Source organism: Centruroides vittatus, unplaced genomic scaffold, assembly GCF_030686945.1.
Source record: "Centruroides vittatus isolate TY-2023 unplaced genomic scaffold, ASM3068694v2 scaffold_2520, whole genome shotgun sequence".
In the NCBI taxonomy this organism is placed as follows: domain Eukaryota; kingdom Metazoa; phylum Arthropoda; class Arachnida; order Scorpiones; family Buthidae; genus Centruroides; species Centruroides vittatus.
In genome coordinates this window covers 937,936-1,179,880 of record NW_027122689.1, presented here as the reverse complement: position 1 = coordinate 1,179,880, position 241,945 = coordinate 937,936, and the positions used below count along the sequence as shown (strand labels likewise).

The 241,945-nt window shown below is 33.8% G+C and overlaps 2 protein-coding genes across 6 annotated transcripts; both read right to left on the bottom strand.

Annotated features, from left to right (window-relative positions):
- Positions 1 to 4,383: 4,383 nt before the first annotated feature.
- LOC136987589 (nucleoprotein TPR-like) lies at positions 4,384 to 176,426 on the bottom strand. 4 transcript variants are annotated; one of them, XM_067285348.1, is made up of 54 exons: positions 176,225 to 176,426; positions 170,450 to 170,554; positions 169,144 to 169,217; positions 166,291 to 166,387; positions 164,382 to 164,485; positions 160,367 to 160,531; positions 157,490 to 157,663; positions 148,282 to 148,504; positions 146,594 to 146,772; positions 142,518 to 142,622; positions 142,248 to 142,355; positions 141,728 to 141,867; positions 137,961 to 138,062; positions 129,059 to 129,212; positions 124,713 to 124,870; positions 123,806 to 123,884; positions 119,126 to 119,269; positions 118,872 to 119,045; positions 115,839 to 115,979; positions 115,629 to 115,739; positions 111,841 to 111,910; positions 106,728 to 106,802; positions 102,118 to 102,212; positions 96,340 to 96,394; positions 92,505 to 92,602; positions 87,401 to 87,535; positions 76,808 to 76,882; positions 76,491 to 76,679; positions 72,028 to 72,128; positions 67,898 to 68,045; positions 67,694 to 67,831; positions 65,703 to 65,887; positions 65,400 to 65,625; positions 60,505 to 60,720; positions 57,630 to 57,741; positions 57,182 to 57,262; positions 51,099 to 51,232; positions 47,892 to 47,953; positions 46,761 to 47,017; positions 43,604 to 43,798; positions 34,737 to 34,856; positions 32,023 to 32,179; positions 31,669 to 31,931; positions 29,113 to 29,201; positions 28,743 to 28,874; positions 18,400 to 18,496; positions 16,796 to 17,040; positions 15,678 to 15,778; positions 10,822 to 10,916; positions 10,638 to 10,733; positions 5,833 to 5,971; positions 5,590 to 5,744; positions 4,814 to 4,930; positions 4,384 to 4,745 (listed from the first exon to the last, which is right to left on the bottom strand). In XM_067285348.1, exons 1-54 carry the CDS (start codon positions 176,379 to 176,381, stop codon positions 4,459 to 4,461), a joined length of 7,434 nt encoding a protein of 2,477 aa, XP_067141449.1. In that variant the 5' UTR covers positions 176,382 to 176,426; the 3' UTR covers positions 4,384 to 4,458. The 4 variants fall into 4 exon arrangements, with proteins under 4 accessions (XP_067141449.1, XP_067141448.1, XP_067141450.1 ...); XM_067285347.1 differs by having other exon boundaries at positions 5,833 to 5,974; positions 176,225 to 176,425; XM_067285349.1 differs by having other exon boundaries at positions 5,833 to 5,974; positions 10,822 to 10,877; positions 176,225 to 176,425.
- A 20,365-nt stretch (positions 176,427 to 196,791) lies between these two features.
- On the bottom strand, positions 196,792 to 233,596 carry LOC136987514 (CCN family member 2-like). Of its 2 annotated transcripts, none has more exons than XM_067285251.1 (5): positions 233,356 to 233,593; positions 220,383 to 220,593; positions 212,442 to 212,669; positions 210,599 to 210,786; positions 196,792 to 197,335 (listed from the first exon to the last, which is right to left on the bottom strand). In XM_067285251.1, exons 1-5 carry the CDS (start codon positions 233,443 to 233,445, stop codon positions 197,075 to 197,077), a joined length of 978 nt encoding a protein of 325 aa, XP_067141352.1. In that variant the 5' UTR covers positions 233,446 to 233,593; the 3' UTR covers positions 196,792 to 197,074. The 2 variants fall into 2 exon arrangements, with proteins under 2 accessions (XP_067141352.1, XP_067141353.1); XM_067285252.1 differs by having other exon boundaries at positions 197,164 to 197,335; positions 210,594 to 210,786; positions 233,356 to 233,596.
- Positions 233,597 to 241,945: the final 8,349 nt, after the last annotated feature.

The window sequence follows — 241,945 nt, the reverse complement described above, 5'->3', positions numbered from 1 at the left end:
AGTGCATAAAAGACAATGGAAAAATTTCACCGTTGATTCTACATCGATAAGACATATTTTTGTGTGTCCGGGTTTGAAATCTTTAAGTTCCGAGAAGACTTCAGTGTATAAATTTTGAATCATCGATGGCTCGGAATGGAATAAGACATATACGGTACTTGTCTTATCTGCCTTCTGCGTTTATTTAATATTTATTCAGAGAAAAATTTTATTTGTAATGCATTTTTTCTTAGAATTCATACAATATAGCATAAATTGACATAATCGATGAACAGAAGTTGAATTCGTTTGACTAATAAATCAATTTACAATACTATTATAAAAGAAAATTTAATATGTAAAATTTTGACATTGAGACAGCATTAAAAATCGTAAAGATTTGAAGCTGTAAATCCATATTCTGTTAAGTGAGAAAAAGATAAATTTAACTACCACACGCTAAGCAATAACATTTAAACCAGGAACATCCACCTCCGTATGCGAGGTAATGATCTATACATAGATGTTTGCATCTATGATCTACCAACTCGGACCAAAAGGCACATTTGTACGATTCGCCATTAAGTGTCGGAGTGAAACGATGTCCTCCTTTGCCAATTACGTAGTACTCTACACGAAAAAGAAATTAATTAAGATCCGTTTATATGAACATGCTAATCCCATTTGGTCCTCTCGTTGGTGGTCGAGACTGGATCTATTAACGGGACAATGCATCTGTTCACAAGTCAGCCAGTACTACAAAGTGGTTTTCACGTGAAAAAATTGAAGCGATGGTTTGGCCAGCGCATAGTCCAGACCTTAATCCCATCGAAAACCTTTGGAGTCAACTTGTGGCATTAGTTTATCGCCACGAAAACAATACAACACATCCGACGAGCTTACAGTTGCATTGTATAATGCCTGGGACAAAATTAAACTAAGTGACATTCAAAACCTGCTTGATTCAATGCCTAAACGAGCTGTGGAAGTAATTGAAAACAAGGGAGGGTCCACAAAGTATTAAAAACTTACTAAATCACCCTCGAGTTTATAAATTATAACAATTCACATTTTTGATTGTTTATTAAAATGATACAATGCAAAGACTTGTTTATTTCATTATATATTCTTAAGACTAAAATCATCTCATATAGCAACAATTGACTGTGGATGAAAAGAAATTAAAACACAGAAAATTTTCACTCGAGTTTATAATTTCTTTACGGACTGTATTTCGAATACAAAAGACAGACGAGGAAAGCACTTTACGCGAATATTAGGTAATCGGTCCGGATGTCCCGACTTTCGAGATAAAACTGGAAGTTGCCGTGGCCCTTAAGAAGCTAACCTCCCGTTCGATACCGAAAAAGTCCCAGACAGCTTTTTCTCAATACCGCGTAGTAGTGTTACGAAGGATTTGGCGGTGTTTTAGATCCGGGTGGTGGGAGACCAGTAAAGACGATACTTCTCGAAATATTAATAATCTGGCCAGAGGAAAATATCTCCCACTTCTAAACATTCGCTCTCTCTGGTTTCTTCGTCTTTTATGGCCATTTAAGTTTTAATTCCGAGTGGGAAAGGCCGAACGAATTAACGAATGGCCACCTTTTTTTACCCCGCGTTTCTTTTGTCTTATTTACGGAAACGAAATGCCACCCGTCATCTGTTCGGAGATTATTCTCGGGTTTTGTCGTCGAGATAACATCAAAACTCGGGTAAGTTCCAGAGGATAATACCCGAAACCCGTAGACGATCCTTTCCCCGACGATCGGTCTACCGCCAGTGGCGTAATGTCGAAGCGCCATTTTCTAGTCGTCCTCGATCTGGTAAAAATGCGCACCGGCGGGGATCGGTCTATTTACCTAGCCCAGGGAAGGGCGGTTCGTCGAATGGGCCACCGGCTGAGCGTTACCCAAAGGGCTCTCGAACTTTTAAAAATTTTCGCGGTCCCCGCCGAGATAGGCGAGACCATCGGTACTAAATTTAACCACGGCTTCTCGTTACCGCGTAAACGGTCGAATGGAAGGTCGGTCCTAAAACTATCTTGCCGCTTTTAATAAAACCAGAAATAAATTTAATGACCGAAAATGATAGCTGTAAATTTAACACGGGCGATTTTTTATTAGTAGTAGTTTGGGAGAAAAAGCCAGTATATATTACAGAAATACAAGGCGTGACAATTAAATTCCAGGACTGGGGTAATGAAAGAACACAAAGAACATATAATGAAAAATCCTTTTAATGTTTCAAGGTAATCCCCCGGAGGGTGATGCACTTCTCGCAATGCTTGTACGAGTTCTTGAAACACTGGGCAAAGTCACTTCCGTTGACAGCGCTCGATTCCTTGGTCACATTGCGCCGTATGTCCTCCGGGTCGTCGAATCTTCGTTCCTTCAATGTGATTTTTATCCAGTAAAGAGTCATCATCATCACCATCTTGAATGACCCGTTGACACGCTTTTGGTCCTCAGTGAGATAGTGCAGAATGAAGCGGGAGCAATTTTTCTTTTGCCCAAATCTTCGGCGATGATTAAACCAGTTGTCTCCAGATTGACACCAGTTATCTTCGCCATCATCCGAATAGACATTCGACGATCATATCGCAGCGAGTCTCCGATTTTTTCGATGTTCGAACTGATCGAGGTCGTCCAGGGCGAGCATCGTCCTCGAGGGCTTCCCGACCATCCCCGAAACGCGCAAATCACTCGAAAACACGAGAGTAGGATAGGGCATCAATCCCGTAAACTAGCTTGATGTAGGCATACGTCTCTGTCGCACTTTTATCCAACTTGTAACAAAACTTAATGTTCGCTTTTTGTTCCATGACAAAAAAGGTGACAGCACTTTCTCGCAGCAATATGTGAATGGAGTACAGAAAAAGAACGAGTTACGAGACGCGAACAAATCTTTGCAGACAAGTAGCCAGATGGTTGAACTATTATGACAAGCTTAGACAAGTTTCTCAACGCTGATACTGCAGCGCTACACGACCAGTCCTGGAATTAAATTGTCACACCTTGTAGTAAACGATAACACTACTTGCGCGTACAAATCGAAACCTTTCTTTATACGCATCGTGTATAAATTTTATGCGAAACGTACGGGAGATCTTCCCCACCTCGGGGACAAGTCGCACCTCGACTGGCTTTATTCGAGTATTTTTGGAAAATTAAAAAGACGACTCCCGAAAATCGAGTAACCGGCGGCTTTGGGTACCTGGTCAACGCCGCCAAGCGTTGACCAGGTACCCAGGTTCCCTCTCATCCTTTGATTCGGAACGAGTTTTTCCCGTAGAAATCTTAGTTGCCAAATTCGAGTGGTCGCCCGTGGCTTTTCCTTTTGCGAATATTCGCCTACCTCTAACCGTATTGTTTCGTACGTAATTATTAAATTAGCCATATTATAGTCCGATAAATTATCCGGCAGACCGTTTGACAGTAAATTGTTTATTACGGTGGTGGCGTTTACCACTAAACTCGGTTCGGTCGTCCTCCGTAGGTATATAGTCGAGACTAAAGCTGGAAGAAAAAATTGTGGAAAGAGATGGAGAAGGAATTTGAAAAATTTGGGAGAGGGTAGATGGGTTCTTACCGTTCGGTGTAAATCGCCAAGTGGGAGGAGCTGCGCCTTATCGAAACACCGTGCCGGAAGTGGCAGCCTGTCCAAATAACTCGGTCTATCCGTTTTGCATTTCCGTGCGCATACTAGCAACCGTTTTTGCCATAAAATCCGGTAACGGACGGCGTCCCACGCTATTTATTCGTTATAATCAATAACAACATAAAAGTTATTTTTTAAATAAAATCTCGTAACGGTGGGGGAGAGTTACCAAGCCGGTGGCCGGTTTTAAATAACGGAGTTAAAAATAATAATGCTCGAATTCCAAGTTATTTGGTTTTCGATTACTTTAAAACGTAACGGCGTACTATAACGCTTCTTCCCCAACTTATCACGACATTTTCGCGGTAAAACTAACTGTGGTAACGAGGTTCATTACGTCAGACTTTTTCGTTGTTTCCGTTAAAGGCTAGTTTTTCGTGTGTCGACAACGTTTAAACGATAAACCTGCTCGGCATTCGATCGAGGGGGTCCTACGTCGAGTGCCCTACGTACCGGTACTTTTTTGTCGCTTTTGCTTGCCTTAACGTAATATTTTAAAGATTTTCCACACAAAACGAAAGTCTCTTTCTTAATCTGGCCAAAATTATACGAAACCAGTTAGAACAAGTATTTCGTTTGGCGCGGGTCGATCTTTCCGTTAATACCGCACCAATCGGTTTTAATTATCTAAACGGTAAGCCGACGATCTATTTATCGCCGGGTCCAGACGATCTTAAATCCGAATGACCGGGCGCGCGTTACGAAGTCGGTCCGGATGGGAATAGAGGCGCGACAAATACGGACTTAAGTAAAACGTTTTATTATAGAGAAAGACAAACTATTTATATATCCGGGAAATTCCTATTTATGTATACGGTCTCAAAAGGAGGTGGATCCTCTTCCCGCTCCTCCCCTGCCTCGCCTCCCGCTCCAGGCGCCGGAGTTGCGAGAGGAGGAGAAGCTGCTGTTGCCCCTGAGCCTGATCCTCCGGCCTCGGGTGGCCCTCTGGGGAGGGGGCGACGACTGCCGCTGTTGCGATCGGGGCGCCGGAACCGAGGCCGGCACCGAGAAGGTCTGCTGCGGCGACGAGGGGCGGGGAAGGTTGCCGGGCGCCCCCTCGTCCCAGACGATGGGCTTCCTGGATTGGCCGGTCTGGTTCCTGGAGGCTGCAAAATAAAAAAGGGGGTCAGCTAGTCCAGGCGCACCTCCTCGGCCTACCCGAAAGGGCGCTTACCGGAGGGTTCCGCCGTCTTCTCCGTCTCGGATTCTCCCGCCGCGGGCGGATCGGCGTCGGAGCTGTCGGGTTCCACCGCCGAAGAGGCGACGGTCGTCTCTTCGCATCTGCTCTCCTCTTCAAATAGAAAAAAAATGAACCACAAACCATTTACAAAATTCAAATTACTTTCTTCCAATTCTCCAAACCGTTTCTTGGACCCGTTTAGCGTCGGTCCCAGACTAATAATTCGGTAATTTGCCCAAAGCGGTTAGTAATTAACGGCCCAATAAAAGTTAGTATTTCACCCACAGTCAGGGAAAAAGCGTAAACTCTCCGACAAAGCCGCGCATCGCATTGATAATCCAGTTACGACGCGATAATGATAAATGTTAGAGTCGATAAAAATGGCCACGGCCGTTAAGTTTGTTCGTTTAGTTATGGCAACGCAACACTTCGGCGATCTGCATAGGGGGATGCCTTCCGGAAGGTCTTTTAAGGGAAACTGGCCCCTATTTAGGCGTTACAGGCGTGGAAAAAACCCGGAAAACTCCACGTGACCAGCCCGTCCTGGCCAGACGCGAACCCACGACCGTTAAGGCATTTATTCTGTCATAATGCCGAACGATCGGTTCCCGGTGCTTACAACTGCACCGGGAACGCCTTATTTGCGCGTGGCTTAGTAAGTTTAATAAACAATGTCTTTAAGCTGGGTTACTTCCCTCGTATCTCGTCGGCCACCTATAATTATTAGGGTTTTGAAGCAAGCGGGACGGAATAAAATAAACCTAACTTACCAGCCGTACTGACTATTTCTACGATGATCGGTCCGGAACTTTCCGCGTCTTGATTCGATACGTCGGCCTCGATGATTTTCTGATCGCTTTCCGCTTCTCCGGAACTGCCCGTCACTTCCACTATCTGGATGATCGGTACGTCCGGTTCCGAAACACTTAAATGGAAAATAAACAATTTCTTTTTTATTCTCGAAAAATAACCAATCCGGGCATCTTGTCGGCCGAGTGCCTTTTCCGACTTACCAGCCGCCCTGTCCGGATCTGCCCACCTCGACGGTCTCCGACACGGTGATCGTCGGAATGTTTTGCAGGGACGTGGAAGGATTAACCGAAACGGTCGACTGATCCGGGCTGACCGAATCGGGAACTTCCGTTACCGTCACTTCTTAAAAAAAGAAAGAATATAATTTTAAATGTGTGTTTACAATATATTAGCACAGATTAAATTATAAGTTTTTCTAAAAGGTCTTTCGACAAACAACGTAAATAATTTATTATAGTAGAAGTTTGTTAATCTGGCATCCTCGGTTGTGAAATTCGATAGGCTTCGGTCGGTCTATCTAGCATTTGTGTTTTGTGTTCGGTAATATACGTAACTGGTCCGTGGAAAGAAAATACGTCGATACGAGGTCGGCGCACCTAAAAACGTGTTTCTTGTACTGGAAAATTTGTAGCTTCGCAAGTTCTGTACATACGGCACGGCACTGCAGATAAAATAGATGAGGCGATGTCGAAGACGGAAGTGGAAATTGTGCGTATAATGGATATTCTACGATTGATGAATTCTCCCCGGACCCGTGTCCGTGGAGATATGGCATCACTCATATATGTAGATATAGTGGATATTCTACTATAACACAAGAAATTTTCCCGTTGAGCATGACGGAATATTTTTTATGAGTAAGCAGAAATTGAAGAATCGAGAATAGCTTCGAGTCGAGCTCGACGTCGTCGTGCTGTTTCTGCCCCTGGACAAAGCCATTCTTAATCGGTGTTGCTCGAGTCGTACTTCACGGCCTTCGGAGGTCTCGGTCGTTCTTATTCTTTTAAATCTAGAATTTATCTGACCACTTTACTCTTACGCTTCCCCTAAGCTTTTTTTTTGACAAAATAGCGAGTCTTTTTAATTCCACGTCGATAAATTAGCCCAAAGATGAGTTGTACGTACAGTACGTTAATTAGATGAGCGATAACACTTTATAAACTAGTTAAGTAACGCTGTATCAGCGTGTAGTCGGAACGAAGCTGCTCGCACCTTTATTTTCTAGATTATGAGGAAAAAAGAAACAAAGAATCATTCGTTCTCAACAATATATTTGATTTCTATTGGATCATTTAAAGGTACAAATATAAGGTCGGAATAAGCCATTAATTAATTGCTATGTCAACGTTTCACGAAATTCTGTCTATCACTATGGGCCTTAAACTTACAGATTGACTCGTAGCGGTCTTTATTGTAACTCTTTAAAAATACTGAGTCAGTTATTTTTTTTCACTCGACTCAATGTAACATAGGTAAGACCGATAGCTGTCTCTTTTTCTCCCTTTTTTCCTTCTTCCAAAAATCAAAATAGATATACATCTATTTTGATTTTTGGAAGAGTTTAATCGCTGTGATTTATGTATAGTCATCGAGTATGCTAAGGTAAGGGGAAACTGTCTACGAGATGACAATATACTGCCATCGTTCGAAGAGCGTGTTATAAAGATTATTGGAAACAGATTACCATAGATGAAAGGTCGCCGATAGCTATCGAATTCCAACTAAAATAAACAGAGGAAGAGCCGGAGGGCGAGCATTAGGAGCATATATAATGTAGCGTATATTTCCTAGTGAACCATCGACGAGACCTCCTCGCACCCATAAGTTGACTCTCGGCATGATTCTGGTATTAACTGAAAGATTCAAATACTCGGAGAGACCGAGAGCTGAGTCGTCTTTGGACGAAGGCGGGGCAATATCTGGAGTGTTTTCGGATGCTATATAACCGAGAGGGCATTCAGTCGACTGCAAGTAGTTTTTGTTGCTTTGTTTAACTCGCTCGTTTGTTGGATATAGCTTTACTGCCGTTTGGAACCGATCGAGTTCATCTCTGGATAAATAGGCTCGATTTCTTGTCGTCAGAATGTTCAGATCTGTATCAGAGAAATCACCCGAAGCTAGATGTTGTAAGACATATGTGAAGGAACTATCAGCGCTATTTTGTCTATGAGAATTACTAAGTTCAATAAACTTCTCAAAAGAATCAAATGGGAATGTAATGTGATGTCCCAACAAGGTCCCTACCGTGTTGGAACATTACATTGTAAAAAACACTCGAGGAGAGAGGAGTATCTTTAACAGGAGGAAGCTGACGAAAATCACCAAACAAATAGATAAAGAATCCACCAAACCGCTCATCTTTCTCGGGGTTTATCTCCCTCAATCTTCTCTCGATCATGTAAAGCATTCTTGCACCAATCATTGACATTTCATCGATGATGATAAATTTGAGCGACTTCATCTCAATCTGGAATCTCTGTGCAGCTTCTCCATTTAGAGATCGAAATTTCGTACTAACGATAGGAAGGCGAAGGAGAGAATGGATCGTAAAGCCATCAATATTGATCGCTGCTGCTCCACGTTTTAAGAAGAAAACTTTTTTTTAAACTTATTCTATAAAGATTCTTTATATTTGTTGTTGTGTATGTAGTTAGCGATAACATTTACCTTTCAAAATTACAGTTTTAATGCTTGTCATATTTTCCGACCCTAGATGACGCTTCTATACGTGCGTGCAAGAAGCGACTAACACTTGACTTCGTGCATTCCTTGTCAACATTATAACTCTAGAATGAGTTGTCCGATCTTGATGAAATTTTCTAGGACGACTCACCATCACTCAAAGATGAACTCATTAAAATTTCAACTCTCAAAAATGATCCATACTGAAGAAAAACGCGATCTTCGTTTTGACCCCTATCTCCAGTTCTACAAAAAGGAATCATTTTTGAGAGTTGAAATTTTAATGAGTTCATCCTTGAGTGAGGATGAGTCGTCCTAGAATATTTCATCAAGATCGGACAACTCATTCTAGAGTTATAATGTTGACAAGGAATGCACGAAGTCAAGTATTAGTCGTCACTTCGTTCCGTCAATAACGGGCTGGTTAGATCGTTACTTCCGATTGGATAATAGAACATCACCTGATCACTATAGAAAGATTTTTTAAAATGTATTATAGAAGCGACAGGATGCGGCTATCATTTTTAAGTTTAAATTTTAAATTTAAAGAAATAAGTTCTTTAAATTTAATACGCCGTTCGCCAAAATATTTAAAAATGTAACTTAAGGGAAATTCCCTGGTCGAGCGAGAACGTCACACGGTCACTGCAACAGCAGTGCGATCACCGATCCCAAATCGATAAAACGTTTATTCTATAGCTAATATTTCCGTAAAATAAAGTTTCCGTCAGAACATAAAACGAATATAACCAAAATTTCATCTGAATTGAACAAAATTTGCAGGAGTTATAAGGAATTCACACACACACTAACGTACTGAACCATACTGAATCCTGCTATAAGTTTAATACAGATTATAAAGTAAACAAAAAATAAATTTAAATAACACTGTATCCTTTGCAATATACAGTAACTTTAACATTCGAGCAGGGCAATGTACTAACACCTAATAACAGAATATTGAAATAAGGTGAATGCAAGTTGTTTGCAATAGGGTTCATTCAAGTACAGTACTGTACTAAACAGAGTTGTTTAGTACCCATAAATGGATTTGATATGTTTATGAAATGGTAGTAAAGGTTTATTTAAATACTGTAATTTAACAGGAAAATTAAAAAAAAAAAAAAAATTATTGAAGTATTAGAAAAGTGTCCCAGTATCGCAAAAGGTTAATAATTAAACGGGTTTTTACATCGGGCTGGTGGATATTTTTCTTTGATGAGTGCCATTGATTTACACTTATATTTTTACAAAATACACTCAGATTTTGTACAAAGTCTTTATTTACACTGGACATATTAAATTTGTTCAATAATTATTTTAGTTGAATGTTGTCTGCAAGAGGGAAATTGGCAAACTGTTCCTAAATTGTAACAACAAAGCTCAATTCCATTTAAAGTGCTTTAAATATTGGGTTTTACTATTCTGTTGACCATGTAAGTGGTCAACAGAATTCTTGTACAGAAATTCTTGCAGAACATAAATTATGGATTTTAAAAGCTATGGTATTAATGAACAATCACAATCACACAGTATAGTGGTGCACTGAATGTATCCTTGGGTGTTTTAAAGAAAATGCATAAAGTGGCATTTGCCGATACAAAATGGAATGTACGGCAATGTTTGCAATAAGTGTGATATGGTAGATACCCGATTAATAAACTTCTACTCTATTATAACAGAAAAAGAGACTTCTTCTAAATTTATCTTTCTCACAATAATTTGGAAAACTAATCATAGGCATCAGTTAGAACTTAAGATCATAACAAATAATTATAGAGAAAATTTTTTGTTTTAATTTTTAATTTGGAAAAAATCATTCTTTTCCAGTTAAAAAATATTCCAAATCTGAAATTGTAACAAAAACTATTCAGGTTATTAATTTTAGTCAATCTTTCCTAAAGAAATTAAATAAAAATTTTGTACTTTCATTTGCATGCAAATAATTTTGCAATTGTAAGACACTCATTGTTACACTTACTTTATTATATTCAAGGTTAAATTAAAGAAAAATATTTGCAATCCACTTTGTCTTTTAGACATACATAATTGCACTAAAAAGAATCTTTTAATGTTAGACAATTACACAATAAAAATGAGTTTCCTCAAAATAGAATTTCCATTCATAAATTGATGAACAAACAAGGCAGAAGCAAATTTTGCAGTTTTTTAAACATTTGTTTTCTATAAATGGACCTACTGTTAAAACTGAAGTTGTTTTAGAATTAAAAATAATAAACATCACGACATACTGACCAAAAATTAAAAACTTTTCACGACGGAAGAAAGAATGACAATTAATAAAGCAGAACGTAATAATTACCCGGAGGTGAAACCTGAAGGGGTGTGGTCGGAACGCTCCTTCCGCTTCCGTCGTCGAACTGAGAGAGGTCCATCCTGGTGTCGTCGACGCTGAGAGCTTAAACGGAAATTAAGTGTGGGCGTGAGCGATAGATAAAATTATCATCTAATGGCAAGAAACTTTCTACGTAAATTTTTTAACTTACAACCTTGCGTTGCCAATTGTGACAGAGCTTGCTGCGATGCAGGGATGTCGGTCGTGCTATTGAAGACAAAACGATCATGAGGCACATGGGGAGAACTATTACAAGAAATTACCAAAAACAAATTGATTATATAATAAAAATTTGCTTTTAAAGGTACAATAAAAAGGAAAAAGTAAAAATTTATCAAAAAGAGAAAGATTACGTACGTACATAAATATTACAAGCATACTCTATTATTTACAAGATAGTATAGTTACATGGTGATGGTAATTGCTGTAATTTCATAGAGTTGACATTTTTGGAAAATACTGAGGAATTCCAAAACACATTTCTAAATAAAAGCTATATGGCATTGCATTTTATCAGTTTGAATCTTAAAATTATATGCAAAACACACAAAATGACTTAAGTTCTGAGAAAGAAAATGCGAGGACTTAAATGTTTTTTATAATTATTTAATAAGACCATATGACTTTTTTGGTTGGAAAAAATAAATGTAGATAATCTCAAGACTAATGGCTTTAAAAAAATTATAAAATATCATTTAAGATTTCTGCTCCACAACTTCATATCTTCCTTCAATTTTCTATACATTATTTTTCTTTATAGGACCAAGACACTCAATGTAAATGAGATAATGTTTTATGGTATACATTTAAAAAATTGAGACTAATTTCCAGAATACAACTATGGCCTTTTTTCTGTGTAAAACTTGCATAAAACATTAGCATTCTTTCAAGTTAAATACTAAAATTTTACATATATATTATGAAGAGACCTAAAACCTATGACCTAAATCTGGAAGTCATGAAATACAGTAAAGATAAATTTTTTATTAATAAATTTCCCATTTCTTTTTCTTTTGGTGATAAAAAAATTTGTTGCCCATCCGATCTTTTAAATGTGTATCCTTCAAAATACATAATCTAAAGCAGGTAAATTATTAGACTTGTTTTCTATCTCACACTGTAATTGATGCATTTCTAAGCTTTAAGAGGTGTAAAATGAATGGATGGCAAAAGAAAGATGACAGCAACTATTCAAACTGATCATTTTTAGCCTTTGAGTTTGTAAGAGAACATTGGTCCAAATATTGAAAATGGTAATGATTATCTTCAAATTTAACTGATAAATCTGACTCCTACAAATTAGGCTGAAAACATTTGTTACTGCATTAACTCTTGCTGGAAAAAAAGTTTTTTTTTTATTTACTTTCAATCCTAAGACTGATACATGTATTACTTTGGAAATAAAGTCTACTGTAAATTTATTGTGTTCCTACTTTTCAATACTAAATTCTTGATTTGTATGTGAAATTGATGTAACTTGTTTACAGAATGAGATGGTAATATAAATAATTAATTTTATCAGTAGTTATGAAGGGAGAAATTACATTTATGTTCCTGCAAACAACAGCTCACAACTGTCCATCCTCTACTATTCTAATAACTTTCATCTTCTAAGGTTTTCAATTATATAGAGTTTTCACTAAATTTTCACATTTGTAGTTGCACTACAATTATTGCAGTTAGTCACAGTTCCATTTAACTTTTTATATATTTGTCATATATTTTTTTTGTTTGATTTGAATATGACATAATACAACTAACTGAGTTCTAAAATAATTTACTATTAAATAAAGACATCACTACTGTAAAAAAAGACAATGTCCATGTATATATACATAAATATAGCTTTGCCACAAATACCTAGCCTACTCAGTAGCATTACACAGAGATCTTTTGTGATAGAAGAATAGTTGTATAGAAATATAGAGACGTTTGGGATGAAAACAAAGATGATTATTAGAAAATTTTCAAACTGGCATATATTCAAATCAGTAAAAATCAAAAACCCATTGCAAAAAAAAAAAAAAAAAAAAAAAAAAAACAGTAAATAAATTTTCTGGATAAAAAGACTAAAAATAAATTTAAAATATTTCACTAAGAGATTAAATGTAGAATTCATTAAACTATTGGAAATAAATTTAGCATAACATAATAAAAATAAAACTGTTTTCCTAATTTTCTAGTTAACGTTGGAGAATTCATCCTGCATACGGCAAAAATTATTTTTTTTATGATTTCAAAAATACATAATTATCATAGAGCACTACTGCACTCTATTGTCTAATGTTAAAGTGTCAAATTTGACCATTAATATCTCAAAAACCAATGAACTGATTTGGATGAAATACAAAATATTTAGTGTCTGCAATGAGATCTACATAAGTCTTAAATTTTAAATAAATTTGTCAGATCATTCTAGACTTACGCAATCCCAAATTTAGCAATTTTTCCACTAGATTTACAATGTGAGAGATTTTCACAACCCCAAGCTATTGAAAAATCTAGGAGTCTGCATATGCTTAATAGTTCTTTTGAGAGCTGACAACCTCTTTTGTGGTCTTTTTTTAAGGTTTTATTAAAAAATAATGAGTATTTATAAAATTATAGCCCATTTTTTAATTATTAACATTTCATTGGTTGATTGTCTACCATGTGATGTGATATTTTGTGATTTGTGAGATCCGAGCTATGTGTAAACCAAATCTTTCCTTTCTCTCATAAACTTTTGACATATTTTAACTAAATTTGTCACTTAACCGTTAAGACATCATCACTGGGAAAAGAGATCAAATATCTCTTCAACAACTATCAAAATTTATAATCCTCCTTTTTGAATGTAACATTCACCCATCGAAGTACTCATTCTCATACTGAAAAACTTAAAGTTTACAATTAACGTCCGATTTCATCACTTTATTTTGGTCCCGGGAACACCTTTAACCTTCATACCTGCTAAAGTAACCTTTACCTCTGACAACATTTAATCACATGATGTTTTTTCCCATGATAAATCTATATAAGCCCGCTTTCTCCCCCCTTCAGTGGAGTCTCTCGTCGAACATTTAGGATGTGACAATTAGGAATAGACCGAGGAACAGTATCGCCGATTTTGCCTATACCAAGTGCACGTTACGAATCTAGTCATGACTTTTGCTATAATTGTGTGCACCGACGACATCAAAGACTGATTCGAACCTCTGTGGAAACATTAAAGAGGTATGATAATTGACCTGTGTAAACTCTCGGCTCCTCTTCCTTGCATTCGGAAGTTAGAGAAAAATCTCGATAGATATTCGATGTTCGTATTTGTAATCGTCTAATTGTTATTCAATAAACTTTTGATTTTCTTGTTAAATGGTGTCTTGTGCTCGGTTATTGCCTACGCCTTACCGATGACCATTCTCTCCTCCTCCACTCGACCTGACAAAAAGAATCCCGACCCCTCGGGATCATAGAACGTAAACCAGCTATCCTCTGACAAGTGGGCAGGTTTAACCAACCTGTTGCCGACAAAAAGAGGTATAACCTCGTCCTACCTCTGGGTGACTACCCACAGATTACTTTTAATCTATTAATTAATACAAGCCTAATAATTTAAAAACAGAACCTATGCCCATTTCCCAATCTGCACCAAATTTTATATATTTATTCTCTGGGACACTAAGGAAAGTATAGACTATCATATAAACCTGGTCAGCCACCCCTCTTATTAATTTCTAAATCCTTTGCTCAACCTGCATCAAAATTTATATATTTATTCTCTGAGACAGTAAGTTTTAATTCTATTCTATTATGAAGAAGTAGAGATTGAAAAAGTAGAGCTTAGTAGAAACATAAATAAAAGAAACTTTTGAAAGTTGTGACATAAGAATACTGGAAGCAGATCTGACAGTAAGACTCAACATATAAATAAAGTGCACATTACACAGACTGCAACTACAGGAAGTTTTGGAGGAGGCAGCCAACATGATAATAATAAATTGGAAAAATAAGCATTTCCATAGAAAAAGGCTTTGAGTTTTACTTCGTGCCTTAAAGTTGTTGCACTGTATTAATTTGGTTAAATGTTAGAACATCTTTGAGAAGTATCAGCAAAGGAAGTTTGAGACACAAAGTAAAGCTCAAAGCTTTTTTCTCTGAAGATGCTTATTTTTCCAATTTATTATCACATTGACTGCCTCCCTCAAAACATCCTGTAGTTGCAGTCTGTGTAATGTGCACTTTATTCACATGTTGAGTCTTACTGTCAGATCTGCTTCCAGTATTCTTATGCCATAACTTTCAAAAGTTTCCTTTATTTAGATGTTTCTGCTAAGCTTTACTTTTTCAACCTAGTTTCACCAGTTTTTTATGGGATATAATAATTTAATGCATATCAAATACAAATGGATAACCTCTAAAAAAATGCAGGATAAGAAATTTGGCCTGCCTACAGCATCTATTTCAATCACTTGGTCAAACCCAAATTATTGGATTAAAATTGCAGCCAATTAAATTAGACTGCAATGGTGTTACATACAAACTATTCTTTTCCTTCACTCTGTAGTACTACAACTGCTAGATAAATAATTCCAAAATGTTAAAGAATAAATGTCAGAATAATGATTGATCATTAACACCCCACTGTAATTTTTATTATTAGAATGTAATGATTGGAAATATCTGTCACTCTCCAAATAATCTATTGTAAAATTACATTTCTTCTATTTATGAAAATGTGTTGTATATCTGAATCATTATCAAACAAATTTCTTCTGAAATATTCTTTTCCTGTACAAAATTTATCACGACTGACAGATTGTAAATATTCGTCATTCAGTTTTCATAACAGAAATAACATCAAATGTGGTTATGACAACTTAATATTTGATACAGAATATTACTTAATACAATTTTATAAAAGTATATTCTGAGAAACCTTGATTTTCAATTTGTAAAAATTTATCTGACTGCTAATTAGTTTAAATGCTTAAAAATCTTCTATGCTCTATAAAAGAATGAACATACCTCACTGCTTCGGCAAATCCGTCCACTCTGTGGGGAACGAAGAGTGTCGGAGTACTGGGGACTATGCTGTCGCCGCCTTCTTCGTAACCAGGTACTTGGCTCTAAAATAGTAAATATATTGTTTGATTTATACTGATCTGAATACTTTATTGAAATACTTAGTATTCACGTCAAGGAGTGAGAATCTATGAAAAAGTAACAATAAAAAACGAATAACCAAGGTTTCCTATTCATAACTATGAATAAAATTAAACCTGACATATCTTAATAATGAAACAAGATGGCCAGATTCTTGTTGGACTATAATACTGCCAGATAAGAATCTGGCTATCTTGTCTGAATATTGAAATAAATAGAGTCTACTTTTATATGCAATGTTAAGTTGGTCGAGTGCCATTGAAGGCAACGAGGGTGTATACATCCCCAGTTAATGCAGTGCGTGACCAGTATAGTTACATCATCTAAATTAATTGGTCTGAAAGCAAAAATTGAACAGAGGTCTGGATAGTATAATTGGTAATGCATCTACACATTAAGCAGAGGATTCAGGTTCTAGTCTTCCTCTAAGATGATCTTTTCTTCTAGAATACTTTAAATTAAAATTTATTTATTTGTAAAATACTATTAATTTAACACAAGATGGCAGATTAACTACCCATATCTAGTCCAATTTAATTAGTACCTTAATTAATTAATTAGCAATATTAGCCTGATAAGAATCTGGCTGCACTGTTTTATTAGTTCCCTACTCAATTTTCAAATATTTAGTACAAATGTATGTTTAAAAAAATGATAATATATGCTTAATATCTTTGTAAAATATTATTTAAATACAAAGAAAAGGATTAAAAGCTGGCCAGATGGCCAAGGCAGTTAAGACATCAGTTACTACTACTCTGAAAAACCTGAAATCGAATCTGGAAAAGCAACCTCAAATTTTTCGTGCGCAGTCTCTGTCCCAAATACATTGGGCCCTATCTCCCACTACCTGGTTGTCCCCCATTGTGGACCCTTACTAAATTCATAACAAACACAGAAAAAAAAAAAACAACCATCTCAATACCTACATGGGCAGAAAGAGTAAGAAATGGAAAAGAAAAAGAAATGCCATAACTTACACTGATTGTGAATGTAAGTTGATGTCTTACTAATCCTGGAAACCGTTCGGACCTCCCAGGAGGAATTCGGGGAACCAGAGAAGGCCGAGAGGGTAACGACGGAACGGGCAGAGTTTCCGTGGCAATGGCAGTACAGGGTGTCACAACTGATGGAACTGGATCATTTGAGACAAGTTGAACCGGAACACCAATGCTTTGAACTTGAGTTGTATCTTGTGCATCCATCTGGTTGTCTTCTACATCATCTATAGAATAAATAAAATAATAGTTCATGTTATTTTCAAATGTAATTTTACTGAATATAGTTAGGGGATTTACATATTCCAACACAGTAAAAAAAGCTGAATGAAGTTTTTGTCTCATTATAGTTATTGTTGGTCATATAATTTTAAATCAATAATACAGTATAGTAATACCCTGAGTTACCTAACACAAACTTATGTAAATTTGCAGTTATGTAAAATGTAAATCTCAAAAATTGGAAAAAAATCTCAGTAGAGTAACATGTAATTTTACATAGAATTAATCTATTTCAAACATTCATTCGTTCTCTTTCTCTCTTCCTTTTGCACTGTACCAATTTATTACTTTATTGCTCTGCTAATCCTTTACTTTTTGGTGTAATTGTAAGCACATACGCAAGTGTATCAGGCACTCTTTCTGGTAAACAAGATTCTTCTACAATACTCAGTGAAGGTCGAGCAGCAAAACCAAACAAATCTTCATTGCTTGTTTTTCTATATGTATTGTTTCACATCATTAGTGTAGTTTGCCTCAAGTGATTTGTTTAATACATAATCTGTTTATCACTGCTACATTTACATAGTGTTCATTGTTTATATACAGTACTGTACCATTAAAATGAAATCAAAATACAGTATTAATAATAAATACATTACAATACCTCAATACAGTAATAATAAATATAGTATTGAGCTGTTAATTATGTAGTTACACTTAAGTAATTTACAAATTCAACTTATGTAAAGGTCTAAAGCTGCATTACTTACATAACTCGAGGTATTACTGTAATGAAGTTATGTCTAGAGATAACTAAGAAACATACATGGAAAAAACATCCCACAAAGAAGCAAGAGAAAAATTGGTTTTTCATCACGACAACATGCCAGCCCACACATTTTAACCATGCAACACCTTCCACGATCCAACAACGTTCCTTTTGTCCCTTGTCCATCTTATTTCCAAGATGTTTCCTGCAACCTTCATATTTCCCAAATTTAAACTCAAACCGAAAGGGAGAACATTTACAGCAGTAAATGATATCCAGAAAGAATCACTAGCAAGATTGAATTCTTATCGAATAACGAACTTCCTCAAGGCATTCAATTTGTATGAAGTGCATTGGGATAGGCATCTACTTTGAAGGTAATGGTAGACAACAGTGTATGTAATGAGTAACTGTTTTGTTATAAACATACTTTAAGAACATTTGGGTATCAATATATACAATAATTATTTTATATATTGTAAATATATAAATAATTAAATATATTTAACTTTTTGATAAATATTTATTTTATTTTGTACTTTATACAAATTTTATTTTATTTATTAGCATTATAAAAAATTAAATTTTATATTACCGAGCACCACTACTTCGACTTCTTCGGCAGCTTGCTCGGACATATTATCCGTCTCGGTCTCAAACGGCCCACTAGACATTTCATCGTCGTCGGCTTGCTAATAAAAAAAATTTATTATTATTCAGTACAATTAACTTAACTTATTGAAAATGAAAATGACTGAAGATATATTTTCTCGATTCTAAGAATGGCACAAATTTGAAAAGTGTTTTGAAAGTAACATTTTTTTTAAATAATAAAGTTTATTATGCTTTTTTAAGTAACAACAAATTAGAAAAATGATACAAATATCATGAAACAAGTAACATCCAACTGCTCTATTTCCACACTTGTTTGTATGAATAATCGCGGAAATAGAATGCAAAATGAATACGAACGGTTGCATCTTAACGTCTCGACACAGGTATTTTGACATTAAAAATAAATTTGAATAAGACACAAGCATCCAATAAGTTAGCAAGGCTTGTTTGAAACTAGTATCATTACCAAGAAATATAGCCAAAATTTTTTAGTATTTGTGTCATAATATGTCACTCAATTTGAAATTGCTATTTTGGACTGCAAATAGATACCATTAATTCTAAGACATAGTTTCATTTTGGATAATCAAAAATGAGTAAAAGTCATCATCTTAGAATCAAGGAAATATGGTATGTAAAATAGTAGAACTTCCAAAAAGTATCACAAAGTTTAATTTTAACAGGCACACAATGTGACTAATCTTTAAAATTCCTTTAGTTTAAAACAAAGTAATAAAAATTTACATATTACATTTCTTCAAAATTTATTAGGAAAGTGTAGTATTTATTAAGACATTCTTTTTATTAAAATACTTTATTTAAAAGCCATTATTTCGAAAAACATGTTTTAATAAAAGCCTTGTTTAATGCAACATTGCTTTGATGAAAAAAGGAGTTTCTTTAATATATACTGAATCATCTTTAACAGAAGTTTTAAGATAAAAATAAAAAAAAGCATGATTTTATATCTGTTGTACTAGATGCCCCATCCCCTACTGCCTTTGGCAGTCCAACCCCGATGTTCTGTGTTGTTTTTCAATTCTCTCTTATCTGTTGCAATTTATAATAATTTTTTAAATGATTTGCAATTGAAATGAATAATAAGAGATGGTCTGATCTTACCAACATGGCAACCAATAGTAGTATATTGTTATGTTTAACATTATATATATTTGTACATACAAACCCAATGATAATAAATAACTATTAGTTATGTCTTAAAAAACATTACTTTAAGTGAAACACAAATTGTAGGATATCTGGAAAAATATTTGGTAAACTGGGATAAAATTTGGCACACATACTTCGTGCAACAAAAGATCAATTTATTATAAAAAAAAAATTAAAATAATGAATTAAATTTCAGAGATATGCACATTTTTCCAATAGAACTCAAATCAAAAACATGAGATAACAGATCTTGAAGAAAGAAGCTAACATCAACAGCCTTATGGCACTCATGATGACCCATTGTGCTGTTTATGAAATTTTGGAGAACACTTTTGCAAAAGAGCATGGTTTATTGCTCCAAAATAGATTTTAGCTTATTGCGAATCCTGGGACAGGCTGATGTGTTGCAATGGCTATCATCAGAGCATTCCAGACATGATCAATTTGGTTTAGGTCTAGAGATCTAGCTGAACATGCTATTCTGCAAATATGGACGTGCCTCTGAGGAAATCCATAACCAGCCAAGTTCTATTTGGCCTAGTGTTGTTGTCCACAAAAATAAATTGGGAGCAGACAGTATTCCACAAAAGTCTTGCATACAAATCAAGGATCTTCACATCTATAGTACTGAGTAGTTAAAGTGTTTCCCTTGAAGATATACAAGGATGCACATTCGTCCAACAAGATGCCTCCCACACTGGAACAGCACCTCCTCCATAGCAGTTGTTTTCTCTGATGATGGAAGGTTGAAAGCGAATTCTATGCTCTCCAGATGTTAGTGTGTCAAGAATCAGTTTACAAATTGTCTAAATTTGTTGGAAAATATAACAAAGGCCCACTGGTTCTATGTCCAGAAATGATGTTCTGGCACCAAGAAAAACGAGCTTGTCCTGTGGGAAAAGCCATGGAGAGACACACCACTAGTCATGTAGCATAATTCCCCTTCTCTGCTAGTCATATATACACAGTTTGCCTCAATACTGATGTTCTGGTGTCAGCAGAGAGCTCACAAAAGAATTATCTGGCTGTCACTTCTCTATGGCACCAAGCAATTAAAGCCAGTTAACAATCTTCCTAGGGATCACTGATCTTCGTTGTGCTTGGTCTGCTCTTTTGGTGATGGTTCCGGTTTCTTGGAATTATTTCTACTGCATGCACACCATTTTTTTTGTTAGAGAAAATTTCCTCTCTGCCTCTTGTAGACATCTGGCCACCTCTGCTTGGTACTCACATTCCTCAAGTCTGCCCTCCATCTCAATATATCATCTAAATTATGATGCAATGTCATTTGATCAAAACTTGATTGACTTTACCACAATTACTTCTCAAATTTAGTCAAATTACACTCATAAAATTTCCCCTTTCCCTGTACTTCATAATTTGCATGTTTCCTTGGTTTTCACTTCCAACTGATATGTTAATTCAGTTCATCAAGCTAAATTGTGTATACAGTAGAGTCCTGCTAGTCTGAACTAATTGGGATCGAACCCTGTTCGGATTAGCCGAATAATTAAAATAATGCAAAAGCAAGCAGTAAAACAGGTCTGGTTTATATAAAGGGTAGGGCCAACACCATCAATGACATCAGTGCCCTACCCTTTATATCATCTGACTTGTACTCAGTGCAAGATGCAAACAGTTAACAAAAACAAGTTTTGTAATTTTGAAATGGCAACCTGCCTTCATTGTTTACCTTAAAATTATTTTAACTGTAAAAAATGTTGTTTATAATATACAGTCCAGAATTCCAATCAGTTGACTGATGCTACTGTGTGAGTTAGCATGCTTAATTGTGATGTTGAATGTACTCTTTGCTCTACATTATTTTAGTTTAATTTAGTCTGCTGCTACAATGGTCACAAAATGGTTCCATTTTGTGACCATTGTAGCAGCAGACGCACATGTACGTCAAAAAATAAGCTGGACATTTTGAAAAGCCTGGACAAAGGTAAAAGTGCAACAAAATTGGCAGTAGAGTTTGGAGTGGGCAAGGCCACACAATAACTGATTGGAAAAAACCACACAAAGATTGAGTTGTTTTGTGCTTCTACTTCAGAAAAATCAGTTGAAAATCGACAAACAGCAAGGCCCTCAATGTTTGACAAGCTTGATAAAGCCTCATTCACATGGTTCATTCAGGAAAGAGAAAGGGGAACACCCCTAGGTGGACCACTTGTTAGAGAAAATTTCCTCTCTGCCAACTGAAACATGTTTGGATTAATGGTGTTCAGACTAGCAGGACTCTACTGTATATATTATTTTTCTCAGGTAGTTGGATTTGACTTATTGTGCCAAACGTGTTTGTTACCTAAATTTTGGACACCAAAGTAAATAGTGTAAAAAATACAATGATAAAATATTTTTTAAATACATTTTATCTGGCAATCAGCCTACAAAAATGCAGAGAACAAAAGTATTTTTGAATGCTTCCTAATTTAGATCACACAGTCCATCATTTTCATCTTTTAGAAGATATGACAAAATACTTGTAGTTTGTTTGCTCTTGCATTGAAGTATACTGCAATAACAATGCTTTATGTTTTTTAGTTTTTAAAGATCATCCAAAATTTATTTCAAACCAATGAAAAAGACAAAAACAAACACAGATAGTGGTAATAATTCAATGGTTCAATACTATTATTGATAGTTTTCTAAGACAACAGAGTTGCAGATAAATATTTGCAATTGAAAATGAACTGTTATATATATTTATTAGATTTTTAAAATATTATAGATAAAGAATAATTGATGAGAAGAGAAAATACTGTTATTTAAAATAACACAGAGCAAATTAATGAAAAAAATTTAAATAGCTAGATGATGCTTGAGTTAATTGTTCAATAGACATTGTGAGATGTTGAAAGCTAAACTGATGTCTCACTTGGTCTAAAATAGTTGACATTTTTGAGATTTCAATTTTTCTGTTAATATATTTGATTTTTTCTTTCAAATGCACTACTTCATTCTTCTGTAATTTGAGTGAGATATTTATGACAAATAAACAATACTTTATGGAAGAAGTGATATAAAACTTTCAAGTAGTAATCAACTGTTCTTGTTGAACTATGATTTTAGTCAGTCAGAACTTATTGTTATGTTAGAAGTACACTGAGTGGCCAAAAAATTAGAGACACCTTCTAATAACGAGTTGCTCTGATCACAGCCGATATTCTTCTTGGCATGGACTCAACAAATTGCTAATATCATTGCTGAGAAATGTTGGCCCATGCTGACATAATGGCAGCTCTGTTGGGTCAGATTGGATGGTGGTGTTTCCAAGCTTTGAAGTGATCTTTTGACTTCATCCCACAAATGCTCCATAGGATTGATGTTAGGGTTCTGAGCTGGCCATGGAAGCAGGTTAAACTCTGATTGATGTTCCTCAAACCAATTTGAGACCAATCAAGCATGGTGGCAAGGTGCATTGCCCTGCTGAAAGTGACCATCTTCATCAGGAAACATTACAGTCATAAATGAGTGTATGTGATAGGCAACGATGTTGAGGTAAGCTGTTCCATTCAGAGATGTGCCCACAAATATCAAGGGACCCAGTGTACTCCAGAAAAACATTCCCCATACCATAATTCCACCACCACCAGCCTGAAGAGTTGTCATTCGGCAGAAGGGGTCCATGAATTTGTGCTGTTTACACCATATTCTGATCCTGCCATATGCATGATGAAGCAGGAAACAAGATTCATCAGACCAGGCTACTTTTTCCAGTCCTCAAGTGACCAATTTCGTCATTCCTGGACCCACAACAGGTGCTTTTTTCCTATTTTTCTGTCATACCAAAGGCATTCTTGATGGTCTCCTGCTGCTAAAGCCCATCCTTTGCAAAGTCCATCTTGTTGTGTGTTGGGATATGCTTTGTGATTAAAGATTGCAATCCAGCAGTGTTTTCAATCCAGCTGGATTTTTGCTGGACCAACATCATTCCAGCTGGATCCAGCACAGATGTATTTTTGGTGCAATAAAGTGTTATCTATCTATCTATCCAGCAATTTATGTTTTTTTAAAAGAAATAAAACATTTTTTTTAAAAATACTTAAGAAACTTTTATTATTTAGACTGGTCACTATAAATCAGTAAAACTTCTTACACATTTAGGTAGTAAACTTAACTTTGGTTCGGTTTAACACTTGAGACAGAGATAATTAACTTTAAATGTTTAGTTAGATTATAGTTATAATGTAATCTTTAAGTTAAATAATAGCAAAGGTAATTCTACTAATTAATTTATATTAATATATTATAATAATGTAAGGACAGATAATCAGTGGCTAAGTGGCTATCAGTCTTACAAGTTTTCTTATATAGGCTCTATATGTAAGTCTGTAGTTATTTATAAGTAATTTAATTATCAGTGTTAGTAAAGTAGTGAGTAAGTAATTAGTAGTTAGTTATTATTACCACAATCAAGAATCACATACCTTCATATCATCATATATCTAAGATACTGATAATCATTCATTTAATTAACTATTTAACTAACTAGGTAGTCTCAGTTTCTCACTAATTTTCACAATAAAATTGCCTAGCCTAGCCCACTAACCACTTATAGAATAAAAGTTAAAAACTCTTACTTAATAAAATTAGAGTAGAAGTTTTAAAATATTAGTCTTGTCTTGAAAAAAGTATTTTAAAGGATTAAATAAAATTAAATCAATCACTTCTGTTATTTTTTTGACTTTTCTGGAAGCAGAATCTCAAGAAACAAATGGTATTGATAGTGTTGTCTCCCAACCTCCTTCTTAATGAACTGCATATATATCCCGCTGCGGAGAAGGCCTTTCTGCTTCTACGTTAGTTGGTTTCAGGAGTCATCAAATAATCATAAATCGTTCCGTCACGTGATTCATTGATGTCAACAACTGACCGTAAATTAGAATTATGCACTAGGACTAGGAGAGAAGTTACTTATATTATTTAGCATGAAGACACTTTATTTAGAGAGAGCACAAAGTCAACTGGCAATTAGAACAGCAAAGGCAAAAGGGCGGGAGGTGTGGTGTAGAGAGGGGGTGTAGCACGTGTCGCAGTGAACGGCAACGTCACTTTTGCTGCCGAGCGATAGTGCATGTAGCAAAGCGGTAATGCGACAATGTAGACTTTTGTGGCATTATTTAGAAAGTTAATTGAGTATTTGTGGATCAACAGCGCTGGATCCAACACCTGGTGCTGGATCCAGCAGACCGAAGAATGCGCTGGATCCAGCTGGATTAGGGAACCAGCAATTGCAATCCCTATTTGTGATGCATCTGCATTGAATTCACTGAAATTTGTCGTGTTGTTGCTCTTCTGTTGCTGTGGACTATGCATGCAAATTGACTTTCACCTCTTTCGTTCACCAGCCTTTTTCAACCAGAATTGTCCTTATCACTTGAAGTTTTTTTCTCAACTGTCACTCTCTAAACACCTGAGATACTGTTGGGCGAGAAAATTCTAAAAGAGTTGTTTCAGAGATACTGGCACCAGCTCTTCTTGGACTGATCATCATCCCTCGTTCAAAGTCACTTAAATCTTTCATCTTACCCATGTTGACATTAACTTCCATGATAATTATGTCATCTGAAGCTCAGCGCTCCTTATATAAGCAACTCTGCATTGTTATGTCACTCTACGTCACTGTCGGACTGGTTTACTTTCAAATAAGGAGGGTCTCTAATTTTTTGGCCACTCAGTGTATATGTAAGATAATGTTATGTTATAGTTATGCTATCAAACAATATTGATTTTAATTTCAAAATAATTTGAAATAAGATCAATTTGTACGACATTCCTGATAAAAGGACTTAAAAAATACTTTTTGAAAATTTAGTATTTGTCCATCAGATACTGAGCTATCTGAGCCACTATAGCAGTTTAGTTTTGCAGTTGAGTCAGAGCTGCTGGAATTTATTATGGGTAATTTCATTCATCTCTTACTATCAAGCATTTCACTGTGAAATTGACCAAATTCACAATGGATATAAGATAACTGCTTCCATTCTCTGTCCCAGACAGCCAAGAGCTTAGGAAATTTCAAGGTTCTAATTTTATATACACACAGTATACTCCAACATTACACCAGGCTATCACTAAATACAATTGCATTGGATAGGTTAAAAAATTAAAATAAATATAAATTTTATTTAAAAGTCAATGTTTTATATACAACGTAACTAACATCAAATATATAAACTTTGTTTTTATAAAGTTTAGAAACATTTTTAAAATATATTAATTATTTTGTTAGAGTCTAATCTCTGTAACAGCTCTAGTTGGAACGTCGACTGAGATACTGGTTGCAAGAGCCGTCCTTCCAGCCGCACAGCCATCTCTCCAGCACCCTGCTGCAGTCGAATTCGGGCTTGTTCAACTTGCGATTCACTTCGTTGTGTCTTTTGCAAAACCAGTTCGACAGTAAATTTCTACTCGTCGTGTTAGGCAGATTTGACTTAATACTCTCTCGGAAATCCGTGGCACAGACTTCGCAGGGATAAAATTTCGAACATTTATCAATGAATTCTTTCATGTCGTCCTGTTCTTTTACGGTCGGTTTTTCGGGATAGTAGGCTGCCGTGGTGTGGAGGAAAGACCAAGTGTAATAACCTAGTCCGTTCGAATCCAACGGACACTGTCTTCTTTTCGGCAGCTTCGACATTCATCCCTTGCTTCTTGGCCCAAGTTTTAAAATCGGTGCACGCTCTACAATTCTTCTCCGAATCAACCGCAGCAATCAATAGTGGTCTATTTGTCAGTTTGGATGCCATGCACCCAATCCCTTCTTTGCATGGGAAAAAATCCCATCTTAAGTCCTATGAATGATCAGAACATTACAAAATTGTATATAGTCTCAAAATAAAATATCTAGTTAAAATCCTCAGTCACTGAGCATCATTGAAAAGTGCATGGTGAAACTGTTTGAGAGTAAAAAGAGATTCCTTTGTTATTAATAATAACTAATGTATTCATTTATGTAGGATTATTTTAAAAAATGTATAATTTTCTTCATTTACAGAATATATAAAAATACTTAATTTGATATTATCTTAAGCATATTTCTGTTTAATGCATTAAACTGGTTATTTAATCTCATCTTGCAAATAATATAATAAAAACCCATTAAACTTAAAAGCTTATAAGACATCAGTGAACATATGAAATAAAATGAAACTGATATCCTACTGAATTATTTAAAACAAGACACTAGCTTTATATTTTTAACAGATTACATGAGGTAATAAAAGGTTAAAAAGTAATTCTGTAAAGCTATGATTTGTTTTCAGGTATTCTGGATGAATGCTATAATTTTTCAACAGGAGGAAAAATATTCTTCTAAAAGTGCTTTTCACAATAATCAATTAAGTTCTTAGCACAGTGTTTTGCTATTGAGTGATAATGTAAACCTTACACTTACAGATTTAAAGACAAGTTTTGTATAAGTTTGCTATTACAACTTAGCTATAGGAGCAATAAGTTTTGGCTCTATGGAGGACTTATCACACATTAATGATGATGTCAGAGTAAAACTATAACTCACAGTACAGCATCAACAGCACAGATGACCTTATAAACAAACTACAACAATTAAACATCCATAACAACATTAAATTTGCTTCCCTGGACATAAAAAAACATGTACTCTTCAATCACACACAACAATATGTTAGAATCAGTCCATTCAAATGACTGCCCAAAACAGCTAACTGAAATAATCATGTTTACCTATCTAATAACTTTTTCAAATCCAAAGGTAGTTACTATAAACAAACAGCAGGGATCCCCATGGGTAGCTGTACAGGGCCAAAGCTAGTTGAAATCAACATAATAAAAATAGACAAAAATATAGTGAACAGATTTTATACTTTTATTGTTACATGGATGATTGCCTACTCATTTATGACTGCACCATAACTGAAATAAATCAGTTTCTAAAACATCAATACCTTCAACCAAAATATAAAATTTGAATTAAAACTAAAAACACACCAGTTACCCTTCCATTTTAAGCACTAGACTAGACAACAGAATTAAAATCAATTGATTTATAAAACAACGCAATGTTAAAAAAGTAATAAATTACAACTCAAAGATCTCCTTATACATAAAGAAAAACACATTCAACCTGCTTATTAATAATATTAAAAATAGAATAACAGACATCATAATATCATTTATTTCGAAATTTTGATCTATCAAACTATTTTTGTTAACTAATTACCCCAAATTCACCTTATTAAAATTATTATATTAAAATAATATTAAAATAGCTAGGTAAATTAGAAAAAAAAGCCTAACTTTGTTAGGCATTATTTTCAGAAGATTACTTCTCCAGCAAAATCCTATAAAGTTTTGATGTCTAACATTATTCAAAAAATTCAAAATAAATTCAAACAATTTAATATTCATATTGTACCTGTCCACACAAACATTAGCCAAAAAAGATTAATCAACAATAATACTATTATCAACAGTTTCAACAATAATCATTTATTGTTGAAAAATAATATCATTTATAAGTTTTCCAGTAGTGTAAACTTAGGCTGGTAAAACTAATAGAAAATTAAAAATACAATTCAAAGAACACATTAGTATTTTTATATTGAAATTGTAATATAAGGGCAAATAGGAAATCACCAATTTGCTATTAAAATTCATAAAATACCAAAACAGCAAACAATAGGTTTTGGAAGTCAGTGTAAAATTTCTTTGGAACTTTTGGTGTTGTCTTATAAATTATGTGTAATATTTGTAGTTTATCATTTTAAATTTATCCTGTTAAGTTTCATAAGCAATACTAAGCAATAAGTAACATTTGTATTGAAGTTTTATTTCAAGTTTCTTGTTAAATTTAACTGATTTTTTGAATAATTCCAAATTAAAATGTAGTCAGTTGATATCAATTAAACAAAAATTTAATCGAATAAATTTTTTAAGAAGTGATAAAATGTTAAGGTATGCATATGAAGACTACATATTCACATTTTTAACTTATTTTAAGTGAATTAACAAACAAATGGAAATTTAGTTATTATGGTTATTAAAATTTTTCTTTTTAATTTAATTTTTCCTTATTCATTTAATTATTTACTAGAAAAGTATTTCTATACAATATGAGTTTCAAATAAAATGCATGCAAAAGTGTTCTATAATTAATGTCAAATTTACCGAATAGGTTCCTTCTTGCATTTGATGGTCGTCGTCATAATCGTCCGTCTGTGTGCCCTCGTCACCTTCGTCGTCATCCATATCTTCTCCTTCGTTAAAGTCATCTCCTTCTTGCTCATCATAACTCTCTTCCTAAAAAAGATGAATATTTATTTATTTCTTTATACTATAGCATATATAAATTTTTTCAAAATAATTTGAAAAGTTTTATTTTGTTTGTTTTTTTAACATCTATTTTATAACCAAATACTAGATAATGAAATTCTTGGTTTGATTTGAATAATAAAGAACTCTTAAAATATAAAAAACTTAATATTTACTCTTTACTAACTATAGTTGTTGTATAATCGTTTAATTCTCTATTTATTACCTTTTGTTTTTCGTCGTCACTTTCCACAATAATAACTTCTTCTTCGTCGGTAGGAATTTTAACCTTGGTTGAAACTGTCGGTATAGAATCTATGAATAATTATCATCCATTAATATGCAATTTAATACCGAACTGAATTATTAACATAATAATTTTATAATCAGAAATCATTCATCAAAACATTTAAAAAATCCAAATTACCACAATAAAGGTTAATGGATTACCTTCTAGTCATAATGCATTGCCACATTTAAAATGTTAGAGTTATAACTCAACAATATTAAAGTATTGGGTTGTTCGGAAAGTTCGTAGCGATTTTTGATAGCCGACAGTTGAGACACCGATTGACGCAAAAATGATTAGAATTGTACAAACCAATGAATATTACGATAAATGACCTTGAGACGCGTCCGTTACAAAAAAATCGTTAAGATTATTCAAATAGCGTTTAATTTGGCTCATTGCAAAAATGGATGCGAACAACGTGCATTATCGACACTTGTTTCTTTTCTTTTTTCGTAAACGCAAAAATGCTGTACAAACAGCAAAAAAGATATGTGATGTTTATGGTGGGAGTGCTGTATCAGAATCAACTGTTCGAAAGTGGTTTGCAAAATTTAAAACGGGTAATTTCAGCCTTGAAGATGCTCCTCGCTCAGGAAGACCTCCTGTTATTGAAGAGGACCAAATCAAAGCATTATTGGATGAAAACCCTCATTGCACAACTCGAGATATTGCAGACATAGTGAAGTCATCAAACAGTACTGTATTTCAACATCTAAAGAAGCTCGGATACGTGAATCGTTATGACATTTGGATACCTCACGACTTAACGGAAAAAAACTTACTGGATCGCATCTCCATTTGTGATTCTCTTGAAAGACGAAATGAAAATGACCCTTTTCTGAAGCGTTTAGTGACAGGTGATGAAAAGTGGATCATTTATAACAACATCAGCCGAAAACGATCGTGGGGTAAGAAAAATGAATCACCATTAAAAACTCCAAAGGCCGGTCTTCATCCAAAGAAGGTCATGCTCATTGTCTGGTGGGATTGGAAAGGAATCCTGTACTATGAGCTGCTTCCACAGAATCAAACAATTGATTCTGATAAGTATTGTTCCCAATTGGATAAGCTGAACATGGCAATTAAAGAAAAACGTCCGGAACTGGCCAATAGAAAAGGCATTGTGTTTCACCAAGATAATGCCAGACCTCACACGTCTTTACGAACACGCCAAAAATTATTGGAACTAGGCTGGGATGTTTTACCCCACCCCCTTACTCACCCGACCTTGCCCCGTCGGACTACCATTTGTTCCGTTCTCTACAAAATTCCCTTCATGATAAAAACTTTGATACTTTGGAAGCTTGCAAAAACCACGTGGATCAGTTTTTCGCGGAAAAAACTGGAAAGTTCTACGAAGAGGGTATCATGAAGCTGCCCCATAGATGGCAACACGTCATTAAAAACAATGGCGCATACATAATGGAATAAAAGTATATTTTTAGTATTAAAACAATTTCTTTTATTTCTCTTAAAAATCGCTACGAACTTTCCGAACAACCCAATAAAAAGTTTTTGTGAGGAAATTTGCAGTTACAGTCAAAACTTGGTTTTTGAACATAATTTGTTCCTAAAAGTTGTTCTAAAACCAAAACAAAATTTCCCATAAGAAGCAATGTAAAATGGAGTAATCCATTACTGACCCCCAAAATATGTTAAATATGTCAAACACCAAGTATGTGCTAATGAGAAATAATAAAATAAATTATATTTAATTACAAATTTTTGTTATTTAATTTGACTTAAACACCTTTAAACAAATTCTTGAATGTCATTTATTTTATGTGAATGTCAATTAACATGGTTCTTATTAATTAATTTGATTTAAATTCAACTGCAATCCATACCAAAATACAGAAGTAGCATCTTCCCTGCATGCACATTGTAATTAAACTTAAATAGCAACATCATTGATGATTTGTGTTGTGGCGTCTAATGATGCAAGACAATCTCAGTGTCACTAAATTGTGAATCAGTAGTCCTGTCATTGATTGGTTGGGCCATTCACTTTCTTTAAGATAAGATGTATAGGGAGATGACCATCTGCAGCCCGCTCTTACTGAGTAGTTTGTTCAACAACTGAATATCATATGGCAACCAGTGCAATTATGAGTTAGTAATTCTGTTCATAAACTGATTCGTCTGCAACCCGAAGTTTGACTGTATTTAAGTATTTATTCTATTAATTACAATGTGCCCAAACGTTTAGAATAGAATTATTGTTAAGATGTATTAATATGCAGTAATACAATAAAAACTAAATATATATATAATAGGCAAGCTGAAGTTGCCTGGACAAAAAATAAAAACAAACCTTAAGGTTATTTCATATTTCTAACTTTTCTATTACATTATATTATAGTATTTGATTTATATTTACAAAGGTTATATTACATAAGAGTTTATTAGATCGAATGCCTACTCTAACACATTTTAAAAATTCTTTAAATTGTGTACAGTAGAGGAGTAAATTCTTTATAAAATTTATACCTTCTGCTTCTGCCTGGCTACTTATTAACTTTTTAACCGTTCCCTGATCAGAGAACTTTTCTTGCTCCGAAGAAACATCACCAGTAATTGGCGTTTCAGACTTTCTATCAGTTTCCGTACTAGAAGGCTGACTCATCACTACCGCAATATTGATGCTTCCGGAACTAGATTCGGGAACCTCCGACGGTAACTGCTGAGTCGTCTGGCTTCCTTCAGACTTCATACGAATACGTTTAAGAGGTAAATTATGTTCTGGCGATTCACTACAAATAAATATCCAAATAAATTAATATTAATGTACAGTACATACATAGTTTATAATATAATAATGTTGCATTTAAAAGTCCAATATACCTATGACTAGCTAAATCATCTCGTTGTCTTTTTACTGTAGGAACAACTACTTGAGTTTGTGTAATGTTGCTAGTTCCAGTTGAAAATCCTGAAGGAGATACAATAACAGAGGGTGATGCAGTTGTATCAGAGATCTCTATCTGTTCTGAGACATCTTCTGTAATCAATCAAAAATTTTAGAAAACTATTCTGTGCTAGCTATTTAGAAAAAACAAGTTTATATCTAATTTTTGCATATTTGGTCTATCTTAAATAAAATTATAGAGAAAATAAACTCTATAAAATCAGTTACAGTTAAAATAGAACATCAAAGAGTTAGAAAGTTTCAATCTAATTACTTTCAACAGTCTAACTTCTAAAAATGTCTTAAACACAAACAAACTTTATCTCATGACAATTTCCCACAAATTGGTCAAAAAAGTATCTTTACTTTGTGAATTCATATAAGAGAGTGCCACACCATTTAGTATCTTGTAGTAACTACAGACCACTAAATGACAAAAAAATTTCAGGAACCAGTTGTTTAACTTTCCCGACAACATTTGGTGGCGCCATCTGTTATATTTTCTCGAACTTTTTATATTTTTAATTATTACAAAATGGAAAAAAGCTTAATTTTGAGGGTAGGGATGTTTTTTAAAAAATTATAAATGCTAATAACAAGTAAAATCACCATTAAGTCTGACCCTACTGGAGATACCCCCTTTATCTCCCCACCTCCTTGACCTTTGACGCTATTAAATTTTGGTGGTTAATCTCCCTAATACACAAACTGCCCTGCAAAATTTCAGAAATTTTTTGACAAAAAGCATGGGAATTATTAAGCTTCAAACAGGGTAAATATGATCGGGCTTCCATACACTCACTAACATCCATATATATATATAATACAGAAAAAACCCCCAAATGTTTTGCATTTCTCAACATTTCAAGGTCCTGAATCCAAAAATATTAAAATCTGAGAGGGTCATTTTTGACCAATCACATACTTTCCCTCTGCTATGTATAACAGCTGGAAAGTATGTGATTGGTCAAAAATGACCCTCTCCAGATGTATACCTTTTTTGGTATTTCATGAATACCAAAAAGGGCATACATCCATAGCCTTACTGAAAAAGCCTATGCTTGAGAGCATAAATAAAATGAAAGGCTACTTATGTAATATGTGCTTCCATTAAAAACTAAAAAACCTTTCTACATGATATAAGAAAAATCTTATAAACTTATGCACTTTCCTTAAAACCAACTCACAGATATGGGTTTAAGAAATTGTCACAATAACCACAAATAAAAAAAAAGCATTTAAATTTCTACTCATACTAACTTTGTAAATTTCAGTTCTCTCCATGTATTTAAGTGGCTTTGTCCTGGGTTTGATGTATATGTGCTCTGTCTTGATGGACTTGCACTTGATAGTTGGTAGCGTATGCTGCTAAAGCTTTGTGGCAAGACCCTTTTTACTATGTTTAAAGAACACAAAGAATCTATGGTCAAGGAGTATACGTTGCCCCTATGAACTCTAACTCATTACCAACTCTATTATCCAATACAGGGAAGTATTTAGGGCCATTTGGATCTTTAGCATTCTTGAATAATGAGTAGATGGTAGGGTTTCTTTTGTAAGCTATTCTGCAGTTATGTGCTCTAGTAATTTCTTTTTTATAGCCATAAGTTGCCTGACATATTTAACCATTTTGAAAGGTTTATTTTCTATAGTCTGCAAATAACAGCCACGAGAACCAAAATAAACCTTTTGAAATGGTTAAATATGTCAGGCAACTTATGGCTATAAAAAAGAAATTACTAGAGCACACAACTGCAGAATAGCTTACAAAAGAAACCCTACCATCTACTCATTATTCAAGAATGCTAAAGATCCAAATGGCCCTAAATACTTCCCTGTATTGAATAATAGAGTTGGTAATGAGTTAGAGTTCATAGGGGCAACGTATACTCCTTGACCATAGATTCTTTGTGTTCTTTAAACATAGTAAAAAGGGTCTTGCCACAAAGCTTTAGCAGCATATGCTACCAACTATCAAGTGCAAGTCCATCAAGACAGAGCACATATACATCAAACCCAGGACAAAGCCACTTAAATACATGGAGAGAACTGAAATTTACAAGGCTAGTAGAAGGGCCTCAGCTATAAATTATATATAAAGAAACAGACTGTTTCACATGCATAAAAATTTATATTTGAAATAACTTAACAGATTCCTTGATATACAAGTGGTACCATCCAATCAAATAACTGTTCTTTTTATTGAAATTTTTAAATTCTATTTTATGTTCAACAATAATTTCATTGTAAATTTGATGACGGCTGATAAACTCAGATGAAAGCATTGTTTTAGTGAAATGTTCTTCCTTTTTAGTTGGATCTGTGATTTACTTATACATCCAGTTCATTTGATTGTGTTTTTTACAAACATGACTTTATTAGTTAATAACATTTAAGTTAATTTTAAGTCTAAAAATCATTTCTGTATCTTATCTTTAGCAAATTTCATTGGATACTTAAATGTTTTTTCTTTTATGAAAACCTGAACATAACTCATAAATAAAATTTAAACTGCATGTTTCACTACATGAATGGAAATTAATTAGACTAAAAAAAAAAAAATGGAAAAAATTTGAGATGTATATAGTTTAGATTTACACAATGCTGTTTTAGTTTTAAATATTATTGCAAACAGAAGTATGTACTTTACCTGCAATTTCAACTCTTGGACTAACTAGAGCCGTAGCCGGAGCCATGGACGAAGTGATGGTAGACAAAGGTGGTAATTCTTGTAAGGGAATAGATTCTTCTACTTCACCCATGCAGATCACTATGACATATAAATTTTTATATATTATAAGCAAAATATAATTTAAAAACAAACGATAGTAATAATAATAAGCCCTAATCACAGATAAAAAATAATCAACCACAGTAAACCAGACATCAGCACATAACCATAGCAACAGTTTTTCTGTAGATATGCCTTGACTTCAGTCTAGCATAGCATTAGGCATCAGTATAAACTGAGAAGATACAAGCCACCAACATTGTAATGACAATTATGATTCTTATTTATAATACATTTCCTGGCATGCTTGACATCTATTGCATAAAATATGTTTCATATAAATGCATTTGGAAATTTATATAAAAATTTTGTCTACTGTTCTCTTTGACTGCAACTTCTAAACAATATGCTAGATTAATCAAATAGTCATCATCTAGAATTCCTGAAGTCATAACTTAAAATAAAACAAAGACATAATTTACAGAGAGCTTTACAATCATCGATACAAAGTGTAAAAAAAAAAAATCCGCATCAGTAACAGTACAGAAAGCAATCTCCAGTGTTTAGAAAGATGTGAATAGAACAAAAAAAAAAAAAAAATAAAATAAATAAATAAATAAATTATACAAAGCACATTCTCATTTGTCCATTTGAATGTACCCAATGCCAAATTTTGCCAAAAATAATGCCAACTATTTTAGCTGTTATGATAATACAAATGCTTTCAATATTCATATATTCAATACTTCTGATGCAAACCGGAAGTCACGTTACTTCAATTCAAAACTTTTCCCCGTGAGCAGTTAATGGATGACTGGCATGACTCTATTGTTAAAGGGAAAGTATGATGTGCAAGGGCAAACCACTACTAATTTGAGGTGAAGAGCATATATTTAAAATTAAATAAATTAAAAATTGCAGCCCAGTATTGTGACCATGCCACAATAAATAATTGCTCGTTGTTCTTTGAAAAATTTATTTTGACATTTCACTTAAAACACTTAAAGCTTGAATTTTGTTTCAATAGGTAACAAATCATTTTCCAATATGTAAGCTGAAATTTATACATAATAAATCGCACCATTCACACTTTTTCTGGTAGCAACACTTTTATCTTTTCTATATATTATTAGTTTATAATATGTACTGGTACATATTTAATTAACTGACTTTGTTATTTATGTAATTATATTTACATAAATGTACAATTGAAAGAGATCTATTTTCAAAGCTTCTGACATTAATAGAACATGAAAGTTGTTTCAAATGTTTATTTTGTTATAGATGTTCAATTTGGTTAAATGTTAAAACCCAACACAAGTCCCTAAATGTGGCCAAAAACATCTGTACATTAAAATGTTACTGCTGGAAAATGATGTGATTTTTTAACATAAGTCGATGCACTAATAGAACAATTGATGTCAATATCAAAATATGATATTGATATTGATTGATTGATTTAAATTAATTCTTACAATGGAGGAACAAATTAGTTACATAATGTTATTAAATATACATAAAAAAGTAAATTATCACAAAAATTGTAAAGATTTAGAGAAGAAGGAGAAAATCTTAAATAAAGTAAATTTTGACATGTCGTCATTTTTCAAATGATTATACTTGAAATCTTCTCCTAGTACAAAACACTTTAGTTGATATATCACTTGACAAGATCCAAACAAATGTATTAAAAGGTTCTCTTCCTCTTTACTACCGCAATAACTACAAGACTTCTCTCTTGATATATTTATCCGATAACCCTTTAACATAATCCGAAATCTATTAAGTCTAAGTTGCATAATAAGGCTTTTCGTGGAAAAATTAGTTTCACAGTTTAAGTAGTTTTTTGTACACCAACCCTGGCGCATTTCGAACAAGTTAACTCGTTTAGCTGAAGTAGACGATATATCCTGATTCCACAGTTGGTCTGACTTAGTTTGAATTATATCATTTAAGTGAGTTCTCAACAATGAAGCTGATCGTGTTGAAAACAAAAAGGAGTAGCCCAAGCTATCAAAAATATTCTTAACTGAAGCAGGCCAACTTTTCTTATCAGGTTTGACTGTTGTTAGCAAAACATTATAAGTAATTTGGCGCAAGTCATATGAGGGTAACTCCATAACTTTTGACCAAAACAGAAGAATAGTCTTGACAAATTTCAATTCCAATGGAGGTCTTCCCAATTCAAGACAAACTGCAGAGCTTGAAGCTGAACGCTCTATTTTAAAAAGTCTCTTAAAATATTTCATCTGTACTTTTTCTAGTTTAGACAGAAACTCCAATCCCCAGACCGGGAATAAATAAGTCATCTTAGAACCAATAAAGGCGTCAAAAAGTTTAAAGATACTATTTATAGAACTTAGCTTCATTCGTTTTTGTAGAGTAAGCATATAGCCTGTCTTATTCTGTATGTCTTTGGCTATTAAATCGAAATGATGATTATACGCACCTGACGAAGAAAAATGTATTCCTAGATACTTAAAATATGGCACAAAACTAATTTCAGTATTATTCACAAATATCTTATCAGATTTAAGTAGTCTGCCTCCGTTGCGAAAAACCATTCCCTTCGTTTTTTGTAAGTTAACTGTAAGATCATTTCTTTTAGCATAATTAACTAGCAGAGAAAGTTTTCGTTGCAAACCCGTTTTTGAATCTGCTAGCAGAACTACATCATCAGCGTACATTAAGCAATGCAGATCAACAGATTCTCCAAGAGCAAATTCCGAAGTTTCAAAGGTAGAAAACAGTTGTGGTAAATCGTTAATAAATAATATAAACAACAGGGGGCTTAAAGGTTCCCCCTGAGGCAACCCACTACCGGAAATGACACCTTTAGTATTTGCCAGATTGCCTCTCACATGATATCTTGTGTTACAAAATAAATTTTTTAGTAGCTTAATGAACGGAGTTGAAACTCCTAATAAATGTAACTTTTTCCATAAAATATTTAAATTGATTCTATCGAAAGCCTTTTCCAAATCCACAAATATCGAATAGATTTTACGTCTTTTTCTTGACAAAACATACTGTATTAAACCATTAAGTATAAAGACGTTGTACATAGTCCCTCTTCCTCTAACGAATGCTCCTTGAAACTGGGAAATAACATTAAATTCTATTATCCATTGATTCAACCGATCTGCCAAAATTCCGGTAAACAACTTTCTAAAGGTATTTAACAACGCTATTGGACGATAGTTTTGAGGATTTAGTTTGTCTCCTTTCTTGTAAATCATCTGCAACAACACATTTTTCCAATGCTCGGGAAATTTTGATGTTTCCTTAATCTTGTTAAAAAGTTTAAGTAATTCTAAACATATTTCATCAGGTAGGTGCATAATAAATTCATTTTTTATACCATCCATACCAGGGGCTGATTTTCTTTTTAGTTTGCGAATTGAAATTTTTAACTCAGAGAGTGAAATTGGATCATCTAAAATAGGAGAGAAATTATCATGGTCAAAATCAAGAATTGAATCAGAACTTGGGTGGCAAAAGTTATATTCTAAAAAACGTTCCCAGTCGTGAAGAGGAATTTGATTATCGGATTTCTTTCTCCTGTTAAATCTATTAACAATAGACCAAAACTGTACAGAAGATCGCGCAGACTGCAACTGTCTACTAATATTTGACCAAAAGTTCTTCTTTTTAGTCTTACATAAAGAACGAAAGATTGCTCTAGAATCACAGTATTTTATTAGATCTTCATTACTACGGGACATTCGAAACCTCCTCAGCGTCTTGTTCTTCATTTTCTTCGCTGTTCTACAGTCTCTGTCAAACCAAACTGAAGACGGTAATTTTGTCATTCCCAGGTATGTTATCATTCTACATTGTTCAGCTGATGACTTGATCAAATCCAGAATAGCAGAATAACTATCCTCTATTCCACCACCTAAGACAATACCTACATATCTGGCCGAAACTGTTTCAGAATATAAACTGGCTTTGTCTTCTTTCCAGATTAATCCTTTTTTCTTGTCAATCAAGTTAGATTTTCTATCCTCGTCAGTGTCTATCAAGATTTCAGAAATGACCAAATGATGGTCAGACATATAATCTTCAGAGATAAAAAATTTATTCAATTTCTCTACCAGACTCTCGCTCAGGATCACTAAATCAATTACTGAAGCACCCAGTTTGGAAATGTAAGTAAAGTCTGCTGGTGATTCAGAAGGATATCGACCATTTATTATGTATAAATTATAAGTTTTCACTAGTTCAATAAGTAAGTTTCCTCTTTTATTACAAATTTTATCATTTGATAGTCGGATGTTTGAAATCGCATCCCCATGATAAATAGTGTCCATACTCAAGCCAATTCGTGCATTAAAATCACCCATCAGCAGAAGATCATAATCTGGAGTATAATCAGAAATCAAATCCTCCAATTTTGCAATTAAAGTTTCAAAGATAGGAATATGAAGATATACCAATATAACCATCATTTCTCGTAGCCCTTTATTTTTCTTCCGGTTAAATTTCACTCTAACAACCATTATATGTTGCCATGACAGCAGCAAATTTACTTCCCCCAAATCTTCATTTATACCTAGAAGTAACCCGCCGGAAGGTCTACGTCTTCCTAAACTTTTAGTAGCCATTACCTCAAAAACTTTTAATCTACAGTTAAGGCTTTTAAATCTCGAACACAGTGGGGCTGTAGACCAAGTCTCAGTTAATCCCAAAATATCAGTTTCAGAAATATGTTTAACAAAACCACTATTACTTAGATTAGTCAGGAGGGTACCCTGAGAATTCCATGTTGAAACTTTCAATCCAACTGTACACTTGCTCGGATCGGAGAATGAAGATTTTGAGAATTTGCCAATCGATTTTCCACTAAAAAATCAAGTTTCAATAATTCTCCTTTATCTAGGTCGTAAGTATATCTCTCATCGCCAACCTGCAAAACATCAGCCAACAGTCGAACTCTCCTGCCTTGCAGCTTATAATCGTGTAGAAAAGGCAGAAGCTTCTTCCGTCTCAGTCTTGAACGCCAACATAAATCATCAAATATTTGTATATTCTTTCAATGCATCATGTGCCTTTATCTTTCTAACGTTACCGAAAATTAATTTCTTGTCTGTAAATGATCGCAATTCCACTAATACAGTATCTGATCGGTTAAACTTCACTATCTTAACTGTTGAAATTGACCTTGATTCACCTATCAGTTTAGAAAACAGGTTTTGCACTTTCCTATTCAAATCGGAATTGTCGTCTGTTAAACCCTTTATCAAAATATTTTTCTTTCTCATTTCATTCGACACCTTGTCTATAGAATGCAAAATCAAACTGTTTTTTCGCTGCATATCATCTTTAATTTTGAAAATTTCTTCTAATTTAACCTCCAACTGCGTTAATCGTTGGTCGTGTTCATTATGCAAATTAACCAACCAGTCAATCCTCGTAACAACACTTCATTTAGAGTCGAAAAAAGCTTTTCAAACCGGTCGTCCAAATATGAAATAATCTCCCTAGGAACGGACTTACTTGAATCTGACTTTGAAGAGAAAAAATCCTCCAGTTTCGCCGACTTCAAGGAAGGTTCGCTCGGAGAACGACGTCGCTTCACAGTAGATATCGGTGATTGGATCTGTGAATGCGGCGGAGTACGATCGACCGGACCAGGATTTAATTCAATACCACTTATTATTAACAGCAACTCAAACACCATTATCCAAAATTCAATATTTTCCATAATTTCAAAATTCCACCACCACTCTTTGCAACAAGCAGCACCCCCCTCAATATCAAAATATTTCAAAATTGAATAAGATAAATTTGATACTGTCCAAAATATAAAAAAGGAAGAAACTGATGTTAAAATAAATTTGGCAGAAGAGACTTCAATCTTCATGCGTTAACAGAATGAGATCCAGCAATGAAAATAGTAGTGATGACTATTTTATTCAAAAAATTAATAACAGGAATATCCAAATGCCTTCAAAACAAAATATTAATCCAGATCCATTTGTAAAATTAACTTACTTTAAAAAAATTTATATCTGTTAATGTAACAAGGAATCACAGACATATACAAGAGAGTATAAAACATTTATTTAAATAATAATAATTTCAATATCTTTCTTTATTTCACACAATATTGTTTCCTCTTCTAGAATGCACCATTCTTAAAACCATAATAATGCTACAAATATTACAATTAGCAAGTTAATAAGTAAAAGCTTATACTAATGCAAATATTTGTAGATAAAATTTTTTATGATCCAAGAAATGTAATGCTTAATACAAAACAAAATTGCATGCAAAATAAAAAAACAATTGCATAAATAGAATTATAAATGAAACAAAATAAATTAATTTTGGTAATAAATATTATTTTATAAAATACATAAAATTACAGATAATATTTACATACTATTCACAATTTTTTCTCTGAATTATGTACATACACTACCTCACAAGAGTATCCAGACACCTAAAAAATGAAAAGGATTTTTAGTTTTAACTTATATCTTGCATGAAATAGAAAAAAAGTAATGACAGATCTGAAATCTTCAACTATTTTACATTAGAAAAAATATTTACATACGCAAAAAATATTAATCAAAAAATGGAATTACAATTTTATTTCAAACTGTGAAAATTTTCACATCACAAAAGTATCTGGACAGATGAAATAAATGAGAGAAAGTGTCACATCACTTGCTTACAAACACATTTACAAGAATTTGCCACAACAAACCAGTTAAAAGGTTTGTTTCATACTTGAATTATTTTATCTTGTTGTTGTGGACAATGAAAACAAACAAATCAACCATTGTTATTAAATGACTCATTAGTAAGAAATAGCAAAAAGGGAAATCTGTGCAAAACCTTGCAGAACAGTTTTACATTCCAAAATCCAAGATACCATTACGAAATTCCTTATGACAAATAGTGTAGTTAATAAGAATCGACTGGATGTCCTGAAATATTTACCTTAAGACAGAAACATGTCATTGTCAGCAAAGTGAAGAAAAATCCACAAATAATTACTCCCAAGATTGCTGTTGAGGCTTCTGTAGAATGTAGAGTACATACATCTGTAGAAACTGTCAGAAAAACTTTAAAAGAAGTAGCTAAAAAGATTTTAATGCTATGAAAAAATCAGCAGTAAAGGTTAAAGTTTGCAAAAGACTTTTATATAAAATCAGTAACATTTTGGAAATCAGTTTTGAGGTCAGATGATACAAATTCAATGTGTTTAGTTCAAATAATTGCCTGAAAGTACAGAGAAAAGCTAGAGAATCTTTAAAAATGAAAAATCTGATACCTACAGCAAAATGCAGAGACGATTTAGTGCTATTTAGAGTCGTATGTCTGCAAATAGTGCTGGAACTCTGCAATTTGTTGATGGAATAATAAATCAATATATGTATAAATAGATTTTAAATAACAATGTTCAGAAAACAGTAAGAAAATTAAACTCAGGATAAAATTAAGATATCAAGAGTTTGTTTTCCAGCATGAGAATGATCCAAAGCACACTTCGAAAATCAGTCAGTTTCTTAATGTGCACTGTACACAAGTGTTTCCTTGGCCTCCACAATTGCCCAATCTCAACCCAATTGAGCATTTATAAGATTACATTAAATGAACAATCCGAACAGAACCAATAACAAACAAAATTGATCTTAAAAACATTATCGTCAGAGTTTTGAATTTAATAGACAAAACTGTTATAAAAATTTGGATGAATCAAAGCCTACTTGTTATCGGGGCAAAAGAGAAACAGCTTGTTCTTAAAAGTATATCCATTTTGTTTTATCATTATTTATTTTTTCTGTCTGGATACTTTTTGTGATGTAAAAATTTTCAGTTTTAAATACAAGTATATTTATCTTTTTTATCAATGCTTTTGTACATGTATGGATAAATACTTTTTCTGGTGTAAAAAAGTCTAAAGATTTTACATCTGTCATTATTTTTTTTTTCTATTTCATGTAAGAAATAAGCAATAACTAAAAAACTCTTCCATTTTATAGGTGTTTGGATACTTTTGCGACCTGGTGAATTAGTAAAAACTCATATTTTAATATTACAGTAGAGCATCGATTATCTGACCCCCGATTAACCGTCACGTCGGTTAACCGACCGCATTCTAGTCGGCAAATTCAAATGTCCGCTAGTGATGTGGCGCTACAATATTTGTTTATGTCTTGGCTACTTTATTATTATTTTTGTTAAATTTTTGCATGTTTTAGCTGGCAACACTGCCTTGACCACGAAAGGGAGGCCGGTATTTAAACCAGGCTTAATTTTATTTAACGACGCTATCTAATTGCTGTTTTTAAAACGTGTGCGAGATTTAGCGGCAAAAAAACGAGTGTCAGCTGTGAAGCAAAAGAAAATTTTGGACTTCTTTTTCTAATGTATAGGCCTACTTTATGTAAAATATGTAACCCGAATATATATATTTTTTTTTTTATATTTTTCAATACACAGTACAGTACTGTATTTATTTTGTGCAAAATAAAGAAATAATTTTTAACGATACAATAGCGACGATTATTATTTTAAAAAAAAATTTTGTTAGGCTTAACATCGATGAAAATTCAACGCGAAGTAGGTTAATAGCGATATATACTAATATACTAATTACATGGGATATACTAATAATGTATTTTTTCATACTTTTCGGCTATCCGATTTTTTCAGTTATCCGACCAACTCCAGTCCCCAATTGAGTCGGATAATCGATGCTCTACTGTATTTTATAAAAATATGTAAATCAAACATCAAAAAGATCAATTTAAATCTAGAAACATTTTTACCCGAAGACGACGACGAAGATGGCTCGTGTAATGATACAGCATGAGGAGAAGGAGCCACTGCTGCCGACGGCGTGTCTCCTATGACGACGACAGATGTGATGGCTGCGGTCGGAACGGTAGGAGTCGGCTGAACCGTGGCTTGGGGGAGTGCTGGTGATAAATGCGAAGATGTTGGAGAAGCAATAGAACGAATTTCTGTTTACAGTAGTTTGATTTAATTATTATTATTATTATTATTTAATTTAAATAAAACTTTAAAATGCAAGTTTATCATATATTCTAGAGCAGTATCATGCAACTTATTATCTCTGCAAGTCAATTGTTTCTTAATTTACAAAATAATTTAGGATAATGTGCAAGGTTGTTAAATAAAATTTGAGTCTAATATGTACTATTTTTGTATATTTTGTACTTATTTGTTTTTGTGTAATACCAATTCAGTTTTTAAGATGGACTTGCATGAAAAGATTTAATCCATGGGCTAAAGGTTTGACACTTCTACTGTATAAGTATAATAAATAAAATATAAAATATCTACATAAATTGAATTTTATAAACATAAAAAATGCAATGTATTTGATATGAAAATAATTATATTCTATTAGCAAAACAAAATCTTATTTTTTTTTTACAGCTTTACATTAATTCCAAAGTATTTCAGCCTAATCAATAATAATCTTTGATTACTGAAAAAAATGTATTATAATTTTTAATTTTAAAACAGTTATATAAACTTAAATCTAAATTGCATGAAGAGCTTTCCAAATGAGTTTGCCTGCATTGCATCTTCCTTCACCTATTGACTGTAATTTACTATCTTTGACAATTTTACTACAGGAGCTCCCCTACTTATGAACATTCAACTTACTTATGAACGTTCAGACTTACAATTGACTATATGTCTAAAATTTAAATTTTGCATGGATTCTGAGCTCCCTTGATGCTCATGGCGTGGCTTTGAAGTCAGTCTTTGGCAATAATAAATAATTAACATGGATTTATTTTTATTGAGTATTGTCATTTTTCGTTTTTTTCACGAATTCTCAAGTTCTGTTGCCACTATGAGGTGGCATCGAAGTTGGTAACATTGGAGTAATGACATTTATCACTATTGTTTGCAATTTTTATAGACTTTTGGACATATTTTTGAAGCACTAAATCTAGCAGTGGAGATAAATGCAAGAAGTGTTACTTTATTACTGTGGAAACTCAACTTGACATTATAAAACTAAGTGAGTTGGGTGAAAAAAACTGTGTTTGAAACACCATGATTATTCTGTGTACAAATATACATTCTAGATTATTTTCTGACTTATGAACATTTTGATTTACAACAAAACCTCGGTAACCTAACCCGTTCATAAGTAGTAAAGAACTTGTATTTTTATTATGTAAGATTCTTTAAATAAATAATCATTTTTAGACACAGAAATACCAATCAATTTATTAATACATATTTTAAACATTTTTTTGATTTTTGTATTTGTTTTAGAACGAAATTTTTGTTATAAAATTTCAATGCTGTTTCATGAAAATTATTTTATTTTATTTATAGTAGCTAAAAATCATTATTATGTAGCATATTGCTAGTATGCAATAATAAAAACTACAACAGATGATAAAGAATTTGTTTCCCCTATTCTCATATTTAAGCACACTTGAATATTGTTACATTTCCTAAATCTGTATTAGTATGATAAGGGCACATTTTTTAAAGGAATTTTATATGTAAAATCTTTCTCTGAAAAGATGAAAAAAGTGTTCACTTTCATTGAAAAGTGTTTTTCTCTTCAGTAATGTAATTTTCTATATAATGCACTAATAAATTTGATTTTAAAGATAATTAATGCTATCAAAAATAATCTTATTTTAAATACAAAGAAATAATCTAAAATGTTGGCATTTCGTATTTATTTTGAACATTTTTCATATATTTTCTAAAAGAAAATCTATCGACTGAATAAATTCTGAAATTTTTATTTATTAATTTAATATATGATATTTGAAGGAAACAATAGATATCTTTAGTGACTAATAGTGAGATTTTTTACCCAAATGTGATAGGTGAAAACATACTTATTTAACATTATACATTAGTAGTAAGCACGTTTTCTCAAAAATCACATTATCTGGCCACAAAAATCAATGTGCAAAAATAATATTAAAATTCTGTTTTGCAATATCTAAGAATATGGAACTGAATTAATTTTTGACATAATCCCACCTTTTCTTTCTACAAAAATTTTACATCGTTTGGTGTATAATACCATATTGTTTGGAGCAAATTTATGAAGTTATATACATATAAGGTATTTAATTGAAAATAATTTTACTTTTGATCAAATATTTTCTATAAATTCTCCCTTAGACTTTCCAATTTCATTTTTATAATTTCTCACTGTTTTGGCAATTATGTGTTAAATAATTATAAGTACCTATCCATTTTATATTAATTTGATAATTTTTTTTTCAGAAATATTTTGAAACATGGTAAGAACAGTTATTCAAATTATGAATATATAATTTTTTTAGATCCTATATTTTAAATACAATAATGAAACATTTCACATTTAATGTTGCTTAATGAACTTAGCTTTTTTCTACTTTATCTGGAGACTAAACACACTTACTGATTATGATATTAAACTAAAATTATCCATATCAATAAATCTAACTTTTTGATTGGCATTTACCTTTTTATCTTATTTTATTTTTTTAACATTTTTGCACTTACTTTCAAAATAAAATTTACCAATCAATTTCCCTTTTAAATTTACACAAACAATGTATCTCTATATTTGAAAGGAATGTAAGGAATATTTTTGTCTACTGAAAATAATTTAAGTTTGATTGTTGCATTATACCATTTAAAAAATAAATTTCTAAAGTTAAACACAGAATCATAAATTATAAGAAAAAGTATAGTATACCATAAGAGAGACTCATTAAAAATTACATATATGTACAAATATTCATAAACATTAAAATATTTTTTTAAACAATTTTTAAATGTAACTTAATAAGATTAACTGAAGTCTTATACTTATCAAGTAAAAATATGCATCAGAGAATTTTTACATTTTAGTCTTAGCTAGTTGGTATTTAAACATAATTCATTCAAAAGCAATAACTTGAAACTGAATTAAGAGCGACTTACCTTCTTCGGAAACTGAAGCCGTTCCGGAAGCGGCAGTCGCCGTGGTAGGTAATACGGCAGCCATTCTGGTCTGGGAAGGTACGGTGACGGACGTGGACACGGTTCCGATGGCGATCGGTCTGATGCTGGCCGTCGGAGTCGTTCGAGTCATGGTAGTGACGGAATGCGAATGGGGCGAGTGACGTACCGTCGTGGCGGACTGTTGGACCAAGGGAGCCAACGGTTTTATGTTTGCCGTAAGCGGCTCTGCAGTAATGCTATTTTTAAATTCACAAATGTACTTGAATTTTTTTTATAAATTTTGTAAAATATAATAGTACTGTATACAATCTTATTGCATTACATACATTTGCTATTTTTAAAATCAGATGATTAAAAAAGCATATTCAAGAAAATAAAAAGAAAGAAAAAATTTATGATTATAATTTTTTCAATCATTCGAGACAATATTATGAATTATAGTGTATTGAGAAAATTTAGCAATTTTTGTCTCTATGGTTTTAATAATAATCATTTCAATTTAAAATTTTATTATGACTGTAATGATATAGTTACTTATTACCCCAAGCAAGTAGTTAACTCATCAGCAGTCAACAGTGTTCACATTGATGAGATGTATCAGGAAAATATAATTTAGATTATTGTTACAAAAATTTATTTTTAATAATAAATATTAATAAATATTGAAATTTAAAAAAAATTATAATTTGTAAATATATTATTAAATAATGACTAATTAGGTAAAAAAAACAATGCTTTAAATTTATTTGCATGAAAGTGATGACCTTAGTTGTAACTAAAGTCATTTATTCTGTGTGTGTTCATTTATTCTATGCATTATTCTATACACCAATCAGCTAAAGTACTAATTTTTAAATTATATAACAGTTTTAATAATGATTTTCATAATGGGTTTAATAGTTTGATTGAAACTAATAATTTAACTTTTTAAAAATATTTCATTATTAGTGTCAATCAAACTGAACTTCTCAGAAGAACATTTAAGATGTAAAATGTTATGTGAATTAAAAAAATAATAATGCTGCAATTACATCAGCAAACACTATATATATATATTGTGAGTATGGCAGTGAAGCTTTAAATGTCAGAAAAAACAATTTGATTACAAACCTTCCTCTGTCAACTGGACCTGCCGATGTAGATGGTTTGGAAACTTGTCTCTGCTGGCTTAACTAAAACAACAAAATGAATATTGAATATGAGATATGTAAATAAATTTTAGCCCTTTCAGTTCCAAGTCAGAAATTTATCATTTTCACAATTTATTTTTAATCTACTAGATTTCTGACCTATAAACTCTCACAAAAATTTTACATGTAAAAATATTTTATGAATGAAATATTAAATTGTATGTCTTTTTATTATAGAAAAAAATGTCATCTTTTAAACTATAACTAAACTAAACTATTATTTTCCTGATAGCTATACAAACAACTCAATATTTAGTGTATCAAAGAGACAAGATACAGAATTTAAATTTTAAAAACTTTTATAAAAAAAAAAAAATAAATTATAACACTGAAATATTAATTAAACTCTTTGTTGTAAATGCTGCTACACTCGGTTATATATTGCACGACAACTCTTCTCTGTTCATTATTTCAAGTTACAATTGTCATGATTACAGTCAAACATTTCCTTTCTGAGTACAGAAAAAATAAATTCATAAATTGAATATACTGTATATGAGGGTCATGCAGAAAGCAATAACCACTTACAGGCAGTGTCTGTGTAGAGTCGACGACAAATTACTTTTCATAATTAACCAAACTCGGTAGACAGCTGGTAATCAAAATTGTGCATAACAAGCCATTTCTACGATTTTGTGATAAACACGTTAAAAACAATTCAACATACCACTAACTGTGAGATACATTCTGCAATTTGTTTTTAAAATACCAGAAATTAAATGTTTCTAGCAATTTAAAAATAAATTCTTGTTGAAATTCACTGCAGCTGGTTGAAGTTTATGGCAATGATGTATGGGGTAGCAAGAGAAATTTTTATTTATACAGTAAACCCCTGCCAACTCAGATTTTGTAAAACGTAATTTTTCAAAAAATTGTACAGTAATTTAAAATTTCTTGACAAAATAAAAATTATAATAAACAAGTGTTTTTCATACCCAGAAGTCTGCAATACCATGCATTATATTACTGTAGTCAGTAAGTTACTAAAGACACTATATTGAACTACTATAAAACTTCTTAGCTAATTTCTTGTAATAATAAATTCTGCACTATAATCTACTAAAGTTCAGTATAATTTCTGTATATAGCCAATAGTAATAAATTACTGTACTGTATATCCACATTCTTATTTTCTATGTTGTTGGAGAACATATCCTGCTAGCCCAGATTTTCATAAACTTGGATAACCTTTATCCCTATCAGTCCAAGTTAGCAGAGATATACTATAGTTATCTTTATTTAATTTCAGTTTTTTTGAGTTTTGGATATTGAATTATGTTAAACCTCAGCTGCTATCTTAACACTTCCCAACTAGAGTTTAATTTGAATAATAACAATGATATCTATGAGGGCTGTTCGGAAAGTTCGCAGCCTTGCCTATATGCGGCGCTGCGATCAATTTAATTTTTGGCGGGAATAATTCAGTCATCTTTGCTAAAGATACGATACGAATTTCCGCTTGATTTGTCGTAAAGTTTTTTCACAATAGCTTATCAGATAGTCAGTGTGCACATGCTTTGTCAAAAATGGAAAAAATGGAGACTCGTGCAGTCATAAAATGCCTGACGAAAAAAAGGTTGACCCCATCTCAAATCAAAGCTGACATGGAGACATGAAGTTTTGGGAGAGTCTGCTCCTTCGTACACCATTGTGAAAAAATGGACAGCCCTTTTTAAATCTGGCAGAGAGAGTGCGGAAGATGACCCTCGAAGCGGACGGCCGTCAACTGCTGTCACTGAAGGAATTATCGACAAAGTTCACGATTTGGTGTTAGCAGATCACCGTTTGAAAATGTGTGAGATAGCTGAGACAACAGGCATCTCTGTCAATCGAGTTTACTACATCCTAACCGAAAATTTGGGTACGACGAAGGTCTCAGCAAGGCAGGTGCCACATCTGCTGATCGCCGAGCAAAAACGTGTTCGCACTTTGATGTCAAAGGAGTGTTCGGTCTTCTATCAGAAAAACCCACAGGATTTCATGCGTCAGTTGTGACTACTGATGAAACGTGGGTCCACTACTACACTCCTAAAACAAAAGAACAGTCGAAGCAATGGAAACATCACAGTTCGCCACCACCAAAGAAGGCAAAGACAGTTCCATCAGCGGGGGAAAGTGATGACCTCGATTTTTTGGGATGCTAAAGAAATCATCTTTATTGACTACCTAGAAAGATTAAAGACCATCAATGCTGTCCATTTCTGTGAACTTTTTGGAAAAAACTGAAAAAAGAAATCAAAGAAAAGAGGCCACACTTGAAGAAAAAAAAGATTCTGTTCCACCACGATAATGCACCTGCACATTCCGCCAGAATCACCGAACAAAAGGTAAACGAACTTTGCTTCCAATTAGTTCCACATCCACCGTACTCACCTAATTTGGCCCCCAGTGACTTCCACCCTTTTCCTAACCTAAAAAAATTCTTGGCTAAAAAGAGATTCCACTCAAATGACGAAGTCATCTCTGAAGTGAACGAGTATTTTGCACACCTTGACAAATCGACTTATTGTGATAGCATAAAAAAGCTAGAACATCGCTGGAATAAGTGCATTGCTAATAAAGGAGACTACATTGAAAAATAAAAAAGTATTAACATTATTTTGTTTGTTGTTCTATTTGAGGCCGCAAACTTTCCGAACAGCCCACGTAAATTAAATGTAACTATTTAAACTTTATTTCTCTATAAGCAAACAGATATATTTTGATTTTCAAATTTATTTATTTATTTTATGATAATTAATAAAATTAAGAATATCAATACTTTTAACAAATTCTGTTTTTATATTTTTAGGACCTAAGTATATTCAGTATTTATTTACATATCGTGCATCTTTTTTTTAGTCGGTTTCAGTGATTACTTGCAAAAAATTCCGATATTAGATTAACATTTAAGACAACTCTAGTTAAATAAACATATCTTAAGAAATGTTAGCTTTGTAAAGTTGAAAACAATTCTTAATTCAGTGTTTAATAATATGTAAATATTGTATCTTAAAAATATAATTCTTTTTAATTTGTCAGACATTGTTAACCACATTTTATTGAAATAAAAAAAAACAACATATTTCTGAATAACAAAACTGAATGGGCTTATTTAATAAAATAAAAGCCAATAATTATACATTACCTTCTGATTCAATTCATCTATTTGTTTTTCTAATTTTTCACAATTCTCTTTGGATGCAGTTAATTCTTTTTCTAATACTGACATTTTAGATTCACTGTGAACTTTAATACTATTAATTTTTTCAAATTCTTCCTCTGAAAATATTTATAAATATAAAAAATATTTTAAGATAAAAATATGAATGGTAAATTTTATATTTTATATTTTATACAATAGAATTTAATTTTAACAGATTCCTTGGCCTGCCGAAAATCATCCGTGGTTTCAAGAATCTATTATATCAGAAACAATAGACTTCCCACACATCCAGGAAGATAATAGTAATTTAACCCACTACATAAAAGAAATACTTGTACTTGAAAACATCCAGTCTCTTGAGATCTCTATTCTTTATTCTATAGAAACACGTATGTTATGAGATTGTATATTACGCCATTTGTACGACAAAGATGTTGGAAATTGTATGTGCTATAACAGCGCTGTCCAACTTATCATAGCCCGCGGGCCATATTTTCTTCACCAAACATTTCGGGGGCCAAGAAGGTTGATAAATGAATAGTCAGTTTATGTTAATTAAAAAAATATTTTATTTATACTAAAAAGAAAACTTTAAAATATTCGTAATATATTAATGAGAACATTGTGGCCGTAATTTTCACATAGTAAAATAATTTTAATATTAATAATAATAATTTAGTAACATAAATTTATTCATAGTAAAATGTACTCGCGGGCCGTAAAAATAATTTGGCGGGCCGTATACGGCCCGCAGGCTGCCAGTTGGACAGCCCTGTGCTATAAGCACAAAAGAGAGGCAAATTACACATGCTCATTAGCACTTTGCTTGACTTCATGATTTTTTATAAGAATCATCCATCTTGGTTTGTTTTGATGGAGCTTTTCTGCCTCTTGAATACAACAATTGCTTGATATTAGCAATGTCATGTACAGTTTATTTGTTTATGGAAGGTCTTCATGACTTAGAAAGACTTGGTGGCATCATTAAATTTTGGCACTACACTTCAGCATCAGAATGTTCACTAGATGGCTTCTCCTCGATTGTATGAGCCTGCTGACTCTCTTCATACAATTCTTCAACCGTACATATCCCAGATCTAACAAAGTGCATCACAAAACTCTACAAATTCCTGAAAACATCCAAATATTAACTAAACATTGAAAAAATGCAAAGTTTACAATAGACGAGGCTAGAAAAAGTCTGTTATTCTCAGTTACGGGTTCACAGAAAGGAGGTAAAATTACATTAATTTGCAAGACTAGGAAAGAAAATTGTTATTCCATGATGAATTAAAATGAGATTCAACTGTATTATAATATACAGTGGCTTCTCCATCTGTTGTTTTTGGCAGGACTTGAGGAAAACACCACTGATGTGGGAAAATGATTGACATATTTATATTAAATTATGATGGGAAATTTATAATATTGATGTTTTTATTGTTTATATGATTGTTTATATTATGTGTATTTTCCAGTGATAGGATTGTATGGTGGCTTTCTGTAATACTTAATGATGTGGTGCCCATTGATGTTTGTTTATTCTAAATTTTAAAAAATTGTTAAGAATAATGAAATTTGTTATATATTCTTTTGGTAAGAATACTTAATGTATTGACTCTTTTCATGCAGTTGAAGATGATACCGTGAAAGTGTCTAAGATGTCAGTGAAATTATATATTTATGTCACTTACAATGTGTTGATTCTCTTATGGAAAAGGGTTCTGACTTTTCTCACTTGTCCAGATATGATCTCTCCTACCTCAAGAAAATACAGAGTTGCCAGCCTTACGAGAGAAAATTATCGTATTTCACTTTAAATTATCAAACATCCATCTCACTCTTTATACTTACTCCTTTTATCTGTAGAAATATTAACAAGGTTTCCCCTATGTCAGAATCTCACTCTTTTTATCTTTGATTCCTTCTTTACAAAAAAAAATTTTAGACCTCATTTTACAATGATGTTTTCATGACTCTCCCTTACAATATATGATGCAAAATAAACCTCTGAATAGGTACAAGCTAAAATACACGTTCTTTCATGCAGTATCAACATACCAAACATTAACAAATATGAACACATTCCTTCATATGCCATACTTATTTCATATGCAGAAACCTTAGTGACCACTCACTTTATGTCACTTACAGTGTGTTGATTCTCTTATGGAAAAGGGTTCTGACTTTTCTCACTTGTCCAGATATGATCTCTCCTACCTCAAGAAAATACAGAGTTGCCAGCCTTACGAGAGAAAATTATCAACAATTAATGACTTAATGAATCGATGCTCTGCTGTACAGAATAAAGAATTCAGGAAAAATTAACATTATATGTATGGGTCCTTATTTGGGACTCGAGAAAACAACCGACAGATGCGGAAAAACGATAAATAAATACAGTGAATTCTCAATCTATGTTTTAATGTTAAAATATAAAACTTATGTACTGTATGTATACAAATTAAAATTTTTACAATATACTGTATTTATTTTTGATTATAAAATTCTAATCAAGACAAAAGACAATATTTATAAATCTTAATTATTCATAGTACTACAAAATTAGATAGAACTAAAGACAAAATACAGAAAATTCATATCATTTAATTCTGCCTTACACTTAAATATTTTTATTGAACAGTTATTTAACATTTTTATACATAATAATTGTTTATAATAGTATCAAAGACACATTAAAACTTTCAGTGTTTAATCCCAAATTAACTTAAAATATGTAGTAATTATTAAAAGATTACTTTCAAAACAATTCTAATGAAATCAGAATATTCCCCACAGAACATTTCACTAATCTAACAAACTAGTTGTTAATTAAATGTTGAAGAAAACATTCTTCCCAGTACAATAAAATAACAACATTGTAATTTGATCAACTTAAAATCAAGAAGAGAGTTTTCATTTACAAGACAATAAAACAATTAATGACTTATTGACATTAGTAGTAGTAGTAGTAGTAGTAGTAGTAGTAGTAGTAGTAGTAGTAGTTAGTCAGTCTGAGCTACACTGACCATCTACCCCCATCTTAAAAATAACACCTTTCTCTCAAATTTCACACAAAGCAGATGTTAATGGATTTAGGCTGAGATAATTTACAGCCAGTTTCTTAAATTTAACATGTTTATTTTTGTGTTTTTGAATTAAATAACAATAAAATACACACAAAAAATGCACTTTTGGAATTCCAAGAGTATTTTACATTGTTAGAAAGAAGAAAAAATTAAACATATACAGTCCCTGGCCAAATTATTAGATGCACTAAAGATTTTTCATAATTCAATGTTTCATACCCGGTTTGGTGTAGGTCTATCTTATAAATCATAATTTTGATAAACGAAACTTATTTTTTAATGTCATTGTATACCTATATTTGTTATATTTCATTACAATGTTAATATATTAGTAGGTATCAGAGCTTAGACATTGAAGTATAGCGTACAAGTACGAACGTGTTTCAGTCGCGTTCTCGCTTGCTACTGGTGTGGACGTGTTTCTGTTCACCTCTTGTATTTAGGTCATGGTATACAATTACGCAAGGGTTTGTTTTCTTTGATAGTAGTATTTTTACCAACCAGATATAATAAATTGTGATCTTTTGACATGGGGAAAAAGGGAGACCTTTCACCACGTAAAAAAGCTGAAGTCAAAGCCCTCGTGAATACAAAAATGTATTTCAACAGTGAAATTTCACGAAGGTTGAATGTGTCTGAAGCTAGTGTACGACGTATAAAGAAAAAAGTTGAATCAGATCAAGATCTGAGTTCGAAAAGAAAAAAAAAAATGCGGCAGAAAGCCAATTTTCAACCCAAGGTCAGAAAGATGTCTTAAGAAAATTTGCTTAGAAAACAGATTTGCTACCACTAAATCAATAAAATCTCAATTGGAAGATGCAAAAGTGAATGCTTCTGAGCGCACTGTTCGCAGAAAATTGAAAGATCTGGATTTTAAGGCTTACCGTCCAGCAAGAAAACCCAAGTTAACAGTTGCAATAAAAGCAAAGCGTTTGAAGTGGGCCAAACAGTGGTGTGATAAGGATGTAGACTCCCGGAGATCGGTAATTTAACATTAAATAGATTATTTACTATAAAATAGACAAATTAACAGTAGATACTTGTTTCATAAAATATATTTTTTTTTTGTTTTCTCAGGTCTGTTTCAGCAATGAAAGCACATTTGAAATTTTAGTCAACAAAGCTCATTTTGTCCGTCGTCGTAGAAACGAAAAATTTCATTCTGACTGTGTCATTCAGACTGTTAAGCACCCCACGAAAGTAATGATTTGGTCTGTCATCAGTGGCAAGGGCACTGGGTGCCTGTACATAGTAAAAGGCACCATGAGACAAGACCAATATAAAGAAATCTTGCAAAATCGGTTGCTGCCACAGGTTAGAGAATGGTTCCCAAATGGGAAACCATTTATTTTTATGCAAGATGGAGCTCCCTGCCACACAGCCAAATCTGTGAAAACATATCTACAAGAGCAAAATATCCCTCTGTTGGATTGGCCGGGTAATAGTCCTGACATGAACCCCATAGAAAATGTGTGGGAGCTCATGAAGAGGGAAGTGGCCAAAGAGGTCATCACAACCAAAACGCAGCTTTTGGAAAAAATCATCCATGTGTGGAATCATCATCCACAAATAGCAAGAGACAGTCCAGTCTTGCATCGACAGCATGCCGCGCCGGATTGAGGCTCTCATAGCTGCAAAAGGTGGCTCAACAAAATACTAAAATTTAAATGGCAATTTTGTATTTTTTTACTATGTTAATAAAAACAAAAATTTTCAATAAATATAACATTTTATTCGTGTTAGCACCTATGTAATAAAGTAAACTGTACATTACAAGTTACATTCATTGGTAATAAATATTCAAAGACCAAATTGTGGTAGCTGATAATTAAAATTTGCATAAAAACTATAGTGCGTCTAATAATTTGGCCAGGGACTGTAATTGTAGCTTTTGATGTAATGCTGACAGTTTCACAGTTTTAAAATAAAAACTTTTTGGTTTTTATGTGACTTAACTCATTTGTTTTCTTAATGCACCCTCTAGAGAGGAATGTATAACCTCACTTAAACTGGCATTTCCCTGGAGTAAACCAGTATGCTGGCTTTTACCATATAAAAATATCTGATTTGAGGTCTACCCTGGAGAGACCGGCATACTGGTCATTCCACAAAAATACGGTACATGTACTTCTGCATTCAATTATATTAATAAACTTTCATATATTTATTGTCTTCAAATTATTGATCGCTAATTTGTTATACATTAGTAGGCAAGTAAAATGCTTTATTATTTTGAAAAAATATGTATAAGATAATTATCTAGTACTTCTGATGTTAATAAATACATTAAAATACCACCACATAATCTAACACAACTATATCTGTTCTAAATGATGTGTTAAGAAATAAAATTTAATTCCGTTTATTAAATTTTTCAATTAATAAATGCAAAAGAGATTGATTTGTTTCACTTAGAAAATAAAATTCTTTATCAAAAACTAATATAATTTTTCAAACAACAAAAATTAAAATGGAAAGGTTACAAACAGATTTTGCAATTTTCAATAATTTCATTATTTGTTTCTTGAAAATTTGTAAAATTTACTAATTAACTGTATTTGTTTTTAAAGTTCTATAAAGTAAACCAAGTTCTCATAATATTCAAATGTTTCTATGATTATATGTCCAAGTAAACTTTTTACAATGAAAAAATTTAAGCAAAATAATGGCTTTTTGAATAAAATGATTCATTAAATTTTATAAAATTTGAATTAAATATCTCAACTGAATATGTATTTTAAAAAACTGTAGTAACAATTTGATCACCATTTTAAATTTTAGATAAATAAAATTATTTATTACTTGTGGAACTAAATTCTAGATGATAAATTAAATTGTTTTATAACTAATAATTTTCTAATATGTTTGATTAATACTAATGCTTAAAAAAGTCACAATAATACAAGTGTTCTACTATTTTACTTTGTTATTGTTATTAATTATGAGAGTTTCAATCAACCAAAACAATAAACTTACCTAACGATGAAATCTTTATTTTAATTTCTTCATTCTCCTTCAGCAGGTTCTCTTTTTCTTTAATAAGAACATCTTTTTGTTCTATTAAAAAATAATTTTATTATTTGAAATATTTAATTATATTGTATTATTGCATACAATTACATTTATTCATTTGATACTAACTCTAAGTTAGTTACACAACTTTTTGATTATCCAAGAAATCCCTACAATATTAAAATTTTCCTAGACCAACTAAACTGACTGAAACAAATGACGAAATGTTAATACTAGAGTGACGATGCATTGTCTCAACTAGAAAAATTTAAAAATTTCTCAATGTTTCCATAAAATTCTAAATAAATTTTGCAAACGATCTGTGACTTCAGAGTTTCTGAATACATGCTAGATATTACATTTTAAAGCCATAATTCATAACATAAAGCACATGACAAAATATAAAGATTACCACAGAGTTGATTAATTCTTTGTTTTGCCTGTTGCATGACTTTACGTGCACGGTCTTCTTTTTGTAGAAGTTCATTCCTTTCTTCTTCATCTTTAGTCATTTTGGTTACAGTCTGCAAAATTAATTAATAAAATTCTTTTATAAATTTAAACTATAAAATAATTTAGTTATCTAAAATAATTTTCCATTAATATCTAATTATTATGGTACTATTTATAATTAAAATTATTTGAAACAAAAAAAAAAAAACTAGTTTAAATTTTATTTTTCTGGCAAATGGACCTCAAAAATTCATTTGTACATAAATTATTGTTCAGAGTTAATTCTTACATAAATTCATTATCAAGATCCAAATATTAATTTAAAAATGATTAAAATTACTCAAGCAGTTTATTTGAAAGTTATATAAAATAGAGAGAATTGTTTCAAGTATATTGACTACAGTAGAGAGTCGTTAATCCGAATCAATTGGGGACTCGGGTTGTTCGAATTAGTGATTTGTTCGAATAACCGATTATGTACGAAAAAATATATTAACCTGTTCGATGTTCAAATTTTTCTCCATTGCGTGTCGCTTCGTGTTGAATTTTTGTCGATTTTAAGCCTAACGAAAATTTTTATAATAATAATCGAGGCTATTGTATCGTTAAAAATTATTTCTTTATTTTGTACAAAAATAAATATATTGAAGAATATAAAAACATGAAAATTATACTTTAGAAGTAAATCTAGTATCAAAAACATTCGATTCGGCACGACACAGTCCGACTGAAAATCGTTCGGATAACCGGCGATTCGGATTACTGGGGTTCGGATTAACGACACACTACTGTATTTTTCTAAACTCTCTGGATGATTTGACTGAAAGTTATTTAGAGTGAAGACAATAATTACAAAATCTCCTCATTATAACATGCCTGTTGGGAGACAAGCCAAATGGGCAATACGTGATTTGATCTATTGCCAAAAATAGACAAAACTGATGGATAGATACATTGATATATCATCAATGTATCTATTCATCAGTTTTGTCTATTTTTGATCTCCATGTTGGCTTGTTTTTTTTTTGTGGGCCATATTTCATAAAATGGTATTTTCCAGGTTAGCAACTGAAATAAAATGATATATCTATGCCAACAGAAATTCAATGGCAACTGACTTTTTAAAAATTATTGGCCAAAACATTCTTTTTAATCTTCCAAATATAAATGATATATCTGAATAAATGATACAACACGAGACCACTGTAGTAAATTCAGAACCAAAATATAGTCTTTAAATACCATACTTAAATCCATGTTGCTTATAAATCTGATATGATTTTGACAACTATAATAATCATCATTTTTGAAAATATTCTATAAAATTATTATACTACAGAAATATGCAATATGTTTTACATATTATAATCAATATCATAAAATCTTGGTTTATTTTATAGCAATTCTGCTCTAATGAATTACATGATCTATATCTTTCAATCATATTTACAGAAATAATTACATTAAATAATTCATAAAGTTTAATTTCAAAATAATAAATTAATGCCATAGTATGAGATTTAGTAATATTAGTAGTTTAGATGATAGCAAATCATGCTAATTTAATAATAAGATGTATCTCATAAGATAATTTTTAAGATATCATTCATGATGCATCTATGATAACTCAATAATAATAATAATTTGACAAAACTGCATCGAAAAGCTGGTTAGCGCAAGGATGCCTCTTTAGGGAGACGAAAGGATTCATGATTGCCATACAGGATCAGGTCATAAATACTAAAAACTACAGAAAACACATACTCAAAGATACAACACTCACAAATGACACATGCAGAAAATGTCACGTCATGCCAGAAACTATACAACACATCACTTCTGATTGCAAGCTCTTGGCACAGACAGATTATTTACATAGACATAATCAAGTAGCAAATATAATACACCAAGAGCTTGCAAAGAAACACAAATTAGTAGACATCCACGAACCATACTACAAATACATTCCACAGACAGTATTGGAAAACAACACGCACAAAATGTACTACGACAGAGCCATAATCACAGATAAAACAATTTACCACAACAGACCAGACATCACACTCATTGACAAACACAATAAAATCACATACATTATAGACATAGCCATTCCAAACACTCACAATGTACAAAACACATGCACTGAAAAAGTCAGCAAGTACACAGAACTCGCCCAGGAAATAAGGCATCTGTGGAGGATGGATAGGGTGCTTATTGTACCCGTCGTTCTCTCCTCTACAGGTGTCATACCACACATACTACACAAAAGCCTGGGCACATTACAATTGAATAGAAACACACACATCTCACTAAAGATGGCCACTATATTGAATACATGTCATATTGTGAGGAAATTCCTGAATACGGACACACACACTGATACACTTCTTTAATTTCTGTTTTGGTTACTATGCCTTGACTTTGGTCCGGCATGGTACACAGCCACCGGTGTTAACCGAGTATATCTCACTTAACCCATCATAATAATACAAAAACGTAAGAAGATTTAAACTAACAATTGTGACCTACATTCAAAATAAAACTATTGAAAGAGTAATAAATATTTCTCTCTTCTTCATAGCAGAATAATTTTAATTGATTTTGGTTTCAAATATAAGTTTACCAACATCACTCTATATCAAAATCTAGCTCACTCAAAGGATATTGATACTGAATGTAAATCTGTCTAAAATATGCAAGTTTTAATCTATAAATTATAAGATTATGAGTTTTGGGTCAAATCCTTAATAAATTAAAATTGAGATAGTTTTGGACAAAATTTCAAATTTCAAGAAAGGCATCATACAAACACATTACAAAAATATGTACGGTACCTCTCGTAATTTTCCCAATTCATCTGCCATTAATTTATTTCTATCTTCAGACTCCTTTAATTTTTCTTCTAATTCTTGACGCAATTCTTGAGTCATTGAGGCTTCCTGTTTATTGGCTGCTGCAATTTCTAAGACTTCTACCTTTTTAATTACTTCATCATACTGACTTTTTAATTCGTCGTATTGTGTTTTATATTTCCTTGCAATACGTTTAACCTACAAAAATGTTGAATTCGATTAATCATTTACAAACTGGGTTATGGTGCATTGTAAAAGAACATAGTTTATTATTATTATTATCATATCTTTAATCTTGGAAAAAGTTTATATATAAAATATGTATCTATTGAAGAAATTATAAAAATACATTTACACTGAAAAAGAATACAAATAAAGACTGACAAATCTAATCAAAAACTGACTCAATTTTCCATTTATATATTTTAATTTTAGATTTAAAAAATAGTTATTATATTAAAATTTATATACAGTCAAACCTGTTTTTATGCGGTGGATAGGGACCGCATAAAAAAAATCGCACGAAACTTCACGAGTGGCTATAAAAAATAGTTTTCGCAACACAATTAAAAAAATATTTTTTTATGCGGTCAATAGGGACCGCATAGAAAAAGTCTCACATAGAAAATAACTCAAAACCGTACGAAATAGAATTTATTGACAACAGGTGTCAGCACTTGACTGCATCGTCTTGTCTATCGTCTGTTTTACATATTTTTGTCCAGGTGGTGTTTTGTTGACTTAAAAAATAAATTATTTCATTTTTCGCATATTCATGGAATAATATTACTATAATAAGTTCATTTATGCTATAATAAGTTTATTTAGCTATAATAAGTCAACGTGAGACATGACAAATCGCACGAGACTAGTCACCAACTATACCGCACAAATAAAAAATCGCATAAAAAAATCGCACATAAAAAGACCGCATAAAAACAGGTTTGACTGTATATTTAATTCAAATTAACAGATGATAGCACATATATGCTTCATATGAAATAAATATATTTTACATAAAATAGAATTATTTTTTAATCTTTTTGCTTTAAGTTCCTGAAAATTAATATTGATAAAAAAAATTATTTACTCTAAATAAGATAGGCATATTCCAATAATCTAGTAATTAGAAAATTCAATACATCAGCAAAAGATATGACACTACATCCCATCAGAGGTAAACATTTTTCTATTGAATCTTTCTTGTTATCAGTTTTTTCTTGTAGTTGCTGTATGGTTTATATCCTAAAGTTACATTTAATACCACATACTTATTCAAAAAAATTGCTGCTCAATAAGTATACCATATTTTCATGGATCGTTTGGCACGTCGATCTATCTGGGGCAATCACAACATCAGATATTTCTATATGGTACAAACCCAACGAGCTAGTTTATCCCGGGAAATGCCGGCATGTTGGTTTATGTGAGGGTATACATCCCTCTCCAGAGAGTGCATAAAAAAAATGAAATGAGTTACGTCACCTGGTGTCTCATAGATGCCAGTTTTTATTCTAAAATTGTGAAACTGTTGGCATTACATCAAAAACTACAATTAATTTCTGTATTTTGTCATCTTTCTAACAATTTCAAATGTGTAGAACATGCTTTTTTTATGTTTATTTTGTTGTAAGTTGATCTAACAATGCAAAATTAAACAAATTTCAGGAACTCACTATAAATTATTACAACTTACAGGATTAACATCTACTTTGTGTGAAATTTCAGAAATTTCACTACTTTGTGTGTTATTTTTCAAGGTCAGAGTAGTACTGATAAAATTACTTTCACAACAGATTGTGTCACTGCAGCCCACACTGACTATCTACTACTACTAAGGTCAATAAGCTGCTAATTGTTTAATTATCCTGTAAATGAAAACTATCTTCCTGGTTGTAAGTCTGTCTAATTACAATGTTATTATTTTATTGTACTTGGAAGAATGTTTTCTCTAACATTTATTTAACAATTTTTATTTTTTAGTCACAGTTTAACTGCATGCCAGTCTCCCACAGTTATATGCAGCATGCTGGTCAGTCCACAAAAACACACTATGAAATTATTTTATATTTTAACATTTTTTTTTTACATTCTTCTCATTTATAGAATGAGAAGAAAATCTCTTTATAAGTTTGGTCACATGTACAAAGATAGATAATGAAAGATAAAACTGATATATCTGAGCCAGAATACCTTGAGAAGTTCCTGAAAATCTGACCTGGGTTTGAACTGAGTCCCACAAAGTAGCAGGTTATTATATCTTAAATTTTTGCTTCCAGTCATCTTATATTTTGATTTACACATGAATTATGTTTCACTTGACTTACACTATACTACATTTGAAAAAAAACTAATGTAATAATATTTAAACATGATAAATATTGAAGCAAAGAGAGGGTAACTTATTTTTTATTTAATATATATATATAATATAATTAAATAAAATATATATATAATATAAATAAAAATATATATATAATATATATATTTATATATATATAATATATAAATAAAATATATATATATATATTATATATATATAAATGTAAGACTAATTTTATATTTATATTACTATGTATCTTATATTATAGTGGAGAAGTAATATCTATAGATCATATAGTAAAAAGCTATAAATATATGTAGCAATATTTGCAATATTCCTAAAATTTGAAGAAAGTTACATTACTTAACAATCATCTCTATGCCAGCCCAAATGTTAAATAAATTGTTAAATTTTCAACTTAGAGACACAGAAAAACCAACAAGACAAACAATAACCATGTTATTGTCATAGGTAATCAGTTATAATGAAAGTATGCTCAGTAGATTCATAATTGAAAGACTACAAAAATGAATTGAGTAAAAATCATAGAAACTAAACAATGAAGAGAAAGCTCAACATATTGCTAGTGAAAAATCATTCACCAAAACAAGAAATGAGAAAGAAAAAAAATAAAAATATGCAATAATTAAAATTTTTAAAAAAAATCTGTAATTTTAACTTTAACTATATACAGTATTTTCTCAATTTTAATGTGCTATTAAATCTAACGCATATCCAATTTTAAAAAGTTAGCCTAAAAATGTAATGTGCACCCTATATCAAAAATGCAGACAGAGAAAATTAAGGCATTTAAACCATAATAAATTATATATACAAACATGAAATGTGCCAAATATATAGTATCACACTGAAATATCAGTACATGTTCTTCAGTGTAGTGGATAACTCTCCACTTAAACACATCTTTATAGGAAATTTGTCTGCTGGGCAATGTTCACTTGACTTGCCATAGTTGAAAAGAGCATAAGACCATTCCAAACCAAAACCCAAAAAGTGGGAGAGATGTATACTGTGACCATACCAATGTTGTAATACACTTGAACTGCCAAGCAGAGTGAAGAGCAAAATTATGCAAATGAAGCTACATGAAGTTGACTTTGAGCGCAACTGTAATGCACATCCCTATTTTTGAGGCCAGAAAAGCCCGAAAAAAGTGTGCGTTAGAATCAAGAAAACACATTATCATCAAACAAGTGAGACTGAAAATTTCAATTATTCCTATAATTATATATAAATTATGATAGTTGTATAATTGATTAGCTACTACAGCCACTAAGTACCTTTGGACCACCAAATTATCCAAGGAAAAAAAACCTATAGCAACCAGGGAGAAAAACAAATGGTAGCTCAGAAATTGCGAATCAACACAAAATTTCTGGATGAGGGGCAAAATCCTCAGCTCAAAATTGAATCAAGCTATATTAATCAATGTTTATATTTTTATATGTGACAAACTAATCTTTTCTGTCAAAGGATGTTTACAAAAATTCTTTCTTTATTCAAAAACAATGAATATTTTCATTATAAAAATAAACTCCAAGAAATTCTCTATATTTTTAAATGAGATTACTTAATGTTAATTATCACAAGCAATTATTTATTGTGACATCATCACAAAACTGGACTGCAATTTTTCATCACACTGTCTTCAATACTTTTAGTAGTGTCTTGCTCCTGTACATCATACTTTTCCTGTTAACAATAGAAATGTGCTAGTCATCTAACTTTGTTTGAGGAAAATTTTTGAATCAAAATAACACAACTTCTGGTCAAACTGGAAGTTCACATGTAGTTAATCTGGGCCTCCTACCCCTAAGCATTCCATATCCGATACTTTCATTTATGTAACTCTGTTCTTGAGATTAAGGAACAGACAGACAACAGACAAACAACAGTGGGAATTTATAGGCTACAATTTTTTCAAATTCAAGCCAAATTAACCAGTTTTAACTCATTTTTGATATTGATAAAGCTGCTAAATATTTTTACAGTTGTAACAAATTAAGCAAGGATTTTTAACCTTCTGTTTTGTCAGTAATTTTGTAATATATTTTTCCTATCAGAAGGTAATTAATACTACTATACATTTTGTTATTTAAAAAAAGTTAAACTTTTGACTATTGGGAAAAATGTGTATTGCATAATTTCATGACAATTAAAAAATATTTTCAGTAAAAATAAAGTTAATAAAGTTAAAAGGAAATTTCATTTTCAGGAAAATACATGTTAGAAATAAAAAGATATATTTGTTATATACATAAAGATATCTTAATAGAACAATAAGGTAAGATTCAATACAGGAATGAACCAATGTTTTAAAGTTTTTTTACTAGCACTCAATAAAATGCTAAAAAATGGTTGTTAATTTGTAATTGCTATTTGATTGCAATCTATAAGCACATAAAGATTAGTATTCTTTTATATTAGTGAATGAATAAATTAATTATAATAAAATTTATATTAAAATCATACTACATTATTTTTGATTAATATTAAATTTAAATAAGAAACTGATCAGAAATATTAAACCTACCTGTAATATAGTCTTTTGTCTGTCAGCACATTCTTTATTAGAATTTTCCAATTGCTGTTTTAATTGCTCAGTTTGAGATTTCTCTTTTATCATTTCGGCTTTTATGTTTTCTATCTCTTTACGGGCATATGTTAAAGATGCATTGACTAGTGACAATTCTGCTTGTTTCTTATGTAATTCTTCAGTCAGTGTAGCAACTTGCTTATGAAGATTTTCATTTTCTTTACTAATGAAAATAAAAATTGAAAAATATGATATATATAGTTTTATAACTATTTACATTAACTCTTACTTAACAGTCACCTTAATTGTTTGTAATCTTCGGGACCCATTTTATGAGTTTGTTCGAGTAACTGATTGGTTCTGGTCTGCCAACGTTTCACTTCACTGCGAAGGGCAATATTTTCAGCACTCAGAGCATCTACTTGAGAACTTAATTCTATTTTTAATTCTTTAATTGGTCCCATTTCTTTATCCATTTGTTCTATCTATATAAATAAAAGAAAAACCCAATTAAATTACAAATACTCACAATTTCTTTCTACAATACTTCAGATATTTTTAAAAAATTCATTTATTAAAAAATAATTATATTTAAAATGATAATATCCAAAACAATAACTTTACATCTATCTACAGAACTTAAATACTTGCAGAAAGAGTAAAAAAAAGAAAGAAGAAAAAAAGAACGTAAATATCCAAACAAAAATATCCGAGATGTAAAAATATCTGGCCAAGTAAAATTTTATGGCAATTTAGATGACAATTAAAATTTTTCTTTCTTAAGAGTTTTTCTTTGGTAAAGATAAGTTTGGCACTTGGAGGCAGAATATAGAAAACAATAATACAAACAAGTCTTGTGGGTACCACTTCCAAGTGCAAAACTTGTCTTTACCAAAGAAAAACTCAAGAAAAATTTTGATTGTTGTCTAAATTGTCATAAAATTTTACTTGGCAAAATTTTTTAAAATCTCAGATGTTTTTGTTTGGATATCAATTGTCTTTGTTTAATAATTGTATTATTACGTCAGGACATAAGATCAATTGGTGCTCAGCAACTGCCAACTGAATGAGTTGCCAACCAAATGAACTGTCAATTGACCACTTTCAATATTCCTTTTTGTCAGTGTCAACCAAATGCTGCCAACCAAAGTTTTGATATACTGTTTAGAAAAATCGATATAAAAAGTTTTAATTCACGTAAATTTGAGTTTTTGTAATTCCAAGTAACATTTTGAATAAAATTCATTTGTTTCTGTGCAATTTCATCTTTATAAGCATAAAAATTAGCTCTATGAGAAACCCCTTGAACATTGACCTATCAACCTGAAACTTTTGCAAGAATCTCACCAATAACCAGAAAGGCTTAAGTTTAAAATTTGAGCTTTCTAGACCCAGTAGTTTTTTCTCTATGAGCATCTGCAGTGCTGGATGAAGAAAAAGAACGAGAAGAAAATACAGCTTCTTTGGCGATTTTTGCACTTTTCAATTGCTTATATTTCGGCAACCGCTTTATACAAAATCTTAAAATTTTGCACACTACCTAAGAAAGTTTTCTTTTGAACAAGATATTCAGAATTACTTTGGGTGTTTGGGGAAGAGAAATTGACCCCCAAAAATCAGCAACTCTGATTCCTGTATATGTAGTCAGTCAGTGACTTTTTTACTTGGCAAGGAGCCACTGCCATGACTCCTAATAAATAATTATTAAAGTAAACATTAATTTCCGACGTTTATTAAGAACGATTACATATGTAATATAAGTTTTTTTTTATAAAATACTGTATCATATTAACAAGAATATTTAAATAGGCTATTATTTTAGGTAATTAAAATTGCTCTATAACACATGTTTAGAAAAGTAGATGGAATAAATACAATTGTGACTAATGTCACAATTGTATTTATTCTATCTATTGTTTCTGAAAAAAAAGCATTTAATCACATTTATCATAAAAATTCTTAATATACATCCATATGTTGGCTGGAAATAATTATATCTTTCATAAAACAGTTTCCATTATTCAATTTGTGTGTTTTATTACAAATTTTAAAGCAAAAGAAAGAAAACAAATTCAAATTATTTCAACACAAATAAAAAACATTGTTAGATCTATACAAATACAATACAAAGAGGGAAGATAGGTTATGATTTCTACTAATCATAACAGATTTCTGTCTGCTATTTTTCAAAATAAACAACCATATATTATAAATTAAATTACTTGTATTTCTATATTTCTATTAATGTAATGATATTTTAAAATTTTTATTAATTAAATAATAAAGAATACCTTATTTTCTAACTCCATCTGAGTTTGCACCAAACTTTCTTTTTCGTTACGAAGTAATCGATTACTTTCGCTCAGAACATTAAACATTTCGATCTTCTTTAACAATTCTGCATGTTTAGCCTCGGTGGAAGCCATTGTCTAAAAACAAAATTTTCTTAGAGTAAAGAAGATACCTAAAATTTTATTCAAAAACTAAATAAATACCTGTTTGTGAGTTTGTTCATCTACTAGGCTTTTTTTAAGTTCATTTACTTCTTTATTCAAATATTCTGTCTGTGCTTTCAGTCTTATATTCTCCGACTGTATTGCTTCATTTTCAGTTATAGCAATTTCCTTCTCTCTTCTCAAAAACCTTTTAATTTAATTTATTTATATGTTTAAATAAAATTTTGATCATTAAAATAAACAATTATTGTATGAATTAAAAAATTGAATTAATTTAACCTTCTCAGATAAATTTAATTTATTAAGATTATATTATTATTGACATGGTATGATGTGTTCACTATAATTCCAAGGTCTTGCAAAACTTTTGGAAATTTTTATAAGCATAGCCATAATTTTTAATTATTTTCTACCATATAGCTAATTTTTCAATAATTTATACATTTTACAGCATTGGATATTATTGATTACTGGCAAATACCAGTTTATTAATAATCTATATCAGGGGTCAGAAACCTTTTGGGTTTTGTGCTGAACCCTAAGTTAGTGTTCCAGGTGCCTCGACATGATTCTACCAATTTTGTTATATATAGTATTGAAATTGGTCTGGTTATAATGGATTCAAAAATTAATGATTAAAATTTAATTTTTACTAATTTATATTCAATTGGAGTGTTACTGAAAATTGTTCTGCATGCCATGTGACCCCTGATCTATAATATATATATATATAAGTGTATAAATGAGAATGTTTGTTTGTTTGCTATGCACTCTTAGGCTGTTCAACCAATTGCTACAAAACTTGGCAGTTACATTCAATACTTCTAACTTAGATCATGTCGTACATCCCACCCCAAATTTTGATTTGATTTCTATATATCGATTAATTTCTGTCTACATTTGTTTGATGGCTTTACGTGTAGTGCTATCTATTGTAAAAAAATTAACAAAATAATTAATTAAATATAATTCTTACAAAAAAAAATATTATATTCACTTAATTACTGTGACAATGATATGATATAGTGTGAAATAGACATACCATTACGCCATTATTGTGACAAGTAGCACATAGCACTTGCCTATGTGGAGTATAGTAGTGTTTAGCCCCCATACATCATACTTTTCCTATTGGCGATAGAGTCATGCCGGTTATGTATCTAACTTTGTTTGGGAAAAATTTTATATTGAAATAATGTGACTTGCGGTACAAATCAGAAGTTCACATACAGTTAATCTGGTCCTCTTTCTCATGTCTGGTGTTGACTTTCATCTATCTAACTCTGTTCTCAAGATTAAGAAAGGACAGAGACAAACGGACGACAGTGGGAATTTATAGGTCTACAATTTTTTCAAACTGAAGCCCAATAAGTTCCTCCGGTAACCAAGTGGATAAAACCACTGAACACCAGTAGTCACATGTGTGTTCTCCTATGGCCAACAGACTTGCCACATGGACTTTTCTGGGTTTTCTTTGCATTAGTAATGCTAAACTGGGGCCAGCTTTACATAAAAGTCTTCCCAGAATGCATCCTCCTCCTTTGCAGATAGCTCACATGTTGCATTGCCATAACCAAATATACCAAACTAATTCTAATAATATTTCTATAAATGTGATATTTACAAGGACATACTTAACTATCAGAAAATGCAGACATTCTGCCCCTCCCCTCATTTCATGTCCACTTATTAACTCACAAACCCATTTTCCCAAAACTTCCTTCACTGTTACTGCTTAAGATGTTCTAATGTTTAGCCAAATTAATGTAATTGCAATGATTTTAAGGCATAAAGTAGAGCTGGAAGTCTTTTTCTGTGCCAATGTTTATTTTTTCCTATTTATTATCAATCTGACATTGCTTTATTCAAAATTTCCTGTAGTTGTAGTCTGTGTAATATACACTTTATTCACATGTTGAGTCTTACTGTCAAGTCTGCTTCCATATTCTTATGCTACGACTTTCAAAAGTTTCCTTTATTTAGATGTTTTTGCTGAGTTTTACCTTTTCAATCTGGTTTCACCAGTTTTTATTTATTTATGGGATCACATAAAAGCAATTATTCTTGCATTTTTACAAGATTTTTTTTTATTTAAACAAGTCTTATATCAAGTCTTTTGGACATTAAGGTTAGCAGCTTTCATCATGTGTGGGGCCATCATGACCTATCTAACACAAATCACTTTTTAAATATTAATAGTATACCAGTATTAAGTAATAGTTGTTGACCATCCTCTCTGCCAGGAGGCGAACTACTACTTTTGTCAAATTAACTTTGACCTCCATCTGCAACAGTCCCTTCTTCCTATTGCATCCATCGATATGGTGGCATTCAAATAAAAAACTTACATAATACAAGATTGTCAGCCTGCACAAAATATAATTTAAGTGGTTTTTGAGGGTGAGAGTTTAAACATTCAGCCCACTTTTTGCAAAATTTGACTCATTGGCAGATCACCATTTGATATTCAGCTGTAAATGAAACAGTTTGTTAGCGCTAACATTAGGAAAAAAATATCTTAAATTATTCAAGATATTGTATTTTCAACTGGTGTCAACCTGACCAATGAAATTGTGCCATTTTGTACCATCTGAGTATTGTGGTAAACATGAGAATGGTAGGCTAAAATACCCAAACTCTTTACATGGTTTTCGTTTTAATATTTGTACAAACATTATTTTATGCAAGTATTATCATGCAAAGTAAACAATCTAACACACTTTAAAAATTCTTTATTTCTCTATTGTACACAATTTAAAGAATTTTTTAAATGTGTTAAATTGGTCACTTGGTATGATAAACCCTTGTGTAAGATAACCTTTGTAGTTATGTAAATCAAATCTATAATATAATATAATAGAAGGGTTAGAGTACAAAATAAGCTAATGATCTTAATGTTTATACTTATTTTTGCTCAGCCAACACCAGGCTTACCTGCTAATAATTTCATATTTTTAAAATTTACAATTATAAATTTATATTTTGTATTGTGATGTTATTTATTTATAATCATAAATTGATAAAAATAAATACTAATGAATTATTAATTCAAATAATTCATAATAAAATAGTTGTCATTTATAATAATTTAAAACAGATTTTCTAGTCTAGAAAAAATTTAAATAATTTTTTATGGATTTTATTACATATTATCACATAATAACAAGATATCTTTGAGGCAAAGCCTCTTCTATGTGGCTTAAAGAACTGCATTCTTTCTCAAAATTTGATCAGTTGATTTTAATAAAATTTGCTATGTTCCACTAATTGTAACGAAGAATCCAAAATCATAATAAAAAGTGGGAATCCACAACTTATTTTTTAGATAGAAGATAATAACGAGACTGCAGGCATCAAAGCAATGTCACACAATGTCTCAAGGTCACCAGCATGTTTTCTATGTGGCTTATATAGAATTGAGTTTGTTCTTAAAAATGTAAAAAAGAATATGGAACTATGTGATACTTTTCTTCTCATTTCTGAGATACATTGTGGTCAAAGTGACAATGTCCATACTCTTTGACATGACTGTACCTAATGGATTTTGGGGGGGGAGCATTGGATGTGCTAACAGAAAATGAGTGTGAAAAATGAACAAAACACAAGAAAAAAGCAATTGGTGTTGATTACTTTGCTCTTGGATTGCCTCTCCATGTTGGCAAGTGCAACTATTTCCTCTTCTGTGTTGGAAAGTGCAAGGATCACCTCTTTCTTTTTCACTCTGCCTCAATTCTATCATGATACAACAAAGGCACATAATGTCCTAATAATGCTTTCTATTTTCCACTTAGGAAGCATTAACACATAATATTCTATAAAATATATAGTAAATAACCAGAAAACCTTTGTAATACTGATACATTGAGTATAGAAAAATAACACTTTATATTTTTAATATCTACTCTAATATAAGCTATCTTAGCTAATTTAATCACCAACAAATGAATTTAGAAAAATGTCCAGCATCTAATATCCATGATCAATATGATAAAATAGGAATAATAAACATGTTGATTATCAAAACTAGTTGTACCAATAAATTAGTTAATAAATACATTTATAGATAAATCTGAAATTTTTTAAATTAATAAATAAAACTTTATTCATATAAGATAAATAAAACATGATATATATTTTAATTTCAAATAATTTTATTGCAAGTTTAATACCTGATAACTTCTAGCAACTGCTGAGTACTTTTATTTTCTTCTTCTAATGATGATGAAATATTCCAATCTTTAGACTGCATTACCGACATCTGACGACCCAACTGTCATATTTAAGAGGTAATCAGTTAAATTTTATTAATTATTTTTATAACATATATATATATATATATATTATAATATATATACACATTCGATGACAAAAAAATGAAGCATACTAAAACAAATGTCCTATCATAATAACATTTTATTTGCCTAATTTAAATGAAATAATGAACTGATAACAATTTTAAAGCAAACAGATATAATAAATAGCTATATAAATGGATCGTACAGATTAGTATTTAATAAATCTAAATATATGCAGAAATACAACTTGGCATGAAGACAAACAAGGTTTGGAAATTGTTCTGTGACAGATCTTTCCAAGTGTGTTATAACTGCTGCTCAAGATGTTGAAGATTCCAATATAGCTTCAAGTAATATCTAAGCATATCTCAGATATGTTCAATTGGGGGAAAAGCTGGAGAGAATTTAGGCAAAGGAAAAGTTTGAATATGATGAAAGCACTTTTGAGAAACACTAGCAGTATGTGCTGAATATTGTGTTGCTGGAAAGTTGCCCATATCGCTGGAATTTAACAAAAGGCAACACAACAGGTTGCAAAATCTCTCAAATGTATTACGTTTAATTCCATAAGTCTAGTCAATGGAAGATTCCACAAGGAACAATGAAGGCAGAGTCCTGTCTCCACAAAGCATCTTGTGTTTATACAGAATGTTGTAAAGAGAGCTTGAAGAAAGATGGTTGAAAGATAAACTCTGATTATTCTGGACTTGTCTCATTATCCAACTATCCTCTGTAGCAGTTTTCCTGGACCTACCAGATTCTTTTCAGCATTTGTGGTTGCCCTCTTGTACTGATATTCTTTGGAACAAGCTACCCTCTCACAGTTCAATGACACAATCTCTCTCGAAGTAACTTAACCGTAATAGGGAATTTGATTATGTCTTCAAGACATTATCACTGGCAAACTACTCAGCTAATACAGATAAATACAGTCAGAATGTCATATTAAGTGTCTGATGACCTTTATATAAGAGAGTGTTATGGAAAATTCTACTTCTAATGATCTGACCATTGAGGGTGAAAATGTCCATGTATACCTAGAATGTATTTCCATACTGAAATTGAAGGTTCTAAATATATTTTAACAGCTGCTTTGATTTTTATGTCAAAAAGTGTATATATATGATTATTAGAATAAAACCATAAAAAAATAAATAATGAATTATAAGACTTTATGAATCAAGTATTATATTTCAGAATCTATTAAAAATTCAAAACTGAGCAAAACATGATGAAAAAGAAATCAGAGTAATTCATTACATAATAGAGGAATTACAGATATTTTACGTTATATAATTTAGAGAAAATTTAATCATTAACAATTAAAAAACTTCTATTAATAAATTTCAAATATACATAGTATTATAAGATGATTTAAACAAATGATTTTTTCACTTAGTTTTATAAAATTTTCTTGAATATATTATTTAACTAGCAGGTAGGCCCGGCATTGCTCGGGCAAAAGTAACGATAGCGAAGATTAAGATTATTATGTTATAGTCACAAAAGAAAAAGAGTAATTTCATCAACGAACTATTTCTAAAGAAAGATTGAATTTGAAAATCGAATGTTCTAATATTGTTCGATTTTCACGACATGTTCTGATTACATTGTTCGATTTTCATCGAATGTTCTAAAGAAGAAAGGACGAGAAAAACCAAACTAATCTGTTTAAATTTGAAAATCAAATGTGTTCTAACATATTACTCTCTTTCTTTTTTCTTTTTTTTCCAGAGCCCGTAAATCTTGCACATTGCTTTCTCTTCTTCTCCATTGTTACTTAACACTTTGGTACTTAAATTTGGTACCCTAACTGTGTACCAAATTTCAACTTTCAACTCCTAACCGTTTGGGCTGTTAACATTTCCATTGTTACGTAACACTTCCATTGTTGACACTTCCATTGTTACTTGACACTTCCATTGTTGATGGAAGTGTTAAGACTTATTCCTGTCCCTCTCCCCCGTGGGAAGGAATTTCAAAAAATTCCTTCTTAGTGTGCATCCTTGTGATGTACCCTAACTGTGTGCTGAATTTCAACTTTCAACTCCTAACCGTTTGGGCTCTGTGCTGATTATTATTATTATCATCATTATCAACTCGTCTTGATTATATTATAGATTTGAAAGCTACAGAATTACAATACAATAAACCAATTAATATAAATATAAAAGAAACTACCAAGAAAAGAGAGAGGAGGATAAAGGAGGCAGCAGTTTAAAACTATTCTAACCTGCATATTAATAATATGAAAGCTGTTTGTGTTTGTGTGTGTGTGTGTGTGTGTGTGTGTGTGTGTGTGTGTGTGTGTGTGTGTGTGTGTGTGTGTGTTTTAGTTAGTGAAATCCTTATAACTCCTGCATGTTTTGTCCACTCCAGAGGAAATTTTGGTTATATTCATTTTATGCAAGAATGGGGAGTCAACAGAAAAATACTCAACTCCTGACTCATTATTTTTTGAAATCTATTCTGACTTCCATAAAAATATTTGAATGCTCAACTCCTAACTCTCCATCCCTGGTTTTATGTTCTGATAGAAAGTATAAGCTACTTATTTTGTGGAAATATTAGCTATAAAATAAACATTTTATCAATTTTGGAGTGGTGATCACACTTACATTGCAGTGACATCAGTGACCTCATTTAGTTCACGCTTGACATCAGAATTTCCCTTAAGTTGCATTTTTAAATGTTTTGGTAAATGGCATATTTTAAACTTATTTCATTAAATTTAAAATTTAAACTCTAAAAAAAGGTAGCTGCATTGTGTCACTTCTATAACAAATTTTTAAAAAACTGTTCAAAATGCCTAGGGAAAGTAAGAGTAAAATTGGTCATGTAAATTCTAGATCTAAAAGAATAAAAACAACCAACACCTAGAAGGTTTCTATTACCAAAGGAAGACAGCAAGTAAATCTTTTAAAAGACAACAGCATTTACTCAGAATGTAGTGTTTAAAGTAATTTTATAAAGAATGATTTTAATATTTTAATATAAAGGCCTAAATCTGTTTTTGTGTAAGTGAATTCTCCGTAACTCCTATTATTTTTATCCATTCTAGGTAAAATTTTGTTTTGTCGCTCTTTATGTTACAACAGATAGTATAAACTACTTAATTTGTAGAGGTATTAGCAACTCTTCTTGAATTTCTTGAAATTGCTATTCTACTCAATTCTTCAATCTATATTGTCTCATAAAAAGTAATCCATCATGCTTGATAAGGGAATTTCTAGTCATTAATTTTATTAAAGCAACAGAAACAAGGCTGGTAATAATAATCTGAAAATCACTTACAAACCTGAGGGTTAGTCCAGCAGTCAATATATTGTGTATTCCCAATATTTTTGGTAAACTCCACAGACCTTCATTAGGAAATAGCCATTCTAAGACAGAATGTTTGTATTCTGTAATCAAATGCTTGAAGAACATCTGTTGTAGAATGTGCATATTTCAAATTTTTACAAACGTTCATTGAACATTCCATTGCGGAATACAAATATTGCATATTGAAATAGCTATTTCCCGACGAAGGTATGTGGAATTGACCAAAAGTCCAGCATTCACTGCTGGACTAACCCTAAGGTTTATATGTGATTTTTTGATTCGTACAGTCCAGTTCTAACCCGGAATTGTTCCCAATAATAATCTATTACACAGTATTTCTTTTGTTAAGTTATAATGTATTTTTCTAATATTTTATACAAAAAGTACATTTTCATTTCATTAGTCCATCCATTATATAATCTCTGAATCTACTGATAAAAAAATTCAAAATTTTTGAATTTTTTTTTGTAAAATTAAGAATTATGTAAAATTAGTTTCTGTAATTCATTTTGTTTTAAACTGTTTCATACTGTATACTCATCTATGTCAAAATTCATAAAATTTAAGTAGAAAATTTTACAGTAATCCAAAATATTTGATTAAATTTTAAGTTTATTTTGTGTGCACAATAAAAATAAAAAAATTGATAATATATAATCTCCTAAGAAAGGAAATGTCTCCATAACTTAATATATAACAATCATCTATAACATAATCCTTTGAAAGAACTGTCATATAAATAAATTTACGTGACAATTCTTTCAAAGAATAAAACTAAATCCAACCTTATAATCATTTGAAAAATATTTAAAATAACTGCATTGTAACTTTTATTTTATACATTCATTTTCTATTAAAATATTAGGAAAGAGTACTTCAGAATTTAAATTATTTAAAGTCCTAACTCACTGATGTAGATAAAATTTAGTCACAAATTTAATTTCAAATTTTATACAAAAACCAAACATTATAATACTACATTCTAATAAATTTTAAATGACTGTCATAATTACCAGCTCTAGCTGATTTAATAACGTAGCATTATTATTGTTAAGATCGTCACATTTCTTTTTAATTGCTTCTATTTCATTTTGAAGCATCTTTTCTCTTTTTTCCCACGCCACTTTATTTTCGGTGAAGGTCTGTTCTAATTGCTGCGATTTTGCTTCGGCATTTTCGACTTGAGATTTAAACGAAATTAGCTAAAACAAACAATATGTTAAGGCAACTAAAATATTTTTTAGTGATAAGATTAGAACAAAATTATTTTAGAGGTAAATTATTATAAACATTTTTCATTAAAAGTAAAAAACACAATTTGAAAAATTACCTCCTCTTTCTCACTTCTGAGTAAAGTAATATCTTGAGAATGTAATAATAGTTCTCTTTCATATTTTTCTTGTGCCTATTGTGTAAAAAAAAAGTTTTACAAAAGATATATACAACTGATTTTATTTTTGATGATACGGTGAATCTTAACAAAGAATTTTGTACCATAAGCATTTTAATGTATCAGAATAATGTAACCTTATCTTTTATGTCTTAAAGCTAATCAGTTTAAATGCAGCAAACGTTGCTAGCTGCCAAATAAAATTTTGACAGAAATTATATTATAATAAAATTAATCAAATTAATTTTATTTTTATTGTAAACAAAAAATTTTGATATATTTAGGAGTTGATAGACAAAAATAAAATTTTTCTATCAATTGATCTGATGATCAACTATTTGGTCACTGACTCTTATTCAGAGATACATTTTTAATATAAACTTTTATTTTACAATATTTTAATACAGTTTTAGATTTTAAGGAGATTAGCAAAAATCAGTATGAAATAAGAATCAAAGTTTGATCATAATGTATTAAAATGAATTCTATTTACAGATGTAATAGTTATTTCTGTAAAAATATGAGAAATAAAAACATTAATTAAATTTCAACAGATTTATAACACAAAATTTTTCAATCTGACATACATAATCCATGACTTAAAATGACTTGTAAATTGGTTACGTATCAAAATTTCAATAGATTGAGCATGTTAGTTTATATCTGTGTTAACAAAGTTTTGTAAGGAACCAAGTCCGAGCGTTATTTTTATTTTACTTTTATTTTGCTTATTATTCTATTTTTGTTTGGGGCTTATGTTTTGTTAGGACGAAGGTTTCCTCACCATTCACCTTCAGTAATTAAAAAGAGAAGAATTAAAACCCAACTCACCGACGAAAGAAAAGCGCCATAGGACTCACGCACATTTTCGCGCCCCGAGCGGCAAAGAATAGGTCCGCACCGAGAAGAGGGGGGGGAGAACCCACAAGCACGAAATAAACTCGCTAAACCTTAAGTAATAAAAACGTCCCGGAAAGAATTGTAAAAACTAATAATGTAAAAGGTTAGTGAGTAAACTGTCGGAAAAAGGGCTGCCAGACGATGAAAAACGTTATTGTTAGCATTTAAGTATGTAAATGAGGGGAGTGACCGCATTAAGAATTGTGACGTCACCTCACACTATAAATCCCGAATCTCAAGTGAAGACGGAGAGGTGAATTCTGATAGCAACGAGCTTGGTGAGCTTCGCAGCAGTAATAGAGGTGTCCGATAGGATCTCGAGTAGTTCCAAGGTGATTTTGAAGTGATTCGAAGTTTGGATCGACAGTCTGAGAAAGTCTTGAGAGTTTAAGGAAATAGGTTCCGAGTATATTGAGGTGACGATTAGGATTTCTAGTTTATAAGAATTATTGTTTTAAGTTAAACTTTTTGGTTTTGTCGGATTCCCAAGGGGATAGAGTTAAGTTAGACATAGATTTGAATTGAGAATTGTCGGGTTGACTTTGTTGAATTTCTTTGAATAAATTATTGTTTGATTTTACTTAATATTGTACATAGTTATTGCTAAACGATTAATTAAATCTTTGATTTTTTTCTATTGACAAATATTGTCTTTATTTAATTCGGTGCACGCTTAAAGTCCAGGCCTGGCACGCTAACGCGAATCCGAGTAAAGTACCCGGTAGGTTAACGGTTGTTTCCGACACGGTAGAGTCGATAATCGTTGTAAATTAAAATAGTACTTTACAACTGGCGCCCGAACAGGGACTCTAAAGGTTAATATTAGACTTTGTTGCTTTCTTTGTTGATATTGACTTTAGCTTAGAGGAATAACACCTCGTAATCTCAAAAAAAATGGAAGATAGTGCACCAGTCACCCGAGCCGAATATAACCAGTTGCAACAACAATTGTCAGTACTGTTGCAACAAGTGTCATCCTTGTCAAATGCCGTGACTCATCTGACTTCATGTGTCACGTCTGGAATTGTAGAGCCAACAACACCGAACGTTACAAGTGCTGTACGGCCCGAAACTTCTACTCCGAGACAGGAAGTGCCTACATCTAATGCATCGATGGTCTGGCTTCAGACTGCACCGCCGCCGCCAGCCATCCAATTTAACGGTAGGTCAGCATTAACTGCTAATGATTTCTTGCAGGACCTCGAACAGCATTTCCTGGTAAACCAAATACCGAACACTAGATGGGTTGATACTGCCGCTAGTTGTCTTCGCGGTAGCCCAGCAATGTGGTGGAAGAATGAAGGACGCCACCGAATCGGCAACAGTTGGCCGTTGTTTAAGCGATCTTTTCTGGATCTTTACGCTCCTTTAGCTGACGAAGTAGCTGTCGCTAAAGAACTATTTAGTCGACAATACACAGGAACCAATGGAGTCGAGCAGTTTATATGGACCACAGTGCAGCTATACCGCACGTGGAGACCTTTAGCTCGAGATGAGGAAATTATACAATGTGTAGTTGCCCAGATGCCTCTTCCGTTACGTGAGTATCTGGAAAATCGCCGTTCTTATTCATTAAACGAGTTAGTACGTACTGCGAAAGAGTACGAATTTAGACGAAACGACCAAGGTTCTCCTGACAGTGCAAAGCAGATTAAGGACTGTCGAAAAGTAAGTAAGCAGCTAGAGCCGAAAAATTTTGCACCGGCAAAGTCACCCATGGCCTGTTATTCATGTGGTGAGGTGGGACATTTTTCGAGGAATTGTCCAAAAGGGAAAGGACAAAATGATCAAACAAATGTCAAGACGCCCAATAGTCCCGAAAGAAAAGTAACCTGGAAAAGGAAGGGTAATGGAAAAAGAAAACCTTTAAACTAAACCGGAGACAGCGAGGGGAGGATCCTGTCTCCGATATGGATCCAAATACCTCCACCGTAGGACTAATCGTGAGTGAAGCCTCCAAGTTGCCTGAGGTAAATATTTTTATTAATGGAGTACTAACCTCAGCCCGGATTGATACGGGTTCTGACTTTACTTTAATCAATGAATTAGTGTGGAGGAGAATTTCTTTGCAGAATAGAAATATTCGGTTACAAGCAGGACCGAATTTTAAGTTAGCCATTGAAGGAGGAAAAGGAACCTCCATTGGAAAATTCCTGGCAAAAATCCAGATTGGAAGTGTTACCCTTCGACAGACGTGCGTAGTAGTAAAAGGACTTATAATGCCATGCTTACTAGGGCGTGATTTCGCCAAGAATCATAGAATAACAATGGACTTTAAAAATTTGACAATTTCTTTGGACGTAAGTCATCCCAAAGAGAGAATTTCACCTAAGTGGGACGAACTCCAAACCACTTTAAGTGGTGAAAGGTTAGTAACTTTGAAAAATGTATTATTGCAATACTCGCAACTGTTTACAGATAAGCCGGGACTAACTAATATGATAGAACATGAAATCGTCACTGACAAAGCGACACCAGTATGTGGACGTCCGTATAAATACTCTGACGTAAAGTTAAAGGAAATGAACCGCCAGATAGCGGAAATGTTAAGAGATGGTATCATCCAACCATCAAATTCTCCGTGGGCATCCCCGGTCGTCATGGTCAAGAAAAAAACGGGCGATTGGAGATTATGTATTGACTATAGAAAGCTAAATCAGGTAACAGTGACTGATAAATATCCTTTACCGATTATTTCAGAATTACTGACTTCGCTTAAAGAAGCGAACTTTATAACTACCTTGGACTTATCGTCTGGTTACTGGCAAGTGCCATTAAAGGAACAAGACAGACCGAAGACAAGCTTTATTACGAATAGTGGCTTGTATGAATTCCTGGTCATGCCGTTTGGACTCAAAAACGCCCCGGCAACATTCCAAAGACTAATGGACAAAGTCCTAAAGGAAGAAAAAGGGAAGTATTGCCAAGTTTACTTAGACGATATTATTATATACTCATCTACTTTTACAGAACACATCGAACATTTGACCAATGTACTCAAACGATTGGCAGCTGCAGGACTAACCATTAAGTTGGCTAAGAGTAACTTTTGCCGCCCAGACGTTCAGTACCTGGGATTTAAAGTCAGCAATAAAGGCATTGCGACGGAAGATGAAAAAGTAAGGGCCGTTCGAGAGTTTCCGACGCCCAGAAATACGAAGGATCTTAGCACCTTTTTAGGAATGTGCAGCTGGTACTGTAGATTCATACCTAATTACGCAACTATTGCCGAACCATTGTATCAATTACGGCGGAAAAGGAAACGATGGGAGTGGACGGAAGAATGCCGGCAAGCTTTTGAAAAGCTAAAAAGTAAGTTGATAACTGCACCTATTTTGCAGCTTCCTAGGCCAGGTGTGCCCTATACGTTATATACAGACGCTAGCACGGTAGGACTGGGAGCAGTGCTTTGCCAGGAGAAAGTCATTGCATACGCTAGCCGTACTTTAAACGCAGCCGAAAGGAACTATACGGCCACGGAGCTTGAATGTCTAGCCATTGTATGGGCTACAGAGAAGTTCAAAATCTACCTAGACGGAACCAAATTCACCGTCGTAACGGACCATTCTGCATTACGATGGCTTAATAGTTCTACATCCCTCTCAGGTAGGTTAATGAGATGGGCATTAAGATTGCAGGAATTTAGTTTCCAAATCCAACATAGAAGTGGAAAGGACAATCAATTGCCAGACGCTTTATCTAGACGTCCATTAGAAGATCCACAACTAAGTAACGACTCGGACATAACCGCAAAATTGTTAGCGGTAACAACATTTGAACGAGAGAAAGACCTTATAGACGCTCAACGAACTGATTCACAGTGGAGCGGACTATACGATTACTTAGCGACTGGGAACTTACCAAATGACCCAGCCATGTCAGCAGAAATAGTAGGTAAGTCATCCCATTACCGGCTAGTAAATGATGTTTTATATTATAGCCGGAAAACAGATGACACTGGAGGTTACAGACCAGTAATTCCGTACAACTTACGAGAGGATGTATTACAAGAACTACACAATCATCCCACTGCTGGCCACTTAGGTGTACGAAAGACTACGAAAAAAATACAACAACGTTGCTATTGGCCTGGAATGAGAAAGGACATAAAAGAATATGTACTAGGATGCCATACATGCCAGATAACGAAGTTCGACCAGAAGAAAACGGCCGGACTAATGCAAGTCCCCGAGATAACGGAACCAGGGGAAAAGGTAGGCGTAGACATTATGGGACCCTATCCCAAGTCCAACAAAGGTAATCAGTATCTTCTTGTTATGGTGGATTATTTCAGTAAGTGGGTGGAGATTTTTCCCCTGCGGAAGATTACCGCGGAAAATGTGGTAAATTGTATGTATAAAGAATACTTTTGCAGGTATGGCATGCCAAAAATCTTAGTATCCGATAACGGACCCCAATTCATATCTCACCTCCTAGCGGAAGTTTGTAACCGCACCGGAATTAAGCACATCCTGACGACGCCATATCACCCTCAGTCGAATTTTACGGAAAGAACGAACCGCACCTTGGGTAGGATGATTGCGGCATACATCGAAAGGAACCACAAAGAATGGGACACACACATATCGGAATTTGCGCTGGCCTTACGAACTTCAGAACAGGATTCGACGAAATATACGCCAGCTAAACTACATCTCGGGAGAGAGATTGCACTCCCGTGGGACCGTCTAACGGCTTATCCAAGTCGCCCTACGACTATTAGAGAAAAATGGGCAGAATTACAACAGATAAGAAAACAAGCCCGAGACAACGTGCGAACTGCACAACAGAAACAGAGAAGGGCTTACAATTCACGAAGACGGCCAGATACATTCAAGGTGGGTTCATTAGTTGTTTTAAAAGCTCACCCTATTTCTTCTTCTAGCCGACACTTCAGCGCTAAATTGGCACCTAAGTGGTCAGGACCTTATGAGATCGCTAAGATTATCTCACCAGTAGTTTACGAGATAAAAGATCCCCACACTGGAGCCAGCCACGGAAGTCAACATATCGCTAATCTGAAGCGATACACCCTTTTTCCAAAGAGGAAAACGACTACACCCCTACTCGCAACCAATAGGGGCAACGTTAGAGGATCACACTCCGTTACGGGATCGTCGATGGATCACGGAACCCGAGCGCCGTCCATCGCCAGAGCTAGACCGTCTGGAGTCATCCAGCGACGATTACGACCGATGCAACGAGTGGATTACAGACAACTCGCCGGTCTCACCAGGAAGCCGAGAGCCCAAAGATAGAGAAGGAAACCAGAGGTATATATTTTTCTTTACAGATGGTCCTTGACCAAATTAATTGTAATCCAAGGGTCCCTAGAAGGGAAAGGATTTTGACTACGGGGGGGAAGAAAAAAAAAAAAAAATATATATATAATTTTTCTCACGATGACGGACTGAAGTAACCACATATTAAAACCATTAACAATGCTAAACTATAACCCGACAATCAGTCCGTAGCGTAAGAAAGATGATAATCATCGTTAGAAACAAAATTTTGGGTTAACGTTTCACCCTGCTCACGCCAAATTAGAGCGTGAAAATGGCAACAAACCTTGGAACACGAAATGAGCACATGTCAACAGTTTCCCCTCTATTGTATCATTACGTTAGAATAAAGTTACTAAGCAACGAGTCACTCTCGCTTATGATAAATCATTGTAAGGGACGGATTCCTTTGTAACCTGGCAGCAATTGTAAATAAGGCGCACTACTTAAAAGAAAAAAAGAGTTGGAGGATTTTGGCAGTAAGTAAAAAGAGAAATAACTTTCTCTTTACTCTAAAGGGGAAGGGGTGTAAGGAACCAAGTCCGAGCGTTATTTTTATTTTACTTTTATTTTGCTTATTATTCTATTTTTGTTTGGGGCTTATGTTTTGTTAGGACGAAGGTTTCCTCACCATTCACCTTCAGTAATTAAAAAGAGAAGAATTAAAACCCAACTCACCGACGAAAGAAAAGCGCCATAGGACTCACGCACATTTTCGCGCCCCGAGCGGCAAAGAATAGGTCCGCACCGAGAAGAGGGGGGGGAGAACCCACAAGCACGAAATAAACTCGCTAAACCTTAAGTAATAAAAAACGTCCCGGAAAGAATTGTAAAAACTAATAATGTAAAAGGTTAGTGAGTAAACTGTCGGAAAAAGGGCTGCCAGACGATGAAAAACGTTATTGTTAGCATTTAAGTATGTAAATGAGGGGAGTGACCGCATTAAGAATTGTGACGTCACCTCACACTATAAATCCCGAATCTCAAGTGAAGACGGAGAGGTGAATTCTGATAGCAACGAGCTTGGTGAGCTTCGCAGCAGTAATAGAGGTGTCCGATAGGATCTCGAGTAGTTCCAAGGTGATTTTGAAGTGATTCGAAGTTTGGATCGACAGTCTGAGAAAGTCTTGAGAGTTTAAGGAAATAGGTTCCGAGTATATTGAGGTGACGATTAGGATTTCTAGTTTATAAGAATTATTGTTTTAAGTTAAACTTTTTGGTTTTGTCGGATTCCCAAGGGGATAGAGTTAAGTTAGACATAGATTTGAATTGAGAATTGTCGGGTTGACTTTGTTGAATTTCTTTGAATAAATTATTGTTTGATTTTACTTAATATTGTACATAGTTATTGCTAAACGATTAATTAAATCTTTGATTTTTTTCTATTGACAAATATTGTCTTTATTTAATTCGGTGCACGCTTAAAGTCCAGGCCTGGCACGCTAACGCGAATCCGAGTAAAGTACCCGGTAGGTTAACGGTTGTTTCCGACACGGTAGAGTCGATAATCGTTGTAAATTAAAATAGTACTTTACAGTTTATACATATACTTCAAACCAAATTACAGAATTAACACATTAAATAAACTGTCTTTTGGCAATAAGAGTGTTTACAAACATAAAATATACAGTATTTACAAGTACTTTTAACAATGCATTATCTTCTTGTTCTTGTCCGACAAAGAGTTGTTGACATTTTACATCATTTTTGATGGATCTAACATTATTTCAAAACTGTACATTTCCATTCTAACTTGTTAAAATCAAATCCCACACATGCACAATATTAACATCGCTTCCCAGATCAGCTAAAGTATTAATTTTTCACACCTATAAAACTGCCTCCTTCATTCTTCTGTCCTGCAAGTGTTTAACTACAGGTTGGTTATAATTAAACTGATCCTATTCAGACCCACTAGCACCTTCTAAGTCAATTTTTTTTTTCAGGGTTACCATCCTTACAGAATAAAGACCAATCTTTGCTGGTAAAACTGTTTTATCAGAATAGCTTAGCTGCACTTAGAGAATATCAGCATTTAAAAGGATGGCAAAAAGGGCCCATGTCAAAGAATGATTTGAAAAAACACAATTATGAAATTTGAAGAGACTGGAGACTTGGGTGTATTACCAGAAAGAGGGTGAAAACTAACTGCTAAAGAAATTTGTCGAGAAAGTCGCCATTGCTGTGATTGATGGAGCCTCCGGTTCACAATATTCTTCAAGTGTTCAAGTGGTGTCGTACGAGTTGTCCATCTCTTGGCTGACAGTATGAAAAGTTCTATGGTCCATTTTAAAATGGTATCCGTATGAAGTCCACATTGCACAAAAGCTGCAATCTGAAGACCTGCAAAACCACAATAATTTTTCTTTCTGGGTTTTGGTGAGATTGGCTTTACATGATGTGTGACCTTGGAAAATTCTGTAGTCAGACGAGATGCACTTTTTGTTAGACGGAATGGTGAATAATCAGAACCGTCATATATGGGGTTCCTCATAGCCAAAGTTGTGCAACAACAGTCACTGCATTCTGATTATATAACTTCATGGTGTGGATTTACTGCTGATTTTATTCTCAGGCTATTTTTTCTTTGAAAATCTCACTCCTGAAGACCCTAAAAGACGGTGTCATCAGTGCACATTATTGTGAACTCTTTCAACAGTAAGTCATTCCTGCCTTATAGGAATGGCAATGTTTACATACAATGGTATTCATGCAAGATGGAGCAGCTTACCACATTGAACAAGTCAAAGAACTGCTTCGTGCTAACTTTGGCCAGGACCACATAATATCCGGAGTTTTTTGGTATACCCGGCCTCTTCATTTGCCAGACTTCAATCCCTTTGATTTCAGGTTTTGGGGATTTCTAAAAAATCATGTTTATGGAGGATGGATTAGGACTCTGCCTGAATTGAAAGCCAACATGCCATGTGACTGAAATTCCTGGAGACTTTCTTTGTGCTATCATTGAACATGCTATCATGCACTCTGAACATGTTATTAATGTTAATGCACACACTGAATGCATTCTGTAATTGAATAAAATTTAATGTTTTCTGACTTGTTTTTGTCCTTCTTTAAGTGCCACATTTTCATCTGATGGTTGAATTTTGGACTATTTTTTTATTGCAGAAATCTCTTCTCCACGGTGTATGTAATGTATATACCAAGTTTCATCAAAATCCGGTAAGCAAAATTGGCTCTAGAGGTATGAATAAGGTCAGTTTAATTATAACTACCCTGTATATCCTCCCAATTTCTTCTTTCAAGTACTCTCATCCATTTGTTATCCAGTTTACTGAGTCCTGTGCTTTAATGATGCCTAAATGCTTTTTTAAAATATAAATTAAACATTACTCCAGAATTCTTATATTCTTAATGCCATACCAGCATCTGAGTACCATGGGTATTTCTGACATACTTCTACTTCTTTCTCTGAAGTGTTAAAATCATGGTGTTCGTGGGGTTTTGGGTAATAGACTCAATGCTCTTTGTGAGATTCACTGATCTGTAAGTGGATCCTACGTAGAAAAATCCATTACTCCCTTTGCTTAATCTCATTGCATAGAATTCATTGATTACAAAACAGCCATATTTTAAAATACATACATCATTACAAGCTGCATTGTATGCATTAAGTCAATCTTCTCCATCTGCAGCCGTAAGCATTCAATTTTTCAATTTTCCGTCAGACAGTGGCATCCATATAGAGGTGGTAGTATAGCTTCCATAGGCAGATAGCACAGTTTGATAATTTATATTATATGTAAATAGTAAAATAATAAAACTAAACAAGTAATGGAATGTTATATTTTTCTTCATTTAAGCTTTTAGAATAATTTTGACATTAGTAAAAAACATTTTAAAATCTGTTATGTGATAATTTTTTAATCCTTAGTTTAGAAAATTTACTTAAAATTAATTATATCACAACATATAAGTTACAAAAATTTAAAAATATGAAATCTCACTTTAAACTGAACAAATCCTATTTTTAATTACAATTACATATTAAAGCTTTAGATAAAAAGCAAAGTTTCTCTTACAGAATTAATTACAATATACCATAAAACCTGTCCAAAACTGAACCTGAATAAAATGGAAACCTGCTTAAGCAAAAAAAATTCTTTGCAATGGAGTGATTTTCTGTTAAAAAAAAAAAACCTGTTCAAACCAAAAAAAACCTGTTCAAACCAAAAAAAAAATATTTGGTACGGTTTACACAGGTTTTCTGTATAAAAAAATTGACTACATAAATAAATATGGTTATAATCTGCATCATTCATGAAATTAAAACAAATAAAAAATATTTTTATTATTATAAAATCATTTTATGATTAATGAATATCATTACCTCTTGCATTAATTTTGTTTGCTTTTGGCAATCCTCTCTGGTTTGTTTTTCATTTTTAACTGCCTCATTTGCTTGTTGTTTACTTATTTGTAAATCTCTTTGAAGTATTGCTATTTCTTTATTTAGACTATTCACCTGAAATAAAATATATCCCAACTCCTTAATTTCTGTTACTATATTTTTATACAAAATAAATAAATAAATATGCATCTACTGTACATATATAAACGTATGCATAACTACAAACATCCATAAAATAAATAAAACAATATTAATTTATTAATAATAATAAATATAAACATAATATAATACATAATAAATATAAACAAAAACTGTTAAATAAAAAAAAAATCACTGTCAATCAAAATGTATACAAATAAAAACTTACTAAACAGCAAAAATATTTAGGTTAACAAAATCATTACTTAATATGGTTAATGTTACCTATGGTGGCGAACATGGTGGCTCGTCTCTGAAACAGTGGGGACGCACGTTCTAACCTAATTTATTCTAATAAATTACCCCTATTCTAATAAATTGGTTGGCAATAATTATGGTAATTTATTAGAATAGGTTAGGTTAGGTTAGAATGTGCAGCCCCACTGTTTCAGAGATGAGCTGCCATGTTCGCTACCATAGGTAACATTAACCCTTAATACTACTTATCATTTTATTGTAGCAGAAAAAAACTACACTGTTAAATTGGAGAAAAAAAAACTGAATTTGCATCATGAAATTACAATAGAATTACTAAACTCCATAAAAATAAATTTAAAAATTATGTATTTAAAACATACAAAACTAAATTTTATAAGTTGCTTTAAAAACACTCCTACTCAAATGTTTAAATTGGAAAATCTTTTCAACTTGATTCAGTTCAATTTTGTAAACAGTAAATGCACTTTTTCATGTAAAAAAAATAATTAATTTAAAGAGAAATAACCCTACAGTGTGCCATGCTAGATCAAAGAGATGCAAAAGTAACTCCATTGTTGACTGCGAGCATAATCATAGCACAACTGTAGATTAGATGACAAAGATGAAAGGGGAAAATAACCTGGATGTTAAAGAAAACAGATCATAAATTTTTTTAAAAGCAGGACCAAGTGTTGAGGAAGACTAGAACAAATTTAAAACATCACTGGTACAGAGAGATAGTAGAGAAGATATATGAGAAAGCTAGAAGGAAAAAAAAAATTGATAAAACATGATGGTGGAAAGAACAAACCACAGACACAAGCTATTAACCTGTCCTGTGTTGTTCCCGAGTATTTTTGTGTTGACCTCATTTCACCTGACCCATTGACCCCGAATATACTCGTTTCTGCATCAGAATGTTTTTGATACTAGATGTTGCTATGCATCATAATTATTATATTAAAACAAACTTTTGAAATATAATTTTTTTTGTTTTTATATTTTTCAATATATTTATTTTGTTTGTGCAAAATAAAAAAAATCATTTTTAATGATACAGTAGCCAGGATTATTATTTTAAAAAAAAATTTTTTGTTAGGCTTAACATTGACAAAAATTCAACATGACGCCACACGCAACGAAGAAAAATTTCAACACGGGATAGGTTAAGAAAGAACAAGGCATTCAGATGTTATATATTTTCATACAATATCTGAATGAAACAAAACAGATTAAATTATTAGAATAAAAATGTCAGAAAGAATTCAGAGAATATTGAGGAGGATATATATAAAAGTAATGATTAATAATAATAAAGAGCTCAAGGATTAATAAAAACTAAAAGGAAAGATAATGATGAACTAGTTTTTGATTTCTGATGAACAATTTGCCATCAATAAAATAAAAATAAAATTTTTGAAAGGATTACAGTAATACCCCAGTTTTTGTTGACTTTGGTTATTGTCGGTTTTGATTTTCATCAATTTTTTTCGTGAAAAATCTGTCTCGGATTTCATCAGTGGCCCAAGTGATATCGCTGCTAATTTTGCGAAAACAAAGGGCGACCCACGCATTTTCCAGCTCGGTGTGACGTTATTCTCGTTGTGTGAGCTTACCCCGCAATAGCCCACCATTGGCCAAAGTTTCTGTTCCCCGAACACTGGGAGTTTGGTCATGGGTTTGCACTTCGCCAAGATGGGCTGGCTGTGTAGTTTTCCAGGTTTTCTCCATGTCTGTAATGCCTGAATAGGGGCAGTTACACTTAAACAGACCTCTTGGAAGGCATTATTCCCCACAATACGACCATCATAAATGCATACAACTACTATTGCATGACAATTACATCACACTTTATCATGGAGTGATTTAGGCTAGAAGCTCATGTCCAACTAGCTTCTACAAGACAAGACATTACCCTGCGTGTCTAGCCAAACAATTTCATTGCTTTCATCTTAATGCTAATTATATTATCTTTAATCTTAATGTTTTTATCTTTATGCTAATTAGTCTTTTATGTTAATTTCTTATTGCTTTTAGTATTTAATGCTATATTAATTCTCTATAAAATGTGTTTTTGGTATGTATTTTGGAGTGTCTATAACCAATTAATTGGATTTACATTGATTCATATGGAAATAATTGCCTCGGTTTTTGTTGGTTTCGGATTTCGCCGATTGTTTTCGGATGGATTAGCGACGAAAACCGAGGTATCACTGTACTTTGGAAACTAATAAATGAAGGCACAAAGATAAGAAAGAGATGACCCAACAATACATATCAGATGAGATACATTTCATTTTTCTAAAAACTGATGTGAAAGAAACAGTAAATACTTACTGTTTGTACATTATTGTGACATTGTTGCAATGCCAGGCTGCAACTTTTAATCATATTTTATTTTTTTTAAAATCACATGCCTTCCAATCCAGACTGAAAGTTCATATAAAGTTAATCGGGACCTCTGGTCTTAAGCTTCTGGTATCTGGTCTCTCTTTTCATTTAATTCTACTTTTGAGATTAAGAAATGAATAATAGTTTAAATTTATAGGTTTATAATTTGAAAACTGCAGGCCAATGAGAAATGGCAGACTGCACAGAATAGATGATCTACTTATTTACTTACTAAGAGTGGTAGAAGAAACAAGAATCACAATTGTTAAAACTAACTCAATTTAAAAAAGTAAATAAAACTCAAAGAAATGAAATAAAAACAGTGACAATTTTTAAAATGCATTCAAGGAGGCGGTTAGCAATTATAAAAAAATATTATTTTATGCCATTGAATGAAAATTTTCAAGAGACTTGAAAGTTGAAATGAGAAATCAGGTAAAGGGAAAACTGAAGAATAAACAATTTGGCTTCAACAAACAAACAAACAAACAAAATCAATAAAAATGATTTGAATTTCTCAATAATAAATCCTAAGGTAAGAAACCCAGAATATGAAAATAACTCAAAAGACATCTGACTAGATGAGAAAAGAAGTTATCTGGAGAAATCTTTCAAGGCTAAATGTACATCAGATGGAAATACCTATGACTAAAATAGTGTACATGTAATGTGAAAGCAGCAAAAGTGTAATGCGTGATTTAGAGTTAGATAAGAGAGACCATTTTCACCATCATTGTTTATTACAATATGAGGAAAAATTTTAGAAAATGATGATAAACAGGTGAAATGGCAATTTATTTAATTATTTAGTTTTGAAATAATTTTCTAAACCTATACAGAAGATTAAATATTTGGGCATTGTGATTAAGATTTTTATCTCAATGAATTTAACATGAAAATTTAATTTAATGTAAATTAACAATCAGTTTAATAATTCTACACTACTAGTATTGTCCTCGGCATATCTGATATCTGAAAATGATAGAAACTCTTCAAAGGTGTTTGTAATATATAAATAATAATCAGAATAAGCTCACTAATAGTTTTAGTCCAGGCTTCAATACTTTTGGAAATTTTGGATAAAAATCTAATTAAAATTAATAGAACTTTCAAGCTAATGTTAATAATAAAATATTAATTCTTTAAAATCAACACTGGGAAAATCTTTCTGTAAACATGAATTGTTAATTTCATTCAAAAATTTTGTGCTTTGACATTTGTCAACTTAATGAATTTTAATGAATTGTGTCATTTTAAAGCCATTTCTTGTACACTTAATGAACACGTGATTTAAATATAGTGGTTTTAATTTGTTCCGTGACAAACTCGTAACTCAAGTCACTCATATGTCAAATAAATTTTCCCCATCAAAATGAATTGAAATGCCATTAATCTGTTCCGGATGCCCAAAACACCATAATTTTTTGTCAAACATTTTTAAATAAGAAAAATGTACTTATAAATAAAAAAATAATGAAAAACACAATAGAATGTACTGGAATAAACTGGTTTTGAAAATGTTGCAGCATTTTCTACATGGATGAAGAAAGAAAAGATGGAAAATTCTAGAAATGAGAGACGGTGGCACCATACACAACATGGAAGTGAGCTAATGCCTATGTCACTTGATCATGTGTTTTTCTATAAGTTATTCTGTCAGACATTGGAAAAGTGAAGAAAATGATGAAATTATGGCAGTTTTCCATCTTCTTTTTCTTAATCTATTGGTCACTGTGGCATTTGCTACACCAACTAGCAGTGGGGTATCTGAATCTGGCTCATAATAAGAATTTTAGCTCTCGACTCAAAGCAAAAAATCGACCGAGAGACGGCTCATATCTCGAAAAACTCATAAGTTAGAACACTCTTAAGTCAAGGTACCCCTGTACATTAATAAAATAATATTGCTTTTCAGTAAATAGTTTCATGAGTTTGTTACAAATACGTATCTTACTTATTGTATCCCAATTTTAGTAAATTTTAAAAAAAAATCTGTCTGCCTACAAATTTGTCAACTCATTATTATTGCTTATGGTTAAATTAATGTAAAAAGTAGTAATAATTTATTATATTTTCAGCTAATATATACTGCAATAAAACATTATCATAATTATGAAATAACAATGTATTACTATTGGAATATTACTATGTAATTTCAACTTGATAACTTGATTTTTCACCAAATGCTAAAAAAGTTTTTAAAATGCACTTTATAAAATCTAATAATTATTATTAACAAATCCTTTGTGATAAATAAATTTGATAAAAACTTACAACTTTAAGCAGAAAAACTCACTTTGTTTGCAGATTCTTCTGTTATGGTTACATTTTCATGAATTAACTGTCTACACTGTTTTTCATATTCCTCTAATTTCTGCTCCAGTTTTTCTTGAGCTAAAAATTTATTTATTAAAAAACATCAAGATTAAGTTGACTTTATTACACATGAAATGGTATTAACTGTATACAGAATGATATAAAATTTACGTTTTATTTGCAATTGATACTATTCAAAAACTATTACACAAAAATAAGCCATTAACTGAGTTCATAAAATTAATGAAAATGATACAGATATTTTCCATAAATAAAAAGGAAATATACCATAATTAAAATATCCCTATTCAATGCTGTCTACAGAAATATCTATCCAAAACCTGACTTACCTTTTCTTTGATCTTTCTTACCAGAATGGAAGTTGATGTGTCTTGGCAACAGAAAATCTTGTGTAGCAATGGGGCACAGTTTTACCTCAATGGAACAGCAAATACCCGTAACTATCATATTTCGGCTAAAGGAAACCCTCTTACTCTCCAGTAGATTCTACTGAACTCATGTAAGGTTATAGTCTGGTATGGATTCACAACCACATTTATCCCTGGACATTTTTCTTTAAAGAAGCTAGTCTTGGTGGGCTTGTGACAGCCCAGAAATACCAAGAAATACTCAACACTTGTTAAATCCCAACTGCAACAGCAGCAATGCCTTCACAGTTGACAACTTTCATGCAAGATAAAGTATCTCCACATATCAAATGTTAGGTAAAGTAATTTCTGTGACAGCATTTCATCCATAACAGAGTGACTACTTGTTCATTTCCTACTGTCTGGCCACCTCATTCCATGAATCTTAATATATGTAATTCTTGGTTGTAAGAACACTTAAAAAGTATCGCTTATCAAAGATACGTTGCAAATTTGGCAGACTTAAAAGACAGTATCACTCCACATGTGAGGATCATCAGAGAAAATCAATTATGATTGGCTGTCGAACACATTCTTAATCCATCTTCAGGTTTTACACCTTCAAAATTAGGGCCATGTTGAATAGTATTCTCTGCATCACTAAGATCTCTGTATAGAAAATGTCTTGTATAAATAAAATATTTGTTGCTTGACGTGCCAAAAGTTGCATGGTAGCAAGTTTTGGTATAAATTATTATTGTTTCACGAAAATGTTTTTCGTGCGTTTCAAAATGTCAACACATCAGATTTGGTCAAATTTGGACTGCTACACAGCACTGAATAGAGTATTTTAACTGTGATCACTGGGTATGTTTATATAAAAAATATTGTTATTAACTTAAGAAAAAATTCCATTCAAGAATATTAATATGCATAATAATAATCTTTTACCTTAAAGATAAAACATATTACTATTATTTTAAAAATGTATTTTTAATTTCACATATTTTGGTTTGTGTGCTTTATGAGCATTATTCAAAAAATCAATTAAGAAATTTCATAAAATAAAATTTCAGTTATTATGCACATGACATTTCCTTTAAAAAACTCAATGTCAAAATAAATTATTTAAAAAATTATAACAGCAATTTTAATAAAAATGACGTAATATATGAAAACAAAGCAAATGTTCAGATAGAAATTTTAAACATTATTCTTTTTTATATTTTAGATTATAGACGCGTTGACCCCGAATATACTCGTTTCTGAAAACAAAGGGGTAATTTATTAGAATAGGAAGTGAGCTAATGCCTATGTCACTTAATCATGTGTTTTTCTATAAGTTATTCTGTCAGACATTGGAAGAGTAAAGAAAATGATGAAATTATGGCAGTTTTCCATCTTCTTTTTCTTAATCTATTGGTCACTGTGACATTTGCTGCACCAACTAGCAGTGGGGTATCTGAATCTGGCTCATAATAAAAATTTTAGTTCTCAACTCAGAGCAAAAATAAATTCCGTCATGAAATAAATTATTTTTAGTACACAATTATTTGAATTGACATATAACTCAGTAGATAGAAAAGAAAAAATGTAAATTTCATAAAATAGTTCACACAACCAATGATACACATATGAAACTAATTTATGAAACCTAAGCAGCCCAATGAATTTTAGCAAGAAATTATACTTAAGAAAGAATGTAGTCAGCAAGAAGTTAATTAGATGATCAAAATAAAAATGTAATCCTGAAAGCTTTGTAAATAATATAAAAATAAATTGTTTTAATCTGTATGCTTAAAATACACCATATGATTATGTGTAGTTAATTTTCTAAGTGGACTTTTTCTTCAGTAACCATGAATAAAACATTTAATAGTTTAGCAAATGAACTGTAGTTGAAAAAAGCAACAGTTTCTCAACATTTGAAAAATATTTCAGAGATTATTTGTTATTGTGTTAATCATGCTGTAGCTATAAACCATCAAAATTTTAAAAAATATTAAAGCTTTCAAGAAGTCACTTTGAGAACTTCACAAAACAACTTTTAAAAAGGACAATATATTAAAATATCTTTGTTTTGTCTTCTCTACACACTTCAGGAAATAAAATTCTAGTGGCAGAGTTGACCTTTACTTGTATGCTTCTTGTCTTCAGTATGCAAAAATGTTAAAAATTTCTTTTGGAGGTTGTGTTATTAAAAATTACATTGTAAGGAGTCAAACTCTGATTGTTACTTTATATTTTGGGCATTATTTTTAGTTATTTTCCTTTTGGGAACTTTTTTTTGTTTTTAAAGCTGGAAACTCCAAAAAAACCCCAAAATATACTAAATTCAAAATTAAAACAAACAAATATTCATTTACATAAGTGACTGATCCCATAACACTTTAACATGTAAATAGGCTAGTGCAGAATTACACTTGTAGCAGATAAAAGATGACACCCATTCAACAGTGTGGTGTAGCTCCCAAAAAGTGAACTTCTTGTGGACCAAATTGTCTGGCATTCATTTGATGAAGTGATTAGCTTGTAAGTGGTGTATTTCTTGCTTTTGAATTTATTTGATATAGATAGATATTTAATTAATTGTGTGTCTCAAGCTGGAAATAATATATTTTTTTTTTATTAATTGTTTTCTTGCTTGCACATAATTGATCTTGACTTGTTTGAAGAATTGAAATATTCTTGTTTATAATCATTGTTGTCTATTTATATTATTGTTCAACTTAATAAATATTATAAGTGTCATTTTTTGATCATTGTATAATATTTTGCTTTCCAGTTACCGTATTTTACGGACTATAAGACGCACTTTTTTCTTCGAAAAATTGCCTCCAAAATTCAGGTGCGTCTTATAGTCCGTAGCATATTATAGATATTTTTTTTTTTTTAAATTGCTTAAAAATTAAGGTGCGTCTTATAGTCCGTAAAATACAGTAAGTCCAGGTCAGATACTTGATAAAACCCTAATTTTGTGTAACATCACTTTTTTTTTGTTTTAAAAACTTAGTTTTGGTTGCACGGTACATTACATTTATAAAACTACCAAAATGAAAAGTTTATACTTGAAAAGAATTCACAAAAAACTTAAAAAAGACAGTAAAGTTATTTTTTGAAATTTTTTCAAACTTTTCATCTTTGCAATTTTACAAACTTTAAAGGAATCATTTTCATTGACTTTTTCATTTGCACTCTAGATGAATATCCATAGTATTAACACATTCAATTATTAATGAATAAACATATTTTTAATTAGTAAACTTGCAATTTTCTAAATTATTGTAGCATTAACTTAACTTTTACTAAAAAAGCTATATCTTTAAATTACAATATATGTAATATCGTACTTACAGATATTACTAAATTTTATGCACTGTACATTTAATACAAAGCATACTTAATGAGATGCAAATTTCTATTAAAAAATAAAATTTATTTTCATACCTTCTTCTTTCTCTTTTATAGATTTCTCTATTCCTTCTTTTAAACTGTCATTCAGCTATGAATAAAAATAAAGGTAGGTGAAAAATGATTATTCTAGCATAAAAAAAATCAATCTAAGAAAATACAAAATTTTTTATGATTATTTGATGATGCACTATTAAAAGTTTTATGTTTCTGTTAGATTTTTATTTACAATATGTAAGAAATAACAAATGATGTTTTTATTATTCATAATTCAATTTTTATGGATTTTGACTTTTTATATTTATTGTGTGTGTAAAATATTAGAATGGTATATAGGAACTACATACATTTTTGTATGATATAACTTTAATCTACTTAATTAATATTTCATTATATTTTTGCTAATATTTTTTACATTAAAATTAATACCTGTGTTTTTTCCCAAAGAGAAAGAACATTATTTGGCAAGAAGTTCTCTTGCATTTTTAAGATTTAGTGCTACATTAGAATTTACGATGCGTTTTCTAAACTCATCTGTAATTTTCCAACATCCCTTAACTCTCAATCCGACAGATGTCTGAGGCAATTAAGAGGGTGACCAATTACTTTGGGGAACCTGGGATTGAAACTGGTTGAACAATTCCAGAAAATTTCCACAGGCAGTCTGTCCCGGATGTGTTAGACCCTGTTCTTCAAAACTTGGCCAAATCCATTGTGGACCTGGCCAAACCCATGACGGGTGTGAAAACAAAGATCCTCTTAGTATCCACAGAGTGAGTGGAAAAAAAAACTCAATCAAACAGGCCCAGAAATTCATTTGATTTGAATTGCATTAAATTTTAATGTGGTATTAATACACTTGGTCAATTTATCCATTCTCAACATTACTCATACCTATGCTCAAAATTAGGATCATTACAAACAAAATGATGCAGGTAAGAATTGGGATCTACTTAAAATTGTATATAATGATATTGTATGCTTAATCACTACAAAATATTATTTCAATTTGTTTTTTGTAAAGATTAAAAAATAATGATGACGACCATATCTGGGTCAAAACAACTACTTGTAAAATAAATTGTTATTTTTTATATTTTTTAAATATTTTATGACTAAGAGACAAAATTTAGAAAGTAAATACATTTTCTTTGTAAGTTGGAAAATATGAATACAAATAATTTTCATTATCAGTATAAGTAAAGTTTGACACCAGTGCAAAAATTAAAAAAATGTGCAGTGATTTTGATCAACATATATCATCATAAAGCTTATGAATAAAGTTTTTGTAGATATAAATGAATGTTATCAACAACAAGCACCTCTATATATTCTATATCTACATGTTTATATATATACTGGGTGGTTATAAAATAAGTATCTCTATTTGGAGCTGTTGGTAGCTTGAAAGAATAACTCAAATGAAACCAAAGCTGGTATACTTACTATTTAAGGAAGGGAATTAAGAACAGAACAAGAAAACAAAAATTGCCAATAGAGGATACTATGAAACCTGCAGTTTCAATTGCTGTTGTAATCAAACGTGTACCATAAAGGTATCTCAAAGCTAAGTGCTTTAAAAGATAGCATATCACAATGTGTGCGGAGCATCACTCATGATGCATTACATTCCACAGTTGAGCAGGCTGTGCATGACCTGGAACACTGGTATGTACTGGCACAATGGACATACTGGTATTGTGAAACCTATGAAGCATCACAGCATAACCACATTAACTGACATTTTCCAATAAATATTGGCATGTCGTCAGTTTTTGCACCTTAATTTTTTCTTCTTGTATTACACATTACAATTAAAACTTTACAGTGACGTCAATCAGCAATATTTTTTTCTTGTTTCTATTTTCTTCATCTCCCTCCTTAAATAGTAAGCACATCAATTTTGGTTTCATTTGGGTTATTCCGTCAAGCTACCAACAGCTTCAAATAAAGATAGATACTTATAACCACCCGGTATATGTAGAAAAAGACTACATAAATAAAGGTACTTGTTATATATAAAAATGTATGTATAAAACATACACACACACAATAATTTTTAATATTTGTGTTCAACTGCATCAATTTTCTATGGTTTCTACTTTAATTTGTTTTCCAATACCACATAGTTATCTTTGCTCTTAAACTATTATTTATTACTTTAAATTTTACTATTATTACTGAATTATCATCAATAAATGAAATATAATTTTAAAAATGAAGTGCTGCAAATGCACCTAATTTTCAAAAGTTTAAAAGCAGACAAAATAAACTCTGGTTGAATGTGTTCTCAAAATCAATGGTTTGATGTATGAAAAATTTATTTACAATTGTGAAAGTATTCTGAATAATGAATGAAAACTATGTTCAAATGTTGCTAAAACTAAAATCTGTAAAGCAAGAAATAAATGTATTATGAATATCTGAATCAACAAAATTAAATTAATAAAATAACCATAAAACTTCAAAAAAATTAAAATAAAATGTTAATAGATTTGAATATTTGAATATTTAAATTTACATATTTTATTTTAACTAATTAAAGTACTATTTTTAAACTTTTGTACTCACAACCAGTCAAACAACTTATTTATTTTAAAGAAATTAATAATCACATTCAAAACAAATTACAAAATCATTGATTAAAAATTATCAATTAAAATGTATATCATATCATTAACATTATATCAATTAAAACGATCTATTTTGAAATATTTTAATACAAGATGCATTCAATAAATTTCATGACTGGACATATAAAACAAAAAATATTAAAAGACAATTTTTGTAATTTACACATGATCATTTTTTGTATTTATTAGTGACAATTCATTATTTTTATGAAAAGATGGAGTGAGTAAACATCTAAAAATTTGTCATAGATGATGTAGAAGAACAGAGAAAATGCATAAAATTTCACATTAAATTGGGAAAGAACAAGTTTTTGGGGAAGAATATATTAAAATGAAATTATTACAAGTGGCATAAACTATTCAAGTGAACAAATTGCTAAAATCAATGATCAACGTAGTGAACAACCTCAGATTGCAAGAAACAACACGAGCACTAAAAAAACTCAATCAATTATTAATGTGAATGGAAGAACGATCGTTCATTCAACAGATTACAAAACAGTTGGAGATATCCGTAACATCATGTGTCTTCATACCTAATGCCAGCAAAAAACTGGAAATTCTCAAAATTGGTTAACCAGTTTCTGCAAACCGGTAAAAGTCAATTTTTAAATACCAAATGCCAACCAGTTTCAAAACTGTTTTGAATTAATATTTAATTATTGTATTTCATTAATATTAATAAATTTGGTACTTTCTGGTCAGCAGGACGCCAGTCAACAGTTGCAATCAAAATTGTGAATTCGTGTGAAATTTTCTAAGTTACAACAGATTAGTTGTTTTAAGATAAAAAGGAAGCAAACTTACTACAGTAGAGCGTCGATAAGTGGAACGTCGGTAAAGTGGAACGATTTTCAGTCGGACTGTGTCGTGCTGAATCGAATGTTTTTGATACTAAATTTACTTCTAAAGTATAATTTTCATGTTTTTTATATTCTTTAATATATTTATTTTGTTTGTACAAAATGCAGAAATAATTTTTAACGATACGATAACCTCGATGATTATTATAAAAATTTTCGTTAGGCTTAAAATCAACGAAAATTCAACACGAAGTGACACGCAACGGAGAAAAATTCAACAGGAAGCAATACGTAACGGAGAAAAATTTGAACATCGGACAGGTTAATGTATTTTTTCGTACAAAGTCGGAAACTGGAACAAATCATTAACTGGAAGGACCCCAGTCCCCAATTGGTTCCACTTATCGACGCTCAAACTGTATTTCTGTTATTAGGATTTAAAAATTTAAGAAAGATGATTGTGAATTTAACATGCATGCTATCTTTACTCTAAGTTCAATAAAATGATTAGCATAATCATGTGCTTTTTTCACCAAAGGATTGAAAATTCATTATATTTTATACATCTGTTTTTGTAACTATTTATAAACCTTTATTACATTAATAATTTTGATTATTTAATATTTATTTATTTTTTTCTTAATTTTTTCAAATCTGATGATGCGATGTCATCATCAGATAATTTCACAAAATGTAAGCAAAGTGGTTTTGTGCATTGGCAAGAAGAGTGGTTTATCCTACTTGCATAGTGATTACTGTTTGTGGAGCATGTTTGTGTTTTTTTCTAGTTGCTTTCTTAAAAATATTTGAAAATGGAATATACAATATGGGATATTCCTAATGACGAAAAAGGTGCTATTGCTCTATTTCAAAACCAAGGAATTTTGCATACTGAAAGACTGTGCAGTAATAAACATCAAATGTCTTTGTATTTTTGTTCAACAGAAAGTCCAAAATGGAGATGTCACATAAGAACATGTCGTGAAAAGAAGGGAATTAGAACCGACAACTGGTTTGTAGGATCACGCATATTGTTTTTAAATGCTATGCATTTTATCTATTTATGGTCATTGGAACTTTTTTCCTGTGAATTGTGTCAAATAATTAGGCCTAAATCGATGTACTATACTACTGTGGACTGGAATAGTTATATGAGAGAAGTTTGTGTTCATTCCCTAATAAATCATTGTAATTTAAAGATTGGTGGTGTTAATAAGATTGTCAAAATTGATGAAACAACGTACACGCGCAGGAAGCATAATGTCGGCCACGTCCTTCCGCAACAGTGGGCGTTTGGTGGCTTATGTAGAGAGTTGAAAAAATGTTTTCTTGTTTCAGTTCCAAACCATTCAGCAAAAACCTTACTGAAAGAAGTAAAAAATCATGTGCTTGAAAAAACAACAATATATTCAGACTTGGAAAGCCTACAGTACTAAAGAATTAGAAAAAGCTGGATATTATCATTATCAGGCCAATCATAAATTCAATTTTGTCAATCCCGAAACAGGATGTCATACACAAAATGTTGAAAGATTATGGGTAATATCTAAATGGAGAAATAAAGTACAATGTGGTACTTCTTGTCATCACCTAGTCCTATCTTACCAAATTTATGTGGAGAAGACACCATTCTAAACAGGGAGCTTTTTCAGCTAAGTTACACGACATCTCAAATTTTATGCCTCCTAAATGATATGCCAGTCATAAAAAATGAAAAGTTTTGTTATTCTGTTGTAAGTAAAAAATTCTATGTATTTATTTAATTTATGTTTAAAATCAGATTTATTTAAAAATTGCAAAATAAAAGTTCATATTGGCTAAAAATAGTAGAAATTTCGAAGGGGACGTATCTCATTACAACAAAATTTCATTACAATTAATTAATATATATAAATGCTCCTTTTGTTCGGATAATTTTGGCTATTCTTGTATACACTGTTCTTGCTAAAATCAATGTATCCATATATATTATTGTTAACCATAGCAATTAAGTTTTATTTAATACTTATACTTATGTATATTAAAATTGCATAACTGCAATCACCTTTATCCAGTTGTATCTCCCCCATAACAGAGAAATTATTCTTTATTTGTAAACATCACTTTGTATGATTTACCAAGTTATTTCATAAATAATAATGATGATTAAAAAAAAATAGTAGTAGAAATTTCAATGACATCCTGCTAACCAGAAAGTACCATAAATTTTAACATTTTATTGAAATTAAAATATTTTTATATAATATTAATAAAGTACTACGGTAAATATTATTAGCAAAATTTCATGAATATGCTTATATCACATTTCTTTTTTGAACACATCTCATATCTAAAATGGTTTTATTTATTATAAAGTAAAAACAATGCATTTTATTTACCCGAGTCTGTTCTTTTAACTGTAATTCCAAATCTGAGGCCAAAGTGCGATACTGATTTATGCTTTTCTCGGCCAAATTAGTCTTCTCTTGCAGTTCTTAAAAAATAAAACAAAGTTTGGTTAATGATTGATGAAAATTTCATATTAATAAATACTTAAAAAACAATTGTTAAAGTTCAAATTTTGAAGTAATTAAATAAAATTTAAGCTTGAATTAACCTAATATTCCCATTATGCTGGTATATTTTCTTTAACAGAATAAAAAACAAAGTAAAGAATTTTCTAATAAAAGAAAGTACAGGACAGATATATTTCCAAATTACAAGTGAAATTTTTTTAAATTAATACTTTTATTTATATTATTGCATAAAAATAATATGTCAATATTTACTAATTAGGTATAATAATGTGTAAGACAGAAATTTGAAGTAACAATGGACGAGCCATTGGTTGTTAAGGTTGTTGGTGTGATTTTTTCAGCAGGTTAATCCAATGTCTGTACTATTTCTTAGCTATTTTGTAATGATGAAAATAATTTGTCCAATTGTGCTTACAATAATTATTATTTGGAAAATGTTCTGAGTTTAAAATTAAATAATTTCTTCTGTTCAAGAGTTAAACTCAATCCAAATCCCTTTCATCATTCAATATAAAACTGAGTCTTCCAATATGCAAAAAAGGGAAAAAGACAGACCACATAAGAAAGTATCAAAGAATATCAAAAAAGATTTTTCTTCATATAATTCAACTTTAATACAAGTTCAACATGAAGAAGAAATTTAGAAAAATTCTCAAAAAACAGTAAGTGAAGAGAAGTTGAAAATTTTCATTTCTAGCACACTGCACTATAGCGGAGAAGTGCTTATGTTACGACTTTTGTGCGTCGTTCGGATGTGGATCTGTTAGATTTGCACGCACGTGCTCCGTTCAATCCATTTATTGTGCATGTGTATGTGTATGCCTCGTTCAATCCATTTAATGTGTATGTCCACATGCATGCGCAACTACTACCTGATTCCAAGAATTTATAAAATTTATTTTAAACAAAATAAATATTTGATTCACTTTTGTGGAGCATGCTATCAGATTGGCTTGACCAAGCTTGTTATAATTATTTTGACCCAATATGCGAGTGAAAATCAGAAAAAGAGCTTAAACCAAATTACTCATTATACATTTACAGAAAAAATATTTCTATTTGACTATACATACATAGATGAGTCTAGCCAATTTGTCCCTTCACATGCTGTACGAGGCAATAACAGTTCCACTGGCGAAGTCAACCTTTCTTTGTAGGCTACCATTCGCCGCAAAATGTAAAATAGTTAAAAAGTCCTCTAGCGGTGGCACAGCATAATTAAAATTAAAAATTACATTTAATAAAAATACTGGCAACCTGTGAGGTTCTCACCAGACACATGCTGTTTATATGTAATTTATATATATCATTATTATTATTAACTAGCAGATAAGCCTGGTATTGCTCTTGCAAAAAGTAACAATAGCAAAGATTAAGATTATTACATTATAGCCAATCTTACTCGTTTTCACAGAATGCAAGAATTAGGTCCCTATTTCCAACTAATTAGAAAATTTGTAATTGTTTTATAGATGGGTGTAATTAATTTCTTTATATAATGTTGTTTTTTTTGTTCGGATAGTTTTCCCCACAATTTTGTTTTTCTTTTTTATATATGGATATTTTGTTTAAATATTTTTTTTGATATCGCTTTTTATAATATGTTTGTTTTATTTATGTATATTTTATTTTTCTCTGTAATAACTTATGAATTGTATTTGTATATTAGTTTAGTTTGTAATGTATATGTAATGATTTTTGTATTCCCCGCATCACGGGTTCTTCCCAGTATGACTAAATAAATAAATAAATAAATAAATTTGTAATGGATCTAAAAATATGTTCAATTTCCCACAAAAAACTGCATCTGTGCTTGTAAATCTTGCATGTCACTTTCTCTTAACAGTTCCATTGTCAATACTTTCATTGTTAATACTTCCCCCACGGGAAGTATTAACAACCTCCCCTCGAAAAATCCCTTCTTAGTGTACATTCTCTTGACATACCCTATTAAAACGCAATCAAAAACGCATTTAAAATAGTATAATAGAAGCCAAGTTCTTCACGGTAAGCCTTAATTTTGTCCCTCTCCCCACAGGGGAGAATTTCAACATGTATATGTAGGTGTATAAAAACACGTGTATTTGAATGCAGCATTATGTCAAAATTTCAAAGCAATCAGTGAAGAACTTTCAGAGATTTACGATTTTGAACAAACAAACATTTATATTTTATTTATGTAGATTATTAATGAAAATAGCATTCTGTATAAGTAGCCATATTCCATTTGCTTAATAAATTACATCAGTTATGTGGCTTTTGGCACATTATACAGAAATATATAAATCTCAGATAATTTGAAGTCACAATTATTTTGCCCCTTGAATTTCAAACTAACAAGGATTTCCTGTACTACCATCCTCTACCTCTTCAATATATTAAGTTCTTTCAGTCTAATGCAATAAAAATTAATCATAATTACACAAAAAAATATTTCTCTCAAAAAATTTTATTAAAAAATAGTTTTCTTTTTAATATTTTTACCCCAGATCTTGAGTTGGGGTTGGAGAAATATCAATTTCTTAAAATTATTTTATTAATATATACATATTGAGAAAGTTAGAATTCAATTAGTTTATTCTATCAAAAGTTATATAAAAAAAACATTGAATAACGTCAGTATTATGAATGGAAATAATTTTTTAAAACTTTTCAAAAGAATTCATTTAATTTTTGGTAAAATAAAAATTCATACAAGCAAAAAAAATTTCATAACTTGGAAGCTTTTTGAGATATGGCTCCCACTCTCTTAATATCTCCTGAATTAATTGACTAATTTTCCTGAAAATTCTAGGAATATTTTCCCAATACATAAACCTCCCTGTAAAATTTCAAAACTTTTTGACAAAACACATAGGAGATATTAAGCTTTGAAGTGTGTGAAAAAACTGTGCTCCCACACACAAACAAACATTAACATCCTCTATACAAGAAAAACTCCCAGCTTTGTTGCATTTCACATTTCATGGTCCTAAGTTCAAAAATGTATAAATCTCTGGAATCATTTTTTGACTGATTGCCATGTTTTCTCTGTTATATGAACAGCCAGGAAAGTAGAAAATTATTTTTAATACTTTTTCATTTTCCTCTTATATCTATTATCAAATTTATTATAATTATTATATTATAAGTAATTAAATATTAGCAAAATTACACTCTTGTCTGTTTTTTAATTAAGGCCTATGTGCATGGTAAAAATTCAAAAATCAAAAGCCTCCACTGCAATGAATCATCCAAATCCCTAATAAACTGCTGATGTTAGTGGTGCTGATATATCTAGCACCACTAACACTTCCTCCCTGTTAGTGGTGCTAGCAGACAACTGATTGTCAGAAAAAATTTTGCTGTAGATATAGCACATTACATTTTGTCACATGGATGCACTGCTATCATGCCTCAGTTGGCACTTTGCTGATTTACAAATAACCTAATTTCCAGCTACTTGTGTTTCGTGATGTCGATTTTATAGAGATTTTGTGTTCATTGCTTTAATTTTGGACAATGTATAATGATATTTAAATCTGTGATTTTAATATGAGATTAGGCAATTTTCAGAACCTTTCCCTTATTATGAATCTAACTCTAGGTTCAGTATCAAAGAATTTCCTTAGATAAAAAAAATAAAGTGATTAAAAACTTATACAGGGTGTATCAGTACAGTGGTTACAAACTTTCAGGAGAGCTAGAGTACACTTAGAAGATGGAAAATCACATAGCAATGCATGGTCGGAAACACTTTCCTGGCATGGTAGTGAGGACACAAAACACAAGAAAGGAAGGACACAAACAGGGTGAATAAACATATTTATTATTCTTAGTACAGAAAAAATGCTGGGACGTCTTTGGCTGGTGTAGCAACATCTATCGTGCTACACCAGCCAAAGACATCCCAGCATTTTTTTCTGTACTAAGAATAATAAATATGTTTATTCACCCTGTTCGTGTCCTTCCTTTCTGGTGTTTTGTGTCCTCACTACCATGCCAGGAAAGTGTTTCTGACCATGCATTGCTATGTGATTTCCCATTGTCTAAGTATACTCTAGCTCTCTTGAAAGTTTGTAACTGCTGCACTGATAAACCCGATAAACATTACAATTGAATATAAATACATATATCACACTACAGATGGCCACTATATTGAATACATATCATATTGTTAGGAAATTCCTGAATACAGACACACACACTGACACACTTCTTTAATTTCTGTTATGTTTTTGTTACTATGCCTTGACTATGGTCCGGCATAGTATGCAGTAACCAGTGTCAACCGAGTATAACTCACTAAACCCAACATTATAATAACAACAGCATAAAATAATATTTATCAAAATCAAAAACTAAGAAATATTTTGCAAAAACTGCTTTATTAGTCAAAATAATTATAAAAATCTCCATTTCATAATTTTTTTCATTCATAGAACTTATAATTTTAAAAAAACTTTGTATGTAATTTCAGAAAACAAACTTACTTTTAATTTCATTCTGTGATTCTGCCAATTGATCTTTTAAATTTTTCACTTCCAACAGAGAACTTCTTCCTTTACCTGAAAAAATAATGAACACCTAATTTAATTCTTTGACGATTGAACATTTATTTAAGCATTACGAAATGTATTTAGTTAATCTAATTAAGATTTTCATTATTTCTTTATCTTCTATTAAGAAATAAAACTGTTATAAAATTTATAATATTAAGGCTTTTATAGTTTGATAAGCTGTGGATATGTGCATCTAGCTACTCAATGTGTTTGTAATGTTTTCAAACATTAAAAGTATTTTGATATCCATATCTCATTTCCTATAAACTACCAAAATATCTCAAAGAGCATCAACACAAATAATTCAGAAATTTGGTTATGCTTTATCTTTAAACTAATGCATATCAATATATAATATGTTTTTCGAATTAATATCAATGTCTTGCTCAAATTAGAAAATGGGATATTTATTTCTAATAACTATTCAAAGAAATTAACATGAAAGTGCTGGGTCATATTTATAAACAAATAAGATACAAAAATTATAATAGTCTAAATAAATTTTTATTCAAACTACAATCATCTTATATCTAAAAATATGTTTACAGAAAATATTTAATATTTTAGATTCGCTACTAAAGAGCTTCACCTCCCCTAGCTGATGAATACAGACCAACCCCCTGCATATATACGAGGGGAGTTTTTTTTTCAAGCTTCAATGATCCATAAACAAAGACAAGTGTAAACAACAAAATGAATTTATTACCAAAAGTTAGTTACAAACATGGTTACTTTTCAACATAATCACTGTGAAGATCGAGGCATTTGTCAATAGCTGTGCATGAGCTTTTTCGTCCCCTTGTCATAGAGTGTTGCCACAAATGAATTGAGATGGCCTTAACAACGTTGTTTTGAAGATCATCATTAGTTCATTAGTCTCAAATCTCTGCCCTGCTAGCCACATTTTCAGTTCAGGAAAGAGGTGCAAGTCTTCACCACCTTTAAACACCCAGCGTATAGTCTCGATTTAGTGCCGAGCGACTTGCACCTCTTTCCTGAACAGGAACAGTGGCTAGGAGGGCAGAGGTTCAAGACTAATGATGATCTTCAAAACAATGTTGTTAAGGCCATCTCGAGTCATTGTCGGCAACATTCTATGACAAGGGGATGGAAAAGCTCCTCCACAGATAGACAAATTCCTCAATCTTCACAGTAATTATGTCAAAAAGTAACCATGTTTGTACCTAACTTTTGGTAATAAATTCATTTTATTTACACTTGTCTTTTTTATGGACCATCAGAGCTTGAAAAATAAACAGCCTATGTATATAGGATTATACTGGTATATAAGTTAGGCTCAAAAAACAAAAACATTTATTGAGTGAAAAAAACAACCACAATGCATTGTGGTTTTTTTAAATCTTCCACAATGCAAAATTCGTGTTGTGGCTATTTTTACAAGTGCCACAATGCATTCAAAAAGACCACAAAGCAAAATTTGTGTCGTGGTTTTCATAATTTGACCACTAAGAGTTGTGGTGATTGAGAAAAGCCATAATTCATTCTGAACATTAGCTGATGCAACCACAATAGAGGGTGATATGACGCACATTGGTTTGTAACTTTAAAATATGGGTTCTAGCCTCGAAACATTTTTATTTACAATTTTTAATGCTGAACAACATTAGATCTACAAGTTTTCCTAGAAATTTAATTTTCATACTTAAAAAAAATTTCAAAGAAATAAAATGTACAGAGAAAAATATACATTTGTTTTATTTTTGTTTTGCTTGAAAGTGCTAAGGGTCAACTACATGTACTGTACTAGTTGGTGCTTGATGTACTCTACATGATGACATCAAAATCAGCTGCTAAAGTTAAAAACAACTGTGTGACAAATTTATTATGATTAAAAGTCACCACAAGTTCTGGATGTTTAACTAATAATGAGGTGATGATAAGAAAATAAAACTTTCTTTTCATTATGATTTATTTATCTTCAATCATCTTATATAAGCACATACAGAAACGTAACTTGGTTACTTTTCAACAACATTTAATCATTCATGAAAATCTGTTGCAGTGCTTGAGATGTCAACATTTTCAAACAACTAATTTACTAAACATAATTACTTTGTCAGGAACTTTTATTAATAAATCAGTCTTTTCTATGAGAATCAAGAATGTTGCAGTTATTTATTTTTACAAGAGCTATTACTGTGATATTTCAAGTTGCATTTTATGTTCTTTGAGCAACATTTGCATTTTTTATCAATACAGTATCTTTTACAGTAACATATTATAAATCCTTGCTTACTTCCAGATGTTAGCATGGATGCTGAGTGAAGTGTTAATGAAGTTGCGAGTACATCTTGAATGTTAATAAAGTAAGTCAGAAATTGTAAATTCATTATGAGCATAAAGTCAATCGAGAAGACCTTCCTTGTTTCCTAACTGATAGAGTAGAGATCTGATGGATTAATGCTCATAACAACAGCTAAAACATTTCTGGGAGATGCATGTCCCCTATCAACATCAGGCACTCTAACTAAAACATTTGAACCAATTTCAACCTGTCTGTCATATTGTGGTTGCATTAGCTAAATGTTCAAAACATGTTATGGCTTTTCTTCATCACCACAACTAAAAGTGGTCAAACATCACGAAAGCCATGATGCAAATTTCACTTTGTGGTCTTTTAGAGTTAGTCACAATGCATTGTGACTGTTTTTACAAGTGCCACGACTCAAATTTTGCATTAGGGATAATTTAAAGAGACCACAATGCGTTGTGGACAATTTTTATTGCTCAATGAGCATTTTCGTTTTTTGAGCCTAATATATATATACCAGTATAATCCTATTCCAAAATGATCAAAACTTTAGATACAAGTGGCACAAACAAAAGTTTTTATCATTCTTGACATTGATGATCCCTGTTCTTCTCGTAATAAATGTTGTTTTATGTCCATATATTCCTTCAAATATTATGTGGACATTTTTGCTGGTAGTTTTGATGTTAAAGGATTTTTGTCATTGTCCAAACTGTAATTTCATTTCTTTCCTTTATTTTTATGCAAAGGCATTAGTAAACTTTGATCCTCACTGACTGAGGATTCATAGCATAATCTAAGTTCAGGTTCTTTTCAAAATGCATCCGCACACTCAAAATAATTGGAAAAATAAAAGCAGTTTTATTCAAAGCAGATAAAAAAAATACTTTTTTTCAGATTTTTACCATCAAAATCAAAACATAAAATAACCTGTGGATTCCAGAATTAAAAAAATTCTTTTTTCCCCAAATTGGTCGAATGTCACAATCATTTTGAAGTCCAACAGAAAAATGTTTCAAGTTTGTGGTTACATGGCTTAAATTTATCTTTGTATACTAGTACATTTATCAATTAACAGGACTTATGATACTGGAATATTATGGATGCAGATATTTAGTCTTACAGATCAGAAATAATATTTTTTATTTAGTTTGCCTGAACACATACACTTTGAGCTGTGAAAAATTACATAATGACAATCAATCAAAATCAATGGACAGAGAGAAAAAATTATTAAAATTATTTGAAAGAATTAAAAAAGTGGTAAAAAGTAGAATTAATTTAATACCTGAAAAAATAAATTCAACTAAAAAATATTTGTGTTATAGAAAAGAAGAAAATTATGATATAACAGAGGAAAAAGGTGTTGTATATTCATTTAATTGCAATTGTAACCCAAAGAAAACATACATTGGAGAAACAAAAAGAAAATTAAAAATAAGATTAAGTGAGCACATTAGAGCAATAAAAGGAAAATATGCAAATTCAGCAGTGGCTGAACATTGTAATAAGGAAGGTTGTGAAATTGATTTAAATATTGTTAAAATAAGGAAAAAAGAAGAAAATAATTATAAACGTCAGTTATATGAACATATAAATATACTCAGACAAACAGAAAGAATAAATAACAATACCGGAAGGGAAATCCACCAATCCTGGAGAAGCACTATAGAAGGGGGAGGGAAGGGAAAGCATAAAAAGAGAGATTTGGAATGAATTGTAAATATAGATTAAGTAAAAAAGAATAATCAAAAATGTAAGTAGTTAATGTAGAAATTTTAGATAAAATTATGATTATAAATTTAATAAGATTAATTATGATGTATAAAAAATAGGTATATGGTTCGAATTATATGGTTAATGTGGATTACAAGTATATTTGAATCTTTAAAGAAGTTCGGAAATACAGAAACTGTAAGAATTTTATTATTTTATTGTCGGGAAATTAATGTGTTTATTTTAATTTTTAATTATAATTGTAACAAAAAAAACATTTTAATTGTTAGTTGTAGAAAGCGCTTTTTGAATGCCTGCCGAGGAGGGACAAACAAGTCCGAAACACAAGCTTAAAGTGTATGTGTTCGGGTGAACTAAATAAAAAATATTATTTCTGATCTGTAAGATTAAATATCTGCATCCATAATTTTCCAGTATAATAAGTCCTGTTAATTGATAAATGTACTAGTATACAAAGATAAATTTAAGCTATGATAAAGGACACAAAGGCATAATAATTGTGGTTACATGGTTTGCTTTGTTCACTCACTGCATGAGCTTCATCCACTTGTTCACATATTTTGCAACAATTTAATTCCTGATGTGACTGTTTCTATTTATTTTTCCCTGGCAACTGTGGGCAGCCCAACCTCTCACTTGCCCATTGACTTCAACCATTGTTCACAATATATTGGGAACAATGGTTGAAGTCAATGGTCAAGTCCCAATATTTATAACAAAAATTTCATGATGAAAAACTCATCTCTGCCACCATTTCTTTTTTAAAATGTTTTTATAATAAAGAAATACTTTTTTGTGTAACAAAACTAAAATTATTCATAACACAAACTAAAAAACATCATCAAATTTCACATATTATTTTGTGTATGCAATACATTATATACTATTTAATATAATAACAACTGTGATATAGAAAAAAATAAAATAACAACAAAGTATATCAATAAATTATATAATAGGAAAGAGTTCTGTAAATATTAATTTTGAGATCATGGCATTATAATAATTTACTTTGTGTCAAAACATATAACTTACCAATGCCAGAAATGGGCATTTTGGACAACTGTGCTTCGGCAGCTGCTAGTTTTGCAGTGTTGGCAGTAGCCTAAATTAATTTAAGCAAGAAAAAAAATATGTTCTTATACAAGCATTGCATTTTATGTTATCATAAGAAATAAACTGCAATTATATTCATTTCTCTTACTGAAAATAAGAGAAATAAAATATACCTGCAAAAAGTATTTCTGGTTACTTTAATAAATACTATTACTATTTACTATTATCAGATTCAAAATAACTTAATGTTTATTATAAAAATTGTCAAAAATAAATAAAATTAAATATTTATTCAATGTATGATTATTATAATTTAAGTTAAACATCAAAATTTCAAAATAAAAAAATAATAGACAATAAATCTATATTACTAAATATATAATAGCTCTAAATAAATTATCAATATACAGGGTGGGCCAGCGAAAACAAAACGGCAGAGTGTTCGTGTTCGTCCAAGCAAAGCGCTCGGACAGGTCGATTTTACTCTCGAGGGGACATCTTTTGCAATAAAGTTTTTGCGATTCTGAATATTAACTAAACAATCATTTTTTTCGAAATAAATGCTTTTTTAGTTAATACAAAATAAATGAGTTTTTAAAATTTTTTGTTGTCTTTTGTATTCAGAATCGCAAAAACTTTATTGCAAAAGATGTCCCCTCGAGCAAAAGATCGACCTGTCCGAGCGCTTTGCTTGGACAAACACGAACACTCTGCCGTTTCGTTTTCGCTGGCCCACCCTGTATATATATATAATTTATGTGTCACAGCCGGATTGTTAATTTAGCCGCTTTACAAAGCATCTAGTTGTTTGATTAAATAGTGCCGTTTTGTAATAAAGCTAACTAACATTCAGCCAAATTGTCATTTATGTTGTGTTTTACAATGTGGCTGGCTAAGTTTAACTGTATTGTAAAGCGGCAGAAATCTCAGCCTCTTCACTGAAATGTGAATTAAGGCTAGGGACAAAAATATTAGGAAGTAAAAAAACATATATTGCATATTCAAAATTATTTATTTATAAACTTGAAATTATAAAAAGAGTACAGTATTTGAATTATTTCCTGCTTTTAGGAAATAATATAATTATTTATAGTAACTAATTAACTGTTCTTTGGTCATTTAAAATCATTTAAGAACATGTATTACTATTAAGTATTCTTAATGTTTAGGTTCTGTACTTTATTATAATTAAGAATAACTTTTGTAAAATCATATGGAAATAGAGAGAGATAGTTTGACATACTAAACAGTGCAAAATTAAATTATAAAAATGAGAAAACTTGTTAAAACCATTAAATTTCTTGAATAGTTACAAAATAATATTAAACGCATTAATAAATAATACATCTATTTGATACAAGATAAACTAGACTGACATTTAGATCCACAAAGAATTTTCTTTTTATTGATAAAACATGTGCATTTATCAGTGTGGCACTGATTTTTTGCAGGTTTGCATGAGCATTTTTGAAATCCTTGACCACCAAATAATGATTGATTAGTCAAGGCTTATCACAGAGATATTGATCTTTCTAGTATTTCATCATTATAATCAATCCATAAGTCATGTAATTCATAACAACAGAACCAATTTTTAATTATTCTGGATTTAGTTCCTACTTTGTAAGCTCTGTTTCTGAAACCAACAATTTATCCAATATTATTTTTGGTATCTAAAGAACCACGGTCTATTTTTGGTACATCAAGAAAAATACTTTTTCCAATATCTAATGGGGGAAGTTTCTTAGCAGTATCAACCATCTTCTCTGCAGCCCATTTAACTCCTTTATGCACTTCTTCTCTTTTGATTTGTATATTATGCTTGCTTTTGGATATAAAACAGATCACGTAAAAAAAAATTGTTTTAATTAGTTATTCTATCACAGTATAAGATATCACATTCACATAAGCAATTCTTGTTGTTTATTCCATGTTACATACATTTGAAGCAGGAATGCAACTTGAGCATGCATCATGTTATGTGTACATGAAGAAAAAACTTCATTCTTTTCATGCATCTGGATACACAACTGATACCGTTCCAAGCCAGAGTCTTCAGATTTGAAAGTGGGAAATCAAACAATTAATTCAATATTATCAACATGTTTTTGTTTCTCAATTTTTTAAAAATTATTTTTAGGAAATTTTTTTTTTCCTGTATGTATTTTGTTTGGTGCCAAACTTAAATTTTATAATTTTGATATAGATTATATACTCATAACTTTCATCGCCTTCAGACAATCCACAAATAGCATCAACAGGTTTAAAGCAGGAACTAAGTACACTGATGAGCACCACTGATTTCATTTTGACACTGTACAGATTAGATCAGGTGATAAACTTTCATTATTTTCTGTGGTTATTGTGATATAAAAGATATTTTCACTAATCAAATTATCAGAACTGTGCAATGTCCACATCGAATGTTTTCTACATCTTTTTGATCACTGATGGCAAAGAATGCAATAAATTATGCAACAAATGATCTTGCCAACACAGACTATAAAAATTAATTTCCTTATGTAATAATCTTAATAGCTACTAAAACAAATTAGAGATTTCTTTATATACGAGAATACTTTGCCCATTTTACCACAAAATTATGCCTAAAGGTGACACAAATAGAGATAGGTATTTGTCTTCTAGACTGAAACAAAAAGATGAAATAACTTATGTAGCCAAGTCAAATTTCTGTAGCCCAAAAAGTCGGCAATGCGTCAAATGATTCTTTTTAAGCCAAACTAAAACAAGAGTAAACCCATTTTGGCAGTCAAATCTGGCAATGTTGCTTAGCACTCAAGTGGTAAGAACAGGAAGTAAATATGACAATCTTGCTGTTTATCTAACACCTCATTGTAAAGTGGCTAATCGCTTACCCGGCTGTATCATAAATGTGAAATGTCATTCGATCCAACAGGATTTGGTTTAGCCTCTTTGTAAAGTGACTGAATGTTAGTTAGCTTTATTATAAAATGGTACCATTTAATCAAACAACTAGACATTTTAAAGCAGCTACTTTAACAATCAGTTGAATGACAATATAAGCACTGATGTATGTATGTATGTCAGTGCTTATCATTCAGCTGCATAGTAAATGTTAAAAGTTATGTAATTTAATTAGAAAATAAATTAATTATTGAAATAAATAGTTTTTTCATACCAAAGGTTAAAATAACTCTCTTACATTTTAGTTACTAATTCAGCAAATGAACAAAAGCTAGTAATTTTAAAAACATATTTCTTAATGTTTTGTCAAAATTAAAAATTTTATACTCATTATTTAGCATCTTCCAAGAAAAAAATATACAACAAATTTTAAAAACAATAAAATAAAATTTTAAGAGTCAAATCTGTGATAATTTTAACTAAAAGATATTTTTAATATGCTGGAATTCCATTTTCAAATTTCACTCAACTTCTATAAAATCAAACAACAGTGATACTACACCAGAGTAAAGTAAACAAACATACATACCACTGAGCCTGTTACCGGTGTGCGTCTTCTAATAAACAGACTGTTAAGAATGTTTTCGAACTCTCTGGTTCTTCTTCCAGTAACTGATGTTTTCGAACCCGAGAGTTTGAAAACATTCTTAACAGTCTGTTTATTAGAAGACGCACACCGGTAACAGGCTCAGTGGTATGTTTGTTTTCTATAAAATTTTTCAGAAAATACTGACAATTTATGATAAATACAGAAATGTTAATTTAGTGATCTAAATAATTAACTTTCATTATTTTATGATTAAAAATATTGAATTAATTACCTCTTGTTTCAATTCATGAATATGAGCATAAGCTTCAACCAGTTCATCATGTGTTTTATGGTTTCTTTCTACTTCTTTTTCTATTCTCTGCTGTAATTCTTGAACTTGTTTCTTTTTAGACAATAAAAATAATTTTTAATAATTTAAAGTTTTAAGAATTAAAACTAATATTTTTAAATATAATCAAAATAATTAGTTTTGACATTATACCTCCCATATTTGTGAAGAAGAACTGTATTTTTCTTTTTCAGTTTCTAATTTATTTTTCAACAAATCACATTCTTTTTCTAATTTTTCTACTTGATTTTTCAAATAATGGTGAGTTTCAGATTCTAATCTTTCCAAATTATTCTGTAAGAAAATTAATAATAATCATATTTTTTTTATTAACTTTTGTAAAATTTCAATTTTGTGGAATCCAAATTTTTTAGGACAATTAAAACAAAATTTTTAAGAATTGTTTGACCTAATAAAAAAACAGTTTTGAAAGTAAATAAATCAACAGAAATTATTATGTTTTAGTTTGTGAGATTAGTACATTACATTATATATACTAATCTAATAAATCAAAAAGTAAGTTATTAACCTATCCTGAGTTATTACTAAGATTCAGATTTTTGGGTGCATTTTTAGAATGGATTGGGTATTCATTTGGTTGCCTTTTTTCCCCGTTTTGGGTGCTAGTTTAGGCGCTTTTAAATTCTGTTATTAATTAAGACAAAATTAACAAGAAGTATTACATTTACAAACTACATTGTTGTTTACTGCAATTTACACATAAAGATGAGTATTGTAATTTACAACAGTAATCATTTCAATGTTCTTAAAAGTGAAGTTTTGTCATTTGGAGGATAGAATGTAAGGAAAAAGATTTTTTTCACATCAATAGAGACTAATGGGGCATGTTTCATTTTTACTTGGAATTCTAGTTCAGTGCAATCCAAAATATTTTTCAAATTGGGATTTTTTTGATAAACTAGATTCAAGCTTGTCCAGGGCAAAACCATCCAGTACATCAAGTGCCTAACTTACAACATTCCACTGTTCCCGCATTTCAGTTTCACATCTTTTCAGCTCATTCATTGTATCCAAAAACTTGTGCATATGCACGGAGTAGAGCTCTGTGGTCATTACTGGATCAGCGACCACTTTTTTGACACCGTTGACAGTAGCAGAAATGCCAGGAGGAAGTTTGTTGATAAAAGCATTGATTTTCTCAAAGTTCTTGCAGTAGAATACCACACTGTTTATTCAAGACCCCAAATGGACTGGGTGGTAATGGTAGTCCAGTTATGTCTTGGTACAAGCATTCCTGACTACAGCACTTGAGAAGAACCATTTTCATTTTCAAAATGAAGTCGTTGGTACACTCTACATGAATATGTTCACATACTCGGTGTAAGACAAGTCACATGCTTTAGGTTGTAAATGCACTTCAAATTTGAGAATGCTGAAAACATGTAAGATGCTTGATCTGTAACGACAAGCCAAACCTTTTCGTCCTGGATACCATTTAGCCACAACTCGACATAAACATCATTGGAAGTTTGGGACACTGTAGATGGGTTCGTATTTTCAAGTTGGTACATTTTGAACATTAGAATCCAGTCGGTTGTGCAACAACAGCGTTCAGCATGTACCGTTTTGTCTAGTATAAACACTACAAGATTGTCTCTGATAATGTCCAGGATTTTAGATATTGTTTGATCATAAACTGGTTTCATGTAGTTTTTCTAAGAGTGCTCTCGTCGGAGACAACCTTTCCCCTATATTTCTGGAGAAATGACTTAAAGATTGGATTGTTTACCTTATATAAAGGTATATTTGCCTGCAGAAGGGCTGTTGTTAAATTTGCATAAAGAATTCCTCCTTTTCTGTTTGCCTTCTCTTTGCTTTTCCAAACTCATGTCACCTGATTTTGGTTTCTTGGTGTTTGACATCAACTGAAATCACATAATCGCAAATTAAACAGCGAAGTTTTTCGTTTGTGCACACACCTTCACCTTTAAACTTATTTGCTAAAATGTTCAGTTTAAATGTGGGCAATTTTGCCATTTTCTAATGTTGCCGACATCGAACAAAGAAACTTGGAACTGTTGCGCTCACAAATCAGGATAAGATGACCTCAATACAAAATTTTCTACATTGTTCTTTTCTTAGAAAAGAAAACACATGTTGCAGATTTGCAGTGAATCTGTTTACATTCTTAGAACAACCATAAAGCTTAGTTGTTTAGTCCAGAAAATTTAGTCCAGAGAAAAGGGGGTAAAGGGTTCCCTTTACCCCCTTTTCTCTGACCAAAAGAAGAGAGTAAGCCAATTATCATATTTTTTTCCTCAGTATACATAGTCTAGTTTAACGAATTTTTCTCAAGTGAATGAATAAAAAAAAAAAAAAAAAAATTATTGTCGACATATTGTTTGAAAATGTAAAAAAGGGGGAAGCTGGGTGCAAATTATATAGTTTGGGTGCTAGTCACTGTTTTGAGAGAAGGTTTGCATTTTGGGTGCATTTGGGTGCTAAACAATTTGGCAGTATCAGCCTACTGCACTAAAACCGATGTAATTTATCTTTTTACACTCTGCCCCTTTCAAAAACCAAGTGGGTGCGGCACCCAAAAATTCGGACCTTAGTTATTACCGACATATCTTGAGGTCGTAACCTCTGATGTCAACCAGTTGACCCAAGATATCTTGTTACAGCATTGGAACATTTTTGAAACTAAATGTCACTAGTCGTTATAATTTTTATATTAAAACTAACTTTTAAAATATAATTTTTTTTGTTATTACATTTATTGATTTATCTATTTTATTTGTGATAAATAAAAAAATAATTTTGGACGATACTTAGCCACAATTGTTCTTTTCAAAAGCGTGTAATTTTTGTTAGGTTTAACATTGACAAAAATTCAACATGGCATCACAGGCAACAAAGAAAGATTTAAACATCCAATAGATTAAAGTGATTTCCAATAAAATTTTTTTATTTAAATATTGTAAACAATAGCTTTAATTTACAACAATGTGATAATTTATATCATTTTATTATACAGTATTAAATATTATGAAAGAGAAATTATGAAAAATGGAAAATATCAGTAAATAATTTCAAAAACTGATATTTATTTTAATTTAGTTACTTGTTAAAAAAACATTCAAATTCTTTATTTATCACTTACATTTTTTCTATTATTAACAGTAAAACTAATTTTGGATTTTAATTTAAATATAATATAATTACCTGAACTGCTTGTAAATTTGCAGTTAAACGAGATTGTTGTTGTTTCTCTCGCAATAAAGTGTCTTTTTCTTGTACAAGACGTGATTCGACACTCTTTAATAAATTTCTTTCTGCTTGTAAGTTTTCTATTAATACTTCTGCTTTTGCCAATTTCTCTTGTGTTGCCATGACTTCCTAAAATATATCAATAAAATTAAAAATACTGTATTGAAATCTATTTTGTAACTGTAAACACATTGAAATGAAATTCCTACCTGGCGTAGACTATTGATCGTGTGTTGATGTTGAGTAATATTTGCAGTATGTTTTTGATTTTTCTCTCTTAATAATGAAGCTTCTCTCTTAAATATATCAGCATTTGATTGAAGTAAATTAAATCTTTCTTCAGAATATTCCAGCTATTTTATAAAAGTTATTTCATTATAATAAATATAAACAAAACTATATAATATTTTCTAAAAATTCACTATCTCATAGTCACAAATATTAATAATGATATATTCTATAATTGAGGAGTTCTACAGAATAAGGTACAGTACCTAAGTGCACTTAGATACATGTTTTCAATTAAGTGTTTTATTACTTTTATCAAATAGGGTTTATGGATGTGGATAACCAATTTTTCTTGTTATAATATGCATTTTACGCAAGCACATTTAACATTTAAATTTTACTCACTTCGTAACAAACCAACAAACCTCAAGGACCAGTTTTTGAGATTTATTATTATTGTTTGTTCTGGATAATTCATGATATATCTAGAGAAATTTTCAATAAAATGAATAACAATATTTAACTGAATAAATTTAACTTTTTTTCTTTATAGTATCATATACAGGGTGAGTTTATCATCTTAAGACAATGAAATAACTTAATTGGATATCATTATTTTGGGAAAAAGGTATAAACAAAAGTTGTAAGGTTTCGAAGGGCCAACCAATTGGTGATCTTGGACGTGACCTTGACTTTGACCTTCAAGGTCATTTGAGGGTCAAGTCTGTTTTTTCCAATGGGAACACATATTTTTGACCCTGGCAATGGAAAGAGTGGGAAATTTCACAATTGAATATACCAGGTTGTTCAATAAGTTTTGTCGTTCAATAAGAGATGGCGCTATTAGGTTTGTCGTTTTATTACTCTAAAAATAGTACTACTTTTTTATAAACACGTGTGAAGTTTCATGTAGATCTGTCAACTCATTTCTATATTTGCAGCTGTTCAAAGTTGACGTGTCAGTGTATTTTTTTACAATGGAAAAAATTGAATATCGTGCAGTGATAAAATTCTTATTTTTGGAAGGTGTAGCACCAAAACAAATTCATGAACGATTGGTAAAAGTGTATAAGGACTCTTCACCTTCAATTAGAACAGTAGAAAGATGGGTTGCTGAATTTAAACGTGGCCGTACAAGTCTCGAAGACGATCCACGTGAAGGACGTCCAAAAAGTGCATCAACACCAGAAATCGTAGCAAAAATACAGCATATGGTTTTGGAAGATCGTCGATTAACTGAGAGAGATTTAGTAGAAGCCCTAGGGATCTCATTAGGCAGTGTGAGCAATATTTTGGCTGATGTTTTGGGTTACAGAAAGCTGTGTGCACAATGGGTGCCGCATTCGCTAACTATGGAACAAAAACACATTCGAATGCAACTTTCTCAGCAACATTTGGAGCGTTTTAGAAAAAATAAAAAGGATTTTGTGCGTCGTTTCATTACTATGGATGAGACTTGGGTCTACCATCATGATCCTGAATCAAAACAAGAGGCTAAGGAGTGGTGTGAACCCGGTACTTCGGCTCCGAAGCGAGTTAGGGTCCAGAAATCGGCCAAGAAGGTGTTAGCATCAGTTTTTTGGGATGCAAAAGGAATTTTGTTCGTGGATTATCTCCAAACTGGTAAAACAATAAACTCAGACTATTATTGTAATCTTTTGGACCAGCTGGATGTAAAAATTCGTGAGAAAAGACCTGGTTTACAGAAGAAAAAAATCATTTTTCATCAAGATAACGCACCCTCTCATACAGCTCAAAAAACCATCGCAAAAATCAGTGAATTAAAATACGAATTGTTGCAACATCCTCCCTATTCGCCAGATTTAGCTCCCTCTGACTTCTGGCTGTTCTCACATCTCAAAAAATTCATGCGTGGGAAACGATTTTCATCGAACGAAGAGGTAATAGCAGCCGTGGAAGCGTATTTCGACAGTCTTCCGGATTCTCACTTCAGGGATGGAATCCATAAATTAGAAGATCACTGGAACAAGTGTATTGAAGTTCAGGGAAATTATATTGAATAATAAAATGTATTTCAAACCATAAAATTGTGTTTTTTTTATCGAACGACAAAACTTATTGAACAACCTGGTACCTTTGACCTTATGGTCTAGGTCAATGGTCAAGATTATTTTAAGGTTAAAATTATAAACTTTTTCTAATGAGAAACCATACTTTTTATCAAGGTCACCAATTGATTGGCCCTTCGAAACCTTACAACTTTTGTCTATACCTTTTTCCCAAAATAATGAGATCCAATTAAGTTATTTCATTGACTCAAGATAAAAAAAACCTCACCCTGTATTTTAAATATTAGTATCATATCTCTAGTCATAATACTGTATATGTCAGAATGTAATATTTATTCTAAACCAGCAAAGATTATGAAAAAAATAAAATACACATTTTTGAAACAAACATGAAATTCTAATGCAGTTTCTTTACATATTGTTGCATTTGATTTACATTATTAACTGAGGGTCTGTTCATAACGTCAAACAAACATATTTAAGCAACTAGATTATTATTTAAAATTAATAAACAAATGAGATAAATATATCAACTAGTTTGATTAAAACTAACAGCCATTTGCTATATATATAAGCATTGCTTTATCTGTATTCCATTCCTTATATAATAAAAGAATACAGAATAATATATTATTATTAACTTAAATCATGTGTTTTATTCTATAGTATTTCCTAGAATAAGAATGGAACCAAAATGTGGACCTTAAATCTTTATCACTGTGCCATAGCTAAGCAAGGAAACTTCTTCAAAATATGATGTTTGAATTTGGAAGAAACCTTGAAATATATAAACAAAGTTTGAACCAGCATGTTACAATAATCATAAACCAACCAAAAGTTGTGATAACATTAAAATTTTATTTCTTCTTGTTGAAATATAAACATACTTTTTAATAGCACACTTGACACTTGTCCAATATAAGCATTGTTTCTCAAATTCCTTATAGGCCAATGGAAAATTCTATCTTCAGAAATTAAGATTACCAATGGGATTGCCTCTGTCAGCAATAACAACTGAAATAGTACTTAAAGCTATTGAGTCCTATGTTGTTGACGTACTACTTGCAATAAGATATCCACTAGCATATTTTAGTTATATAGATGACATACTGATATTATGGCGAGAAATTCCAAATTCAGTGACTTCTTAAATGTGTTGAGTTCCTGTCAATTTTATATTAATTTCATTCTAGGAAAGGAGGATAATGGTAACCTAAGTTTCCTGGGTCATTGCATAACAAGAAAACCACCAGGATTGATATTTAGCTTTTACCACAAATCCACAGCAAAAGCCTTATGTTACTGACAGCATTATCTCTGTAGCATAAACCCTATATATTGGTGACCATACAACCTATCATAAGAGTTTTTTCTTTTCTTTTCCAATAACCAACTTTTACAACTAGAATTGGAAAACATTAAATGCTGTTAAACCCAGCAGTTATCACACAGTATTCTATGAAGTATATAATCAAATACAACATACACACTTCCTAGTTTCACACTCACCATATCAAGGTACCTCAAGAAATTCTCCAAGGTCACTTTCTGGTACCTAGGGGTTACAACATATTCTCTACTCCACCTAACAAGGTTCCTCATGATTTATCCAGTGATAAATTTGCCATCTCTAAGAACCTCACATGGAACAAACTAGAGTTAGTTGATATATGAGATTTCTATAATAAATGACAGCAAAGTTTTCCACTAAACTGAAACCTTAGCTCAAGCTTTTGAAATAAAAAATTCCCCATACAAAAAAAGTATATGTAAAGAAAAAGAACCACAATAAAGCCGGCTGCTTTTTTCCTGATAATGACTGCAAAGTCCTATGAGATGATGTAAAAAATCTTAGACCTGAAACATTTCAACAAAACTCTTTTAACTCAAAACCATAAATATATGAAAATCCAATCCTATAAATCAACCAATGTTTAATCTCTATCATGTGTTAACAGTGCCTTCATGCCTTAAAATAATGTTGTACACATTCTACCAATCAAATCTTTATACATTGCTCCCACTTGTGCCATTTTTCTCCTATTATTTGCTGGTATAAAAATATTGCACAAATAAAACGTTTTTAAAATTAAAATTCAAAGATATATTCTCCAAACATTTCTGTTCTTGTTGTTCAAAATTGTAACTGAAGAATCCCACATATATTGAGCAAAAGTAGTCTTAAAAAGTATATTTGTTTGTATTTCTCTAGACAAAAACAAATAAAATAAAGTTTGTTGAACATTTCAACAACTTTTGGTTAGTTCAAGCTAGCATCTTCGTGTTTTACAAAGATGCTGAAAATTTCAAATAGATTGCAACAGTTTAAAAGTGTCTTTTAATTTTCTAATATATGTTCTATATATACTATGATCTACTTCATAATGAATATCTTCCTTTATGTATGTAGACTAATGAACATTAATTCCATTCTAATTCTAAACCACAATTACTCTGGTTTTTCTCAGAATAAGAATGAAATCAAGAGACTATCATATCAATATCAGGCATTTATTTGGGTTTTCATCTAATGCCAGTAGCTACAACATGTAAGCATACCTGTTTATGTCTAAATGAAAAAAATTCATGAAATTATTTTTCATTTATTGTATATAGTAAACATCATTGTACCTGTGAAGATAGCTTTGCATTTTGTACTCTCAGTTCAGATATTTCATCACGAAGCTTGTCAATCTGTTCATTTAACATTCTGAAAAAAATATTTTATAATAATAAGCAAATAAATGATATTTACCATAATCACAATTTTATACTTATATAAGTTCATTTGGATTATAAAATTAGATAAATGTGTATATAGTTTTAATTCTAGTTTCATAATCTAGTATTAAAACTGGAAAAACAATAAAGCTATCCACTGCCGTATGCCATCGAGCTATTTAACGGCTATAATAATAATAATAAATAATAAATAAATAATAATAATAATAAATTACCAAATCATTTGACTCTAGAGAGAGGTGTTAGGTGCCATCTTGTAATAAATTTAATAATTATAATTAATTATTATTATTATTATTATTATAGCTGTTATATAGCCCGATGGCATATAACAGTGGATGGCTTTATTATTCTACTGGGTTTTCACAGAGTTGTTTATATACTGGAAAAACAAATTATTTATTAAAGAATTTCTATCATATATTTCCTAATAATTTTCCATCTTTATTAATAACTAATTTTAACATGAATAAATGCTTAGTTCTCTATTTGCATCTTGTTATAAAAAAGAAAAATAACAGTTCTTTTCTGTTAACATGACAAAGTATATTAACAAAATTAAAAACAAATTCAGATTTTTAAGTTTACAAATTTTAAAATGATTACATAATTAAAATGAAATGTAATACTTGTAGGCTGTATTAAATGTAAAGATTCTAGTCATTCATATCAGCTCATACCATATTTTGACTCTTATGCATAGTTTTAACTACATTATCTCATACAATAACATGTGTATTTGTATCATTTAAATTTAATTTTTGCCTTACTTATAAAAATAATTTTATAAACTTACTGTGCATTTTCAGCTTTTTCTTTTTTGTAAACTTCAAATTCCTTCTGTAACTGAATAAAGGCCGTTTTTGTTTCCTGAGTATTTGAATCATCTGCTTTCTGAGGTGATATATTAGGTGTTGTCACAGGCAATGTTGAAATAACAGAATTTGAAAGAATCTAAAATTATCAAAATTGTATTATCAATTTTCAAGCAAAAATAAATTTTAAAATTAAATTTATATGAATTTATTTCTGTAATTATTATTTCAAGCATGTTTCAAAATATATAGTAAATATTTAATAATAATAAAACAACAACTGTACACACACACATTTGTTAAAGTTTGCGAAGTTAAATAATAAATTTTTAAAGATAAACTATCATTTTAACATAACATTAACCTGTAGAAATGAAATCAAGAATTAGAATTATATTTTATATTTCAAAATAATGTAATAACTTATAAAACAATTCAAAATAAAACTCATTAGATCATTAAATTTGTGCTAGATTACAAAAATTTTTGATGATTTTAAACAATTCTTTAATAACATTTTATGTTTTAGATTCTGAATAAGTTTAAATGTATAGTATTCAGATATATTATAAGGAAAAAAGATAAATATACAAACATTAACATTTTCATGCTCATGTTGTAAGGAGTCAATTCCGACCTGGACCCACCAGTGGCCAAGCAGTCTTTGTATCCTGAACAATGGGAGTTTGGTCGTGGGTTCACGCTTCGCTTGAACAGGCTGGCCATGTGGAGTTTTCTGGGTTTTCTCTACATCTGTAATGCCTAAATAGGAGCCAATTTCCCTTAAAAGACTCCAAGAAGGCATCCCCGCCTAGGCAGATCTCCCAAGTGTTGCATAACTTAACAAACAATTCTGACCCATTCAATTTTTGTTTGGAGACTTTTTATTTCGTTTTTTCTTACTTATTTTGGGTATTTTATTTTCATTAACAAAAGACACTCACACCTCACCCAGACAAAATTCAAAATTCTAAAACCCACCTTACTATGACGACTGCTGGCAGAAACCTATTACGTCACTGTACTTGAAAGCAGCATCTAGGGGAGAATTCCTCAGGAAGTTAAAAGAATGATCTCCCACCCCAAATTGTTACCCAAAAAGGAACTACAAAAATTTACAAATTATTAAAATGTAAGGGCAATGATATGACTTAAGAAAGATTACTAGAGCTACCAAATGTTAGCCATTTATGAATGTAAATAGGGTTGAGTGGATATAAGCATGTAACTTCACCACAACCATACTAGAAAACAAGGCAAACTAAGGCTCAAACAAGGCAAACTAAGGATCGAACAAGGCAAACTAAGGATCGAACAAGGCAAACTAAGGATCGAACAAGGCAAAACTAAGGATCGAACAAGGCAAAACTAAGGATCGAACAAGGCAAAACTAAGGATCGAACAAGGCAAAACTAAGGATCGAACAAGGCAAAACTAAGGATCGAACAAGGCAAAACTAAGGATCGAACAAGGCAAAACTAAGGATCGAACAAGGCAAAACTAAGGATCGAACAAGGCAAACTAAGGATCGAACAAGGCAAACTAAGGATCAAACAAGGCAAACTAAGGATCGAACAAGGCAAAACTAAGGATCAAGCAAGGTTAAAGCAAAGCTTTCAAGTTCCATTGACAACATAAAAATTCTTGGTGATGATTAGGTGACTTTATTAGTAAAATTAAACTGTGAATTTTCAATATATTTCAAATTTCTCTTGTCGGTTTTATGGAGATAATTATAAGATAGTTATAATTTATGTTTTAAGTTCCCAAATGTCCAGGAAAGTTTATTGTACATAATTTATAATAAAAAAAATCTTATTATTATATTTTGAATTTTTTGTCTACTTATTTCATTATTGTAAATATTCATGCTTAAGACTAATGAATAGATATTTTCATTATTACACATTGTAATTATTTCAGATTTTGATTCATTAACAATTTTTTTATTACTTATTACCCATGTAAAGTCCAGACCTGGCACTAACTGAACCTTTGTTTATGTATTGCACTGTTAGGAAACTATCCGGGCTCTTAATAGAAAGAGATAAGATGTTACAATGTTGATGTTAATTTGTTTATTGTTGCTCTTTCACGTTCTTACATAACTTTGTATTTTAAATTCTACATTCCAAAACCTAACCATGGCCAATGATTGAAATGCAAGTTTATTTAATTTATGCTGAATAAAAAACATTTTTGTTTTGAATGATTTTAAATTTATCCAGTTGATTTGGTTTTGCATTTTTTGGTAAGATACCTTAGATTACAATTTAATTTTATTACCTGTAAACTAAAACAATTCAAACTCCAGTTTCCAATAATTTTAATATTTAAAAGCATAACAAATACCAAAATATTTATAATCTATTAGTGATATTTAATATTTTAATTTTTACTTAGCAATTTTGAATTTCTGTTAAATTTCAGCTGTGAGAAGCTGAAGACAGAACAAGATCTTCTCTTTAAGGTTGGAAATTTCTCTAACCTTCATTTGACAATTAGTCCAATTAATTAGTTTTGTGCGGGAAACCCAACAGAGACTACTCTATCCATTTGTGAGAAGCAGGTGACAAAGGGAAGTTTTTATTTCCTGTGGAAAGATCTTTATCTTGCCCACTGATAATACATTTGTAGTTCTGTCTCACCCACTGCCTATACGATGCAGCTTATGCATCTCATCTCATAGGAAAATCTTACACCCCAAATTGGAGGGGAGCTGTAGATAAAAAGGGCAGAAGTGCCAGTCTAAGAACAAACACTTTCCTAGAAGCTTTTGGGCCAAGCTTTAGTTCGTCAACTCTCCCGTCTACCAGCTCTCGACCGTCTCCATAAAGTTCAAACTTACAGAGAAGATTCTCCTCACTGTTCCCTTGTCTGAATTGGCTAGTGAGAAGACATTACCCTGTATGCATGAAGTATTATGTTTAGATTGATGTAAACTTTCTCTCTCAGTATATTAGCAATTAAGTAGCTAGCTTGTCGATTTTAACCTCCTTGTATGTGTTTACCCAAAGGCTTTATCTTACTCATTAAACTTTTTGTTATTTAAAAAATATAAAAACATGGCCGACAGGTAACACATTTAATTGTATAAATAAATATATAAAAACAACGTTTAACAAGAATTACTCTGTTTCCGTTTATTCGTCCGTCATTCGCTCCAGATGACAGTCCAATTTCACAATCACGGAGGCGACCTTTCCTTAGAGGCTACTGCCTCCGGAATAAAATGCAAAACAGTCAACTAGCGTCCTCTGGGCTATCGCCACTTTCATAAATTACAATTTAAGTAAAAAATATAAAAAACATGGCCGACGGTAACACATTTAATTGTATAAATAAATATATAAACAACGTTTAACAAGAATTACTCTGTTTCCGTTTATTCGATCACAGTATTAAAATACTGTTCCGCGCCATGTTTTTTATATTTTTTACTTAAATTTGTAATTTATGAAAGTGGCGATAGCCCAGAGGACGCTAGTTGACTGTTTTGCATTTTATTCCGGAGGCAGTAGCCTCTAAGGAAAGGTCGCCTCCGTGATTGTGAAATTGGACTGTCATCTGGAGCGAACGACGGACGAATAAACGGAAACAGAGTAATTCTTGTTAAACGTTGTTTTTATATATTTATTTATACAATTTTTTGTTATTTGTTTATTTGATGTAGATTGGATTTACTTTGAGGCTGGACTCCTATCGACGAACGCACCAACCCCTCCCCACTCAAACCACAAAACCTTTTTATTAGACGTATCTTTATCTTCTTAATTGCAAGTTAAGATGCAGATAACTATCTTAACAGATGTCAAGAGAAGAAATTTTCATGATTTTTCTATCTCAGACATATTTAAACCATCCAGTGACAACGTGAGTGGGCCTAACCATCCCTATGTCACACATAGGTAAAAAGAGTCTTCCGAGTATATTTGATTTTATTGATTAATGAAATGATTTTCAATACAATTTGAAACATTACAAACAAAGTTTAATAAAAACTGTTAAGTGTTTCATTAGCATTTATATTGCTCAACAATTTTATTTGTAATTTAATTAGATAAAAATGATGGAAAACTTTTTATTCTACCTTCATTAACAAAGTCAGACTTAGTCTTGAATATGGCCGCCATTAATTTCATTAAACATCCATTATAGATAACTCTGTTACATTCATATGATTTGATTTTATCCATCTTACAAAAGAGTTATCCAAACTTATCAAAGTGTTATTATTTTGGCTTTCAAAAATATCCACAAGTCTTTTAATAAAGATTCTCAAATACAAAATACAAAATAAATGTAAAAATATTTTTAATCAACTTACTGGAGAATGATTTTGATACTGAGACAACAGCATACGATACATGTCCCTCTGACGAACGATAGATTCAATTAGTTCAGTCTGTTTTGATCTCTCATTCTGTAATTCCTGCAGCTGTAATACAGACTTCTCTAATTCTTGATGTAGTTCAACTGTCCTGTAAATAACCATTACATTTTTATTTTACATCATTAATTTTTAGTTTTATTTATTAAATTCAAGTTATTAATTATAAAAATAGTCACATATAGGCGCATCTTAATAGGTGTATAGCTTTACATGTATCGGGTGTAGTAAAGATGTTTGATTAAAAATAGTCATAATTTGGATTTGTTTTTATCTTCTGTATCTTTCACATAAAAGATTCTTTAATATATGAAATCTTTTATTACAAATCTGTTATCATGACAATGTATAGTAGCTATCAAATATAACAAAATATCAATAGTTGGCATTTGTTTACAATGATGAAAGAAATACTAATTAATATAAAAAAGAATGGATACATAAATTTAATAATACTTTTTACATTAGTATAACAGTAAGTCTTAGTAATTATTATAGTTATAGATCTTCAGAGAAATCAACATTTGAGGATTTCAACGATTTTCTGCTATTTTTTGAAACATGATGATCATTTCCATTTAATTCAAATAAATTATTAAATTCAGTATTTTAATAATCAGCATAAAATTGAGTATTTAAATATAAGTCTAAAAATACATTATTTACTTAAAGGTGTTTTTAATACTTTGAGAAATATTGTTTAAAGAACTGAGAACAATATAACCGATTCTTTTAAATAGTTTCTGAAAATAAATACTGAAATATTCAAATATTCAATAGTTCAGCACTGAAAAAAGAAATGTCCAGATGCAGTGAGAACTTATGTACCCCAGAAAATATTGTGAATGTGAGGGTTGCCATCAAATGTAGTGTGGCTGTCTGCATGCCACCTTGCTGTTTTGTTAAACATTTCAAACAGAAAGATATAATGCATTTTGCATAAAGATACATTTTCACCAAAAATTGACAACTGTTACATCAGCCTGCTATGTCCACATGATTGAGACACTTCTGACACAAGAATTAACCAGATTTAAATATCCTGTTGTTAATGATCAGACATGATTCCAACAATATGGAGTGGCAGCTCATACAGCCAAAATATCCACAATTACTATAAGACAGTTGTTTCCAGTTGTTATCTCGAAGAAGGTGGCATTTCTTGGTCCATAAGATTGCCTGATTTCTTGCTGTATGATTTTCCTTTCTTTTGTGGGGATATTTGAAGAGTAAGGTGTGCATTAACTACCCAAACAATATCACCAAGCTCAAACTCAGAATTAAAGAAGAAATAACCTGAATCTGATTAAAAATGCTGTAGTGTGTAAAAGCTGATATGTGCTCGAGAATAGAGGCATGTCTGTGGTCTGATGGAGTTCAACTCAAAGATGTCTTTTCAAAAATTAAAATATTTTTTCATTACCTTCATGATGACATTTGTAATTTCTTAAATAAACTATTTCACTGAGTTATTGAGCTTTTATAATCTCCCATCTCTCCACCCCGCCCTGTATCAATCTGATAAATAATTGATATACTTTTATTTTCAAATCTAGATGCTTTGTGATCTAGTCTGTTGGTGCCTCGAGTACCACTGTATTTTTGTAGTAAATTTTTTTTTTTAATTTGGAGATAAGAGTATCCTTGTAACAGCCGTTTTTGTCTCAAGTAGTGTCTCGTTCTGCATTAAACCTTTTTTTGAAAAAACCGCAAGTACTTTATTTTTACAGTCCATTAAAGATTGACAGACATCTGGTCTGTCAAGGCGGATCAAGAAGAAAAGAGAGATAAATTTGCAAGCAAATAAGATTGGGTTCATACTTCATTAAGTCACCTATCCAAGGTAGGAGGAATTTATGTCTGTTATACATGATAGACAGTTTAAAATGGATCAACTCAAAAAATTAAAGAACAAATGTGCTTTCATAAGAACTAGTGTGACGAAATTAATTAGTAAAGTCAATAGTCTAGTTGAAAGTGATGACAGAGAGACAAACTCTTCTAGAAATACTGGATCGGTTGAGTTAAAAAGAAGAGTCATTGAGAACATTAAACAAAGAAATTGAAGGTTTCATTACTAGCCCAACTGATTATGACACTGAGATAGTCAATAATGAACATGAAGGCAAGATTATAAGTTGTAAATGTAAGATCCAGTCATGTATTAAATGATTAGAAACAGATTTGTCCATGGTCATGGTGACTCAGGGCCCCGTAGTTCAAAATAACTCCGTTAATATTAAATTGCTGGAGATTCCCCTACCAAAATTCTCTGGAAGATATGAAGAATGGTGTAACTTTAAAATGCAGTTTGATAATATCATTTCGTGAAGCAAGCAAATATTGGCAGAACAGAAACTACATTATTTGAAGGCTGCTCTCATAGGGGAAACTAGTTTAAGAAACGTTAAACGTTTTGTTTGCCTCATTGTTTCAAGTGCTATGAGAAAGGTATGAAAACAAGAAATTAATAGTAGAAACCCAAGTTAATGCAATTCTGGACTCTGTAAAACTAGCTTATGAGTCAGCATGGGGTTTGAACAGTTTAATTGATAGCATCAATAGGAATATGTGAGCTCTAAGAGTCCTAAGATATGAAAGGAATGAGCTTTCTGATATCTTAATTTTAAGCATTGTACTTCAGAAACTGAATAAGGAGACTAAAACAGTATGAGTTCAGTATCAGTTTGAATGACGTTCCTAAGTTAGATAACTTGAGAACACTTTTCCAAAAATGAAAAGTGTTCTCAAATTTTAGAAAATATTAATAAGGAAAGGTTTGTGAAACCAAGGTGTAGTTGAGATAGAGTTAACTGAAAAACTTGTTCATGAAATTCTATGTCTGCATTTTACGTAAGCAGAATCATCCTATTTACAATTGTGATTCCTTTCTACGGTTGAAAGCCTCCCAAAGAAATGATGTTATGGCCAAAAACAACCTCTGTTTCAATTGCTTAAGTTCATCGACATAAATTATCCAATTGCAACTCCAAGAGCTCCTGTAATATATGCTGAAAGAGACATAATACCTCACTGCACCGAGAGAAACAAGCTATGACTGGTTCAATGTGCCAGTGGTCGACAGCAAACAGACTCCAATCAAGTTGGATCTTAATCCCAACACAATCGAGTTTTGTGAATGTATACCTCACTCACTGTCATGCATTGACAAAGAAAATAAGACAGTAATTCTCTTATCAGCCATGGTTTGGGTTTTAAATCATACCACCAGCATTCAAGCACGTGCAGATTTGGACTCAGGCAGTATGTAAAATATCATTACTAGAGATTTTGAAAGTTTTCTGGGTACCCCGAAAAAAGAATTGATCTCACAGTCTCCAGTATAAGTGGAAATAAAACCTCAGTCAAGTTTAAGCTGCCTGCTACAATAATAAACAACAATGGCTCTTTTTCTAAGACGCTAGCATTCTTAGTGGTGCCAAGGATCACGATTTATCCCTGTTTCCTCTCTACACATTAGTAAAACAGAAATCCTATGTCAGTTAGCTGATCCAAGATTTGCTACACCAGGCAAGATTGACATGCTTATTGAAGCTGAAACATTCTTTGAAATAATTAAAAATGATGAAATTCACCCATCCTGCAACAATAACTTAACATTTCACAACACAGTTTTTTGCATACATTGCAACTGAATCCACAGACTCTAATAATCAAGATTAATATTGTGGACTAATATCAGAGTTGGAGTCAGTCGATAAATGTTTACAAAGGTTCTGGCAGATAGACTCTTACAGAGGCTCCAAGTTTGATGAGTAAAGAAGAAGAGTATTACGAAGATCATTATCAAAGAACTCACAGACGTAATGATGACAGGAGATACATTGTACAGATAGCAACCAAGGAAATACAAAATTTGGGAGAGTCAAGGAAGTTAGCACTGAAGAGATTGAATCAATTGTGGAAGAAACTATCGAGGGACAATCAATTAATTAAATCAAAAATTCATGAAGTTGTATTTGGACTTGGACCACATGGAAAAGGTGCAGGAGCCTCCTGCTGATCAGGCAGCAAACCCTATATGTTATTACCTTCTGCATCATGGTGTGTTTAGACCAGACAAAACCACTACAAAGTTAAGGATAGCCTTCAATGCATCTGCTCCTACAACTTCTGGACTGAGCCTAAATGATCATCTCTTGAAAGGTGAAGTAATAGATGTTTTTGAGATTATGACAAGATTTCGAAAATACAAATATGCATTTACAGCAGATATCCAGAAAATATTTTGTCAAATTCTAATTGAGCCCTTGCAATGAGATCTCTTAAGAATTGTTTGGAAGAAAGGGGAAGATGAAATGCCAGTCACCTACAGACTGAAAATTGTGACTTAACGGGACTGCCAGTGCTCTCTTTCTTGTGGTGAGAACTCTTAAGCAGTTGGCTCGTGATAAAGCAGCAAGATTTCCTCTGTCCTCTAAAACCATATTACAAGATGTCTACATGGATGACATCATGTCAGGAGAGCAAGATTTCGATACTGCCCTTGAACTACAAACTCAGTTGTACAATATGTTGAGCACTTGTGGAATGAGACTACACAAATGGAACTCTAATTCAATGAAACTGATGAACAGTAGTTCACCAGAAAATAAAGAACATTGCTTTTCCTCAAGTGCAGAACTAACAGTAAAAACCTTAGGCATTATTTGGGAGCTGGTTGAAGACCAGTTCATATTCAAGGCAACAATTCCAGAAAAATTGCTTTATACAAAATGAGAAGTATTAAGTGTCATTGCCAGACTTTATGACCCTTTGGGTCTTCTGGGACCAGTTATAACTTGAGCAAAGATCTTTCTACAGAAAATGTGGCTCAGTAGGCGCAACTGGGAAGATATCCTACCTGAAAACCTTAACTATAAATGGATGAACTATCAGCTTGTCTTGTACTGTCTCAGCTGATCGAAAGGGTATGCTCATGTTTGCGAATAGATGTAGCTGAAGTGATCTTACACACAGATTCAACTATTGCCATCGCTTGAATCAACACTCTGCATATCGCCTGAAGACCTTATTGCTAATCAAGTGGAAAAGATACAATCTATTACCAAAGGCTGTCACTAGAAACATATAGCCTCCCATTTGAATCCTGCAGATGCCGTTTCTCTGGTTTAAATCTGCAAGATCTACTATCTATGGAATTATGGTGGAGTAGGCTGCAATCTCAACTAGCACCACCTGTTGAACATCATGATGAATATGCCATCAACACTTCCTCAGATGAACAATATTTATCTGAGCTTAAAAAACAAATCGGATGTTAATTTGATGTCAGCATCAAGCTCTGACTTTGACAATACCTTGTTTGACCTTAATAATAATTATATCAAATTAATTTGCATACTGTTATATTTTCTAGTTTCTACATAACTCGTCAATTCGGCCCTTTATTGAGGGAAGAACTCCAGGAGTCCAAGATTTATTTGATCAGCAAGGTACAAGGACTGACTTTTGCTGAAGAAATAATGATACTGCAAATGAGAAGAAATCTAACAAAGAGTCAATTAAGCAGATTACATCCCTTTCTAGATAAACAAGGCCTAATGAGAGCTGAAGGTAGATTAAGTCATTCAAATTTATCACTTGACAAAAAGTTTCCAATTCTGCTATCTAAAAATCACAAGTTAACCCACTTAATTATGAGATATTATCATCTGAAAAATTTGCATGTTGGTGTGCAGACTATTTTACCTTGTCAGACAAGAATTCTGGCCTTTAAATGGAAGAAACCTGGCTAGAAGGGTAGTATATGAGTGCATTGTTTGCTTTAGAAATAAACCTAAAAGGCATGGAACAAATCCTAGGAAATCTACCTTTGGAGCAAATCACTCCAAGCCCCCCATTTAAACATGTAGGGATTGATTTTTGTGGCCCTTTCTTTATTAAATATAAGGGACAAAGAAATCACAATGGCACCTATCACAACTGCTAAGTCACAATCTTCATTTGCCTTGTGACTAGGGCAATTCACCTTGAAGTAGTTACCAACTTAACAACTGAGGCAATGATAGCAACCTTGAAAAGATTTTTTAGCAAAAGGGGTAAAAGTGCATAAATTTGGACAGATAATGCCACAAATTTTGTAGGTGCCAGTACAGAGTTGAACACCTACATAACTACATAAGAGCACCCCCTGACAATTTAACTGATTATCTCACTAGCAAGGAAGTCACCTGGAAGTTCATACCACCTAGATCACCAAATTTCAGTGGCCTTTGGGAAGCGAGAGTCAAGTCCTTTAAACATCACCTAAAAAGAACTGTGGGTAACTCATATCTAACTACAGAACAGTTTATAACTATCACCACACAGATAGAAGGAGTTTTGAACAGCAGATCGCTCACTCCTATGTCCTCTAACCCGAGCAACTTCAAAGTTCTAACTCCAGGACACTTTCTCATCAGAAGACATCTGATTAGCCTATCTGAACCAGATCTTATCAGTAAACCAGATAATTATTTGTCTCAATGGCAAATGTTAACTAAATTTGTTCAAGTTATATGGTGTAAGTGGATATTGGACTACTTATACAACTGACAGGCCTGACATAAGTGGCAATTTGAGGAAGACAATATAACACCAAACTCAATGGTCCTCTTAAAGGATGAAAATCTCCCACCCGGTAGTTGATGGGCCAAGTACAAGAAGTGATCAAAGCATCTGATAGGAAGGTGAGAATGGTTCTGGTAAAAAGCCCTCGAGGTGTTTTTAAGAAAAGCATAACCAAATTGTGCCTGTTACCATCCATCTAGAAAGAAAATGTGGTTCATCTCAGTGACCTACACATGCCATTATTGTTGTAATTGTTAAATTTAAATTTATGTTTAACATTGTTTATTGAAGTATTACTTCAACATGGACTGGGATGTTTGCACCTTGAGCACCACTGTATTTTTGTAGTAAAAGAAATTTTTAAAATTTGGAGACAAGAGTATCCTTGTAATGGCCATTTTTGTACCAGTGTCTCATTCTGCATTAAACCATTTTTTTTGCAAAACAGCACGTACTTTCATATTTTTACAGTCCCTTAAAGATCAACAGACAGTCTATGGTAGGAAAATTTGAATTTTGCTACAACATAATTATTGTAATGATATAAAGTGTCAAAGACTCCTAATGAATAAAGTTTTATTGAATATGCCAAGATATAGATATTTTTAAATAATATTCTGTGTAGTTCTTTGAAATCATATAAAATACAACAAAGTTGAAATTCAACAGTATTGTCAACACGGAATATTTTTATTCAGCTATTAGAAATCATAAACTCCTGACTACTGACATCTTATTCAAGCTGTTAGCATTTGAGCAAAAAATCATGATCATACTTTAATACATTAAAATAATTTGAACACAATAATATTTCACTGTTATGATGCTGCTCTCCTATAACTCAAGCCATATCGAATAATATCAGAACTGTTATTTCTCTGCATATTATGACAAATGTCTTAGTTAATATACTGTAAGTTTATAAGTGGGCATTTTAGGTTGAGATGTGTTTGGCTTTTGTCTCCCATTTGCTTATTAATCAACATTATATTTATTACTAATTATGATATTTTTGCCAATTAGTTTATTGCCAGTTTTGAATATTTTTCAAGTAAAATATTCTGAAATTCTAAATTTATTTTAGTGATTATCTATATAATAAACTTTTAAATTTTTTCTACATTCATTATCCAAATAACAAAATTTTAAATTATTTTCAATTTATTCTTAAAATAATTAAATTCTTAAAGTATATAAAATGTAATAAAAGTGTCCAAAAAATATTATTAAAATAATTCTTTTCTTATTAACTGTAAAACTAGGACATGGCAAAATTTCACATTAAATATACATCCTATAATTTCTAAAATTAGGAGAAGTATGTTCTTGCATGTTCTTGCAGGTACTCTTAATTTTATAAATTTAATAACATATTAAAACATAAGATATCAGCAACATATCACATTGTGTAAATAATCTTAACATTTGTGAAAATGAGCATCATCATCCTTAGAAGTATTCTACATGAAAGTACAAGTGAACTTCCATATTCGAACAGTACTAGTCAAAAGCTCAAGGAAGACCATGAGTAAGTCAAAAATGTTAGTTTTAACTAAAATTTGTTCTTATTGGGATATAAAAAGGTTTTAGTGTGTTGATTACATGAAAGTATTAATGAAATTAAGATTAATACTTTCATAATGTTAAATCTGTTCCATTGTTAATTTTTTAACAAAACTATTTTCCATAATTCCATTAAATGTACAGCCAATTTTATTTAAATGCTACATATATATGTATGTACACACACACACACACACACACACAAAGGTCTTCACAAATTAATTCTGATATTTCATATACAATTTAATAAATGATAAATAAGAAAGTTCGAGTTACAAGATGAAATGAAAGTACATACTTTCAAGTTTTTTTTTTCAGCATTTTGTACTGATGAATACTCTTATTGAAAGGTGCCCTACTACAATAATCATAAAAAAAATTTCATTGAACAGTAACAGCAGCTTTACTTTTAATGAACTAAATCACAGACTGCACTTTCTGGTAGATGGTTGCCATGATACTGATACTACAGTGCAGCTATTTTTGCTCAATGCCACGTGCTCCAAAAAACTGAGGACAAATGTTCAGTTCTAATATCTTACTTATTGAGAATAATATAACTTTTTGAAATCCCAGAAGTATTTTGAGAAGACCCTGTATTATTCATATTTGATGTTATGATATATTTCAAAAATGCAATGATTAAAATACTTAAAAATTAAGTATTTTAATCATTGCAATAAAATGATGATGAATTACTTACTTATCTTCAACTGCTTTCATTTCTTTTTCTTCTTGATTTTCACTCAATTCTCTGACAACAGCCAAAAGTTGCTGATTTTTAGCCTGCAACTCCTCTATATCTCTGGAATTAAATCATTTAAGTATATAAATACATGGACCCCCAATATAACGCGCATGTCGGGCGGGAAACAACACCCACGTTATACAGAGCGGTGGTGACACAATAAATTTACTCAGAACGATTGAGCTATATACTGAAACATTCCATCAACTACATACATATTATGTATTTTAATAAAAAAAACCAATTTATTTAAGTGTTTTATTAAAATTCATATAACATAGTTATACATCTTAATAAGTACATACTGTATATGTATTATTTTATTTACGTACATAAGGTACACTTGAAAATACAGTACTGTATGTAAAAACAAACATTATCTATAACTTGACTAAAATCTATGTATTCGACATCATTTCAATCACAAAACATCAGTTTAAAAAGTGAGTAATTTTTGTTTGTTTGCTTTTTTATAACTCCTGTATCATTTCCCTTTTGAAAGATGCTAATTACAACAATCTGACACTGTTAATATTTTCTTGTGATTTAGCCCATTTTATAACAGTTTCCATGGCTGTTATTGCTTCTTTGGTTGTTGGCGGTATATCAGCTATCTCACTGGCACTTTCTTCATCGTCTTCTGTTTCTTCTTGACAATCCTCATCACCACAAATTGATTCGATAATCATTTCATCATTGATATTCTGACTAATATCTTCTCTAGCGTCCACATCTAACCAATCAGTCAAAGAATCATTGGTTATTTCTGGCTCATTCAATATTTCCCGGATATGAGAAATTTCAGCCTCAGTGAAGATATTATTTGAAGCTGAATCTGAATGTGTTGTGGTTTGGTCGAGATCAACTTGATTATTTGATTCATTTAATTTTTTCCAAAAGTTTCTAATTGTCTCTGATGTGATTGCCTGTCAGGCAAGTCCAATACTGTAGGACACATCTTTGAGATCCATTTTTTTTTAGAAATATGTTGACGTCAATGTCTGATGCTAATAATGACATCATCATTTCTCTTCAGTAATTTGTTTTGAAAGCACTAATAATGCCTTGATCTAATGGTTGTATAAGAACAGTAGTATTTTTTGGAAGATACATTACTTTTATTTTACCATCATCAGACATAAGGTTATCAGCCAGTGGATAAGCTGGGCAATTATCTAAGAGAAGCAAAGCTTTTGGATCTAGACTCAATCCTCTCAGAAATTTTCACACAGAGGGAACAAAGGAATTGTGAAACCAGTCATGAAATATGTTAGAAGTCATCCAAGCATTTATGCTGTTTTTATAAACAACTGGCAGAGATTTTATATTGATTGACTTGAAACATTGTGGGTTTTGACTTTTACCTATAATGAGTGGTGTCAACTTGTGATTACCAGCTTTATTTACACAAAATAAAGCTGTTATCCTTTCCTTGCTTAGTTTTAATCCTGCCTTTTGTGGGTTACTTTTTAGATCTAAGGTTTTACTTGGCAACATTCTGTAATATAATGCAGTCTCATCACAGTTATAAACTTGTGCATCAGTATACCCTTCTTTCTTAATGGAAATTGTGAACTGTTTGGAAAATTCTGCAGCGCCTTCAATATCACTAGACTTTGCTTCACCAGAAACGGAAATTTGGAAGATGCCATATCGTTTTTGCCAATGCCACAACTAACTGTCAGAAGCCTTAAAATCTCCTTCTGCTTTTAAGCTTACATGGAATTTTTCAACCTGCAACTTTAAAGCAGTTCCAGATACGGGAATACCTTCACTTCTTTTTTGCACAAACCATGCATAGAGGCAATCGTCAACATTTTGATTTTTTCGAAGTCTTGTCTTTTTTCGAGTAAGCCCAGCATCTTGGTCAAGCTTATCAACAAATGATTTCAGTTTTGTCTCCTCTGCCATCCAATCCTTTACAGTTCCTTCAGGTAGGCCATATTCTCTTCTTATGTTTGCTTTCGAAACTCCGCTCTTTACTTTAGCAATAATGTCAAGCTTTTCTTTCACACTGTAAGCTTTTCTTTTACTCATCATGCATACAATAATTAAACACTATTCAAAATACATGCAGGAACTCAATACATACACAATTACTCAATACACAGTAACAATAAAATGAGCTACTCACTAACGCCACACCGACCTGTATAAACGTGTTTGAGCTTACTGCATCATGAACATCGCCCGCGCTATAACCGAGTGCACGGTATAACGAGCAGCGCTATAACGAAGGTCCACTGTATAAAATAATAATCCCAAATAATAAATAAATAATTCTTAAATTAAAAAAATAGACAAGTACAAGAAAAAATAAATTAAACAGAAACCAAAGCCGAACATAATCGGACGAGAAATGGCAATATTATTAATAATTAATAGACAATTTGGCATAAGAGGTAGACGTTAGGCGCCATCTCTTAATAAATTTAATAATCCAAATTGCCTCTAATGCCAAATTGTCTATTAATTATTAATATTATTGCCATTTCTCGCCCGATTATATTCGGCTTTGGTTGGTGGATAGCTTTACATGTATTGGATGTAGTAAAGATGTTTGATTATTAAACAGAAGCTAAATAAGTAATATAATGGCAAATCTCAAACTATTTGGATACATATCAACATTTCAGAATATATAATTACTTATATATTCTTGTTACTTATCATATTGCCTTCCAAATACAGGTTAACTCGTAGTTAGCAATCTGTTACTGGTTTTCACTCATGAGTTATCTCATAAAATGAAATCTTGCTTTTAGCATTTGAAAAACAAGCCTATTCATAGCAAATAGATGTAATAGGTAGTAGACATATGAAATAAAACTGAAGAATAAACTATAGCAATGTTTTACGTGAATAAATAAAGTAACTGAAATAATATCATCAAAACTCAAAAATACAGTAATGTGCTAGTTAAGCAAAATTATAGATTTGAGAGAACTTTTAATAACTTAATATTAATAAAAATTTGTTTTCAAAATATTTTAATTCTTTCCAAATCCTTCACAATTACCATTTGCATCATCAATTCAAAGGCAGGTGTTAATGAACTAGTCTAAAAATTCAGATAGAAGTGAAAATGATGATGATGATAAATATAATTTAAACTGTACTTCTTATAATTTTTCAATTTTTATTTTAATAATTTTGATTGTATAACAAAAATATTAATTTCTGATTGCACTTTTTCCAGTTTATTAATAATTTTTAAAACTCAAAATTTATCTTTAATAAATTTTACAAGTTTAATAAGATCTGATCAGAGAATAAGAAACAGAATAAGAGAACTTGTAACTCCAGCAGTAAATTTAACAAATCAAAACATTTTCAACCTAATATCACAAGCCTTCCTCAGTGAAGTACACTAATTTAAAATAAAATGAACAAACAAAAACAAACTGAATGCAATGGAAATAATTTAAAAAATAAAAAGCATTCTGAAGGAAGAACTCACATAGAAATTAAAATTAACAAATTAATTAAACATACAAATGAACAAAATGATATGAGAGTGATAAAAATAGGATCATTTATTGCAAGTCATGGAAATGCTATGTGCTCAGTGTTGACTATATACACGCCTGTAGCCAAAAACTCTTGAAATATCTTTCTATACTGCCAATAAACTAATTTGTTGCAAAAAAAACTCAATCAGCTACCAGATTTATTGATTACTTCTGTTTTCCAAAATATCCAAAATTTTAAAATTAACATACCTAAATGTCACTAAATGCTTGGAGATAACTTTATCAGCAGTTGTTTCATCAGTGGAAGAAACAATTTCTTCTTCAGTGAGTGATCGAGAACTTGATTGTCCTGCCCTGGCTTCTTCGACTTCTTTCAATAGAACACACACCTTAAAATAATTTGCATTTAAAATAAATTTTGTTTAAATCAGAAAACTCATCATGAGAAAAGTTTCTTGAAAAATCAACAATACAGTATTTTTTTCCTTATGTACAGTAATTTTCATGCTACAATTAACAGTTAATAAAATGTGTACTCTTATCAAAAGAATATTCTACTAAGTAAAAAATATTGCTTTTCTTATAGCATAAAATGTTTTGTGCAAAGAATCTTTTTATTTTTCAATACATATTATATCAGCATGAATTTCAGTTTTTTTCTATTAATTTGATTAACAACTTACTCTTCTTCACTTATTCTTTCAAATGTCTTAAATTATATTTTTACATTTTAAAATACTTCATTTATAGAATAAATCTAACATATTACCTGTTGAGAAACATCTGACAGTTGTTGTCTTAATCTTTTGTTCTCATTTTGTAACTGTGAACTAATTCTTTTGGCATCATCCCTTTCTGACTGTAAACATTCTTGATCCTAAAATAAATAATGTCAATTATATTTACTGTTTTAATATTAAAATAAATATAATTTTTATATGTTAAATAAGTTCTCAAAACTTCAAAAAATCATTTTAATCAAAAAGTTACAATTAATTATGATATACTAATAATTGAAATAATCTTCATTAAAATTTACCGTGAGAGAATTAGCCAATTGATTTCTAAGGCAAGAAATTGTTTCTAAAGCTTTTTGATATTCTGTAAATCGTTGATTAACTAGAGGTGTTTTTTCTTCAATCTCCTAAAATTATAAAAACCTCAATTATATTAACTCATTCAATATCTTTAGTTAGAAAATGTATGTACTTAATACGTAAACATTATCATAATTAAAATATTTCTCAATAGAATAAACATAAGAAATTTATAAAATTATCATCTTTTTCATAATAAAAGAGTTGAACTGTTCATTTCACGTAAAACAACATTTTTATTCCTCTGTTTAAATAACGACTAATGTGAGAAAGTTCTCAAAGTACTATCTTTTCATTTGGAGAAACCAGAAACAAACATTTCATATATTGTCTGACAAAATTAACTGAGACTATTGACAGGGCCAAGGCCAAAATTAACTGAGGCTTCAATATATATACATACATACATACATAGACAGACAGGGTCTAAGTCAAACAGAGTGGGATGCTCTTTTGTGGTTGCAGATGATAGGAAAATATTAATGATGCAACGAATATTTGGTTACTATTCAGTATTCGGCCTATTTTTTGCTATTTGGCTGAATACCGAATACCTAAAAACAGGAATAAGAAATAACAAAAACACAGTAAATTAATCATTTTGGTATTTGAATTAATGTTATCGGGTTAGTGTTTTTGTTTATATTTATTTATAACTTATAACTTGCACAAAATAAAAAACAAAATAATATTAGTCACATGTATTCACAATTTATAATTACAAAGATCAGCACATGTACACACCTATTCGTTCGAGAATCGTTGCACATCTGAGGGTCTGACCCTGCCTATCCTTCTTTTTAAGTGTGTGTCTTTGCTCTTCCCTTTCTCTTTCCTCTATCGCTCTAGTCCACGTATGCCTATGCATACATCATGTGTGCGCACGATACTTTCGATTTGTCAGTTTTCCATCGTAGATTTCCCATTTTACAATTACGTGACTCATAGCCTGGTGATAACGGAGAAAAGAGACAGATAGGACGTCGGTATAAGTTATGATTTCACAGATTCGAGACAGCTTGGTAGCCTGAACAGCCCCAGGCTTTCACCCGTGCATGCAAAGTGACTTTCATTACAAGCATTTAGCTTTCCGAAGTCTATGAGAACAATTATTTGGCATTGATGGCTGCGAATTTCGTGCCAATAAGCTGCTTCGACTTGTTCGATTATGTTATCAACTCAATTTCCTATTTATTTTCACATTTTCACTTTGCAGTCCTTCTATGTTCTTTTTCTGTTATTTACACATGTAGGTCATTTCATTGTTATCCACATTTGATATCATCATTTATCACATACTGCCATGACACTCTTGTCTGTCTGCTACAACTGTCAGGAATTAATGCGATTGGCGAAGTGTAGTGACAGCGGGCCAATAGAGAGCAGGGTCCTTGCCATAATGCAGTTTGCACACCAATTTTCATACATGTGTTAATTAACACATGTATGAAAATTGAAAAAACCGAATAGTTTGGCTGAATATTCTGCTATTCGGCCACGCTCCTGGCCGAATATACTATTTATTGCAACACTAAAAAATATTATTTAATCAAAGCACTTTTAAACACCACAGCCACTGTACCAACAATTAGACTAAGTCACTAGCCCTGAAATTTGTTCATTAGACCAAGTCACTAGCCCTGAAATTTGTTCATTAGACCAAGTCACTAGCCCTGAAATTTGTTCATTCCACCTGTCAGGCCCTAACAAGCAGGATAATAAATATAATTTTGGACAGCTGGGTTACACTCCACCAATTGAGGAAAATGTACCTAAAATTCCCTATTATCAATAATTGTCAATTAGAATATCCTCTGTATTCATTTCTTCTGAGTTAAAGGACATTCCAACAATATCTGCAATGACAGAGCAGACTTCTTAGCAAAAAAAGATCCCAATAGGACCAAAAACTATTCCTGTACTATTATCCATCCTCTTGGATCAACAACCAGCTCAGGAAAGAATCAATCAAGACATGGCAGGTAGAGTGGGATTCCAGAGACACTGAAAGACTGAGAGACTGAAAGATACGGCCCACGGGCCATGACTGGTCCGTGAGACAATCAGTTGCGGCCCGCGACATCAATTCAATAATGCTATTGTTTATTTTTTTATTATCTTGATACCAAAGAAAATGTGATATTTTGTACGTTTAAGTAGGTTACGTTTAAGTTCAACAATTTTGTTTATTATTATTATTTATTTATATTACTTAGAGATATTTATTTTATTTCATTTATTTTTGTGTTTAATTTCTTGTTTACACTACGTTTTCTCTATTTCATCTTTTGAATTTCAAATTAAAGTTCGTTTTGGCAAGATCATTTATTGCACAATTCTCACTATTTTGCACATAAAATGAAAAATAGTGAGAATTGTTTTCGACATATTAGTAAATTACAGTTTATACTAGTATTTTGAGTCTTGTGATTCTTATTTCCAGATCATTTTACAACCTGCTTCAGGCCTACAACCAATAACCACAGACATGAAAGGACACTTGTGGCCATGTCAACCGGAACAACCTACTAATCAACCACACCATCTACAAGGCTTCGATGAACTTTATTAAAAACCCAAACAATTTTCATAGCCAGACTACTAGCAACAACCACCCATAGGGTCATGGAAACTTTAGTTCCCACTATAACTGCAGTATAACTCTCATATTATTGCATGTATTATTGGTTGCCATAGCTGGAAAGTGTGAATTTTCTTTAATGCTAATATATCAAAGTAATAAATGTAAAAGGTCCTCAAATGTTAATGTAAGAAATATATAATATAAATATAACCTATAAGATGTCAACTGATGAGGGCATAAGCCAAAATGATTTAGACAAATATATTTTGATATTTTATGATATAATATATGAGGCATATTCAGAAAATAAAGATACAAAGCCAGAAGAAACCAAAGAAAAATTTTTTTTTTCACAGTTTGCTGCATTGCCATGTCTGTTAGGGTCCAAGTCAGGCGACAAAATTCATTTAACTTTAATTGCATCATCATTATATTGGGATGTATGTTTAAAGTGGCTGTGACAATTTATAACCACACCATGTGTCAGGATCATTCAGTAATTTGATTCCTTTGAACTGAAATTCATTGGCAACTTGTTTCCATTTATGTTAGATTTTGTCTATTCATAATGTCTTTGCCATATGTGTTGTTTTTTCTTTTGTAATCATTTTCATTTTATAGCTTATTACTACGTTCCTGTGCATGCAATGTTTGTACACAACAAACATTATTTAGATTCTGTTATTGTTTGATTTGCATTCTACCAGTAGAACCTGAAGATGACCTTTGTAAAGGTTGAAAACATTTGTTCTTCAATAAATGTTTTTGTTCTTCTCACTGGAATTTAGGTTTGGAATTGTTGTTAAATTTGCACTAGAAGTATGTTAGAATAAGACTTCGGAAACAAATTGATGTTATTTTCATTAATATACTGTTATATTTTCTGAAATATAAAGTTCTTTTTTTTCTATCCTAAAAATGACATATCATAGGAAACAAACAACCAAATAATACACACAATTTAAAAGATATCCTAAAATCAGATATAATTATCAAAAACACCAGTGTCCACCACTATTCAGAGAATTCTGGGAGATCTTCATCCACTAAGTGCTTTCAGAATTGTGCTCCATTTTCATGGTTTATAACAAACATAAAAATAAATAAAACCAAAGAACCAGAAAGGTAAGTATCTTCTCTCCATATTCCTTTCATTTTTAATTTAAGCAAAATGGATATGGAGAGAAAAGACTGTTTTATCTCTGGCATTTTGGTTTAATTTTATGTTTATGTTTATTATAAACTCTGATAATGAAGCACAGCTCTGAAAGCACTTGGTGTATGAATATCAGTGTATGAAGGATATCATAATTCTCTGAATAAAGCAGTGGACTGTGGTGTTTTGAAAATTGGAATTGGTGAGTGTTCTTCTGATAAAATTAATTTTCATGTTTAATCAAATGATTTACAGTATTTCAATTATTATTTACTTACTGCAATTATTTGCTGCAACTGCTTAGTTAGTCTTTGATTTTCAATTTTCTCTTGTTGAAGTTCTTCTTGTGATTTAATATATTCAGAATATATCTGAGTTAATGTCATTCCCGAATGAAGCACTTTGCTAGTAGCTGCTGCAGCAGGAAACAACTTCTGTATGCCCTCCTCTGATAAACCTGAGCATTTAATAATGTACAATAATAATACATAAATCATTGTTAAAACTTTTTGTCACAAAGGACACATATATTAAAAATACATTAATCACAATATAAAATGCACAAGATACCACTTCTAACTATATACAAATAAAAAAAAACATTAAAAAATAATTGTTATAAAAGATAAGTAAACAATATATAAACATTCTATAAATTAAGAAATAATTTAGTTTAGAAAATATCTTTATTTATAGTATTTTTTAAAATATATTTATACAATCTGATCTAAATTATTACTGTTTATAATGTACTTATATATTTCAAAAATCACATTATGCATTTATTATAAATTTCATAATACAACTCAGATATAACTATTATGATATGATGTAATTTTTATATTAAAATGTCTAAATTTTGACATCTTTATGACAATAACAATCAAATTTACTAATGAAGCATATAAATTATAAATAAAGCTTAATACAAGTTTTCTAACTAACAAAGCAATTTTTTATAACTAAACTTCAGTTTTTATATAAATTTTACTTTTTTAAAATTTCATTTTAATTTATAAAATAAAACAGTGATAAAATACTAAAATTTATGGTCAATGCCAACATGTAACCAATATTTACTAGCAATTTATGATGCAAAATGTGAATCATAAATTATGATAAATTTGAATACAATAAAAATTTTATTTATAAAATTTACTATAAGTATGATTTAAAAAAAAGGAAAGGAAAAAACTCTATATGGCTCAAACTCATTTAGGAAGTCACAATTACAATTTATAAAATTTTATAATTTTATATATATATATATATATATATATATATATACATACACAGGGTGATTCAAAAGTCACAGAAATTTTAAAAAATTAATAACTCACATACAAACTATTTACAGTAAGATGATGTGGTTTTCACAGAAATGCTTAGAAAGAAATGGGATTTTTTTTATGTATAATAAAAATTTTAGTACCAAAATAGTTACATTTCTTGCCACAGATGGCACTGTAAAAAACAGAAATCATTTGTAAACTTGTTAAAGTAAGAATAAAAAGCTAAAAATGTTCTTAGTGTAAGCTCTAGTAATAACTTCACAAATTATGTAATTTTATTAAGTGCTATCCTATGGCAAGAAATATAACTATTTTGGTACTAAAATTTTTATTACACATAAAAAAATCCTGTTTCTTTCTAAGCATTTCTGTGAAAACCACATAATCTCACTGTAAATAGTTTGCAAGTTATTAATTTTTTAAAAATTTCTGTGACTTTTGAATCACCCTGTATATATAATATATAAAACAATAAGAAAACTAAATTTACTTATTGTTTTAATTAAGAAAGTAAAGTTATATTTAAAATGACGTATATTAAGAAAAACTTGAAAACAAATCCCAAATGACTATGCTTATTAAATATGAAAAACTAAAATGTTTCGTCCTTGATAAACCGCAAATAATTTATTTTAATGTATCACAATTATCATCTATAGTTGAAAAATGTTTACCTTTATTTTTAGACAGAAGATCATTAGCATCTTTTAATTCTTTTTTTAAATTTGTTAATTCTTTTTCTTTCTCTTCAAGTTGTTTGTTCCATTGATTATTAGTGTCATTTAATTTTTCTTCTAATTGTGTATTTAATTCATTAGTTTCTTGAAGAAATTTATGCATTTCTTCAACTGCTCGCATCAATTCATCAATGCGTTCTTGTCCCTCTGAAGAAGATTTCTAATAAAATCAGTAATTTTAATTTAAAATTTTTATTAACTTTTTTAATTGATTATAGTAGTATAAATACAGTGATTTACTGAACATTTTCCTTTAATCACTTAACAAAAATTTGAACAAATTAAATGTTGATTTATGTAACTTATCTTTTAGGATTATTTGAAGTAAAAAAATAAAAATTAAATGATTCAAATATCTAAGAAAAAAACTAAATCTTTAAAAAATTATATTCAAATAAGAAATCGGGATAAGAATAAAATGAATAAAGAGATAGTCTCTTTCATAATTATTCTAATAATTTCGCTTACAAGGAGTATAATACAAGCATCCTTCTTTAATTCTGATAATTCATATGTATGTTGAATAGCATAAAAAAAAAAAAACAGATTTTTTTTTCTATCAGTATAAAAAATGTTTTTGTGGATAAAAATCAATCAAGTTAGACATACCAAGTAGTAATTTTCCTATTTAATACAGAAATATTTATAATTTGTTTACAACCAATATAAAAATACTTCTTATAATAAATGATCAAAAAAATATTTTTGTCATAAAAATTTTTACACAGTCAATCATCTCTCTAATTTTTTCAAAAGCCCATAAAAATCCAATAATAAGAATGAATTTTACTACTCTTCTCCATTATTTTACACTCTACTACTCCCACATCCCCCTTTGAAAGGGAATTTGAAAGCAGTAGTGTGTAGATAGTCTGCATTGCTAGGTTGTAGTGAAAAATGATTAAAGGTAAGTAAAGGAATAATGGAACAAATAGTAGATAGTGCATGGGTGTCTGTCACGTCATTAAAATCTATATACTTACTAGAGGGAGACAGTTGTAAAAAAAGATACACCAATGAAATTTTGTCTATCAAGTAAGAAATGTAATTTGTGAAAAATGGTATGTAAAATATTGTTTATATCTATGCTAATCTTAGGGTTGTAGATCATGTCTTATACAATATTGTAAAAAAGACAGATTGTAAAACAATTGTAGTTTTTTAATAGTGTTGTGTGTCAGTTACAAGGATTGTAATGAAAACAGCTGAGGAGGACAACATTGCTTTTTCTTATTAAAATGCATACTGAAATTTTACTTGTGAAGTTTATAATTGTTGAATAAACATAGATTAATATATAATAAGTCTGTTGCTAGTTGTATTTAAATCAAATGTTTAATTATTAACTAAAATAGAAACAAAAAGGCATTGATATATGTTTTCTTGATTTCATTTATGTAATCATTCTCCATCCACAGAAATATTTCAGAATTATTTTTCTGCCAAATTCATAGAAAAAATACTATTTCGAGATCACAAAAAATAAAACTTGTGCTGTTCTATAACAATTTTGTAATAAAAATATAAAAGTTATTTAAACTAGATTATATTCGCAAGGATTAAAATTTTAATAAAATTGAACGTCTCTTAACAAAATCGGTAACAAAAAATTTGACCAAACAATAGCACAATTAGCAAAAACATTTCTGCTGCTCAAAAGTTGATTACCAATCCTTTGAAAATTGTAATGAAGTTCAAAAATTATTAGCTGCTGCTTATGGACCTGGTCACAGAAGGAAACATGGATTTAATGAATGCAGTGAAAAAGTTTAATCCTGATTTAAGGTTTTCGATTTCAACTTCTGCAGTCTGTTGGATTGAAGCTTCAATAAAATATTTCATAACAAAATTCTAGTTGTTTGTAAAAATAGACATAAACTTATGATGAAGAAATAAAAACAATATCCATTGAGTTTTCTGCATCTGAAGGAGACATTGCACAGATGAAGTAAATCATGATTATAAGGATCAGTCACTAAATAAACGTATAAAAATAAGTAATGACTCTAAAAGAGAGTTATATGCTATGATTCTGTGTAACTCAGTTACTCAAGAAATAACTTAACAAAATTATGAAGAGAATAAATTAAAAGAAACAATTTTAATATGCCCTAGCAAACCTAAACCAAAGGTCAAGAGGCATCTTTATCAGCAGATATTTATCCAAAAATACTCAAACTTTGAATGAGTTTAGTGAAAAATATGATGTTTCAAGAGAAAAAGCACAACAGCTAGCTGAACAAGCAATGAGTAAGGTAAAACAACATATACAGTTGAAAATTTATAAATTTGCAAAATTGAGAAAAAGGTATTCAGATAGAAAACGGCATTTAAAATAAAGGGCAATGTACAAGAACAGGCATAGCACAATATGGAAAAATATAAAAGAAAGTAAAAACTGGATGAATTTTAATAATATAGTACTTACAAGAGCCGACAAATTGAAGGACATGGTAATAATGAAAAGATCTACATATAACGACCTTTTATTAATGTACATAAAAGAGAAACAATGCAAGATTGCCCATCGATGTGCTCTGAAGTAGTTACAGGCAAGATTCAAATGCTTTTCTAATACAACCCTTGCAAAAGAGCTCAGAATGAAGAAGATACAGTAGAGCATCGATTATCCAAAACAATTTGGGACTGGGGTTAACTGATCATGTATGAAAAAATATATTAACTTATCCCACATTGAAATTTTTCTCCATTGCGTGTCTATTTGCGTTGAATTTTAGTCAATGTTAAGCCTAACGTAAATTTTTAAAAAATAATAATCATGGCTATTGTATCTTTAAAAATTATTTCTTTGTTTTGTATAAACAAAATATATATATATTGAAAAATATAAAAACAAAAAAATTATATTTCGAAAGTTAACACTTACCATGCTAGAAACGTAATATTACATTTTACGCTTTCCTTCACAAAATGCGAAAAACGTAATAGTACGTTTCTCGATATATCCTGTAATTTCTAGCTTCAAAACATAACAATACATTTTCAGCAAAGGAAATATGATTTCTTTGTGTATTTTAGTGTGTCTGTTAATAAATAATGGGCACTATTTATTCAGAAATTTGAAATATCAGTGATTTTGTCCAATCATGATCATCGTCTGATTTGGAGTTTCGTCGCCATATTTTGCAAGCAAATATCGAGTGGTTTTATCTATTATATGGCACATTAACATACTAATAATTGTTTGAATTCATTAATAAAACATCAACAAATATAGTGCCGATTATATTGATTTATCTGACAAAATGTCGTGATTATGATTTAGGCCTAACTGAGATCGAAAAAATACAAATATGCCACGTAACTTTGTTATTATTTTAAACCTGTATATTTTATATGATATTACACAATTTATATACTTTTCAGACATTATCAATACAAAAGTTGCAGGTTGGCGTGGAACAATTCTTCTTCTTTCTGTATAAGTTGCGTTAATTTGGAATATATCTGCCTTCTGGTGGTCCATAACTCCCTGTTTAAGCACATCCATTTGATTCTGGATAATAAGGGTTGGTTTCCTTCCGGTAATTTAATCCGATAAATCGACATCGGGAAAACCTTTAATTCCCTGCTGCTCTTTAAAAAAAGAGAATTTCTCCTTAGCATTGGTGAGGCTGATGACTATCTTGCAATAGATTATTAGTCGGCATAACTCACATATAAATAATCACCTAAAGCACCAGGTTGAATCACTTTCACCAGTTAAAGGTTTTTGGAGGTGTTAGTGATTCAACCCAGTGATTATTTATATATGAGTTATGCCGACTAATAATCTATCGCAAGATAGTCATCAACCTCACCAAGGCTGAGGAGAAATTCTCTTTTTTAAAGAGCAGCAGGGAATTAAAGGTTTTCCCGATGTCGATTTACCGGATTAAATTATCGCAAGGAAACCAACCCTTATTATCCAGAATCAAATGGATGTGCTTAAACAGGGAGTTATGGACCACCAGAAGGCAGATATATTCCAAATTAACGCAACTTATACAGAAAGAAGAAGAATTGTTCCAGGCCAACCCGCAAAAACTTAAAGTAGATAATATAAAAATTGCCATTATACAAGAAAGGCTCAGCTACGCTCTTAAAGCGAGATAGAACAACAAGTTGGATTAGATACTGCGTCACCAAATGCCAGCAAATCAAATTCAACATATTTGTAAGTACACAGTGTGGGATGATTTGAGCCTCCTGTTATATGTCCAAAGAGTACTAAAATATGGCCCAAAATATGCACCCACACCTTACAGGAAAGAAGCAGTGAATACGTGCATCTTGGACTTAGAGCGACTGGTGGTAGGAATGACGGAAATACAAAAGGAGTATTATAGATGGATGACCACATGCAAGATTAAGAACGGTAAAGATTCCATGGAGATATATAGATTCAGAGAGGATCTTAACAGAACGATGAAATGGTGCAGGGCTAACAATATCACGATAGTCAGAGTGAATAAGAGCAAGGAGTTTGTAGTGATAAAGAGAGAAACATATGTTAAGGGGCTTTTAGAATACATCAACTACACCAACTGCATTAGGCAAAGTAAAGACAAGATAGAAAAACTGCAAAACAGAGAAAGCGATTCTCAAAATCCAAACTATCAGCTAGGCTTGGTATGAAGGATATAGTAATGAACACCCTGAATACACCCAAGCTCTTTGCCTTTGAAAAGATCCATAAACAAGGAAATAAACTCAGACCAGTGGTTGACAAAGCGGTTACTCCCACTAGTAAGCTAGATGCATAACATTCTATCGCCGCACCTGCAGGGATACCAATATGCGGTTGCAAGTTTGGCAGAATTGGTTGAAACAATGAGGCATATAGAACGTCCGGATCACATCTCGATATTAGATTTCCGCTCCTTATACCCTTCCATTGAATTGCCGCCATGTTTTTGCGCGCTTAGAGACTTTCTGCTGAAACATGTGGACGACGAGAAGTTCCATGATCAGATACTAGAATTAGCGCATTTGATTTACTATGGATCGATGTTTCAATTTGGAGGAATGACATATACTCAAGGTAAAGGAATACCCATGGGTAGTGCCGTATCAGGTGATATTTGTGAATTGGTAATAAGGCAGTTAGAAGAGAAGATAATTCCACAGTACAGCAAAAACATCATTTGCTATAAAAGATATGTGGATGACGTCATGATACTATGGAAAAAAGACCCGGAAGTAGATTCATTCATACAACAGGTCAATGACAACAGATACGGCCTCACTATCAAGCTGGAGCAACATAGCAATATGTCAGTGCACTTTCTGGACCTTAACGTAGAGCTGACAAGAAACAGAGTGCACCGTATACAGAAAGATCTCCAGCGTCCCGACATACATACCAGCAGATTCCTGTGACCCGTACGCATACAAGATGGCGGCCTTCAGGACCCTAGTAAAAAGAGCACACACCCACAGCACCACGCAGGAGGCACTACAGCAGGAAATTAAATACCTATAGGAAGTGGCGACAAAGCATGGTTACAGCGGAATGGTTCAGAGACTGGCGAAGAATTACGAAGCGGGCACCCATCACAATATGCCAGGCAATGGAAGTAATGAGCAAGCGTCGCAAAATATAGTACCCGTTTCATACAACCCGTTATTAGCACCTTTGTATAGAAAAATTGCACAAAGGCAAGGGATATGTATAGCTTACTGACATTGTCCATCTATGCTCAACTCCTGCGGAACGATAAAGATAAACCGAACAGGGACAAATTACCAGGGGTGTACGCAATCCCAGTAATGGATCATAGATGCAGCAGAGAATTATTGTACATAGGAGCCACAAAGCGTGCAGTGGAAAGAGAACATCAGAAAGACATTCAGCATGGCAGAGCTAACACCTCGCTAGCAATATATGCGTCGGATCCGGAAATCATCCCAGACTTCAAGGCTGCTAAACTACTAATCACCACAAAATGCGCAGACCACATTAGATGGTTGGAACAAATAGAAATTTGTAAAGCTTTCCAGTCATCCCAGCCAATCAATGCAAAGATGAAGTAACTTTATTGCTAGCATGGCAGGTACTACTGCAGAAAGAGGGGACGGAATAAAGGAAGGAAAACGCAAAGAATATGAGGATAACGTAAGGCGTATGAGTAAGAGGGGTTTGGACACAGTTGGGTATGAATGGTTTGGCACCCTACAGCAAGTTTTTGGGATCGTTTTATATCGACATGGAACTGAGCAGTTCCATCATGTGATCGTTTTTTAAAAGAATGGTGGAGAAATTTTTTTAAATTTCTAAAATTGGCATCATATTACATCGGCATAGATCAGCTCACGTGATTGTTTTTTAAAGGAGTGGTGGAGCATTTTTAAGTGTTTCGGTTGAAGTTTTATTCGTTTGGAGTTTCTACGGAAGTTATTCGAACGTTTGAATTTTCGGTTGGCACATGCATCGCGGAAATAGGTGTTTGATAATTCGAAAATCGTTTTAAGAAGAAAAGATAGCTTGAGAAAGGGCACAGTGAGGTGTCTGAAAACGTTTGCTGAGGGACTTTGAGCAGACTTTCACCGGTTAAAGGTTTTTGGAGGTGTTAGTAAAAATACAAATTTTAAAGCTATATTGCAGTTTTCAATTTTTTTAATTTCATCTTTATCTCTAAAACAAGTCCAAATAACATTATAGAATAATACATAAAAATAAAGCCCATACACATCAAAATTGAGTACTGTACAGGTAAATGTTTCCAATATCATAAACTGTTTTTACTTTTTACCTAGCTTTAGTCAATCATTTTTTGTTTTCAGTATAAAATACTGTAAAATTGCTTAAAGCAGTCAGCACACAGGTAAGGAACTAGGTCAACTGGACCAGCACGATAAGTGTTAATCTAGTATCAAAAATGTTCTAATTCAGCACAACACACATTCCCACACAGTCCTCAGAAAAACACCACACAAAACAAGCAAAGCTCACCACTCATGATGGGAAAAAAGCCTTGTTCAAATACTGGCATGTCCTTAAGTACCCTCTCATGGTCCCACCAGTGCTGCCAGCTAAAACATGAACACCAACAAAAATAATATTGGAGTAACCCAAGACATAGCCAAATATCTCAGCACCACAGCACTAGCAGTAATTTGAATTTGCCGACTGGAACGCTTTCAGTTAACCGATGTTTCGGTTGATTGGTATTCGGATAATCGATGCTCTACTGTAGTAGTCACCTCCCCATCAGTTTCTAGAGTGTTCGAATTTGCCAAGACACACAAACCAGAAAGAAGCATAAGACCAGTAGCTGATAAATTCTGCTCACTGACGATAATCCTAGAAATGTTACTCAAAAACATTTATTAACTGCATATTAAATGCAAAATATGGCGACTAAACTCCGAATCAGACAAAATTGCTTATATTTCAAATTTCTAAATAAATGGTGCCCACTATTTATTAACAGACACACTAAAATACACAAATAAAACATATTTTCATTGCTGAAAACGTAATGTTACATTTTGAAGCTAGAAATAACAGGATATATCGAGAAACATAATATTACATTTTTCATTTTTTGCAAAGGAATACGAAGAACGTAATATTACGTTTCTAGCACAGTAAGTGTTAAAAAGGTTCTCCCATAAAATGCATTATGAATTCTATAATCATCTAAAACTTCTTCAAATTCCTTAATTTTCTGTACTAGAGGTTCTCAACGAGGGTGAAAAGTGGTTCAAAATGTGTGCCATGAGATAAATTTAAAAATTAAAGCAAAACATTTTAAAATTTGTAAAAAATAACAATGTACTTTATGCATTATTAACTATAACTGGTTTCAGAAGTATGTACTGTACCAGTCAATTATCATAGAAAAGATATTATATGCAGACGGCAATTGTGTTCCATGTTTGATTTCAACAAAAATTTTGAAAACTATATAAATGCTCAATGAGCTGTTATACAGGACAAAACTGATTTCTCTGTAACTTCCTTCTAATTAGCAATTTGCTTTAAAATTAATTTGCCATAATTCTAAATCATATCTAATCAGTTAAAACATTGTTTATTTTTTGTTTTTAATCTCTTTCTAAATTATAGAAAAAGAGCAGAAATTTCCTTTATCAAGTAATTAGAGATAGAAAGTCATTTTTGGGCAATAACAACAAAGTAAATTTGTGGTGCTAGTATTGAAAACTTTTATAGTTTCAGAAGAATATATTACTGCAACTATTATTGAAACTTCTGAATGCTGAAAGGCTTTTGAAGATGCCTCTGATATTTTTGTTCCAAGTCTGTAAGAGCTGATGACGAAATGCTTGGTCCTAAAAACATTTAATCTCAAATAACCCTTGGAATCCTTCATTTATTTTAGCATTGTACTATTCTTATTATCTCCTATGGAATCAGGTAATCTGCTGAAATGATTTTAACTATCTTATTCTAAGTTATATAATATAAATAATTCATAATTAGACTTTAATGTTTAATGGCAGATTGATTACAGTGATCACTAACAGCCATTTAATAATAAACAAATAAAAAAAAAAACTTAAAAATGTGTGTGGCAAGAAACTGGCATATAAGTAAAATAAAATATACAGAAAAAGCTTGTTTTTATTACAATTTCAACATTAACTAAAACAGTAGACCAACCTTAGAAGGAGAAAAAATAAATGTACAATGTATAATAAAATACTGAAAAGAAAAATAGGGATTCCTGCTGGCATGACTAACCAAGGATTAACAATAATAGTAACAAGAACACCACTTTGATAATTTAACTGAAAGTAATGACAATCAACAACAATTAAATATTATGGTACCTTCAACAAGCTGTTCACCAGTCTTGCAATATTTAATAATAAAGTGCTGCAACCTCCTTTGTATGATTAAGTCTGTCACAAATCCAAAAAGAATAAGAAACACTGAACAATACAAATATAAAATTTCCCAAAAATCTCATATTTCCAGAAGGATTGCCATCTGTGCATTAATAAACTAGCAAAATTTTGTAAAATTTAAATTGTTCAAATTATTTCCTTTGAATTTCTGTATAGTTATTTTTCTTGTTACCGATTTGTGCAGAAACATTACAATATATAAAAAATAATAATTTCAATTATTTACAAAAATTAAATATATTTATATAGAAATAAAAATTTTAAATACTTTATAAAGTTCTACTAATTTATTTTGAGAACGAAGTTCCAATTGAAACTGCTCTTCTGACTGGATTTGCAATTCTTTGACTTCTTTGATTTGCTTTGCTAACTGTTCTAATCTTTTGTCTTTTTCTTCAACTACTTTTTTCATATCTTTCAGTTGCTTCTGTGTTGTCTGCAACTATTTTATGAAACTATATTAGATCACTACTCTAATATAAAAATTACATATTTTAAATTATTCTTTACAAAGAGATAAAACTAAAATACTTCCTGTTTTTGAATTCATACACATGTCTCAACTAATGCTTTTTTTTTAGTATTATGAAAGACAAGACCTGTGCACTTCTAATGAAAACTGTAAACAATTTCTTTAATTTTCATTATTACTAAAAAATCATTAATCTAGCAAATATTTATTCTAAACTCAATCTTAAAAGTATTACATTTAAAGTATTTATATACTTAACTGTTTTATAAAACATATTATTCACTAAAAATTTAATCTGCAGAACTTTATATTTTTCCTGTATAAAAACCAATAAAACAGTAGGAATGTCTGCTCAATATCTATAATAAACAATTATTACATATTCAAACAATATGATTTACTTTATCTTTTCAATAAATACTAGTCAATTATTTATTGTGAGATGGTCCTAATGCTGGGCTACAAATTTTAATCATATTTTTAATTAATTTCATTTAAAATATATGCTCTCTGCCTTCAAATTAGTAATGTTTTTCCCCCATACATCACACTTTTCCTTTAACAATAAAGTCACGCTGGTCATCTATCTAACACAGTGGTTCCCAACCTTTTCTAGTATGCGAAACACTTTTGTGAGCAATTTTCTTTAGCGGAACACTTACTTAAGTTAATATGAAATACATAAGCTTGTCATTAGTTATTTTATTAGAATTGAGCAGTTATAATTCAAAATCTCTACTCATATTATTAACGCCAATTCTAAGACAGGAAAAAATATACCTAAATAACTTTAATGGGAAACTTGTGCCTGATGTTTTTTACATATTTCATTCAGTTTTTATCGTTGCCTTTATCTTATTCGAAACAGTAGTACACTCCATAAGTACGAGTTGTACATATATATTTAAGTTTATGAAAATTTTATGATTTTAATTTTTTGATAATCTGCGGAACACGATTGGAGAGATGCTTACGGAACACGCGAGATGTTCCGGAAACACGGTTGGGAACCACTGATCTAACACCTTTCAAGAGAAAATTTTTGAATTTAAATAATGTGGCTTCTGGTTTGCATCAGTTCTTATATAGTTAATTGGGGCTTACTGCCCCTAAGGTTTCCATATCTGGTCTCATCTTTCATCTATCTACCTCTGTTCCCAAGATTAAGAAAAGACAGGTGGATGTATGATGGTGGAATATGTCTACAATTTTTTACAAACTGCAGCCCAATAAACTACTAATATATTTTTAATATTTTTTCAATAAACAATTACCATGCTGTAATTTTTTTCATTTGTTACATCATTATTGAAATAATTTTTTAAAGGAGATCACACAAGCATAATATGTAATATAACATATTGATATAATAATACTAATGAAATAATTTTTGGTTTTAAGTCAATAGTTTCAAATCAAAATGTTAAACTTAAATACACTTGTAGTAGAACTCTGGTTATCTGAGCTTCTGCATTATCCAAAGCAAATTTGTATGTGAATATGCTACTTTTCTTACACTGTAATTCATAAAAAGAAAGTTCAAAACAGTGTGTGTTCCAAAACAATTTGTTTGTTACCAATTGCGCCACCTGGACCCTAAGCCAGTCATCAAGTTAGTGACCATGGAAGGTTATATCGAAATTTAAGTATGTCTGGAAGCGATGACTGGCTTGGGGTCCGGGTGGCGCAATTGGCAGCACACCACATGGCAAGCAGAGGCTGCAGGTTGAAGCCCCGCCCCAGGTCAGTTATTTTCTTCCAGAATGTTCTAAATTATTTATTAAATTATTAAAAATTATAATTATTAATTTAGATAAGAGATGGTGCCTAATGCTTACCTCTATACCAAATTTGTTTGTTACCTTTTATCATTTAACTTTAATGTAAGACAAACCACTCATATTAAAATATAAACTACAATAATATATAATTTTATTTTTAAGAATATTTTACTTATTTATTAGCTGTATAATAAATGATGTAAAAATCTTTCTTATATATGATCACCAATTCACTTAAACTCATGTCTTCAATTGCTTCCTGATAAAATATAACTAGTCAAAATAATATAAAAGAAACTTACATTCTAAAACTAATAGTATCTGGCAGTTTCAAAATATGAACACTATGCAATGTAATATGAATTTCTGTTTGTCAAGTGACTACTACATCTACTACATTTTTTTCAGTGTTTGATACTGTCCAACTATATTTGAAGGAGGTTGAATATAGTTCATTCAACCTGCTTTCAAATATAATTTCTCTTTTAACATATATAAAATTAATTACAAATAAAAAATATATGAAATTAACATGCAATGCAAACAAAATGTTTATTTTTAACTAAAACTGCCTGATAAGGATAATCTATGAACAAAATGACTTGGATGTGAGCAGCTAAATATGTCTATTAACTGACTGTATTCTTAAAAAAAAAACTTTCCAAAATTAATTATTAAATAAAATGCAGAAAAATTCCTCAAAACAAATTTACTATAATAAAAGACATTTTCAATATTTAATTAAACAGTATATGTTCAAAATTTTTAATAATACAAAATATTTGAACTTAATATAGTAGACTTTAAGTTATATTTTGTTAAAAAATAAATACAAATTTTATATTTTAGATAATTTTATTTAAAAAAAATTTCAAAGATTTTTAATTCTTACTTCATCTCTTGTCTGTTCTAATTCAGATTGCAATTCCAAAACAAAACCAGATTTTTCTCGTCTCAAAGATAATATTTCTTGACCTTTCTGAACAGTATCTTCATTCAGAGAAGATATTTGTTCATTTAATAATTCCTTTTCTTGTTGCAATCTTTTGACCTGATGCTAAAGAAAGCCATCATAAGATTTAAACATCTGACAATAAAGCTTATTTAAAAATATTAAATAGAAAATTTTATAATATATTTAAAATTTAATATATAATTACCCATATAAATAATACAGTACTAATGAATGCATAAATAAAAATGTTATTTTATAACTTTAAAAGACATAAGTGCATATATATAGTATAGACAGAGAGAGAGAGAGATAAATAGAAAAAAATTAGAAAAATATTAGTTGATACATACATTAAAAAAACAAACACTTTTTATATATACAATTGATAAAGCCACTGAATAAAAACATGAATATTTTCTTATTAATTTTATAGACTTAAAAATTTTATATCAACATTTAATAAACTTAAAATATATTTTTAAAATAATCAGCATTTATTCAAAACAAACATTTTTTATGCAGTCAACAAATGTTTTCAGCAATATTTATTATACTAATTACAGTAATTATTACTTGCTATTTCTGAATTAAACTGTAACTCTCAATTATTTTAATGATTATGAAATAAAAACAATTTTATTTAATTTTAATTGATTATTTTATTTGAGTTACAGTGTTCTATATTTATACAGAAATTCTAGCTCTACAATACTTATTTGATTTAGCTTAACCTATTACCTCTTCTAATTACCATTTCAATTACCAATGTGATAAAACAGTGCAAGACCAACTACAATAAACTCCTCTTAAAATGAAGGAAAGGGAGTTTCATCAAAAATTCTAAAATTTTAGAATTTTATATTTTAACTTCTGGTACTGGCCAGAAATGAGCTATCCAGGCCAAAAGTCAAATGTTTTAAATAGAACATAGTGTTTTTTAATTTAGATTAACCTTTTAACATGCAGACTTGAAACAACTCAGGCAAAAATGAGTGGCCCCAAGATAATTTGAGCAGCACCAGATTTAATGTTAAATAATATACACGTTCAAATAAACACAAGATAATGAAAAATAATCTCAATAAAATCATGATTGTGTAAAAGAACAGTTATTTTTCATATTTGCACCAAAGTTGAAAAAATTTCGTTACTTGTTGTAAGCAGACTTATTGTACATATTGACGTAAATTATATTAAAATATATGAATGTAATGTATATAAGTAACATATATGAATTCAACAATCAGTTTCAATCATTGTATAATGATGCAAAAGAAGGTAAAATTGTTTTCGATTAATTCCTTTCTAGTTTGGCTTCACATGTGTTCCAATAATGATTTCTACAGATAAAATATAACTGCTTTTTTGGACATTTCTGTCAAGCCAAGTATACATTTTTCTTCTGGAAAAGTGCTGCATCATCACATGTTTCTTTCAAGAGAAACCTGTGTTAAGTTGTTAAATTCAAAAATAAGAATTTTGTAGCAATATTTTTTTTAAAGCCTTTGTTGTCATAAAATGGTTTGGAAAGTGTGATAAATAGAGAAAAATGATACTGTAAAAGTAAGAAAAGATACACCAACAACTGCCATAAATGATCAGGCTAAATTTTGGATAAATGATTATAGATTAGAAATAAATTTGGCACTAGAGTTAGGTGTTAGGTGCCATCTCTGAAAAGATCCTGTTACAAAATATTTTTTAACATGTCATCATTGTATGCAAAACATAATAAAAATGTTGATACAATAATAATATATACCTGATGCTAAACTAACAAAAATTGTTACTACTGCTACACAGTATTTTCCTCTGTGTAAACTCTTTTGGAAAAACCTATTTGGCACTAATTTTAACTATTGTTCAATCAAAATGTTCAAAGTGAGTACTGTTCTCATCAATGCAAGCATCTATTCTGCTTCGAAACATTTTGTTGTTCAAAGGAGGTTTTTACCCCTCCCCTCTCCTTATGTCACACACCCCACCCCTTCACATCCCCCAGTGTTTTTTCACAGCAGTTTGCTTGCCTGACAATGCCCGTTTAATACGGGCAAAAACGTTTGCACTTTGTGTTTAATTTTCTTGTTGGTATCTTAGGTATTTGTAGAGTTCATTTTTTATCCAATAATAACCAGTTATTAACTTGCAGCTGTCAGAATGCCAATTGTTGTTTAAATTAAAAAATGGTTAAAATAATAACTGTTTTTCTTTTATAAATAAAATACAGCAACAGTTATTATTTTATGCTATAAAAAGCATGTACAATTTATATACAATATAAATTATACAAGTTTTTTAATATTATATAAAAATAGATTAATAAATAAATTAATTTCTCTACTTTACCAGTATTTCAAAATAAAAAGACTTTAAATATAACTTGCTTAAATATAAATACTGTAATTACTTATGTTAAAAAAAATCATATTTCAAATAAGAAAAAAGCTACTTATACTATGATAACAAAACTTCAGTTTTAATGAAAGTTTTATCATCATCAACACATATCTTTCTATATTATATATATTTTATTTCTATTAACAACACTGTATACTTAGTTTATACAGCTTGGGTTACAGATGTCTATTTATCATACTGGCAAATGATCAATCAAACCTCGGTTTTTGAATGCAAAACTCATATTTGCCTCAACTGCTGTACAATAACTTGGTTGCTGAACAAGCTACTTGGCAAAAGCCAGCCACAGATAGTCAACTCTCTATACTTCCCATGTTAAAGAAAGTCAACAGCCCAAACAATCAGCGACAAGACTACCAATTCAGAAGTTAGTGGTGCCAAAATTGCCTCACATCATTAAACGTCACAACACAAATTATCTATGACGTTGTTTTTAAATTAGATTTCAACGTGCATGAGGGAGAGATACTATTTCCAGTTTTTGGTATGTGCCACAGTTAAATCAAAATCAAATTAATTAATTAATAAAAACCACATTAATTGACACTGACATAAATGGCATCCAAGAATTTGTGTTTAAATATGTTTAGGTGAATTAATGACAAAAGTTTATTAATATAATATTATATATTAAAAAATTAATATTTAATATTGCCGCAGTTAACTTGACGGTTGGGAAAACTGTCAAGTTCTATGGCACAGTGGTTAGCATCTCTGCCTATGAATCAGAAGGTCTCTGGTTTGAACCTGTTGGGGGGAAATTAGTTTTTTTTATCTTGTAGTGCAGGCTGCAGTGTTTGTATGCTCTATGGGTGAATAAACATCTCTTTGTGTTTACCACAGACTTGTTATTGTGGTTCACCATTCATCTACATGACAATATTTATTAATACTAGGTTACCAGTTACTTGAAACGAAAAATAATAAAATAATAATAAATAATAAAACATTTTGAAACATTTGGATAAAGTGCTTGTCTGTTTTGATTGATTTGGTTATATTTCATCCAGGCAGTCAGAGTTGAGTTTCTATTTACCTATTTACCACACTTCTTTGTAAAGTGTTTGTTTCAGTTTCAGTTGGCAGTGATGTAATATTTTGCTTTTTATATATATATTTTTTCCTATAAATATAGATATAGATAATTTTATATAATGCATAATATTATATTGCATTTGTAGGCATTTTTATGCATGAAATACAGCTAAAAAGGTGGAAAAAAAACTGTTTTGGGGATCAGAAATGAATTAATCCATTTTATATTGTTTCTTATGGAGAAACTTGTTTCAGTTTTAGAACAACTTTTAGGAATGAATTAAATTCAGAAATTGAGGTTTGACTATACTTACATACAGAATCAAACTTTTATTTAACTGTCTCTAAACTCTTATATGATCTAAATATATTATTTTATATTTTTGATAATCAATATTTTAATCAAAAATCAAAAAATATTAATAATTCTATTAATGTTTTTTGATTTTTGAGATGATAATTTATTTTTAAACTTTTATTTATTTATTTTTAAGTTTACCTCTAAATTAACTTCGTGCAATTGTATTTCTTCAATTTTAATTAATGCTTCATATTTATTTTCATTAGCACTTGTCAAAGAATCTGTTAAATGCTTTATCTCATCTAAAATTATAAAAAAATATGAATACTTATTTATCATTTTTAAATAAAAAAAAAAACTATTGTAATTATTATAATTTCAAAGCATTGGCTTTTTTAAATGCATTGAAAAGACAAATATATGTTATGGCCAAAGTGGGAAGATAGTGACCAAATCAGGAAATGGCCAAAATCGCTGGAAATTGACTGGCCAATGTCTGATCTTTTCTTGATTTTGGGATTTGGCTGGCCAGATTGCAAAATGGCAAGGGATGATTGGTTAAAGTCAGAAGAAAACATCATGAGCAGATTTTGGTGGTTCTGTATAATTTCATTAATTATAAATTATCAAATACAACTATATGTTAAGCTTATTTATTAATCACAGTAAATTATCAATCTCTACAACACTTGTTATGACAAGGCAAACTTTTATGAAATTTCGAATTACACACTGTTTGTTTTTTTTTGCATTTGCAGCAATTTGTTGCAGACTTAGTAGTGCAATTGCATCGAGTGTAGCCTTGGCCACCTGTCAGTGATTGGAGAGATGCGACAGTTCATGGTAACTTTTCTTCTGCACCCACGAATTCCAGTGTGAGCAGTATCTTGAGCAGAATGAAAAACTCACTTCTGGAATACAGTTGTGTGAAACTCCGGAAGTGAACCAGAACCATATTCTTAAATAAATTTTTTTTTTCCTTAAAAAAAAAGGAAATGGGAATTTTTTTTTATTTTGTAAAACCAATAAGAAAAGAAAGATAAAAATTTATGTCCATAAAAGGGCATGTTTAAAAGTAATTCTTAGAAAAGTGAACTTCTCGAATTAAAACAATAGAACGATATAAGTCCCAAGATCGACTATCTTTGATTGGGATTAAATGGACAAGCAACATTGACTCATCCTGCAATCTAGGTTCCGATACATTACACTAGGTAACAAGTGAAGATTAATTAGAAAGCAGAGGTGAGGAGAATCGACCAATCAAAACTATCTATCTAGGACCCAAAAGAGTTTATAAAAATGACCAATTCAATGACACAAAGAGCTTCTCTGCCAGACTTTCATACCGTGTGGCATCCTCCATAGTGAAAATATTCTCCATTTCTGACGTTAAATGACGCATGTCTCTCGACACAAACTATTATACGACTGCATCTCGGGGCCATCCAGTCGTCCAACCGATCAACTGTCCAACCATCCAGGCACTCTACCGTCATCTGGATATTCACATCATCCTGATCTGAACAGAAGATACTGTTTTTGTAAGCATAATTTATACAATAAATTGAGAAAATTGATTGAAACTGGAGAGAGTTGTCTCTGTCATCAACACTCCCACATACGCTTCGGCACTGCTTGGATATCATGTCATTTCGTGCAGTTTGGCGACATCACAGTTGTTTGAGAACACCATCACACTGGAAGAAAAAGATGTGCCACCTACTGGAGAGCCTTGCACCAGCACATCAAATTTTGGCCAGGGATTACCCACCTCTTCGTGAAATGGCTGGCCAAAGTAGCATATATACTGGTCATTTCAAGTACATCAGACCTTGGCCACATCTCTTCGCTAAAGTATGAAATGGCCAGCCAATTTGGAAACTGGCCAAACTTCAGGCTTTGGCCATAACACACATAAATGTAATTCAAAAGAAACTATAAAATAATAAATGTTATTTGTTAGTTAATTAATTAATATTATAATAATAATATTTTTTATAACAATATTCATGCTAAATATTTAAAATTTTTTACATTTTTCAAAATAATTCTAAAAAATTTTTTATTCATTTAAAACATTTAGATTTTGCTTAATTAAACAAACCATTTAGTTTATTAATATCATTTCTTCTTTTCTCTAATTGCTGGACTAATTCTCCATTTTCTTCTAAATATTTTTCATTTTTCTTCTTAAGAGCTTCCTATCAAAGAAAATCATTCATTTAATTATATAATATGGATTTATTTTTTAGTAAAAAAAATGAAAATTGAAATTCTCATATTATTATCTAACGTATAAAATAAATTTTAACTTGATAAAAGTTATGTTTTAAGTTTTAAAATTATTTACTATAGTACTCTGTGAGGTTATGACATTAGAAAAGATAACTGACCAACAGATATTAAAGTAGATACAGGGGCGGACTGGCCATGTGGAAAATGTGGAAAATTCCACACGGGCCGTATACAATTTGGGCTGTTTTTCTAAATATGTACATAATATACCGTTTTGTTCGGTTTTATTTTTTAAAAAAATTCATTTATTTTTTTTCGCTAAGTACGATAAATTTCAATTTTTAGGTGTAATATAGATATATGTGTAGGCCTTTATCATTTTACCCGGCCCTACCAGAGGCCGAAGTTAAATTAGTCCGGCCGACCCGAGTCCAACACTACATTGGCCGACTCGGCCCAAACAAAGCATCCTAAGAGAAAAATAATCAAAACAGACAAAGTTGGTCATTTGTTTACGTTGCTAGAAACTATTCACTACCCCTATGAATCTTTGGAAGCACGAGTTACTGGTTTTTCACCCTGCCACCAAAACGTTGATTGTAATCATAACAGATTTAATAGCCAATTATATCATTTCGTTTATTTTAGATAAGTAAAAATGTTATTCAATAATAATTTCTCTATATTCCAAACGATTTAATTAAAAATAATCTATTTTTTAGGTTCGGCTAACTAATTTTTAGTTTGCCATTCACCCACAATGGCGTTGATTGTAGATGGGCAACCTGCGGCGTCGAACATAATATTACAAAACAATATAACGCTATATAAAATAAACATTTAAAATACTGACATCTAGTCGTTTGTAATCGCACTAAATACCAAGAGCCCGCTTCGTACATATATTCGACGCAACTAGAGTTGGTCCTTGGGTTGGTTAATTTTTGCGTCTTTAAGGGATGATAGAATTGTGTACAAATGCACGTATACTTTCGTAGACTGTCCATACGCGCTCGACCCCTTTTCAAGACTAAGTGAAGTCCAAGGGAGTATACGTATGTACTGTACAGTACTGTACATTCGTAAACGATTCTATCATCCTTTAACTAAAGACGCAAAAATAAACCAACCCGAGGGCCAACCCTAATTGAAAAGACTATTTGGTATTTTAACCCGACTTCACTGGACACTTCGTATAGAGCTGTAAAGTGTTACTACAGTTTAATCCAGAAGCAACTCAATATTATTTCAGAATTGTAACATTTTAAATCGTCGTGGAATATTTTAAAGGAAAATGTCAGTGAAACTTTTATAAAATTAAACGAAAATGAACATTCTTCTGATGATCAACTAGAAAACGATAAAGATTCGATTTCATCCTCTTACTGCAAAGCTTGCAAAAATTGTCCTATTTGTTGTTATAATATATTATTCGGATATAATGTGTTAATATTATTGCTCAACAAAGCAAACTTCTAAATAAAAAATTAATGTTCTAGACTTGTGCTTATTGCAATTTTTGTCAATGTTGTATTTTGAATATATTTAAATATAAATAGAAAAAAGTCATTTTTTTTTATTTATGGGCTGGGCCGGTAATGATCTTTTCCACACAGAAATTTTAAGGCCAGTCCGCCCCTGAGTAGATACAATGTTTTTTGCTAATGTTTCTTTCTGAATTATATTGTTTCTAACTGTCTACTTTCATACCTATCAAACAAGCATCTCTTCTATGTTCAGGATGCAAAAACTTTCACATTTAAAATCCATAATTTAAATTAATGTTATTCAGTTATTTGTTACTGAGTTTTATTTCAGACTAATTTTTATTTGTTCTTATGTAACATTTCAAATGTTCTATATATTTAAATATCACTGACGTCGTTGTATATATTGCACTTTAAATAATACTTTAGATGAAACATTTGAAATGCAAGCAACATTTGATAGAATTTGGAACACCTGAAGTTTCATTTTTTTGTCTGTAAAGAACAAAGAATGCTTGGCAACTAAGAAGACACTTGGTGAAATTTCAAACCTTGAAAACACTATTAATTTGGGTGGTACATGTGTATAACTGTCAGTACTCATGTAATATTAATAGTTAGGGTTTGAATGTTATTCTCAATTAATTTTTTAAAAAGTACCAAAAGTTTATTAAGAAATTATGACATGACTATTTATAATCAAAATCCATACATTAATTAATCTATTTCAAAGACTTAACAATAGTAGTAACAACACATACTTTAAAGAAACTTCAGCAATTAAATAATAATTCTCTGCTAATCATTTATTTTAATAATAACTAATAACTATAGTCCATTTATTCTAACCTTGGGCACTCTTCCATGAGAAATAGTTCCCTCTAAAACTTTAAATTTGTAAGAAATGATATGTTTCTAAATTATTTAATCCTCAGTGGTAGTAATTAAAGGAATGAAACTTACAAATTGAGAAAAGAATATAAATATTTAATGTTTTTGTATTTTAATTAACTATGTTTTCAATGATTGGTTGAATAGCAATATGCTCTGCCTTCTTGTTCATTTTTCAGTTAACATGGCCGACATTAGCATGCTACAAGAATGAGAAACTGTGGAAGGATATATTTTGCCCAGCAGAGAGAAAAGGCAACTGAATCTCTTCTCCTATCCATGCACTAGGTTACAATAAATGGACTATACTGTAATAAACTTCAATAAATCTTTTAAATCATTACCAGTTCTGTGACAGTAGAGTTATATGAACTTTGAGATTTATGTAACTCATTTTGATTATTAGCAACTTTCTCTTCTGAAAATAAAATTTTTAAAATACATATAAATAATTTAAATTTCAAAGGCATTTAATTACATTGATTATATTTTTTTAAATTTATTTCTAAAAAGTTTGTTGAATAAACAATAAAGTCATTACAGAAATTCATACAGTTAGATTTAGTATAGAAATTATTTTCATGACAATAAAATTAAATAAATACTTAATAATTCATGATAATATTAATTTCTTATAAAAGGAAATTTTTGAAATTTTTAATTACATCGATGTAAACTTTGACATAATAATGTAAATAAAGTTGATTTAAACATGTAGTTTGCATTTTTATACATATAATAATAAATTTATCAAGATGATAATAGACTTAGCAGATAACGACACTCGGTTATAATGTCAAAAAATTGCCAGTCCCATGGATGACATTATAAACGAGTTAGACTGTATATATTAAATAGTTCCATTTCAGTGCAAAGCTTACAAGCAAATTTCCTTATCTTTTACCAGCAAAAATAAAAGAAAGGAAGGTGTTTTTCTTGGACCTCAAATTAGAGAACTTCATATTTTGAAACAGGTCCAGCAGATAAAGAAAAAAGGAGCATGGATGTTTTAAAACATGTAACTTCCCAGGAAGAAGAAGAGCTCAAAATTACGAGGAATTGGTGACCCGGATAGTTAATGCATATCCAGATTTAGGATGCAATATATCTCTTAAAGCGCATTCCTGAACTTGCATCTGGATTGTTTTCCAGAGTTGCAGTGATGTAGCTGATGAACACAGTGAAAATTTTTATAAATACATACTTGCTCAGGTGAAGCAGTATAAAGGAAACTGAATGCCTCCCACATTAGCTGATTGTTGTTGGAATGTTATTAGAGACAAGAAAGATAATCACCACAAAAAAAAAGAAACTAATTTGTTTACATGCAACATTTTATTAATTTTTTTGTAAATATTATATCACATATCTCATTTATAAATTTTTATTACATATTAGGAATAAAGTGACACTGATTAAGTTATTTCATGAGTACACTCAATAAAAACCTTAAAATATTAACCCTCCCACTCCCCCCACAGGATTTGTGAAAAATCCCTTCTTAATGTACTGTACATTCTCATGACATACCCTAACTGTGTACCAAATTTCAACTTTCAACTCCTAACCGTTTGGGCTATGTGCTTATTATTATTATTATCAACTCATCTCAATTATGTTATAAGATTTAACATTAAATAATTTCATTACCTAATTCCTTAATACGACTTTGCAATTGTTGACACTTTTCGGATTCTTCTTTGAATTTTAACTGATTTTCCAGCAGCTCTTTTTCCAATTGAAATTCCGATCTCTCTAGAAAATGGCAATATAATTAATTAATTCTTGAACCATAAACAGAAATAAATTATATAAATTATATATCTTAACTTCTAAAATGCACAAGTTTATTTTAGTAGAAAGCAGACTGAAATGAAAACAAAATAATCTAAGTACATTAAACTACTTTAATTTACAACTCTTTTCACATTTATAAAAAAAACAACTACTCACAGGAACAAACTAGTTCACTATTAATCATTTTTGGGACATTAACAGTGTGTCTTATTATCTACTAAAGATCACAACTATTATCTCAGATATTATATTAATTTAATGTATCAATCATATATTAAACTTTCAGTTGACATTCTTTTAATCTTAAGTTATTAGTGGTGAGATTATTGTAAAAGAAAGTAAAAACAATACCAAGTGCAGCATTAACAGTTTTTTATTTTCACAAGCACTTTCAATAAACATATTCAATATCTTCAGGTGAACAACATTTAAAATATAGAAGACAATATTCTAATCTAAATGGAATAAATATAATTTAAATCAAAATTAAAAGTCATTATGTGCATGATCAAAGTTTGCTTATGCAAGAATTTGAAATGTCATGCAGTGCTTGTGTGAGCATATATCCACATTAAAGGTGTGATGGCTATTTATATAAAACAACCCACACACTGGGTAGGTCAAGTGTGGATGTGTTACATGTCTATGGGAATGAAAAAGCTGACATGCTGGCCAAGAAGGCCTCATCCCTTGCAAACACCTATTGTTACTTCCCAGTTCCAAAATCCTGGGTCCACAGTGAACTTAATTCAATAATCACCTCCTGCTGGTTGAGAGAATGGGACAGCAGCCAGACAGGTAGGCTCACACATACCTTCTGCCCAACATCAGATGCAGGAAGCATATGGCACACTTCAGCACTTCGCATGCCCTAACCCACGTGTTAATGGCACATGGCGATTTCAATGCCCATCTAAGGAGATTTCTGAAAAAAAACTGATGGTCTATGTAGCTGTGAATCAAATGAAGAAAAAGACCCACCCATATCATCTTCACTTGTACAAAATTCACCCAGCTCGCAGCAAATTGCAGAAAATCATTGAAGATAATGGACATCTTTGGACCTGTAAGACCAATGCCCCAATAGAAATCCCCAATATCTCCAATGGGTTTAAGGACTTTGTAAATCACCTAAACTTAGCAAACTATACGGCAACCGACTGTGTCAACACCCAGTAATGACAACACCAATGTCATCTGGGTGTCTCTTCACCCGTTCAACACCTGCCACCACTGCATCCAATTTCTCCATCTTCTGGGTGGCCTCAATGGTATTTCTAAATCATTGTATTTTGAGCATATTAATTCTATTGTATATAACTATTATGTACCTGTATCTAAATCAAATAATTGATCACCAACAGATGCCCATAGTTCCCTCTTCTCTTCCCTTTTCTATACCTTCCCCCTTCTCTCTCTCCTTCTATCCATACCCCTCCTTTTCCTAAAGGCCATTGAGTTTGGCCTTCCTCATTACTCTAATCATGTATTACACGGCCCCAAGGTTGTTGTAAGAAGAGCTTCCCCCATACAGAAACACATTTCCAGTCACTGCAGCGCCAGAGTAGCTTTATTTGAGCCCATAACAAGTTATAGTTCTGTTCAAGCATCTTTTTGGTGAGTTCTGTGATAGGTTTACCTCGTCTTTCCAGTGCTCGGCTAGACAGCTAGCAAGCATTCGTGTTGTGGCCTCAATGTACAGTACCTCATATTCACCCCCATTAGGGATTCTCAAATGGCACAGCATAAACTCTCAAGTTCTCAAAGGTGGAGAGTTTATCCTGATAGTTACAGATAAGTATGCATAAATTTAGTGGTAGGAATAGGGGCAGGAGAAAGTTGTGTTACCTGAATATACAACAAATGAATATGGAGAGGGGTTTAAGGTACGGCAATGGCAGTTGAACAATTGACACCTACCTCTTGTTATGCTGTGTTATGCTTGAAAATAGTGATTCCCTAACCATATTAAAAACATGCGTGAACTTAGCATGAGAAAAAACAGCTATGCATACTGCCAAACCAATGGTGCTCAACTCAATGTTTACAAGCACTTGTGTTGACAGTAATAAGAATGATCTAATGAGGGCAGCATAGAGGAATCAACGTATCATTTTTTAAAAATCAATTTTAATGCTTAATTTTTTTCATTTTTAATTTCTTTTAATCATAGGATAAAGATTTTTAAGATAATAAATTATTCCTTATTAGTTTTTAATGGAAAAATCCATTGATTCAGAGTTCATAAATTACATTGCTTACAGGTATGACTATTATAATATAATTAATTTTTTTTCACTAAAATTAGATAAAAATAACATTCTTCACATTGATTAATATATATTAGTCAATCGATATAATTTATAAAAGGCCTTACAAAATAGTTTTTATTTTATTTCTATCATCAATCAATCAATAACTTTATTAGTATAAGGCCGTACCCTGTTACAAAGGGAGTTATCACTTATACATATCACATAGACTGTTACAATTAAGTATCTAGGAACTTTATAGCATAATTAAACAAATTGAAAATAAATAGATATGTTGCTCAATGGAACATTCTATACATCTCTTCCAATGAATCACATTCATTTAGACCCATAAGATCATATTTCTGTTATAACTCTAGGCTCTTCTCACACTCGCAAAACAGGTAAAATTTAGAAAAGGACATGTGGCATCTTGGGCATAAATTATTCTCATATATATAAAATTTGTTATCTATCATTAGAGTATTAGAGTTGAGTCGAAGTTGGATAAAGAATCTCTTCACTCTAAACGGTAAATTGGAAAATATATAGCTATTGTTATTTGAATGAATAATACCGTGCTATAACAATTTAGTGATAGTCATGAATGAATGTCTTCTACATCTCACGATAGGAAAATCTCAAGTACATTCCGGATTAGTTGCTGACATAGCTCTTCCCCCAATTCCGGCGAGAATATGTATGGCTTGATTGAGCAGCCAAACCCATTAATCACTTTAGAAAGTAGAGAAATCCAGTTCCTTTTGGAAAATTTTTGTATGGATTTTTTATATAATAGATGTAAGAGGTTAAACGTAATTTCACCACTGTCTCTTAATTTGATCAACAGTTTTATACATCTTTCCATGAAGAGCACGGTAGGGCATCAATATATCAAAAAGGATAGAAAGCAACAGCAGGGATGTTGAGGCACCATATTAAACTTATGGAAAAGTTTATTCGAATTGTTAAACACAAGATCGTGATATTAACTCAATCACTTGGCTTTTGACTCCACCTTTATTTAGTTATGGAAAAGTAAGAATAGTAGCCTTCAGTGGATCTATGTATGCACAGATCCTAAAAGGTTATTGCCACATCTACCTCATTTTCCCACATAAAGTTAATGAAGGAGTATACACCAAACATTTGTTGTTCTAACGTGAGAAACGGTGGGTCGGTATCATCCCACACTACGAGAATGTCATCGATGTAATGCAAGCGTAACAGTGGGAAGTGGATGGTGAGCGAAGAATTGAATGTTCTGTGCTCAATTTCTCTCACAATCAGTTCCAATAGAACAGCAGATAAAAGTAAACCCATGGAGACCCCCTCTTTTTGTAAATAAATTTTGTAATTTTGAACTTCTCCAACTCAAATTTTAATATTGTAATTATTTGGATTCTAATTATCGGATTTCCACAAAATTTTCAGACAGTCGTATCTACTCTCCGACACCAATTTTCAGACAACATCCCAGTCCAAAGCAAGCAGATCTTTTGCTTTATCTCAACATAATGTATCTGCAAAACTGTTCAATTCCATTAATTACATTGAACATTTTGCCGAAAGGCGTTACACAGGATGTTTAAAACAAAAAAAAAACTATCAAAGATTATTTATATAATGCAAGAGACGAAGTAACGGTAACGCTTTCCACAGCCGAGAAACGTTTATCGAAACCAACATGACCTACGAAAAAACATTCACGGTTAGGAACAGGCAAGGGAAAAACTGAAATTTAAAAATGGAAATTAACAGATGTTGCACAAATGCCAGGGATGCGGATGGACTATCTTTGGCATGGAAATTTGGCAGAAAAGAAAAATTACAACATAAAAGTTCTTAATTTGCACCGACCTTATATTTTGATGTATTTATTTTATTTTTGTTATTAGTATTTTATTTATTTAATCGTTAATTTGTTTAATATTTCGTTTAAAATTTTAAATGTTAAGAGTTCTGACATCCCTTTGTTTAAATGTTCCATTTCTGAAGAGGCATTCAAATTTAATTACACTCAAAGACAACCTATTGTATTAGATTGAAAATGTTTGTTTTTTAGTTTTAATTAGGGTTTCTCAAACGGGATCTCGGGATCCCAGCCATTTTTTTAACCCGAGAAATTCTTCTCGTCCCAGGAAATTCCACAAATTTCTTAAAAGTTCACTTTTTTCTTATTTTGTGTTAAGATTGCAGAAATTTTGCAAATAGAAAGTATAATTAACTCAAACTGTCAGAATACATTTGTATTTATTAATTTTAAGCCCACTTATTCATTTTTTAAATTTTTGCCTGTTATGGCATCTCACAGATTGTCAATAATCAATACATAGCCTATTTGTGGCAGGACTCCGAAAATTCTTTACTCGTCAGAACCCGTAATATCTCGAATAATTGTGCCAATGCCATCTTAATTATAACTATGCCCGGTAGCTTTAATAACTACATTATGCCAGGATATACAAATTAGAAAAGGATAGAAACGAGTACAAACTCTGCAAGTACGAAGTTTTTCTTCATAAACCCAATTATTAAAGCCAAACAAACTGCCGCATTATCGGGCCGTATGCTCGACGTCACTATTAAAGCAGCCAAGGTAGACAGATCGAGAATACTCGAGAGCAAAAAAAGTACTGCAAGGCATCTCGAAAACAAACTAGAAATCTTCAAGGCTAAGGACGAAAAAACACATAACATCCATCTTCTCTTAAATGCATTAAAGACGATTCCACCCACATCCGTCGAATCGAAAAGGGCATTTTCGGTAGCGGGACTTTTCATTATTAAAATAATAACCGGATCAAGCGACGGGAGTATCGACCATCTTTGGTTTTCAAAATCTTATAAAAATTTACAATATTATTTTGTATTATGTTTTATTTAAAAAACAAAAATTACCTTCTAAGTTAGAAGTTTGATCTAAATTCATTTTTTTCTTTAAATTTTCAACTCAATTCAAAGGCATTTTTGTTGTAAGCAGTTTCCAACAAACTTTAATAAATTTTTTCTATCTGTGAAAATTTCTACATAATTCAAAGGTAATTTTAATATATATCTTACACAACATTATTAATATGATTCTGGAGGTTGCGGAACGTATTAAATTACTTTTAAAAATGAAAAATAATTATATCATTCGATTTCAAGATAATTTTTATATTTTAAAGATAATTAATTCTATCCCGAGAAACAGTAGACTTTTCCCGAAATCCCGGGACAAGCAAATGAGAAACCCTGGTTTTAATTAACATTTCTCGGCGGCAGAAGGTGTTGCTGTTACTTCATTAAACTTTTTATAGTATCAAAATAAATGTTATGCGAAGATTTTAGAAGTAATTGTTTTTTACTTGTGACATAAAGCGATTAAGCTTACCTGCCGTAGCCTTAAGACTAGCATTTTCTGTCCGAAGTTCTTCTACGGTTTCGTGTTGAGACCTTAAATAAGATTCTAACGAGCTTTTAATGGAATCTGTTAGATTCTTAATATCGTTTTCTCCTAAAATGCTCTCCAGTTTGACCAGCTCCGCCATTAATTTTAAACTTACGATGCCCGCGAAAATAATTACAAAACATACAAACTCTCCTACGGACGAAAACAAAGTTGAAAAATCTGTAACGCCATCTAGCGGATACACAATTTTATTTCGTTCGATTTTTTTCTTTCGGTAGAAAACATTACTAAATTCGTAGAAATTATAATTTATTTATTTTAAACGTAAAATATTTTTAAATAAAAGTTGAAAAAACTTAAAATTTTTAACATTTATTTTTCAAACTTTTATAGGTTTTGCCGAATAGCTACGCCATGCTTTGGCTAGAAAGTTCTCGAACTGTTCGCTTTATTCTTTTAGTGAGGAATGATTAACGGCGTACGTAGCCAGAATCTTTTTTCCGGGGTCTCATTGTCCGACCGTGGCCGTGAACGACTTCTAAACCCCTTCGGCCTTCCGACCGTCGATTTGCTACCGGCAATAGGCTTCTATCGAAATTCGGAGGAGTTTAGCACCACCAGCCCCCTCCCTAACTACGTATCTGCATGATACTATACTATGTTTAGTGACTTGTGCATTATGTTGAAATGTAATTAAAATCATAGAGAATAAACTGTGGAGTCGATAAATAATCATTCCAAAATTCCATTTCCCGTTCGTATTTCTCCAAATCTAAACTTATATCCTTCCGTCATTCATTACTGTTCATTTTAAAGCATACTAAATTAATCGATGTGATAAATATTTTGCCAAGCAAACGCGTTATGGTGTTTATGATGAGTGTCGGGCAACGCAGTGTAAAACGAATAGCTTATATTAAACGCGACGCCGGATGGCCGAGGCGGTTAAGACGTCGGCCTAGACTCTGGGGTACCCGGAATCGAATCCGAAAAGTTTTCGTTCAACAAATGGTTCCTTGAATACATTGATGTTAAATTAGTCTTGACGTCAAGATGTGTGAATTAATGGGAAATTGCAGTTGAGGTTTGAAAAGCATTTCGTACTTTTTGTATGCTGACTGCTGGTGTCGTCGTCTTTCTATCGCTTTTTTTTTTCATTACTCTGTCTCTTCTCCTTATGGGCACTAACAGGGCAATTTTATTCATATCCGTTGTGAATTCGCCCAAGTCCACGATGATGAAAGACGGGACCCGAGATATTCTGGACTAACTATCCACAAAAACTTCCCGGAGTATTTCGAACACCCGGGTTCGATCCCGGGTCCTCGGCGATTTTTATAATTGTACAGTACCTATTAGAGTTTCATAATGACTGCCATGTGAGAAAAATATCCGTTCGAATACAAAAAGTTAATTTTCGTGTATTTAGAATGCCTATATATATAAGGTCTTTCCGTCTTATATATATAACAAAAGAGCTGTTTTGTTAAATATATTATGGGTTCGGCCAGATCCACTATGTTCGGAAGCGTGTCGTGCTCATTCGATGTTCCGCAGACATGTTCATTCGATAAAATAAATATAAAAAGTATGAATACAAAATAATAAAACGATGAATTAATGTATGTATATTTTTGTATCTGTAAGAATTTGTACTTAAGCCCTATAGGTTAACTGAACGATATTCCGTCGACACTAACTGTCTTGCTCTCCTGTGGACATTAAAATGGACAACAAGAATGTGAATGGCCGAAAAGAAGCACCAACCATCGGGTCATTTGCATCGTAAGCAGGTAGGTATGGTAACGGCAAGCCACTGAGTTTTTGTGGTAAATATGTCAAAACAGTAGCAAATACAGTACTGTACCAAGAAGGTGGTGCTTATTTCCGCCCATCAGTGGATCCGATTTTCGTACACTAGGCGATATTAGGTTATCGTATATTGTGTGGTCTCCAAGGGCTGCATTCGATGTGTGCGGTGCAGAGGCAGACGATCAACACAAAATTTGTCGTGTATAGTCAAGTACCTCCAAGTTTCGCGTGTGCGAGTAATGTCCGTCTAACACGAGCAATACGGGATCCGCAGTAAGCTGTAAGTTTGGTGTGTCGAATAAAATGTGCCATCTGTTTGCAGAATAAATCAACTTGCATTCATCCGGATGGATGGAATCCAGCGATTGCGCCCTGGGAAGCGCTTCACGGCAACTCCCATGAACATATTTCCCAGTTTTCTGGGAAACACGAACACAAAAGAGATGCACTGTCAGCGGCGGACACGCACATCTTTATTATGATCGGCTTTCTCCTTTTGCTAAACAAAAATTTCTGGACGACTCTCCTGCCGTTCAGCTCCATGACCCGCGAATTCTTGTTCGGACACGAGTTATTCTGATCTCGTCGATGTTGAACGGTCGACTTAAATTGTAGTTCCCTTTGTCAAGTTCGAAGATAGGCGGCGCTGTACCAATGTGGTTTAATGGTGGAATTTTGTGCTCTTCATTTTTTCAATGTTTTTTCGTGGATTTTTATTGTTTGCCTATAGTGTTATAAATTTTTGGATTCCGTTTCATTTCCGGATCATGAAAATGTCAAATTTATAAAAATCAGACCATTTTGTGAGAATCTGTGCAAGTTTGAAAATTTGGGATATTCTAATTCGATTATCCGAATTTGTGGAATGGTCAACCGGACTTGATAACGGAATCTGACTCGCACATAATAAGTGAGTACAACTTCAGAAATTTTGGGGTTACTGGCCCAGTAGTTTATGAGATATGAATCACTTCCGGTTAATTTTTGACAAGACATGACTCTCTTCCGGTGGGATATTTTTAAAAAAATATTCGGGCAGTTCTTAGAAGATAATAAATATGATTTTTTCTGAAAATTTCATCCATTTATCTTCAATAGTTTTTAAATTATTCACATTCTACTAAATCAACATTCTTCAACATTCACAGTCTCCATAGTAACGGTCATAGTAACCTCTTCTGGAAACTTCTAGAACTTTTACCGGAAGTTTTATTCTTTCTTTTTTTTTTCGTTTGTATTAATAATTTCCTGGGCATATCATATATTTTTAGATTTGTCTCAAGTAGAAAAAGACATTGCTGATAATTTTAAGATAGTAAATTTAATATTTTAGACAAAATTAATTTTTATAGTTTAATATGGATGCAGAAATAAAAATTTTTCATGATACTGCCTATGGCATTGTTCATGAAATTAAGAAATATTCCCAGCATAATCGAAATGCTAAATTTGGAGTTGATTGTCATCTCACATACATATTGACACAGTTTACAAGAGTTATTGAATTAGCCGAAACTACATTAAAGAAAAATAATTTAATTGAACGAGCACTTTCAAAATTTGTTACTAAAGAGGATTTAAATGAATTTAAAGTTACTCAAATTAATGAATCTAAAGAAACTTTATTGGATATACAACACACAGTACATAATCATAAGGAAACCTCTTCCAATGATCCAGCTAGCGTAAAAGTTTCTTGCACTTCAAGCTATAGAGATACCCTTTTAAAGGGAATAAAATCAACCTCAGTTACAAATGACTCACCTGCACCAGAGTATACAGTATTGGTATTTAGCGACAAACAAGGAGCTACGAGTGAGGAAACTAAATCTCATTTAACTAATAATGTACAACCAGATAAATTGGGAATAGGTATATGCCGTATAAGAAAAATAAGAAATGGAGGACTTGCAATTGATTTGAATCATAAGAGTGATGCTAACTATTTTAAGGAGAATGTTGAACAGATACCGGGCTTAATTTCAAAACTACCGAAAAAGAGACTCCCACTAATCAAAATTGCTTCAGTCCCCAAAGATATCAATAAAGAGGACCTCATTGAGGATATTTTTGAACAAAATGGGCACCTTTTAGGATCCGATTTCACAGAACGCACTTTCCCTGAAAATGCTCATATTAGGTTTTCACTTAATGAAAAGAATCAAGATCACATCTCCTGGATTCTTGAGGTAACTCCTATGGTTAGAGAAAAAATGGTAAAAGCGGGAAAGATCCACCTCCTTTGGACGACCTGCCAAGTTTTTGACTTTTTCCCCATTATTCAGTGTTATCGCTGTTTATCTTTTGGACACTTTGCAAAAAACTGTACTTCTACAGATAATGTGTGTAGTCACTGCGGTGAGCTTCATCTATACAAAAACTGTCCCAACATACTTTGTCCACCAAAGTGTACCAATTGTTCACGTGAAAATAAAACTGATACTTGTCACAATACAATGGACAAAACTTGCCCAGTATTTCTTAAGGAAAAAACCAAATTACAACTAAAGACTGACTATGCCATTGTAACAGAGAGAAAATCCGCCTTGTTTACAGGACTATAATATTTTGGATGCATTATTTTGTAATGTTATCCTCTTATTGGTAAGTTATTAATTACTCTGAAAATAATGAGTCTTAAGAATCTGTTTAACATATTGATGAGGCATGCACTCAGTAAACACTTATTCTCTTAGTTGATGTATGCAACTTACCAAGATATGTATATAATTGTATATAGTTAGTTTTTCTCTTCTAAATATTATATCATCTTAAAATTGTTCGTGCTATGTTTGTTATTGTCTGTGCTCTGTGCTCTGTGTTTTTTTTTTTTTTTTTTTTTTTGTCTACATGTCACTATATTTGTAGTTGATGTTATGCTTTATTCTGGTTAAATAATTTACATATCTGTAACTCATATATTTATTGTAACTCTGTTATATTTCATCCGGTTATGTATTACGGCACCGGTTATGTACCTTTGGTATCTTTTTAATTAAATAACTGAACTGAACTGAACTGTCAAGTTCGAAATTGAGCAGATAGAACAGTTGTTGCACTTTTTCCGCTGTGAATCCTAGATCCTTTTCTTTCAAAAGCGATTGCGGGATTCTCGCGAGCAGCTGCGGATGACGTGTGAGGAACTGTGTCAATCACTTGCGCCCAGCTGATTGTCTGTCCTGCGGAAAGGAATGCTGCACGTTGTTTCGGCGCAGTTGGAATGCAATTTGCTTCACGTTGTTCGAAATTAGTCCAAAATAATTCTTTTCCATTTGAATACAATAGGAAACCAATTCGTTCTCTCGACGTACTGCGAAAACCGATGATTTTACCAGTCGTCTTGCGGCGGAAGCTGTCTTCCTCGTGCAATTTAAGATTGCCCCGGAGGGTATACCTGGGTACACCAAATGTTTTGGAGGTCTTCAAGGTGCTCGTCAGCTTCATTTGCACTGTAGTCTCCGCGCTCGTCGTATCTCATCGCTGCCTGCGTTTATTTCCCGGCATTGCCGGATAACGAAACGATTCCAACGACCTGCAGAGCCAGTTGTTTTCCTTCCGTCCACACAGCGTAATATTCTCAGATACTGCGTTCCTCGTGCCAGTCGCTGCCGTATATGTACTGTGCACTGTTCGTATATTCTAGAATACGGGCGACAATTCGAGGAATGGAAACATCCGGAATGTTCTAGAAGATCGGTTCTACGATTAAAAAAATCTAGTGCCGGTTGAGGAAATCGAACCCGCGACATCGCCTTCCGGCGTCGAAGCTGCTACGCCTGCACCGCAGGAGTGCAAGTTTGACCATAGGCAATAGAGAGGTTGAGGCGCACGTATTCAGCCCAAAACGTGAACGGCGGAGCGCCACCATCTGGCAATTCTAGCCGGTCGATAATGGCGTTCGCTTCGTCCAGGATGGCGTGTAGGAGATCGGTTAAACTTCTTCATTTTTTTTTGTGTTTGGAGTTGAAATTATGACCTATTTTATTAAAATAACGATTATTTAAGCATTTATGAATAACATTGTAAAGAAACAGACGATTTTAATCCGAAAATTATTTAATAATTTAATATTTTTTAATGTGATGTAAAGTGACCACAGAAACTCTAAGGCTGTGTTCACTTTTTCACTATTTTTATTTTCGCACAGTAAGCATTTAATTAAAATTATATTTGTAGTCTAGTGATGAGGTATTACTCTCGTTGGATCAGTATGAAAGTGATGAAGAAGCCATTTTATTATATCATATCACTAAAGATTTACCTGTGACAAAAGCAAGAATAAATTTAAATAAAGTGACTGATTCTGATTGCTTGTTTTATTTCCGGTAAGTGATATATTTATAAATTAAAGTAAATACATAAAAAAAGAGGAATAATACTTATAAAATTTTTGATTTTAGCAGATTTTCAAGAGACGATTTGTTTCATCCGCATTCTGCTTTATGCCTTCCACCTGTAATCATTTGTGAAAATGAATCACGCTCAATTGGAATTGATGCATTATGTATTTTACTACGAAGATTAGTTTATCCTAATAGACTTTATGATATTTCTGTTTTGTTGGGGAGATCAAAAATGAACTTTTACGATTTGTGCGTGAAACACTGAACATTTACAATAGCCATCCCAAATTGTTATTGAATATCAACGAAATAAAACTAACAAGAGAAAAATTAAAATTATTTAGCCAAGTAATAACAGCAAAAGGTGCTCTTTTGACAAATTGTTGGGGGTTCATAGATGGAAAGGCACGTCCTATTTGTCGACCAAAAACACATCTAAGGGTTGTATTCGGTGGCCGTAAACGTATACATTGTTTGAAATTTCAATCAGTGGTTACACCCGATGGTATGATTGCTAATTTATTTGGACCAATAGAAGGAAGACGTTGTGACAGTGGAATGTTAAGAGAACCTAATTTGTTAGAGCATTTGGCTGCGATTCCTTGTTCTGAGAACGGGACCTAATTTGTTTTATATGGAGATTCTGGTTATCCTTTGCGTCAACACCTCATTACACTATTCCGAGGTTCTAGCTTAACAGATGAGCAAGATGAGTTCAGTAAGAGAGTGTGTGGAATGGGTATTTGGGAAAATAATTCAAATATTTGCTTTTCTAGATTTAAAAAAAAATTTGAAATTGTATCTTCAGCTTGTTGGTAAACTGTATATTGTTGGTGCACTACTTACAAACTGTCACACATGCTTATACGGTAGTGCAACATCAGATTATTTTAATTGTTTACCCTCCAAATTGGACAAATACTTAGAATGTAATCAATAAATAAATAAAGAATTTTTTCAATTTTATAGAAATTTTTATTCAATTTTTATTAAAAGTTTTCGAAAGTATTTCTAAAAACACTCTTCTTTCCTCTCTATCCTGCTTCAGTCTTGCTTCTCTCTCTTTTCTCTCTAAATCAAATTTTGCTTTTTCCAAATCTAATTTTTCTTGTTCCAGTTTCAGTCGTTCTTTATTTAAATGTAATTCTTTTTGTTTCAACTCATGCTCTTGGTCTTGCTTGCTTTGTAAGTATGAGACAAGAAAGTTTTGTCTCTTTTTTTTGTGACATTGGCATCTTCATCTAGAAGTAATTAGAAATGTATAATTATTATATAAAGAATTTTTGTTTTTATTTTTACCAGATGGAAACTCAGGAGATGATGATACTCTTAAAGATGTCATCGCTGCATCTCTGACTTGCTGCCCAGCAATGGCTCGTGGTGGTGATTTCTCGGATGTTATCTGGGCCTCATATTTTAATTCTTTTATTTCTTGTAGAAGTTGATTACGTTCTGTAAATTCCTCTTCTGTTCCAGATTTTCGCAAACTGGCTTGATCATTCTGAAAAGAAAACTATGATAAACTATTTTATGAACGGGAATACTATAGATTACCACCTATGGAATTTCGGGACTTTGAGAATATTTCTGAACTGAGGAGATCGAGATGAGTTCAACGATATCCTATTTTTGGACCGGAGACGAAAAATAAAAAAGTTATCATACTTTTTTCGGCGATCGCGCGATGATCGGGAGTCGCGTCGCTCTCTCCACCAAGCCTATCGCGTGTTTAACAGGCAGTCCGGCAAGTCGGCCATATATACCTTCAATAGAGGCAGATGTTGATCCACGAGCACACCGATCGTCTGCAGTTGGAGTTAAGTCCTTTTCGCACACCCTCGCGCTCCTCGACCTCGGGGCCTACGGCTTCTCATCCGCCGACACGCTCGCTATCCCTCGCGGTCGGCTAGTACTACCCGCCTCTATCGCGGCTTGTCCAAAACACCTAACCTATCCCTCCGGGAGATGACCGTCACCGCTAGGCGGCGGAAAAATCTGAAATAGCGTGGAATGCACTGTGAAAGGCAAGAAATCGTAAATATTATAACTTTCTTATTTTTCGTCTCCGATCCAAAAGTAGGGTATCGTTGAATTCATCACAAACCCCTGAGAACAATTATATACTCAAAGTCCCGATATTCCATAGGTGGTAATCTATGGTACAGCCTTATGATCACAGCTGTAAAAATTTTATCGATACTTCACATCACTTACTAAAAAATTGAATAATTAAATAATTTTTGGATTAAAATCGTCTGTTTCTTTACAATGTTATTCGTATATGCTTAAATAATCGTTCTTTTAATAAAATAGATCATAATTTTAACCCCATACGCAAAAAATTGATGAAGTTTGACCGATCTTCTACTCGTCATTCTAGACGAAGCGAACGCATTATCAACCGTCTAGAATTGCCAGATGGCGGCGCTCGGACCGTTCGCCGTTTACGTTTTAGGCTGAATACGTGCGCCGCAACCTCTCTATTTTATACTTCTAAAAATAGAGTAGGTTCTAGTCTGTTACAAAAGTATAAGAACACCATAAATTTTGTTTTTTAAAAATTTATTTTGAAACTATTACTGGAAATATTAATTAATTATTTTTATCATTATTTTAATTATTTTATCGGGTTTTTTACATTTCATAAAGCAGCACAGATTTTTTTTCACAATTATTCATTTTTTATATATTCAACATATATCACGTTTAACATCCAGGAATGAGAGAGAAGTTTTGAAGCTTATAAATAAAAAAACATGTCAACAAGGCAAGCTGCTGATGAAATACCAAGTAGATGTATCTCGTGCAACTGTTTGGAGAACTTTAAAAAACTATGACAATGTAAAATATTTAAAAATGAAGTTGATACCGTCTTTAACTGCCAAACACATATCAATGCATTTAAATTGGGGTAAAGACAAGATAGGATGGACTGAAGAATGGCAAGAAATAATGTTTATTGTGAGAAGTTTAATTTATATGGCCCTGATGGGTTTTCATATTATTGGAATGATTTAAGAAGAGAAAGCAGAGTTAAAATAAGCCAGCAACAAGGGGTTGGGTCTGTAATGATTTGGGGTAGTTTTGGAGGTAAATAGGATGGATGGAAAGGTAAAACTAATTTAGTATTTGTTGACAAAAATATGATTATATTTGGTGTATTAATTGGAGGTCATAAATGGTAGTTTCAACAAGATAATGCTCCCATTCGTGTCTCAATGTCAAGAAAAAAATTGGTTTAAAAAAGAAAATATTGATGTAATATCGACTGGCCTTCGTGTAGTCCAGATTTAAATTCCATTGAAAATCTATGGAGGATTTTAACAGCCATTGTTTATCAAAATGGGAAACAATGTGAACCTGTAAATCAATTGAAAATTGCAATAATGGATACGAGGGATGAAATCATTGTAAGAATGAACAATTAAAAAAGTAATAAACTCCATGCCTAACAGAATTTTTCAAGTAATTGTAGCCAAAGGGGATGAAACCAAATATTAAATTTATTTAAAATATGTTTAAAATTTATTTTTATGTAATTTTAGAAAGTGTACCTATAATCTGGTAACAAGTAAAAAGTGATAACTTTTATTATATTTATTAAAAGATAAAAAGCTTGAAAATGATATTTTTCTAATTGTCTTAAAACGTACAAAACTGTTTTCTAATAAAAAATATTAATAAATTTTGAAAAATCACAAAATTTGTGGTGTTCTTATACTTTTGTAACAGACTGTATATCTGGGAAGCAAGATGGCCGTCTACTACCTTGTTATACTGTAGAAGTAAAGTTGTTCTTTCCCGGCATCTGCCGTCGACAGGGTAATACGTCCGTAAATTTTCAGATATACTTTTCCAAGCACCTTTCGGATTTTCATACGTATAGGGATTTACAGCCACTACTCTCAACAGAAGTATGTCGTGATAACAGGAAAAACGCATTGGAACTTTCCTAATGTTTCTCGGAGGAAACACGAGATAATTACTTATAAACTAATTATAGTAAAAAAGTAATTATTTAGTGTTATTAGACATCCTACAAAATACTTTTAAACAGCTTAATTTGTTTATTTACCTTTGCTGGTAATCATCCTGCCAAATGTTTCCTCCATTTTTTCAACTTATTTCCCGTGAGTCAATGCGCGACGTTCACCGAGGATGCGTTCTTTTATTCCTCCGCGTAACTCCGCGCGAGCGACATCCGTTTAAAAATTCCTGCGGAACGCGTTTCCTAAATTCCGGTGGGAGTGCGCGCCGTCGAACGGCAAAAACGACCGTTCGTAGCAGTAGTTTACGGTGGAAAGCAAAGTGGCGTCCTCCATGGCTCAGATAGTTTCGTTTCGGGGTCCATTATGCGGTTTTATGAATGAAAATTTAGAAGTTGTGAAAGCGCGAGTTAGTGCACGCGGTGATGTAAGTGTGTTTTCGAATTTTTTTCGAATGGTAGCCGGCATTCTAATTTTTCTCGTGGCTATTTTGAATGCTCTTTCAACAAATAATCCATTTTATGGTTAAATTTTAAAATTGGGAACCTTCTTTTGCCTTTAAAAGCTCATATTTTAGAATTATAGACTTCCTCCATCACCATACTATCGATAGTGCGGGCGCCGTCATCTTTTTTTCTTTCACCGTCGTTCCTAAATGCCTACAAACAGCGGCGCACTCCCGTAGTAGCGGCGACGCGGAATGACCGTTATTAAACATGTTTTACTTTCCGAGAATTTGTCACAAAATTTCTAACTTTGCAGATATAGGACTTTAGCCGCTGCTTGGCTGTATCGAAATAGTAGCTTCGAGTTGGTTTAAGAGAGCACCTTCGAGATCGCGCTTCCTTCTCCGAAGTAACAAGATCACGCAGAGGATTGTAAGTAATATTTGATCTACTAAACTTCTTCGTGTTTTAGGAGCTCTACGTAACTTCTAACACACTTAGAAATATACTTAACGTACTGTACAGTAGGACTAATTTTATTGTACTGTACAGTACTTACATATTGGTTTTTATTCTTACATCATCAGCAGCGGATCTAAAAGATCCCAAACGGGGCTAAAGCGTAATTTTAAATTATTGCCAGACTTTCACGTAGTGGATGAAGAACAAAAGGATTTTGCGTTGCGTTGTGTACAAGACCATCGAAGGCTGTATTCAGATTGCACGAAAGAAAGTATGCCCAGTAGTTTATAATCTTGTAATTGAATGTTACAGACAATTTAATAAAACGTTATATTTCTAAGTTATTGGTTTTTTTTACTATTGCTTAATTAATTAATATCCTCGCGTCAAACGTTTCTCGTATTCGAATTTCGCGCTCAAGTTGGCCGGCACGGTTTAATGTCATCCTATCTACATGAAACTTCATATTTCAGCAATTCTGACCAAATGCAAAAAATTTTGGAGCCCGCAAACATTTTCGTCAAAATAAGGGACACCTTAATATACAGATATACAGCATTGAAACAGTACAGTATTTTTAATGGTTTTAAAAGTTATTAAAGTTATAAAACGTATAAATGTCACAAATGTCAGTATATCTTAATTCTTTCAAGGTTTTTATGCAAAATGTTACATCTATCAAAGATAAGTGCCTCCCACTTCCAACTTTTCTCAGTGGGTTTTATAACTTAAACATACTCACCGAATGCCGGATCCCTTTATGACGTCATTTTAATTTTGAAAAAGCCGCTAAACACATTTGTTCCATTGATTGGGCTTTTCTGGAATCCCTGTATTACCTCCTCAAACCATTATCGATTTAAGATAGGATGTTTTTTTGTTTTAATCTACTCTCATTAGGTTTTTACAATATCGAAAGGTTGATACTTCCTCGTACAAGTGGTTCTCTTACCATTAATAATAAAAATTAAGAAATATCACTAGAAAGAAATGGACCAGGTTGAAACGCAGTAGAAATCCACGCCACTTCTATATTCATCGTATCATGCAAAAAACAATACTACAAAGAATGCAACGCATCATTTCAAAACTATTTTAACATATTTTATTTTTCTTCCGTTTACGTTTACGTTTTGAAGATTCTTCCCAAAATTTTCTAAAAGAACTCAAAATAAATCAACTTCCTTTCCCTATGGCACGATATTCGATGCTTATAAATCTATTAAAGCGAAATTTTTCGAAATTACACCCAAGATAGATTATTTTCCGCTTATGCCACACAACTGTACCTATTAATACAGTTTTTTTCCGGAAGTAAAGGATGCCAAGTTGAAGCGCTTCAATTTCAGTCTCGACTCTATTCCCTTAATTTTATATAAAACTAAAACCGATTACCGCCGTAATTTCATCAATAATTTTTTCTAAAGTACTCCAATATTGTCTTGTTCCGAAAAAATGCTATTCCTCTACCATTATACTTATACCAAAACAAGACAGAAAGTCTTTCCGACCCATTTCTTTATCCGTCCCAATGCTTAAAATTTTCGAAGTATGTAACCTTCGATGAAATTTATTCCGAAAACTTCAAAACTTTTACCTATTCAACATTGCGGACTGCGTAATCGGTCAACTACTTCAACTTGATACAATGTTCACAATCCTGAATAATTTTGGAAAAAAATCATTCTCCTTACGTAGCTTACATCGACATAAGTCAAGCCATCGACTCCATACTATCAAATATACTTTTAGATACACTCCGTGACTATTTCGATATCCAGCCAGCTCTTCACTTCTGGCTGAACAACTACTTTTTATACAAGATCAAAGTAGGAAATTTTACTTTTCTCGATTTTTCACCTTCGACGGGGATCGATTCTAAGTGGCCTTTTCTTTTCCGCATATATCAACAAAATGTTTATTAATAATAAACAACGCTTTTAGCCCACGAATATAAATTAGATAGAGTTAAATAACCTAAATAAATAGGATTTAACAATTTGGAGGGCTTATCACACCGAGGCCGACGGGAAGAAGGACCAGATCTTTTACCAAAAAAGTGAGTCTTTAATAATCACATTCAAATTTGGGTAAGGATGCATTTCGGGTACAAAGACCCCTCATCGGCTTACAAACACATGGCACCAACATAATAACTATAACACTAATAGTTAGCTAATACAAAGAGATATCTAATATATACAGTGCACTGTATTTACAATTTTTAATGTAGCCCATATACTACAGAACTAAAACTATCGAGCATAAAATTTTAATACAATGACGATGTGATATATTATATTATTTGGGACCAGTAAATGTCTTATTTTCTACATTTTCTGAATTCTGGTAGACGAATGTGATTATTAAAGACTAACTTTTTTAGTAAAAGATCTGGTCCTTCTTCCCGTTGGTCTTGGTGTGACAAGCCCTCCAAATTGTTAAATCCTATTTATTTAGGTTATTTTACTCTATCTAAATTTGTTTATTAATTTAAATTCTTCCGTTATCGTCTATAGAGACGATATAAAGTTGTTAAATCGCGATCCACTGCTCTCTAATTCGATCTATGCCTCTTTCTCTCTGTCTTTAGTAAAATTAACCTTAGAATTAACGTACAAAAATCTGTAATAATTTGCTTTTCTTTACTCAAGAATTTACCCCCTACTACGCATTTTACAAAAAAAAAAAAAAAAAAAAAAAAAAAAAACACATTGCGATATGTCAACACATGCAACGATCTAGGAATTATTTTCTATACTAAATTAACTTTAAAAGCCATATAGACAAGACAGTAAAATCATTGGCCGTCATTGTGACGTTTTTTGCAAAACCATATCCTCTAAAGCAGTTTTACGGTCCATTTTCTTTTTGCCAATTTTCGACCCTCGTTGGAGCATTTTCTTTCTATTTGATCCACGGATGCCCTTCTTTACTCGCTAAAATATTGAGAGAACTCGATAAACTTTGCCTGCTTCTAAATAAGTTTAGTAGCCTATCGCAAACCAATAACCCAAACGTGGCTAGAGTAAGACTAGGACTTCCGGATTTCTTCGAGCGAATTAAATTTTTCGATTTAATTCTTTTAAAAAAAATATTTTAACGGTCTAATTCCACAGCTTTGGCTAAATTGTGCGTTTTTTTCTGTCATTTCATTGTTTTTTTTTTTTTTTTAAACTTATTTTGGGCTTATTATGTACTGGAGGGTGGAAACCAACTGCCTGATGGCATTTCCAAAAATTTAATGTAAAATAAAATAAATAAATAAATAAGGGACACCTTAATACTTTAATATATATATACAATATGCACCAAAATATATAGGCTAATGAAACTCGCGCATCTCGAACGCGCAGTCTGTTTGTCGACGAGGCATAGCTCCAGCTTCACGTGTTTCCGATAGTGAAAAGGAAGCTGTATTGTGCATTACGTGAGCAAATCGTCTCCTTTTGCAGGGGTCGGCAGCAACCTTTGTTTTGGGATATGTTTGAGAATCTGCATGAACGATATAAACACTTCAAACACTTACTGTACTGTACATGTACTGTACTGTACAGTACATTACGCATACCGTGACAAATCAACACGCTAATAGAGTGTATGTTCGTTTCATTCGGGAGAGATAAACTCACAGATGACAACAAGGCAATAGTGTTCGTCTTTTCATTTCAGTACTGTATATTTTGAACATACTGTACTTGAAAATATACATATATTTTCAAGAAGTGTATGTATACTTTACGAGGGAAAGTATTGCAATTGTATTAAAGTTGATACTCCGAGATTTTTCAATCTTCACGTTTTCATGCCTCCTTAACCCCAAAAAAAAGTGAAAAAACGGGAAAAATTCCGTGGACATGTACTGTCCACGGAATTTCCGTATGTAAATATGTGTGTCTGTGTGTTGGCGTATATTTCGTTTAATATCTCAGGATGGAATAATGATTAAGAAATGAAATTTGGCACGTAGCCTTATAAGAGGCATCGATTATGTTAAATTTTAGTATTTAACGTTCGAGGGGTGGCGCGAAAAAGAGGGTCATATACCATATCTCGGAGAGAGATCGAACTTAATAACGAATTTACTATTATAATTTATAACTTTTTAGAACTCGTCTCTACTTTCCAATTCAGCTTTTTGGCATTTTATAATTAATAATATAAAGAGTGTTTAAATAAAATCTCGTAATAGATGGCGCCACATATTAATTTTAAATTTGTTTACCGGAAAAGTTATGCAACTCGTTGCCGAATTTTGTTTAAAACCAAAATCCATTTTTTCTTCTAATTTTAAGTAGAGAACACCGCACAGATCTGTAAGTAGCAGTCGTACTATTTTCTTTCTTTTCTTCGTTTCTTTTTCTTTACTTTCCAGTCAAACGTCGATTGTTTACGATTAATTGTTTAAGTTTAATTGTCCTTCTCGGAAACTCACTAAATTATTCTGACTTAAAAACTGTTTATGTTTATTTTAGTACTGGTATTCAAAGTGCCTTTAGTAATTAATCAAATTTTAATTATATTCGAATTACCATTATGACATCTTTCGGCGCTTCTCGAAATTCCCAGCATTAGGTAGCCGTCTATCGGTGTGGCCACGTAAAATTGTTACGAATTATTTAAAATAAATCAAAAGGATTATAGAAAAATGGAATTGTTCGAAAATTCTTAAACTTCGGTAAAACATTTTTTAAAATTGAAATTTAATTAGTGATATATTTTAATTGCCAATAAATTGATTTCGTTACGAAAAACGACAGTTGTCTGACACGATTGATTTCTTAGAATTTTGTCTTACGCGTTGGAGTAATTACAAAAATAGAAGCGAGAAGTGAGCGTATAATTATATTTTCATTGATATATTCTTTCATACACATTTCTATATCTGCTGTTTTCACCTTTTGCGCTTGCGAACGACATCCCATTTTCTTGAATTTGTAGCCCGGTATGTGCCTCTGGCTTTTTATCTCCGCGATTATGGTATTTTGGTAATTGTAAAATTATCCTTCGATCTCCGTTTTCTTTTCGATTTTCCGAATATCCCGAATAATGTGTATTTATAAGGACTTAAAAATTCGGAACATTCCTAAAAACAATTTAATTTACAAAAGACAATGTTTCAGAGCAAGAATTTAAAAAACTATTCCACCTTAATGTTTTTAAAAGCGATAAAAAATATTTTCTAGCAGCAACAGTAGCATTAATAAATTAACAAAAGGTGATATTAAATATATAAAGCACTCGAGTCAATATGCGCGGGTACAGTACCAATTCCGGTTCTGAACCATCTCGTAAATGATGAAATCGTTTAGATATTTGAACCGTACGCGGATCTTTGCGGAAAAACTCGGTGCTTTTATTTACCTTCCGTGACTTCTATTTCTTCGAAATCCCGAAGACGTTTACCTCCTCGAAGTTTCCGCAAATCATTTTGTCTACGTATTCGATATATATTTTTGTCCAAATCATTGCTTTAAGATTTAATTCTCATGCAATCGTTCTTATAGATCCAAATTCGAAGTTATCGATCCGTTTTCTCCGGCTTTTCTCACATCCGGAGTTTTATCCAAACAATACTATTGGAAGTATTATTACGTAAACGATATTAATCTTTGTTATTAAGGAAGTAACTACTGCGCATTCCCTAATCTTGTCGACTAGGGCCGAATTGTGGTCATTCCCGTAGATTAATTTGCCGGAGCCCGGTGTCGACAATCCAATCTTCTCGAACGTGCCAACGCGGTTAAGCCGCTTATTTCGTCTTTACATCGTCCATCCCAACCGAAAACGGTATACTTGTCTGGATTCCCACTTCCCCAATTAATGTTGAAGTTTATAAAGAAAGGTTTGACAATTATTTTAAATTTCATCTGTTTTCCGCGTGTGGTTGCCAACGTATGGCTAATATAACTTACGTGCAGTTTTCTTCACAAAATACAAGTATTACATTTGTGCTTAAATTGTTTTTTAAAAATCTTTTAAGACTCAGACATGTTATTCACGATAAGTGTTCGAGGAGAAAAAATAATGCAGTCACTACATGGAGACTCTCGGACGAGAGTAATCACATTGAGGAGACAATCCTGGAAAGGTTTGCAAACGTGTTCCGCGATGCTGATCGATTTTATATTGGAAGAAATACTATTGACGAAGACGGTGTGGAAAGCATTCGTTAAGGTATTGAGGGATGCGTTTTCATTTCGATCCAATACTCGTATCGTGAATAGATATATAATCGTATTATAAAGACATTTGTGTGAAATTTAATCTATTTTAACAAAATTAGCTAGAAACTTTTCGGATCTTTGAAAGAAAAGTCAGATATTCTGGTAAATCTTGATAATTTTCATATTTTTTTTATGGTCGATACAATCGAAAATTTCGTTACAGCTAATAGAGCCCGAGTTCCGTACATTCTACGGTAGTTCCATTACGCATCTGATGTTAACCGGGTTGAAAAATCTGTTCGCGTGGCTTTTCTCCAAGAATGACTGCATAAATTTTTGTATGATTTTGCTATTAATTCGATGAGCTCTCTGGAAATATCTTTTCTCTTGTAAGGTAAAACGTCGATTTTTTCTAATTTATAGGCCCTCGACTCTTCGAAATTTGATACGGATCATTAATACTGAAGACTGCGGGAAAACAGGGTATTAAACAATTTAAAGAATACATTTTGCGTGACGATGTTTTAATTTAATTACGACTAAAAAATAGATTTCACTCTTATTCCATTCGAATATAATCTACTTTCTACTCGAAATTTATTTCGTAATACAGAGCGCATTGTCTAATAAAGCGGCTTTAATACAGCTGCGCGAACGAGTCAACGACAATCAGTTTCAAACGAAACCGTTATGTCATTGGCTCGTTTATGCAGCTGGATAAAAGCGCTTTACTAGAACGTCCCCATAAATTAATATTTGATTTCGAAAATATAAATCTTGTATCTTTAACGAAAGTTTTAATAGTAGTCTGCAGTGCGTGTCGTTTTCCACAAAATTAACTACTAAAGGCATATAGAAACTTCCGAACACAAACCGAATCAAAAAATACGCTAGAAACACTTAGAGAAGTGGCAGAAAATAAACAGTTTCTCGTGCGAAATACGTCATTTTGGCTTGTGAAGAAAACACGCGAAAAACGCACGTGAAGAAAACAAGCGAAACGGATTCGATTCGAAGCCATCGCTTATTTATAAAAAGTAACCAAATACAAAAGTAATTATTATTCTTAATGCTGATTTCTCTTTCCATTAATCGCAGAAAGAGGTTTAAAGTTAAGCCCGAGACTAAAAGATATTTATTTAGGCTTCGGGCGAGTCTTCCCGGAATTTCCGATTTTCTTTCCTTCAAAAATATCGATGGAATTAAATCATTTCGGGATACGCTCGCAACACCACTTAGTAAACGAATTATCTTTCGTATTATCATTCAGATTGCGGGATTCTGCCCCCGATGACGTCATACAACAATACACATTGCGACGTTGGGTTTACTGGTTAATTTTCTTAAATAACTCGGTAACTTCGGCATTTCGAATGAATATTTTTACGGTAAAGGTAAACGTATCTGTACATTAAAACGTCTTTAAATATCCATAGATATTTAACTGTCCGTGGTGTAATATGCCGAGCTTATCCTAATTCCTTCTCTTTAGGAAAAAAAATTAAGCTCGGCATAAAAATACAAGCGCAGATACAAACTTTATTGCATCAAAAGAAGAAAAATAAAAGAAGTAGAAACAGAAAACACGTACGGGAATCCGATCGCAACCATTTGCTATCGTCAGACGACCATTCGTCTCTCAATTCTGACGTCGTTCCTGCCATGCCATCAATACAGGTCGTTCGAATTTCTTTATTTTATATATAAAATCGAAATGGATGTATAAACGATTTCTTTTCGTTTTCTTTTTTCTGCTTTTCGTCGCAGTTTTTCCCCAAGCGGATGTAGGCCGGAGGCTTATCGCCGATACGCAAAAACGGACGACGGAAACACTCTTTCTAATTGTACAGTAAAGAAATTGCAGTTTTTCTCATCTCCGTCCACTTTCACGGAAAGTTATTCAGCTTTCGTGTTATTGCTAACGTGAGGTCGTCCGAATTACGGAACTGGACATTACTAATAGGTTACGCATTATATGTTTTTTGGACTCTTTCCGCTCCACGGGCAATAAAAAGGCCGAAAACGACTGTTGGAAATACTCCAGCAGGAGGAACGAAATGGTTTTATGTCTTAAGACACAGGTTTTCCACTTTTTGGATTCCAGGCAAGTTTGCAAAATCGTGCGAAGATCCAGGCTGGTTTCGTTATTAAAAAAATCCAGCCACGAATTACTTAACTTTCCCGGCAAAAAATTTAAATTGTGATGGCGCCATCCGTTACCGTATTTTATCGAAAACTTTTTATATTATTGTTTATTATAAAATGGGAAAAAGGTTACTTTTGGGGCAGAGGCGAGTTGTATAAAAATTGTAATTGGTAGTAACATTTTCATTAAGTCCGACCCTACTCCACATACGACGCACGACTTCCTTCTATCTCCTCACTCTCTCCAGCTTCAACTGGCAAAATTCGATAGCATCGCCGCCCCGGTAGGCAAACTCGCCTCCAAAATCAGAGAATTTCGACAAAAGTCACGGAGTTATTACGTTTCAAAGCGGACGAATAAAATCGTGCCACTACCTCACACGCACACATCAGACGTCACACACGAAGGGAATTTCTCGATGAAAGTTACGATAAAACTTTGCGAGAACTATCAGAAATATAGCCGAAAATAGTATCTACGTTCATACATATAGAATAAAAACTCAAGTTATTCTTTTTTCATTTCTCGACGTTTCGAGATGCCCCGAGTCCGCAAAATGTAAAAATCTCGGGAGAGTCTTTTTTTGACACGTGGCCATACTTTTCTTTCGTCGTATACAGCAACCGGGAGAGGATGCCAAACTATTTTCAACGGAAATGAACGCATCGGTAGCCCGTTGGTGTTTCTATAAGCGTCAATTCGACGTCATCCGACGGACACGCAGTTCTTTCGCCCGACCGAAAGTGAGAAAATGACGTTCGACCCTCTAGGCGTATACGAAAGCGCGTGGCGTTCGACCTAGAAAACATTCGCTCTTATATTCCGCACGAATTTAGAACGGACAAAGACCACGCGTTTCGGCATCCGCGTGGTCTTTGTCCGCCTCCATTATCTATGTCACGCGTGTCTTAAAAACGAAAAAAAAAATGGAGGCTCCCTTCCGCAGATGGGAACGCATTGCCGTTTCGCGGCCCGGTCGGCGCGTCTTCTTTTACGGGCGGAAAACACCGCTCTACGGAAACGCCCCGAGTCGGCGCGTGGCGGACATTTCGAAACTGCACGAGAATGCAATTGCGAAAGTTTAGGAAAGCGGGTAAAAGACGAGGGAATTTGGGCTGGCGGGCCCTAGGAAATTTGCGGGTGGCCGCGTTGGTCCGGCGAGAAGAGGAAAGGAAGAGGAACGAAGGTAAACGATGACAAAATATTTAATTCGTTCATTACAAGGATCGGTGCGAGTCTAAGGTTGTCGGGAGCGCGGTGCCGGATCGTACGTATTTGGTGAACAGACCGTCGTAAGTGTTGGGAAGGTCGGATCTAAGAGGTCCGGGACGGGGGCGGGCGGAACGGCGGGGGGGCCGACACGAGTTCTAAAGACGAATTTCGGACGACCGGCCACCGTCGTATACTGGGCAGCCGCGCCGCCTAAAAAACTATGAATTTGTGGTTGTTAAAAGCCGATATGCGTGGGCGTTAGCAACGGTCGTCGCAGACGCACTTGACGATCCACATGTAGTCCCTGGCCAGGCGCAGCGGCGATCCTTCTTCTCGGTCCGACGACGAGCAGTCGAACGTCATCTCCACCGTGGTCGTCAATCGCGGTCGACAGCAGCGCCGTCCGCGACAGCGGCCGCAGAATTTCGGTTCGTACAGTTTCACGCTAGAGCAGTTCCTGTCGTCCACGATGCGCACGGGCGACGAACTCTTCACCGTCGCTCTGCAGAGATGGTTCCTCTGTAAAACAAAACGGAAACCTATTCAAACTCCGCTCCGGGACCCGTCCCGCCGCCCCTACCCTCAACCCACTTTTCGCACGCTTCCCGTCCGACACCCGAGATTACATCTACCCGGGCGTTAATCCTTCGTCTGGTACCGCCGAAGAGGGCGCGCTCCCTTCGATGTCTTTCCATTAAACATTCGTCCGCCTGCCGACCCGCTACTCGCCTGCAAAGTTCGGAAAGTATCGCTTTTTATACGCTACAAAACATATTTGGTAGATTTCCAAGCGTAGAGTGCGGGGTCCCGCGATCACCTCATTTCGGACCGAATCTCCCTCGTGTCTCGAAAATAGAAAAACGAGAGAAAAATAAAATATTTATTTCATTTTATTACGCGGATTTTGGCCACGTCTGGCGGACGATAGTTGCCACCCCCATTACGACAATCCCAATGAATTAAAAATAGGCGGTAGAACTAAAACGAAACAATAAGAAAACAAACGAAAAATTACTCGGAGTATCTTTTTACAAATGGCTTTGAATTTATAGAAGTTAAAGAACAATTTGTCTCGCATTTAGATAGCGGTAGGAAAAAGATGGGATGGTTAAGTTGGGGGCGGCGGTAGGGCGTACGGATACAAGTTATTCTACTGTTAAAGGTAGGAATGTGGATAAAAATATAAGGAATAGGAAGAAGGCCGTTCAAATATTTGTACGTATACGTTGGAATAAGTCAGAAACGCCGAGACGGAGTTAGTAGATGGCGGATGCCATAGTTTGACCGGGATAAAAGAGTTTTGTCTAGCTCTATATTAAGTTTATTTAATACGGATGCGGAATAATGCAAGCGGCTAAAAGCGCCGGATTGGCGTTTTGCTGGGAAATATTTGCCCACCGGTAAAAATTTGACAATTACCAAATTTCTCGATTGTGGCGATGGTTTTATGTATAAATACGCGCCTATTACGCCGACGTCGACCAGGGGAGGAGAAAAACGTGGCGTCCAGAGATACGTACTGCACAATACTTTCTAGAAGATTAGAGTAAGAGCCAATCACTCGTATTCTTAACCCGCGGTTTTAATCTTTTTTTCTGACGGTGGTCCGTTCGATTTACGTCCGAAAAATGAAGAGAATTTGTTAGTCCGCGTTGGATTTCGTCCGCGGCTTTGGCGGCTTTGACGTTGGATTTCGTCCGCGGGGGGGATTTTCGGAGATCTCGGCCGAATATCCGGTAAAAAGAGTCGAGCGCCTAGTATACAATACTCGTCGACAGATGGCGCTACCGGTCCGAAACCACTCCGATTCGGAAGATAAAATTTCGATCCGTGATTCGGACTCCGGACCGCGCCATTCGCCGACAAAAATAGACGGCTTCGATTAAGGAAGGCCGACGGGGCACGGGTCCAAAACGGTCGAAGAACAGAAAAGCCACACCTGTTCTAATCGGTAAATGTTTCGTGACGTCGGCGAGGGAAAAGTAGGAAGCGCCGCCATTTAGCCTCCCTCGGTTGTTAAAAACGACGTATCCGGTGGCCGAGCGGTCTTCGCTTTCCAATCGGTGGTGGATCGGCGCTTGGCTAAGACGGGCTAGCCAGGAGGAGTTTTTCGGGTTTTCTCCATCTCCGTAACGCCCGAATAGGGGCCAGTATCCTTTAAAAGACATTATTTCCCCCGCGCGTTTACGACCATTCCATCTAAAGGCCGGCTAATCGGATGCGTGCGTCGATATTCTCGTCTCTGAGAGTAAATAGCCTATACTCCGTATTAACCATTGTATGCAAGAAAGAAAAGAAGACGATTAGTCAGACAGAGGTGCCAGGTTTAAAATTTTGTTAAGTTCGCCACCCTCGGCCGACGATTAAAATACTAATTAATTTAAGGAAAAAAAAAATCGGCTTTTTTATTCCATGATCGCCACTATTTAGACCCAGTTCGGAAACATTTGAATATTTACTAATTACCCAGGCAAAGTTCTCTCCCCAACCGCTCCCTTTTTTCCGTCCGGCCCTACCAACCTCCAGCCGGATTTAAGTTCTCGGCGCGATTCCAACAGCCGTACCCGAACTTCCACTAGAGCCAAGGTGACGTCGGTCGACGTCGTTTGGCCGCGCGCTGGACGATACACGCCAGAAGTCGAATCCGCAAATCTGGCTTAAAACGTAGCCAGGTAACTGGCAGTCCAGCCAGTTGGGACTCGGACGTTTCGGAAAAGACGGCAGAAAATAACGGATAAAAGATTTTCTAACGTTGGAAATTTTAACGAGGGCGACTTCCAACTAATCGGAGAGCCGTGTTGCCATCGAAGCCAATATTTAATGGGTTCTGGCTATTAAGAATAACGACACTCGACTTATTTTAAACAATTTTGTCTGGTTAAAGTATATAAATACGGTAGTTCTAAATCTTACGGCCTTAATTTTTGAATAGCGAAATAAATAATATTAAGTATTCGAATAATTCTTAAACGGGTCCATAAATAATTCAAAATAATATTTTTCCGTCTTTAAAAACTACTTCCTACCGCCATAAAAAAAATTTACATATTGTAAATTAAACGAATTTAAAATATAATATTTTTATCTAGATTTTAATGTCACTTTTTAAAAAATTCTGCCTATTTTCCTAACAAGTACTGTACTGTACATAAATAAAATAAAACTTTCGAATCCCGGTACGAATAGTTACTAGGTTGAGGCGCACGTATTCAGCCCAAAACGTGAACGGTGGACGGACGAGTGCCGCCATCTGGCAATTCTATACGGTCGATAATGGCGTTCGCTACCTCTAGAATGGCGAGTAGACGATCCGTTTAAACTTCATTTTTTTCTTTGTGGTTAAAATTATGACGTATTTTATTAAATATTCGTAAATGCTTAAATGATTATTTAAGCATTTACAAATAATATTGTAAAGAAACAGACGATTTTAATCCGGAAATTATTTAATTATTCAATTTTTTAGCGAGTGATGCGAAGTGCCTATAGAATCTATCATATATATATAATCGAGACGAGTTGATAATAATAATAATAATAATCAGCGCAGAGCCCAAACGGTTAGGAGTTGAAAGTTGAAATTTGGTACACAATTAGGGTACGTCACGAGAACGCACACTAAGAAGGAATTTTCGAAATTCTTCCCCACGGGGAGAAGGACAGGATTAAGTCTTAACACTTCCATCAACGATGGAAGTGTTACGTAACAATGGAAGTGTTAAGAGAAAGCGACGTGCAAGACGCAGATGCAGCTTTTTTCGTTTTTGCGAGAAATCGAACATATTTTTAGACCTATCTAAAAATTCTGTAATTAGTCTGGAAACAGGGAGGACCCAATTCTTGCATTCTGTGAAAACGGGTAAGGTTGACTATAACGTAATAATCTTAATTTTCGCTAAAACAGTTAGGAGTTGAAAGTTGAAATTTGGTGCACAGTTAGGGTACCAGATTTAAGTACCAAAGTGTTAAGTAACAATGGAGAACAAGAGAAAGCGACGTGCAAGATTTACGGGCGCTGGAAAAAAAAAGAAAAAAGAAAAAGAGTAATATGTTGGAACATATTCGATTTTCAAATTTAAACACATTAGTTCGGTTTTTCTTAACCTTTCAGGAAAATCGAACGATATAATCAGAACACGTCGTGAAAATCGAACAATATTAGAACATTCGATTTTCAAATTCTACCTTTGTTTAGAAAAACTTAGTTCGTTGATGAAATACTCTTTTTGTTGTGACTATAATGTAATAATCTTAATCTTCGCTATCGTTACTTTTGCCCGAGCAACGCCGGGCCTACCTGCTAGTATATATATATATAATCGAGACGAGTTGATAATAATAATAATAATAATAATCAGTGCAGAGCCCAAACGGTAAGGAATTGAAAGTTGAAATTTGGTACACAATTAGGGTACGTCACGAGGACGCACACTAAGAAGGGATTTTTCGAAATTCCTCTCCACGGGGGAAAGGGACAGTATTAAGTCTTAACACTTCCATTCTTGATGGAAGTGTTAAATAACAATGGAAGTGTGAAGTAACAATGGAAGTGTTAAGTAACAATGAAATTGTTAAGAGAAAGCGACGTGCAAGACGCAGATGCGGTTTTTTTCGTTTTTTGCGGGAAATCGAACATATATTTAGATCCATGTAAAAATTCTCTAATTAGTGTGGAAACAGGGGGACCCAATTCTTGCATTCTGTGAAAACGGGTAAGGTTAACTATAACGTAATAATCTTCATCTTCGCTACCGTTACTTTTGCCCGAGCAACGCCGGGCCTACCTGCTAGTTTACATATATTTGTCTTCATAATAGCTTATCTTAAGGTAGGTTTGTTCTTCCACGGCATCTTCTATCGTCAACAGCGTAATACGTTCGTAAATTTTCTAAAAATTAATTTTCCGAGCTGTTTTCGAATTTACGGTGCCCTCGGTACCCTCATAAGCCACTACTTCCCTCGACAAAAGTATGAGGTAGTTCTATCGTCCGATCGTACGGTAGGAGAATTAAAAATAATTATTTAGTGTTATTAAACATCCTATAAGTACTTTTAAACAATTTAATTTGTTTGTTTACCTTCGCTGGTAACCCTCGATGTTAAATGTATCCGCCATTTTTTCAACAAATTTCCCGTGAGTCAATGCGCGACGTTCACCGAGTCACGTGATGTTGTGAACGACGCCCGAGGTCTTTTACTTGGACTTAAAACGTCAAACGTGTACTTCTGCTTGCCGTACAAGTTTAACGTTCGTACTTGCGCCTCAACCTCTCTAATAGGTAAAAGAGCAGGGGGAAGATTTTGCTACCAGATCCCGGAACTAATGGGCAATTCGAGAAGATGCAGACATTCGATAACTATTTATTCGGCAATATTTATTTCGTTTATACTATTATTTTTTTCTTTCCGAATATAGTTTATGGATAAAAAATGTTGGCTTTTTATATCCCGTATTTTTCTCGGCAAACATTTACCCCGGAGAGCGTTAAAGCCCGGTGACGGTCTTTAACGCTCGGACGGTCCACTTTCGCACGGCCACGAACTAATATACTTAAAAACCTAACCGAATTATTAATTAATTATAAAATGACAGTGAAAATTGCTGCGTAGGAATGCGAAATATCTTAATGGTAAGATAAGATATTCGTTCTCCTAAACGGGAGACGAATGTTTATCTGAGATTATAAATATCTTTGGTATTCGAAACTGCGCGTATTTTTCCGCCCTCGCACTTTTCTCGCGAGTATATACGACTGACGAGTTTTCTCCGCCCGCCTTTTTCGCTAGGGTTTTTGTAGAGCCGAAAGAAACAACAAAGCCGCTGTTAGAATAAAATTCCAGGATGCCACCGTCCCCGTGGCTCCAATATAATTACTATTTTTATAGAATATTAATTGTTAATCTAAAAATAATTAAAAGAGTAAGGTTTTCCGTTTATTACTCTTATTAATTGGCTGGGTTACTTATTAAATATTATCGCGTAACGTTTTTTCTTTTGCATCTATTATTAGTGTGGCCGCGCGACATAGTCGCGTTTGTCCACTCGCGCTATATTCGTATTTTAAAATCGCGTCGTCGGCTACGTATAGTTCGTTTCTTTCGTACTTGATTTTTATCCTTAACGGCGGACGTAAAATTGCATCTAATGTTTCCACGTGGGGAGGGAAACTACGTGGAAAAATAAAGTCCGGTCTTCTTTTTCCATTTCCGGTTTCTGTTTCTTTTATTTAAGATAAATCCATTTAGGGGAAGCGCTCAAAGGCGGTTTCCAACTTACACCACGGAAAAAGAAAGGGTTAAAATCCCGGCGAATAATGGCGGGGAAAACCGATCCGGCGATTTCCGGTAAAGCTGTTGCGGTTTCGTAAAATTTTCCAAGTCTTTATCGCGCAGTGGTGAAAACGGATTAACCGTTTATCTGGTTATTAACGGCGGCGTTAAGGTGCGAAAAGTATCGATCCCCAGCCACACCAGGCAGGAAATTCCACCGGCGGATTTTCACCGCCACGGAAAAAGTAAGACCCAGTGTCTGGAAGGAAACCGCCCAGCCACGGTTCCGGAAAGCGGTGGTAAATTATCTTCCACGCCCGGCATTTTCTCTGTCGCTGCAGTACTTTGTTTACACAATCCGAAGGATAAAAGAAAAACCCCGTTAACCGAATAAAATTCGTTGGTAAAATACAACGTCCGTATTGGCTATAACGAAACGTGACCGATAAAGTAACGCGCCAATCTGCCAGACGGTAGTCGACAGTCCGGCGTAGGAGCAACCGGGCCTAGACAATTTTTTGCAGAAATGCCTCACCGGTGGTATTTTAGAAGGAAAAACGGAGGTAAAATCCCGCCGCAAATATATATATGGCGATAAATTCGAGACTACGCCACACTGGCCGGCGTCAAGGCCCGAAAGACTTTCAAAACGTAAATGACTATTCCGTCGTTATATTCGGACCGAGAATTTTGGCAAAGAGAACGCCGACTCGTCCTCGTCTTCCATTTCGTTCTTAGTCGATAAAAGCCGCGATTGCCATCGGCAGACAGATTGTTTTCTTCCTCAGTGCCCGGATCCCGTGGGTTTCCACGTAAGCATTTAGCCCGACAAAATGTCGTCCACTGGACAGTGGTCGGTCACGAGGGTGAAGAGTAGAGCGCATTTAGGATTAAAAAATAAATCATTCAATTATCTCAGATTAACAAAACCGATTGGCTTTTGTTTACGGTTTCTTTCGCGATTGTTTTCTAATCCTTTCGCGAATTGTCCAAATGAAAAAGAAAGTATTGACCAACGGCGCCTTTGTTTCTTAAAATATGCTAGAAAGTGGCGTCGGTAGCCGGGAAATTAAAATTTTTTGCCTCGGTCGATCGAACGAAAGAGGAAGTGGTTTGGCCAAGCGCGAGGACTGTCCGAAGAGTCGCCAATTTCTACTTAACACGTTGACTGCCATCTACGAGATGACTCGTAGTTACCGTTTCTGCCTAGGACGCCACCTACGAGTTATATCGTAGTTTGTTTCCTTGCCATATTTGTGCAGCTACGATGTAATTCGTAGTATATCAGTGTAAATATGAATAGATAGCTTCAGGGGCAAGAACAAAAAATCAAGTTTGGCTTACATGAACAGAACATTTATTAATTAATGAACAGAAAATATAATCATAAAAAGTTTATTCAAAATCAAAAGCAAAACAATATTTTTATTGTTTGTGATAATTTATAAAACAAAAATATAAATTTAAACGAACAGAAAATATTATAAAATGTTTATTCAAAATCAAAAGCAAAACGATATTTTTATAGTTTGTGATAATTTTTAAAACAATCTTCTACGCAAAGGGCTGGCTTCTCAAGACAGATTGGACAGAAATAACGCGTTTCTCGGCGTTTTTTAGCTTTGGTACAAATTCGACATGGCTTTGTCGGATGTTGTTTTTTCTGAGTAGATGGGATACTCTGTAAATAGTGAAGCTTCTGCAATTTAATTTTTTTTGAAACTGGTTGAATCTCTTCTCCAATCAACGCTTTGACGAATGCTTCTCTAAACTTTTAGTTTAGAGAAGCATTCGTCATAATGAGAAGCATAAGTTTTATTTTAGAGAAAAAGAGAAGCATAAGTTAGCTTATAGAGAAGCATAAGTTTTATTTTAGAAGAAGTTGCTTTTTGAAAGAGTTTGTGTGCATTATGTATATATATTTCTATAATATGTAATGCAACCTTTTTGAGCCATCTAATAGTCTTTCTTAGAGCTGTGTAGTACGATAGCATTTGATCTGATCGTCAATGCCAGACGTTCCATGATTATAATCTCGAATTATATTCGGTTTCGTCGAACATTTTCCATTGCGATTGAACACCTCTACCATTTCAACAACGTGCATGTTTGAAATGGTAAGGACTTCTCGTTTGTCTTTCCATTTACATACAGTAACAGGACCATTTCGCTGCCAAATAAACTCCCCCATCCTCACCAAAAATTTTGTCAGATTCTGAATCACTTAGATTAGTGTAGTAATCAAGTTGTTTTTTAGTCAGTGGTCTTTTCTTATCCATTTTGGGATATTTATAATTTGATTATAAAAATAAATAAAAAATAACACTCTCAAAAAAGACGTAAATGTGATGTGCTCGCCTCTATATCCGATTTATTACTAATGAATTTAGACGCACATCTCCGATTGGCTGTAGCGAAGTGACAGGACGAATCGTGTCTGTGCACGAATTAACTCGTAGTTTGGCTTTAGCGAAGAGCTTTCTGTTACATAAGCCAACTACGAGATAATTCGTAATACCTTTATTTTAAGAAAAACACATTTTATATGCTATTTGATTATTACTATATACTCTGATTAGAGTTTTTAATAATATAGTATAATTAAATTAAGTTGGCGTTTTACAACAGAATCCTAAAAAGTCACGTGGCAGTCAACGTGTTAACGCGTGACTTATCGGCGGCCAGTAACGTCCTTCCGTTTCCGTTTCGTCCAAGCTTCGAAAAATCTCGGTCGCGGGCCGTAAATACGGTTATTCCGTCGTCGGACCGCCTAAAGCCCAGTTTCGGGTCTCCCGTGTAGCCTCTAGCATGCGTCAAAATAACGTTAATTTGACTGGGTTTCGTTGCGCGCAAAAAACTAAATTCGGCTTAAAGACGGAGCGATGACATCGTCGTCGTCGACTACTCCCAACAAATTTGCCAATCGAATCTTTTCTTCTTTTTTATTTTTGATCCTTTTCTCTCCGTGGGCACTAAAACAGACATTTTTTCCAGCCGCGGCTTGCTGGGCCGGGCTCTCGACGGAGCGGTGGGGTGGCGGGGACGGATTCCACGCATCGGAATCTTTGGAATTCGCTCCCGGAACCTTTATACGACGTTCGCACACAATCCACGACTCACTTCGATCTCGATTTACCCAGAATCTCGATTGTAACTGTCGCCAGTCGAACGTCGAGCTGTTCGCACAGGCAGTCCGCTTGAGAAAAACCCGGCTATTACACGCGACGATAAAACTGACATAATTGCGCGGTAAGTCACGAACACCAACAAACAAAATGTAAGTTTTGGTTAGAAATAAATGCAGTACTCTTTCTTGTCATATATCTAATAATAGACAGATATCATCGTCTCTCCAAATACTGTATCATTTTTATTTCTCTGTCGATAGCCCGACACGTGTTCCGCAGCCATCTTATATTTTCTCGCACGCGCGGGACTGTGTTATGACTGGATCTAGTTTCAAGAACTCTCTCGAATGGATCGCGATTGAACTTCGTTCAGTCGAGATTGAAACGGTCGAGGGAGGTCGCACCGAGGCATAGTCGCCGACCTTGGTCACAATCTAGATCGAAATGCTCGGTGCGAACGGGGTATTACCGTCGTATGTTATTAGAAAATAGGAAACTACGACATAAAGTTAATGTCTTCGGAACGGTTCCGAAGTATAAATCATTTATTTCCTACGCCGAAGGCGTACTGTGTGCTGCGGAAAAGAAACAAACTTGGAGATTTTATTTTTTAAAAGTATTTATAATGCATATTTATAGCCATGCCGATGTTTTTTCGAAATAAGATTTCGGGCAAATCCAGAAAGTTTCCGACACAAAAATAACTACAGTGATACCTCGGTTTTCGTGGATAATCCGTTCGAAAACAATCGGCGAAATCCGAAACCGACGAAAATCCGGGCAATTATTTCCATAAGAATCAATGTAAGTCCAATTAATTCGTTCTAGACACTCCAAAATACATATCAAAAACGCATTTTCTAGAGAATTAATATAGTGTTTAATACGAAAAACAATAAGAAATTGATATAAAATGAATGTAAAAGACTAATGAAAGAATAAATGAACATTTAACATGGCATTCGAAGGGCTGCTGGCTCTGGAAACTGTTTGGTCCGATAATAGAGCTAAATGGAAAAGAAAGCAATGGAATTGTTTGACTACAAGCGCAGGGTAATGCTCGCACAACGAGAAACAATGCCACACTGAGCAGAAAAACGCTTTGTTTTCCCGAAATTAGCAGCGTAGTCACACGAGCTTGCCTACGAAATCCCAGACAAATTTTTCGCGGAAAAAATCGACGATAACCGAAGTCAACGAAAACCGAAATATTATTGTAAAATTATTTGTAGAACTTGCGAATTTCTTATATAAATCTCGTTTTTCGAATGTGGTTAAGGGTCTCGACCAACGTCGGCCTACCGCCGCAATAAGGTCGGTAGCTACGTTGGCCTGGATCTTACGAAAATCAGTTCTTCGACAAAAACTTGGTCGTCGACTAAAATTTCCTTGCCCTCATTTAGTGAATTAAGAATAAAACGACAAAGAATTCGAGTTGAAATACCATGTACACGAATGGAACGGTAATGTATCCAGCGGATGTTTATGGGCAGGTAAATACAATCGACTGGCGTTAATACGAATGGCTAGAGGAACAATAGCCTAGTTAGTTGGCTTTATCGAAAATTCGTATTAACGATTTTCCGGGTCACGGTTGTATCATTTACAGACTTACTGGTTAACAAGCGATCGAAATCTGCAAACTATACTATTTTTAATTAATTTACTAAATAAAATAAAATTCATTTACAAAGAAATTGACCATCTAAATGATTTTCAAACCAAACCGGCAATTATTGATTGCCACTCGGTCACGACGGGCTGCGATTTTTAATAGTATTTTTAATTTATTTTAAATATAAGCTCTCCACTTTCAAATTACCAGTGTCTCGCCCCGTACCGTACTGTACAGTACAGTACATCACACTTTTCCTTTAACAATAGAGTCGCACCGGTCGTCTATGTAACGCCTTTCCGGAAAAACATTTTGAATGGAAATAACGTGACCTCGAAAAACGGCTGTTTTTATGTAATCAATCAAAGCCTCCCGTCCCCAAGATTTCCGTATCTAGTCTTGTCTTTCATTTATCTGACTCCGTGCTGCAGATTAAGTAAAGATAGACGGACAGACAGCGGACGACAGTGGAAATTTGTATATGGATAATTTTTTCAAATTACAGCCCAAAAACTTCCAATGTTGGATTTTACCAACCGCGCACGGCCTAACGTATAGAGACTATATAGACAACAAACCAATACGACGTAGGCCAAAGATAGCCTCAACTTTTCCAAAAACGAAAAACCTCCAATGGCACTAGGCGAAGATCCTATTGTACAGTACGTAAAGAATTTAGAAAGTAAATAGCAAGAAATCTCGGTTATTGGAATCGGCTAAGCTCAAACCATTTCAAACCCGCAGCCGGGAAGAAAAGACGTCGTCTGGTCGCTCCGAGGATCCCGGTGGACGGGTGGAAAAGTCACGGACGGTAGACCGTCCCGGGTATTTCGGATCCCGTCCCGTTCCCACCGACCTTCACCCTGGCCGGCCCGGATAATTACCACTGGTGCGAATTAAAGAAATACCGGTTTACTCGTAGAACGGACTAAACCTTAGTTACACCACGTCATCCGTCCGAACCATCCTTTGGTACCTACGAACGGCAATGACGCGGGGTATAGCGAGGGATGCGGACGAGTCAAAGATATCCAACAAAGACCGGAAGGCGAAACCAATATGAAAAGGTCAGGGACACGCGTACTGAAGCCGCCATTTTGGGCTTTTTTGAGTCGTGTGTTTAAAACAAACTTGTACGAGCAGTCAGTTTTATACGACATTAATTAAACTAATTTATGCAATTTTAGTTTAATTAATGTCGTATAAAACTGACTGCCCGTACAAGTTTGCTTTAAACACGCGACTCAAAAAGACCCAAAATGGCGGCTCCAGTACGCGTGTTCTGATTTTCTTATATAGACCTTGGGTGGAACAATACCATCGAACGCCATCTCGATTAAGGAGCCGACTGGGTTGGTTTCTGGGGGTTTCTTAACCTGCCCTACAGCTATGCCGGGACCGTCCGTAGAAAGTCTTCCCGGGAGGCACGTACCCCGTCAACGGCCCGGGAACGAGTCGCCTTACACGCCGCTCCCGTTTACCCAAAAATTTTCACGGTTTGGTCTTTCGTTAATTTACCGCGCCGGGGACTTGGGTTCGAATTCTGATTCGTTGGTAAGTTCTGGCGGGTGGTTCGACCGGCCAAACCGTCCGTAGACGACCGTAATTCTGGAACAATGGACGGCGAAGCGGGTTAGAAGAGGTCGTTAGTGCGGGCAGTCGAGTTGGAAAAACCGTGAAGAAAATGATCCGGAAAAGTAAACTCGAATACGTCCGCGGTAAAAGAAAATAACTTTACTCTTACTAGTCGATGGAAACTTCTACGTCATCTGGCATTTTATCTCCGGTCACGCTCGGAATTTCACGCGGTTTGCTTAAATACGTCGGTGGTCACCGATTTCGAGCACTCGCACTCGTTTACACCACTTTGCGCGCGCGTTTTTCGAAACCAAAACTGGCTTTACGCAGTGGCGTTGCCGGCCCGTCGCCATTAGCGCGAGCGAGGTGGCATTAAGAGGTATCTGCCTACGGCCGGTCGCCGGTAAACCGAATTTTTAAAATTCGAATCACCGGATTAAGACTTAAACGGCGCAATGGCGGGGCCGTCTTATTCTACTTTCGGAAAACGTCTTTTAATCGAGAAGTAACGTTGGAATTTTTAAATCGCCGACCACAGTCTGGGGTCGAATAGGAGTTGGCTTCGGCCATTCATCCTATTATCTTCCGATTACGAGTTTCTGGCGGTCGTCCGGAATCCACGTCGATCATTAACCAAATGTCTCGGACGACCCACTCACTAACAAATTCAAACGTCCCGTTTACGTAAGTTTCTTACTACGGCCGTTTCGCGATACGGACTCCTATCCAGGAAAAGTCCTATCTGGCAAATATATAAAAACGGGTATTTACTAACAGATACGTCGAACCTGGTTTCTCGCCATCGGTGCGATTAAAAAGGGCCCACTAAGCGGGCCCTTTTAATCGCACCGATGGCGAGAAACGGGCAAAATCAAAATGTCTAAAACAAATCTTCTTTTACGTCATCGTCGATCCCAGTAAAAAGAGAGGACGGGCGTTTTCCCCATTTACGTAAGCGCACCGTAAACCAAAACTCCCTTCCTCCGTCGCCCACCGAAGGATTGAAGTATCGAGTTTCCGACCGAGTCGGAAATCCTCTTATTTCCCTAATCGCGTTTCTTCCCAAACGACGATGGGAGTTCCTCGTCGCGTTTTCTACCTCTTTAAATATTAATAATTACGGAAAAGGGAGGAAATTTGCGGGAGGCTTAGAGGAAAAGGAATGAAAAAGAAAAAAGTACCCAACCTCACCCTCGTGTGGTGTCCTACGGCCGGTGGCCCCGTCGTCTCCTGGCAGGGTCTTATTTGGCAGACTCTACTTTCCTTTCTCATCCGGCATTCGGCGTTGTGATTGGTCACTCTGGAGGACCATCCCGCCCCGCAACTGACCGAACACGGCGACCACTCCGAAGAATATCTCTCGCAGTCCGGTTCTTTATCTGTGGACGAGAGGTCAAAATCAGACGATGGTCCACCCTTCGATGCACGCCGATAATTAAGAGGGACCGAAAGAAAACGGTGGGTTTTTCGTTTCGAATGTCTAGATCGATTCTAACGGAAATAAAACGGTCCGGGGGAGCGGAGAGGGGTGCCCACCCAACGTAAGTAAAATATATTTATCTTTCGGAAATAAAAACCAAGCCGGCGTTTGTTTAGAAGCGTAAACTTTTTTAGATTTAGCGAAAGAACGGAACAAACCTATCGTCGACCGCGACCGGACATTCCACCCTCGACAATTAGAGGACTGTCGCTAAACCATCATTTTTATTTATATAATGCATACGTGGTAATGTATTTAATATTCGGTACACTCGATTCCGTCTAAATACCTATAAACGGGCTAATAATAATATTTGTCGTCGTCTTGTAGTTTGGAATGGCAATTCTCTATCGAGTATCTAAAACTGAAAAGTTATTTTTGTAAACAAATTTCTAGTCAACAAAATAAGTATATAAAACTGAAAATTGAAATTTTTAATTGTTCGTCTTATAACGACGTTTACAGAACCGTCCGCAAAATTCTCGAAATTTCTACATCCAGCAACCGGGTAAACTCGACGTTACCTCTACTTTGTGTTTAATACCAACTCCCGACGTTACTCCGGGGATTCCCGAGTACGATTCCACGCGCTGAGCCGGGTGTAGATGCTACGTCGTGTACCACGGCTTCTGTGTTTATTGCCGTATTATGCCACGTTTCCCCTAAGTAACGGACCGGGGCTACTTTTTCGTGGGCCTTTATCCAAAAAGAAAAAAATGTATATATATTTCGTAAAGGTAAAAGCCTATTTTAATGGCCTAGGTTACGCGTGACGGAAGACCAGAGCGACGGTAACGAGAAGGGAGAAAAAGGCCATAGGGGAACTGAAGTTAGGAGGCGATTTTTAATTTTTGCCAGTAAATCGATAATGTATAAAAGATTTATGGTCTTAATTCTGTGGAGAAAAGAAAGGCGGGTGTAACGGAAGATCGACTTACTCCGGTAAATTATTCAATTTACTAAGAATTTCAATTAATATTTATTGGCATTGCGGAAACGTGGGAAGAAAGGAGGAGAAGCTAACGAGTGGCGTTACGGAGGCGCGCAATTTCGAAAAAAAGAAAGTTTGGGAAAATCAAACGGAATAAATAAATAAATAAATAATAGCAGCGGCCTTTGTAAGACAATTGGACAAGGCGTGTATATAGATAGCGACTTAAGAATAAATTTGTTTTAGCAATAAATTTATTTCCATTTTATAAAAATAAAATCGTCGGCTTACGTCGCTTCGGACGGGTCGAATAAAGAATGAAACATTCATAGAAGAGGCTATTGACTTTTAAAACAGTGAGAAATACCCGGGGACGAAGAAGAGAAAAAAGAATCGTCTTCTCGCTTTAAATTTTAAACTAGATAAACCGATTTACGAATCGTGGAGGAATTTAATTCTCTCTCTATAAACAAATTATCCGGTTACGACTTTTAGAACAACCAACGGCAAAATCAACATTTCTCAAAAACTTACGCATTTAATTGGCAAAATAAACTCGCGCTATCGACATGGGCGAGAAACGGCGCGACGGTCGGACCGGCAACGATTAGAAATGGACTTACGTTCCCAAACGGACGTTTCGCAGAGCCACTCGCGACAGCAGGCACTACGTAGAGGCACGAGCTGAGGATTCCGGCAGTTTCCGGATGGACGGATGTTCTCGTGAGGGCACAGCGACACGCAGCCGTACGTTCCGTTCTGGCAGGTGCACTGGGTTCTGCAGTCCAACTTGAACGTCTCTCCGTCTGGATAGACTCGTCCCGCCACCAAACAACTTCGACCTTGTTTCACTGTCGACGGAAAAAAAACCTTTTAACATTCCTCCTTTCCGCTTCCCGGTCGACTGGATTAATGGCGAACACACCGGGAGATTTCCGAGTAAGCGCCGACTCCACTCGATTTAACAACCAGATTGGACCGAATAGCGCGAAAATAACCCCCGGCATCCTTTTACATTATTATCATATTTAATACGTTTTTAAAGCCGCGGAGTTAAACGCTCGTCAAAACCGCCAGAGAATGGTTTTATATTTTTCGCTTTTCGCTTTTTTCCCACGAAACGTCGAGAAACAGGAATAAAAAAAATAACAAACTTCATCTCCGTCTAGAGTGTCGGTTCACATTACTAGCAGCGAAGCAACTATCAAAATGACAGCTGGGCAGCTCGCGCGGTTTCTCGTTTTCGGCCTAGGGCGGCGCAGCAACCACCTCGGTGACGTTGTAAACGCGTCATCACTCCCGGGGATCCGATTGGTCGACATCTACATTTTACGTGACCAGAAAATATTTTCCACCCAGCATCTCTCGAGTTGATTTTTCAGAAATTTTACGTAAATTTTTTTTGGTTTGGCTTTCGGTTTACGTGTGTTTTAGTGCTGTTTTTTCTGTAAGTGTGACTCCCGCTTAACTTCGTTTTCCAGATTAACGAAGGACGGACGGACGACAGTGGGAATGTATAGGCACGAAATAGGAAAATCGCAGCCCAATAATCCCATTTGGGCTTTTCCCATCGTTTACAGTCCATCTTCGGCAAATTTTCGTTGCCGTTACTTTTCCCCACGGCCGGACGAATATCGGTTACGGCCCCTCTCTTAATCCTTTTTTGCAATAATTTCCACGTTGACGACGGTAGATTTTCGTATTATTCGTATAATCCTATCGATAAGCCATTTACTTCGCTTGGCGTTTGATATAAACTTATGGATCGATAGGTTTATACGAAAAATACGAAAATCTACCGTCGTCAACGTGGAAATTATTGCAAAAAAGGATTAAGAGAGGGGCCGTAACCGATATTCGTCCGGCCGTGGGGAAAAGTAACGGCAACGAAAATTTGCCGAAGATGGACTGTAAACGATGGGTTTGTTTCTATTATTTGGCTAAAAATATTTGGAACTCTTAGGTACACTTTTTGTGGCAAACAATTTGAGGAAAAAGACGTTAGAAGGAAACACCGACCGTCTTCCGGGCCCAGACGTTAGCAATGCTCTAACAACCCGGAACCGGAAAAGTTAGAGCCTTTCTCGGCGGCATTTCCGTTCGGAGCGCGTTTCGGCCACCCCGTTGCCGCCGCCGAAACCATTTCTTCCGGACGCGGAGGAAAAGAGGGCGCCCGCGTCTGACGGGAGTCTACTTCCGCCCAACGGAGGCCAATCGTTCTTTGTTCGTCCGGCGACTAATTTGCTTAATAGTGTCTTCCTGGTAAATATTTGGAGCGTGACCCGCATTCCAATATCAAAACGTAAATAATACATTATTTACATTGGAAGGAGAATGCCCGATCTTCCAGAGAAATACGAAATTTCTATTTCAACGAAAGAAACGTGGCACGGGCCAACATCGTCGTCGTCCGCGTATTTTTCGGGCGGCATCCGTGCAGAAAAATACGCCTCTTCATTGGGGCTGCAATTTTAAAACCGTCAAATGTCTGACCGTCTTTAATCTCGAGAACGGACGAGACCGGATATGGAAAGCTTAGGAGCCGAGGCTCCGATTCACTATATATTATACAAACTTTCAGTTTGGATCGGAAGTTACGTTATTTCAATTCGAAAATTTTCTCCCGAACGGAGTTAGATAGACGACGCTCTCGTTGACGGGAAAAGTATGACGCTACTGAAATGGAGAGCGCGGCGCATCGAGATGTGAAAAATTGCAGCCCGGCGCCGCAATAAATTCGCCGGTTCGAAATACGAAAGCCGGACACCAGCCAGTAGCCAGTAGTATTTATATTAAAATAGCGGCACGGTCACAATGCCGGGCTGCAATTTTTTTCGTAGTTTTCATTTATTTAATTTAAAATATAAGCTCTCCGCTTCAAATTAGTAGTGGCTTGCCCCGTACATCATATTGATACTTTTCCTTTAAAAATAGAGTTGCGCGGTCGTTTATCTAACACTTTTAGGAAGGAAAATATTTGAAATGAAACAATGCGACGTCCGGTTTGCGTCGGAAGTTCTTATATACCGTATTTACTGGCATATAAGACGAGGTTTTTATTCATTTTTTACTGCTTCGAAAACTTAGGTCGTCTTATACGCGCGAGCGAAGGATTCTTTGTGTTTTAGCAATAATTTCTGTGAATCGTGTATACTTCACGCCGTCATTATAGGTCTACAGTCTATTTAGCGTGAGTTGGCATCTACCGTAAACAAATTAAGACACACTTTCCTTTGTTTATCCGTTTAATCCTACGTCCATTAATTAATTAAAAACCGCATTGCATCTCATTCCTTGACAGAAAATAGTTTCTAGTTATTTATAAAAGCATTAATGAAATACGGGTCACTTAGCAATAATTATAAATGTAATTATTTTATATTAGTTAAATTGTTATTTTTAATGAATATTAGCATATTCTAAATCACTAAAAATAAACTTTTTCCGGTCATGTGTATTATAATGTTTTGGTTTTGTTTTCCATTCACCACGCATTAAGGCAAACATGTTGTTTGCATTTGACATTTTATTTGTGATTAAACGAAATAAAATTAGGATTGTATTAACAAATCTAATTTTCTTTATTTCGATCTCTAAAGTCACACCGCCTCCTATATAGCGAGATCGTCTTATATCCGAGTAAATACGTTAATTAATCGAGTAATCGGGTTATCCTGCCCGTAAGGTTTTCATATCTTGTCTCCTCTTTCGTCTATCTAACACCGTTCTCGAGATTAAGGAAAGGCGGACGGACGGACGGACGGACGACAGTGGAAATTTATGTTTACAATTTTTTAAAATTGAGGCTTAAAAAGAAAATAAACCAGCATAGGGAACTTTGGCCAAGAACATTGGCTCGGCCCGGTCAAAGTCCACTTTCCGGCGTATTAGAGTAAAGCCGAAGGGGGGCAACGTCCGACGATAACGTAAGGTCACTTATTTCTCGTCTAGTAATATAATACGAGAAATAAATAACGTTAATCTCGGACTTTGGATGGTAAGTAACATTAATTTTTCGTTAATTGTAATATGATTAAGGAAAAATTAATAGGACGGAGGTAAGTTCGAAAAGATCCGGTGACGGCGCCAGTTTAAGTCCTCCGTGTTTCGTGCTCCATTTATTCCTTTAAACTTAAGCCATCTTCTGACCCGGTCCTTCCCTGTTTCGTTCCCGACGTCAAATCGATATCTAATTACCACCGATTTACATTCAAATACCGAAATTAAAAATGTCGAAAGGAAATTGTTCCAAACCCGAGCGGAACTTCGGTGAGGACACCTGGAAGAAGAAAATGGAGAACCACTCGGCACTTTCGAGTGAGGTCAAAACGCTACCGGCGTTGCCTACGGTAAAAGCATTTTCTTCGTTTTGTCGGTTAACGTAATGAGAAAAGCCAGGTTTTCCCGCAAATGCTTGGACAATTAGTTCCGACTTCCGTGGCGGATAAAATAATTACCCGACTCTAAATAACTGGTAATTGTATTTATCGTAATCGCCTAATTCGGGCCGATTCTCCTTACCGGTCCTCCTCTCCGCTTTTTATTGCTCCGTTATTAAGTTAAACCATTACCGCCACCCACCGTCGCCCTTTTCCAGAGTTTTCCACCCAAGAAAACGACGAAATTCTTTCCGTTTCTCCGGGGCTATAAAAGTTGTCTTATCTTTCTCGGTCCCACCTGTACGGACCGCCGAAATTTCCGATTAAAACTCGGGTCAGACGGATTTACTCCTTCCCGTCGTTACCAAAAATCGCGCCAACGTTATTATTTATTTGCCACCTTCACACCGCGCGTAATTTAGGCAGAAAAATTCCCAACGTCGCTCCTTTGTTTCCGGCGGATATGTCGACAAAGTCGTGCTTTGTTCGTGTAATAAAGCAGTAGCCCGTAATATACGGAAGACGGACGTCGGCGAAAGACGGGGCTAATAAAGGAATGGAGAGAAGGAAATTCTTTCCGGTTCGACTTTCGAGAAGGGGGAAATTTCGGAGCAAGACAAAGTTTCCGTCCGAGAAGAGAACGCACATTTGTAGAAATCAGAAAAGAACTCGCAACTAACATCAAATATTCAGAAAAAGAAACTTTTGTTCTTCCCGCATTAACCGCACCGAAACATTTTCGTACGTGGCAGGAGATTTTTATTAGTAAGCTGTGGCCGTTAATTCGAATTTACGACAGAGTTTCTTCTCTCCTTCGTTAAATATTCAGCCTCTTCCTTTCCATTTCGTGCAATTATTAGCAGCTTTTACCCAATTCTTGGCGATTTTTATAGCCAAATCTCCGCCGTTCGACGGCCGATGCGGTACGGGTATTTCTTGGACGGTTCCTTCCCGTCCAATTTTCCAAGGATTGGACAAAAGCCACGGGAGAGATTTTCGTCTCGCTTTTCGCTAATCCTTAAAAGAATCTCTCCTGTCTTAATGCCACCGCCGTGATTCTATCCACCTCTCGATTAGCGCTAGCAGGAGCTAATCGAAAGGATAATTGAGCTTGGCTCGAAAGCTCCTCCGTCGATCTGGCTTGAAAGAAAATTAAGGGTGGGTAGGAAACGACCGGGCGAAGAATCTTCGAACCGAAGACAAATCCTTTCTAATACCAAAAGTTCGACGTGGCGGGCGACGTTTTATTAAGTGACGATCAATTATTTATTGTGACAGTGGCAATGTCGAGCTGCAATTTTTCGTCTCGATGTGCTCGACTTTTTAGTAGTGTCTAGTAGTCCCCGTACATCGAACTTTTCCTGTTAGCAATAGAGTCGTGCCGGTCATCTATTTATTAATGTAACTCCATTCGAGGAAAAATTTTCGAATTAAAATTACGTGAATTCCGGTTTGCACCGGAAGTCACGTTATTTCAATTTAATTCAAGCTTAGGAGCCAGAAGCTCCGAATATATACGAACTATATACGAATTTCCGATTTTCAACGAAAGTCGACTAAACTAAATAAAGATATTTGATAGAAAAACTTGCCAAGTGAACACAACACTAGTGTTTACTAAGCCCGAAAGTCCCTTTGTTTCAATTCAAAAGTTCTGTAAACGGAGTTAAATGGCAGGTACGACTTTGTCGTTAACAGGAAAAGTACGACGTACAGGGGCGAGACTACTAAAATCGAATGTCTGTATTTTAAACGAAATAAATGAAAAATATGACTAAAAATTTTGGCTAGCACGGCCACAATAAATAATTTCTGGTTATCTGTAACTTCCCACCAAAGAATTTAATTTGCCGATTCTGAAAATCTAAAGCAGAAACAAAATAATCAGCAAATTGCCCGGAAAAATTGTAAAAAAATAAGAAGATTTCTCGTTTCATTTTCTGCAACTTTCGAGAAAACCTGCTCACCGCTAAAACAACATTGGCCCTAGTCGGATACATCCGGGCACGTACGATTTGACGTGGCCATCGAACCGTCCGTAACCACCGAGTCTGTTTTTGCCGCCATCCGACAACTAATAGACTAACGATGTTCGAAGAACGTCGCAGTGGCGGCAACCAATGAGACGTCCATGTCGGATTTTGATAATCTATTTATTCGACCAAGTTTCCGATTCGTTACGAAATGGAAACTTGGTCCGTTCGAATCAGTTTCGTCCGGAAAAACGAATCTGTATAGACCGACGCTTAGCAACCACTCGTTTTAATGGCGAAAGGAAACACTCTCGTATTCCACGCATACGTTCTTAACTTAAAACTTGCGGCGGGTGGCCACCGGTACCTTAAGTTGTGGGCGAGGAAAAAACCTGTTTGCGCGATTGATTCTTATCAATAAGATAAAATTTTCGAAATAATATACAGTGGGATTAAAGTTCCATTGTGCCTATCCCGAGTCGATCCGCAGTATTATCGGGCTTTCTTAAATAGCCAGTCTATAATTAAGCTGGCATTATCGGGCAGAAAGTTTGTGTCGGTAAAGTATATTTTCTATCGCCACGTCTTATTAGTTAATTCTAAACTTGTCTGCCACCGGAAGGAAGGCGGGCGGCGGGATCAAACGGCTAGTGTCGACCGGTCTCCTTTTTACCCTCCCGTAACAAAAGCAATTAAAACCCACGAAATATTGCGTAACGGAAACCCGCTTTGGATCATACTACTCGTATTCCCAAAACGACAACGAAAAGGTAAAATGACGGTCACTTTGTCGTCCGAAGCCAACGGACAACACGGACCAAAAAAATTAAAATTCTCCATCTTTGCCGCGACCGAAAGAGAAATGGCAGAAATTAGACGAAAGGGAGACCTTCGGCCACGACGTGGATGATGGCGGTAGTCGGCGCTCCTAGAAAGCACGGGTTATTTCACAACACGTATATACGCGAAAATATCTGTTTGCATACGATAAAAAATGAACGGTGCCTATTTTAACTTAAGTATAACGTAGAAATTATTTCAGCGGGCATTCGGAGAAATAGGCATATCTGTGTGACCAAAATACGCATCATAGCAAGACGAAAGTCGGACAACTGTTTTTCGGTCTGCCCTTCGAAATTCTAACGCTGATCCCTTCTCCTCCACGGCTAAGGACGGAACTGGCATCCCCCAAAAAACCTTCGGTCCCGGACCGAAGAAAAGACTTACAGGACGAAAACGATGGTTTCGGTGGTGGATGGTTTTGCCGGACGCTTTGGCCCCACGGTTGAACCGAACCGCTTTGGGCCATTATAGTTCCGCCACTGTCGTAGCAGTTATCTATCTATCTATTCCTCGTTGTTTATATAGAGTGCCAGCCATTCTGGCTATATTACTCCAATAGAGAGTGAGTACCCGATGATCCGGCCGAAGCTTTTTAACTTCTTGGCCTTACGTGACAGCGGGGAAATAATAGCGAGATTCAGGCCGAAGTTTTAAACGCGAAAATGTGTACGTCGGACGTTCGGCGCCGCTTTTCTGTAAGCCTAGAAGTTTGACAATGGCGTTTGAAAAGCCAGTGGAATCATGCTCGACATTCCAAATGCCATTGTCAAACTTCTAGGCTTACAGGAAAGCGGCGCCGAACGTCCGACGTACACGTTTTCGCGTTGAAAACGTCGGCCTCAACTTCGCTAATGCCTTCCGGTAGGTCTTTTAAGGGTAACTGGCCCTATTCGGGGGTTACAGACTTGGAGAAAATCCGGAAAACTCCACGTCCGGGCTAGGCGCCAACCCATCACCGAACTCCCAGTGTTCGGGGAACGGAACCGCTTGGGTCGTATCGGCTATTATCGTCTAATCGACTTAACTCCTGCAAAAAATCTGTGTGAACGTACAGGTGTACTTCGACTTACGAAGTACAGTACTTAATACTCCCCTCTCGAATCTATTTCTAGACTCGACTGGCCGGTGAAAGATTCGTTGGGCGTATATTTTACGTTAGCACTTCCGGTTACTGTTTCTCGAATTACGCTTTGTTTAACCGTAAGCCAGCCCCATTATCGATAATCTATCGACTAGTTCGTTCGACCGAGATGCTCGACAATTTCAGCAGTTTTTTTCTATTAAGGACGACAAAAGTGGGCGGGAACGGCTTTTAAAGCAGAAGTTAACGGAGTCCGACGCAGAGAAATTGAGAAAGGGAGAGACTCACCTTGGCAGATGCCGGTGGGATCTCGGGGACGTCGGTAGTGACATCGTAGCCGTCGGCCGGAGTCGCACAGCTGGACGCGGTCGCAGGCTTCGCCCTGTTGCCTTCCGCAGATGGAACAACATCCGCATCCGTCCGTCACCACGGCCACGCCCCTGGGACAAGAGGGAGGTTCTTCGGGACACCGACAGGGAGAACACCTCTCTACCTCCGACTGAAAGACAAATGAACAATTAGTCGCGCGAGGGAAGCCGCGCTCCGGTAATTCGAATTTTTCGTTAACGGTAGACGTAAACCACCGCAACGTCCGAAGTTTACTGCCAGTAAAATTTATAAAGGAAGAGTCAACGTGAATAATTTTTTTAAAAATATTAATTAATACGCAAATAAGACGACAAAGTAACACTTTGGAATTCTAATCGACTTCGATACCCGGACCAGGAAGTTCAGAATTAATGTTTCATTCGTAATAAAAGTTCCGGTGGAAAAGACTAACCGCCAAATAGCGGTTCCGACAGTTTCTACAGCGTAAAATTTCAAAACGCACGATTTCTTTACTTTCGAACTTAACAAATCGCGTTTGTTTCTTCTTCTTTATCTTGTTTTCTCTGTTACAACATCCGATAGACTAAGGAGAAAACTTTATATTAAACATTTATTCGATTTATCCTTCCGCCTTTACCTCGGTAAACGGTCGGTTTAAATCTACCATCTTTGTAATAAAGGTAATCCAAAATTTTCCACGGTTAAACATACGGGGTGGCTGGCGTCAAAGAAGTCCCGGTCCGTAGCTTAGACAAAACATAATAATACAGTAATAAACACAAAGCCAACCGGTATTACGAATAGAAGCCGAAAGTGGTATTTTTTTATAGTTACCAGATACTTGCACGACACTAACTACGAATAGCTTTGATTGCAGCCAGATGAATGGATTTCTGTAACCATAAGTATGACATCTTCCATATTGTTTTTTGCAATAGATTATATGCTTCTAACCAAAGTCACACCCGATTTGTTTTTTCAAATTTCTGTATCATGTTCTTTAGTCCATTTAGTGACAAAATCCTTTCCTTAAATCTTTCAGATGTGAATATCGTCGACAATACTTTGATAAGTGTTTGGCTAGCAAAGCTTAGTCCTTCTTGCAGATACCCAATGCAGATACTTCTAGCAATTAGAGATGATTTCACAAGATATTAGCATGCATGTAACGTGTTTTAGCACACTCAATGAAATAAATTTTTTATCGCAAATTCTCTTCCCCGTGTTCTTATTAAGGTAATCATCAATTTTCATTGTGATCTGTCAAGAACATTCTTCTCTACGCAGTCTTGTCAGTTTAATTATAACACCCTATTATATTTTCAAAGCATAGATGTTATGACACGGCAGTATTTGATGCTTTTTGAAAATTATTTAATCTTAAGGCTCAATTCTTCGACTCAATTAACTATATAGTTTCTTGGGGACACGAAAGTTACTATTATTTTTTTAACATAGTTATGGGTCGGCATGCCCGCCTGGTACGTGGCTGCCTGCCGAGCAAACGTCAAAAGCGGAGCCATCACGTCCGCGCTGTCAGACACGGAAATCCAGAGAGAGATAGGAATTAGTAATCCGCTGCACAGACTCAAACTCCGTTTGGCCACTCAGGAAATGGTTGCCCTCACGAGTCCTTCGGCTCCAAAGCCTACACGAACAGTAAGTTTGTGTATACATATATAAACATCGCCAAACCAGACGTATTAGTAATAAACCAAACTATCGCCGTAATTAATTGGATTATTTAATAAATATTAATAATTATAATAATTTAATTTCGATAAGAGATGGTACCTAACATTTACATCTACTATTACTTAATATCTAATTATTAACAGCAGCAAAACATTGCCCAGTTAATTACGGCAATAGTTTGGTTTATTTATAAGTTTGTCTTGGTATTTTTAGACAATTTTTTCTTTCCATTTTGTCATTGGTATCTAATAATGTAAAAGCCGAAAGTGGTATGGCCGATATCGTCCCTCGGTTCCCGTATACGGTGTAGATTTGCACAATACGGGCAACGATGTTAAATAACACAACGGTCCACTCGGCCGACAGAGCGCGCTGTCTCCACGCGATAGGCAAGCGCCATCGAGCATTTAATATAAGTTCTTTTTGGCGTTTCAGAAACCACGGAGAAGATACGGCAACGAAGAATTAAAAGAAACGAGCGGAAGAATGTGGAAATAGAAAACCGCTTCTCACTCGCGAAAAACGTTTCGACTTTAATTAATATCTGCTTTTGTTAATGGAAAGAAATGCCAAGAGGATTTTCGCTCTTACGAAAAAGGAGCAAACGGCAAAAATAAACCCGAGTTTGTTTGGCAGCCAACCGTTTTAGAGATATTTTGCACTCCGAGCAGCCAATGTCTCCCATCTCCTTCCCTGGGAACTACACTTGGCATCGAGCTGCCTTAGTTTCGAACCGTGTCCGTCGGCATCCGCGCCTTATGTCGATTTATTTTGTGTATCCGTTAGCAAAAATAATGCGAGAAAATGGAAAATCTACCGCCGGAGAGGATCGATGGGTGTTCGGTTCGGTGATCGTGAGTTAAGTGAATCTCATCTTTACTCCAAGTGAAATCGGGCGGTCTTTTCGATAAGCCAAAACGGAAGAAAAAGACGACGGTGATGGACAAATTGCCAAAGTGGGAATCTAAATGTAGTCCTATGGATGTTTGATCGCTTTTTGAGAAGAGGGGAGTTTCATAGTTTAAAGATTACTTATCGGAGAAAATACTTCTAGTGTGGTATCGTTAACTACACTGTACTGTACTTAAATTTTTACTTTGTATGGGCTTCGTATTTATGGTATTATTCGAACTTTCGAATACGTTAATATTATTTTAAGTTTTATGTCTTATTCGGTGTAAAAATCGACAAAATTGTTGTAACGTCGTCACAATACCGGGCTGCGATTTCTACAATCGTGCACATTTTCTGCAATCATATTTTTAATTTATTTATTTTAAAATATATGCTCTCGATTTTAGTAGTGCCTTGCCCCTGTACAGTACGTCATAATTTTCCTGGTGACAATAGGGTCATCAATTTAACTTCGCTGCAAAGAATATATTTGAATTGAAATAACGTGACTTCCGGCGAAAACCGGACGTTCATATATAATTAGCTGGGGCTTCCTGTCCCTAAGGTTTCCATATCTGGTCTCGGATTTCATCTATTTAATTTCGTTCTCGAGATTACGGAGAGACAGACGGACGGACGATAGCGGAAATTTATAGGTCTACAATTCTTTTCAAATCTCAGCCCAATTAATAAGTTAATTTTAAGTCTTTGAACGCTCAAAAATTGGCCCATATAAATTAATAGTAATTTATTCTTCGCTTTCAGCCATTTAAGCTTATGGCAGATTTCGCGAGAACAGCCTACTTTCGGATAGCGGGGGAAAGCGCTATTGCATCAAAATAAACTTATTAATTGGGCCGCATTTGCCGACCTGTACATTCCCACAGCCGTTCGTCTATCTTTTGATAATCTCGAGAACAGAATCAGTTGACTGAAAATCGAGACAGGTAGGAAAGCTTAGGAACCCGATAACCTATATACGAACTTCCGTGCTAGCCAGGAAGTCACGTGATTTTCTAAATTAAAGATGATTAAAAATTGTAGCCCGGCATTGTGACTACGTCGCAACAAATAATTACTGGTTACATTGTATAAATTAATCAAGTTACCATTAGCTTTAGCGCGTAACAAATTTATATTCTAGGAGACTTCGCCACTTCTCTGTTCGCTTACTTCGTGACGATTCATCGATTCCCGGTACCGCCCTTTCTACTTTTTCTCAGAAAATAGTATCGTGACGTTTTAAGCTAATTACTATAATATATATATATATATCCCCCAAAAAATAAGTAAATAAATTTTGAGCTCTTGTAGTTGTAAAGGACTCGGATAAAGGTTTTGTTACCATGATTACATAGAATCATGACATTTCAGAATTAATTGGGATGGGCATGAGAGAGAGAGAGAGAGGGGGGTAGACATCAGATAGATCATTTAAATAAATTCACCGAATTCCTCCATCCTTGGAATAAAAAAACAATCTATAACACTTGTAATTGCAATTTCGTAAACGTAGTTACAACCGCATAAAAAACAGCCATTACATCTTCTCGAGATATCATTATTTTACCGAATTATACGCATTTATGCTTTATTTCCTTTATTATACAAATAGTATTCCGGAATAAATGATTGCTTAATCGCATTGAAAAGAGGTACGGATTTAGAGGCCATCACTTCGACTCGTAAACTGCATTTTTATCTCTTATCGTACGCTGCAATTTACGTAATAGGATTATTATAACGCCAGATATTACAGTTATTCAATTACTGCTAAAAAATCGAACCCCAATTTGCTATATTTATCACTCGGTGCTTGCGCCAGCTTACCTGACAATTGGCAAATTCTCTTTTTACGAATTTGTTTATCTTCCACGGACAATTTTTTCGATAATTTTTAATACCATTTTTAAAATAGTTTTAAAGATACATTTTCTGTTTGGCCGTGAAAGATCAGTCCTAAGGCAAACTTCAAATATTCATTCGAATATTTCTCAGCATTTCTATTATTAGCTGCCCATACTCGTGCGCCGCAATACATCACAGACATGAATATAGAATTAAATATCTTTATGACGGATGCGGGAGTTCAAAATTCCATCGATATATTAGTTTTGTAGACGCCATTAGAATTCGGCCCACCAGTGACCGAGTGGATAAACCACCCACCGTCTGTAGTCCGTCGCGGGTTCGCCCCTACCCAACGAGTTTTATTCGCATTTGTAACACCTAAATATGGACACTTTTCCGTAGAGGCAGATCGCGTTGCCTTACCTCATCGACCCAACACATTAAAATTGGCTTTCGAATCTTTAAAATGAACTTACAAGCGACGCTTATATTTGAATAACTTGTATAAGAAACGTCTAGAAGTGCGAGACATCGTATTGTACCGTACCTAGAAACATCGCCTACAATTTCTCATACTAGGCCACTGGTGGAGAGCGTTCTTATAGTAGCTACTCCGAAGTGTAAAATATTAAATAAGAACCTCGTGCTTAAACTTCTTTATCTCTCTACACATTCTCTCTATGCGTAGCTCCACCGCATTCTATTTTTTATTCTCTAGAACCGCCTTCTTTCCTTACGGAAAGTTCCGCCATCTTTAAAACCCTTAGTTTTGTTAGAATTAATTTTTAACTTTTTCTGTACCACAAACTGTTCTACAACGCTAATTCTTGCGTATAGTTTACACTAGCCGAGTTTGCCAGAATGACAGTAGTGTCTACATACGGCAGACATTTTATTACTAATTACCGATTTATTAGAACGTCGGAAAAATCGTGTGCATTTCACTAAAGACTATAGAGCAAAAGATGCCTGATTAAGAATACAGTCTGGCCGAACTCCTTTTGTTCGTAGGGATGCGATTTTAAAACATTGTAGATCTATAAGTTCCCACTGTCTGGCCTTCCTTAATCTCAAGAACTGAGTTAAAGTTAGGACCAGATACCGAAAGTTTAGGGGTATGAGGGCCCGATGAACTTCCGACGCGAACGAGAAGCCATGTTATTTCAATTAAAAACTTTTTCTCCGAAAGGAGTTAGATAGATGACTGGAATGACTCCATTGCTAGCAGGAAAGCATGATGTACAGGGACAGGATACTAGAAAACTTAAGAACATCGCGGCGGAAAATTGTAGCCTGGCGTTGTGACGACGTCACAATAAAAAATTGCTCGTTTAAATGTAATTTTATCCTATCTTATCTCTCACGCCGATACACTAGACGCCAGAGTATCACGCATTTAACATTTTGTTACTGATATGAAGTCGTGAAACACAGCTACGATTCATCGTGTGAAATCATACCGAAAGTAAAAGTAAGTTAAAAAAGCATACATTTTCCCAAACTTTATAGTACATTTAAAACACACAATTTTACACTCTTGCAACTTTTATAAACTAAATAATCCAATACGAAAATATGATCGAGCTTGTAATTCAGTTTGTAATTTATAAATATCAGATCGTTTCATTCATATTTCGAACGTTTTATATACAATAGAATTGCAACAAAAATTTCACGTAAGGTAGACGTATTATACAGGAATCGTGTATTCCTGTATAATTTGACGGATTCTTTGGGTTACCATTCTTACATATCCGAATTATCCACGATGTTTCACATTTCGCCGGGTACCTAAGACAAATTTCATTAAATATTTTTTTAAGAAACTTATCCACATTTCACCCACAAACTTTCGGCACTGTTAGGATTCCATAATGACCCGGAGATTCGTCCTTTTATTCAAGCAGTTTCTAATTCGTCTCTAGATATAGATCCATCCAGTTTATCGCAACAAGTTCTTACATGTTCTGTTGGATAACATAATCTGTCTCTAGTTCATTTAATCAATTCTTAAATGATTAATCGAGCTACACAACATACCACGACTGAATACGTGAGCGCTAAGATTTGGCTTTCGGGAGGACTTATCACGCCCTATTGATCGGTAGGAAATCACAGAGACGGATGAATACTGATTATTTATTGCGATTTCGTCTCTGCGTGATTTTCCACCGCATCAATATTGAGCGATAAATCCTCCCGAGATCCAAAACTAGCGCCACGTACTCGATATTCAGTTATAGTAACAGAAGGACAAATTCACACGGCCACTCTGAATCAACTGTTTTCTACTCTAAGAATGACACAAAGTTTTCGGAATTCCGTAGGATTGGTAGTACTAAGTATAATACTAAATTTGTTACAAAATAATCTTTTGTTTTCTTACACAAATCTTTATAATTTTATCTTTATTTGCATCTTAATGTGAGTTTAAACTATCATTACTTTGCTTTCTTCTCCATACTTTTAAACACTTCTCGCGTTTTACCTTTCATCTTATTTCCAACATCAAGCGTGCATTCCTTTGAAAAGAGTATCTGTAATTGTCATTCCATTCACTTTCCTCAGCAAACCATCTATCGGGTCACTTTTAGTTACCTTTCTTGTCAGTCAATCCAAAACATCGAAGACATGCCACCCCGTTTTCCTCCATCTCCAAAAAAGAAGTCGACTTACATTTCATTGCCTCAATATTTACACATAAATAATAGACTATACTTTATCCTAAATGAAACACAAATACCAATTTTCCGCGAACGAGTTCTTTTGTTCTGCCGTTTGGCCGAGCATTATCGACACACAGCTTGAATAACGTATTTTCAACGTAATTAACCTTCGAAGTTCTATTTTCCCAGTTATCACTTACATAACGACCGTACACGGCACTGGCATTTATGAAATTTGAAATTCTTATTCCGTCATAGAAATCTGCACACAAAATCCGCCACCGCCGCCGTTTCACCTTAACCCCAACCGTTAATTGTCGTATTCGCTACATGATTATAATAACTCGTATCTTCCGGCAATAACTGGAAATAAATTTCTCTCTTTTCTCCAAGTCGTGTTTCTAAAAACAGAATACGCAAAACGTTCCTACAGAGTTCCGAAAGTCGACTATAAATATTTTATTCCAATCATTTATATTTCATACCGCGCACCAGAAAAAGTTAACATCGTTCGACCCATCGAAAATCAATTTATTAAACTCATTAAGGGCCTAATTTTTAGATCTTTGGATAACGAACAGTACACCGCCTCTTCCAAGTTTCCATTAAAAGAATTCTGCAATTCCCTCGGACCGTTTCCCGTCTCGAAATAAAAATTTTTACTTAAATCGAATCTGCCTCTTATTATTAATTTATCTCGAGGAATAAAAGTTTCATTTTTCCTCCTTTCATCCATTAATTAACTTTAGAATCAAAGTTTTTCTAATCTCGCGTGACTTAAGCGAAAGGTCAGTCTACGACTCCCATCGTCACTTTTGCTGCCAGATCTAATTTGCATTTGATTTTCGCCGTATAATTGTGTTTCGGCTCATCTTATCGAACGGTTTCGTTAATATCAAACTATTTTACCTGAACAAATACACCATTTTCAGTTCTTATATTTGTCTGTCCTAAACGATTTCTGATAGAGTTTCCCACTTCACATCTCGACGATTCGAATTGTCCCTATCCATCGATTGCCGTAAAGCAAAAACTTTAGACGGCACCGAGAAGATAAACTTTTCTCGACCCTCTAAGAGCCACGTTTCGATCGACGTAAACCGAAAAATTTTGCCATTTTCAGTTTCAGTTTTCGATTTCGGCGCTCTTTTTCCGTCATTGGATTCCCCGGTTTAGTTTTTACACCCGATATGTTGGGTTTTTGATGGAATGCGGCAGCGCGACAAGCAAAGGAGGACTTTCCCCGCAAAACTGGAACTATTTAGGAGTTAAAGGTGCGAAGAAAACCCCCGGGCGCGTGAGCCACCGACTACCACCCATCGGTAATTATATTCCTTTTCTTCGGCCACCCGCCAACCACCGAAGGTGAAATGAAGTAAGTTTATAAAGCATTATTTAAAATATTAAAAATCGCAAATTTAACATAAAACAGAGAATAAGAATTAATATCGACGAACGATCGTTATAGAATCCAAAACTATCAGAAAGTATGTCTTTCGGCCGAAAAATACAGGAAAACACGAATTAAATGTGCAAAAAGCCAGTGTAAAAGTAACAAAGTATGGCGTGAGTACGAGCGAATTGTCCGAAAGACGAACTCGATATATCTTTCTCCAGGCCACACGTGATCCGGTTTTGTCAATTTTGGAAATAATAAAGAAATTTTATTAATTTCGATCTGTGTTAAGTGTTTGGCCAATGTAAAATACATTAAGTGCCCAAAATCTTTCGGGCTATTAATATATTTTACATCATTTTCAGCGTTTACCAACAAATTAAAAACCGATGGAGACAACGCCAAGTTTATAATTAAACTCCGAAAGGCCATTTTACGTAAACGGCGCCATCGTCCGGTACCCGTACGATGGCAATAAGGAAAGCCCAAACCCTAGACGGGCCAAGGCATTTTCCAGAAGACGGCTATAAAAAAGACATTTCTCGCCCCCGCATAGAAAAAAATCCAGCAATGAGTCGCTTAACTTTCCCCGCGACATTTAAGACTGCGAGTGTGGCGCCATCTGTTACAACATTTTATTTTGAAAATCTTTTTATAGTTTTAATTATTATAATATGGCAAAAAGCTTAATTTTTAGGATAGGGATGGGTTTTATAAAATATTGCAAACGATAATAACGAGAAAAATCGTCACTAAGCCCGACCCTACTCGAGATACGACGCCCCTCTATCTCCCCACCTCCCCTATACCCCACATAACCTCTAAGCTTCAAACAGGGTGAAGAAAATTGTGGCTCCCTCACACACAAATACAAACACCCATACATGCAGAAATTACCCCCCCCAATCTTTTGGCATTTCTCGACGTTTCCAGGTCTCCGAGTCCAAAAATGTAAAAGTGTCGGGATGATTTTTTGACCGATGGCCATACTTTCCCTCTGTTATACGTAACAAAGCCGGAAAAAGTAAAACCGAATTAAAAAATAAACGAAAACGGGTTACGAAAGAAAATTTCTATTCCGCTCGGCGTAGATACGTTTATAATAATCAATAATTGTAAATTAATAAATAGCCGGATAGTCTTTTTCGCTAAAATCGCCCAGCCGGCGCCTCAACACCTACGGATAACATCGGTACGGCCAGCATTTTGTGCAGAGAATAGAGGGACGGGCAATTACGTCGGCACCGTAACCTATCGGAAAGTCTCCAGTCGGCAAGCGTCGTCACGCTTATAGTAAACCGTTAGTATCAAAATAGGAATGACTGGAAATTCGGATACGGAAGACGTCCTCTCGTCGATTACTGTTTTCGTTCGGGTGAATTACTGCATATTGAAATTAATTAACAATAGGAGTGTGACAATTAGCCAGTCTATTATGGGCCTGGCCGAACCCATAATGGGCTGGATAAAAGGGGCGCTCTTAGTGCCCACAGAGCGAAAAGAGTTTTAAAAAAACTATTTCGAACATTCCGTCCCTTTTTCCACCGGACGGGTGGATAAAATTCGGCCCGGTGACCAAAAATTTCGTGGCGCCGTAACTTTTGCTCGGAAGGCAGAAAAATAAACTTTTCGACGGACGAAAGAACGGAGCCGGTGGTTTTAAAACTCGCAATCGAAGATGTAGTTACGTAAAATTGCCCGAAACGGGTTCACGCGGGTGGCGAATTTGGTCGAAAAAATGGACAAACGAGAGTTTTCGGCCAGAAACCCACAGCCCGAGTTACTTGGGAGAAATGCACCGGGGATGCCAACTCGGCAGATCTTTATAATTTCCTTCCGAACGATAAATGGAGTGACGGTACGAAAGGAAAGGCGCGACCTGGCCCTTAACTTTCCCTGGGGGCCGGTAAAGGTCTATCGGGCATTACTGTAGCTGTCAGAAATTAAACTGCCACAGAACGACAAAATCAGAATTTAGTACGAGTGCTAATGGTGATTTTTTCTTCGCCTTACGCGGAAGTCGGCCGTATTAGCTACAAAAATCGATTTCGTCGCGAATTACAGCGCAGTTTATTCGAATATTCAGATTTTTATCTCGACGACCGCAAATAAAAAGAAACAAACGGCAATGGCGGCTGGACGGAGGCGGGTAATCTAGCGACGCGGACGATACGAAGAAAGCGAAATATCGCTAGCGATCTAATCGTCGGCATTCATTTTCCTTGGGATTTTTAGCTTTTACAGGAGTCGGAGATACTCGGCCACGATACGGGGAACCCGAAGGACCCGGAGAGAGGAGACGATGGAGAGGAAGGAGCGGGCGGGCGGAGAAAACAACTGTAAGAGGGAGGAGACCCGTTACCCTTCCGGGCCCGGATGGGAGCAAAAACACCGCCCCGGCCCGCTCTCATAACCGCCTCCTTTCTCCTAAGCGCCGGGCCAACGGGCTTACGGGAAAGGAGGAAGGTACGAGCCATTATTAAAGTGAGGACGGATCGCCTCACTTACTTTAATAATGGCTCCGGCCCTCGGAAGTTCCACCCGAGGTTTTCCCGGGCCACTTCCGGAACCCGTACTTCCGCTAAACTTTTTGGGGAAGGGAACGGTTCGGATCTGGGCGCGGCTTCCTCTTCGGCAAAGATTTCCGGTATTTATTTATTTAGATGGAAAACGACACTCGATACTCGTCCGGCTAAATCGTCTCTCCCCTTTACCGCTAATTAATTATAATAGAAATAATATGGCGGATGGGTGTAGCGGAAATTTTTAAATTTTTTCGGTGGGGAACCGTACGAAAAATAGACGGAAAAGGTAAAGGAAAGGGAGGGAAGGAGAGGAAGAAGATAGAAGCGGGAAAACCGATCGATAATATTCGTCGAATTAATTAAAAAGTAATTAATCGCGGTGTAAAGAGGCCGAGAGAAGCCGCCTCCCTCCTCCGCCGCTTATTTTACGCGCCTTTTATTAATTACGGCGGCCGGAAATGCCCGCTCTTAAATAATACGTTATCGATAATTGCCTCTTCCGCCCGTTTGTCTTTCGGAACGGAGGAGAAAACCCTTCCCGGCTCCACGTCGGTAAGTAACTAACCGAAAGAGTTTTAACCCGCCGAAATTCTTGGGCTTTTATTTAGGGGGCGGCAATTTTTCTCTTCCTTCCACCTTTCCCCCGACCGGGGGAAAGGTGAGAGGAAGGATCTGTTTCTGGTAGAAGGGGAAGTTAACGCCGTTTCGGAGGAGGAGAGGAGGTCCCTGGCCGGGAAAGGACCCGATCCCAGTCTCGTTCGGACCCCGTTTACTCCGTTATTAGGTGGATACGAATAAAGCTTGCCGGCCGCAGTCCGGAAAAGGGGATGGGTGGTCCGCTGGGGTCGATACGGATCCCACAATTACGATTAACGAGAAGAACGCCCGTGGTGGGAGAAAAGGAGCCGCGGCGAAAATTAATAGCGAAATCCGTTAAATCGAGGGCGGTTTCGTCTGCTTCGGAGGCGGAAGAGGGAAAGTTCAGCCCGGCCCGAGATAGCGCTAACCGCCGCCTCCATTCCCGGGATTTCTTTAAATTTGGCGGGCGAATAGAAAAGAAGAGACGGCTGAGTCCCCGAAGAAGCGCAGAAGCCGCAAAGGCCAGAGGTCAAAGCGCGCGTCTCGGTACAAAATTAACAGGGAGAGCGTCCGATCGAATCTGTCTGGCGCGTGCCAACCGACGATTCCCGGAATCAGTGGATCGACGCCGAGTACTCGTTCGACCTTGGACGCAATTTTCCAACAACCGTCGACTTGCGCTTTTCCTTACGTTCGAAACGCCTTCGACGGCGCTCAGCGCGGACCTGGCTGGGAGACAACGCGCAGAGAGAAGCTTTGCGCGTGCTCTCCCACCCACTAATTTTCTTCCCCTTCGAACCCCCGACCTAAAACGGACCGGAAGTCCAAACGGAAATTCCGACGTAAAGACGGGGGCCAGCGGCTCGACGCAAAATCGGAAACGAATCCGCGCCGCCGCTTTTCGGTTACGTTATTCGTCCGAAATACGCCCGGCAAACGCCGTCAATCGACCGATTTTTTACTTTTTCCACCATTCTTAAATGGGTTAAAACCTCCGCGGCCCGGGCCCAGCGTTTTTCCTTTTCCTTTCCGTCGTTTCCCCCCACCCGCGTTTTATTCTTCGGCGCGCCGGTCCCCGCTCCCGGTCCGTTCCGGTCGCGCTCCGCGCTTCCCATCCGTCGTGGTCGGCGGAGACCCGCGCCGAGTTTCCGGAGGGAAGCGCCCCACGCCGATCGATAAATCCGACAAATGGAAGGGCGGCGGCGGAGAGCGGCGCCGACCGGGCCCGGTGTATTTAGGGACCCGAGGACGGGCGCCAGCGGAAAGCGAAAGGACCCGGCAGGAGGCCCCAGCGGCGGGAAAAGAGCAGAGAAAAGGCGACTCACCCCCGGTCGGGCGGCGGGCGTCGACTGGGCGGAGAGCGGCCCGACGACCAGCAGCAGGTAGAAGGCGACGGCTCGTGCGGTCCTCTTCATGGCGCCCGTGGCAGGCGGCGACCGGTCGACGCTCGGGGCGGGAACCTCTGCCGCATAACCGGAAGCGGCGCTGGCGATCTTGGACGCCACCGGGACGCGCGCCGGGAGAAAACTGCGCCTCGGCCGGGTGGCCGCCGTATCTACCTACGGTACAGCGCCACCTGCCGACCACGGCGCCGGCGCCGTTCTCTCCTTTCCGCGGGCCTCGTTTCGGTCCGGGGTAGGTTTCCCTTCGTTCGAGAAAGACCCAGTCGGTCCCGGCGTGCGGACAATTTTCCGGAAAAAAGCGGAAGAAATTCTCCTGGACGCGTTTTAAGTCGGTGGAGTCGTTTCTTAATCCCCGGTCAAATGCCGGAAAGCGGCCCGATTCCGACGGATAAAGAAACGGAATTAGACGGAAACGCAAATTTATGTTTTCGAAGGGGGAAGCGTCCCCGGGACTCGGTACTTCTGCGTTATTCCGTCGGGCGTAAAATGCGGGTGTGGCTGGAAAAGGAAGACGGGGACGAGACGGGAAAGACGTTCCCAGAAGTGAAAGGAAAAGTTCGAAGATTCCGGTGTAATCTTCACCGTGGGAAAGAAGGGTGGAAAGACCGTAGCAGATCCTTCCGTTTTCCTTCCGTCAGATATCGGTCTTCCTTTTTTCCTCCGACCTTCCCGACGAGTCGGGTCCGACTCTACTCTTTCCCTGTCTTCCGATAAACGGCGGGGGCGGCCCGGGCCCATCCCTACCGCCGGATCCGCGTTCGGAACCCGGAAATACGTGGGAGAAAATTTTCCCGCATCCCCCTCCGCCGCGGTCTTTACTGGCGGTCCGAATCCTCGGTTTCCTCCCATCTCTCTCGTCCGAGGAAAGAAGGAGAAGACCCAAAAGAGAGAGTGGGCGGTGGTGAGGTGAAACGGAGGACCCATTCCGTCCTCCCGGGCGTTAATCCGCGCCTAGCCATCGTCCACCGGAAAACATAACATCCCTATTCTTACAAACGTGTCGATTAATAAAATTTTCAGCCGTAAGAAACCGTGTTGTACTGTACGTACTGTACAACACAACGAATACGGTACAAATTATTCACAATACTGTTTCTTTTTGTCCGAATAATCTCATCGATAACGGGTTACAACGGGAATCCGATCGTTTTGTTTTCTTCGTACGCACGTAAAACCCGTAAAAATCAATTTCTCCGTACCTATTGTCATTTGCGGGATCGACGCTAGTTGTTTCTCGTCGCGGGTTTGGGCTTTGTCGGGTGACGTCAGTTTTTAAACACCGAGAAACATTCTTCCGTGGGATTCGGCCGCGGTCCATGCGGCGGTAAAAATTTGTGATGTGTTCGGAAACCCGGAAATTGGCTGTGGAGAGGACGCAGAAACGAAGGAAATAATTCTACATTGTAGTAACCTATTGTGTGGCGCTTAACAATTGCTAAGGAAGAAATAAAACAGCCAGAAGACAAGTTTCTTTCCCCGGCCAATGGAACGATCGTTGTTCGCGTTAAATAGACGAAAATCGAGATCGGATATGGAAAACTTAGGGGCCGGAAGTCCCAATTAACTATATACGAACTTCCGGTTCGTGCGGAAAGTGGCCTTATTTTCATTCAAAATTTGTGTGGCGCTTAACAATTCCCTCGAGAGGAGTTAGATAGATGACCGGCACGACTCTATTGCTAGCGGGAAAGTACGACGTACGGGGCAAGACACTAATAAATTTGAGACCGGATACGGAGAGTTTAGTTTAAATTAAAATATGATTAAAAGTCGAAGCCCGGCATTCCGCCGAGGTGGCAACAAATTTGTCAATTTTACACGGTATTTTTTCTTACTCCTATTCGAGAAGAGATATCGCGGGTAAAATTTTTACTTCGATACATGGCGAGAATTTCATTTTCGTTCCAGGTTATTAATTTCGTCCGTAAGCGACGGTTTTTTTCAGAATCTCGAGAGGAAAAGTCCGTCTGTCCCTGCATATAGGTGAAACACCGGCGCTTTCCGGTCAATCTTAGCCCCTTTTACTCGTAGAGTCGAGTTCGGTACGACAACGCGGGAAAATTACGTAAAATAAGAAAAACAACGTAACAGAAACGAAACGGAGGAACTAAAGTTAAAATAATAATAGTGAAACCGTCGTCGGTATTCTGCGAAATGTCACGTCTTTGGTGAAAAGTTCCGAGTAAATCGCGAAAACTTTTTTTCGCGATTTCTCTTCGTTGGCGAATTGGTGAAATTTTAATCGTCAACGGCAAAACCTCGGCCAGGAGAATTTCAAAGACGTTCTTTCTTTCGAAATGTACATTTTCAGTCCGAAAACTTTTTGGCTAAACTCTGCAACGGAGCGTAATTTGTTGTCGGAAATCTACGAATTCGTAAGATGTAATTTTACCGGTGCCAGGCTTTGAAAAAGTTCCGCCCAGTACCGCTTACTTTTCGTCGTCGGCTATTTTTAATCTGGAAAGTTAAACGATAAAAAAATCCGTCTATCGCAAACCACTCCTTTGTTATTCGACCTCTTTCTTTATCGATAGTCCCCGAGAGTATACACATCATTCCGCGAGAAAAAAGGATTCTTTTTTAGCATTTCTTAAAATAGGTCCCTTTCGATCGGAATTCCGCAGTTTTTCCACCTACTCACCCTTGGCTAAGTCATCTCAAATAGATCTAACTGCCGCACGTGGGACAAGAAAAGAATATCTTTACGCCAAACGACGAATTTTCTTAGAAACGAATCTTCCGCCGAACGGATAACGAACGAAAAGTCGATTTCGTTCACGGTCTACAAATCATTTTTTCCTTTCGCATAGCATTTTCGTCCGGCGGCAATTCCGGGTCCCTCGGCCCAACTGTTAAGATTAGGAAACAGCGGAACAAATGCGCGCGGATGGTTACCGTGGACCCGGATAATCGCCAATTAATATTAAAGTAGGATGGGAATCGGGCAGGTTCGAAACGTTAAGAACACGCCGTATTTCCACTCGGAGGTTAAAAATAAAATCGGGATTTGTGGCCGGGTGATAACAGGAAAAAAAGGAAGTCGATGCAATTTTCTTTTCTCGTATCGAACGAATACGACCGGAAACGAATTCTCGTCCAATAATAAACGAAACGTACGAGTAAAAATAGAAGAGAAAAGGAAAAAACCATTTGGGTTTTCATCCGAAAACGAATACTGGAAAATAACGCAAATTTACGAGAATAATGGAAAGTTTCTTATAACGAGAAACGTGGGACGAACGGCGAAAGAAAGAATTTTCTTCGAAAAAAGTGCGCGGCGGAATTAATCGCTTCTTTATTAGGTAGGAAAGTCTATTAACTTCTTAAAATACCTTTAATTATCATCCGGGTGATTTTCGCCCATCGAAGGCGGAAACTCGAACAAAGGAAAGAGAGAAGGAAAAAACTGCCACAAAAAGCCGCCGTTTTATCGCCGAAGTCGGCTCGACCGAGAAACAAAGAATAGAAAAAGCGATTTTCCCGGACAAATGTTTAAGGAACGACCGTCGACCCGCGGAGATTAAAATACCTACCGAGTTAATTGTTCCGGCAAAAAAACTATTTCCAAATACTACTTTTTGTCTTTCATTTATTCGTTATTTACGGGAGTGAGGAGACCGGGTAGGCCGGGTTTATTCCGGGTCAAAGAGCATTTATCGGCCGGGGCGAGAGAATATTCCGCCAAACGGTTGGTTTAAAGGAAAAATACTTAATTTACTTTAACGTATTCGGACGGAGGGAGCGGAAGAGTATCGTCGTTTACTCGGCCGCTTCCGACTTTGTAAGTTTGCCGCGGGTTTTCTAAAAGCGGTCAATATTTGTCTACTCCATTTCTCGGTTTACCCGGAACGTATCCCGGTGATTTTTTCTCCCGGTCCTTTCGGAAACACGCCACTCGGAAACTTCCCCGTCTTCCCCAGACGTTCCCGATTTAACGATTTCCAAACTAGAAAACCGGCGGATGTTTGTCCTTCTCCCGGCTTCCCGGCCGAACATTCTCGGGGATTTAAATTCTCTTTAAAGCTTTTAAGTCCAGGTTCCATTCCATTATATTGTTTACGCGTTATTTCCGCGCAAAAAATTCCCTATCCCACGTCCATCGATTTTCGAAGCGAAAAATCCATCGAATTCGGCGGCGTGTCGTATCCGGATCCAATTTGGAAACCGGAACGGAAGCGCAAACACTACTTTGCGTATCGAGCGCGCGGTAACGAACGTAATTTGCATGGCGCATTAGACTAGAATGCGCGCGCAGCGTCTATACCTTTAGAGGTGGGCGAGGTGGTTAATATTTGATGGCGGACGGATAAAATATTCGAGGCGCGTCCGATTTTTCGCTGTTTTCGCAAACGGAAAACTTAATAAATGAGATTGGAGGCCGAATTACTTACTATGCATGTATACGGCAGATAGAAGCCCTCTAATCTGCGCGGAAGAGTTTTTCTTCTTTTTTATCGAACTGGGATTTTTGCGATATTGGGTAAACGACCGACCGGCCACACATTTTCTGATAAAGTCGAAAAAAGTATTCGATAAGAACCGGGTTTTCCTCCTCCTATCTCCGGCCCTGGCAAAAAATTTTCGCATCTTTTTCCATAAAAGTTTCGAATTTAAGTCGGAAAGCGTTACGTGAGCGTCTAATTATTAAATTCACCTACGTCTTACGCGGACGAATGAGGGCGCCGCCGGAAGAAACCTCCCCCGTTTCCGGTTCGACCCAGCAAAAACGAATTTCCGGAGTTCGTCGATATCGATTTTGTCGGAGGTTTCTTAATAATGTAAAAAGAAAAATAAATAAGACCGCGGAAAAACTAATTTTCGTTTCTGCGGAAATTACAAAGGGTCGTCATTTGCCTCCTTTTATCTTTAAATTAACGCCATTTACACGGTAGCCCGGGAAACCGGGAGTGAAAAAAATCTTACGCGCGGAATAAGTGGTCGAATAAATGTACGGAATTAATATTCCGGTTAAAAAAAAAAAACCAATTAATTGTCGCTTCCCTTTCCGGCGTGACCCAACGGAAGCGAAAACGTCGCCGTCGACGTCGTTGCCGTGCGTAATCGTCCTTTACCGCGTAACCGGGATTTCGTAGGTAAATCTCCACCGGTCGTTTATCGCCGGGACTTTCTTAAAACTATTTTTACCCTCGACCCCTATTTACGAAACCGGAAACGGGAGTTAAACCGGTAAAATTTCGACCGAGGCGCGCCCGTTCGAATCTCCTTCCTCCGTCGAAAAAACGTTACGCATTTGGTTGCCAGAATTATCGATTTTCGCCGCCTTAACCGGTTAATAACCAATCCATTTTCCCTTTCGTAATAAATATTAAAGTATCCCACGGCTTTCGAATTTCAAACGGTCGGGGTCGACGACCCCGACTCGGAGCGAAATTGGCTTTCGGCGATTTTTCGATAAGCGACGTTTATCTGTCGGCGGCTAATTAGCGTAATTAAACATCGGCTAATCAAAATCTCGTTTCGAAGACGTCGGAAAACGTTCCCGCTCCGATCTGTCGATGGCCAACTTTGCCAAAGCCCGCTTCTATTTACGCCGATGAAAAAGTAATAAACCCGAAACGGTTATAGAAAATCGACAATCGACTTAAAAACCGAATAAAAACTTCGGTCCGATAATCGACACGAAAGGAATATTTATAAAACTGGATATTTGAGTGGCGGGAGGAGGAATAAGAACGGCGCGCCACCCGGCCATCCCGATTACCGGAGTCGTAACCTTTGTTACGGACGGAAAAATGTCGTGGTGGTTAAAAATCGATGCGGAAATTCCCGCCCGCCGCTTTCTACCACCTTTCGACCGTGTTGGCGGCTAAATTGCCACCCCGTCGGCTTTGTAAAAGAAAAACGTGGGTAACGTTCGACTTAGGCGTCTGAGGTAAAACCGAAGACGGAAGCTGTCAATATTTGAAACCCAAAGTAAGCGGAACGTGTCCGGAAAGGTGTGGATATTCCAGGCGACGTTTTCGCCGTACGTGTGGCCCGCTGCCGATAAAATTCTTGCCGGGTGGGAAAATTTCTCTTTAGGTCTATATATTTACGTATAATTTTTCTGCCGAAGGATCTACAAATATATTTCGTTTTCTTAGAAACCGTCGTTGGCACTTTCTATTTGTAGTATAAGAGGGGGGAACCACCAAACGCCGGCAGTCGGCGATGGGTCGGCGAGTTTTCCGGGTTTTCGCGTTAGTGACGTCTAAACGGGGGACGGTTTCCCTTAAAAGACCCCCGGGAGGCATTTTCCCGGGCAGAGGGCTGGAGTATTGCCTTGCCGTAACCGAATAAACCAATCTATTTGTGGTAAAGTTTTATCGTTACGCAAATTTCCACGTTATAATACTTCCGAACGAAACGATAGGCGATTAATTATAAGGGCGAAAGAATGTAAGGAACGTTGGCTTTTCGTGACCGAAACACTCGACGGACCGAAGGAACAATTTAAAAATTTCCACCGACGTTTACCCGATTCCGCGTAATCTGTCGGACCGGTACACGATTTATCGATTTTTTTCATGGATTTTATCTATAAAGAATCTACTTTCTTTTAGAGCGCAATAATCGGGATGTACTAAAAAATAGAAAAGGAATTATCTTACGGCATCTTCTCCGTTAACCGTAAGGCGGAAGTTTGTCCCTTAGGTTATTTTTCCAAAAATGTTTTTATGGAAAAATAGTTTGAAGGATTGTATCGCCGAGAAAATAATTTTATTTTTAATAGTCTTATTGGTTATTTCTCGAAAAATTATTTTGGCACAAATTTGCTACATTTGACATTTCCCAGAGAGAAAAATCTATGGAAAAGTGTGGTTCTGTCGGTGTAAAAAGTAACTTTTACCAACGAATTACAAAATACCGTTTTGTAATAACCGGCTTTCGACTTCCGCACGAAACGGGGCCTTCCGAAAACAAACCGAAGGAAACTTTAAATTTTATCGTAAACTTTTCGACTTTAAAAAATAAAATTATTTCAATTCGGGTCCTTAAAATCCATTTAATGATATTTTACGGTTTATTCTCCCACGAAAGATCCAACGTCTTCCGTTAAAGCGAAAGTCCCGGCCAAATTATTTCCCCGACTTCCCGACGAAAACCAGAAATGCGTAGAATTTCGCGCTTTCCCGGAAATTTCTGGTCTCATTAGTTGTAAGCTGTATTTCGGTCCCGGTTCTCCCACGGAAAATGCTCCGTCTCTTTCGCGGCCTTACCTCTCGCCCGGTCGACGTCGATCGGACGGAATTTTCGGAGAATTTTAGGAATTTCGGCATCGGTCACATTCCACTCTTACATAACGACATTTTGCGGTAAAATCTTTGTTTACGGCAAATATTCGGCGGTAAGGTTTTACCGTTCGATTTCCGATGTTTGGAAGAATCTTCTTAAGAAAGTGACGGACGTCCGACGAAACAATGGAAAGCGGAACTCGCTGACTTCCCGGTTAAAGTCCATTACGGTTTAATTTATAAGTGGAAATAAAAGGAAGTTTACAAAATTACGGCCAAAAGAAGCGCCTTCCGATGGAATTTATTGTCTCCTCCACTCTAATCTACACCGGTTAATTAAGATCCGTCCGGTTACTTTAATCGGCGAGTAAAAGTGGCAGACGATAGTTTAACGTCGACGGCTCTTTTTTAGAAAGTCTTGCCAAATGCCAGTCGCCTCGCCGATAACGGTGCGAATGACTCGGTTTCGCCAAGCCCTTTATCGAATAAAAGCATTCGTTTCCGATCGCGTAAACTATTTATGGGATCTCTTTGTGGTTTGTCGAAAACCGAACTAAGTTGCACTCGCCGTTTCAGGAATAAACACGCAAAATAGAAATACCAACGTTTTACTCCGACTCTTTTAATAGCGAGGTTGAGCCGAAGTTTTAATCGCGAAAACGTGTACGTCGGACGTTCGGCGCCGCTTTCCCGTAAGCCTAGAAGTTTGACAATGGCGTTGGCAAAGTCAGTGGAATCGTGCTCGACATTCCAAACGCCGTTGTCAAACTTCTAGGCTTACGGGAAAGCGGCGCCGAACGTCCGACGTACACGTTTTCGCGATTAAAACTTCGGCTCAACCTCGCTAATATATTAAAATCTGTCGAAGATATTTGTTACGAAAAACGTATTAAAATAGAATTATTAAGAGGAAGACGTAAGTCAGACCCGGGGGCAATTGGCCGGCGACGAAGAAGAATAATTAGCGTTAATGACGAGTTAACGACGGAATTTTCTTAAGAAAAGTTGCGGTGGCCGGGAAAATGCGCATTTTCACTGGAAAAAAAAAAGGAAAATTCGTTAATCCGACATTACGGAAAATTTAAAGCCAAAAGAATTCCGCTGAGAAATTCTTATATTTTGATCGGTCGGTTTCCGGAGATTAAAACTTGGACCGAAAAAAATATGAAATTCTTTGTTGCCGGGATGCTGGGAGTCGCGAGTTCACCGTACTCCGCTATTTACGAACCAACAAGTTACACGCTATTCCGATTCGCAATATTTCTTTCTCGGTCGAC

What these genes read in the sequence shown, in the direction of transcription:
- LOC136987589 (XM_067285347.1), bottom strand. Translation starts at nt 176,381, where the DNA reads ATGGCGGAGCTGGTCAAACTGGAGAGCATTTTAGGAGAAAACGATATT. An exon ending in TAGTCTTAAGGCTACGGCAG is followed by an intron (nt 170,555 to 176,224) that starts GTAAGCTTAATC and finishes GCCATTTTCTAG; the next exon opens with AGAGATCGGAATTTCAATTG. An exon ending in ACAATTGGCAACGCAAGGTT is followed by an intron (nt 10,734 to 10,821) that starts GTAAGTTAAAAA and finishes TTTCCGTTTAAG; the next exon opens with CTCTCAGCGTCGACGACACC.
- LOC136987514 (XM_067285251.1), bottom strand. Translation starts at nt 233,445, where the DNA reads ATGAAGAGGACCGCACGAGCCGTCGCCTTCTACCTGCTGCTGGTCGTC. An exon ending in TCCCACCGGCATCTGCCAAG is followed by an intron (nt 212,670 to 220,382) that starts GTGAGTCTCTCC and finishes TTCCGTCGACAG; the next exon opens with TGAAACAAGGTCGAAGTTGT. An exon ending in CCGTAGGACACCACACGAGG is followed by an intron (nt 197,336 to 210,598) that starts GTGAGGTTGGGT and finishes TTTGTTTTACAG; the next exon opens with AGGAACCATCTCTGCAGAGC.